This window comes from Anser anser (genome assembly GCF_964211835.1).
Source record: "Anser anser genome assembly, chromosome: 20".
NCBI lineage: Eukaryota > Metazoa > Chordata > Aves > Anseriformes > Anatidae > Anser > Anser anser.
Window position 1 is genome coordinate 26,582 of NC_139741.1, and position 243,793 is coordinate 270,374.

Consider the following 243,793-nt stretch of genomic DNA (forward strand, 5'->3'; position numbering starts at 1 on the left):
ACAAAATGACCACTGTGCTTGCAAGCCACCACCTGCCACACTGCTCCTCTGTCACAAACAGCCTCACCTCAGAGGGAAACACCTGAATGTCTTCCCTTCGCTTCAGATAAGGGATCACCAGGCTGATAAAACTCCCACCTTCCCTCACTGCTCCGTGACACGGGGATTTCCCTGTCCAAGACTTCATGAAGCCCCTGCAGAGACAAGAGAAAAGCACACCCTGAGGCACCTCACAGCCACAGCGTACCTGCTGCAATACCTCTCTCTTCCCAGCTCCTTTACTTCAGCTGCTCACCAGCTCGAACTGAGATTCTTCGCTCACAGCGCCGCGGAAACCTCTGCCCGGGCCACACAACGCACACTGCACAAGCTACATTGTTTAAGACACACGAGCTGGAACGTTCCTGCCCAACAACCAGTGGCATCGCACAGGAAGGATGCCGCACGCTCCTAGAAACCAAACCTACCAGTCCTGAACAGCTCCCCTGCCAGACAATTCCCCACCTCCTCCTGCCAACCACGCTCAGCACACACACTACTTGGCCTTAAAAAAAAAAAAAGTAATAACATACACAAAAAAAACTACTGAGCTCCACAAATGCCAAAAAGCCATGCACACACAGCAGCCCCAGCAGGGGTATTCACAGACTTACCCTTTACAGATGAAAAAGGTAACTCTGATACAACCCTGCTCAGTCTCTTGGTAATGCTGCGCATACGCGGTCAAGCCTCTTGCAGTGTGTAATCAAGCTCTTTTTAGTCCTCTGGAGAGTTACACAAGTGGCTTCATACGTCTAGAGATTCAAATATAACCCAAAAACACAAGTGGATCCCACCATCCCAAAAACAAGTGAGCCAGCAACCTCTGCTAAATATCCCTCTAATAAGTGATTTCCAAGCACTCAAAATCTAGAAATCCATAGACTCCAACCTGCCCAAAGAACCCTGCAACTGACTGAAGGAAAAACAAAGCACTTACCCCAAAGAGCAGCCCAGGCACAATGAACTCCCTAATGGCATACCTGGGGCTCATATACCATTTGGCCCCGCCCAGCACCCAAACCCAATCACCTGGGAAAGGGGAGGGGCAAAGCACAAGAAAGTAGAAAGAGAGCAGGAGCAGCAGCTGTGGTGGTTTCTTTCTTGTTTCTGTTTACTGTGTTGTTTTTTTTTTTTTAAATCTGGTTTAGCTCAATAGAATGCAGACTGCAGACAAGAGAACTGGGGTGTTTCTAGAAGCAACAATCCCCATGCTTTTGCTGCAGCTTTGAATATTGAAAGGACAATACGACCAAGCAACTGAAATTTTTTCAGCTGGAATTAGATCAAACCTTTATTTATATAGAAAGAAAAATCTGGGAGCATAACAGATCACACGCCAAACCAAAAAAAAAAAAATCAATTCCATGTAATAACATCACTCGCAGGAAAAATCACATACTTGAGTAGGCTATCTGAAAACCAAAAGGCTTCCCTTTGCTTCAGATAAGGGATCACCAGGCTGATAGAACTCTCACCTTCCCTCACTGCTCCGTGACACGGGGATTTCCCTGTCCAAGACTGCACGAAGCCCCTGCAGAGACAAGAGAAAAGCACACCCTGAGGCACCTCACAGCCACGGCGTACCTGCTGCAATACCTCTCTCTTCCCAGCTCCTTTACTTCAGCTGCTCACCAGCTCGAGCTGAGATTCTTCACTCACAGCGCCGCGGCAAACTCTGCCCAGGCCACACAACACACACGGCACAAGCTACGTTGTTTAATGTTGTAAGCGAGACCACGCAATTTTCTGGTCTATCGAAGATAATTTATTTATTAAGTAAGCAGGTACAAGCAAAACAGCGCTGGGCGGCTGGGGAGTCTCCGCTCCATCACAGCACGCAACTTTCCCTTTTCAGTGTCGCCGTTTTATAGCATCCAAGTTCGGCTTGTCAGCATCCAAGTTCGGCTTGTCAGGACTTGTTGAACCTTCTGAAGCTGTGCAGTTCGTTCTGTTTCTTTCAATGATCATGCGTTGTGCTCGTGTTCAAGGGTAGTAAAGCAGCAAAACAGTATTTCACAGAGTCTTTGTTTTACCAAGGACATTTATCCAACACCCCCTCCCCCCTATCTACTTGCTTAGTCTTCCCCCTTAACAAGGTCGTAAATTGCAAAACCTTATCTTCTCAGCAGATTCTCTGAATTCTTTTTAAAGACAATGAACAAACACCCGCTAATTTATCACAATCCCTCCTTTTTCTTTTTCTAACATATTTTGTTCATTGATGAATTTTTGAAGCACTTGTTTGCTCAATATTAAAGTTTCTGCGTCATCCTCCTCCTGTTCAAGAGATTCATATTTCGCACACACAAGCATAAGTTGAGCTGCCTCTAATCGGTTTTTTACAATTGTGATTATTTGATTGAATATAAGTGGTCCAAAAGTTAGTGTAAATATGAGCAGCAACAAAGGTCCGGCCATAGCTGATAGCAGTGTAGTGAGCCAAGGTGAGTAATTAAACCAGGATTCGTACCAGTTTTGGTGGGCTTCATTCTCCCTTTTTCGTTTTTCTAGCCCTTCTCTCAATTTAGTCATTGTATCCCTTACCACTCCAGTATGATCAGCATATACACAACACTCCTCTCGTAGGGCTGCACACAATCCTCCTTATTGTAGAAAAATCAGATCTAATCCCCTACGATTTTGTAGTACTACTTCAGATAAGGATCGCACAGATTTCTCTAAAGCTTATATAGATTGCTCAATACGGGCCAAATCCTCATCTACAGCAATGCGTAACGAGGTAAATTCTTGGCTTTGTTTTACCAGAGAGGTAATTCCAGTTCCGGCTCCTGCAGCCCCCAGAATCAGAGTGGCTAAAGTAACAGCCGTAATAGGCTCTCTCTTCCTTAAGTGGTTTTTTGCCATAGCATGTTGGATGTACATATACTCCTCAGAATGGTAAAGAATCCTTGGGATAATTACTACCTGCACACAGAAATCATGAGACGAGTTGAACAATTTCAAAGATAAGCATGGAGTTACCCCCAGAGACGAACATACCCATCTGGTGTTATCTGCTGGTATTAACCATTTTTCTTTGTCTAATTGCGTAACGTTTTCTGTAATATTGCATAGATGGAACTTCTCACCAGGGACCGTGCCTATGCATCTGCCATTCCCAGTTACTTCCGTTAACGTTATTCCTACATCCCTTTCCCAATGGCATTGTGGGGGATCGGTTTCGTTTGAACGGGTGGTCTCTCCCAGATCCCCAATGGCGTCGTAATATGGGGGCCTTATATCAAGACATAACCAGCAAGGTCTAGGCACGTCTGGATTTGTTTGATTCAACAACTGATAACTAGCATTCATGATTCTCCATATGTTATTCCCGGTCACCCCTTCATTTCTAATCCCGTACTCCGGGTTTACTGATTTATTAGCAACCTCCAGTGGTTTAGGGCTATCAGGAGTGCCCTGGTTCCAGTTAGGACAGAGTTAATTTTTCCTCATAGCAGCTGGTAGGGTGCTATGTTTTGGATTAGGATGAGAAGAGCGCTGATAACATGCTGATGTTTTAATTGTTGCAGAGCAGTGTTTACACCAGGCCAAGGACTTTTCAGCTTCTCGCTCTGTCCTGCCAGCGAGCAGGCTAGGGGTGCAGCAGGAGCTGGGAGGGGACAGACCCAGGACAGCTGACCCAAACGGGCCAAAGGGGTATTCCATACCATCTGATGTCATGCTAAACAATATATAGGGGTGGCTGGCCGGGGTGGGGGGCCGGCTGCTCGGGGATAGGCTGGGCATCGGTCAGCGGGTGGTGAGCGATTGCATTGTGCATCACTTGTTTTCTTACACATTATTATTATTAATACTATTATCATTATCACTATTATTATTATTGTTATTATTATATTCCTGTCTTAATAAACTGTCTTTATCTCAACTCACCGGCTTCACTTTCCCGTTTCTCTCCCCCATCCCAGAGAGGGAGGGGGGAGGGTGAGCGAACGGCTGTGTGGTGTTTAGCTGCCAGCCGGGTTAAACCACAACAAGGAGTTAGCATTCTAAAAGCTTGTGTAGGCTGAATCCTCAAAACACTCCCCGACAGTTTCTGATTTGGTCCCACCCGTTGGGGACTCTTAGTCTCTTCCTTCTTTATATAGATGATGCCTCCCCTATCAGTCCCCCAGCAGTAGTTATCTGCTGAACAACATGGTGATCTTCCCATCTAATCAGGCTCCATTTAAAAGGTTTGTGAGGGTGCGCAGACCCAGGAACAGTGTAAACAATCGTACCCATTACTATGTATCGCAAAAAAAAAAAATGGCTAGGGCCCATTTTCCAGAGTTCTTTACCTGGCCACGTAATTCCCCACCGTTTCACTCTCTGCCTCGCTTGTCGGTGCGGTTGCAGCGAACTACAAGGTGCAGGTTCTTCTCGGCAGCAGCAGTGTTCTTCAGGGGAGTTTCTCAGGTAACCGCGACCTTTTTCTGATCAAACAGGGTCCCCTCTCCTCCTTTTTACGATACATAGACAGTTAGACCATACTTATCGAGTTCGTTTCAACGTGAGCTTTAAGTCATCAGGGCCTGCGACCGCTTCCCATTCGCTTTTCTGGATTGGTCCCTTTCAGGCCACTGGCATGCATTCACCCCTTCTCAGCCGTCTGGATAGCCGTCTCTGTGATAAGTAAAACAACATAGGGGCCTCCCCACCGTGGTGTTAAAGACATTTCTTTCCATGTCTTAATTAGAACCCTATCTCCAGGTTGTATCCTATGGATTGCTATATCTAGCCACCAAGCCTTTCGCTTGCAACTCCCTCCGTCGGTTCATAAGCTATATTAAATGAGGTTTTAATTGGATATCCTGTACCTGGGGGTGATCAGATGGCATCTCTAAATCATAAGGCATACCATACAGCCTTTCAAAAGGTGAGATTCCGACATCGGCTCGGGGCTATGTCTGGATATTCAATAGTGTAAGCGGTAAACATTTCACCCAGGAGGTTTTAGTCTCTATCATAAGCTTTGTTAGTTGCTTTTTAATTTCACCATTCATTCGTTCTACCTTTCCCGAACTCTGAGGATGCCAGGGAGTGTGATATTCCCATTTAATTCCCAGAGCCTTCATCGTGTCTCGGGATACCTCTGACACAAAGTGTGCGCCTCAATCAGAGTCAATTGCTTCTATTACCCCGTATCTGGGTATGATGCTTTCTAATAATATCTTTACCATGGTTTGAGCTGTGGCCCTTGCCGTAGGGAATGCTTCAACAAAGTTTGTGAGGTGGTCTACAATAACTAATAAGTATCTATATCGCCCTGTTTTTGGAAGTTCAGTAAAATCTAATTGAATCTTTGCAAAAGGTCGATGTGCCAATTCTCGTCCTCCTCCCGGGACCCTTTTTCTCATGTGTTGAGCATTTACCCTCAGACAAGTTATGCAATCATTTACGATCCTCTTTGCTATATTATAAATCCCTATACACATATAATATGTGGCAAATTGATCCACCAACGCCTGAGTACCCCAGTGCGTCTGTTCATGAAATCTCCGTAGCACCCTCATAGCTACTGATTTTGGTAACACTTCCCGTCCATCAGGCAGTACCCATTTCCCTTTATCGTTTTTTTTTTTTTTGAACCCCCATTTGTGTCATCTTGTCTTCTTCTGTAATAGTGAAACAGAGTAAGGGGAGGGGAATGGGTCCATTCGACCAGAGGGAGTTAGTCGTCCCGCACTTGTAGCAGTTTTTATAAGGCGGGCTTTCTTCCTCAGAACAATTGCATTCAATCCCATCAACTCCCCATTCACTCCAGCAATCATAACATGGAAATTCCTTTAAGTCTTTCCCACAGTATTAAGTATTATATTAAGCATCATTATATATTATTTATATATTATTATATTATTAATTATTATATTATTATATATTAACTATTAAGTATAAGTATTATTTTCCACAGTCTGGGCAATCTTCCTTCGTTCTTATAATTCTTATACTCATTAATGCTTCCCTTTTTGCCTCCTGATCTGCTAGATTATTACCCCTAACCTGAGGGGTGAGGCCTTTTTGATGCCCTTTTATATGTACTACGGCAATTTCTTTGGGCTCTCTGATAGCTTGTAAAACCTGGGTAATCAATTCCTGATGTATTAAACCCCTTCCTTGTGAATTGATGAGCCCCCTTTCTTCCCATATTTTACCAAATGTATGTACTACCCCATAAGCATATTTTGAAGCTGTATATATTGTACCGCTTTTATTTTTCAACAATTTTAGGGCCCGCAATATGGCATATAGCTCGCAAGCTTGGGTAGACCAGCTAGGACTCAAAGGTCCAGATTCCACTATCTCAAATGTTCTCCCGTTTACTAACGGGAAGGTTTACTACATTGCCTGGGGCACCTGATAAGCAGAAGAGAAAGCAACCACAGCAATAAAAGCCACTGCACCCTCAGGACAGTTACTCTCATCCCCTCCTTTACCTCAGCCGCTTACCTACCCCACACGGCAGATGCTTCCACCCGTTCTCTGAAGCTACCTAGAGCACCTCTAAAAGAGAAACTGGAATTTACTCTATTGGATGTAGTAAAGTAAATGCAGCGACAACCGCACCCCAAAAATAACAGCTACCTCTGTTCATCACTCACCAGAGTCACTCCAGAGGCAGCTCGGGTCGTGACGTCCTGTACTGCACACTGCGTTTCAGCCTGAACAAAGGAAAACACAGTCAGAAAATAAACATTCAGCTGACAGCATTAGCACCCATCTCTCAACAACAGAAGTGACCCCATATTTAATGTTTTCATTTCAAAACAGCAGTCCACTTGCCTCTGTACCTGCAAGTTAGATCCAAGCTCGAAAGGAACGGCCACCACCACCCATGCCACCTGGGAACACAGAAGGACAAAATGACCACTGTGCTTGCAAGCCACCACCTGCCACACTGCTCCTCTGTCCCAAACAGCCTCACCTCAGACCCTCAGAGGGAAACACCCAAACGTCTTCCCCTGTGGTGGTTTTACAGGGGTAGGCGACCGAGCTCCACCAAAACCGCTCTCTCACTCTCCCTCCTCAAAGAAGGACAGGGAGAAAATACAAGGAAAAAGGGCTCAAGGGTTGAGATAAGGACGAGGAGATTACACAGTAAATATCGTGATAGGCAAAACACGCTCAGCATGGAAAGATAGAAAGATTTATTGCTTATTACTACACAATGTAGAGAAGCGAGAAACAAACAAAAGCAACCAAAAGCACCTTCCCCCCCCAACCACCCTCTTCCACTTTCTCCCCCCCAGCGGTGCAGGTGATCGGTGTTTATGGTCAGTCTATAGCGCTTCTTTGCCGCCACTCCTCCTCGGACGCCCTCATCCCCTGTGCTGTGGGGTTCCTCCCACAGGATGCAGTCCTTGGTCAACTGATCTGGCATGGCCTTCCCACAGGCAGCAGCTCTTCCAGAACTGTTCCAGATGTAGGTCCATACCACGGGGTCCATCCCTCAGGAGCAAACTGCTCCAACCTGGGTCCCCCACGGGCAGCAGCTCCTGCCAGCTCACCTGCTCCTGCGTGGTCTCCTCTCCACGGTCTACAGGTCCGGCCCGGAATCTGCTCCGGCAAGGGTCTTCCACAGGCCGCAGCCTCCATCAGTGCAGGTCCACCTGCTCCACCGTGGTCTCCTCCACCAGCTGCAGCATGGAACCCTGCTCCACCGTGGTACTCCGTGGGCTGCAGGGGGACAGCCTGCTTCACCATGGTCCTCGCCACAGGCCGCAGGGGACTTCTGCTCCGGCACCTGGAGTACCTCTCCCCCTCCTTCTTCACTGACCTTGGCGCCTGCAAGGCTGTTCCTCACTCCTCTTGCGCTCCCAGCTGCTGCATGGACCAGCGTCTTTTTTTTTTTTTTCCCCCATCTTAAATATGCTCTCACAGACGCGCAAACAACATCACTTATTGGCTCCGCTCAGCAGCGGGGTCCTTACCTAACGTGGGGCAGCTTCTAGATTCTTCGCACAGAAGCCACCCCTAGAGCCCCCTGCTACCAAAACCTTGCCACATAAACCCACTACGTCCCTTCACTTCGGTTAAGGGACGACCAGGCTGACAACACGCTCACCTTCCCTCACTGCTCCGTGACACGGGCATTTCCCTGTCCAAGACTGCACCAAGCACCTGCAGAGACGAGAGAAAAGCACACCCTGAGGCACCTCACAGCCACAGCGCACCTGCTGCAATACTTCTCTCTTCCCAGTTGCTTTACTTCAGCTGCTCCTTAGCTCGAACTAAGATAAATGTGCCCGGGCGGCGCCGCGCCAAAATGTGCCCGGGCGGCGCCGCGCCAAAATGTGCCCGGGCGGCGCCGCGCCAAAATGTGCCCGGGCGGCGCCGCGCCAAAATGTGCCCGGGCGGCGCCGCGCCAAAATGTGCCCGGGCGGCGCCGCGCCAAAATGTGCCCGGGCGGCGCCGCGCCAAAATGTGCCCGGGCGGCGCCGCGCCAAAATGTGCCCGGGCGGCGCCGCGCCAAAATGTGCCCGGGCGGCGCCGCGCCAAAATGTGCCCGGGCGGCGCCGCGCCAAAATGTGCCCGGGCGGCGCCGCGCCAAAATGTGCCCGGGCGGCGCCGCGCCAAAATGTGCCCGGGCGGCGCCGCGCCAAAATGTGCCCGGGCGGCGCCGCGCCAAAATGTGCCCGGGCGGCGCCGCGCCAAAATGTGCCCGGGCGGCGCCGCGCCAAAATGTGCCCGGGCGGCGCCGCGCCAAAATGTGCCCGGGCGGCGCCGCGCCAAAATGTGCCCGGGCGGCGCCGCGCCAAAATGTGCCCGGGCGGCGCCGCGCCAAAATGTGCCCGGGCGGCGCCGCGCCAAAATGTGCCCGGGCGGCGCCGCGCCAAAATGTGCCCGGGCGGCGCCGCGCCAAAATGTGCCCGGGCGGCGCCGCGCCAAAATGTGCCCGGGCGGCGCCGCGCCAAAATGTGCCCGGGCGGCGCCGCGCCAAAATGTGCCCGGGCGGCGCCGCGCCAAAATGTGCCCGGGCGGCGCCGCGCCAAAATGTGCCCGGGCGGCGCCGCGCCAAAATGTGCCCGGGCGGCGCCGCGCCAAAATGTGCCCGGGCGGCGCCGCGCCAAAATGTGCCCGGGCGGCGCCGCGCCAAAATGTGCCCGGGCGGCGCCGCGCCAAAATGTGCCCGGGCGGCGCCGCGCCAAAATGTGCCCGGGCGGCGCCGCGCCAAAATGTGCCCGGGCGGCGCCGCGCCAAAATGTGCCCGGGCGGCGCCGCGCCAAAATGTGCCCGGGCGGCGCCGCGCCAAAATGTGCCCGGGCGGCGCCGCGCCAAAATGTGCCCGGGCGGCGCCGCGCCAAAATGTGCCCGGGCGGCGCCGCGCCAAAATGTGCCCGGGCGGCGCCGCGCCAAAATGTGCCCGGGCGGCGCCGCGCCAAAATGTGCCCGGGCGGCGCCGCGCCGATCACAGACCTAGCCTTTACAGATGAAAAAGGTAACTCTGATACGACCCTGCTCAGTCTCTTGATAATACTGCGCCTACGTGGTCAAGCCTCTTGTAGTGTGTAATCAAGCTCTTTTTAGTCCTCTGGAGAGTTACACAAGTGCCTTCATACGTCTAGAGATTCAAATATAACCCAAAAACACAAGTGGATCCCACCATCCCAAAAACAAGTGAGCCAGCAACCTCTGCTAAATATCCCTCTAGTAAGTGATTTCCAAGCACTTAAAATCTAGAAATCCATAGACTCCAACCTGCCCAAAGAACCCTGCAACTGACTGAAGGAAAAACAAAGCACTTACCCCAAAGAGCAGCCCAGGCACAATGAACTCCCTAATGGCATACCTGGGGCTCATATACCATTTGGCCCCGCCCAGCACCCAAACCCAATCACCTGGGAAAGGGGAGGGGCAAAGCACAAGAAAGTAGAAAGAGCACAAGCAGCAGCAGCTGTGGGGTTTTTTTTGTGTTTTTTGTTGTTGTTGTTTGTTTGTTTGTTTTAAATCTGGTTTAGCTCAACAGCATGCAGACTGCAGACAAGACAACTGGGGTGTTTCTAGAAGCAACAATACCCATGCTTTTGCTGCAGCTTTGAATATTGAAAGGACAATACGACCAAGCAATTGATTTTTTTTCAGCTGGAATTAGCTCAAACCTTTCTTTACAAAGAAATAAAAATCTAGGAGCATAACAGATCACTCATCAAAAAAAAAATCACCAATTCCATGTAATAACATCACTCGCAGAAAAATTCACGTACTTGAGTAGGCTATCTGAAAACCAAAAGGCTATGGCTGATGGGTCAAAACACACTACAGGACAATGGAGCCTGGCCCTCTGCTGCACCAGCTTAAATCCTATCCCTACACTCACCAAGGTGCAACCCCAACCCAAACACAGACACACCATTTCAGCCTCAACACAGTTTTGGAAACTGCTGGAAAGCAGGCTTCATCCTCAGCGAGGCCTGCTCAGGCTCCACAGCATGGGGCTTCAGGCACCGCTTCACCTACTGAAGCAGACCACCATCAGGAGCTGCCACGCCAGACCACCTTTTTTCCTCTGCAACACCTTTCTCAGGAACCAAACAGCATTCCAGTGACCTGCTTTGCTCCTTTTCCAAAGACTACCACAGTCCGCCTTGCCTGTGGCACCTGATAAGCAGAAGAGAAAGCAACCACAGCAGCACAAGCCACAGCACCCTCAGGACAGTTACTCTCATCCCCTCCTTTACCTCAGCCGCTTACCTACCCCACATGGCAGATGCTTCCACCCATTCTCTGAAGCCACCTAGAGCACCTCTAAAAGAGAAACTGGAATTTTACTCTAATTGATGTAGTAAACTAACTGCAGTGATGGGCACGAAAATGTGCCTGTGCCCAGATGGCAGCAATCACAGACTTACCCTTTACAGATGAAAAAGGGGACCCTGCTCAGTCTCTTGGTAATACTACCGTGCTTATGCGGTCGAGGAACCATACCCCACCATTTCTTAAAAACGAGTTAGCCGGCAACACCTCCTAAGCACGCCTCTATTACCTGAATTCCAAGCACTGAAAATCTAGAAGGCTGCAACGTCTAAAGACTCTACAGCCACACAAACCACAGGCAAAAGCTCCAAAACTATAACAAACTGTCCCTAACCCTGAAACAGACTACCCCTTACAGGCCTACTGCTGCTCTTTTCAGACGCATGCTTACACAGGGAGCTTCGATGATACTTATCTCCTAAACCCTGCTCCATCACTTTGCCACCAAGGTTGTAACTTTGATAATATTTGACGTATAATATTTGACATACAGGCAAAGACTCACAAGTAAGCCCCGCAATTCGGCAAAAATCATAAAGGACCCAGAACCACAAAGTAAACACACTGCCATCCTATCCGTAAACATGCTATAACAATTACTCACCTGAAGAAGAGCTGCATGCAATACAGGCACCTATTACTAGATTGGTTTACTCTAACAGATCCTACCAGTTGTTACCTCACAAAGATGGGCGTACCGGTCTCTACTTGGAAACGCATCAGTCCATAGACTCTTAACCACCTAAAGAAACCTGCAACTCACTGAAGGAAAAACAAAGCACTTACCCCAAACTGCAGCCCAGGCAGAATGAGCTCTCTGATGGGATGCCTGTGACTCAATGACCACCAGGCCCTCCCTGGAACCCAAAGCCAATCACCTGGGAAAGGGGAGGGGCAAAACACAAGAAAGGAGAAAGAGGAGAAGCAGCAGCTGTGGTTTATTTTTTTTTTGCTTCAGCTTTGATTATTGAAAGCTTTTCTCCTCTACAACTCCTGTCTCAGGAACCAAACAGCATTCCAGTGACCTGCTTTGCTCCTATTCCAAAGACTATCACAGCCCACCTTGCCTGTGGCACCTGATAAGCAGAAGAGAAAGCAACCACAGCAGCAAAAGCCACTGCACCCTCAGGACAGTTACTCTCATCCCCTCCTTTACCTCAGCCGCTTACCTACCCCACATGGCAGATGCTTCCACCCATTCTCTGAAGCCACCTAGAGCACCTCTAAAAGAGAAACTGGAATTTTACTCTATTTGATATAGTTAAAAAAACTGCAGCGACAACCACAACCCAAAAATAACAGCTACCTCTGTTCATCACTCACCAGAGTCACTCCAGAGGTAGCTCGGGTCGTGACGTCCTGTACTGCACACTGCGTTTCAGCCTGAACAAAGGAAAACACAGTCAGACGATAAACATTCAGCTGACAGCATTAGCACCCATCCCTCAACAACAGAAGTGACCCCATATTTAATGTTTTCATTTCAAATAGCAGTCCACTTGCCTCTGTACCTGCAAGTTAGATCCAAGCTCGAAAGGAACGGCCACCATCACCCATGCCACCTGGGAACACAGAAGGACAAAATGATCGCTGTGCTTGCAAGCCACCACCTGCCACACTGCTCCTCTGTCCCAAACAGCCTCACCTCAGACCCTCAGAGGGAAACACCTGAATGTCTTCCCTTCGCTTCAGATCAGGGATCACCAGGCTGATAAAACTCTCACCTTCCCTCATTGTTCTGTGACACGGGCATTTCCCCGTCCAAGACTTCATGAAGCCCCTGCAGAGACAAGAGAAAAGCACACCTTGAGGCACCTCACAGCCACAGCGTACCTGCTGCAATACCTCTCTCTTCCCAGCTCCTTTGCTTCAGCTGCTCACCAGCTCGAACTGAGATTCTTCGCTCACAGCGCCGCGGCAAACTCTGCCCGGGCCACACAACGCACACTGCACAAGCTACGTTGTTTAAGACACACGAGCTGGAACATTCCTGCCCAACAATCAGCGGCATCGCACAGGAAGGATGCCGCACGCTCCTAGAAACCAAACCTACCAGTCCTGAACAGCTCCCCTGCCAGACAATTCCCCACCTCCTCCTGCCAACCACGCTCAGCACACACACTATTTGGCTCTCAAAAGAAAAAAAAAAGAACATACACACACAAAAAAAACTACTGAGCTCCACAAATGCCAAAAAGCCATGCACACACAGCAGCCCCAGCAGGGGTATTCACAGACTTACCCTTCACAGATGGTAAAGGTAACTCTGCTACGACCCTGCTCAGTCTCTTGGTAATACTGCGCCTACGTGGTCAAGCCTCTTGTAGTGTGTAATCAAGCTCTTTTTAGTCCTCTGGAGAGTTACACAAGTGCCTTCATACGTCTAGAGATTCAAATATAACCCAAAAACACAAGTGGATCCCACCATCCCAAAAACAAGTGAGCCAGCAACCTCTGCTAAATATCCCTCTAGTAAGTGATTTCCAAGCACTTAAAATCTAGAAAACCATAGACTCCAACCTGCCCAAAGAACCCTGCAACTGACTGAAGGAAAAACAAAGCACTTACCCCAAAGAGCAGCCCAGGCACAATGAACTCCCTAATGGCATACCTGGGGCTCATATACCATTTGGCCCCGCCCAGCACCCAAACCCAATCACCTGGGAAAGGGGAGGGGCAAAGCACAAGAAAGTAGAAAGAGAGCAGGAGCAGCAGCAACTATGTTTTTTTTTGTTTGTTTGTTTTTTCTGGCCTAGCTCAATAGCATGCAGACTGCAGACAAGAGAACTGGGGTGATTCTAGAAGCAACAATACCCATGCTTTTGCTGCAGCTTTGAATATTGAAAGGACAATATGACCAAGCAAGTAACTGAAGATTTTTTCAACTGCAAGCAGTTCAAACCGTTGTTTTTATACAGGAAGAAAAATCTAGGAGCATAACAGATTACACACCAGAAAGAAAGATCAATTCCATGTAATAACATCACTCGCAGCATAAATCACATACTTGAGTAGGCTATCTGAAAACCAAAAGGCTATGCTGATAGGTCAAAACACACTACAGGACAATGGAGCCTGGCCCTCTGCTGCACCAGCTTAAATCCTATCCCTGCACTCACCAAGGTGCAACCCCAACCCAAACACAGACACACCATTTCAGGCTACACGGGATGGGGCTTCAGGCACCGCTTCACCTACTGAAGAAGACCACCATCAGGAGCTGCCACGCCAGACCACCTTTTTCCTCTGCAACACCTTTCTCAGGAACCAAACAGCAGTCCAGTGACCTGCTTTGCTCCTATTCTAAAGACTATCACAGCCCACCTTGCCTGTGGCACCTGATAAGCAGAAGAGAAAGCAACCACAGCAGCAAAAGCCACAGCACCCCTAGGACAGTTACTCTCAACCGCTCTTTTACTTCACCCACTCACCTAACCCCCGAGGCAGATGTTTCCATCTGCTCTCAAGCCACCTAGAGCACCTCTAAAAGGCAAAATGGATTTTTATTCTACTTTTTGTAATAACTTAACTGCAGTGACAACCGCACCCCAAAAATAACTGCTACCTCTGTTCATTGCTCACCTTGCCTGAGGTAGCTCGGGTAGCAACGTCCTGTATTGCGCACTGCATTTCAGCTTGAACAAAGGAAAACACGGTCAAAAGATAAACATTCAGCTGCCAGCATTACCACCCACCCTTCAACACCACAGGTGACCCTATATTTAATTTTATCATTTCAAAAGACCAGTCCACTTGCCTCTGTACCTGGAAAGTAGATCCAAGCTCAAACGCGGCCACCTGCAAGGCTGGGGGGGGGGGCATTTGGCAGCCACCTGCAAGGTGGGGGGGCACCTGGCAGCTTTGCTCTAACAGACCCTACTAGTTACCTCAAAAAGATGGGCTTACCGGTCTCAATTTGAAATGCATCAGTCCATAGGCTCTGACCCACCTAAAGAACCCTGCAACTGACTGAAGGAAAAACAAAGCCCCTACCCCCAAAGAGCAGCCCAGGCAGAATGCCTGCCCTAATCATGTGGAAAATGGGAGGGGCCGTGCATGAGAAGAGATAAAGAGAGCAGGAGGAACAGCAGCCCTGGTTTTGGTCTGGCTTAGGTCAACAGCGTGCAGAGTGCAGCACAGGCAATCAGCCTGTTTCTCCTGAAAGACTTACCTTAGCTTTGGTGAAGGAAACTGACCGGGCTGACAACCCTCTCACCTTTTTGCACCACTCCACAACATGGGGAATTCACCTCTCCACGGCTGCACGAGGGAACTGCAGAAACAAGACAAAGCACACCCTGAGGCACCTCATAACCACAGCCTACCTACCTACTGCAATACCTCTGCAATACTTATACCTCTCTTCCCAGCTGCTTTACCTCTGCTGCTCTCCATCTCCAAATCACATTCTTTTAACTGTCACGCAGAGCGGTGGTCCTCCAGGTGCCATAGAGCAGCGCCATTATTTTTTTTCTTTTTTAATTTCAGAACAGCTTCCCTTCAAAACAGCTTTCCGCTTCCCTCTGGAAATGGACAGTAGGTCAAGCCAGTCACCGAGTTGCCAACGCAGAGCTTCACAGTTCCAGAAGGTGCTCTTTCATTCGACCGATTCCTCAGAAGTGTTACCTACCACTAGCAAAAGCAATAAACAGACTGCAAACAGGCACTGCCACATTTGACAAACTTCATGTTTTTAATTTTATCATTTCAAAACAGCAGTCCGCTTGCCTTTACATCTGAAAAGGCAGATCAAACCAATCACCAAGTTGCCGAACAAGAACTTGACAGTTCCAGAAAGTGCTGTTTCCTTTGACCGGCTCCTCCTAAGGTTTACCTACTGCTGGAAAAAAAGAAAAAAAGACTGTGCCAGCTGCCCTTAAGTACTCACCCAGAGCTTGAGTATTCGCCCAGAGACAGACCAGATGTCTTTCCCAAAAGAGTCAGGACAATGTATTATTGCACTGTTGGACCACCATGTTAGCTACCATCACTAATTGCCAGGCAGGACAGCTCCAGGCCAAACACACACATAAAAAGGCACACTACAAACATCATGAACAAAACATGGGAAAAGAATTACTTTTCCTGAATTACTTTTTCAAGAATTACTTTTACATGTCGTCTCAGGGAGGAAGTAACTACCCTGAGCAACGTGCCCTTACCCACTAGGAAGCTGAGCGGCAATGTGAAAAACTACATTTCCCGGCATGCCAGGGAAACCAACATGGCCGGCAGGAAGCTCGAAACCCAAAGACCACAACTCCCGGCATGCTGCGGGGCACGAAGCCTGGCAGTTGCTACAGCGCATGCGCATCTCCTCCGTCTGCAGTACTTCCCTTTCGCCAGCAGGTGGGAGCAGAGAGCGACGCGTCACCGCAGCGCCTCTTCGCCTACAGCACCGCTCGCTGTTCGGCCACCAGGTGACACCAGGCGCCGCCGCGCCACCCTGCTCCATGCATGGGCGGAAACAGAACGGCAGGCACGGCTTCCCAGGCCGTCTGCTCGTTAAGGGAAGCGGCAGGAGCCGCCTGGAACACCACACAAGAAAGGCAAGAAAAAGCACCCCGCTCCACGGGCACGGAGGAAGTAACTGCCCATCCTAAAAGGCCCCGTGCTGAGCGGCAACGTGAAACTACAGTTCGCAGCATGCTCTGGAAACCAATGTGGCCGATCAAAAGCCCAGAGCCCACAGACCACAACTCCCGGCATGCTGTGGGGCAAGACGCTCCCAGCCACCTGACCCAGCTGACGCCCCGCCCCAGAGTCAAATCCGTGCTTTCTGATCCGCCGCCTACTACCCCAGCCACGGGTCCCGCAGGACCCAGCCGCCCCAACACCCTTCCCTCCCCTCTGCCACGGATGCCCAGGCCCTCCCTCACCTGCTGCTCCGCAGCAGCCACAGCCTAGGTCACGCTCGCCAATCACTCTCTCTGCACAGACCAGTCCCAGCACACCTGGCCCAGGGAGCAAACACAGCACAGGCCTACCCCCACCATTGCTGCCCTTGCCCCCCCCCGCCTGCAGCCTCCCCAGCAGGGTGGCCCCCACACCCAGATCGCTTGTCTGTGTCCATTGGCTCCCCCATGGACAATAAACATGGGGCCAACACCCCAGCCCCTGCCCCCTCCACACCCAGGAACCTGCACCTAGCAGCACAGCCACAGCCACTTACAGTGTCCACAAACACAGAGGGCAGCACAAGCCAGAAAGCAAACTTTATTAAACTCTTACGCAGGACTCCTGGGAGGGAGACTGCGGCAGAACTCCCTGCCCAGACATTCTCCCCTTCCCCTGGGGGGCTGCGGGGCTCAGGCATCCAGCAGGTCCATCCGTCCGTCTCAGCATCCATGCCCTGGGGAACAGCTGCCTCCTGCAGAAATGGGCTGTGAGGCACAGAAGGAGGAAGAAAAAGGAAAAGGGCACAAGTGGGATACAAGCAGCAAGAGAGGAACTGGGTGGACAGACAGACAGCAGGGCAGAGGGACAGAAGAACCACCCGGGGTGCAGGGAGCGGGACAGGGGTGATCAACGGGGTTGGACAGAGAGTCCAACAGAGGCACAATTGCGACAGCCAGGATGACCGAGAGTAATAGCAGTTTTACTGACATCAGACAGCATTAGTTTGGGATGAAATCAGAGTTTTGGTTTTTGGATCAGAGATGACTCTGTTGAACAGTCTCTGCCTTTCCAGTATTTGAAAGGAAAAGGCATGAGGATAAGCACACAAGTATGAAGCTATTATTACCAACAGAGATGCTGGAAGTAGGCTTCTCCATATCGCTTTTGGTACTTGTGGAGTAATTGCCTTAAGTAACTAGGCAAATTAAACTAATATTCACATTTTAAAGAAAATGTGCAGCATTGAAAAAGCTTTCAGGGTGGAGGGTAGCTGCGCTACCTAAGCGTTCCCTAGGCCTCCAACTTTACATGCTATTGCACTAGGGGAACTTGGTGTGCTGACTCTAAGGAACAGTACAGAGCGTAGAGCAGAGTGGAGACACCACGGATAGGCTCTGTGATGAGACGGTGACCTGATGCTCTTATGCGCACCAAGACTGATAAGCTGCATGTTTACCATCCTTGTGAGAAAAATCTCAAATAATTTTCTTCAGACAGGATCTTCTGTGAAGCTATTTTATTCGTGATTGCAATGGCGGGCATCCTGTCAATCAGGAACGCATTTTAGTAAACAAATCATAACCTTTTATTCCCTATTACCCGACGCCTGATCACCTCCCCTGTTTCCTCATTGGCTAAGTACTACAGGTTCACAAGCTACTCGACGCTCCTCTATACCATGTATGTACAATTCTTCTGTTTTTTCAACCCTTTAATTTCTCCTTTCTTATGTTTTGAGAACTTGTGATCTTTGTTTTACTGTTCTCACACTGCTCATCTTGTTTTTCTCAAGCTTCTACCTTATTTTGGAACAGTGAGGCCTTCTACTGTCCACTTATCTACAGGTGACCCATTCGGTGATAAACTGGAGCTGATTGATACAGCGGTGCACTAAGGGTTAAGAAGAAGGTTACTCACAGGCATAGAGTGGTAACCAGGCTAGAATAAGAGAAAGTGGGAACCAGTAAGAAGTTGCTAGGCTCGGACGGGCCTATAGAGGGCTATGCATGATCAAAAGGAATGCACTAATCAGAAGTCTGTAACTACGCACGCTAGCTGCGTGCAGTGCATGTAGCTGGTTCAGAAAGCTATATAATATCTGGCATTGGAACAATAAAGGGTCTCCATTTCTCGACTATCTTGGAGTCTGTGTCCTCATTCCCTTCACTTATCTACTTAGCATTTCTCCTTATTATGACTACACGATTACCTTGGAATACAGAAAAGTAATTCTCTACTGCAAAAACACAACTTTGTTTCTCACACCCTGAGCCAACCACCTGTCATGGTTTTGACAGAACGTTGTACTCTAGTGAACTTTTGCTCATTATATCATCACTATAATACCAAAACACACCTCCATCCCAAAAGCTCCATGCCTCCAAGCTGCGACCGCCCCTCACTGAGCGCACGCTCTGAATTTCTCAGACCCCTATAGCTTTAAACGAAAGCAAGAAAACTTTACAAATCATAACCAAGATATGCCTGACTAGAGTCACTCAAGCTCCACCTAAAAGGGACAGAAAATAATCACAGAGTCATAGAATATCCCGAATTGGAAGGGATCCACAAGGATCATCGAGCCCAACTCCCGGCATCACACAGGTCAACCCAAAAATTCAGACCATATGACTAAGTGCACAGTCCAAATGCTTCTTAAACTCCGGCAGACTTGGTGAAACGACTACCGCCCTGGGGAGACTGTTCCAGTGCTCAACAACCCTCTCAGTGAAGAACCTCTTCCTGATGTCTAGCCTGAACCTCTCCTGCTGCAGGTTGACACCATTCCCACGGGTCCTATCACTGGTCTCTAAAGAGAACAGATTGGTGGATAATGTAAATTGGCTTAAGTGAAAGGGGATGTTAGGGAAGATACCATCACGAAGGATACCTTTCTGACTTCCGGGATCAGTCGACGGGCTGAGCCTCTCTTCCCCCCGCACTGGGATGTCGTGGGGTAAGATCTGAATGCTTGGTTGTACCAGGCGTCTCCGTAGAAACTCAAATCTCTAGAGCCTTTGTGCCTTTTAATGCGTTAATAGCCAGGACGAGTACCCGTGTATTTCATGCGTGCTCGCTTGCTTTTGCAGACAGTGAATTTATCGCCGGCAATTCCAAAGAACCTGTGTCCCTGTTGCTGTAATAAACTGCCCTTCGTTGCATTGTTCCTAGCTGTGACAGTTCTCATTGAACACAACTAGAGCGAGGGTGTGCTACGTTATTGGTGAATCCGTGACCCTGGTAGTTCAGTACCCCGAATCCGACCATATCCGTAACAGTTAGTCAGCTACGCCCCTTAACACGACAGTATTTCATAGAGAAAAACATTAAGCCTAAGATTTCTCATCCCTAAGGCCTTAGGGGGGCAGGCCGAGAAGGAACCAGAGATGCTTAGTATGTCTCCTGAGAATCGCAGCTTACAGTTACTACACGTCTTCTGGTCTCATGGGATGAGGCAGAGGTATAATTAATTCCTTCTCCATCTCTCTCTAAAGAGTTTTCCTCCTATCTGTGACAAAGGAGAAAAATGTTATGGTCGTGGAAGTCGTTATACAAAGCCACACTCAGTGAATTCACTATTACAGTTAAGATCGTTTTTAATCGAAAACACCTCAGCAGCAGTGTTACCACTGCAAACATAGCACTGCACAAAAATTCAACTCAAGATAAAGGAAAGGGCGAGCTAAAAGGACAAATGACGTGACCGAAGGCATCTTCAACAACCATCTGGTAGATGGTTGTCCACAGCCCTTGGATTCCATGGTTGTCTTCCCTGCCAAGTGAATCCTGGAAGAACAAGAAAAGATACACAACATGTCCACAAAAACTTTTGGGGAGGCTACTGAAAAGAAAAACAAAAAAATAGAAACAGCATGCAGCTAGTACGTCAGTTTTGTTAACAGAGTAACATTAACATACTAGAAATTTCCACATTCTATGTAGCCCCAAGGTGATGCTGGGTACATCCACTGATATTAATGGGGTAGCACGATGTAAGAGATAGTTAATAGACAAGGTACACCTGAGGTGCACAGATTGCATATTCCATGCGACAAAAAAGGCACAGCTTGGCACCCAGTTTGGATCAGCTTGTGTATGAGTCTGCTGATACGTGAGTATATACAGCAAGCAGACAAGTCTTTTACTCCACAGACTCAGTTTCATTTATGTATATACATACATATACATATGTGTATGTATCTCTCTCTCTCTCTACATATATATATATATAAACAAACAAACGTTGGGAACTTCATAACCACTTGAATAACAATCATTAGCTATGCCTACGCTGAAAGCCAGGACTATGCCTAAGTGATTAAGTAAACACAGAGTCTTATCTGTGAAATACTGAAAATGCCCCATAACCACTGGGGGGCTTATGCACGGTGTACATAATTTTTACGCAAACATGCATCTTAATACACAAAGAGGAGGGGCGAGGCGGACAAAGGTTTTAGGGACGCGTCAAGACCAGAACAGCCACTGGGCAATCGCTCAGATGTGCAAAGCTCAGCTAAAACCTGCACAAATCCACCGAAAGAAGGAGGCTACCTACTTGTCTGCTTAAAATAACCTCTACAAAGAACGTATTACAAAATCAAAAACGTAACTATCATCCAGCAAAGCAAACGTCTGGAATACAATGGGCTAAAACTGACAGCTGAGGTTTGATTCTTTAGCAATTTCAAAGGTCTTCAGATCCTACCTGACTTCTCGTGCATGGTGGCGTTACAGCACAGAAATGAGGGGAGCGGGAAGATCGCAACAGGCCAAACGCGGTGCTGAGCTCCTACAGGAGGTGGTGGGATAGCACTGACAAGAGTGAGACAGGCTGTCAGCCTTCTGCACGAGCTGAAGAAGAGGAGCGCCAGTGTCCGAAGAAGCTGTTTCTTCTCATACTTCATTTAATACACACCGTCTTTAAATCCAGGACGTCTTCTTAGGGAAGAGATAAAGAAGTAGAGTTAGCGGCTCCAAGGACACTTCAGGATCTTAGTTCTTTCTATAGTTAGCTGCTATCCACAAAACCAAACCAGTTAAAATAGAGAGTTACATTAAAAATTCTTGATAATAACAAAAGTATGGGATTTAAAAAAAAAGACATGCACGGAAAAGAGGTTAAATTATCTCATTCGTTTCTCAATTCCGCCACAAACTCTATGCTCAGCTCCTCTTAACTCACTCACCCCACTTACCCATCCAAACACAGGGCGGACGCGGCAGTTCTCATCATTCTTGGTAAAAAGACAACATTTTCATGTTTGCTGTCAAATATCATCTCTTTCCAGCACAATTTCCTGCAAGCTATGCTAACTCCTCCAGGCTTTTTAATATATGCTAGAAACTTCACTGTTTTATCTTAATGACCATCTCGGTGGAAGTCGCCGAGCTGCTATCTTTGATTCTGCTGTCTTCACAAATACAAATAAAACAGTACTTCAGCAACAATCTATGACAAACTAGGCAATACATGCATCTACCTCTTACATAAGAAAGGAAAGAATTTGTAGACAACATCCAGAAAGTATTACCTTGTTAGATATCAGAGTGGTGGGGCAGAATGACAATGCTACACAAGACTGTACTTACACTCCTGGGATTGCACAGGTTTGCTGGAATACAAAAACAATAAAGTAAGGTCACTATGCGGAACAAGTTCACTCACTCCATTATTACTGTGAATGACAAGAATATTTCAGTAAGCGTTCTTTTAAACCCATGGAAATTTTCAGATTTATGTCAATTTGGCTTCATGAAAACTGAAACTTGCAGTGCAAAGATCATTTATAAAAGCTGTAGCAGGTGAGCTTTTTAGGCACGGATTTTGTCACCTTTTTGGGTAATGTTCGTCTCTCTCCCTCATTACCCCCCTTCCCTCCCCTCCCCCCCCCCCCCCCCAAAAAAAAACAAGAAAAAAGATTAAAGACCACAAACTGGGACTTCTCGGAGGTATGACTCCATTTTTCACCTTATACACACAGTTTCTTCGCTATGCTAAACTTTCACAATGACTGTGTAATAGAGTCTTACTAATATTGTTTGTCTGTGAGTTTGATACTACTTCCCCAAGTTGGATGAAACAAGCATTTTTCATTGTGACGGACATCAAAACAAATAATGTCTCTCGTCAGCTATGGAGTCCTGCTGGCAGTATTACCAGCTCACACAGAATCCCATCTAGTTTTTGGGGTCCACCCCATCTATCCTCAGCAGTGGGAAGTTCTTCCAGAAGCAGACAGACTGTTATTCGTTCCTCAATGGAGCTGAGGCTCTGTAAGGCTTTGCTTTTTTCTTCCCTCACTCCCTCTTCTATTTCCAAGCTTTAACTTAAAAGCTAAGCTTGTGGGGCTGGGGGGAATCCCCAAATCAAATCCCAGCCCCAACATCCCATAGTCCCCTACTCTCAGGCCCAGCAATCTACAAATGCACACAATGCTACAGACTGTGGTGGGCAGGTCCTCCAGGGCAGGGATGTCGTCATCTTTTCAGGTGACGTTCAGCTCCCTGAAAGGGCTGAAATACCACATCCATACTCACTTCCCCTACTTGATTCACACAGGTGTAGTCAGAGGAACAGGGCCACACCAGCACTCCCTGCTCACAAAGCTCACTGCCTACCTCCAGGTTTGCATCGTTTCCTTGTATTACTGTTAATTCTGACACATTTCTGCTATAAAACCATATCTCAGTGGCATTAAACAACCAAATGCGTGGACTGTGCTGTCTGCAGTATTTTATCCCACACACTCCAATTACTTAGTCAGCTGTTGAGCCCGTGCCTCGAGCAAGCATTTTGCTGGGTAACCATCTCCTAGTCTTGAGGGGACACGTAAGAATAATTTTTTCTTGGATAGTATTTACTTCAAATACTCCTGCCAGGCCAGTTTAAGGAATCCACAAATTCCACGGGAGAGAGGCTTGCCTAAATTGATTCTGTCTTTCTGATAATTTGCTCAATGGAGCATTTCTCCCTTCGGTATTTCTGGGGTAATGACAACGACTTGGATTTCAGAGAAGCAAGGTTTGAAAGGATAGGTAGTATCTTGAAATAGATCAGATTTCAGGAGTACAATCTCAATACATTCCAAAACCTAAATTCCACAATGCTGCTTCTGCAATCTGAGGGACAAACTCTTCTGCCACAGATGGGCAGGGATATCAGACCAGCGCATAGAACACTTCAGGAGTCAGCAGAAGTGGTAACGAGAGCTGCATCCCTCTGTGATAGATACCTGTGCCCGAACAAGCTTTCCTTCCGCTCACAGAGGAAAAGAGCTGGCGTCCTACAAAACGTCTCGCGTCTACCACTTTGGAGTGTTCTCAGTCAGCTTGTCTGTACTTCAACTTCCCTTTGAAGGAAGTAGCAAAGTACATAAAAACCTCCTTCCGGTAGCTTGGCACTGACCTGCAAGCCAGCACCAGGAGAAGGGCTGTGTCACACTTCAGCCCGGAGAAGAGAAGGCTCTGGGGAGACCTCATTACTACCTTTAAACACGTATAGTGGACTTACAAAAGAGACAGGCAAGGACTTGTTACCAGGGCCTGTAGCGACAAGGCAAGACAAGTTTTAAACTGAAGGAAGATAGATTTAGATTGAACAAAAGGAAGAAGTTCTTCTCAATGAGGGTAGTAAGACACTGAAACAGGCTGCCCAGAGAAGTTGTAGAGGCCTCATTACTGGAGGTACTCAAAGCTGGGCTGGATGGGGCTTTGAGCAACCTGACCTAGTGCAAGACGCCACTGATCGAGGCAGGGGGGATGGACTAGATTATCTTTAAGCGTCCCTTCCAACCCAAACCACTCTACGATTACGTGAAAGGAATTGCCTCCCAAGTCATTCTTGACTGACTACAATTAGCATTCTGGAAAGCCCTGCAAGCACTTGTTCATTATTTCTAGGGTAATTCTTAAAGCTGAAGCAGACCAAAGTTTTGTCAACAAAAGCCTTTCGGGAGACTACTGAAAGGAAAACCAAGCCAAACCAAAAAAACAGAAACAGCAAGTGGCTATTACATCAGTTTTGTTAACAAAGTAACATTAACGTACTAGGAATTTCCACGTTCTTTACCCTCCACCTTTAAAAAGTCACCCAATTCTGTCAGTGTTCACCATTAGCATTCTTTAAAACTTTCACATGGACATCTGAGAAAAACATTTCAAGTCCCTGTCATCGAGGGAGAAGAGGAAAAAAAATAGGGATGAGGGGGGAAGAAGCACAGCCATTCCTTTCCTCGGTAAGGTGAGCAAAAAGCTCAGGCGCTCAGCAAGAACATTCTTTGAAAGATAAAACAGAAGAAACTGCAGATTATTTAACCTCAGCTTGTCCTGGTTTCAGCTAATATAGAGTTAATTTTCCTCCTAGTAGCTGGTAGGGTGCTATGTTTTGGATTAGGCTGAGAAAAGTGTTGATAACATGCTGATGTTTTAATTGTTGCAGAGCAGTGTTTACACCAGGCCAAGGACTTTCCAGCTTCTCGTTCTGTCCTGCCAGTGGGCAGGCTGGGGGTGCAGCAGGAGCTGGGAGGGGATAGACCCAGGGCAGCTGACCCAAACTGGCCAAAGGGGTATTCCATACCATCTGGCGTCATGCTAAACAATATATAGGGGTGGCTAGCAGGACTGGGGGGACCAGCTGCTTGCGGATAGGCTGGGCATCGGTCAGCAGGTGGTGAGCAATTGCATTGCGCATCACTTGTTTGTGCACATTATTATTAGTAGTACTATTATCGTTATTATTATTATTTTCCTGTTTTTATAAGCTGTCTTTATCTCAACCCACAGGCTTCACTTTCCCATTTCTCTCCCCCATCCCAGAGAGGGAGAGGGGAGGACAAGCCAACGGCTATGTGGTGCTTAGCTGCCAGCTACGTTAAACCACAACATGGCTATAGAGTCACGTGTATTTGTGCCTGCTCATTTATTCATCTGCCAGTTTATTTTGCTACAGACCGTAGAAACTGCAAGGTTACCACCTTTTGTAACCGATGGGATCTTCGGTAGGAATAGCTGTCTAAAAGAGCCAACAAAATCCCCTTCATCGACAGCCATTTGAACTTTCGTCGTCTAAAAATAGTCCTACAAACATTCCCCAGGATGCTCAACTTCAGCATCTTTCCATTCAACTTGAGGCAGAACAAGCCCTTACCCTGAACATCTTCATCTGGCTCTCCTCTGCTAGCAGAGTAGTACTCTGATACTGACCAGTACGTGCTGCAGCCTACTCGCTTACGTGTATTTACTGCAATCTGGTTCGATATGCTCACAGAGAAACCAATGAAAAATCCGCCCTTTCTTTCAGAAAAAAAATAATAATAAAATAACTACGACACGGTAAGGAAAAAAAGCTGAACATGCGGTCCTTTACCAACGGGCAGATCCAACATCAGCACAAGGAGTTTTTGGTCATGTGAGCAATCACCTACACCAGCCATCAGGACAAGCCAAACGCACACACATGAGACTCCATTTAAAAAGCATGTAAAGTTCCTTTATAGCTTACGGAAGTAACAACCTACATCTTAGATGCAGTTAGACTGCATCGGTTTAGGGACTGCCTCCTTCCAAAAAAAAAAAAAATCCTCCAATCTGTTCATCCGTTCACAGTTCTGCAAATTCAATCAGGCCTTTGAGCCTGAGGTGCAGGAAAATTACTAGAGCACACCTGGATTTCACCCGGAGGTCGCTACAACTTACCCGGACAGCTGGGACAGACGGGCTGCTCTTTCTCCTGGGAAACCTGCGACTGCAGCACGCCAGCTGCAGCTTTCCTCCCTTCAGCTGCTGCGCCACCTTCGCTCGGCGACAAACCCCGCGGGGGTCCCAGCGGCGGGGAGCTGCTTCTGCCCTGGTGAGCCGCAGGGAAAGGAGAGAGCCGGCCGTCAGCACGCGGGGGGAGGAAAACCTCCGAGGCGCAGCCCGACGATCGAGCGCAGCGAGGACCCGCGCCCGGCCGCCGCAGCCCCCACCCCTCCCGGCCCGACGCTCCGGGGAAGCGCCCCCGAAGGCTCTCGCTCGCCTCACCGCCGGCAGCCGCGCTCGCAGCCAGCGGCAACCTGCGCCTCCCGGCGCGCACGGCCCGGCCCCGGCCCCGGCCCCGGCCCCGGCTCGGGGAAAGACCGGCCGCGCACCACAGAACTACAGCTCCCAGCATGCCGCGGGACGGAGCAGTCCATCCGACACAGAGGGGAGTCGGCCAAGCGCACGCAACCCCCCCCCCCGCGCCGCTTCGCCCCCCTCCCCCCCAGCCCTCCGCAGCCCCGCGCAGTGCAGATCCCTCCGCACGCCCGGTCCGCTCCGCTCCGGCGCGGCGCCGCCCCCGCCCCGCACAAGGGCCGTTTCCGCAGAAGCCGCCGACCGCGTGGCGCCCCAACCGCCCGCCGCCTCGTCCCCTCCCGGCCCGGCCCGGCCCGGGGCGGCACCGACCACCAACCTCGTTGCGGCACCGCGCCTCGGCGGCCCGGCCCGACAGCTTCCGCCCATAGCGCCGGCAAGCCCTGCATGGCACCTCCGCCCTGCGTTCCTCCGAGCCAATCACGGAGCGCTTCCGCCCTGAGTTAAGGCTAGCCGTGACGCCACTTCCGCCCTCACGGTCCAGCCAATCACGGCGCCGCTTCCCTGTGGGAAGGCGACCCTCAGGCTGCCCCTGTGATGCCTTTATTTTATTTTTTTTTTTTTTTAAAGAAGGGCGGGGTGTTCTTGGTCCTCCCTCGTCAAGTATATCTGCGAGAAACGTCTCAAATAATTTTCTTGACACACGATCTTCTCTGAGGCTATTTTATTCGCGGTTGCAGTGGCGGGCGTCCTGCCGATCAGGAGCGCATTGCAGTAAGCACAGCATCAACTTTTATTCCCTATTCCCCGACGCCTGATCCCCTCCCCTGTGTCCTCATTGGCCGAGTACTGCAGGTTCACAAGCTGCTCGACGCTCCTCTATACCATGTATGTACAATTTTACTTCTTTTTCAACCCTTTAATTGCTCCCTTCTTATTTCCTTTTTTTTTTTTCCCTTTCTTATGTTTCAGGAACCTGTGATCTTTGTTTTACCGTTCCCACGCTGCTCAACCTGTTTTTCCTCAAGCTTCTGCCTTATTTCGGAACAGTCCGCTTACCCACGTAGCGTTTCTCCTTAGTATGACTGCACAGCTACCTCGGAATACAGAAAATTAGTTCTCTACTGCAAAAACACAACTTAGTTTCTCACAGTTCCCTCCTCTTCTTTCCTTACTCCTACTGTTGTTTTTGCACCTCTTCACGTACCGCGCTCTTGAGTTTCTCCAACATTAAGGCGCAATAGTCTTCTTCGGATGTCACGGGGGATGGTAGGCGTACAATGCCATTATTTTTACAATACCAACAAATAGTGGTTTGAGCCAATTCTGTTCAGGTAACCACGAAGTTAGTTTCTCCCAAATGTTTCTAAATGCCCAGGAACTGTCATCTTGAGCTACTCTATGTAGGATCTTTCCTCCCCACGCCCCCCCAGTATACTTTTTTCCCCCCAAATATCAGTCAAATCCGTCCCATTTGATCTACATCTATACAGCAACTAGCATTAATTACAGTGCACGCTCCTCCTTATGAGGTTATTAATGAATCGAATACTATTTGATTCTACAGTCCTATTTTTGCAAACTTATCAAACTTATCTTCTAGTTCTTCAGTTATAGCGGAGATATTTACAATCGCTTTTTCTAATTCACCCACCCCTCACCGAGGTAAAAACCACCTTGCAAAGCTGTGAAATACTAGAGAATTTTACTAGAGAATTGTCTGGAGTCCGCTTAATCCTGCGTGTGGTCTCAAGGGGCCTTTGGCTTTGTGGGTCTTCAATAATAGTTACGTTTGGAATTATTGCCTCCAGGGTGCAAGCTCCCTTCCATCCCAGGGGCAACACCTTCCTGGCTTTATTGCCACGTAGCCAGTACCACCTCTCGCCATTTGGGACAGGCCATCCAGGTGCAGGATTCTCACGTTGCATCTGGCACGCGCTATGTATATTAGCGTTCCTGTGGCTACCATATTTGGTGCAGCGTGGATTATTCCCTGCATGGATAGTTCCACCCCCAGGGTCAGTACTATCGCCCCCTGAGTTTCTATCAATGTTGTTTAAAAGGCACCTTCGATAACGCGGTATATTGTAGCCAGGATTACGCGCAGGGAGTGTGAGAAACACTCCGTAGCCAGTAGGTTAGGCTCAGGCGAGGATCTCAGTGAAGTAGTAATTTATTCGCGATCGCAATGGCACGCGTCCCACAAGCAGGAGCGCGCCTACTAGTCACACAGTACGGTTTATGTACTTTCTTTCTCGACGACCGGGACCCTCCCCTGTTTCCCCATTGACTGGGTATTCCGGGTTCACAACCTATCCGACGCTTCACAGACACTACGTGGCCTTCAGTTGCCGGCCTGTTCAATTTCAAATTTCTTTTGACTTTTTTACTGTTTGAAGTGGTAATGTTTCTTCACTGATCTGACTTGACACCGTGATTTTCATCTAGCTGCTCTGAGGAGTCCGGTTGTCTGCATTTTACAAGGTTGTCCGTTAAGCTTTCTTATCACTGCGAGCCTCAACACTGCATTACTTCCCTCTGAACAACGTAACTCTGCAAAAGCAACATTTTTATTCCCACAATTCCCCCCTTTTCTTCTTTATAAATTGTTGATTTTTGCAAAACTTTTCTCTGCGGTGTAATTTGGTAGATCTCTTCCTCTTCCTCACCTTCTTTGCTTTCCATCCCCTCTAATATCATCACCTTACGTGAGTAAGGTGGTGGCTCCACGGTCATTTGTTTCAATAGCGCAGTTTTAGTGAACGGCTGTACTAGTCCTTTTACACAGGGGATAATGCAACAACCAAGGGTCGTCAAAACTCCTGCTACTACGATCAAGGATGAAGATACGCACGCCAGGATCCCTTTCCATTTACCAAACCAAAATTCTGAACATCCCGCGAAGCAACAGCCGGTTCCTAATTACTCTGCCAATTCACTGGCAGAGGCGGGAAGCCCCTGCAACGCTCCACTTACAGCGCCACCCTCCAAGCCACTAGTGCTGGGCATTAAAGCGCAACAAACAAGCACTCCTTCTCACACACACACACCCCCTCCCGCTGTACTGAGGCCTAAATAAAGGTACTGAGGCCTAAATAAAGGTACTGAGGCCTAAATAAATTCGCTCTCCCCCTTCTTACCAAATTCCCAGGGCTCAAGCCCGAACCGCCAAAGAAGTGACTCTCCGTTCTACCGCTTTGATAATCAGTCAGCCCCGCTCCCCCAGTACTTGGGAAACCAACCAAACACCACAGCGAACATACCCAAACTTCTCAACTGTTCCTTAGATAATGCTCCCGCCTTTCTCCTTGTCACACTCGAAACATTCAAGAGGGTTACAAGCTACACCAGCGGGCCCGTACATCGGGCACCACCAGTCAACGCTGGGATAAAGCAGCGCTTCCTTTCGGTCTGTCGTGCGCTTCGTTCGTCTCTGGCCGTTCCCCTCGCGGAGAATACGGAACCGCGGATCGGAACTCCGCGCTCGCCTCGCGGCGATGCTGCGTCTCACTCACGCGGCGCAATCACGCAAAGAGGCCCCCCTGCACTTCTCATTCATCCCACAGGAATATATCACTTAAAACAACAACCAGACTTGTTTGTAACTCGCTTCACGACAATACTTTGTCTCAAACGCATACGCTTACACAAATGCTTTCAACACGACACACCCAGACACCTACAAATAAGACATACAATTGTTGCCGCTCCAATTAATATCCCTCCAGCAGCTGCAAATGTTACCCAGGTAACCTTGTCACAGTTTTGAGAGGCCCGCTTACCCTTCTCCTGCTTCTTATACAGTCATTAGCGGGTCCGTCCCGGCTCCCAAAACTGGGATGCAGCGGTAACCTCGGGTTTGCTTGATCTACTCCCAAGATCGCTAGCGGCCGCTCGCTCGGTCGGTCGGTCAGCAAAACCCCCTCGACCGCTCAGTCGGTCAGCCTGTAGGGTACCCTCCTCCCATACGGGGACTATGCTGCACGCCAGACGTCTCTGCACGATTTACCGGCCGCCCCGGCCACGCGTACGACTTACAGGCCCTTCCCGTACTGTAAAACGTACCGTTTGTCCGCAGCGTCAGGAGCAGGAGGTCTTTGCCTGCTCCCGCGGTGAGCGGCTGAGAGCGGAGGCTCCTCCGAGGAAAATACTCGGGGTGCACCTAGGGGCGTCCGCTCCGCAGTCGATCCCGCAGCCGAGCAGAGCGTCTCCTGGCTGGCTCGCCAAACTGACTTGTGGCAAACGGAGTCCACAATCAATAAGATCGTAAAGTAGGTATGTTTATTCAGCACTGGGCAGCACGGGGGGTAGTCCCACCAAAGCCGTGCGCACCCGACGCAGCAATTTGCCGTGGTTGTATGCAGCACAGGGTTACGTACGCATAAAGTTTCACGGTACGCCTATACCTATTCATAACCTGTCCCCGCTTCGCGTTAAAATCGGTTCCAAGGAGTTATTTCCATCAACTCCTCCCATCTTTGCTTGCGCAGTGTCTCCTGGTGGGGTTCCTCGGGAGGATGAAGGTTGATGACTCTTCCTCGTCACCGCTAGTTGACCTCTTGTCTTTGCGCGGACTCAGTCGCTCCTCGGCTCTTGTCCATCCGCAGGACCGGTTTCTGCCAGTCTCTTAAGACAGGCTCACACTCTTATCGAGAGACTAACCTTGGAAAGGGGCCCAAAGCTTCTTGCTTTGATTGATTTGCACAATGCACAAGAGTTAGCAAAGACGCTAAGCAGCATCCACTAGTTTAATGCTGTCGGCGCTCTCTCTGTACTCCGTAAGATTCTCCTAACTCCCCCTCTCAAAAGCAGCCCTTCAGAAACGTGCTGCCCCCCCCGCCCGCCCGCCCGCAGTGCGTGACCTGCTGCCCCGGACGCCGGAGACGGCCGCTTACCCAGCGCAAAGGGACGGCATGCGCTGCCAGGAGCGCAAGCGAGCAGAGAGCCGTTCCGCCCCGCGGAAGGGGCAGCGAGGGGGGAACCGAGCGCATGCGCTGGGCCGCGACCTGCCCTCCGCGGAGCCAGGAACCCTGCGGCGCTCCCTCACCCCCTGCGACGGCTGGCCGGCAGCTGCCGGGGCGCCGCGCCGCGGAACGGAGGCGCTCCCCCGCCGCACGCCGGCCAGCTCTGCCTTCGGACACCCACAGCAACCTCCCGGAGAACGGCGCACCGCCCCCGGACACACCGCAATACCGCCAGGCTGCAAGGACCGCACGGAACCGGGCTCCACACCCAACTCCTCAAGCCCAAAACAAACTCCCCTCAGCGACGACGCAGACACACAGCAAACTCAGAGCAACGCACACTACACTTCAGCTGAGCCAAAAGGCCCAAATACGGCGGCGTCTCTCTCCCCCCACGACACCCGATCCCGCGCCCACCACCCCTACCTCACGGCCGCTGATCCACCGCTCGTCCCCGCCCTCCCGGGGCTCAACCCGCCGCCCTCGCCCACTCTCGGGCGCTCCGGTCGCAGCCGCGACCCCCGAGCGCCCCGCCGCCGCGTCGCCGGGGCCTCCCAGCGGCCCCTTCGGGCCCCCGCGCGCCCGATTCGCTCGGCCCCGCGCATAATTTGCATGCCCCGCCCCCGGCACCGCCTCTCCCTCCCCGCCGCTCGGCGGCCGCCTGCCCCGCCCACCGAGCCCCTGCGCCCGACCTCCGCTCCGCGCTGATTGGCGCAGCTCGGCCTCCTCTGAGCGTTCGCCCCGCCCCTTCGCCCGCCCTCCCTCCCCTCCCCTCCGGCGTGATTTGCATGCCCCGCCCATCTCCCGGGAGCCGCGCCGCCGCCTGCCGCCTCATTGGCCGGGGCCCCGAGCCGCCCGCCCCGGCGGCACCGAGCAGCGCCGCGGGACCTGCGCGCGGCCGGCCGGGCCGGGCCGGGCGGCTCTCGCCGGCAAGGAAGGCCCGGCAGAAGGCTGCCGCCGGCGGGGGTCCTCCGACCCTCCGTTCAGCGCCTGCGGACGCCTCCGGAGCGAGGCACGGGGCCGCGGGGCTCGGCCCGGCGCGGCGACCGGGGGAGCGGAGCCGCCGCACGAGGAGGGGCTGCGAGCGCTGAGCGCGCTCGAGCCGGAGGGGAGACGCTTTGTCTGCTCCGGGAGCCGGGAGGAGGCGCGACCGGGACGGCGACCCGAGCTGGCCGCGAAGGGGTGTCCGGACCCGGGAAGGACGGCCGGGGGGCGGCTGCTGCTCAGGAACCGGCCGGGCAACCGGACACGCGTGCGGCGAGCAATTGCGGCGTGCGGCGGTAGCTTTGCGTGTGCGTACACGTTGGTGTCGTTACTTTCTCTTAATTTGCTGTCCTATTAAACTGTCTTTATCTCAACCCGCACGCTTTACCCACCCCACCCCACCCCCTATTCTCTCGCCTTTCCCGGAGGGGGGGGACTGAGGCAGCGAGGAAACGGCTGCGCGGCGCTGAGCTGTGCGGCAGGTTGAAGCTCGGCAGCCGGAGAGGCTCCCGCTGCCCCGGCATCGCGGCCAGACCCCGTCGCCTTCCCCTCCCCCGACAGCTGAAGCTGTTATGTGTTATGTAGCCCCGCTACATAACCTGCTCCCGTAAAGCTGGCAAGCGCCGTGTGCTCGGGGTGCACGCTACTCCGTGCCCGGGGCGGCACCGACCACCAACTTCGTTGCGGCAGCGCGCCTCGGCGCCCCGACCCGGCCGCTGCCGCCCACAGTGCCGGCAAGCCCTGCACGGCACCTCCGCCCTGGGTTCCTCCGAGCCAATCACGGAGCGTTTCCGCCCTGAGTGAAGGCTAGCCGTGAAGCCACTTCCGTCCTGGGTTCCCAGCCAATCATGGAATGCTCCTGCCCTCAATGACGGCTCGCTCGGACACAGCATCCGCCCTCACGGTCCAGCCAATCACGGAGCCGTTTTGGCCCTCGGTGAGGGCACGCCCTGACGTCACTTACGCCCCCGGTTCCCTCCCACGTAATGGGTCTCAAGGCAGTTTGTTCCCTTAAAGCGCGGCTGTGCTTCAGAACGATTGCATTTCTTGAAATCTATAGGAAGCAGTCCGTGAAATATGATCTCGGAACCTCGCCTTTTAAGCATCAGAGGCAAACGTGCTATTTGTATATGCTCCTTAGAAGCTAAACTGTCAGTCTGCAATTGTTTTACCTTTACTGCGACTCAGGACTGCACTCGGAGCACTGACTCAATGCCGTGTGTGCTGTCTCCAGCTAGCTGTCAGGCACACACTGCTCCACGGAGAAGTCAAATTTCCTCTGTAATTGCTTACCCAAACCAGTATGAGACGCAATAGGAAACTACAGAGGAAGCAACCTCTCCTCTGCAGTCAGAGTCCGTCCTGCCGTCAGCTACAGCATGGGACAGAAACCGTATTATTCAGATGCGGAGGTATCAAAGATGATCCTCTGAAGTCGCATCGGAGAACTTGAGGCTGGGGGCTGGCAGGAAGAAAAGTAACTAACAAGACAAGCCATACTAAGTCTGTAAAAAAAAAAATAGAAAAAAAGGAAAAAATAGAAAAAGGTCGGGGGGTGGGGGTGGGAAGCCAGTAAGAATCAGCCTGATAAAAGGTTTACAAATGAGATGAAGAAGAGGAGAAGGGGAGAGATTGTCTATGCAAGGCAAGAGACCCAGGAGGCAAAGGCTGAAGTCTAGGAAGGCAGACTAGAATGTGACGAGGAAACATACTGGCTTTCTATGAAGAAAGCTAGCAGCAAGGAAGTAATAATGCCAGACGAGGGAGACTAGTGCCTTTTCCTTTCACGTGAACATACTCCCTTCACTAGAGCATACTCCCCTTCAGTATGAAACGAGGACCAACACTCACAAAATTCAGTCATAAAATAGGAAGCTGCCCTTTGGCAGTCTCTTAAGTGCCCATACCCATCACTTGCTCCTCAAACACTTGCTCATATGTTAGAGAAATGCTCAATCCGTCTTGCTAAAAATACTAGCAGTGAGAGCCTAGACTCATCGCTCCACAAGTGAGTGAAAGCAATCATTCTGCCTCAGTGCAAACATGCAGTATCAGTATGGGACAGACCACTCACAGCCTAGAGCTTCTACTTTCTGTGCTTATTTTTTTTAGCATATATTCTTAACAGTTGCGATTTGTTATTAACAATCTATATTAAACATTTGATGTTTAATGGTAGCCTGCAACTCAGCTGCGTTCGGCATGGACAGGAAAGTGCTCATTGGTAGGAACCTCATAAATTGCAAGTTAAGCAGGGAACCTACGTTATAAGACACGTGCAGAAACCGCAGCACCTGAATGTAAGCTAACTCCTTCTCTACGCTGGGTATCAAAAACCAACCCTGCATAACTCTCGACATTGCAGAAGCAAGTCCCAAGAATGTGCCCGTAGAAAAAAAAAATTGGGATGGCAACAGAATTCATTTCAGAAGAGTCTTTTGAGGCAAGACTTCTTGCAGCCTTCCAGTAACTCACCAACAGAAATACGCTTTTGTTATCAAAGATCTCTCTGCATTACAGTTTGTGACGTGCCAGTTTCACACATTTTCTAACCCAAGACCAGCTTCTCGATGCACCACTCGAACGCAAAAGAACGGATTTAGTCTATGCTGCCTGAACTGTACTTTCCTCGGTCAGAAGGTAATATGGTTCGTTCTGGAAAGCATCATTTTTAAGTAACAACCTTCCCCACAGGGGCCAAACATTACGTTAACCAGCCCAGGAGATACTCATGCTATTTCATACATGACGATAACAGGGCAGATACTTGCTATATTCAATTTCTAAAGCGAGCCTCCTTTGGCAAAAGAAAACGCTATTTATTTATTTAGATTTTTATTTTTTTTTAAACAATGCCGTGGGTTGCTGTTTTCAAAGGCCTCTCTGTCTTCTCTGATGAAGACATCTCTCATGTAATTATGGAAGCTGCAGCTGTTTCCACTGACAAGCTCTCAAAGTCCTGGGCTCACTAACCTGTGACAGTCATAATATCCAATTGCAGGTGACAGAATATTCTAGTTCTGCTCATTTCCTTTGAGGCCCAGAAAAGCTCATGACAACAGGAGTACCATGAAAGGACCCATAATATTACCTTTATTTTCAGCTTCTTCTAAGTCCTTCTCGTTTGCCAAGAGAATTTCTTCTCTGTGATCAGGTAATAAGTCAGCAAGACGATAAATAATCTCCGCTCTCCGAAAGAGAAAAGCTTCTGAACTGCATCCTTATATGAAGTCCATGGTGTTTGACATCTGGCTCACTTCAGCTCATTTCTGCTGACACATCTTCTCACTGTCTTGACTCCCTGAATGCTTGGAGCCAGCTGATTTTTTCCAGGACCCATTTGTGTTATAAACCTGTATTTTAAGACTTGCCACGTGTTCCCAACCTTAAAGAGTGAGCACATACTGTTCTCTCACCTGCTCAGGCTGCAGAGCTGCCAGGGTCCTGCCACCAGCTCGAGACCTTTCACCCTGCTGCTCTGCTGGAGGGCCTGCCAAAACAAACAAACAAACAAAACACAACCACAAGACATGCAGACAAAGGTTACAGCCCATGTGGGAGGAAAGGAACGCTAACCTTTCATCTTCCAACTCCTTACTCAAAGCAGGAAAACAGGTACGGTCCTAATAGACATATCAAAGAAATTCACTGTATGCCAGAACAGGAAAATCTGTATCAGATACCAAAATGCTGCCACGGTCCCCGAGCACAGCCCTTTTCAAGGCATCACGGAGATTCAGCAAGATCATCCAGGTCATAGGGGACAAACAAGCTTGTATCAAAGCTGCACACAGCTTGTATCAAAAAGACTTGACAAAGAGCAAAAGAATAGAAGGACGGCTAAATCTCAGGGCGTAGGAGAAAACTGAAAACAGGGAGGCATCCTTTGAAAAAGTTTAGTTAGACAACTAACGAAAAGAGAAAAGATTGCAAAACAACACGGGAATGTACAAACAGCACTGGAAGCCAAAAGCGGCCTGAGTAACAGCTTGCAGAATAGCTGCTCTCTCCACGCCTCTCCCTGTGCACACTGAAGGGTTCTTACAGAAGAAAGGTTTTCTTCGTGGCATGGATATCAAAGAACCTGTCTCAAACTGAAACGATACAGAACAAGTTTTGAAACAGAAGCAGAAGTAACAAGTCAAAAGGCTCATGCAGCATTTCACTAAGGAGTTCTCAAGTAGCTCACGGATAAGCTACGTTTTCATTTTTAACTCTTGAAATTGTCTGTAGGACAGATGACTTGAAATGTGACTAATAGGCCCGGACTTCTATTTCAGAAGCGTCCTACAGAAATTGCCAGAGCAGGAATTCCCACGTTAAGGAAAATAACAGGAGTTAAGAAAAGAACTAGCAGACACTTGATTAAGAAGACTTAATTAAGGAGTGTTAAAACAGCTTTTTAAAGCGAGGTCATACTTTATAAAGTAGATAAATTCTACCTAGTTCTTTGAATGCAAGTCTGATGCAGCAAGTCATCAGCTGGAAGGAACCCGAGCAGAGGATTCAAGATGTTCTATTCCAACATTAAAAATTACCTTTCAAAAGCCGTTTGTCAAGCAGAGCGTAGTTTCCCATTTGTTGAACAGGCAGGCCTAGCCAAATTTCGACCCTAAACTTCCAGGAAATCTCTACAGCTCCCAATGTACATGTTACTTCCGTACTCACCTGCAGGTTTTACCTCTGAAAAAAAAGTTCCAACTTTCTTCCCTTCCACAACATCTGTGATGACATGACCCGAGATCTTTGGGTGGGTTCCACTTGCAATCACTGCAGAGGTGCCTCCTTGGAGGGCCCGCAGAGCTGCTTTCACCTGCGATGAAGGATAGAGCCAGTTCCCGAAAATGCACTTGTTATTTGAATCCCCATGCTCAACACGAATTCTTGCTCCACTTTGATCGCTTACGTTTCCCACCTGGGATTTGGTTCCAAATGTCACAGATTGTTGGTCTCCTGGGTAGGATATGTCAGTGAGCTTTGCATCATCGGATCCTGGAGGGCTGTCAAAGAGTCCTGAAATGAATAATAAAAAACTGTTAATGTTACATATCTTCTGTTCCAAAGCTCACCAGGGAAAAATAACTAAAGCCTTTGAGGCTAAAAACCTGTATTCCACTCTACAGGATTCAAAACTTCCACTGAACCCTCCTTTTGTGGAACTGAAAGGATGAAACACTAACATGCAGGCTCAAGATGTGTAACTTCACCGGAATTGTAGCTAGTGTGAGGAAACAGAATATCCACATGCTGAATAGTATCACGTACGCTGGGAAGTACCCACACTTCAGTGAGGTTAGAGAGAAAACCGGAAAGAAGTTTCCAGCTTTTATACGGTTCAGAATCAGGGCTGACACACAAGAGTGCACAACTGAACAAAGGACAGTCCTCTTCACCTAAAATCTCAGATGATATTCCCGAATGCTGTGTTGTACACTGATAAACCGGGCAACTTAGAAATATGTATAAAGGCTAACTATTGAGTTCTGCAAAGAAAGGACACAAGACTATAGACACACACTTATTCATTTTAAATAAATATTGTACTTTTATTCAACTATGTTCTGAGTTGAGCGATACTTCTGTTTACCTAACATGTAAACCCTAAACTCTACCGCCAAACTTCCCAGAAGTTCTATGCGAACAAACACGTCACAGATTAAAGCGCACAAGTGAAGAGTACCTGAACTCTTCCTTTACAGCTTGGGAAGGAAAGGACACTTCTTTCCATAAAGAAGATACCACAGCAAATGAATAAGCTGTGAGGAAATGGGAGCGGTGTTTTCGTTTGTTTTTTATTTTTATTTTTTTTTAAGTTGTTTGGACTATCATTTTTGTTATTTTTTTTTCCTGAGGCAGTCATTTCAACTAGAATCAACCATGAAATCCATCTGAAACAGCTGGAAGAAACTGTGGTTATGAAAAGCCAACCTCCTTCCTTCTCGGGGCCTACAATATGGACCAAAGTCCAGAAGCCACCGAAGGAAACACGTCTGGAGATGATAAAAAGAGTACGTGATTTTGTTGATGTCCTGGTGTGAAACTGTACCTACCACCTTCCTCTTTCTAGAAAAGTACCTTCAGCATCAACAGGTGACAGACTTCACGGCAGCACAGCTCACAAGACTAGACCGGTATCAGCCACACGTCTGGGAGACAGAAAAGCTAGCAAGCTCCAGGTATCTGGAAAACAATATCCAGGACATGTAAAGTACCCATAAATCACTGAAAGACAGAATCCACTGCCAGAAGAAGCAAACGATTGTAGAATAGCGTTCGGCTTATATGCAGGGAAAGACTATGTATTTAGAATCAGGAGTGTTACTCGTGACTATATACAATTCCGAGGAGCTAGCAGAAGTACCATAGCGTCCACACAGGGCGTGCCTTCCAATCCTTTTACCGGCTTTGTTGCCCTCCTCTGTACGCTTTCAGGGATCTTAACGTTCTTTTTATATTGTAGAGCCCAGAATCGCACACAATATTGAAGGAGAGGCTTCGCCAACGCTAAATACAGTGGGAGAATCACCTCTTTTGACCAGCTGGCTACGCTGTGTTTAATATATCCCAAAATGCTAGACGATAACCTGTGCTTCTGAATCCTTTAGCTATCTTCCCAGGGCCCTGAAATTTATTTTGATTGAACACAGACTTCTTGCTGCAACTTTGTTGGTACCCACGTGAAAGAGCAGGAGTAGGGAATAATCTGAAGTTTGAACTAAGCTCGTAAGCTCGCTAGCAATGTCCCTGATCCAAGCCCCAGGCTGGTAGAAAAACTCTCGGTAAAGATGGTCTGGTCTGCAGATGGGAGCCTCTGTTCCCTTCAGAAGGCAGTCACCTGTGACTATAACCTGGCACTATTTCTTCACAACGCTGGCCTTGATCTCTCGATCACTCTGCAATTCCACGAAAGGAATTGCCTCCCAAGTCGTTCTTGACTGACCACAACTAGCGTTCCGGAAAGCCCTGCAAGCACTTGTTCATTATTTCTAGGATAATTCTTAAAGCTGAAGCGGGACAAAGTTTTGTCCACAAAGGCCTTCGGGGAGACTTCTGAAAGGAAAACCAGGCCAAACCAAAAAACTGGGAACAGCAAGCGGCGTGTACGTCGGTTTTGCTAACAGAGTAACACTAACGTACTAGAAATTTCCACGTTCTTTGCCCTCTACCTTGAAAGTGTCACCCAATTCTGTCAGTGTTCACCATCAGCTTCTTTTTTTTTTTTTTTAAATTTTCGCATGGACATCTGAGAAAAACATTTCGAGTCCCCGTCATCGAGGGAGAAGAGGAGAGGAAAAAAAAGGAAAAAGAGAGGGGGGTGGGGAAGAAGCACAGCCATTCCTTTCCTCAGTAATGTGAGCAAAAAGCTCAGGCGCTCGGCAACAACAGAATCATAGAATATCCTGAGTTGGAAGGGACCACCGAGGATCATCGTTAAGGATCACCGAGTCAAACAACGTGCTTTGAAAGACAAAACGCAGAAGAACCTGCACGTTATTTAATCTCAGCGATGGAGTCACGTGTATTTGTACCCGCTCATTTCTTCACCTGCCAGTTTATTGTGCTACAGATGTTACAGAACACGCAAACTGCAAGGTTACTACTACTTTTCGTAACCGATGCGATCTTTGGTAGGACTAGCTGTGTAAGAGAGCCACCAAAATCCCCTTCACGCCTGGATTTCACCCAAAGGTCGCTGCGACTTACCCGGACAGCTGGGACAGACGGGCTGCTCTTTCTCCTGGGAAACCTGCGACTGCAGCACGCCAGCTGCAGCTTTCCTCCCTTCAGCTGCCGCGCCACCTTCGCTCGGCGACAAACCCCGCGGGGGTCCCAGCGGCGGGGAGCTGCTTCTGCCCTGGTGAGCCGCAGAGAAAAGAGAGAGCCGGCCGTCAGCACGCGGGGGGAGGAAAACCTCCGAGGCGCAGCCCGACGATCGAGCGCAGCGAGGACCCGCGCCCGGCCGCCGCAGCCCCCACCCCTCCCGGCCCGACGCTCCGGGGAAGCGCCCCCGAAGGCTCTCGCTCGCCTCACCGCCGGCAGCCGCGCTCGCAGCCAGCGGCAACCTGCGCCTCCCGGCGCGCACGGCCCGGCCCCGGCCCCGGCTCGGGGAAAGACCGGCCGCGCACCACAGAACTACAGCTCCCAGCATGCCGCGGGACGGAGCAGTCCATCCGACGCAGAGGGGAGTCGGCCAAGCGCACACAACCCCCCCCCCCGCCGCCGCATTCTCTGCGCCCGCCCGCCCGCCCCCCCCCCACGCCGCTTCGCCCCCCTCTCCCCCAGCCCTCTGAAGCCCCGCGCAGTGCAGACTCCGCCGCACGCCCGGTCCGCTCCGCTCCGGCGCGGCGCCGCCCCCGCCCCGCACAAGGGCCGTTTCCGCAGAAGCCGCCGACCGCGTGGCGCGCCGACCGCGTGGCGCCCCAACCGCCCGCCGCCTCGTCCCCTCCCGGCCCGGCCCGGCCCGGGGCGGCACCGACCACCAACCTCGTTGCGGCACCGCGCCTCGGCGGCCCGGCCCGAGCTGAGCCCAGCGCTGCCCGGCCCGACAGCTTCCGCCCATAGTGCCGGCAAGCCCTGCACGGCACCTCCGCCCTGCGTTCCTCCGAGCCAATCACGGAGCGCTTCCGCCCTGAGTTAAGGCTAGCCGTGACGCCACTTCCGCCCTCACGGTCCAGCCAATCACGGCGCCGCTTCCCTGTGGGAAGGCGACCCTCAGGCTGCCCCTGTGATGCCTTTTTTTTATTTTTTTATTTTATTTTTTTTTTTAAAGAAGGGCGGGGTGTTCTTGGTCCTCCCTCGTCAAGTATATCTGCGAGAAACGTCTCAAATAATTTTCTTGACACACGATCTTCTCTGAGGCTATTTTATTCGCGGTTGCAGTGGCGGGCGTCCTGCCGATCAGGAGCGCATTGCAGTAAGCACAGCATCAACTTTTATTCCCTATTCCCCGACGCCTGATCCCCTCCCCTGTGTCCTCATTGGCCGAGTACTGCAGGTTCACAAGCTGCTCGACGCTCCTCTATACCATGTATGTACAATTTTACTTCTTTTACAACCCTTTAATTGCTCCCTTCTTACTTCCTTTTTTTTTTTTTCCCTTTCTTATGTTTCAGGAACCTGTGATCTTTGTTTTACCGTTCCCACGCTGCTCAACCTGTTTTTCCTCAAGCTTCTGCCTTATTTCGGAACAGTGAGGCCGCCTACTGTCCGCTTACCCACGTAGCGTTTCTCCTCATTATGACTGCACAACTACCTCGGAATACAGAAAATTAGTTCTCTACTGCAAAAACACAACTTAGTTTCTCACAGTTCCCTCCTCTCCTTTCCTTACTCCTACTGTTGTTTTTGCATCTCTTCACGTACCGCGCTCTTGAGTTTCTCCAACGTTAAGGCGCAATAGTCTTCTTCGGATGTCACGGGGGATGGTAGGCGTACAACGCCATTATTTTTACAATACCAACAAATAGTTGTTTGAGCCAATTCTGTTCAGGTAACCACGAAGTTAGTTTCTCCCAAATGTTTCTAAATGCCCAGGAACTGTCATCTTGAGCTACTCTATGTAGGATCTTTCCCCCCCACACCCCCCCAGTATACTTTTTTTTCCCCCCAAATATCAGTCAAATTCGTCCCATTTGATCTACGTATATACAGCAACTAGCATTAATTACAGTGCACGCTCCTCCTTATGAGGTTATTAATGAATCTAATACTATTTGATTCTACAGTCCTATTTTTGCAAACTTATCAAACTTATCTTCTAGTTCTTCAGTTATAGCGGAGATATTTACAATCGCTTTTTCTAATTCACCCACCCCTCACCGAGGTAAAAACCACCTTGCAAAGCTGTGAAATACTAGAGAATTTTACTAGAGAATTGTCTGGAGTCCGCTTAATCCTGCGTGTGGTCTCAAGGGGCCTTTGGCTTTGTGGGTCTTCAATAATAGTTACGTTTGGAATTATTGCCCCCAGGGTGCAAGCTCCCTTCCATCCCAGGGGCAACACCTTCCTGGCTTTATTGCCACGTAGCCAGTACCACCTCTCGCCATTTGCGACAGGCCATCCAGTTGCAGGATTCTCACGTTGCATCTGGCGTGCGCTATGTATATTGGCATTCCTGTGGCTACCATATTTGGTGCAGCGTGGATTATTCCCTGCGTGGATAGTTCCACCCCCAGGGTCAGTACTATCGCCCCCTGAGTTTCTATCAATGTTGTTTAAAAGGCACCTTCGATAACGCGGTATATTGTAGCCAGGATTACGCGCAGGGAGTGTGAGAAGCACTCCGTAGCCAGTAGGTTAGGCTCAGGCGAGGATCTCAGTGAAGTAGTAATTTATTTGCGATCGCAATGGCACGCGTCCCACAAGCAGGAGCGCACCTACTAGTCACACAGTACGGTTTATGGACTTTCTTTCTCGACGACCGGGACCCTCCCCTGTTTCCCCATTGACTGGGTATTCCGGGTTCACAACCTATCCGACGCTTCACAGACACTACGTGGCCTTCAGTTGCCGGCCTGTTCAATTTCAAATTTCTTTTGACTTTTTTACTGTTTGAAGTGGTAATGTTTCTTCACTGATCTGACTTGACACCGTGATTTTCACCTAGCTGCTCTGAGGAGTCCGGTTGTCTGCATTTTACAAGGTTGTCCGTTAAGCTTTCTTATCACTGCGAGCCTATCTCAACACCGCATTCCTTCCCTCTAAACAACGTAACTCTGCAAAAACAACATTTTTATTCCCACAATTCCCCCCTTTTCTTCTTTATAAATTGTTGATTTTTGCAAAACTTTTCTCTGCGGTGTAATTTGGTAGATCTCTTCCTCTTCTTCACCTTCTTTGCTTTCCATCCCCTCTAATATCATCACCTTACGTGAGTAAGGTGGTGGCTCCACGGTCATTTCTTTCGATAGTGCAGTTTCAGTGAACCGCTGTACTAGTCCTTTTACACAGGGGATAATGCAACAACCAAGGGTCGTCAAAACTCCTGCTACTACGATCAAGGATGCAGATACGGACACTAGGACCCCTTTCCATTTACCAAACCAAGATTCCGAACATCCTGTGATGGAAGTGCCTGTTCCTAATCATTCTGCCAATTCACTGGCAAGGGTGGTAAGCCCTTGCAACGCTCTAGTTACTGTGCCATCTGGGGCAGTATTGTTGGGTATAAAAGTGCAACAATGGTTGCTCAGTATCACACACACACACACACACACACACACCTCCTTTCTCCGCGATCAACATATCTAATCTATTTTGTTTTCCCAAGCCATTTTGCTGGTGGCATCTAGTTGTTCAGCGATTTCTCTTATCGCATCCCTTGTATGATTTATGAATATCTGCTGACTATAATAAATACTCTTATTGATTGTTACCCACCAGAACAGCGACTCAAACCCTGCAGCAATTTGATTCCTGGCTTTCTGTTCATCGGGAACTCCTCTAGGCACCCCAAGAGAATCTATGTACCCTCCATCATCAAATGATATTCCTAAGCCTCTTTTACTTCTTCTGGGTATTTGTGATGTTTCTCTTTCAAATGCCAGGGTGAAGGGTATAGCTAATTGAACAAGTGCAAAAATGCCTCCCGAATTAGATGGTAGGGTGGACCGTAAGATCTTCCCTCCGCAGTACCACCACAGATCTGCCCTGGGGATCTCAAGTCTTGAGCAGTTTCCCATCAGGTCCTTGGTAGCATTCAAGGTCCTCGTGCACAAGGCAAATTCTCCCAGATGCCGGGTAGCGCTCACACCCTGCCCTGAGAGGCAAGCTGCATGGTCACCTTTAGCTGTAGAGAATGCAGGGGGAACCCTGATATTGCTATCACGCAAGGGAGGGAACAGCAAAGAGAGAGACTTACAGGCCTCATTTCCCCAGGCAGTCTTTTCTTGGTACAATGCAATCATACATCGCTTCCCCTGGGAATCCCTGGTCCACCCCAATGGGAAGGGCACTATCCGGGCAGTCGGTCGTCCCGAGGCACAAGCATAGCAAGTGCTACGGTTGAGACTCTGGACAGCATATTTGACCCATTCTATCCAGGCATTCACATCCCCATACCCTGTTTCAATCTCAAATGTTTGAACTGCCACATTTCAAAGAGAGCCTCCTCTTTTCTCTCCTGTTTTCTCCTTGAGTTTCTCCCTTTCTCTGATGGCAAATCGTTTCCATACAGCTGTTCTCAATCTGGCTGGGTCTCTCCCAGTTACTTGTTCTCTCTGCTCAGTTGTCATTGGGCATTTAAATCTCCACAAGCTAACACCTCACAAGCATCAAACATGACAGATTGTGGTACATAACCCTCTGTCACATTCACCCCTATTTTGACGGGGTATCCCATCTTACTATTATCTGGTCATGCCTTTTCCAAGTTGCCAATTGACCAAGCCCTTCTCTGAGGCCTACAGTCACTAGAAACAAAATTAATAGTTGATTTTTCCCGGTCATTATTTTTAACCCTTAGGTTTCCAAATAATTACCAATACAAAGAGTAAGATATATGTACCCTACTACTAGAACAAAAACCCCTTGGGAGCACTTTGATTCGCTATAGGCCAGTCCTTTCTCATATGATTTCTGTGTTGTGCATTATTATTATTCCAGCCAGGATCAGCAAGGATCCTACTAGTTGTTACCTCACAAAGAAGGATGTACCTATCTCTACTTGGAAACGCATCAGTCCGTAGGCTCTGACCCACCTAAAGACCCCTGCAACTGACTGAAGCAAAAACAAAGCACTTACCCCAAACTGCAGCCCAGGCAGAATGAGCTCTCTGATGGGATGCCTGTGACTCAGTTACCATTAGGCCCTGCCTGGAACCCAAAGCCAATCACCTGGGAAAGGGGAGGGGCAAAGCACAAGAAAGTAGAAAGCAGAAAGAGAGCAGGAGAAGCAGCAGCTGTTTTTCTTTTCCTTTATTTTTTTCTAGCTTATCTGAACAGCATGCAGAGTGCAGACCGGAGAACTGGCGTCTCTCTAGAAGCAACAATACCAATGCTTTTGCTTCAGCTTTGAATATTGAAATGACAATATGAGAAAGCAAGTTACTGAAGCTAACTGGAATTAGCTCAACTTTTCTTCTGCACAGGAAGAAAAATTTAGCAGCATAACATATTACACCCCAAAACCAAAATCAATGTAGTAACATCACTCGCAGGAAAAAATGTAGTAAATGATGTAGTAACATCACTCGCGGCCCCGCGGCGCCTGCAGTACCCACTTTCGGCCACCAGGCGGCGTCAGAGGGCGCCAGGGGGCGCCACCGCGCATGCGCGGCCCCGCGGCGCCTGCAGTACCCACTTTCGGCCACCAGGCGGCGTCAGAGGGCGCCAGGGGGCGCCACCGCGCATGCGCGGCCCCGCGGCGCCTGCAGTACCCACTTTCGGCCACCAGGCGGCGGCAGAGGGCGCCAGGGGGCGCCACCGCGCATGCGCGGCCCCGGGGCGCCTGCAGTACCCACTTTCGGCCACCAGGCGGCGGCAGAGGGCGCCAGGGGGCGCCACCGCGCATGCGCGGCCCCGGGGCGCCTGCAGTACCCACTTTCGGCCACCAGGCGGCGGCAGAGGGCGCCAGGGGGCGCCACCGCGCATGCGCGGCCCCGGGGGGCCTGCAGTGCCCACTTTCGGCCACCAGGCGGCGGCAGAGGGCGCCAGGGGGCGCCACCGCGCATGCGCGGCCCCGGGGCGCCTGCAGTACCCACTTTCGGCCACCAGGCGGCGGCAGAGGGCGCCAGGGGGCGCCACCGCGCATGCGCGGCCCCGGGGCGCCTGCAGTACCCACTTTCGGCCACCAGGCGGCGGCAGAGGGCGCCAGGGGGCGCCACCGCGCATGCGCGGCCCCGGGGCGCCTGCAGTACCCACTTTCGGCCACCAGGCGGCGGCAGAGGGCGCCAGGGGGCGCCACCGCGCATGCGCGGCCCCGCGGCGCCTGCAGTACCCACTTTCGGCCACCAGGCGGCGGCAGAGGGCGCCAGGGGGCGCCACCGCGCATGCGCGGCCCCGGGGCGCCTGCAGTACCCACTTTCGGCCACCAGGCGGCGGCAGAGGGCGCCAGGGGGCGCCACCGCGCATGCGCGGCCCCGCGGCGCCTGCAGTACCCACTTTCGGCCACCAGGCGGCGGCAGAGGGCGCCAGGGGGCGCCACCGCGCATGCGCGGCCCCGGGGCGCCTGCAGTACCCACTTTCGGCCACCAGGCGGCGGCAGAGGGCGCCAGGGGGCGCCACCGCGCATGCGCGGCCCCGCGGCGCCTGCAGTACCCACTTTCGGCCACCAGGCGGCGGCAGAGGGCGCCAGGGGGCGCCACCGCGCATGCGCGGCCCCGCGGCGCCTGCAGTACCCACTTTCGGCCACCAGGCGGCGGCAGAGGGCGCCAGGGGGCGCCACCGCGCATGCGCGGCCCCGCGGCGCCTGCAGTACCCACTTTCGGCCACCAGGCGGCGGCAGAGGGCGCCAGGGGGCGCCACCGCGCATGCGCGGCCCCGCGGCGCCTGCAGTACCCACTTTCGGCCACCAGGCGGCGGCAGAGGGCGCCAGGGGGCGCCACCGCGCATGCGCGGCCCCGGGGCGCCTGCAGTACCCACTTTCGGCCACCAGGCGGCGGCAGAGGGCGCCAGGGGGCGCCACCGCGCATGCGCGGCCCCGGGGCGCCTGCAGTACCCACTTTCGGCCACCAGGCGGCGGCAGAGGGCGCCAGGGGGCGCCACCGCGCATGCGCGGCCCCGGGGCGCCTGCAGTACCCACTTTCGGCCACCAGGCGGCGGCAGAGGGCGCCAGGGGGCGCCACCGCGCATGCGCGGCCCCGGGGCGCCTGCAGTACCCACTTTCGGCCACCAGGCGGCGGCAGAGGGCGCCAGGGGGCGCCACCGCGCATGCGCGGCCCCGGGGCGCCTGCAGTACCCACTTTCGGCCACCAGGCGGCGGCAGAGGGCGCCAGGGGGCGCCACCGCGCATGCGCGGCCCCGCGGCGCCTGCAGTACCCACTTTCGGCCACCAGGCGGCGGCAGAGGGCGCCAGGGGGCGCCACCGCGCATGCGCGGCCCCGCGGCGCCTGCAGTACCCACTTCCGGCCACCAGGCGGCGGCAGATGGCGCCACAGCGTATGCGCGGCCCCGAGGCGCCTGCAGTACCCACTTTTCGCCACCTGGTGGCGCAGAAGGCGCCACAGCGTATGCGCGGCCCCGCGGCGCCTGCAGTACCCACTTTTCGCCACCTGGTGGCGCAGAGGGCGCCACAGCGTATGCGGTGCCCCGAGGCGCCTGCAGTACCCACTTTTCGCCACCTGGTGGCGCAGATGGCGCCACAGCGTATGCGCGGCCCCGAGGCGCCTGCAGTACCCACTTTTCGCCACCAGGCGGCGGTAGAGGGCGCCACAGCGTATGCGGGGCCATGAGGCGCCTGCAGTACCCACTTTTCGCCACCAGGTGGCGCAGAAGGCCCCAGGGGGCGCCACAGCGTATGCGCTGACCCAAGGCGCCTGCAGTACCGGATTATCACCAGCAGGTGGCGGAAGGGGGCATCCAAAGGCGCCACCGCGCCTGCGTGGCCCCGCCGCCTGCAGTACCCGCTTCTCGCCGGCAGGATGCGTCCTGAGGGCAGCAGGGACGGCTTCCCAGACCATTTTCTTAGAGAAAGCACAAACGAAAACAGCAGAAATTTGCACCCCGCGCCGCCTCAGGGAGGAAGTGTCTGCCTTGAGCAACGTGCCGCTCACGGCTGGGAAGCTGAGCGGCGGCAAGCTGAAACAGTACATTTTTTATCGGGACAAAAAAGGCAGGGAGATAATAACAACGAACCCAACGCGGGCAACGGGATGCTCAGAGCCCAATGACCACAACTCCCGGCTTGCTGGGGCAATGGTGCTCCTGGCGGCTTGACACTGCAAACACCACAGAGCCAGCCCCAGGCTTCCCCACCTGCAGCCCAGCACCCACAGACCTGTGCCTGCCACCCCGTGCCACCCCCGCCTGGGCTTTCCCTGCCCCAGCCGCCAATCCCCCAGGACCTGGCCTCCACAACGCCATCCCCTGCCCTGGGGGTCCTGCCGGGAACCCCCAGCCCCCTCCCCACTTGCGCCTCTGCAAGCAGCCCCCGCCACACAGGGCAGTCCCCCCAGCACGGGGAGCAAAGACAGCAGCGAGCTGCCCCCCCACCCGGCAGGGCTGGCCCCGCACTCCGAGGGGTCGTCAGCATCCAGCGGCCGGTGGACACAGGGCCACCCCCCCCCCCTCCACACCCACCCCGCTACGGAACCTGCACCCACACACAGACGGCGACAGCCACTTCCCCCGATGGCAACCACCAAAGGGGGCACGGGCCGGAAAGCAAACTTTATTAAACTGCTGTGCAGGACTCCCGGGAGGGGGGCTGCGGTGGGGCTCCCTGCCCGGTCGTTCTCCCCTTCCCCGGCGGGCAAGGCAAAGAGCGGCGTCCGTCTGTCCGTCCGTCCGTCCCTGCGTGGGGAGCGGATGCTGGAAGTGGGCTTCTCACTGTCGCTGCTTTGGGCAGTTGCGGAGTAATTGCCTTAAGTAACAAGGCAAATTAAACTCATATTCAACTTTTAAAGAAAGCGTACAGCATCGAAGAAGCTTTCAGGGTGGAGGGCAGCTGCGCTACCTAAGCGTTCCCTAGGCCTCCAACTTTACGTGCTATCGCACTAGGGGAACTTGGTGTGCTGACTCTAAGGAAGGGGACGGAGCGTAAAGCGGAGTGGAAACACCACGGATAGGCTCTGCGACCAGATGGGGACCAGATGCTCTTGTGCACACTGAGACCGATAAGCTGCACGTTTGCTACCCTGAGCCAACGACCTGTCATGTTTTTAACAAAACACTGCACTCTAGGGAACTTTTGCTCATTCTAGTATCATCATAATACCAAAACACACCTCCATCCCAAAAGCTCCGTGTCTCCAAGGTGCGACCACCCCTCACTGAGGGCATGCTCTGAGTTTCTCAGACCCCTCTACCTTTAAACGAAAGCAAGAAAACTTTACACCAAACATAACCAAGGTATGCCTGACTAGAGTCACTCAAGTCCCACCTAAAGGAGAGAAAATAGATGTAAACTGTCTTAAGTGAAAGGGGGTGTTAGGGAAGATACCATCACCAAGGATACCTTTCTGACTTCCAGGATCAGTCGACGGGCTGAGCCTCTCTTCCCCCCGCACTGGGACGCTGTGGGGTAATATTTGAACGCTTGGTTGTACCAGGTGTCTCCTTGGAAACTTAGAAATCTCTAGAGCCTTTGTGCCTTTTAATGCATTAACAGCCAGGACGAGTACCTGTGTATTTCATGCGTGCTCGCTTGCTTTCGCGGACAGTGAATTTATCGCCGGCGATCCAAAGAACCTGTGTCCTTGTTGCTGTAATAAATTGCTGTTCATTGCATTGTTCCTAGCCGTGACAGTTCTCATTGAATGCGACTAGAGCGAGGGCGTGCTACGTTATTGGTGAATCCGTGACCGTGATAGTTCAGTAACCTGAATCCGACCAGACCCGTAACAGTTAGTCAGCTACGCCCCTTAGCGTGACAGTATTTCATAGGGAAAAACATTAAGCCTAAGATTTCCCGTGCCTAAGGCCCTGGGGGTCAGGCAGAGAAGGAACCCGAGACTCTTAGCCATGCGATTCCTGAGAATTGCAGCTTACAGTTAGTCACTCACCGTCTTCCAGTCTCACAGGATGAGACAGAGGTATAATCAATTCCTTCTCCATCTCTCTGGAAAGAGCTTTTCTCCTATCTATGACAAAGGAAAAAAAAAAAAGTTGTGATCATGGGAGTCAGTACACAAAGCCACACGCTGTGAATTCACTACTACAGTTAAGATCATTTTTAGTCAAAAAACACCTCGGCAGCAATGTTACCACTGCAAACATAGCGTGGCAAGAAAAATTCCACTCAAGGTAAAGTAAAGGGCAAGCTAAAAGGACGAATGACGTGACCAAAGGCAACTGCAACAACCATCTACCAGATGGTTCCACAGCCCTCGTCCACAGCCCTCAGATTTCACGGTCGTCTTTCCTGACGAATGAATCCTGGAAGAACAGAAAAGATACACAAGGTGTCCTTTGTGGAGCCTTTGGGGAGACTACTGAAAGGAAAACCAAACCAAAAAACTAGGAACAGCAAGTGGCGTGTACGTTGGTTCTGTTAACAGAGTAACGCTAACGTACTAGAAATTTCCACGTTCTTTGCCCTCTACCTTGAAAAAGTCACCCAATTCTGTCAGTGTTCACCACCGTCGCCTTTTTTTTTTTTCTTTTAATTTTCACGTGGACATCCGAGGAAAACATTTCGAGTCCCTGTCATCAAGGGAGAGGAGAAAAAAAAAAAGAGAGGGATGAGGGGGGAAGAAGCGCAGCCATTCCTTGCCTCGGTAACGCGAGCAAAAAGCTCAGGCGCTCAGCAACAATGTGCTTTGAAAGACAAAACACAGAAGAAACTGCATGTTATTTTATCTCAGCTGTAGAGTCACGTGTATTTGTACCTGCTCATTTATTCATCTGCCAGTTTATTTTGCTACAGACGCTACAGAACGTAGAGACTGCGAGGTTACTACAACCTTTTGTAACCGATTCAATCTTCGGTAGGTATAGCTATCTAAAAGAGCCAACAAAATCCCCTTTGTCGACAGCCATCTGAACTTTTATTGTCTAACAACAGTCCTACAAACATCCCCCGGGATGCTCAACTTCAGAAACTTTCCGTTCAACCTGAGGCAGAACAAGCCCTTACCCTCTACACCTTCACCTGGCTCTCCACTGCTAGCAGAGTAGCACTCCGATACTGCCCAGCACATGCTGCAGCCTACTCGCTTACACATATTTACTGCGGCCTGGTTCGATACGCTCACAGAGAGACCCATGAAATATCCACCCTTTCTTTCAGAAAAGTAAATACATACATACATACGAGACGGTAAGGAAGAAAAGCTGAACGTACGGGATGCCGTCCTTTACCGAGGGGCAGATCCAACATCAGCACAGGGAGCTTTGGGGCACGTGAGCGATCATCTACACCAGCCATCGGGACAAGCCAAACGCACGCACACGAGCCTCGATTTAAAAAAAAAAAACAAAAACAAACAAAAAAAAGTGAAGTTCCTTTATAACTTATGGAAGTAACAACCTACAGCTTAGATGCAGTTGGATTGCATCAGCTTAGGGACTGCCTCCTTCAAAATGCGCGGAGGGGTGGCAAAACCAGTCTCGAAAACCTGTTGCCTAACAGGAGACTGTTGCCTGCTCCTCCATAGGTTACGTTCTTCCAAGCACCGTCCTGTTCCTGGATTTTACCAGCCACAACGGGATGGTCCCACTGGCATGAGTCAGGGACGCTTCGCACAGGGTTTATTTGACGCTGAAGTAAGTCTTCTGCGGGTATAAGTAACGCAGCACGAGATGGAAAGTAAGCTAAGGTACTGTCTGCGGCACAACGCTTGTGCGATATCGGACCTGAGGGGACCAGTCAAAGCCTGCAATAATCGCTGAACAGGTGGGTAAGTAGGGAGCCCTACGGGAAACAGAGCTCGTGTTCTGCGAAGCTCTTTCCCCATCAAGAAGAGGACCTTTTCTATTCAGCGTCTTTACCGAACTTTAGGCTACTTCCTATTCGCTTTGGCAAGTTAGCCTCCGTAGAAGCCAAGAGATTTTAAACTGCCAAGCACCATTTATAGTTCCTGTCCTCCGACGACAGGCAATTTCAATCAGGGCGCTAGTTAATAGGAAAGTCTGGCTCTGTTTCACGCAAATCAAGTACCTAAATCACAGACAGGAGTCTGCAGAAAGAATGCTTTAAAAGGTGAATTTAAAGAGAGGGATGATACTCACTTTTCCAACATTTCTGCAATGACTGTGGCAAAAAAGGCTGCCCCAGGGACGTCTCTATCATCCCCTCTAGGATTTAGCAACTGCATACAGTCATGGGTCAAATACCACAGCTTCAACGCAAGACAGACAGGGACCTCAAAGGTCACGCTTCTGTCTGCGTACCGAGTTCCGCTGGAAAGACCCCCAGCCGCTCAATTCCCAAGCAACTTTGCCACGGCCAGCGCTTACCTGGAGTTTTGCTTTCTCTCGCTGCTCAGTACGGGCCCAAGGCCTCTTTTGTTGCACACAGTTCAAGCAAAACTCTCGGGACATAACCAATAGACAGACAGACAGGCAGAAATTGCCTCTCACGTCTGTCTTGACCGACCACAACCAGCGTTCTGGAAAGCCCCGCAAGCACCGGTTTATTTCTAAGACAACTCTGAAAGCTGAGGCGGGACAAAGGTTAGCCTCTTGTACCACAGACTGAGCAACAAAGAGACAGAGCTCGACAGGCCAATTCGTTCTAGGTCTAAGAAGCTACTACAGCTTGGCAGGCACCACGCGGCTTTCCTTTGCGCTTCCCTGCGCCGAGCAGTTTGCGCTTCTGCAAATTTGATTAAGCCTTTGAGCCTGGGCTGCAGGAAGTTTACGAGCACGCCTCGGTTTCACCCAAAGGTCGCTGCGACTTACCCGGACAGCTGGGACAGACGGGCTGCTCTTTCTCCTGGGAAACCTGCGACTGCAGCACGCCAGCTGCAGCTTTCCTCCCTTCAGCTGCTGCGCCACCTTCGCTCGGCGACAAACCCCACGGGGGTCCCAGCGGCGGGGAGCTGCTTCTGCCCTGGTGAGCCGCAGAGAAAAGAGAGAGCCGGCCGTCAGCACGCGGGGGGAGGAAAACCTCCGAGGCGCAGCCCGACGATCGAGCGCAGCGAGGACCCGCGCCCGGCCGCCGCAGCCCCCACCCCTCGCGGCCCGACGCTCCGGGGAAGCGCCCCCGAAGGCTCTCGCTCGCCTCACCGCCGGCAGCCGCGCTCGCAGCCAGCGGCAACCTGCGCCTCCCGGCGCGCACGGCCCGGCCCCGGCCCCGGCCCCGGCTCGGGGAAAGACCGGCCGCGCACCACAGAACTACAGCTCCCAGCATGCCGCGGGACGGAGCAGTCCATCCGCCCCAGAGGGGAGTCGGCCAAGCGCACGCAACCGCCCCCCCCCCGCGCCGCGTCGCCCCCCTCTCCCCCAGCCCCCCCGAAGCCCCGCGCAGTGCAGATCCCGCCGCACGCCCGGTCCGCTCCGCTCCGGCACCGCCCCCGCCCCCGCCCCGCACAAAGGCCGTTTCCGCAGAAGCCGCCGACCGCGTGGCGCCCCAACCGCCCGCCGCCTCGCCCCCTCCCGGCCCGGGGCGGCACCGACCACCAACCTCGTTGCGGCACCGCGCCTCAGCGGCCCGGCCCGAGCCGAGCCCGGCCCGGCCCGACAGCTTCCGCCCATAGTGCCGGCAAGCCCTGCACGGCACCTCCGCCCTGGGTTCCTCCGAGCCCTCCGAGCTAATCACGGAGCGCTTCCGCCCTCAGCGAAGGCTAGCCGTGACGCCACTTCCGCCCTGGGTTCCCAGCCAATCATGGAGCCTTTCTGCCCTTAATGACGGCTCGCCAGGACACCACATCCGCCCTCACGGTCCAGCCAATCACGGAGCCGTTTTGGCCCTCAGGGAAGGCACGCCCTGACGTCACTTCCGCCCTCGGTTCCCTCCCACGTAACGGCTCTCAAAGCAGTTTGTTCCCTTTAAACAATAACAGAGCGCGGCTGTGCTTCAGAACGATTGCATTTCTTGAAATCTATAGGAAGTAGTCCGTGAAATATGATCTCGAAACCTCGCCTTTTAAGCATTAGAGGCAAACCTGCTATTTGTATATGCTCCTTACAAGCTAAACTGTCAGTCTGCAATTGTTTTACCTTTACTGCAACTCAGGACCGCACTCGGAGCGCTGACTCAATTCCGTGTGTGCTGTCTCCAGCTAGCTGTCAGGCACACGCTTCTCCACGGAGAAGTCAAATTTCCTCTGTAATTGCTTACCCAAACCAGTATGAGACGCAATAGGAAACTAGGGAGGAAGCAACCCCTCCTCTGCACTCAGAGTCCGTCCTGCCGTCAGCTACAGCATGGGACAGAAACCGTATTATTCAGATGCGGAGGTATCAAAGATGATCCTCTGACGTCGCATCGGAGAACTTGAGGCTGGGGGCTGGCAGGAAGAAAAGTAACTAACAAGACAAGCCATCCTAAGTCCGTAAAAAAAAAAATAGGAAAAAAGGAAAAAATAGAAAAAGGTCGGGGGGTGGGGGTGGGAAGCCAGTAAGAATCAGCCTGATAAAAGGTTTACAAATGAGATGAAGAAGAAGAGGAGAAGGGGAGAGATTGTCTATGCAAGGCAAGAGACCCAGGAGGCAAAGGCTGAAGTCTAGGAAGGCAGACTAGAATGTGACGAGGAAACATACTGGCTTTCTATGAAGAACAGAGCTAGCAGCAAGGAAGTAATAATGCCAGACGAGGGAGACTAGTGCCTTTTCCTTTCACGTGAACATACTCCCTTCACTAGAGCATACTCCCCTTCAGTATGAAACGAGGACCAACGCTCACAAAATTCAGTTATAAAATAGGAAGCTGCCCTTTGGCAGTCTCTTTCTAAGTGCCCATACCCATCACTTGCTCCTCAAACACTTGCTCATATGTTAGAGAAATGCTCAATCAGTCTTGCTAAAAATACTAGCAGTGAGAGCCTAGACTCATCGCTCCACAAGTGAGTGAAAGCAATCATTCTGCCTCGGTGCAAACATGCAGTATCAGTATGGGACAGACCACTCACAGCCTAGAGCTTCTACTTTCTGTGCTATTTTTTTTAGCATATATTCTTAACAGTTGCAATTTGTTATTAACAATCTATATTAAACATTTGATGTTTAATCGTAGCCTGCAATTCAGCTATATTCGGCATGGACAGGAAAGTGCTCATTGGTAGAAACCTCATAAATTGCAAATTAAGCAGGGAACCTACGTTATAAGACACGTGCAGAAACTGCACCACCAGTAAGGGCCCGAGGCCGCTTTTATTGCACACTGTTCAAGCAAAACTCTCGGGACATAACCAATAGACAGACAGACAGGCAGAAATTGCCTCTCACGTCTGTCTTGACCGACCACAACCAGCGTTCTGGAAAGCCCCGCAAGCACCGGTTTATTTCTAGGACAACTCTGAAAGCTGAGGTGGGACAAAGGTTAGCCTCTTGTACCACAGACTGAGCAACAAAGAGACAGAGCTCGACAGGCCAATTCGTTCTAGGTCTAAGAAGCTACTACAGCTTGGCAGGCACCACGCGGCTTTCCTTTGCGCTTCCCTGCGCCGAGCAGGAACACCTCCGAGGCGCAGCCCGACGATCGAGCGCAGCGAGGACCCGCGCCCGGCCGCCGCAGCCCCCACCCCTCCCGGCCCGACGCTCCGGGGAAGCGCCCCCGAAGGCTCTCGCTCGCCTCACCGCCGGCAGCCGCGCTCGCAGCCAGCGGCAACCTGCGCCTCCCGGCGCGCACGGCCCGGCCCCGGCCCCGGCCCCGGCTCGGGGAAAGACCGGCCGCGCACCACAGAACTACAGCTCCCAGCATGCCCCGGGACGGAGCAGTCCACCCAACCCAGAGAGGACTCCGCCGCTCTTCCCCGCCCCGCCCCGCCCCGCCGCCACCTCCCGCCGCTCCGCCCCCCTCTCCCCCAGCCCCCCCGAAGCCCCGCGCAGTGCAGACCCCGCCGCACGCCCGGTCCGCTCCGGCGCGGCGCCGCCCCTGCCCCGCACAAGGGCCATTTCCGCAGAAGCCGCGGACCGCGCTTCCCGTCCCGTCCCGTCCCGACCCGAGCCCGGTCCGGCGCGGCTCCCGCTCCGGAGAAGACCGCCGCCATTCTGCCGCGGGCAGGGGTCCTGCGGCGTCGCCCGGCTCCCCCTCGAGGCGAGCCGGCCGGCTCCGCGCATGCGCAGAAGCAGAGCGACAGGCACGGCTTTCCCGAGCAGTGCCGATGTGCGAGCTAAAAAAAAAAACACTGACAGCTTTATGCGTTTACACCACTTCGGGCAGAAGTTGCCTCTTTGTTGCCCTTTTTTTAAGTGGTGGGTTTTTTGTTTGTTTGTTTAAGAAGGTCCGGGTATGCTTGGTCCTCTCTTAACAAAGGTTGTAGCAGGTGGTATCTTCCTCTGTTTTCTGGCCTAAAGGAAAATTAGCCCTACCCTAAAGGTAAAAGGACTTTCTCTTTACTTGTTTGGAAGCAAACTAAATACATTTTTAAGTGCTTTCTGCAAAATACAAGCTAGCAGAAAACCACAAAACAAGAAATTTTGGCTGCAAAATAAAATTATGCAGTGCTGAGGCACACACCCATTCTTTAATCCCAGTCCTTTTGGGAATACCAAAACCCATTAGAGGCAAATTGATAAACTGATGCTAGACAGCACACAATAAAACACCCCTCAGAAAGGAGTATACACTTAGGAAACACCTTGCACTTTGCATCCAAGGTCCAGGCTGCCAGTGTGCTCTGTTTTGCCGGTGACTGCCACCTGAGCTGACTCTAGGAAAGTCACGGTCCTTTCTGAAGGTGTTTAAGAACTCGGTGCAACTTTTTTCCTCAAAGCACAAACATCTCTGAGACTTTAAGGCATACTCCTAAGCATGGTTTCATTAAAACATTTTCAAAATTACAAAGTAACAGAAAATATGAGCATTTATCAAAAGGTTGTGGGTTAGCCCCCACAGAGGGCCCTGAGCCCCAGCAGACCCTTGCTCACTTCCCCTTCAAGAGCAGGGTGGGGGAAGAGAATCAGAAAGGCAGAAGCAAGAAAAGTCACGCATTGAGGTCAAGACAGCTTAAAAGGTACAGCAAAAGCAGCATGCACAAGCAAAGTACAAAAAGGAGTCCAGTCCCCCTCCGCCCCATCTCTGTCTTTACCCCAGCATTTACTGCTGAGCACACCACACGCTGTGGTCAGCCGTCCTGGCTACACGCCCTCCCAGCTGCTCTTGATTAGTTGCTATAGCATGCTTAAATTGTAATCCATCGTGAGGATTTTCACTGCCATAGTATTGCCGTGTTTGTTTACTGTATCGTACTAAGCTCTATTTGCTGCTGCATGACTACTTTTTACTACATCTAATTGCCTTTTGATTACCTCTTATTGCTGCTATTACCTATGGTTATGCCCTCAGTATCTGCTACCTGCATTTATTTACTTTCTGGGAACACCCTGTTATCAATACTCACACGTACCTTTTCAATAATCACGGTACGTCTGCAAGTGGTGATTTGTGGTAAGCAGCAACAAACAGAAATTTGAGAAAACAAGGCCTCCGCATCCATCTGTTGCGGCGAATCCTGCGAACCCTGGTCACAAGTATCGCCCCCGACAGCCTGGAAGCCCCATGGGGTCGGGCTGGCCGCGCAGCCAGCCCGGCAGTGCCCTCGGACGCGGCTCAGCCGGCAGCGCAGCCGGTGCCGGAGCCGCGCGCCGCCTGGCTTCAGCCCCGCCTGCGGGCATCCGCGGCGCTGGTGGCGGCAGGGGTGGCAGCGGTGGGAGCACAGACGAGGGCCGCTCCGGCAAAGCCAGGGACATTGCTCCCCTCCGCTACACCGCGCGAATCCCTACGGGGACGCGTCCGAGCCGGCCCGGGGGGTCCGCGGCGGGGACGGCCCTCAGGGCTGGTGCCCGACAGGGGCTGGGCCGAAGGGAGCCGAGGGGCAGGGGCGGGGGCGTGGGGCTGGCGGCAGCAGCAATCGTGGAGAAATGCCCGAGGGGCCGTAAAGGACTACCCTGAGGGGGCGGCTGCCCCGTCTGCGGGGGGGGGGGGGGCCGAGGCTGCCCCGCTCGCGCCGCGGCTCCTCCCGCCCATAACCCGCAGCCGCGGCCAGGCGCCTGCCGGGAACTTCCCACCGGGCGTTCGCGCAGCCTCCCTGCGGCGCGGGGTTGGCTCGGCTCGCGCCGCTTCCCGCCCTTGCTTCGCGAGCCGTGGGAGGCGGTCGCTGCAGGGCTGCCGGCGAGCCAGAGGGAGGCGACGGGGCTGAGCCGAGCGACTGCCGGCAGGGTGCGCTCTGCGATAAGAAACCTCGGATAGACCTGGGGCAGAGGGAGGGTGTTACATAGGGCACAAATGAGTAGAGGGAAAATCTGTGGTAACATTAGAGGATATAAAATGACATTTTGGGGGGTAAAATTTGAGATACCTCGGAGGGGACAAATTGAGATTTTGTGAGGGAAAATCTGTGGTAACATTAGAGGATATAAAATGACATGGGGGATCAAATCTGAGGGATCAAAACTTCAGGGGGTGTATATGACATATTACGTGACATATTATGGAGGAAATCTAAGGAAACCTGGAGGGGAACATTACAATTTTTTTGAGGGAAATTCTGTGGTAACATTAGAGGTTATAAAATTACATTTATGGGTTAAAATCTGAGACACCGTTAAGTGGACAAACTGACCATTTTTGAGGGAAAATCTGTAATGTTTGGGAATGTAAGATAACATTTTGGGAAGCAGAATCTGAGGTAACTTCAGAGGGTACAGAATGACATATTACGGGGGAAATCTAAGGAAACCTGGAGGGGAAAATTACGATTTTGTGAGGGAAATTCTGTGGTAACATTAGAGGATATAAACCTACATTTAAGGGTTAAAATCTGAGGTACCTTGAAGGGGACAAATTAAGCATTTTGTGAGGGAAATTCTGTTTAACATTAGAGGATATAAAATGACATTTATGGGCTAAAATCTGAGGTAACTTGAAGGGGACAAAATGAGTATTTTGAGGGAAATTCTGTGGTAACATTAGAGGATATAAAATGACATTTATGGATTAAAATCTGAGGTACCGTGAAGGAGACAAATTAAGCATTTTGTGAGGGAAACTGTGTGGTAACATTAGAGGATATAAAGTGACATCTATAGGCTAAAATCTGAGGTAACTTGGAGGGGACAAAATGATCATATTGAGGGAAATCTGCACTAATATAAGAGGATATAAAATTACATTCATGGGTTAAAATCCGAGGAACCTTGAAGGGGGCAAATTAAGACTTTTTGAAGGGAAAATCTGTGGTAACAAGTGGTCGAAAGGACGCAACTGTCATCCCCGTATCTTTCGAACGCAGGAGCCAGGTCTTGTCATGTCTCACGGCTTCCTCCTTCCTTTTTGCAGCGTCCGATGGTGGAGGAGGAAGACAGAAGAGTCCTGGTGTGGAGCTGCGAGGCAAGAGTGAGGCAAGAGGAGCGGAGGTCTGACGAGGTGGCAAGAGAAAGGCAGCCAGGGCAAAGGGAACCCCCTGTCACGGGGGCCGCGGTCACGGGAGAGCGTGGCTGGTTTGCGCTGGGCGCCCTCCCTGTAAGCAGGGCTGGGTCTTTGCGCTTTTTTTGGCCTTTTGGCCCGTTGCTCCTCTGGCTGCCCGGAGAGTGCAGCCCCCCTGTAAGCAGGGCGAGAGGCAGCATCTCTGCACCCACGGGGGAGATGTAGCTCGCCAGACCCCGAGGCCCCCCTGTAAGTGGGGGCGGTCTGTTTCCCTGCTCCTGTGGCCCCGGTGGCTTTCTGCCCGCCATCGGCCCGGCCAGCGTGACCCCCTGTCATCGGGGCGTGTCACGGCTCTTGGCCTTTGCCTCCCAGGAAGCCCCTGTTGGCACGTTGAGGCCTGTGGCCTCCATGCAGCCCCTTGGGGCAGGCCTGAGGCTCTCCCATCCTGCTGGCGGGGAGGGAGGGGTTGCTCCCCAGGCGCTGGTTGCATGGAGCTCTCTTTCTCTTCTGCAACGCCAACTTGACCCCTGCCCCTGCCCTGGCCCAAAGTGGCGTGAGTGAGCAAGCGAGTGTGCTTGTCCTTTAGGCCCCTGTTAGAAGTGCTGCAGCTTAGCTTGGCCTTCCCAGGAGAGAAAGGAGGGCTCTGGGCAGCCACGGGGGGATTCCCTCTCAGCCAGCGAATGGAGTGGAGGGAGAGTCTGGGCCTGTCCCTGACTTTTTTTCTTCTTTTTTTTTTCTGGGAGGGAGGGAGGGAGGCCAGTTGGTAGTGGGGCAGGCAAGGCGACCGGCCTGTAGCCAGGGCGTGGGTCCGTGCCTTTGCGGCCGCCCGTCCTGCTGGCGCCCTGCCAATGTGACAGCCCCATCGTCAGGGTGCGTGTCACCAGCCATGGAGCCCCCTCTCCTGTCCCCTTGGCCCCCTGTCCCAAGAGCAGCCCATCACCCCCCCTGTAAGCAGGGCTGGGGAGGCTGCAGCGCAGCAGCCGGCTGCTAGGCAGGCAGCAGGAACGAGCCCTCCCTTGCCCTGCAGAGGGAGGGTGCGGGTTCAGGAGGTGCTGGGCACAAGCCCTGCTTTTTGGGATGAGGTTGCTCCCGGGTGTATGGAAGAGGCAACGTTGTGGTGCATCCAGGAGGGCCAGCCCGTAACTGGGGCGCAGGCCAGAGCATTGTGCTCCGTGGGGCTTTTTGGGACTGGGCAGCGCTGGGGGAGCACCCTGTAGGCAGGGCTGTGCGCATCCCCTGGGCTGGGCGGGAGGACTTGTAGGGCCCTGTTCTGTAAGCAGGGCGGGTGTCTCTGGCCCCAGCCTTTCAGAGGCGTGGGACTGAGATGAGTGGGGCCGGGTGTTGGCCCTCCCCGTACGCGGGGCTGGGGTACCGGCCTGCAGCCTTTGGCCATGCCGCCCCACATCCTGGCTGCTTGGAGTCGTTCCTGCTCCTGTGGGCGAAGGCCGAGCTCTGGGTCTCCCTGGGCATCGTTGTCCCGCCTGTAAGCAGGGTCTGGGTGTGGGAGCCTTTGTGCTCCACCGGCAGCGTGTGTGGGGCGATAACCCCGCTAGCGGGGTTTGGGTGCCCCCGAATGGGAGAGAAGGAGCCTCCCATGGGCCTTGGGACCAGGGCTGCCCTGTAAGTCAGGGCCCGGCAGTGCCCTGCTGTCCCGGGCACTTTGCACTCCAGGCAGCGGCTGGATCCCCCCATAAGCAGGGGTGCAAGCTCCGTGGCCGCTGCCTTGCACACCCAGCTTCATTTGCCCTGGCTGCCCGCCTCTGAGCCCAGTTCCAGTTCTGGCCCCGTCTGGAGCTCTGCTGCGCATCGCCTCGGTGAGAAACGCTGATCCGCGGTGATTTGGGGGGGGGGGGGGGGGGATAGGATGGTGGGGGGTAAGGGTAAGGTTAGGGGCAGAGGGCTGGCCACTGGCCAGGTATTCCTGGTGGGACCTCACCCTGCCCCGCCTCCGCTCCCGGCAGTCCGAGCCCCGCGGCGCCCGGTGCCGAACCGCCCCGTACCTCCGCGCCCAGGAGGGCGGAAACACCCGAATGCCCGCCGCCACCGCTGAAGGGTCTCGCTCGTCTCAATGGTGGTCCCAGCACTCACCCCCCACCGCCGCCGCAGGGAAACACGCCCGGAGCGCCGCCGTGTTTCTCCCGACCACTACGCCCGTGCTCCTGGTGCGCGTCTGGAAACGCCGCCGGCCGAACGGTCGCGACGGGAATCGCGCACGGAACTGGAAAGAAACCGTGCCGCAGAGCACAATGCAGGGGGTGTGCGGCTCTGGAAAAAAGCACCTCCCGCCGCGAGTACTGCTGACGAACCTAGGATGGCCGCCCGGAAGGCACGTACCAGGAAACTACACCTGTCGGCGCGCCACGGGACGCGGTGGTGTCTGGCGTCTGACCGTACGCGCACGCCGTAAGAGCTCTTCCCGCTCCACCGCTCTTTCCCGCTGCGGAACACGTAAGTCCCGCGTAGCGCAGCCCTCGGCACCGCCCCGCCGAAGCGCTGCCTCCCCACTTCCGCCCGGCACCTTGGGGATTTCCACGGGAGCCACCGATTGCGTGCCCCCACCCCGCACTCCCGTCTGGTCGCAGAGCCTCCCTGCTGCCCACCCCCCGCCTTCCCCCGGCCGCAGAGTGCCTCGCACCGGGCCCCGTCCCAAGTTGCCCCGGACAGCCCCCCTCGCTTGTATCACCGCTTTCGTGACTGGGAGTCCCACGGACACCCACACCCAGGCACCTCCCTCACTCCGGACCTCAGCGGATGCCGTCGCTACTAATTTAAAGGCACGGCGGGCGCCGCCATGCTGTACGGATTCAGCGGCACTTCTGCTGCTGTACCGGGCTTCAGCCGTTGCGTAGCAGCGAGTGCGATGGAGCTGCTGCGCATGCGCGGCGCAGAGCGCCACAGTACCGCGCTCTGGTCTCCAGGTGCCAGTGCTGCGGCCGGTGGCTCTCGTGCTTCCTTCCGCACTGCTGCAGGACCGCGGTTTGGTCGGCGGGTGGCAGTAGCAGCTTACAGCCACCTCGCTTTCTGGGGTTCACCCGTCCGAAACTGCGTGCGGCACCTTTCAAGAGAGAGGAGACGCGCACGCCGAGGTACCTCCCACAGCCCGCCTGCAGCCATTCCTCTCTCCTGATCCTGTATGTTGGCTGCATCCCCACCCCGAGTCCGAGTCTTCAGTCTGCCACACTGAGGACTGGGCACTACATGTAAAGCGCAAACAACGGGATATTTATAACTGCATTAATCATGACACGACAAAAATAACCTGTTTCAGCTCAGCGGTCATCACTTAGTTTGCCCGGGTCTGCTCAGATGTAGGCACAGTGCTTGTATTTTAACACTGGATGTCACCTGGATGCTGAGTGATAGCTTGACAATTCCTTTTGTCCCTTTAGTCTTGTTTCCTTTTGTGAATACCATCTTAAATTCTAACTACATTCTACAGCTTTCCAAACAGACACTAAGCCACACATGCTCAACTTTACTCAATTTTGCATTGATTTACAAGAATGGATTTAAATCAATACAAGATTGAGTCTGCAGGAATGACGCTCCTCTGTGCCCAGACCTATCACGTCAATAGCCTCTCCCAAACGATTTAGGCACTTGTGAAGTAAATGAAATAACTCTCCTTGCCAGCTGCTGGCAGCTACTCCCCCCTGAAGTGACCCATATAGTCTTTGCCAGGTCACAAAGACTGGAAGAACTCAGGCACATGAATGTCAAAATATGTGTACAGAGCAATTTTGTTAAATAAGAGCAGTGAAATAATTGGGACATGAGACTGGGCTGCTGGCAGATGCTCATATACAGAAGCCTATGATCACAGAACATTGTGCTAAGTCTTATGATGCAACTGTGTGGAGATGGAAGCAAACCTCAGTGCAGACAGTTGTGAAATGAATAGCTTTTCTACAAGATTAAGGCCAATGCCCCCCCCCCCCCCCCATCAGGATGCTATCCCCCCCCCGCCCCCATTTGGATGCTGTCTGTATATATATATACATAGATAATATGTGAATTCTCTATGGATCTACATAGCACACAGAATCACAGAATCATCTAGGTTGGAAGAGACCTCCAAGATCACCTAGTCCAACCTCTGACCTAACACTAACAAGTCCTCCACTAAACCATATCACTGAGCTCTACATCTAAATGTCTTTTAAAGACCTCCAGGTGACTCAGATGGTGACATCCTCATATGCAAACATTTGATGACAGAGTCACTTCTAAAGGATTTAGACTCCTTTGCAATAGTGCCTTCTGCCTATCTATGCCCCGAAAGCCACTTTACCATACGCTCTACAGGAATTGCACCTCTGAGCTAAGGCTCATTATCTCTCCTCACAGAGTCCAGGGTCATCTACACGTTAGACAAATTCTAACAGTTGTTTTTTTGTTTTTGTTCTTTTAAAAAACATAGCTAGAGCCCACAGCAGTTGCCAAAAGGCTTTAGGGACAACAACATACTCTGCAAGCAATCTGGAAAAACCTTAATACATACTGCTCCCTGAAAAAATATCTTCCACCCTTCAACAGTTCAACACCCTTCAACACCCTTCAACCCCATGCAGTTACTATGCTGAGAACAAACTACATGCTGCTAAACACACTGTACCATGCCTGTTACTCAGCCTTGAGTAGGCCTACTGCTCTTACCTCAAATAGGAACCTTAGCTTCTCCAAGCTTGAAAACATTTCTCAGATATCTGCTATCAACAAATATAAATCCCAACCCCTACTCCAACTGAAAGCCACCAAGACATTAAAAACCCCAATGTGAGAACTCAGGTTGGTAAAACCCAAAGCCCCACCTGCCACACCACCCACAATCCTCGCGAAAGGGGAGGCAAAAACCAGCAGAAGGCATAAAGGCATAAAAAAAAAAAAGACAAAAAAAAAAACCACTGCTATTATAAAAGACTATATCTTCCCTTTTGTTATGACCGCATATATCACTGCAGCAATATAAACAGGCATGTAGTTTAACCTTTTTTTTTTTTTAATGACAAACACAAACCTTTCTTTTTAAGCTCTAAGAAGTATTTGAGATTATTGGTGGCTACACTGGGAAGCAATTGAGAAAAGTTTGTAGTGGTATCAGCAGCAGAATTATAACACTTTAGTTTCCATTTTAAGAAGGAATATGCTGTAGTGCTGCACTTCATTTTTATTGGGCCTATGTTCACAGGAGAGGTCCTGAGGAGAACAGAGAGATACCAAAAGTTGAAACAAAAAATGAGGGCCTCAACAGGAGACCTGAGGGAAAAGGAGAGGTTCAAAGGAGGCTACACCAGAGATCCTGCCTCCTGGAAATGCTCTGTGATGTCCTAGAAGCCCAGTAAAAGAAGACTATGTGTTCTGGCATGCCACATAGAACAAAATTGCTGACTAGCAGACCGGTAATGGAAGACTGTCGCCCAACGTGGCCCATTGCCATTAGCCCCACTGGGGCAACTGTGCCTGCCAGAGCAGCAGAGGTGTGTCCCAGATTCTGAGAATGGCTTGCTGACAGATAAAGAGAGGGCCTAGGATTTTGCAATAGGGAGGGAAATGTATTAAGAGAACAAATGGTGAGTTCTACAATGCAATAAAAAGACAGGGGAAAAAAAGGGAAAACATCATGGTATAGGGAGTCAAATGAATAACTCTGGGAGCACAGAAAGGTAAAGGAAGGGCCCAAGGGCATGCCAAAGGGGATTAGAAGACCAGGAGAACATGAGAAAGCACCAGGAAAAGTCTGGGATACAGGAGAAAGCTAAACAGAAAAACTTTGTCACACGTTGCATGACAAATGGAGAGCCTTGGTACACACTAAAGGCCTGCTAATGCATGCAGTGGAGCTTGATGTGTCTCATGGGAAGTCACCTGTTCCCCTGGGAACTTCATCTCCCAACCTCACCAGTGAAGACACTGGCCCCTGGCACCAGACATGCTGTGAACATCTCAGGGTGCTGACATCCAATGCAGGAGCAGCCTTTGGACTCCATAATAGTGAAGGCATCCTGGCTGTCCTCGGGATGATGCCAATAGTTTCTACTGGCCAAAGGTCCATGGCAATGCAAAAGAAATCCCTGGTAGCCCTGTGAACAGCAGTGGCACTATCCTGAAACCTTGAGGAACTTTAAAGTGGTTCAAGAGTCCTTGGGACTGGTGTTCCTCCTTCCCACCCCGACAGTGTATGTAACCTCCTACTTGGAGTTCTGCATTGAGGCACTTTTTACTAAGTGCAAAGTGATCTGGATATATGAGTGGCATCTGCAAAGAGCTGTCACTGGACACAGCCTCTGTGGGACACCTGAATGCCAAGCCCCACTTGTGGATGAAAACAAACTGTATGTCAGAGACTATGGGTGCTGAGGCCAGGGGAAGCCAGGTGCGTACCACAAAGAGTAATGCTTGGTGGAGTATGACTCCAATGCCACAAAAAGGGGAGGTAGGCAGCCCGTATCTTGTTCACATTGACATGCTACAGATGTGCTCAAAGAGAACCTCTGAGGAAGCATCTTTGCAGAAGGTTATTTGTGCCTTCTGGGAAAGGCATGATAAAATCTAATGCTTACAAGCAGAAATTAAGTGACTTTAGACTATAGCAATAAGATTGTTTTTGTTTGATGGGTTGTTCTACTGGATTTGCTGGTGCTTGTAGCTTTCCAATGGAGATTATATATCTGATTAAAAACAAAGTGCTGTATTTTATGATGAGGCAGTTTGGCCACTTTTTGTTTGTTTGTTTGTTTGTTTTTGTCCTAAGTTTAGTCAGCTGAGAGTACTCAAGAGTAATAGGAGCTTACTTCTTTCTAATATGAATGTTCCATTTTCTGCTTCATCAGCTAACCTGGGAATGACAGACAGGTGGGCCAACTGGAAATTTATCTAGAGGAGTTCAGTCAATGTCATGGGCCTTGAGAAAGTGAAGGTTGTTTGAGGGAACACAATACTAAAATTGTAGCTGTACAGTATTTGCCAATAGTCCTTGCCTGAAGAAGGACAACATCCCAATACCCGTTTCCATTGGGAAGGAACTGATCCATTTTCTATGGTGGCAAACCTCCTGCTCTCTGCTACTCATGCTTGTCTGTGACCTCCAATTACTTCAGTGCCTGTCTGGTTTGGTAACTAAGGCTGCACCGTGACACCCTTAAATTCTAGCTTTTTATCTTTAGACAAACAAACAAAATGTCCATTCTGGTGATTATCTCCATTATCTTGTTTTCTTATTTATACCATGACTGCCCAGACCACTGTAGCAGCTCTGTAAAAGTGGATGGGATGGTGAGAGGGAACTTCTTTTCCTAGCTTCACTGCCTGAGTGAGTCTGCCTGCGTGTTTCACCCTGAGGCCAGAGAGAAGTGATTTGCCTAAGGTTGCTGAGCAAGCGTGTTCAAAGTTAGCAGTTGGGCATGGCTGACTTCTGTCCCTGCAGGCAAAATGCCAGCACCCAGGATCATCTGGTATGTATTTGCAATGTGTAACACAGAATATCCACTTCTCTGCTCCTTCAGCTGAGGTAAAGGAGTGAGAGAATATGACAAGCAACTGAGGGTGCTTTGGAGGTTTATAGTCCTAGAGGGAGTTTTACTCATGCCTTAAGGGGTTGCAGAAGATTTTTTGAGAGAATGAGAAGACACAATGAAGTCACAGTGCTGTGTGTTCGAAGCCTGAGTCACATGGTATTATTTCAGCTGCATTCCTCAGCTTCTTTCTTTGGCTTATATTATAGGCGGCAATTACAGTTATTTCATTGGTGGTAGGTCTGCATTAAGAGGCTCTGCCCTGCCTTGGGAGGCATTAATGTCACTTCCATTCTTCTGTGGGTGGGTGTGAAGTGATCCAATTGTAAAATGAAACAGTGGGAAGGGGAAGTGATATTTCTTTGGAAACCAACTAGATCCCTGGATGTATGCTCTAGCTGGTAGCACTGCAGAGCTATTCTGGCTGTGGTAACCTTTGCCCTGAGGGATCAGAAGTGAGCAAAAGGAGATAGATGGTGCTGGGGTATAAGTGGCCTTAGGAGCTACTGGTCGAGAAAGATCCTCACTGCCTGACACATCCTACTTGACTCTCCCCTGTGCTGTGCCTTTTCTGAGCAGTGTCATGGAATACATGTTCAGTGGTATTTACTACCTTCCATTCTCTTGGATATTGGAAAAGTTTTGCGTACTCTTGATTGCTGTCCATTTAGTTCTCTCTCATCTTTCTTGGCTTCAGGAGGAGTCCCTGCTGTAACTGGGTTATCAAATCCAGCTTCTCCAAGAACTATTTCAATGTAGCTTCCTCTGTCTTGACTGCCATATTCACACAAGATACATATTTGCTCTGCTTTGTTGCATGGGATCTTTTCCACAGAAGCTTTTCTGCATGTTGTCTTAGCCAGTATCCTCTCTGGAGAGGAGGTATGGCTTCTTGACTGTGAATAACCTTCATTTGGAGCCAGTTGTTGCCTTTCTTAGGAAAACTGTAACATGGTCCAAGGCTGAGCCTACCCTTTGAAATATAGCATGACTAATAAGGCAATCTGTGGAGCATGTGCCATCTGCAGAGAGGAGATTCAGTGACAGTTACTTGGATTGTAGGAAGACAGCTGGTGACAGCTGGTGAATTTATCTTTTTATCATCATGGTTGTCAATGCTGCTGTTCCTCTCTTAGTTCTGTCTCCATGCATGTTGGTGCTGCAGCTGTGTTGATACTAACTGTATCTACTGAAGATGAATTCATTCACTTGTTATTTCAACTTTGTATAGGTCCAGGTCCCATTAATGTGTCTGCCCAGCAGAGAGGAGAACGGAGTTTGAGCTTTATGTTGCTTGCCCTTTTGTGATTTGATTGGTAAGGGAGTAGTTCAACAACTTGCTTTTTGCTTCTGCTGAAGCTTTAGTATTATGCTTAGGGAGAGCTGCAAGTGATTCTTACATTGCAGTCAGCTCTCAGGATTAGTTTCCAACTGTCCATTCTGCATCACAACACAAAAGTAGAAAGCTGTCCTTCAAACATTCATCTCTGCCATACATTTCCCCCACATAATTTACTACTCAGTCCACAAATTGTTAATTTTGTAATCTTAATTGTTCTTCACAACTAGTGAAATAAATGTGAAAAGAGACTGCCTGCAGGCCATAAGTTTAAATGCACATACCAGACAAAAAGCTGAGCTGAGTTTCTCAGTATTTTCACAGTTTTCTTGACAAACTGCTTTGCCTCATTGGCTCTTAGTTCTCTGTGTGAGAAGGAGCCTGACAAAGCCATGAGGAAACACTAGCTGGCAAGAGCAAGATAGCCTACCTTCCCTTCAGCTGCAGGTTTTGTTACCCCCCCTCTTTGGCATCTGCAATGGTGGACTGAGCTGACTGAGGGCCGAGAACACTGCAGGAGAAGTTAGCATAACTACTAGAGTCACGGATGATGACAGCAACCTTCATACTCCATGCCTTTTTCCTGCCTCTTTTCTGAAGCCTTAACTAAGTTGAGCCCTTCCTATTTCTAGAGGAATAAAGCTCCTCTTCCTTCCAGCCTTAGTCTGCCTCTGTGGCACACTTGAGGGACAGGCTGTCACTGTCCAGGGACACATGACCCATCAGGGAACACATTTTGATCAAGTCCTGACTGCCACAAATGGAAGATTGTGCTTGTAAAGTTACCTCAATAAAAAAGTAGAGGAAAGTGCCTCCTCCTTGAGGACTGGTAAGTCCCTTTAGGCAAATCTTCTCCCTGAGCACCTTACTAATGTGATTTGCACAGTTTTGTTAAAAGGATGTGGAGGGGGACCACGTGGAACTCTGCTCATGTTTTTCCTGCTGTTTTATGTTCTCCTTTGTAACCTGGAATAACATGTAGCCAGGTCAGTCTTCACATTAAACACTGTAGCACAACCTGTGATTTTTCTATGTCTCTGCTGATAAGAGATCTTGGTTGCATTAACCCATTTTTCTCAGTCACTTCTTACAGTTGTTCTGATGAAGTGCAGACTTTTTAGAAGGTGTCTCACCCATGGTTCTCATCACCCTGACAGCACTGACTCTGGTGTCATCTTTTATTTTCAGTTCACAGATTCTGAAACTCAAAATCCTCTTCCCACCTTGTTCCCCTCACACTTTCCAATATTCAGCTCTCTGTATGCGACTGGAATGTTCTTGGGGACAGGGACTGCCTCCATGCTCTCTGCACAGCTTCAGACACGATTGAGACCCAATTCTTATTGAGTTCCCTCACTGACTGGATAAATTACTTAGATTGTGTTATGCAGGTCAGCCTGGAACAGACATTCCCATATATTCTAGGTTATGAGTGAATGTCTTTCTTGCAGACAGCCATCCACTGTTCCACTTAAATCTGGAATTAAAACTATATATCGTGATACCATTTCATGGGGTCTGTTATGAAGCATTTACCTGCATCTTTCTCGTTGCTGGTGGGCCGTGGAGCACATTTGGGAATGCAAATGAAGCAATCCAATTACCTCATCTAGTTTTAAAATCTAATGAGCAAGACCTATAGGAAATACTTTAACTTTCAGAGCCATTTCTGATATGCTTAAGCAGCACAGAGGCTACTTTGAAGAGCCTTCAGAACGTCTTCTGCTTGGCAATAAATCAGTAAGAATTCAGTAAGTAATGTGAGTAGTAATGCTTACAGAGTATGTATTTTTCCCCAAGGCTCTTGAAAGGCTGGATAAGAATATCCCTACCTCTTACTGAGGTACAACTATCTCTGAGGTGAAATGCGACAGATGTTTAACAAGCTTTAACAGCCCACAGACAATAATTACAATAATTCAGGATCAGTTCTGAGGGATACTACGTACAGTGGAAGGCAGTACTGCCCCACACTCCCTAGATTAGAAGAACAAAGAGTACAAAATGAATCTTGAAAAATTTTCAATATGCAACGATACTTTGAGTTTGAGGAGCTTTTGACATGTGCAATCACAATGGATGTGCTTGCACACAGATACTCAGTATGCCTTCTTCCAAGGCTTTGTGTGGTCCTCTCAATGTAGCTGTAAGTGATAGTAGTCATATTTTAGGCTTAAGTGCATAATTTAAAAGTCTAGGTCTCCCTGTCTTGGTGGTGTGAGAGGTTCCTTTCAGACATTTACCCCAAATCTAGCCATCTTAGATACCTTTGTAGGTGCTGTGTGACTATAATTAACAGGCCTTTAGGTATCTATCTTCTGTTATTGAAGCTACCCCTTCTGTGTTCAGGTTTCTCACCAGTTCTCTGGGTTTGTGTTTAGAAAGCATCTCATTCAGCCATCTGCTTAAGGCAGTATCCCATAACTTGGAAAGTCATTTGTGCTTAGTGTTAATAGATTTTTTTCCCATTGATGTGGTGAACATCAGGTACCAATTCCTCTCAGAATGTGGACAGAACAGATCCAGAATTCTAGAAAAGTGTTCCATTTGATTTTATTAAGAATCTGTTGAAAGTGTTCAAGGTGAACTAAATTTCTAGGTATGAACCATAGGTGCAGATTTGAAGGGTCAATAACCTCTAACAGGGAAAAGAGGAAGCAGTAGATGAGCAGGAACAACACGTTCAAGGGGATTTTGAATGATGTGACAAAGGTCACACAATAAACAGAATCAAAACAAGAATCAGAACTTTTTCTTCTGTGACATCTTCATTCTGAGACTTTTAGCCATTCATTTCAGTACTCTGGCAAGCTACTATGCAGCTCTGAAATGGGGTAGAAGACTTTTTGGGTTATGTTTACCAGTATCTCTTTGCTTAGGCACATACATTCAAAATGAGCCCTTCTAGTCATAGACATTCTGATCTCAGAGTTTTTCATTTGTTGTTGAAAACATGCATGCAAATGCAATGGTTCTAAGTGGTGCTGGGCATCCTGTTACAAAGCTTGTTGCTTCATGAAGACACAGAATCATCATGCTGGTATTAGCATGGTTTTCCCCTTCTTGGCTATATACTCTGTATTTTTGTATTTGATGAAAATAATATCCCTTCACCATAAAGAACACAACATCCAAGCTGCGACTCACATTACTGCATTTTATTTGCTTGTGCTGTCATAGAGCCCCTGCAGGTCATAATTCACTGTGGGTGTCATCACAGAACAACCTTGCTGGCCCTGTAATTGTTATTGGGTCCAGAAAAATGAGTTGTTGACCTTTCCCGAGTGCTATTTCTGTTGACTGCTAAAAACATTCAGAACAAAGTTGCATGTTTCTTAAGGGTGCAAGCCAGACTCTATTTCCTTGCTAGCTCTCTGAATCTTAGCACGCCTATGAAGATAGCCCCAGGTATTTCAAAGGAGAGCTCAGTTTACTCTGTATATACTCTGAGGAAGGATGAACTTCAGGCTCTGACTACTGGTACTGAATTAACATCCCTTTTCTGTCTTCCAGTGGTTGGTTATGGTTAATCATGTTCATGTATCTTCCAGTGTGCTTTTAAAGGAAGAGTGAGCTTGCCTCTTCCTGTAAGCCTCAGACTGCCACACTGAGAGGTGCAGTCAGTGCAGGTAGGCCAGTGCTGGCCTACACTCTAAGGAGATCATTAGGAATACAGTACCAGGGTGGGGGGGAAAGGCATTGCTTATCCCACTGTTTTCGGAATAACGGTTGCTGAATGCTTGCTATTTTGTTGTGCATCTTAACTTTTTTGGATATTACTTTTCCATACTTGTTTGGAGCAAAGCTCTCAAGTTGCTTCTTCAGTACAGGGTAAAGGTAAAGGAATTATCAATTCCACAGTCCTGCTGATCATGGAAGAACACTACGTACATCTTTCTAAATGCACTTGGGTAAAAGAGTCTGGAAAAGATTTGATGGGAAAATTCAAAACCAGAAGCACATGAAAGGTCCCTGTATTTTCTCAGTGTGAAGACTGAGGAAGTCATATTAGTTGAAGTGCATTGGAGAAGTCTTAAATATCTCTCTGCTCAGGAGTGTATCTTAGGGCAGAGAGACAGACAGACAGGTAGGTGCACTCCTAGCTATCTTCTTTCACATCTGTAGGGCCACAAGCCGAAGCATCACTAAGGCAACAGACCTGATGCTAGAGGACTAAATGGGGAATGAGAAGCTGAGTTCTCACCCAGCAAATTAACCACTGGTGGTGTAGACGGATCAGTTCAGAAAATGCCTCACTTTATGTCCTGTCTGTCAAATGAGGATAAAGATCTTGGCTTACTTAAAGGACTCCGTGATCTATTCATGGGAAAGGGTGTATGTATGTAAGTAATTGGAGGTTAGATTCTTTCTATATAACATGACCTGAAGCAAGGTCTTTGGTGAGCACAGTGCTGCTTTTCATGTCAGCGTTCACTGCTCTGACATTAATTCCTTACCTGGGTCCATCTAGCCTATCCATTGCTTGTAGACTGGTGGCTTTTAATTATTTGCACTAGTACTTCAGTAAGAAATGCTCAGCATTAGCTGGGATGAAAGGTTTTTGATGAAGTAAAACAGAAGTGAAGAGAGAATGCTTTTCTCTGCCTCTTTCTGTGAATGATCTTATAAGTCTAGGTAAATAATACCATTCTTCGTTACTCATCTATTGGCCAGTTCAAGAGGATAATCCTCTATTTTTTTCAGTCTTGTGTGAGGCTCATGACTTGTGCTGAAGTTTGTGAGTTTAAACCACCCTGTTGGGGGGGGGGGGGACAGGGAGGGAAACTAGTGTGCTAAGATAAAATGTAATTACTTCCTAGATGCTCAGATAAGCTGTTCAAATACTTGGTAAAAGCCTGATAACTGTTATTCAATAGATGACTGAAGAAAAGGGAAGTGATTTCTAGTAGCTTCTATTTTTCAAAGTCAGGTTCTTAGCACTCCTGGGTGAATTGGTGTCCAGTGTCATCCAAGCCTCAGCTCTTGGTTGCCCAGTATCAGGGCAGCTCTGTATGTGCCTAGCCAGGTAACTCAAGGCACAGTGATGGGTATGCAGTGCCTGTGGCATGTTCTTTCTGTCTATACAAATGCACACCTCCTGCACACCCCACAATAACAGAACTGTCCACTTAAGTTGTTATTTTGATTAACCAGACAGCATTCCCAATAGCTAGATAAAGGCGTCTGAACACCAACTACTTCTCCATGTTCAATATCATAAGCTGAATTATAAATAAAACTTTCCAGTCTTTATGGTACCGTGACCAAAGCACTGATGTGGAAGCTTTCTCTGAATTACCTATGTCCTTATATCATCACCATGCTGCATCCCGTCACACAACAGATGCCTGGGGGAGTGACTTCACACTGAATGCAAATATTTTTACTTTTAGTAGCTTCAGATGATCTAGGATAGTTAATGCTGGCTAGTAATTGAGATTGTATCTATCCACTGACTGCCATTTTTATTCTTTGAGCAACTGGTTTCTGGGACTATATTGAAGTGTCTTTTGTTTAATGTGTGCCATGAGTTTCTACGTCTTCTCAGTGCTGAAGATTACATGTCCAAATAATTATCTGGTACCCTTATTGTTATACTGGGTTGTTATAGTTGAATGGCTATCTCCCTGCAAGGTTCTCACTAGTTCCATGACTGCAAATTTATAAGTAGCTGAGGTAAGTTCCTTTATAGTTCAAAAGTTGCTGAGCAGCAAAAAAGAGAGAACAGAGCCAGTGAATCAGAGCATGTTTAGCTATTTATGAAGGATCACATATGAAGCCAGAGCTGGTGGCAATGACTGAGTGGAAAGAAAATGTGACTCCACTGAGGTCAAAGATGTTGTATCAGGAATCGCCTGTAGCCCCCATTTATTTTCAGTTTCCCTGTTAGCATTCCTTCTTATGTTCTTATGCTTTGCCCCTCCCAGTATTCTACTTACCAGATCAATTTTCCTCATTTTTTTTTCATTAGAGTGTTAGAGTTCTGCTTTAACTTATGGACAGATATTAAAATAAAATAAAGACACCAGTACTTCATATATGCAATCTTCAAAATTAAGACAATGTCCTGCATTCTGATTTTGGAGGTATAGCTATTAAATCTCAAGTAACTGCAGGAACTGGTAAAGTAATACCATATTCACTGTAGTATTATAGCTGAGACTGGAATGTGCCTTGTTATCTTTTAAATCATCTGCATAGCACATGCATATTTACCTTGATTAAAAGCCTCAGATCCTTCCTTCCATTATGTTTAATGTGCACATGTGAGGTCTGGGTTCCTTCTTTAGTGGAAATGTCTTTCCTGACCCTTCAGGAATTTTATTGCTAACATTAAGTGGAAGGCAGCCCTTGTTAAATGTTTGACTGTATTTCCAATTGCTCTTTCAGTCAGTGGTTTAATGAACGTTAATAATATCACCTATGTTACATAGGCTAAAACTCCACAGCAGCCAAGGGCTGCCGATTGCTCTCTTTGGGACAGTATCAGATTGATATAGGTTTCCTGTAGGCTGTTGGCATGTTTAATATTTGGGATTTCCCTCCAAAACAGCACAGATTGTAGCAAGCTGGGAAGGATGAAAAGCCTGAAAAGCAGAGTATTCAGGGAAAAGGGAGCCCCAGTCAGCAAGAGGCAGACATAATGGTTTGGCCACAATCAAATAGTGGGAATTTCACATTGTGCACAGGCATATGTTGGAGGGTTTGCTAAGGACACTTGAGGAACTCATAAACCAGCATTATCAGTCAGGAAAGCTGCTTTCAAGCCCTTGCCTGATAAATGTCTAAAGAGCCCTGGAGAATTCCACAGTGCTGTAGATGGAGAAATTTATGAAGTGCTTGGGGAATGCAGGGCAAGATAGAGGGGTATCAAGCAACAGATTACTCCTGAAGCATGAGGGAGAACAGCATGTTTCTGGTCTCTTAACATTCCCGAAACTCTCCAGATGCTTGGCAAAGGTGTTTCTTAGAACAAAGACAAAAACAGCAATTTGTTGATTTGGAGACAAAACACTAGCCACTTTAGTGGGAGTTTTGAATGCCTTTTTGCCAGCTCCTTGGGGGGAAGCTCCCCAGCCATGGGAACATGCAGTGGTGTTGCAGCCTGAGAGGATGTCAAGGTGCTGACCACAGACTTGGTGACTTCCTGTAGTTTTGAGCAACCCTACTCTTCGACATGCGCTATCCAAAGATCAATGACTATGGCAGCAATTTTTCATCCTTCCTCTCAAGGATTTGCTTCTGAGATCCTCAGCCTGGGTCACTCCCACAGTGTACCAGAGACCTGTAAGACTTTTGCTTCTCCCTTTTACTCACTTGCACCAGTCTTGGAATTTCCGAGGCCCCAGACTGGGTAGGCTGAGTGCTGTGGGAAATAATACATAACAAGCCACATTGTAAGGTGTAGTGCATGATGAAGCAGGTACTAAATAGGAGATATGATTAAGGAACTGGTTATGGTGAAGTGACAGCAGATATTTCCACCTCTTCTGTAACAGAGCACTTTCAGACAGGTGCTGACACAAAATGTCCCATTGCTGAGGCCTTCCCCTTGCCTGGCAGTCCTGTATAAGCTGGAACTAGGCCAGAGTATCAGGTTGCCTTCTGCCATGAAAAGCTAGAACTTTGATCTGGAAAGAATTGGAACTGCCTATGGAATGCTGTCAGACACAGGATCAGATAGCGATTTGTTAAGAGGATGACTGAGCCTCAATGTTATCTGAGATCAGTATTGAGGAAAACAAAGTTTGCAGCCATGGCAGCAACTGCTATCTCTTAAATGTTACCCTTGACAGGACTTGGTACACTGAAGTGTTACAGAGACTGTTAGCTCTGCTAGTCCTTTTTGTGACAAGTGAATGTGGCAGAAGAAGACGAAAGGCCTTGTACAATCTGGAGAATGGATGCTCCTTTTGATGCCTATGGACTGTGTTTGCACATATATCTGCAGGCATATGCCTGGTGCATGCACTCTGTTATTTCTCTGCGATCATTATTTTAGTGTTGTGATAATCCCTGGTGCCAAGCAGGGATGACACAGAAAAGTTGCCTGTCAGTTATGTTAAACACCTGGGGACTCTTGGCTTTTTGCCAGCAAAAAGTGATTGTTATCTTCATCTGTTTTCAAATAAGTTTTGCAGAGAAGAAATAATGACTGAGAACATAACTCATTTTTAATATTAGTGAAGTTTATGGTCCTTTAGTTGCTGAAGTCTTGTGAATGCCATCAGGATGTGAAACCTCATCAGAAAAACAATTGTTCATGTATATTCAACTCATCTCATTCTAGAATCTGCTTCTGTGTTGTTTAGACTACCCAAAGTCTTTGTACACCAAAGGCACCTCTTTAAATTCTTGTTATGTAAATACTGGTGGGTAACTTTACTCTTATATTAACCTGTTAGTAGGATGTCTTTTTTCAAGGTCTGAAATGAGTGAAGCTTAAATGGTGTCTAGAAAGCATTTATGTTGCACCTGAGGATTCCCCTGCTCATTCTTCAGCTCACACATGCACACAGGCACATGTTATACAGGCATACAGTACTAGTCACACAAAGGCATGTGCACACTTCTGTCAGTCTCTAAGATGTAGTGAAGGTTGACCAAATCTACCATATTGTTCTGTTTGTTCCACCACACTTGTGATGTAATTTAGGTGTATTTTTCTACCTTCCAGCACCTTCTTGCTCTCCCAGATCCTCTGCCAGGAACTTGATGTTAAAACATGACTGGAAGAGTTTGCATGAAAAGCAACGCTCCTGTTATCCTGAGTGACAAGACTGTAGTGTAAAAAGTGATGACTAGTGTGGCAAGAGAAAGATTTTTGTCAGGTAAAAGAGAAAAAGGCTTTGAGAGGATTTAGAAAAGCGGTAATTGAAAGAAAGGAGAGGAAAGGCAGGCTATTGAAGCAAACAAGGAAAAATGGTGAGCTCATTTCTCTTAATCTCTTTTTGGGAGAGGAACGTTGGTAACACTTATCAAAGAACAGAGAGGTCAGCTGAAACATACGAAGTTACCAGATCATTGTGAGAGGAAAGGAAGCCTATCCCTCTTTTCACCTGGACAGAACAACACTGCAATCAGTGGGCTGGGCTTCCCCCTACTTTCCTTATACCCATTTCATCCAAGCCCAAACAGGTTTGGGGGGAATACCTTCTCTACTGATGGGAGTAAGCAGGCTTCTATTTTCAGACACCAGCTAGTGCGAGGTCATAGATATGATCCTGTCCTTCCCTACAGAGGAGGATCTTCCAAAGGGTGGAATGTGGAAAGTCTTCTGAACAATATCAGCTTTTTTTCTGCAATGCTTAATTACGGTGTCAAATGTAAAGTCATCAGTGGTGCTGTCAGGGAAGATCTGGTCACAGAACCCAATAACATGTCCTAGCTACTGTGGAGTAGGAACCCATTTTTCTTTATATGAGCCTAGCTTTTTACAGAAGCCTTACAGCAAACAGAAGTCACATCTACTTCATGTCACTGTGGTTTTGGCAGAAGAGCATAAAGGACCTTAAAGCTTCACTAGGCCCAAAGATTAAATAACTTGCCCAGTGATTGTTGGAAGGTCAGTGGCAGAGAGAAGACCAGAGCCCAGTGCCCAGTCCCTGCTCCAATTGCTCTGTTAACATGAATAAAGAGAGACTCAAGGAATTAAAATATTTAATAAAATAAACATAAAAATGAGATTCAAGAGGGAAGCAAATCTAAAGTAAGGAAATATGATGTAATGACTTACCATATGCAGTTGGGCACAACTGATTTTAAGGGCTCTGCAGTTGACTGCAGCATGCCACATTGGTCTGTGAATGACACAGGCAAATCACATCAAGAGCACTCAGTCCAATCACAGGTGAACTTGCCTTCTGCTAACAATCATGTATCATGCAGTAAGTGCAAAGCCTCTGGTCTTTAGCATATGTGTAGTTTTGTTTTGCACTTGTTTTTGCATTGTACGTTAGATTTCTTGTATACTGCAGGAGTACAGCAAAACTCTCAGGAGTTCCTCTGTCTTTAAGAACAAAGCCAATCAGATGCAAATTTCGGCACAGGTATATGCATTTTGCTGAATTAGAGTCCTGGTGGACTGGGTGGCATTTCAGGGATGCACTCATTCCCTGTGCTTTGCGTGATTCCTTGAGCCTGCCTACTTAATTTGGCAGCCTACTTAAATTGCCTACTTAATTTAAATACATTTTTATAAAATGTATTTTTCAGCTCTGCTTTGACACTGCCGGTCATTATAGTGATTTTTAAACATCCATATAATCCAAGCTGTCTTGTTGGCAATAACCTAGAACTTTGAATCATGTTCTCTAACTTTATTCCCTGTTTGATTAAAGGATTGTTTTTTGATATACAAATGATAGCAAGCGGGAGTGAGCTGTGGAAGAAGCCACACTGTCAGAGGTTGTTGCAGTTGGGATCAGTCTCCCTGTGGAAGGCTTGAGGTGTCTTGCAGGCTACTACTTAAACTCTTGTTGCCTGGAACCTGTTAGAGGGAGGGGAGAGAAGCAATGTAGACTGGCAGAGGGTCACATCTGAACAGCTGGATGTGTATCCTGGTGGTTAGTTATAGTCATCAAGATTCTAAGCCTAAACCTGTGAAGACACCAAAAAATGGTATTTAAGCTGATGGTATGCTGTGTTATGGATGGTGCCACAGTTACAAGTATTTTTTTATTATGGGAGTACTGAGAGCTCCCAGTTATGCCAGATGTTGCCCTGTAATTCTCAGGGTTAAAAATAGTCCCTCACCCAAACAGCTGGCTGTCATACTAGACAAGACAGTCAAGAGTGGGATGCTTTACCTGAGGGGATGTTAGCTGCAATCTGCATGTGGGGAGACTGAGGCAAAGGAGGTATGAAAACAGCTTTCACAGGGAAGATGTCACAGAGTGGTTGAAGTGGGGCAGTTTACTGCATAAGCAATCATGCCTGTAATTTTAGAAGCATCTGGTCTGGCATGAAAGATAAGACTGCCTTGAAAATGAGCGAAAAAACATTTCCTACCTTTCATCTAATGTACCTGCAGGTCCAGTCTGTACAGGGCATTTCAGACTCCTTTGTAGCAAAGTTTTGATGGTGGTTGTTGTTAGTATGAAGGGATGCTTCCCGCTCTGAATTTCAAGCCTAATTCATAAAAGAAAAGCCTGATGCTGCTCTTTGTGCATCACTGGGAAATCTCCTACTGACTTGCCCACCAGGATCTCCCCCAAGCCAGCAAAGCATATCACCTGGAAATGAGCAGTAGCTGGTTAATTGTTTTCTTTCTGAGGGAACTAGGGTTGTTTAGTCTGGAGAAGAGGAGGCTGAGGGGAGACCTCATCGCTCTCTACAAATACCTGAAAGGATGTTGTAGGGAGGTGGGTGTCAGTCTTTTTTCTCAGGTGGCAAGTGATAAGACCCAAGGAAACTGTCTCTAATTGTGCCAGGGGAGGTTTAGATTGGATATTAGGAAGAATCTCTTCATGGAGAGGGTGGTCAGGCATTGGAATAGGTTGCCAAGGGTAGTGGAGTCCTGATGCCCAGAGGTATTGAATAGATGTGTGGATGTGGCACTAAGGGACGTGGTGGTGTGATAGGACTTGGTAGATACGGTTGATGGTTGGACTTGATCGTCTTGAATGTCTTTTCCAACCTAAATGATTCTATGATTCTGTGATTTTTTTTTAAGCCTGTTTCCCAGTACAGAGTGTAAAAAGGCCAAGGCCTTTTGCACCAGCAGATATTTGAGATGGGATGGACAAGGAGATGTTGGGATGGGGCTTGGCAAAGAAGAAAGAGGCAAAAGAGGAGGTACTGCCACATGACCTACTCTATGCAGAGAAACCCAATTCTCTACCTTCCCAGAACACTCCCTGCTGGAATGCCTGTGAGAGGAATATGGATATGGATATATTGGTATATAACTTGCACAGATACCTTCAGCTGCAGTCAGATCTAGGACTAGCTTAGGAAGGACTGGCATAAGCTGAAAAGCACATGTTTATTTTGTCAGAGAAATATAAGCAGTAATGTTCTTCCATTGCAGATCCAATAAAGGTTTGTTACAGATTTGGCTGACTCATGAACAACCTGCCATAGCACAGTGGTAACCTCTTGCTTGTCAGTGTGAGATACACACCCATGCAGAAGGTTGAGAAACCTTTTGCTAAGGGATGATTCCCAAAAGGGACCGAGTTTATGACTTACTTTCTCTGGACTTAAACTCTTAAACAATAAATGCTTTTACAGTAGGCTTTTATATGGAAGTTTTCTCCAAAAGTAGGCATTTTGCAAGTCACTGGGAAATGCAGAGTCAGTAGGAAGATGCACAGATGCCTGCCGAGATTAAAAAGCATGCCACTTCTTTCTTCTGAGCTTTTCAAGTGTTCGCATGCATTTGCCATCTGGCTGTGTTCATAGATCATCTGTTTGCAGGAAGACTGATTCTGTGGAAATTGGTATATGCCAGTTCCTCTCTGAGCTTCTCTGTTTGCCAGTCCTTGTCAGGCCACCATATGCTAAAGTGAAACATCTGTATCTGCAAAACTAGATAATTAATGTGACAGAAGTAGCAGCCCCTGAACTGAGTTCTCTTTGAGGTCAGCCGCTGTGCTCTTTGGCTCAGCAATGGCAGGAGAACAATGATCCAGAAATATTCTGAGGTATTTCCTAATCAAAGGCAGGCAATGCAGACTTCTTAGTCTGTAAAGAGAATCCAGACAGCTTTACCTGTGGCTTTTAGCTAAAGATAGTGCTTCCTTGCCAAGCAGAAAAGGCACAGTATAAGTAGTTAAATGTCAGTGGGCAGCACTGAATTTATTTTCACAGTCCAGTTGTAGTGCGGGTGGAGTGTAGATGGGATAGATCCATGTATACAGAAATTCTAGGTGCTTATTTAACAACACACATCACACAAATCTATTACTCATTCTACTGCCTGATCTTCTGTTTCATTTTAGCTTCTGTTTTGATTTCTGTACTCTATTGTTGCTTTCAGTACCAAGAGCCTGAGAATCCTGCTTTATTCTTCTCACTCTTGGTAGTGATAGCAAAGAGATGGTCTTAGTCTCTTCACAAGCAGAATTTTGGCTAGCAGGAGTGCAGAGGTTTCCAGTACCAGGACAGTCCAGCATCTGTCATTCCCAAAGGCACAGTCTCAGCTAGATGACTATATGCTGTAGACAGAGTAGTCTATAGCTATGACTGGGAGCTGGTTAGGCCATGCAAGGATGTAGGAGTTGCCAGGTTGGATCAGATTTGAGATCCAAGGAGTTCAGTGTTCTGTCTCTAATTGGAGACACAATCCAATGATTTGCATGCAAGAGTCCTGGTTATGTGGAATTGTTCCTCCACTTCAACCAGAAAGAGGATTGGATCCTAAGGAGTTGAGTGTTTTCCTGCATTCTAAAGGCTTCTGATTATCCCTAGCTAGACAGACATTTGATCTCTTCCTAGTCCCTAAGAACCAGTGATTGCCTGGAAGTATGAGATCCATTACCAGAAAGAAGCCTGTTTGAACTGTGGTTAGATGTTGCTCTCTTGGCTGTAACTGTAGCCAAAAGGGAGGTTAACTGGTCTTCAGTTACTGGAAAAGTTTGATGGAATACACAGTGTATTTGTTCTGTTGATTATTTGTTTAACTTGGGTTGTTTGCTCTAGCTGTGAAAAGGCAATTACCATTCCTGCTGTCCCATTCATTATGGAATTGCTAAATGGTGAGCTTGTCCTATCATGCAATTTGTAGACAGAAGAGAGTGATCCTTTGTAGTCTGAGTCCTGAACTGGGTAGCTGTCAGAGGGTGTAGGAAGACTGGAAGCATTTCCCTTCTCACAGACATGTGCACACACTACATGCATAGACAATGTTAACACCAAAATAGATCCATCAGATGACAGTACGGCCCACTGGCAGGAAGAGACTTCCTCTGCACAGACAGAAGCCAGACACTAAGGAGATGGGAACAGCAGAGGTATAACACAAATTATTTTGCAGTTGCTCTAAAACTCTTGTTCTTTTAAAATGGGTCACTAAAACGTTCTTTTTATCTGTGCAACTTTTCCATCTACCCATGTTAATGGTAGGGCAAAATGTTAATGCTAGGCTAAAAAAGGCCTTAGATTTTACATAAGCATTGAGCTTGTGAGGTGATTGCCAGAGCAAGCCCTTTAGACTCTTGATAGCAGAGAACAAAGTCTTTGGTTACTTTACAGAATTTAAGGAAATAATTTCAAGCATTTGAGGAGGACGGGAAGGGAGAAAGGATGGAGGAGAGAAGGAGAAAATGAGAAGAGAGGAAGAGGCAGACTTTTTCTGGGAAGCAAAGTACCACAGGAGCTAAATGGCTTCTGTTCCAGTCAGATAAAGGGAGCAGATAACTCTGTGAGAACAAAAAATAAAGATATGGAAAACATGAGTGTGGCCAGAGCTGGTGACAGTATTGTTTTCTGACACCTTGCTGAAAGCAGCATTCCTACACAGAAAACGTTTTACACACCAGTTGATAGCTGTTAGAGAAAACAGCAGTTGTCCTGCTGCTTTTCTGGAAGGAAAGCGTCTATTTATTCTTTCAAGATGGGGACAGCTTCCCTGCTGGCATCAACCCTGCAGCCCTATTACTTTATGAAACTTTGCCAGCCTGGTGAGAGCCGTATCTGTGGTTGGAAGTTACTGGGCAATGAGATAAGATACAAATTTGCTGTGTGTTAACTACTCTGCATACTTTGTGCAGTGTGAGACTGAGGAATTAACTCGATTTAGGGTTAACCGCATGCAAAGAACTAGACTAGCTGCTCACTTCTGTCCAACAGAAGTGGTCTTCCTTTCCCGATTGCTGCTCTGAGTGCTGTCCAGTTCTTTTCCTCACTTTCCATTGGCTTCAGGAGGACTCTTCTGACCATGTTCTGGGCTGGCTCAGCTCATCAGCCCAGAAGAGAGCAAATCCATTTCTTTATGTGGATTAATTTTTCTGCTGGATTAATGAAATCAATCAGCTCAGGCAGTGTTCTGATGGGCCTGGAACTGTTGTGACATGAGCAGGGGGAGTGAGGATGTTAACAGGGGAGATGACTACCTTTGCCACAGTACGCTGTTAGATCAGCTCAGATATATCATCTCTTTCAATCCCGTGAGAGTCTGTATAAGGCACAGGTGCAGAATATGCCATACACTGCACATTCATGACCTCTCTTACTCTAAATGAACTTTGTTTTAAGCAGGAGTTCTTTCATTTGAGAAGGGTGTGCTATTCTGACCAAATTGCAGGGGAGGACTTTTAAATTTTATTTTATACAAAAAATTGTGATTCCTAGATACATTTGCATCATATTGCTCTTTCATTGTCTTCCTTGTGTTGTCAGATACTTCAGAAGTGGAGGAAGAAGGCTGCTATATTATGTGTATTCTGCAAAGGAATAAAGTCCATCTATCCTTTCCTCACTTGTGCTGGCAACTATTTAGAGTCCTAGTCTCCTGATAACATGGGCAAATATGCGAGTTTTCAGTTGGTCCCTAAAGGCCAAGGGAGTGTAATAAACCTGTGAGCAGAGGAGTTTGACTTCATGGAAAATAATAGGGCCACTAGCTGAGATAAATCTGTCTCAGTAAATTATACTCTAAGCTAGGAGAACTTTCTGGTTGCTCCAGCATTTGTCAATGCCTCTCAACTTGACATGTTCTCTGAGTTTGAACCCTGAAAGCAAAGGGGAAAAAAAATGGTCAGTTTTACATTGGAACAAGAGAAAGGAATGAAATTCTGTTGCCTTGTGTGTGATGGAAGTAACCAACAAGGAAATTATCAGTATATATCATTTTGCTGATGAAGGAGGTTTTATTCTTACAGTATGGCTTTCTAAGTGTCCCTGTCATGCAGATCTGTCTTTCCATTTCACGGATCTCATGTTGTGTCTTTCCTCTTGCTCCTTATTTCAAAGGCATTTTGGTGACCAAAAAGAATTTGTAAGATGTGTACACCTGCAGTCCTTGAATTAATATGTTGCTGTTGCTTGTATACGTGTGTGCTGTTATGTGGGGACTTGTGTTATCCAGATGAGCAAAGCTGGCACAGGAGTGGAGGGACTCGTAGTGTCAGTCTGTAACTGTCCTGGTAAAAACATATTTTTGGACAGCCACCTTCTACTTGTTGAAGTTCCTCAGGGATCAGCTTTGAACACATGCATCTATCTGTGAACCACATGCAACCTTAGCAGTGTAGTCTTGAAGCTGGGAGGCTGTGGCTTTCCTATCTTAAAAAGTTATGTAGTCTTGCATGCAGTGGTGTATGGCATGCTCATGAATTGTTATACTTCACTCCAAAGCATAAAGTAGTTCTGAGAGAAGGAGCATATTGGAGGAGTAAAGTGTATTGACAAAAAAGCCAGTGAGGTCATTCTTCCATTTCAAGCTTGCTCTGATTAAGGAACATGCAGGATATCACGTTTCTGTTCCATGTTTTAATGAATAAACAGAGTAAAATAAAAGAAGCATGGCCAGCAGGTCAAGGGAGTTAATTCTCACCCTCTGCTCTCATAAGACCTCCCGCCTTACCCCAGAACTGAACTGCATCTGGTTCTTGGGCCCGCTGTACAGGAAAGACATTGACTTGTTCAATGCTCCTTTGGTGGGTCCAGAGGAGCGCCACAAAAATAATCAGAGGGCTGAAACACCTCTCCTGTGAGGAAAGGTTGAGAGATTTGTGGTTGTTCAGCCTGGAGAAGAAATGGCTCTGTGGAGACCTTATTGCCCCCTTTCAATACATTAAGGGGGCTTATAAGAAAGACGGAAAAAGACTGATGTATTTTTTTTACCATGGTCTGTAGTGACAGTCTGGGGCAATGGTTCTAAACTGAAAGAAGATAGATTTAGGCTCAATATAAGGAGGACATTTTTTCACAATGAGGGTGGTGATACACTGGAACAGTTAGTTCAGAGAAGTTGTGGATGCATCATCCCTGGAAGTGTTCAAAGCTGGGTTGGGTAGGACTTTGAGCAAACTGATCCAGGGAAAGATGTGCCTGTCAATGGCAGAGGGGTTAGACTATAGATGATCTTTAAGGGTCCCTTCCAACCCAAACCATTCTATGAAGCTTCTTTCAGTGAGTACCAGACCAGTTGATTATATCTGAAGTTTCTAGAATTGCTTATGGAAAATAAAGATCTAATAAGGAAAAGCATTAGCATGTGCCTTTACCATTTTGGGTCTCGCTACACAATCCTGTTGGCACAGATTGCCACAATAACTTTGGGGACTGTTCTTTGCAAGACAGCACTGGGACCTTGCGTGATACCCTTTGCGATCTAGAGACTTTTCAGAAATTCAGAAGGTACCATGCAAGCAGATAGTTAACCTGCTCAGTGTGCAGAAATTGAAGACTTTCCATTATCTAGTCCAGGACGAATTGGCTTCTTGAGTACTGGAAAGAAACTGACGGTTCTGAGCATAAGGATGCTGCAGTAGTTTGTAGGAAGCTACCTCCTATGAACTAAGTTGGCCTGGAAAGAATGTAGATGTGCCCAGAGTGTAGCTCTGCTCAGTTACCATGAACTTCAGGGTGATCCTGAGCCTCCTAGCAACTGCTGCTGTCGTTTACTGGTGGGCCCTTCCAAACCCAATGGAAGTCGTGCACCAAGTTGCTTGGATAAGTGAAAGGGCAGAGAAGCATTTTAGTTGCAACAGTGGTGCCTGGAGTAGAATTTCTGCAATCTTGCATATTTATGACAATGTGACAATGGTTACTGGCCTATGCAGACCATGCTTAGCATCTGAGTGAATGATTCTGCTCTTCACATTGTGTATGATAGCATTTTTAAGACAATTTGGCAGTGTTCATGTCTGCATAACCATTTTATCGTGCAGGGTTGCCTATTGTTTGCTGTTTGTTTAGCAATTAATACAAATGTTAACAGTAAAAGCGGGGAATCAATGTTCGGAGTACAGCAGGATGGATGTTCCTGAATACAGTGTGACCTATAGTCATGCAACATGTCTCAGGCTGTGCTCAGCACCTTGTGGGACTTGAATATTTTTTTTTATTGCCTTTGGAAACAGAAATAAGCTGCTGTTGTTGGGCCAAATCATCTAAATAATGTATTTATGTATTCTACAAGGGTAGAAATTTCAGGAGGTTGTCAAATGTTTTCCAATTAAGGGAAATACAGTAGGGATTTCTGTAAGTATTCCATGCAGAGAGCAGTTTGGTGTAGGGATGTTGTGGAACCCCGGCTGCATGGCAGACTAACTTTAAACTTTTAAGGAATGTGCCAACCTGCCATAATTAGGGTGTTGTGTGGGCATGCTGGCCATGTCAGAAATAAAGCCAGGTGTGGCTTCTGTTAGAGTTGTGCTAGTAGTTGGGTTTTAGTGCAAAACAGAAGGGGCCTCCAAATGGTGCTTCTGTTGAAGGAGCTGAATCCTATTTGGTAAAAGGAATAAGCTCTAATTTACGTTGCATAATGTCACTGCCAAAATCAGAGACTTGCTAAGAAGTGAAAGATAGAATCCAGGTTACTATGTCTTCAGGTGTCTCACTTGCAATATATTTAACCTTTCAAGCCTGACAGGCTTTCAGATACTACTGTCCAGGTAAAAAACAATTGCAGCAACCCACAGGTTTTATATAAATGTAGGGGCATAGAGGACCTTGATATGACAGCCCTCCACTTCTTTCTTTACCCTCAAACTATTTCAGAAAGGCAGACCCTATATTTGTCTTCAATTTTAGTGATTAGCTGTCTTGCAACGCATTTTATCATGTCAGGGTTTGCAAGACAATGCTATCAAAGGTGTCTCAGCAGATCTGCAGTCTCAGGAGATCCATGACAAAGGCTGGAAGCCTCATTTTGAGCTCTTCATCATCCTGCACAGCTCACAATTAAAACAAAGACATCAGCTGAAGAGTCTGAGCTTTTGTTCTATTTCTCACCCTGTGCCTCACAGGGCAGAACAGAAAAGAAATTCCAACACACCACATTGAGCTTTCCAGTGCCTGAAAAACATTCATAGGGAGATGGGTAGGAGGCAGAGATTAACAAGACAGGAAATGTCAAATTTTAAAGGCCTTAAAACTTTAAAAATCTTGAAAGAGTTAGCTTGATTCTCCTCTCACACCAGCAAAAAGCAGAAGTGTCTTCCAGTTATTTACACAAAAATAATGTCTAGATTAGATCCAAAGTGTTCATAAATTCCATCAATGTTTCATAGAGATGTAGTGAGATCCTCCATCCACCGAATTCAATGGAGCTTTATCACTTCATGCATTTTGAAAAAGTGTTCCATTAAATCTTTAAAGAAAGCCCACTCAGTGTGCGTAGGCTTTATATTCTTGTCTCCATTTGCCATTGAAAGTGGTATTTCAGCATACGCCTTGAATGCATTCTGGCAAAATGATACTATAGTTATGTGTAACACCACAGTGCTATACAAATACCATGAAAGGCAGTTTACTATGCAGTGGAGGTACTCCGTAAACATTCAAGACTAGAAGAAATCTTTCCTTCACAAATCTGAAGTTCAAATGTACACATTAAAGGGGACCTCTGAATCATGCAGAATTTCTGTTTGCCTACCAATATTGATTTGCGTTGGTTTTAGCTCCATTTTATGCCAGTCGTTGAGTAATCACATATATTCTGTATTGTGCTAACATATAATCCAAGATGAGGTAAATCCATTTGGATTTACTGTGTCTATTGTGTTTACAGGGATGTGATCAATTGTTTGGATGAAGTTTAATTTGGATGACCTCATGGCCTGTTTGATGTGCATTCTCAAACCACAGAAAACAGTTTAGACTTAAGAACTGCAAGTTCAACTGTTTTAGTGTAGTATTGTTGTACTACAGTACTATGTTGATATCAGAGATTTGAACTAGTGTAAAAAAAAGGGGGGGGAGGGAGGGGAAGGGTGGAGCACATCTCCTATGAAGGGAGGCAGAGAAAGTTGGGGTTGTTCAGCCTGGAGAAGAGAAGGCTCCGGGAGCCAGAAGTGGGCCTACAAGAGAGCTGAAGAGGGACTCTTTATCAGGGAGTATAGTTGATAGGACAAGGGGTAACAGCTATAAACTATAAGAGAGTAGAAGTTTAGATATAAGGAAGAAATTCTTTACTCTGAAGGTGGTGAGGCACTGCAACAGGCTGTCCAGAGAAGCTGCGGTTGCCCCATTCCTCAAAGTGTTCAAGGCCAGGTTGGACGGGGCTTTGGGCAACCTGGTCTAGTGGGAGGTGTCCCTGCCTATGGCATGGAACTAAATGGTCTTTAAGGTCCCTTCCAACCCAAGCCATTCTATGCAAAAAAAAAAAAAAAAAAGGGCAATGAGTCAGTGCAGATCTGCCTCAACAGCTACACAAATTTTTACATAAATAAGCACACATGTAAAACCATTCACATTGATTTAATGTGAAATAAAGCTTGGAACGTTTAATGGGTTATATAATATTGTTCTTTCCAGTCCCCCCAGTCAAATGAGATTTCGTTCTTTTATTTATTAATTTATTTATTTTTCTCCTGAAAATCTTAACTGGCATTTTAAGAGACTTGATTAAGAGACAAGAGACTCCTTTAAGAGATGCGTGTTAAGGAAATGTTTATATTCTCTTAGAAATGTGAGTATATTGAACTTGCCTTTGTAACTCTATGAAAATGATTGTGCAAGTGTTACATACTCTAGCTATTCTACTAGGAATAGTTTTTAAAAGGTTTATTCATCCTTGCACAAGGATTGGGGACTAATACCTCTCTAGTCCATACTTCCAGACTAGGACCACTGAAGGCAGTGGATTTATAGAGCAGACATAATGGATATCATGTAACCTGTTGCACATCATCACTCCTAGAGCTGCACAATATGGAAAAAACTCAAACTTGTTTATCAAAACCTGTGGTTAGCACGGTGGACTGCCACTCATTTAAAGACAAACTTTAAATCTTCTGTATGTAAACTGAGCATATTTTGCTCTGAATTGAAACATTTTGGGGTTTTCCTTAGTGTAGTACCCATTTTTCAGTGACAGTTTTCTAAGCAGAACTTTGCCTTAAGATAGCTAAACAGACTTTTTGAGATGAGCTTTGGAATACAATACATTCCATGGTTTCTGGTTTGCTTGCAGAGTACTTTGGATATTCTAGAAACATCATAAGGTCCTTACAAAAAGCACAATTCCACAAGAATTGTCAAAAATATTGTATTACTATGGGCTGTAGTATTTAGTTCATTGCTAATGGCGTATTGATAGGGCTATCATACATCAGGTTTTCCTGGATGTTTCCTCTTCGTGACTGGAGGTTTTGCCAAATGAGATTTTTGAGGCTTCTCAAGTCTTTGATTGGGTTCCCATATGCCAAATATCTTCAGTCACGCTATTCTTCATCTAGAAATTCTGGATGTAACAACAACACATTTTTAGTATTGCGTTTTCATCCTCCACACAATGTCCAGACAAGCTATATTACCAGCTAATTTAGCTGGAACTTTATAGCCTTCAAGGTTCTAAATCATGTTTGAAGACGTGGTAACTGGGGTCTCTTTCTTGCTGGCAGAAAACTGTTGATTTCATTGTTACAGAGAGATTTCAAGAAGCCTTATTTGGAGAAATGGAAGGAACGCAAATGGAGTTTTCTTTAACGATGTGGCATGTTGCCGCTGTCCTAGGACAGTTTGTTCTTTCTAAGATTCTATATTGATTCAAAAAAGTGGTAGACAAAAGTATTCAGGGAATTATCAAGATCCCATGAGCAAATAAACTCCTGTTGAACTTGGTCTTTGGGGTATGGTTCAGACCTTAAAAGAGGTCCTTAGTTAATTGTACTTCAAAAATAAATAATCTTATTTCCTGATAGGATTTTATTGAAGAAATATACCACAAGACTGAGTTAGAGAGAATGAAGGAGAGTTGAACATCGAATTCCTAGTATGATTTGGGCATCAAAATCTCTTAGGTAAATCCTAAATTTTGAGGGTGACATCTTTTGCTCTTGCAGTCGTATTTGATTTGGGCTTCACTTGTGGTGTTTATAACGTCTGTTTTGAGAGGCTTTTGGCGACTAACGTATTCTCATGCTGCGGCCAGCTGCAACAGCCCATAAGGAAGAGATTTCAAACAGGAGCAGAAAGGTGGGCATGATTTTAGGCTACTGAATTATGGAGCCAACTTCCTCATTTGTGGGAGGCAGGGAGACAGGGTGAAAGTTGCCTTTAAATTTGTTGTGAGATTAGGAAGCGCCTGAGTTGTTGGCGTCCTAACTTGTATTGTAAATTGTTCTAAACGCACAAACGAGAGGCAGTTAAAACAACAACAACAGCAGCAACAAAAACACCTACGCTTTTGTGATAATTCTACCGTTGCGTTATTCTTCCAGAGCCAATTCTCTGCCTTTGTCTTCGTGCTCCCGCAGGAAACAATAAGGTCTGTTTACTTCAGCATCATCACCGAGGCAACTCGGGAAAGATGAAACTCACCCCACCCCACCCCACCCCACCCCTCCTCGCTCTCTCCCCGCCTTCCTCCCCGACCCCCATCTGCCACTCATCCCTCTCCCTTATCCGCAACGGCTTTGCCATACCGCGTCTCCTCCAGGCCCGGCCCCGCAGCCCACCGCTCTCGGCCACGGGCGGTTGCGAGCACGCCATTGCCCCGCCCGTTCTCCCGCCCCGTTTCGCTGTTCCCTGCTGAAGTTGCATGCCGTCCCCCGACGGTGCAAACGCGCAGCGGGGCGGTCCCGGGTAGCGTCTCCGCTCCCGGTCTCACTGCCTCCGTGCCCTGCTGCTGCGCGGCGCTGCCGAGGCGCCCCCCGTCGGGCGTGGCGCGGGTGCTGTGCGGCTTTGCCTCCGCACTATGGGCGCAGGGGCAGGCCGGCGCGGGGGTCGGGCTTAAGGCCTCGAGAAGCTACTGCGCGCTCGCGGAGGGGAGGAGTGGGCGGCGGCGGCGGCGGGAGAGGCGCTGGACGGGTGTCTGCGACCAGCGGATCGCGAGCCACCACCACCCGGCCTTTCTGGCCGCGCCACGGAGCCTGTGGGCCATGGACGCAATGTCGGGCGAGACCGAGGATTCGAACAGCCGCGAAGTGCAGACAGTGTTTGAGGCCCTGGGGCGCTACGAGGACACGCTGCGGAGCGCTGTTCGGGAGATACATGCGGACATCCAGGTGTTCAAACGAGGGGTGGGACGGCAGGTGGAGGAGGTGCTGCGCCTTGCTAGCCCCCTGGCACACACTGTCTCAGAGCTGCAGCAGGAGAACCGGCGCCTGCGGGTGCAGCTGGAGCGCCTGGCTCGACAGGTGGAGGCCCTTGGCCAGTCGGCAGGGCTGCTGCAGGACTGGCCAGATGGGGCAGAGGAGAGCCCCCCGCCTGCGGGACCTGGCTCTCCGGGGCCGCCTTTGGCCAGTGGCAGGTTCTCCAGCCATGCGAAGCTAGCGGTGACTGGCCGGAGTCAAGTAAGTGCTCACCGTGGCTGGGGAGGCAGTGGAGGGAGGGCCAAGAGGGTGCATGAGCACTTGGGTACGAGTGGATGCTTCGCGAGTGTCATTGAGCCCTGCACTGGCATGGGGGAGTGTTTAGTGTCATGGGGCACTTCTTGTGCAGTGTAGCGTCGATGAGTTTTTGGTAGGTACTCTGAGGAATGGCCTTGGCTGTGACACCATCTGGAGATGTTTCTGATTATGGCACTTCAAGTCCAGAGATCTTGGTTAGGGTGGCAGCAGCCTCTTGGTTCAGTACAGTTAGAAGTAAGAAGAGAAGTTGGGGGCGGTCTCAGCTATCAATATATACAGATATATGGAAATATCCATGTGTGCTTTCTGGAGTAGATTCAGGGGGATCTGTGTGCCAGCAATAGTGTTTGCCAGTTGGCAAGCACTTAAAGGAGAACAGCTCGGCAGCCTATAGCAGGCAGTAACACACTTCCCTAAGATAGTGACTTTACATCCTGAAGTGTGGCAGTTTTGCTGTGCAAGTGCAATGAGCATTGCTTTGGCTCATTCCAGAGAGCTAGGCCCCATGCAAGCTGTCATGGTATCCATGACCTAAACAAGCACGAACAGTCACATTCTCCCCACTGGTAAAACTGTTTCTGCGCCATGGTGGAGTGTTGTAACTTGGTGCATGGACACCCTAGTTAGTAGGAAGCTCATTTGACAGTGAGTTTTCTGTAGTACTTTTCATATATGCCTGGTTCTGTGGAAGGAGCTGTGAGAGTTCCTGTACAATTCTGGACACCAGGAGGTTACCTCCAGACAGTACATAGTGAATGTCACATAAAACTGTGTGGTATTAGAGAGTTGGCTTTTAGAGCTGACAGCCTATTTCCTATGATATTGATTAAGCCATGTCTTGCCTGAGGTCTTTGAGATTTGTAGCATGAAAAGATGATACATGGGTTATCCAGGCTTTGGGGATGGAAGATAAAAGCTTGGAAATAAAATTCATTCAAAGTTAATTTGGTGGGACTGGACAAAGATTCTGTATAACATTCCAGAACTTTTCCTCCTCACTGACTCAAGGGTGAGGGCATAGGGCTTCCCACAGCTGGCCAAATGAGAAGGCAAAGCTGCTGCGTGATGCGCTGTTCCAATGCCATTGTGGCAGTTGCTGCATTTTCCTGAAAATGACAAAGATGAACAGCGTGCACATCTTTCAGATCCATTCCTTTTTGCTCCATGGAGTCTTCCACACTTATTTGTATTGCAAAGAGCAGAAGTAAGCTCAGTACCAGGGAAGGGACAAGAAGATGTGGTTCCTCACACATCTCACTTGCTTCATCACCACTGTCTATTTGTAGCGTGTACTCCACACTCTGTGGTAAGCCTTGTGTCAAGGTTATGGCAATATCCAGCTCTAGGTATAAGTCTGGGTTAAAGCACAGAATGTACTTTTGTTCTGGTTGAGTTTTTCCCACTTAGCTTTGAGGGTTCAGGGAAGATCACTTTAGTACTGGTAGTTCTCCAGTATCTTCCCAGCAATTTTCCCCACTGGACAACTTCCAGAGTTAGCACAACTGATCGAGAAGAAATCTCAGGACTGAGAACCACGGGAGATGCAGCTGGAGCTACACACACCAAATGTATGCAGCGAAAACAAATTTTTTGTTGTTAAGGTCGTGATGTAGCTGTGCTCAAATGGCTAAAGCACAAGCCTTAGTCACTGTGCAGGTCACCTAGGTTTTTTGTCTTGAAGAAAGTGTTCTCTCAGTTGCTTGCAATTTCTGTTTATACAACCGAAGCACTAGAAGCAGAGTACCATACATGACACTGTGTATGTTTTCAGATAAACGAGTGGCTGTGATAAAAATTAATAAGGCTTCTAGCCATAGTAAATGCTTCTACAAGGAGAAATAAATAATACAGTTCTGGAAATAATAGCAAATAAATGTGTTCTTTTGCTCCTGAAAAGATGTATTGGTTAAGTTTCTTATAACTGTGTGGTTGATGCAGTGTTTATCCCAATAAAGAGCTGGGTTGCATTTCCTTCAATGTTTCTAGCAAAATACTCGGGATAAGAATTAGGAGTTTCTTTCTCAGATTGCAGATTGAATACTGGAGGTTCTGAGCATCTTTAGTGTCTGAACTGTTATTTTCTAACGTTGCCAGATTACTTTTCAAGGTAATTTCATTGAGGGGGGAAAAAAAAAAAAGTGAGGCTACGGAGTTCCAAGCATAGTTCAGACAAAAGTAAAGACACAAATCTCCTTTTAAGTATAATTTTTGGGCCACCTCAGCTATGCTGTCCTTGAAATCTGTGTAAGTGCTCACTTAGATGGAGCCAGCTGCCTTTGGTTCAGCGTATGTCAGTACAGCAAGTGAGCTGTTCTTTCAGGATGACTTTTTGTTTGCCCCCATTTCCTGCATAAGACACAATGGTGTTAATGTCGCAAAGGATCTGTTGTCTGTTTACCCCAGAACAGGGCTCTCCAGCTATTGGGAAAGGCAGCTTTGGGGAGGGGGGTGGTGGTTGTTCTTTGTTGTTTGCACGTTTATTTTTGATATGAACAGCAAAAAGGACTGCTTTGGAGATTTTCTTTTTTTTTTCTTTTTTCCTTTTTTTTCTTTTTTTTTCCTTTCTGTTTTTTCTCTCGGGGTGGTTTCTGTATCACTGACTTCCACAGAGAAGGATAATTTGGAAAGTAATTGGAATTCATTAGTTTTGGTATCAGGTGGTAATTTGGATCGAAGGTTGTCATGTTCACAGTCTTATTTGCTGCATTCTTTCAAAAGATTTCACAAGAAAAATTGCTCACTTTTCTTTTTCTATCTTGGAATAGTGGTGAATTTGAAGTTTTAATAATGAAAGAAGAATAACTTTTTGAATTTTTAAGACTGTAGTAAATCCGCTTGTTTAGTTGCTACAGGTGGATCCTGAAGTGTCTAATTATTTTTTGATTTACCCTTCAACTAGGTAGATCTTTCTGAAAACTCTGAATTTTATAAACTGAATAAAGGCGATACCTTTTATCTCTGTAAAACAAAAAAAAAAAAACAGGGTCTGTTTGGAGATTAGCTCTGTGGAATGTTCCAAGATCTTTAGATTATGGCTGCCAAACAGAAAGGGAATGTCCAAATCCAGCACTGACAGCAGCCAGTATACGAAACTTACATGGCAGAACCCCTGGGACTGGTTTAAAATTATGTTAAAAAAAAAAAAAAAAAGGATTAGTTTTTGTCTTCTAACTTTTCCTTTAAGCATTTATGCAGTATTTGTGGCATGTGATACTTTGTTTCTAAACATTGGAGCGGGGAGGTGGTGTAAAACTAATGGATAACATAAGTCCAGGATCTGGAGCTAGATAACCTGAGCAAGATTTTGAGTTAGTCATTCTGTAGACTGGATTTGCTTTTTAGTTACAATATGGTCATGTTTTTAGTAGAAAGATTTTTATGTAACAAATGATACTTGCATAGTAGAGGTGATCTTGCATGAGACCAGAACCCCGTTTTATTATGTTCTATATGTAAATATGGTTTGGATGGTGTAAAGCAAATTGCAGTATAAGAGACAGGAAAAAAGCAACACTTCTTTGAAAGCAGTACCGACTTGTTCCTGTGATGCTTTCCAGGCAGAAGATGGGGGCGGGGGAGAGGGCCCTGCTTTTTTTCTATTTGTGGTCACTTCTTCCAAGGAATCATATAATTCTGTGTTTTTTATGTTGTTTTCTTTTGGTGAAAGATTTGAGAATAGCATTTTAGCTATTCAATGCAAGACCTGTGTTTGAACTCAATGGTCTTTGTAGGTCACATCCAATTGAACTACGCTATTCTGATCCATTTTTTTCATTTTCAAGGAACCTTGATTGCAAAGTCTTAGTTTCCATTATTTGTGCAAGCATACTATTATGAGTATATATGTATACTCATAGTATATATGAGCTCTGTTCTAGTTGCACAGTTATCTGTGACACAAGAGTCTGCTCCCCTAGCCTTATGTCTTTTTTCTTGGTGTGACCTCTGAAGAAGACATGAACAGGCAGCATGGGGTTCATTTTTGTCAGCTCCAAAGTCTGGGAAAGTTTTGGTTAAAGCAGGTATCTTGGACTCATCCTTTAATTATGATCGTGTCTGTCACATAAACAGTTTTGATCAGCTCCTTCTGCTGAGGTTCAGGGATTCAAGTGCTTGACAGGAGATGTTTTTGGCAACTTTCCTCATAGCTGAGGAAGGTATCATTTAATTCAAAAAGTTGTTGAGAGAGTCGAAACTAGGAAATCTGTATGTTTTCTCCTTAAAAACACCTTGTATCTAGATTGTCCTTGACTCAATTTGTCACCTTTTTTCTTCTCCTTTTTCTTCCACAGAATGCAAGATGCTGAATAAGCTGCAGAGTAAATAAATGAAATTAAAAATGCAGCTCTGTGTTATGCCAAAGGTAGGGGTAGTTTTAAAAGTTACAGAAAGGAGAAAGATAAGCTTAGGTGTTGTCTGCCTTCGTCTTTTTTTCAATGTGGGAAGCAGATTAACACATCACTGTGGTAAGGATTTGGGGTTTTTATGATCAATCACAGTACCTTTTGGTGGTATTCTGTATAATAAGGGTACACCACGATACCTTCCTGTTCCTCTGTCCCCCTTTCTTTTCATGCTGCAGCCTCTCTTTGGCAGAAGCTCATCACTGTCTGCCTACTGTCAATATGTGCATTGTCTCATACATAGATACACTGATTGGGGTGAGCTTCTAGGTGCTCTGTATCCTAGGTGCCACTGGATTGTATTTCACCTATAAACAAAGCTGAGTCAGAGCTGCAATGAAATGCTTTTCAAAAAATCATTATTAGGTGACGCTGTTCAAATGGCTGCTCCTGAGGCTAGTAATACAGCAGAAGAAAGGTTACGAAGGAAAGTATTCCAGACTGTCAAAGATCTGAGACTGAGGCAAACTGGCTTTATATTGTTATAAGCACCTTATTTTCTACAAGAAGATTCTTCTTCCACTGACATAAGATCAACCCCAGAGGAATTAATGAACAAAACTGAGGAGGCGGTAGCACAGGGTAAGGGACCTAGCTTCTCTGATATGTATACAGGGTCAAATGTCTTGTGCTTTGCTCCAGATGGAGATAGTTGAGGTCTGTCAGGAGCCTTGTAGATGCCTTTGTGTGGCTCTGAGCTAGTAGTGATAATACGCCTTGGTGAGAGGCAGGTATCAGTGCTTGGGATTCAGCTTTATGTTTTGTTTAATACAGTCTAACTGCAGTGTGCTGCTATGTCAGGACATTTATGTCATCCTACGTATGACTGCTTGTTTCCACCACAATCTAATAACATAACTGTGTGGAAACAGGATCTGATAGACAACGAGTGGGTTTTGATAACGAAGAGGGTTATTTTTTCATGTGATTTCTGAGCTGACGTGATTTGCTCTGTGGTTTATAAGATCTGATACAAGGGAGGTAATGGAAAAAGGAGGCAAGGAATGGGAAAAAGAAAAGGTCTCCACACTTTAACAGTAGTGCTCAGGAAACGAAACACAGGCTTGGCAATGCATGAGTGTGATTATACAGTTTACCTGTGCTGAAGCTAACATGCAACTGGTCAACTCTGTGCATAGGTGCCCTCAGCTTCCATAGCTAGCCTACAGTGTAGACCTTCTTCCTTGTGATGTGGATTCCCAAGTCTTGCTTCTTGAGATCTGTCTACAGTGGTTGTTTTCCAGCAGGATCTGCTTTTGAAAATTCCCATGCCCAAATAAATCATTTGCAACTGTATTGTTAGGCTTTTTAACTGACTGCATTAATGCTTTTCCCCGTGTTTTTTTTATGTAAATATAATGAAAACAGAAATCTAACATATAGCTTCCACATACATCATGAGGAAATGCCTGAAGGTTTATCTGCAACGTTTATTTGCAATGAGAGAATGACAGGATAGCCACATAAATTGGCAAAGCACTGTTTTACAAGACTTCTATCCGTATAAATGACATAAGATTATGAAGGGTAAGCAGATGGAGAACACTGTTAGGTTAAACAAGAAAAGAAAAGCGTGCATTTGTGTGTCAGCCGTTAGCCGCTGTGGTTAACCACAGTCTTTCTGGTATTTTGATGCTATACTTTAATTTGGCTCTCTAACCAGGCTAGACTCTGATAGCTGTTTTCGCAAAGGTATCAAATAGAATATGTTTGAAAAATGAATTTTAAGGTGAGATCCTGGAGCCATAGCTTCACTACAGAGGATTTATCCCTTGTTGAGGAATTTGTTGCTGTTTGTCGTCCCTTGAAAACACTAGGGACCCTACCCTACCTGCGTGTGGTTCTTAGAAAGGAAGAATTCTCACATTTTTCGCTGAGTGAATCTCACATGCTGGCAGGAGTATCATCACTTAGGATCTTTCCACGGTGATTGTGGTTGAACATGATTTCCTTTGTGAACAAGGAGGACTAAAAATATTACAAGGGTGGTCTGTTTTGATACTGTTTGAAGAGTTTCTATTCAGTGTTGACAGACTGCTGGAAGGACATCTGTAGAGAACTGCCCAGCTATGCAGAAAGCAACAGAGAAATGCATAGCTGCGTTAGGAACACCTGGGAAGATCTAAACAAATATTACCTATAGGTATATCTCTGGTGACCTGATCGCACTCAACAGTTAGTCAGCCCAGGAGTTACTGCATGAGACATAATGACACGGGGAATACAAACAGGCAGATTAAGTGGTCCAGAAGTCACCTGACATTACATACCACGAGGCCATCTCAGTTCACATTGATGTGTAACAAGAGGGAGGTATCTCTCACACAATCAGATAAAGAGCACTTTTAGATCCGATGATTTTTATCATGACTCTTTTGATAATTGTTGCATTTATGAAAAATTCTGGAAGACTGAGAAATCTTGTTTGAGAGAGATGAATCTCATTCGTCTGTCATTCTTCTATGATTTGACCTTGTTTCAGGCAAAGGCTTGAAGACGTAACAGGTGTGTACCTCAGTGGCTCAGAGAGAAAGTAAAAATAATATATATATATTTTTCTAATCTCAGGGTCTGGCGTCTACTTTTTCTGAATGTGCAGGGTGTTCTTTAGTGGGTTACTGTGTTTCCCCATTTTACAGTGGCTTCCAGCTATGGATCTCCAAGGTCTTAACGTCATTGCAGTGAAGGAGGAATTCCCACAGCCCTAAAACTAGAGAAAGTATGATCACCCTACATTATACAGAGGCTACTGAGTTACTGAGAGATTAGTTCTAAGAGCAAGCCTAAGACATGTAACTCACTAGCATTAACTTTCTCTTTTTCAGTTTAACCAGTACCCCATCCTGTTGTTACCTGTGTTGTACAAATGAGTACTTCATATTATTAGGCACAGATGTATGTACCTATACCTCTGCTATTTACAATCTATGTAGCTAGCATTGACAGATTAAGTATTGTTATACACATGGGTTTGGCAGAAGCTTGGCATCTTCGAAGGGAAATTTAAAGTACTTTAGTCTGACTGTACAAAGTGCATGGTAGAACCAGACCACAGATCCTCCCAGTGTTTTATTAGCACACTGGTATTCATCACCTCCAGACTGGTGTCAGTTTCTTCCACAGCACTGTTAGCCAAAACATAGTAATCAGGTTTGCATAAAATAAATTAATGCAGCACCTGTCACTGCATTAGGAAGCAAATTCAGTGAGGGGGATGATATATGATCTTTGCAATGACTACCTCATTTGACTGTTTTGCTTCCTTGCTGTCTTTGATTTCAGTGTAATGATGCATCCTTTCTCAGCTGATTTGGTCATCTTCACAAGGACTGAGAGGCATGCTTTTCTGCAAATGTCATTAATGAAGCCTCTAAATGAAAGATATCCCATAAAAATCAGCGAAGCTCACAGTGCTTTTGCTTGTAAGAAGGTTTTAGATGTCGTAAAAGAGTGAGAATTGTAAATGCTCCAACTTCCAAGCTAATTTATTTTCCATTCCTATTGAATAAGAAACATAAAGGAAAATTAAAAGAAAATAAATTCCTTTTGTTCAAGTTGAAATACTGAACTCCTATATGGTTATGGATTTGGTTTATAGAACTCTGTGTGGTGTATCTTAAGGTGGGCTAACCAAGTTATGGAACGGACATTCCACAGCTATTTTAGGTGCATCTAAAACCTTAATGGGGGTATCAAAATAAGTCTGATTTTATTTCTTCTAAGGAACATAGTGCTAAAACTTGATGTTGTGTAGTTTTGTTTTGTTTTTAGAAGGCAGCTCTCTTAAGCATTTTAATGGTAAACAGACCAAGCTTGGCTCATCATGTAACCTCCAGACCCTTACCTAGCAGAGCATGTAAGTGCACGTGTAACTCGAGGAAGTTAATAGACATAGAAACTAGGAAGTAGTGAAACCTCCTGTCTGAGAAATCTTTAAGGGTCTTCTTTTCTTAGAGTGCATCTTCCACATTTTTATGAAGTCTCTGGTCCTCTTCTGAACTTAGTATTGTTTTGTTTGAATATCACGTCCGGACTCTTTTTCTCACCAAGTGTAAGAACAAAAAGCCAACCAAAACCAAACAAAAACTGACATGAAAATCTGACCTCAGGTTAAAAAGTAGTATACGACCCAATATAGTAAAATAACACCATTCAAGCTGAGCCTGAAATACATTTCACGGTATCTGAATGACCTGTAGCCATTTCTTTCAGTGTTTTATTGAAATATATCATTGTAAGAGACTTGCTTGCATTGCAGTAGGTCTTTATCTTGAAGTCAGGTTAATGGGCCTTTACTACACCTCAGCGGTTTCTCCAAACTGTGCTAGTCTTGAAAAGCCTGCGTACCAATTGTGATCTGAAAATACAGGGCCCAAGCTTGACTTCAAGGGAAGGATTTTCCTTGACTTTGCTATTACAGGAGCATAGCTCAAATTTTACAATATATACTTGTGTTCCATTGAAATCAGTTGGAGGTTGACACTTGAATATTAGGAAGGTCAGAATCTAAGCCCAACACTGTATGCTCTGTGAGAAAATTGTGCTTAGGCTGCCTTACTGTAATCTGAGTTAACAAATTTTTAGTGAGGCTTCAGACCGAAGTTACCAGGGGCTGCATTAGGTTTATACCTGAGAGAAAGAGTTCTTGTGTCTCAAGTAATGTATATTGAAGCAGTTTGTGCATTCTGCAGCATCTAACAAGATTGAATGCTTTTAAAATATCTCCAAGATGTCTGAAAGTTTTTGTCTGGTGTTCTTATTGAAGTTCGGATGAGTGTAAACAGTAGACAAGTGCCAAGAAATTATTTTTTGTTGAGCTGCCTTGAATCATATGGTTTCTCTATTTTCCATGAGATGTAATTTTTCCCCTTAGAAATAAGTTTCTCCAACAATTTCTGATGAAGCTGTGGACAAAAATAAGTAAAGTCAAATCACCAGTTTGCTCTGTATTTCCATTGTACAGAAAGCAAACAAATTATTTTATGTCTGTACCCTGCCTCTTTTCCTTTTTTATTTTATTTGTTTTTATACTCATCTGCAGCATAAAATCTTCATATTTATCTTCAATCTGTCTTTAAAAAGCAAAAAAAAACAACAAGAAAACTTATTTGAATTGAAGTTGTAAGGGATTGTATTTATAAAGACGTGTTACAGAATTTATTTAGGTATTTGGAATTTTCTTGGCCTGTCTGATAGTTAGATGCCCGTCTAGAGTCAATTCTAACTTTTTCACCAATTTTGTGGGAAAAAAAAATTGGGGGGGAAAATTTGACTCTGCTGCATGTATACACTGATTCTGGGCGGCTACATTTTTTTAGTTGAGGTTATTAGCTGTCTGCAAGGTGATTTCTTCTTTATTTAGTTCCTGAACCCCAAAATCATGTAACTTCTTATTGGTTATTTTAAAACAAACACAACAACAACACGGACGCACTAAACCACAAAAAACTTGGCTGATTTCCCTGGACATTAGGTGGAAAAAGTCTTGTTTTTTCCTGAAGAAAGTATCAGTAACAGAAGTTGCAAATTATAAGTCAGATATAAATGTCTGGGATGATACTTTCTGTAATGCTTTTCACGTATGTTCTCAGAATATGTCAACTGTCTATTTTATTGCAGGAAACAGAATATTAAATGTTAAAACATTTGATGCAGTCTGAAATACGTAAAGGTCTTTTTAACCTGACGTTGAGAGAAGTTATGAACTTGAATCCACAGTGTATTTCAGTGGTGAAACACTGATTATCTCATGAATTAGCTCAATAACTTACTTAAAAGGGCATAAAACATTAACAGGTAAAAATACTAGAACCGGGCATAGTAGGATTGAGGAGAGGAGAGTAAAATAAAGTTAGAAACATGATACTTTTTGTATGGAAGAAGCCTAACCTTGTAATATGAGTTGTACGGAAGGATGACTACTCTTATTGTCTTTAGTAGTCTGAAACAATGTAAGCTCTATAGCGAAGTAGCTTCTCAATGAATAGTCCAATTAGAGAGCAATGGACTTTTCATCTGGTAAAGTTGTGCAAGGTTCACCTGTCTTTCCAGGACTAGGTGTACACTATTCTTGCATCTATTTTCACACACCCATGCATACCCTGAGCCTTTCTTACAGATATCCTGAACACCCTCAGTAATTGGTACCTCCAATACAACCAGGCCAAGCTTACGTGTATGTATGTACGCATACAGCTCAAACACGTATTACTTCACAGGTGTAGGTAGTTCTATTAGCTGAATCTGCATATTCATGCAGTTAAGGTAATGCATGATGTAGGGTAGTTCTGTGAAAAATACGATAGAAATACCTCAACACAAGCAGTGGTATTGGCAGTATAAAAAAATGCTTTAGCTGCCATGTAGGAAGAGCTGGTTTTGCTGTTAAAAAGACTGCAACCAATTCAGAAGGAATTACCCAGTAAGTCTTTTGTATGTCCTCTTGTCGTCCTGCAAAATCCCCGTCTTTTTAAAGTCTTTCGCCGTTCAGTGAAATTGAGATTGTTAGCCCTAGACGAGTGTAATTTATGATTATTTTGGACTTAATGCATGTCCTTGTGAATTTAGTGGAAGTCCTGCTAAATGCAATCAAGGCTTTGTTTCTGATTATATGATTAAATGAATACCAGCTACATCTACCTATCTTTTATCACACGTAGATGGAAATTTTTGTGCACTAAGGCATTATTTCCATGCCCTCTTAATAGGGTGGATGGCCTTGTTTTAACATCAGCATCTCAGACTTTCTGATATAATGAAAGGGAGAGAACAGGAAGGTTTGACTTGGACTTACAAATTCTGCATTCCCCTTGTTTCTCCACAGCTGGACAGGGTCTTCTGTTTATCACCATCGCAGTGACGGTAGATGAATAGCTTACATAGCTTTATTTAAGAAAAGTGGATAAAGTGCCCTCCTAGGTGCATGGAACCTGTTGGGACAAGTATGTGAGGACTGATGCATGACCTGCGTTGCCAGTGGTCAGTTTTCAACTTTTGGCCTTCAGAGTTAAGGAATTGCTCCCATCCTGTATTGTGGTCAGTAGTATGGGGAAGGCCTGTTTTTGGCTGGGGTTTCTGGGTTTTCCTCTGACTTCTGATATTGTTTGGAATTTAGTTGTCTGTTTTCTGCTCTGACAGAGTGTAGACCTGGATGACCACCACAAACCTGAGTTTAGAAGAGTTTTTAGTTCTTCCATCATTGAAAATGGACACCAGTCTTCATCAGGTAGGAAAAGAGCAAGAAAATAAATAGCACTACTTGTAAAATACCTGATCATGGCAGTCATGGAGCAGCTTTTGGTTGTTGGAACCATTAGAATCTGTTATGGATTCAGCATGGATTTTGTCCTGTGGCACTGTTTATTTCCTACTTAGGAAAAATTAGGAAATAATTATTAGGAATAAAATATTAGGAAATAATTAACTTTACAGTTGACCATGCACTATAGTGTTTTATAAATTAGAGCCTATTATTGTTAGGTTATCTCAGGGCACTAGTGATAATAAGGCCTGCTATTCTGGGTTCCATTTTAGCCTTACATCTCAAAACGTTTTGCAAATTACCAATCCATCATCCTTCAGTGGGGGAAGGACTTCTTATCTCAATTTTAGAGAAAACTGAGGCAACCAGCACTTGATAAAATCAAGAAAGGAACAAGAATGCTGACTCCTAATCCACAGCAGAAGACTGGGTGCAGGAGTTGCACAGAGGAAGAGGAGGTAACTAAACGTAGGTGCTAGTGAATTAATGATTTGAAGAAGCTGTTCTTGCTGAGTGTCATGTAGTGCTGTAAATGGTATAATGTCTCAGAGGGAGAACGGGGTAGAATAATACCAATGCCTTGTAAAATTAAGTTGTTGCATGGAAATGGGTTTGTAACTTTGTTACAAATCTGTAAATAAATTTAATTCCTCTCTGCTTTTCTTTTATTCATCAGGTCAGGCAAAAGTCTCCCGTGAACTGACCTCTTTTCGCATGTCAGATTCTTCCCCTGAGGCCCATGCCCCTGCAGTCACATTACAGATGCCTCACCTTCCTGTTACTGCGGTAACCAGAATATCAGGAGAAAGCATCTGTTCAACAGGAGCAGCTAATGCATCCACTGGCATTCTTGGACAGAGCAAGAGCAAAAATGAGATGGTATTGAAAACTTCCAACCAGTCAGGTAAGAGAGGAAAAAAAGGTTTGTTTTCTGAAGATGTGACTCATTTTGTTACTTCAGGGAACTGGGAACACAGTGGTTGTCTTGTGACCTAGAGGTAGTTATCAAACCTCGCTTCTATGGCTTCTTGTTCCATAGTGAGACACTCCGATTTGAAATACTGTGGGTCCTACTTGGAGGTTTAGGTTATAACGTCACATCTTCAGAGAATTTTTGCAGCCTAATATAATTGAGTTCACAATGCAGCCTGTATTCTAGCACAGTTACTGAAGAAGTATCTTGAGAAGTTAGGCAGATATTGGCTAACAGGCTCAAAAGTCATGTGGAGGCGGGAATGACCAACAGCAAACTGAAACACATAAGAAAGTCAGAAATTGCAGAATCTTATTTTTATATCTAAATTAATTAAAACAAAATGAAATCTTGTATCATTTGATTCATATTCAAGTCATTTGTCTTTGAGCTGTATTTCAGGTGTGTTTAGTCATGGTGATGCTTATTGATCAGACTATTTATATGGGTCAAAAATTACAGAGACAGATCAGAGAGAGATCAGATGGAATTGCCAGTAAGAGACAGGGATTATTTGCAGGTTCTTCTTTCAAATTTTGTCTTATTCAAGCTAAGAATGTAACATAGCCTTCCTTTGTATTTTTTTTTTCCTGTTTCAGTGAAGGCCTGGAATTCAAGTACATTGAGAACATTGGCCTCATCTGCCACTGGAGGTGAGCATTCCTATCAGTGTGTCATGCAATGCATATTGAGAGAGATTCCATGGGGAATTCAGATCTAAGTGTCTAGTTCCATTTAGTAGGTACATAGTAATGTTAAAAGTTGCTAACAAAAATCCATGCAGATTTAATTTCACAGGTTCAAAGCAAGGGATACATATCCATATGCGCACAGTGGTGTGCATGTGTGCTGTTAGGCAATCTATGTAGTGGAAACAGTTGGTGCCAAAAACAGTGAGTCAGACCAGATAGTTTGAGTGGTGAACGTTTCAGCTGACCAAGTGAAAGCTGTGACTGAATGCAAGCTTAATGGCAGCTGGAAAGTGGTGGGCCCACCTTACAGGTGTTGAAGCAAATTAATCTGAGCGGAACAGTAAGTAGTCACTTTCACATACAAATGTCTCAGAGGAGACATATGCCTTAAGGGTTTTTGATTCCAGTGGCAATAGAAGAGTTGAGCTCTCTACAAAATTACTTCTGACAATAATGCCAAGCTGTTACTGTCTATACAATGTACTGGCATTTAAGTTATCTCAAGTATCAGCTGAGCAGAGATGTAGCTTGTCCAGAATAGGGATGATATTCCTCCTTAGCTTAACATCTGTGGGATTTGCACAGATATCTAGCAGATTTTTGTAGTTCCAGATTCACATCTGTATGCTGGCATTTACCAGGGCGTGTTTTAAATGAAAAATCTAGTTGGTCTGGGTCCCTTCTATAGGCAGTGGGGAGAGTTCAGCACTCTGAAGAGGGTGATTTGGACAGCGTTTAGGTTGGATTGCTTCTAAGATGCCAGTTCTTTGTCTATAGAAGGAGCCTTCCACAAATGAGTTCCTGCCTTCTGCAACAAGTTTTGGCTTTAGTGTGTTGAAACTGGACAAATCACTCCATTATTTCACGGTTATAGAGCCTAGCCAGAATATAGTACTGGGATCTAGGGTGGAAAGCACAAAAGAAGCAACACCAAGGGTGAGAGGAGGAAGATGCAAGCTTAGCTTTAAGCCACCTTTGCAATCTTTGGAGTTTATTCTACTTCACAAATTAAAACAATTTCTGGCGGAAATTAGGTCATTTAAATTGTGCTCTGTGCATGGTAAACTTCTTGGGACTCCTTATATATGCCAGAATGACTGTTGCAAGCTGAGCTGTAGCACCCTTTCCTCCTTTCAGTGAAATATCACTGGCAGTGTGTCCTCAGAGGTCTGCGCAAGGAACTGGAAGAATCCAGCCTTCCCAACAGAGGTTTTTTTGAAGGCATTTTCTCACAGCCTTTTCCGACCTGTTTATACAATCCCTGCTGCAGTGCAACAGTTTTGCAGAGGGTCTGAATCCCTGGGGAAAATCCTTTCCTAGCTTGCTAGCTTAAACTGGAATCTAGGCAGAGGCCTGCAGCTTCTTACTGTGGTGAGTGAAAATCAGTAGTACTTGGCTGTCCATCAGGATAAGGTTTGAAAACGTATGAGGAAAGGAGAGAAGAGTTTCAACCCTGTTGCATCTTTTTTTTCGTATTTTTATACAGAGAATACCACATCTGTCGCTAAGCCTGTCTCAACTGCAAGTTGTGGGATGAGCAGTGGAACCAAAACTGGTGAAAGGCAGGTATTCTTCTTGATATTTTGTTAGGCCATTATGTTCAGTATAATCTCAGTTAACAGGTAGGTATTCTGCTGATTTAGAGAACAGGTGAGTCCCAGGTGCTGTAATCTCAACCTGTTAAAGGTTGTGAGTGCTCCTGAGGGGCTACATGGAGCACAGATGGGAAGGGGTAAAAAAAAAAAAAAAAAAGCTTTCTAGAGCTAGAGGAGTTTAAAGCAGACTTAATTGTGGATTTTACATTTTTATGCTGTTAGTGAAACTCTTAGTGCCAGTGGTGGATTTTTGTTATGGGGAGCAAGTTGTCAGGCCTTTTGGAAACACTTCTAAAAATTATCAGGAATTTCTGCCTTGGGCTTATTTTTGGAAACCAACATGTGAGTGCCATCATACATCCATAGTTTGTCTAGGCTAGAGTTTGGTTTGTAGATAAATGCCTTGCAGGGTACTGAAGACTTTCATTTGTCCTTCAAAAAACTGGCTACTACACATTTTTGATTAAGTCAGAGTCACAGTTGCTTAGTGTAGTATTACATGGTATCACACTTAGTACTGGCATATCCAGGCATCCTCAGCATGCAAAATATCCATTCAAGAAAAGTGGGAGGGCTGCCAATTTAAGTCTCCTAAGTTGGGCTTGCAACTGCCTTGAAAATCATCCCAAATTTGGCATTATATTTTTTCTGAGTTGGTTCCAATGTTATCACTTCAATATTTGAGTTGTGATATACTGAGCACCCTGCAGAACTTGCTGTCAAGGAGATCTGACCTCCAGCTGTACCAGAGATTAATGTGTGACACTGATTTTATTGCTCTTTACCTCAATTGTTCCATCTTTGTAGAGGGAAACACCTTCAAATGCCATGTGTGGTTTACTTCCTTAATGTTGATGAAATGATTTACAGCTCAAAGACAAATCAGAATATAATCCTGTGTCTTGATCAAATTAGCAGCTTGCGGTCAGTAAAGCAACAGTGACATGAGCTAAGGATTTTGTGTACTATAATTAAAAATTTCAAAAGTACTTCCTGAATTACTCTTCAAGTTCTAGTTTTGAAACATGACTTGACTCCTCCAGGAACCCAGGAGCTGAAAGTTAAAGGGATTTAGTGCTCCTAGGTGGTTTCCTTAAAAGTGTTTAATTGTTGTTCTATTTAGTGCTATAAAGCCTTTGTGACTTGGCCAGCTGAGTCTCATAAACGTTTCCTTAGAAACTTCTGTTCTCAAGTGCTATTGTCTATCAATAAAGCTTTAACTTTTGCTTAAATTGTTTTTTGACTCATTCACGTCCTGTTTAGGGAGGTTTAGAGTAGGCAAAAGCTGGGCCTCTATGCTGACTACTGGCACTGCAGAGATACACTTTTTTTCTTTAACCACATACTTTTCATGTAATTTTTCTGCAGGGCAGCTGACAGTTACTGTGATGTGACACCCAAGCCTAACTCCTCTCCTTCTACTATACATCACCAAGTTGAAAGGAGGCGAGAACTGGTGCGATCTCAAACGCTCCCACGGACTATGGGAACACAGTCCCGGAAAGCGCTTTTTGAGAAATTTGAACAAGACAGTGCAAAGTATGTCACCCCCTTGTGTCACCAGAATGGGTTTGTGTATGGGAAACTGATTTGTTAATTACTGCCAGCAATGGACAGCTGGGTGGGAGAACTCTCTCAGTGTAAGATTTTTGAGCTCGAGGACTCTAAGGTCATGTATAGATTTGCTGCCATCACAGACTGAGCCATGGAAATTCATAGCTATAGATTCCTCTGGCTTTGGAGTTGTTCAGCTGAAGTAGCAGATGCCTTTTATCAGGAGAGAGTGTTGTGAAAGCTGCCTCCTCCATTATTATAAGAGACTGGGAATATAGTGACTTTCTGTTGTCATTCATTAAGGACCAAAAACATGGACTGTTCTTTATGCATCATGGTGAGGTCACGATTTAAATAGAGGAGGGCATGGAATCCTGGCTTTAGTGAAATGAAAATGAGTTTTTCTTGCAGGACCAGCAAGTTGAAGTTTCAGCCACGTATTTCTCAAATATCACCTGGACAGGGACTGACGTGGGCAAGGTTGCATAGATGTTGCTGACAAGTAGGTTTAAGTTTTTCTAGGATGTAATTTAATCTGGTTTCTGTTAATTTTCCAGAGGAAAAGGAGAATCCAGAGCTAAACTGAAGAGATCGCAGAGTTTTGGGGTTGCCAGCGCTAGCAGCATTAAACAAATTTTGTTAGATTGGTGTCGCTCAAAAACCATAGGATACAAGGTGAAGACACGTTAGCACTTCCAGCTCTCTTTTTCAGGAGAACTTGCCAAAAAAGTACTCAAAAAGTAAATGTAAAACATGCTAAACAATGAGTTAACTTTGTCCAAGGTCATGATGTTCTGTATGGGTAACATGTTGCATGGGCAAAGCTGCAGGAAACCTATTGCATGAATGAGGTTCTGTATGTCTATCAAAGCAAAACATAAGTGTTTGTCTGAAAGTCAACATTAATACATTAGTTTTTTTGTCTGAAAAAAAACCAAACTTTGTGCTTATGGGTATGGACTTCAGTGTACACTCAACACATTTTATTTTCATAGTAGCAGACTTTGATTTCTGCATTCTCATTACACAGAGTAAGTTCTGAATAGCCTTTTACCAGTACGTGGAGACCATCTCCCTTTTTCTACACAGAAGACCAAAATATTCTTTCCTAGTTTTAGAGAAACACATTTGTATTAAATAGTTGAGGTTGAATCACGGAGTGTTAGTGAGCTAATTTCTGCGAGGTAACATCAGTGTAGTTAAGAGAATTAATTTGTTGAGATTTTAGTAATTTTTACCTGGCCTTAAGCCACAATTCCCAAGTAATTTCAAGGAGAAAATTTTCTAGTGTTCTGGGTTGTATTTTGTTTGTTTATAATATGTTTTTCATCTGTTTTGTAAAATGTACATTATTATTGCTGAACTCTTAATCACAGTACACTTAGGCAGAGCTACTAAACATGACTGTTAGTTGCTTAACAGAAAAGGTGGGGCTTGAATTTTATATGATGGGAAAACAGCATAAGGCAAGATACCAGTATGTTTCACTTCACTCTGGCAGTTGAAAGTGACAATAAGCATTAGTTCTAAGAATCAGGTTTTGCAGTAGGCCTAATTCGTCCTGTATTTCTACTCATCTGTGTAATAAGCATTCAATTAGGCCTTATTGAGTAGCAAAGCAAGCAAGTCTTTATCCAGTATTGCTCACAGCCACAAAATGAACTGTTCTGCAGCTATAAATTCCTCATAGAAATGAGCAGTGTCCTCAGTTTCCACAGATAGTGAGGTGGTACATTAGACCTGCTCCGGAGTTCACTGAGGTTTATAAGATTCTTCACGGTATTTTCAGTGGGCTTTGGATCAGGGACCGAGAGGGTGTGTTTGCTTTGTATCTGCTGAGCATGCCATTTATTCTCAGAATACAAATAATATTATGGATATACAAAGGGGGGAAGAAAAAACATAACGCCTGTGCTATGTTGCTTTGGTTAGTGGGAGATCTGGACAGAAAACTGCAGTGAGCAAAAGCAGCTGTTCTTCCAAGTTTCCTGGTGCTGCATTAACATTTGCGTTTTTTCATCATGACAGCATATTGATCTCCAGAACTTCTCCTCAAGCTGGAATGATGGGATGGCATTCTGTGCCCTTGTGCATTCTTTCTTTCCTGAAGCTTTTGATTATAATAAGCTTGACCCAGCTAATCGCAAGCAGAACTTTGAGCTGGCTTTCACCATGGCTGAGTGAGTATCACGTTAGATCTCTGTTAAGTGCTTCCAGTTCAAATCTTATCAATTAGGCAGCAGTGAAGAGTTTCATTATTCTTCTTGTAGATCGTATACCTTACACGTGTCATGCCAAAAAAGATGATAAAGCTCTGCACAGAGAATGCATAGAGCAGGAGACTCAGCAGGCTAAAATCGGGTGTGGTTTTACCAGACACAGAATAATTCACTGGAGTCTCACATTCAGGTCTTTCACAGTCTTCAGGTAGTACTTGAATTCTGCTTTCTCACCTCTGAGATCCTAGCAGCAACTGCTAGAACATGAGACTGCTGCTAGAAGCAGTCACTGTTAGCAGCAGGTTTCACCCACGGTATTTTACCACAGGACCACATCTGTGTACACTAGATGATATTGCTAACAAGACTGCTACAGGAAAATTTCAAATGTGCTTTGAGAACATCCACCGCAAAGCCATTAGATTTATATGATCTATGGAGTTCTTATTTTTGTTGCATGTCATTGTTTCCTGATGTTGTAAGACAGTACTGCAGTTTTGTCCTTAGATCAGCAGGACACAGTACTGGCTTTTTTAGTAGGTCACAGGAGCGTATGTGCAGTCAGTAGATTTCAGTTGTGCTTGATGTAGATGTAGAAATTCACAGCTTCCACCTGTCACACTTCAAGGTTCCTCATTTACTGCCTGCTGCACATGCTTGCCTTCCAAGATTCCATTTGATAGTGTGCATTGGTAAGAACCACATTCCAATAGGATGCTGCTTTTAAGGCAAAATAGCCTTGGCAAATATATTCTATAGGGGTTGTTACTAAATTTTACTGACAGATTGGGCATTTACATGACCTGAGAAATAATATCTGGAAAGTTCATAAGCCTTACAAATTTGTATTTTCTGGAACTTAAGCAAAACATAACCCAGCGTGTACTTAGCAAAACCCATTAGAAATACTAACAAAATAAACAGAACAGATTACATGACAAAAGTAATTGTTAACAATGTACTGTGTGACAGCATGGTGGCAAGCGGGACTTGCATGCTTTTACCTTAAACGATCCATGTTTAGGTGTCTGAATGGCTTCCAGAAAAAGGAAGTTGCAACCTGTAGGTAAAAATGCATTTAGATGAACCCTGTTAGTTTTATATGGGGAATGTATGTAGTTTAAAAAACAAAACCAACAAAACTGAGATGAATTCTGTCATTAGATTGTCACTATTTCACTAATTCCGTTGAATTTATGCTGAAATACTATTTGACAGTTCAGATCTGCTTTATGTCTTTATATTTGATAGCCAATGAATGTTTATACTTGGGTTGCAATGTGTACGATGTTGAACTGAAATAGCCATCAAGCCGTATCATGGTTGCTAGTCAATGAAAAAATAACTCGTGTGTCCATGTTCCTGTAGCTGACCCTGCACTAAGCAGAAATTGGACTAGATGACCTTCTGAGGTCCCTTCCAACCTGAATTCTGTGATCCTTAGTAGATCTCAGTGAGTTCAGCATTTCTCAGAGTGACAGCTGGTATTTCAAAGATTTGTTCAACAATATCGTTTATCCCATTACCACACAGGGAATCTTTGTTACAGCAAACAAGGTGTCAGGCATATTCTCCAACTTTTTTGCAAATTGATTTTTTTTTTTCAGCAGGGTAAACATAGAATGAAGTCAAGAAATAAAAACCTGAAGGAAGCATCAGTCAAGAGGCTGGACTTGAACAGCCTTTCAGTTCATACTTACTCACCATGTTTATATACTTCGTAACAAGCAAAGCAGAAGTGAATATTGCAGCTTTTCTACTGGGTCCACTAACCATGTTTACTGTCACTACAGTGGTTTTATGTTGGAATACAGGCTGGATATGGCTCTGGGCAGCCTGCTGTAGTGGTTGGCAACCCTGCTCAGAGCAAGGGTGTTGAAACTAGATGATCTTTAAAGTCCTTTTCAACCCAGGCCATTCTATGATTGATTCTGTGATTTATGTTGCCAGTGAGTACTTGGTGTAACTTCTGTGTCCTTACATTTAATTGAGCAGTTTTCTCAAACTGATTTTTCTATTAGCTTTTCTGTGGCCAAGAAATGCATAATGAGATGCTGAGCAGCAGCTGTGCTTGGGTTTATTTTACAGTGATGTTTGTTTAGGTCTGCAAAATGTTATTAACAGGGAGGAAATGTGTTCAAATATCAACCTTTGACTGCAGTTACCATATATGCTTATTATTGTCTGTGTTGAGGGTTTTTAATATCACGACAGCTAAACTTATGCACAGACTGGCATTAATAAATTCTACTGCTGTAGAGCTAGAGGTTTGCATCTGTGGTAGGTGGTGCTCAGACTCAGTTCAGCTCAGTTAATGTATTTGAATAGTGTATACTTACAGTACAAACTCATGCAAATTACTCCTCAGCCTGCAATAGAGGTTATTATGCATCTCTTTTATATAGCACTTAGTGAATTATTTTGATATTACTTTTCATAAGTAGTATTAAAATGGTATTTGATGGACTATTGATTGGACACTAAGGAACCCTCTCCTGGCCACATGAAATGGAGACTTTCTGTTAAAGGCAGCATTGATTTGACTTGTTCCGTAGCTGCAAAGATGGGTAGATTAGTCACTCAGCTTCCCACAGATGCTTCTTCTGCTGCAGACTGATGTGAAATTAAGATGGTATTTCCTCTCCCCCTACCTTAAAGTAACAAGAAAAAGTAGATGTTTTAATGGAGAAAAACAGAGACTACAGTACTAGTGAAATCCCTATGCCCTGTCTCTTTATTGTTCCATAATATATTCAATGTCAAAAGGTCTGAGACAAATTATAAAGTGTCTCCTTTCCAGTGTTTATAAAAGATTACTTGCAAGTATGAGAAGCCAATTTATAAAGAATCAGGGAGAGGCAGCCAGGTGCTATACTCTATCTTTAAAAAAAACAAAACTTGAACTTAAGCTTTATAAAGCTTATCATTCTAGAAGTGTAAGCTTCACGTTTTTAATTTTAAACATCACTTTAAACTTTAATTTTATTATTTTTTTTTTAAATTTAAACTTCACATTTTATTGTGTGAAGACAGATGTTTGGTGATTTTAAGCATTTCAGTGTAATTATGCAGTTTAATGCTATAATAGCAGCAGTATAAATATGGTGTTTAAATTGGAAGAATTTAGTAGCAGCTACTCTAAACCAGCCTTAGCATTGACATACTAAGCTTGAGAAATCAGTCTCATAATTTATGCTTGGACAGAAGAGGAAAAACCTACTACTCTACTACTATTACTCTCAGTGTTTGGTGGTTATTGTTTTTTGTTTTTAATCTTTTTTTTTTCTTCAAGTAATGAAGGAATCTTAATAGATTTGTCTTTATCAATCAAAAAAAAAATTTTAGTTCATAGGGCACAAGGAATCCAACTTCTACTAACAGTCTGTAGGAACTGGACACTCAACTTGTAGCTGCTTGGCCAATCCCACATGCCTGATACCTGATTTGAATTTGAGGCATGTTAATATATCCAACCTCTCCAGACAAAACTGTGACCCTTGAAGGAGGCGCAAGCAAGTAGATTAACTTCTGGAATTTAATTTTGTGGGAGGATTCAGAGAATCATAGAATGGCTTGGGTTGGAAGGGACCTTAAAGATCATCTGGTTCCAACCCCCCTGCCATGGGCAGGGATGCCACCCACTAAATCAGGTTGCCCACAGCTCCATCCAACCTGGTCTTCAGCACTTCCAGGGATGGGACATCCACAACTTCTCTGGGCAATCTGTTCCAGTGTCTTCCCACCCTCATAGTAAAGAATTTCTTCCGAATAACCTAATCTAAGTCTCCCCTCTTTTAGTATAAAACTATTCCCCTTGTTCTATTGTTATCTGCCCATGTAAAAAATTGCTCTGTCTTTTTTATAAGTCTCCTTTAAATACTGAAAAGCCACAATAAGGTCACCCCAGAGCCTTCTCTTCTTTAGGCTGAACAACCCCGGGTCTCTCAGTCTTCACATAGGAGAGGTGCTCTAACCCTTTGATCATCTTCATGGCACTCCTTAGGTGCACGTGGGTGCTGAGAGTGCTCTCAATCCCACTGTCTGTCTTTGATAAAGACACTAAACATCACTGATCCCAAGATGGACCTCTGAGGGACACACTTATCACCAGCCTCAACCTGGACATAGAGCAGTTGACCACAACTCTGCCTGTGGCCATCCAGCCAATTCCCAATCTACTAAGTAGTTCACCCTTCAAATACGTAATCTCTCCAATTTAGCTAATTTAGTCTTGTGGGGCTGTTAAAGGCCTCACAGAAGTCCAGGTATGTAGTATCGGTTGGTCTTCCCTTGTCAGCTGATGTAGCTACTCCATCATAGAAGACCACCAGTTTGGTGAGGCATGATTTGCCCTTGGTGAGGCTGTTCATCTTGGTTCACCTGTATCTGTATGCATTTTTGTAAAATGGACAGAGACTCTCCATCACACTGTCCTTTTTGATGCAGTGTGCCAGACAATCAAAGATGATGGTTGTTAGTCATCATGAGTGGGAACTTCTCAGCTATTCCATCATTTTGTTTAATAGTAAAAAGAAATACTAGCTTTTTGACCCAGTATCAACATGATTCTTATTTGCTGTTTTGTTTGACTCGTATAATAGAACATTTCACGTGGTGTGCCGCTGGGTTCAAATTGCCAAATACTGATTGGATGGGGGGCATACAGTGGCTTCCTACAACTTCTGATACAACTTCAAACACTGGTACCACCACACTGAAGCTGCGGGTTTCTTTCAGAGATTTATTTATTTATTTATTTATTTAAGCAAAAACTTACAGAACTGCATTTGCCATTTACCATTACAGGAAAAAAATGTTGGCTCTCCCTATTCCAGCCCCTAGCAAATGAATCAATTTGAGAATTGCAGTTTATATGCGCACATAAATTTCCTTAAATGTCAGTGAACTGAAAGCGATTCTACAACACTTTCAGGCGGTTGATCTCTACAGTAAAACTATCTACAACTCTCAAAGGAAAGTTGATGTGTTTTTCTATCTCAGTTTCTGTGTAACAGTAAGTATATGGGAGAACTCAAGAACTCAAGCATACACACAATAAGAAACATTGGTTAAGAAATTACATACTTCTCCGTAGCTGTGATGGCCTTTGAACTGTTTTCTTCTATTGCCAGAAAGGGTTCCTCTCACAATTATTGCTGTTAACCTTTATGAGCTTGGCAGATCAAATATTTACTGCTTTTGTGATTTTTTTTTTTTTTTTTTTTCATCCTAGACCTCAGCAGATCTTTTCCTTTCCATTGTTCCAGTCTTGGTTAGGCTTCCGCTCTCCAACATGATGATCATTTAAGATTGTTGTCCAAGTCACTCACACCTTAAGGAAAGTGAAGGTGGGGGAAAGCAAACAAAAAGAACCCACAGCCACTTTGGCCTGTAATTAGTAGATTTCATCTCTTCTCGAGTTTTCCCATTCTTTTGGAGTTTCCAGTATAATAAGTAGAAAAACCCATGACTTACAAACTCATATCACCCTATTTACTGAGACTCGAGCAGAGGAATGAGAGATTGCACTACATGCCACAGAGATGGGATCAGATTCCAGTAAAGGGGAAAAGAGGGAAAGAGTAAGTATGTTCTGTGTTAACAAAAATAACAGTTGTCAACAGTACCTGAGCCTGACCATTTCACTGTTGCTGATAAATCTCAGGATTTCTTATATACCTCATTGATGCTCAAATCAGAGCAGCAAAGGAATCTTGGAAGTAGCTACAGGCTTTGGCTTTAACTCTTGATTTGCTGGATCTGTTTTATTATTACTACAGGAAAATGGCTCACTGCGATCGTCTGATAGAAGTGGATGACATGATGGTGATGGGCCACAAGCCAGATCCCATGTGTGTCTTCACCTATGTCCAATCTCTATACAATCACCTACGACGCTTTGAATAAAACCATCAGCACCTCTCCAGCCAGAAGGGTCAAGTACAGTATGCTAATGGAAGAACTGACATTTTGCAAATAGAACACTATTTAGTGCTTTTTACTGTCCCTCTGCTTGCATTCACGTGTCGCTGAATGAAGTGTTGCTGAGCAGCGCCTCAAAGTGTTGATCATATCAGCAAGTCAATAACAGAAGAAGCGTGTTTGAAAATGACAAAAACATAGGGAAAGACAAATGCTGTCATTTTGGTGCTAGTAGTAGGTTGGATTTGTAATATTCTTGTAAAAATTACGGGAAGCTAAATTTTTGCTCCTGTCTCTGTTAGACTCACGGAATGGTTTGGGTTGGAAGGGACCTTAAAGATCATCTGGTTCCAACCCCCCTGCCACGGGCAGAGGCACTTTTCACTAGACCAGGTTGCCCAAAGCCCCATCCAACCTGGCCCTGAATACTTCCAGGGATGGGGCATCCACAGCTTCTCTACCATGAACTACTTTATTAGCTGGGGGGGGGGGGGGGGCAGGATGCAAAGGTAAAGTATAAACTAACCGCTGAAGAGTTGGATCACCAAGTTCTGTTTGAAGTGTGCCTAGCCTATGACACTGTGGAAACAACTTTGAAAGCATGTTTTAAATACATATCTTAATACATATCTGAAAGATACTTGGTTAAAATAGCAGGATTCCAGGTACTGCTAATATAGCTTTAATGCAAGTGAGCAGGGGTCAGGCAGGCCTGTTACACATTTGTAATGTCTGCCATTGTTTTCAGTTTTTAACTTTGTTTAGAATGACCATAGTTCTGAGGAATGTGTGCACCTGTTGCACACTCCAACAAGTGCACTATAAGGATGAACACACTGTACTTGTGTTTTGCAGAAGCGATCAAATTAGGCACAATGAGAAATCTGTCTACAGTTGGTATGTGAAATGCATAGTTCCATTCATACAGCAGAATACTTCTCATTAGCAGAATACTTCTTATTGACTAGTAGAGCCAAGTTCAAGTGCAGCTACAACATAAGGAGCAATACTGGCTTTATACACTGAATTAGTTCACAGTCCCAGGTCATGGATGATTTTCCTGTGTGATGTGAGTCTTAACAACACAGGTAAGTGCTTGGCCAATTTAGGCATAGTAGGAAATAATTACATAAAGGAAATTTTAGACAGCAAAAGTACTGCCAGTTCACTAGGGGGAATTTACATCCTTGCTACAGTTTAGCTTGTTCACAGCTACACAAAAGCCATTTGCAGTTTCCAAATCTCCTCTCACTTTAGAGAGGTGAATGGTGAGGATTATCTGGTACTTGTCATCAAAATGATTGCAGGGGAGTGGAAGACTGTAGGCTGATTTTTAACTGCTGATGGTTTGCATGTAAGGAGATGATAGAGATGATGTTATAATTTTAGAAAAATTTGTCTGTGTGCGTTAAAAGAATGCCTGATCTAAATTGTATAACCTGGACTATTGGATTGTATAATTAAATTGAAATTAAAGTATGTAATGTATGCCCCCTGCTGGATTTTTTTTAGTATTTTTAGTTTAAAAAAAGACTGTGTATACGACAGTTTGTGTTTAGCAGGAGTGATAAAAAAGATAATACATTGTCAGCATACTGTATTTTACACAGATTTTTTTCATGTTCTGTGCTGCATCAAAAATTCAGTACTATCCAAGGTGGTTTATTGGCAACTTTATGCTATTTTTAAAGGCTAGATCAATTTGTTCTATGCAGGATTTTTAAAATAATAGCAGAGCCATCACCTGCTGTTTAAAATTATTTTTCCATGTAGCTGGTAAAACTTTCAAACTCCAAACGCTTTCAGGATTTAAGCACATTTTGTCCTTTTTAGTCAGTGTTTTTGTTTACAAGGTATTTCTGTTCTCAAAAAGCAATGCAAGTGAAGCTCCATCTTATTGTACTAGCTGTATATGAATTTAAAAACAAAGACAAAAAGATAACTGTTATAGACCCCCACATACCTCCTTAAAATTTAATCAGTGCAAGCATTTTTATAGCCCATAGCTCACTGCTACTGTCTGCTTGATTTTCATTTTTGAAATAAAATTTCCAGAGATGATTTTCAAATAGCCAAATCTAGACCTATCATGAGGGTGCTGCATCTGCTACAACTAGACATTATTAACATTAAAAGGGTAGCCAAAGCAGGCCCAAGGAGTCTGTTCCAAACTGTCACTGTCAGAGATTTTAGACTTGTTTAGGGTTTACAGCATCTCTTCCCCTAAACTTCCCCTAAAAAGCTTGGCTCCTGATAAGGTCTTGTAGACATACATGAAACAAGAAGTGCTATTAAGTCAGGATTCATAACAGGAGAAAAAGTGACAGTAGAGGAGAAGACATTCTATGAACCTAAAAAAAAAAAAAAAACCCTTTTATTGAGCAAAGTAATAAGAAAGTTCTGATTAGCCTCCACTTTCTGGACTGGGTGGAGAAATAAAGATAGCATTCCCAGTTCTGGAAACTGGGATTTCCCAGTTCCTCCTTACCAACATTCATTCTGTTTTAGATACCATCCAGTGGAAGCATATCACAAATGCTGACTGTGAAAGCAGCAGCACCAAATGCAGCAGTGATAATTGAGATCATCACCTGATGAACGGAAGTAGGGAGGAGAATGGGAGAAGGCCCTAAGAAAGAGGACTCCGCAATCATGAACGCTTTAGGAAAAAAGCGTTCAGTTTGAGAACTATTGCTCACTTACAGTTGGTTAGTGTTACCATGGTGCTGGCCGGTGATGAAACATCTATAATGGTTTTTATATAGAGCAACTGAACTCTCACAAAGATAAAGATTTTGCTGTTTTTTTTTAAGAGTACAGTTAAGCTGCCTTTCCAACTAGCTGATTTTGTCTAGATACCAATTGCAAAAGAAGTCATCACAAAAAGATCAAATAGCCTTGTTTGAACCATACGGACAGTAACTATCAGCCCGTTATATTCCACATAAACCTGTAAAGTACTGCATAATTTAAAAATTGATGATAATCACTTAAGAGGAGTTTCAAAAAGAGGAAAAATCAGACTGTTTCCTGTAATTCACAAGAACAAAGTGCCTTCTTATATCCACAGATACATGTTATATAAAGACAGTAATATGTAACACATTTGATTTCTCCTATTAAAAAAAAAAAAAATCATAGGTCAGAATTATCATGAATTTTGGTATATGAGTACACCTTGTTCCTGAACAATCTCAAAGACACTGTTGGGGGGGGGGTGGAGGGGGGGAAACAACAAAAAAAAAACACCTTGTACTTTGGATTTAAAGAGGACCGATCACGAATGAATTTCACCTGAAGGAAGTTAAAGCAAAGGTGTAAGTATAAAATTGTGTGATTTTGACCATGAGTTTCTGCTTCACAGCATTTAACATGAAATCACAGAGATCTCATTACTCACTATAGTAACACTAGTTGTACTTGTGGAAAACTTCAACAGTACCTCACAGCTATGGAATATTGCACACTGGAGTAAATTTGTACACATCTTGCCTAGTTTCTTGAGGTCAAATTAAAAGAAAGCTGATAGAGAAGTACTTCAGAGTACAATAAAGCCAGGCAGACTTGTTTAGCTAATATGTAGTAGTTGCCAAAGTGTGAGTAAAATTGAAGAACCTGCGTCAAGTACTTATTCTGCTTACTTTTATAGTTTTCATTGAATAGCCAATAACAATAGTATCTGCAGCTCCAGACTACAAATGAAAATTCTTTTGCTATATTTCCAGTTTAATCTTTTGGGTAATTATTGAGGAACTCAGGCATTGCATTCCAAATCTACAAAGAAGTTAGTAATTCCATTCCTCAAGAGTGTGACAGATGTATGGAATGACAGTATTACATGCCTGACAAATTTGTATGCCTTCTATGATGGGGTTACAGCATTGGTGGATGGGGGAAGAGCAACTGATATCATCTACCTGGTCTTGTGCAAAACATTTGACACTATCCCAGATGATATCCTTGTCTCTAAATTGGAAATGCATGGATTTGATGGATGGATCACTTGGTGAGTAAGGAAGTGTCTGGATGGTCACACTCAGAGAGTTGCGGTCAACAGCTCAATGTCTAAGTGAAGGTCAGTAACAAGTGCTGTTCCTGAGGGGTCAGTATTGGGACTGGTGCTGTTTAACATCTTCGTTGGTAACACAGTGCGATTGCGTGAACCCTCAGCAATTTGCCAGTGACACCAAGCTGTGTGGCGCAGTCAACAGGCTGGAGGGAAGGGATGCCATCCAGAGGGACCTAGACAGTCTGAAAGGTGGGCCTTTGCGAGCCTCATGAAGTTCAGCAAGGCCAGATGCAATGTCCTGCATCTGGGACAGGGCAATCCTAGGCACAAATACAGGCTGGGCTCAGACTGCATTGAGAGCAGCCCTGATAAAGAGGACCTGTGGGCGTTCATTGATGAGAAACTCAACATGAGCTGGCAATGTGCGCTTGCAGCCCAGAAAGCCAACTGTATCTTGGGCTGCATCAAAAGAAGTATGGCTAGCAGGTTGAGGGAGGTGATCCTCCCCCTCTACTCTGCTCTTGTGAGACCCCACCCAGAGTACTGTGTACAGCTCTGGGCCCCCCAGCACATGAAGGACATGGATGTATTAGAACAAGTCCAGAGAAAGGCCACAAAGACAATTAAAGGGCTGGAGCACCTCTCCTGTGAAGAAAGACTGAGAGCTGGTGGTGGTCAGCCTGGGGAAGAGAAGGCTCCAGCTAGCCCTTCCAATACCTAAAGGGGCCCTACAGGAAAGCTAGGGAGTGACTCTTTGTCAGGGAGTGTAGTGATAGGACAAGGAGTAATGGCTTTAAACTGAAAAAGGGTAGATTTAGATTAGATATATAATGAAGAAATTCCTTACTATGTGGGTGGTGAGACACTGGAACAGTTTGCCCAGAGAAGCTGTGGATGCCCCATCCCTGGAAGTGTTTAAGGCCAGGGTGGATAGAGCTTTGAGCAACCTTGTCTAGTGGAAGATGTCCCTGGGCATGGGATGGCGTTCAGATTTAGATGATTTTTAAGGTCCCTTCCAACCCAAACCTTTCTGTGATTCTAAGGTACATGTGGACAGACCATTCTCCCATATTCTTTTGCTCTATTAGAGATTTGATTCTAATGAGCTCTAATTTTCTCTAGCTATTTGCTCTTGGTCTATAAAAAGATCCCAAAGCAAACATTTGGCATAAGCAAATAAATTAAGCTGCTCAAAACCACAGGTTGGATTATATCTTGCCTTGAACCTGAGCATATGGCTAAGACTATCTTATCTAATTTGAGGCCAAGACAAGGGACCACAGTGACACATGGAATGGTGATGTTGCCATTGTGTTCCACTTTGCTCTGCCAAGAAAGAGCAAAGAGATGTGTACAAAGAGGAAAGAATATCCATTTCTGAAACAATGAACCTCTTAGCAGAGGTCCAGAACTGGACCCAGCTGTAATCTTCCACTCCGTGGAGAGAAGTAACAGGCCTTGTGTTACTACACATAATTCAGATTTCTCTGAATACCCTCTTTTGGCAAGCTGGCAGTAAATTTACACTATGTGGAGTATTCTTGTAATAATACTTGGAAATTTCCAGGAGAACCATGAGAGAACTGTCTCATATCATCATAGGAAAGCAACAAGGCATGAAATGATGGGGTGATACTCGTGATTAAAGGCTATATTTGTAAAGCAAATGTGGTACTTTGCCTTTGGCCAGGGAATAGGCTACAGTAATCAAGGTAATATTACAGAGCCAATAATACTTTTTACGTAACTAATAATACAGATTTACAGTCAAATAGCATTTTTAGTAAAAAGTAAAAAGTAAAACCTGAAGTACATTACAAAAGCTCATCATTAAAGTCTGTAATCAAACACCAAAATCATTTATCTTTCCTATCATCCCCGTGTAAGTTTCAGCTAATAATCTAAACAGTTACCATTATAAAGAAGTATCATACTTCATTCTAATGCCAGTAAAATATGAATAAGCTAAAAAACAACAACCAAAAAAAAAAACACCAGAACTAGTCATCTTTAATATTCAGAGGTCTGTAAATAGAGGCTATCCAGTAGGCATTTATTGTTACTGATAATAAAAGTCATTCCACAAATCATCTGGGCTTTTTAATCATATGTACTAGACAGATCAACTTACCTGACAGAACATTTTGGAATCGACCCATACAGCAAGACACAATCATTTTTGGCAGTTAATACATAGTGACTTGCAAACCAATTTCCAGATTTCTGTCAGCAGCTTTTCTCATTCAGATTTTAAAAGGCGTTAGAATGGATTGTGGTAAGTGAGTAGTATACTAAACACATGGTTTGATATTTCATCTGTACTGAAGTTGGTTTTGATTTAGTTCTCTACTGAGGAGAATATGCTGTTTCATCCAACTGTAACTGTTTATTACATGTGTGGGAATATTGATGCAGATTTCAGTACACCCAGCAGTGCCACCTACACAGATCACAGTAGACAATATCATGCAAATCTTAGCATTCTGTATGTCGGGACATAACCACCTAGCAGGTGCTGTGATGAACAACCTTTCTGCAAGGCACCATGGTAAAGAGATCAGATGGTCCTGTATCATTTAAGTCAAACTGAAACAAATATTAAAATATGGCTCTGAATTTAGGACAAGATGCTGTGATGAGGGATAGGTATATGTTCTTATTAGCATAATCACAGAGTGGTTGAGGTTGGAAGGGACCTCTGGAGAGTCCAATGTACTTGCTCAAGGAGGGTCACCAAGAGCACATTACCTGCAATTGTGTCCAAATGACTTTTGAAGATCTTCAGAGGAGGAGACTCCACAGTCTCTCTGGGCAACCTGTTCCAGTGCTGTCATGCTCACAGTAAAGAAATTTTTCCTCATATTCAGATGGAATTTCCTGTGTTTCAGTTTGTGCCCATTGCCTCTTGTCCTATTGCTGAGCACTGCTGAGAAGTCTGTCTCCATCCTCTTGATACCCTCTCCCTTCAGAAACTTACATACATTGATCAGATCCGCTGAGCCTTCCCTTCTCCAGGCTGAAAAGGCCCAGTTCCCTCAGCCTTTCTTCATATGAGAGATGCTCCAGTCTCGTAATCATTTTAGCAGCCCTCTGCTGGACTCTCTCCACGAGCTCCATGTTTCTCTTGTACTGGGGAGCCCAGAACCGGACACAGTACTCCAGGGTGAGGCCACAGCAGGGCTGAGTAGAGGGGGATTAACTCTCTTGACCTGCTGGCAACACTCTTGCTTAATGTACCCCAGGATACCATTGGCCTTCTTAGCCACAAGGGCACATTGCTGGCTTGTGGCCAGCTTGTTGTCCACCAGGACCCCCAGCTCCTTCTCCACAGAGCTGCTTTCCAGCAGGTCAGCCCCCAGCCTGTACTGGGGCATGGGGTTATTCCTCCCCAGGTGCAGGGCCCCGCACTTCTGTTGCGCTTCATGAGGTTCCTCTCCACCCACTTCTCCAGCCTGCCCAGGTCTCTCTAAATGGCAGTGCAGCCCTCTGGGGTATCAGCCTCGCCTTCCAGTTCTGTGTCAACAGCAAACTTGCTGAGGGTGCTCAGCCCCTTCATCCAGGTCATTTCAGTATCAATGTAGGGAGTACTACGGCTGTACATATTAGGGAAAAATAAGTCCAGACAGAAAAGTGTTGTGACAACCGCTTTGACATCCGTTCACCTGCTCCTCTTGGTGCCGTGGAGCCTGGGCAGCCCGGTGACCCGAGCTGCCTGCGCCGGGCCCCGCAGCGCCGTCCTGGGGCTGAGGGCAAAGCCCCGCACGCTGGGGAGTGCGAGCGTTGCCGAGAAGCACGTGGGGTGAGGCTGTGGAGGCAGCTGATTGGCTGGGAGGAGCCAGCGGCGCCTGGGATTGGCTGACGGGGTTTTGAGGGCTGGAGGCGCTGTGCGCCTGCGAGGTTTGCGTGGTCGGCGTTTGTTCTGTCCCCTGCTGAGCTGCGGGGGGCTTCCAGGAGTTAACAAAGCATTTTAATTCCTTTCTGAATTGACCCAATAGGTGAGGTCATTTAACCCCTGTTGTCTGATAAACCGTTGTCTGCCTCAGGAAATCTACTATGATTTAAGCCCTGAAAACCATCTGAAATGATGAGACTAAAACTTTCTTCTGTTACATAATTAATACTCAAGGTAAAATTGTAAACTGAGTGTTAACAGTTTGAAAATGAATAATCTTTTACAATAAGCAAGTCGTGAAGAACAGAACACGAAGACCCGTTATGACAGGTTTGTCGTTACAAATTATGAAGGTGTTGCTTTCAAGCTGGGTCAGAACAGCATTAGGTACCGTATTTTCAGAACAAAACTAAGTGAAGTCTCATGGGTATCCTATAATAATAAACTGGATGACTTGACTTGGAGATTCCTCAGCTTTCAAAGTGACTGAGCATGTTTTCAGGAGTATATGACTTCAGATATCTCAGCATTTCGGTTTATTGTGAATAATCACTCTGTAGACCCTCATTAATTTGCTTGTATTTCTAGAAGTCTTGGAATGTTGCTGAGAGTATAGATAATAACATTTTGTGGAAGACAACAAAAAAATCCTTGCGGCTTGATAGTCCAAAGCAAACCTCTGTTGAAACTGTTTGAGTTCAGATATACTTAAGTCAAAGAAAATCTTTCAGTTCTTATGGAAATGGCTCCAGTCCTGCTCCAGCTGTTCATATACCAAAAATATTGATTTCAACTAACTCATTTTAGAACCTAATGATAAGAATTTGCTAAGGGTGGTCACTGGGGAAAAAAGGAAAAAAAACAAAAACAAACAAACAAACAAACCACATATATTTAGGCCAGAATGTACAGATCAAAGGCCAGCCCATAGAAGCTTTGTTCTCTTGTGCCAGTAGTTGCAGTCTTCATGTCAGTGATACCATATACATTGATTTACAGGTCTTCATAAGTAGTGGTCTATGTAACTGAATCTTCTGGTCAGAATGTTCACCCTAGTCATAATTTTGTTTTGCCTTACGAACCAGGAGTATTCTGAGTGTCTGTGACCACAGCTTTCCACCCCCTGCATCAGTAAGCATATATTGTTCATTAGCCTTGTTTGCATTGCGCCCCAGTCTCCGCTGCTTATTGAATCTCTAGGTCCTCTTCCTCTCAGGCTAATAGCTTCAGTTCTATTGTCAACCGTGTCTTCTGAAGCCTGTATTTTCCTTTGGGTAGCTCTGAAATACCTGCATTTTCTCAGTGTTTCTTCAGCTGCAACCTCTCTTTTTGGCTTCTATGGAGTACACACAGATTTCTATATACATAGCAACTTGTGTCAGAAGCACTGTAGCAACCAGTTTTAATGATCACTGAGAATTTAGCTAGTGTTGAGATTAAAGGTAGTTAGCAGCAGCTTTCTAGCTGTCACTGCAGGCAATAATTGCAGTTGTTTCCTACTCTTCTGTCTTGGACCAGCTCAACAACTTTTGACTAATGCAGTTTCTTTCCTTATCACTTTGCAGTCTCTTTGAACCTTGCTGGGAACTCTGAGAAACAATGCTTTGATCTTAATTATGACAGGGCTATATGGAGATGCCTTAACCTGTAGCATCTAATGTACTGCTCTTTTGCCTCCTCCATTTCTTCTCTTTGGATCCAAATCTCTTTTGTCTCAGGTAAGGGAAGAACATAGTTGCCAGGAAAATGGAGTGGTTAAAGAATACTGCTAAATATTTTATGACAGACATTTTGGATAGGTATTTAACACACCCTCCATTTGTTTTCAGAATCCTTATGCTTTTCTTCAATAAGTCCTTCAAAAATTACTGTCCAAAGCTGTGACAGCCATTTCAATTAATAGACAAAGAATAATGTTTTTATTTCCAGACTTTTTTTTTCTTTTTTTTTTCTGGCAAAGGGTGAAAGGAAGCACCTGGTACAATAGCAGTAGCTGGCCGGGTTGCTGGAGGCAGTGTTGCTCTTCCCATAGCAACTGCTTTGTTTACCTTCCGTGACGTTCTGAGCCCCCTCCTGCAATATTTGTCTCTTGTTTAACAAACTGTGCTGCAGCCGTGGAGATTGAGGCTGGAAGAAAGTTGGGAGCAGACCCCCCCCCAGTGAAGGGGAAGCGAGGACGTGTCGCTTAGCCAGGATTTGTCCTTGGGAACGAACAATCCAGGCCAGGAGCAGTTTCAGCCAAGAGGTGTGTGAGGGAGAAAGGTGTGTGGGGGGTGATTTTTAAGGATACCTGTGCTAGTGTGTGGGCAAAACCGTGTGTTGCTGAGGAAATGCTGTCCCTGTGGAGAGGAGTTATCGCAAAAGCACTGGATAAACATAGTGCAATAGGAAAATTGATACTCAGTCAAATTGTTGTGACTTTGTGTATATTTTGGGCATCAGTTTAGCCCTACATTAAAAGAGTCCCAAGTAGGCTTTGTTCTGTGTTCTCCTCTAGCACTACCTAGGCTTTTCCGTTTCCTCTTTTATCTGGTTTTCAATTTTTTAAGGTTCCTTTTCCACATATTTTTCTAATGACTGTTAGTTTTGTTTGTTTGCTTGTTTGTTTTGCAGTCTAGAGTTTATGCATCTCTCCAGCCATGTTCTTAAAGCATGTTTACGTCTCTAACCTGTGGGACATTATTTAACTTTTATACTAGTTCAATTTTTTCCAGCTTTCTCTTATTTTCTCTCTTTCCTCCTAGTTTCCATGCCCAAATTCTCGGTTCTTCGTTCTTCGTTCTCCCACACCAAATCCTCTCCTCCACATCTTAGCAAACTCCTGGGGAACCTTGAGCAAGAAATTATTTCTTTTCATCTGTGTCATTTTGCAGATAAAAGGGCAAGATTTTTTTTCCACCCTCCTGGACCGTATTCATCCCTTCTTGCTTCTGCAGCCAAATATAATGCTACTCCTGATTTCAGGTTCCACATTCGAAGAACTGACCTGTGTTATATTCAGAACCTTTCAAAAAACAATGGCCAGACTGTTTCAAGCACCACCGAAGTTTCATCCTTCTGAATGGCATGTCGCAAACAAGATGCAGTGTGCCAGTACAGAGTCTCAGAAATCCAGTTCAGAGCGCATGATAGCTGAGAGTCAGAGGCTGGTGGATGAAACAGAAAAGACAACTCAGAAAACCCAAAGTGATGTCAACAAGAAAATAGGTAATCCCATGTGTGCTCTGCAAGTATCATCTGAGCTATATGTTTAGGCTGGACTTAAAAAATTAGGTAATTGTGGGTAGGAATATATGTCAATGCCATGTTATCTGATCTCATGGAAAAATGCAGAACATTATCAAAAATATTTTTAGGTGGATTCTTTATTTTATATGAAATAAATTACCTGTCTAAAACATGCAGAAAGCTATTTCGCCCCAACCTCCTGACACGGTGTTGTAAAACTGTCTCCACATATCAGCCTCCAGCACTAAATTCACTCCACAGTGGACTGAGTCTATTTCTAGCCGTATCTACGATCTGACTCACAATGCTCTAGCATTTAAGAGCAGCTTGTATTAATAGATATTTGTAACTTTCATTCTGCAGAACAGAGACTGAAAGAAATAAAATTCTGGAGGCAAGAATTAGATAACAAACTTGAACAAATTGTTAATGAGACAGAGGTACTGTTGACTTTCAAGATCAGGCTGGAGAAAGCCTTGGAGAGCTGCAAAGAGCCACTTGTCATTGCCCAGAAGTGTCTCCTGAACAGGTGAGATTAAGAAAAGCATTCAGGGAGTGAGAAAAAGAAATCTAGGTAATGAACTTTTAACAAATAATTTAGAAGGCTGAAAACTGAGGGGCTGCTTCTGCAGCAGAGTCATGGTCTGATTTATGTGTTTTAACACTGGGGACCCAATCCCATAAAGGACATATTACCAGCGTGGCAAAGAAACACTGGATATGCCGGGCTCTCACCACTGTCTGTTAGCAGTAGGCATTTGAACAATGTGACTGACGGCTTTTCCTCTTTTTATTTAGGCAGAGGCGAGTTGGGATTGACTTGGTGCATGATGAAGTGGAACAGGAACTGGTCAAAGAAGTTGAAGTCTTACAGGGGGTTATTGCTTTGCTTGAACGTACATTGGAACAAACCAATGAGCAAATCAGGTACAGTGGCAAAGAGCATAACTGAACTTTGGTTATCTGAGAAGTAGGACAGACATAATCCTGAGACGTTGAAGCATCAGGCTGAACACAGAACCAAGGTTACTTTCAGTTCTAAACAGTTACAGAAGTTCAGTTTTAATCCATAACGTGATCATTAATTGTGAGAAGTTCTGTTAGAACTGAAAGCACTTCCACATGATCCCTAGTCTTCCCAGGATCCAGTCCTGTGCATTTAATTCCAATGGAGATTATATCATCAGTTCATATGGAGGTAGCACCATGCTCTAGATTTTGTGACTTTACAACTAAGAGTTCATGCATGAAAAATTCAATAACAGCATTTGCATTGACTAATGTACCTCTTCTCACATGCATGTTAGAGAGACTTGTGCTTAGACTTTGGCTTAGAGTCTGGTTGTTTCTTCTTCTAGACTAAACCGTTCTGCAAAATACAACTTGGAAATGGATCTGAAGGATAAATTCACAGCTTTGATGATTGACAATTACTGTGCTAGCCTGACAAACAACACTCCTGATGTCAGATATGCTGATAATACAGTGAAAATAGAAGGAAAGTAAGTGGTTATTTAGCTCAACAAATGTACGATAACTATACAGCTAGTTCGAACCATTCCAGAAATAGCAAGATTAAAGTAGAATCATAGAATCATTAAGGTTGGAAAAGACCTTCAAGATCATCTGGTCCAGCCATCACCCTACTACCAATGTCACCCACTAAACTATGTCCCCAAGCACCACATCCAACCTTTCCTTGAACACCCCCAGGGACGGTGACGCCACCACTTCCCTAGGCAACCCGTTCCAATGCCTGACTACTCTTTCTGAGAAGAAATGTCTCCTCATTTCTAACCTAAACCTCCCCGGCACAACTTGAGGCCATTCCCTCTTGTGCTGTCACTAGTTACATGTTAGAAGAGGCCGACCCCCAGCTCCCCACACCTTCCTTTCAGGTAGTTGTAGAGAGCAATGAGGTCTCCCCTGAGACTCCTCTTCTCCAGAGTATACAATCCCAGTTCCCTCAGCCACTCCTCATAGGACTTGTGTTGCAGGCCCTTCACCAGTTTTGTAGCCCTTCTCTGGCCATGTTCCAGGACCTCGATGTCCTTCTTGTACTGAGGGGCCCAAAGCTGAACACAGTACTCAAGGTGCGGCCTCACCAGAGCAGAGTACAGGGGAACAATCACCTCCCTGGTCCTGCTGGCTACACTATTCCTGATACAAGCCAGGATGCCATTGGCCTTCTTGGCCACCTGGGCACACTGCTGGCTCATGTTCAGGTGAGCATCAATCAGCACCCCCAGATCCTTTTCCTCTGCACGACTTTCGAGCCACTCTCCCCCAAGCCTGTAGCGCTGCAGGGGGTTGTTGTAACTATATGCAAGTAACTATGTGTAAGACAGACTAGGTGTTCATCATCAGTCTGTTGTATATTTTTTTTATACTTCTGTCCATCACTTTAGTATCTGTGTAATATGTCAGTGAAATAAGCCACAATAATCATGTTTCTAGAGAACTGCAATTCACTAAAAGTTTTTGAGGCTCACAGTTACTTAGAGCAAATTTCATACATTGCTTAAAACCAGAATTGATTCACTGATATAACTTCCTTTCCTCTCCCAGGATGTCCTAGTTGGTCCCCTAGTTGGGACACATGAGGTGTGGGGTTAATTTCTGATTCAATTGTTAACCTGTCAAATGCGCCCCTTTTGTGTGAATAAAGTGTGAATGGTTTAGATGGAGAAACAGCTACTACAGAATAGGTTGGTGAGAAGAAACAGGCTATGTAGTGTGTGAAACAGTCTCCTGAGGAAGCTATTAACTCTGCAAAAACTGACACACTTGGAACACCAAGACACTGCTGGCTCTTGCCACTAGTACACTAGTGTACATCAACAACGGGTTGTGTAACTCAGCCCACACCCAGAACAGTGTTTGCTGCTATATGCAGATGATGATTACAGGTTTATAAATACACCCAATGAAACATACCTCTGAGGAACTTCCCAAACACCTGCCTACAAGCCACTGGGACACAAGTATGACTCTTCACTTCTGGTGATACACCTGGGGGCTGGCTTTGCAACTATTGCTACAATTCACTATTTGTGCATGTAGAACTGAACTGTACAAGAGAGTAAGTGAAGGTGTTATGTGAATAGTTACTTATTATTAATAGTAACATATTATTTTAGTAAAAAAAGTTTCATTAACAAAAAAGTTTTCCAAGAAACTTTGCTTATTATCTGTGTCTACCCCTTCCTCCCTTATCAGGAAAGGAAAGTAAAAACAAAGTTGCTGTGTGATTTATCAAAATGGTTTCCACACTACCCCTATTTCTTTCTGAAATGTTTGCGGCAGAGAGGGTCTTTATTTTGTATCTGTTGAATTCCCAGAAAAACTAGCACTCACTGGGGTGTGCAGTTAATAGTACTGCTTTATAGTACTGATTTGTTCTGTTTAGCACTCATATTTGGTTTTATGGAGCAATTACAGATTTACAAAATCACAGATGGCTTGATGCTGCCAGTCAATGACCTTTTATTTTGAATCTCTTTCAGTTTTATTAGCCCTGAAGACTGGATAGATTTCTCAAACATAAATGTTGAAAAGGCTGACAAGCAGAGAAACAACTCACTGTCACTAAGGGCACTGATTGACAGCATCCTTTCCCAGACAGTGAATGACATGCACAAGCAATATGAGATGGTCAACGTTGCTTTTAGAAACAGGGTGAAGGAAGTCAGAGATGCCAAGCACAAGCTAGAAATACTCCTTGCACTGGTAAGTGATAGCAGTCTGTCAGTGAAAAGATAGAAACAATGGGCATGGGTTATCAGCCAGTTTACTCAATCTGGTGTCTTGAGCTACTGCAGTTAAGAATTTTACCTTCGTAATACTGGCAAGAACTGCCACATTCCCCCACCACCATCCACACCCCACCTCCACCCTATACCCCCATAACAGTCAGCTTAGATTTTATTGAACCAGCTCTATGTGCACTGATACAGAGGTACATTATTTCTGAAATCATTCATTCAATGGAAATGTTTAGGCTTCAGTGAGGTTGGGATTTCCCTTGTGATTTTCAGACACATGGTATTCCTACAGGATTTTCATGATTGTGTTGTAAAAGCCTAATAGCTTATTAAATCAGGGCCAATGTGCTTGAAGTTCAATACATGAAAACTGAGCTTGATGTTAAGAGTTATTGCTGAACTTAAATCGTCAGTCTCACTTAGAATGATGTTACCTCCTCTCCAATGAAGGAACCATAATCCTGGGCAACCTGTAAAAATACTCTAGTAAAATAAAACCTTAACATAATGAGTGTTACTGTGATTGCTATTACTATAGCTATTAAAGATCTTGATGATTTCACTCATTGTAAGAGGCAGTGTGTAGCAGTTCCTTCTGTTGGATTTGTTAAGGTGATGGATGAGGCTGCCTTACAGGAGAAGAACATTGCAGCCTTAAAGAAAGCAATTGCTGATAAAGAAGGACCTGTTAAAGTGGCTCAAACTCGCTTGGAAGCAAGAAACCATCGTCCCAATGTGGAATTATGTTATGACACAGTACAATACAAGTTGATTAGTGAAGTTCAAGAGATTACAAACAATATTCAAAGGCAAGTAGAAATGATGAAAGAGTGGGAAAACTGTGGTACATATTAATGGGTTAAGTTAAATAGTCACAGTAACATTGGGTCCCAGCTATCCTCCCTGAAAGGCTGGGAATTGCTTTTTCCTTAAGGGTAGCACATTTTAGGGTAAGCTGTCTGGATATTGTCTCACTGTGAATCCTCATTCTTTTTTTTTTTTTTCCCACTTGGAATTCTTATCCCACATGACAAAATGTCCATGTATTATCAAATAATGTCTGACTATATTTTCCCTGTTAGATTAAAGGATACATTGGCACAGGCTGAGACAGAGCTGAAAGGTCTGAGCCGACGACAGCTTTCCTTGGAGGAGGACATCCAAGTCAAGGCAAATACATTATACATTGATGAAGTGCTCTGCATGCAGATGAGAGAGTCTGTTTGCATTAACAACTTTTGAAGTCATCTTCCTGAACAACTCCTGGTGAGATTTTTATTGACAAACCTCCAGATTTACTGGTTTGTCTTAATGCCATCTTCTCATTCTAGATGTATGAAGTAATTAAAACAGACCTAGTATTTACAGCTACTTCTATGCTCTAGAATGCCTGATGAAATCTCCCACTTGGCAATAAAGTTCCAGAATAAGAAGGAATGTGCCTTCCATGTTATTTATCTCAGGTGCAACCGATGATATCTTTTGCCATTGAGAGGTACAGAAGTTGTGGAAGTTAAAGCAGGTGTTCCCACATAAGGCACTTGCTGGAAAGATAGGCAAGTGGGAGGAGTGGGTGGGAGTACCATGGGTAGGACTAGCCAAGGTATGTTTTTTTCTTAACATCTGCTGTTAAGAACTGGACACAGGGTGTATATTAAACTCAACAGTAACTAGGGACTGGTGATACATTGGATGGGGTATCTGACTGCAACTGAGTCAAGATCAAGCCAAGGTTAATTGGGGGTTAATCACTTCCTCACCCCATATCTCAGTTTCCCTATTTGTAAAATGGAAACAATCAGAGGGGCTTCAGTTGTGAGGTGTTTGAAACTCTACAATGGGAATTGCTGAGTAAAGTGGAGGGGCTAGATTTACTGGAGGTGCATGTAAAGGCTGGGAAAGTGCTCGTTGCTTCCTCTGGTTCTGGTGAGGGAAAGCAAAGAAATTACAAGAATAAATGATGCTGGAGACACAGGAGGCCAGTTCCCAAATCCAACATTTTAATCCAGGGGATGGTAAAATTGTCTCTTGCCTGTCTCTTGCTGTAATGGTATTTCCATTTTGGAGGCAGCGCCGGCAAGATTTGAATCCCTTACTAATGCCTTACTAAAGGATTCATTCATCATTTGTAGATGTAACTGGTGTTTTTCTGGGTCTCCCTGTGGTTTACACCATTGGGTAGGTGATGACAAAATAATTAAGCTCTGAGTCAATCAGGTTTTTGAACTTCTTGTAAATATCGCGCAACAGCCGATCCTCCTCACTGGTCTCTTGTCGGGCTGTGTAAATCCTGACCTGTGTGCATGAATGGCAGTCATGTGTCTCAGATACATGGAGCAGTCTCAACCCATTAAATTTCACGGCAACAAGAAGCCTCTACAACTATTGAGGGATCTAGAGAAGCCAATGTTTTTGAGTTAAATCCTGAAGTTTTTACTGGTTTTGCTCCAAACTGTGTGAAGACTCTGACTCATCTCCTGCCAAAGATTTTTTTGGGAAGAGGAAGGGTCCTTTTCCCCCAGGACTGATGCATATGTGGGATCTGCACAGAACTAAGAGAATCTACTAAATTCAGAGTCCAGCAGGCAAAGCAGCATGACAGCATGGTTTACACCAGCTACATTTGTGGTCTGGCCCCAGTTCAACACAGCATCCCTATTCAGTGAGATGTGTTTACATATTTTTGCAGTTTACTGGGACTCAACCCACACACTTCAACTTAAGCATAGACCCAAATACCAGGCCTGGGAGGTAACTAAGAATCCCTAGCTTGACCTGGGACGTGACAGAAGGAACCCCTAGACTAGCAGAGACTTGTGGCATGGTTGGTGCTGGCTACTGAACTTACATAGTATTCTGTACATGGCTGAGTAGGTTGGGAAGCTCCACTTCTGTGAGTGGTTCTCAGGATCCTTATAATACTAAAGCATTATATAGGGAAAGTAGTTATGTTAACTTTTCCTTCTGTGACCTTTATATGGATATAGTGACCTCAGATTCCTCTCAATAGGGAAGAGAAGAAGGAAGGTAACAGGAGTTTTGAAGCACAAAGTCTTACCTTTATGGTAGTCAAAAAGCATTTCCTTTCTGCACGATTATGTAGCAGCCTCTCCATAAAGGTGACACTAAGAAATGCCCAGACTTTCAGAAAAAACAACCTCCTGCATGATAAGATGAGCTGTAGCAGCTCATCATCCAGCACCTCATGGTCATTGTTTACTTCAAGTGTTAATTTCTTGAAAAAGAAAGAACACTGTTAGTACCACTGAAAAAAACCTTGTGAATGCAGTAGCAACTGGATTTCCCAAATTTGCTAACAGAAGTGACTGCCAGCAGATCAACTTTGAACCTTGACACTAGCAAAGAATCACTTTTTTATTATGACAGAAGTATATGTAATGCTAATTTCCATTCCCCCCTTAAGATGGGGGTCCATCGTGCATGATGTACCATCCTAAGAGACACACAACTTCTAGTGGACTTCTAGTGTCTTCTAGACAACCCACAGCTCATGCCATGGTATTATCTCACATACCAGAAATGATCAAAGATAAAAGAGTACATCCAAAGACAACTTCTGGAAAGCTTTACAGATCACTGGTGTTTATTGCAAAACTCTAGAATGCAATAGAACTTAAAGAAGGCTGTCAGTAACCTTCAGTAAGGCCATGTGCTTCCCTCAAGAATGCACAGACCAGGTAAGTCATTTACATGGGTCAGCTGTTGCACACCTTTTGTGATGCAACCTCCGTAATAACAAAGTGCTTTGGCAGAACAGCTTTTCTACAAAAATGATGCTTTCCTGCCTGAAAGGTTCTTTTAGCTCACAGCTGACATTATGATCACCAGTATTTTTGATGTTTTGGTATTTTTTGAGTGCAACCTGACACCAGCCTGCCATTAGTGAAGAACAGCATCACAAACATTGTAACTAGGGAAGGATAATTAATCATAGAATTATAAATTCCTGGTTTGGAAGGAACCCACAATGATCACCGAGTCCAACTCCTGGGTCCCCAAAGGATCACCCCTCAAAAAAAAGGCTATGCGTCTGAGAGCATTGTCTAAACACTACCAATTACCTGAACTGGACTACAGCTGGAACACTGGAATGACTAGTTCCCCTGAACATTACCTTAAAAATAAAACTGAAGCGGTCAGGAATTCCTATAGGTGACTGTTGTTATGCAGAATGCCTACATGATTACTTTGCTTAGCTTTGGGATAAGTTGTCACTACCGCTCTAAGTTGTCACGACTGCTGACCTTACCTGCAGCACATGCCAGTAGGCTGGGAGGAGGTTGGTGAGGGTAGGTCTCATCATCCAGTCTGGATCACTGAAATAGCAGCTCCGTAAACTGATGCTCCTGACTGGGATTTCCACTAGCAGGATCCTGGCTAGGTGATCATGGCTCATAACTCTTTCAAAGAAGAAGTTGACGTTCAGTTTTGGGGCTCTCTTGGCCAAGTTGGCCCATGACATTCCCCAGACCACTTGCCCATGAGGGTCATGGATATGACATTTGATATTCAAGGTGCACAGGGAATGAGCACTGTGCTCCCGCAGGATGTCCAGCAGTTCATCAGAGATGCAATTATAATTGAAAGTCAGGATAACCAGGCTGTGGAACTTGGACATGGTTTGGTGGAACAAGGTGCTGCTGTAGACAGGAAGGTGGAGACTGAAGAAATCCTCGATATTGATTTCTGATATAAAGCTTTTATTAGTCAAGCAGCTCAGAGAATTCAGAAGCCCACAGCCTTCTTCCAAGGTTACTCTTGCTCCTTTTAAGTTGAGATAATCAAGATGTTTGCTCATTCTTTTCAGGAAGGTACCTAAGTTCTTGATAAACTGAGCCCTGACCATGTTTTTCCAGACCAAGCGGTCTAATTCCAGGTTCTTGATGCTCAAGGATATGAGGCGACTGTTACATTTACCCAAGTGTGAAAGAAGACCTCTCACAGTTGCTTGAAATTTTTGCGTAATGACAGTGTTGTAAGGATACAGTAACTTGATTTCAAGGTGCTCCAAATACTTGCCAAATTTCTTGACATACCACAGTGCAGTTTTAAATTCAAACATGTGTGCCCTTGATGGCTGACCACTGAATGTGATGGTTCTGGTTCTCCAGAGGGATCCTGAGTACATGGCCTGACTCCATTTTTTACAGACCAAGGCAGCCCGAGATCTATCCTTGTCATCTAACCAGTGGAAGACATGTCTCAGACAGACATCAGGTAGATCAGCCCAGGAGCTCTGCTCAGGGTCGCTGTCATCCTCCATTGAGGAGACAATTTTTCACGTCTCCTCTGAGTGTTGAACCAAGCTTAGATTAAGAAAGCTGTGGCTAAATTTCTGGTAATTCCCAACAGGATGGTCTTTCAAGCAAACAGCTAAAAGTTTGCTTCTTTACATTCAAAAGCAACAGTCCTTTCTTTGCTTCTGTAGTCAAGTTGTCAGGATCAAGCAACTTCTTGTGTCTAAACGATGGTCTAACCTAAATAAAAAGAAAAAAAATGAGTAAAGAACAATCACAGGATTCATCTTTGAACTTTCTGGCCTCTAGTCTAGCGAAACAGGGAAATGGTATGATAACAGTCATTGCAATTGATAATGTTTTGAGGCCTGATACCTAGTGTAGAGTTGTGTCCAGCATTCTGGGCTGTACAGAGATGAGCAGTGCTGTCTGTGCAAAGCTATTGCACATGACTGTCCTTAGCCCCTGGAATACTGTTTCAAGACAACTGGAAGTAGCGCCCTGTCTCAGATGAAGGTACAATCCCTCTTGAGAGTAATAAGCACTGTAAGCTACTCTATCACTTGGTTCAAACAGGCTGTTGAGACTTTTTGCTCCAGTGGACTGGAAGGCTGGTGAGTCAGGAGTCCAGCCGAGTAGTAGTAAAACACAAGGAAACAACCATGATGCAAGACGTTACCTGTTCCACTCTCAAGGCTGGACTCTGTCCAGCTCCCTGAGCACCTTTCCAGCTCTGACGGATAGTCGCCCTCCTGAGTTCATGATTTGTTTTCTGTACTTCCCCCTTCACCGCCCCCTCCCCAAAGTTTGGTCATTGCTGCCGAGCAAAGAGGTAACTTTTGTGATGTCACAACAACTGGAGCCATGCCAGGGCAAACAGCAAACAAAGCCAACTTGAAACAAGTCAGTTGGGCTGAGGTAAAGACAATGAAAAAGATAAGCAGATAAGACAGATATGATATGTGCCAAAGACAGATATGTGCCTCTGATTACCACCTGGCTTCCACTTACTGGGGAACCAAATCTCCCCTTACCCTATGAAGACCTCTTTGTTTTGCAGAACTGTCAGTCATTTAGGAAGTCTGTAGATGAATGACCACTTTTTTTTGCCCGTCCATATATTCAAGCCAAGTCTCAAAATATGGTGGTTCAGGCTGCAGGTTGCAAGTGAAAGGAGCCTGAAACCTTCCCCAGAGTGACAGAACTGGGCACGGGGAAAGGCATGACAAAGTTGCAACTATCCGGAAGCCATCAAGCTAATGGGCAGAGGACAGCAGAATAGCATATATGACTGTAATACACAGAAATACATTTCTATTAATAAGGGACTATTTCTTGGGATGTACTTGCCCACGTTAAAGTTTATGAATACAAAGGGATACAAATGCTGTCATGTGGAAATTTTAAAACTGTAGTGCTTTGCAAGTCCTAGAAAATATGCTTACAAGCCACTGGCATGACTTGCAAGGTATTCTGCAGTGTCAATGGGCAAACCAGACATGACTCTAGGGTAAGCACTGGCTATGCAAGGTGTCTCTACCAGTCAGCTCTGCGTTTGAAGGAACATAATCACATTTGGGGAAAAAAAAAAAAGAAAAAAAAAAAAAGGAAGCTGCTACAGCTCTTTCCAAGAGCAATTTTTCAGGTACAAGTGTTTTAAAGATAAATGTGTTACTTGTTTTCCTCTGGGGTAGGATGCAAAACAAAACTAACAACATTCTCAGCACTTGGCCTTTCTTTGCTGCCTGATTCGCCAGAGGACCCCCCAAGCAGTTTCCAGTACAACACTGTGTAATTTCACCAGCTCTGTCTCCTCCAGCAACGAAATAAGCCAGTGGGGCAAAACAACAACAAAAAAGCCTTCCAAGACTTGTCTTATAATTATCAGCAACAACAGACGTGGTCGCACGGATTCCCAACCGGGCAACCAGCCTGTGAATACCTTGCTAATGCTGCTGGGGCAGATGCGCTCAAGACCGCTAAGCTCGGGGCGGTGGGAACAGAGCGGGGGGAGGCGCAGAGCGCTGCCCGCCGCCATCTCCCCCTGCAGCAACCGCGGCCGCGCGGCGGCAGCGTCTGGGCTCGTCGGCACAGCCACGCGCCTCCCGCCCCGAGCGTCACGTCACGTCACGTCACGTCACGTCACGTCACGTCACGTCACGTCACGTCACGTCACGTCACGCCACGCCACGCCACGCCACGCTCCCGCAGCTGCCCCGGCCCACCCTGGGCGGTGGCCGCGCGCCTAACGGCCTCCGCGCGCGCGAGGGGCGCAGCCAATGGGAGCGCACGCGCGGCTGCGCTGGCCAATCCAGAACGCAGGGGGGCGGGGCGGGATTTGAACGCAGCGGCGGGGACGGCTGCGGCGGCGGTCGGCCTGGTCCCGGTAGGTGCGGTCCCGAGCGGCGGCCGGAACGTCCCTGTCGCGGGCCGCGTCCCCTGCCGTACGGGGCTTGAGCTGGGTCTCCCCCAGCCTTGGTATCGCCGTTACTGTCTTTCGCAGCCGTGGTTTCCAACGTCTCTTGCGCGTGAAATAACCGCGTCGCCTGGGCTCGCCGCCTTAGCTGCCGCGGGCCTCAGAGCACCGGGGCACCGCGCTGTGCTCGGCAGCAGCGAACTCAACCCTGGGGCAGCAGCTGCTCCCTTCCCGGTATCCCGCGTGTGCAGGACTTGCCGACGTAAAATAATCCGTAGCGATCGGCAGCTTACCAAAAATAAACCTGATAAGCTATGGATGCAGGACCTTAGTCTGAGACATCAAGAAACTTGCAGTTAAATCGCATTCTACCTGATGTGCTTGAGGCTCACAGCTTGCCAGGACTAGCATCCTTGGAAATGCAGTATGTGATATCCAATCTCTCCTTTTCCATACTGATGCACTTTGCTCTAATTTTTGTTCTTATTCTGACTGTTTCAGAAATAGATTGACCAAGAACTGGAACAAGATGGTATCTATGCTCAAAAATGTCAAGGCAACAATGGGCTGGCGGAAACACCAGCTCCTAGCTGACTTTGATGAAAATGACAGCCCTGTACCAGACAAATTCAAGAGAAGGGCTTCTTTGAGTTCTCTCAATACCATCCGTATGTCTCTAAGGAAGCGAATACCATTAAAACAAGTAGAGCTGAATTTCCATGAGACCCCAACTTGGGAAAGTACGGAAGCAAGAGGAAAGTGCCAAGCTCTCCAGAGTATTACAAGAACAGCAAGAAATGCTTTTGGAACGGTGTCCCAGGTACTTTTGCCTTTGCACTGAAGAGTAGGTAGTTTATTTTGTGCTTCAACTTCGTTTCCAAGATTTCTGGACTCTGATATAATGTATTCCAGAGAGTTTATTCTATGTACGGCACAACATAGTGGTTGGCTCATAGCTACTCATTAGTAGAACGTTATCCTTGCTCTAGCAGGATAATCCTTGCCTTTATTATCCAGAAAAACTATGGTTCTGGCAGAACAGGGAAGAAGGTGAAAAGAATAAACATGAGAAATTGTTTAATAAAACCCTTTTCCCCTACTGTATTTCATCATGTATGACAGAGCAGCCTTCATGAGGAAGAAGGTGGGTAGAGACTGCCATTGCTTGCAAATGATTGTTTCTGTGAAATGCGTAGCTTTATGCATATAAATATATATATAGATCTTTCCTGCACCTGTGCTATTTATTAGCATGTTCTTCATAACAGACAATCTAAATTTGGACTGACAAAAGCCAGTAGGTGGTAGCAGGATAGCAACCTAAAGTTTGCACTGCTCTTCCTGTTGGAGGCAGACTCTAGGCATATCAATTATGTATCAGAAAGCATGTCTCTTTTCTGCACAAAAGCAGCAGGCACTTTCTTCCAATGCCTGCTGAAGTCCTTGTCAAGTTCCAAGGATCAGGGGAGCAAATGATTCCTAGAACCCAAATTCAACTACAACTTCCTCGCGAGGGGGTGTGGAGAGGCAGGTGACCTATTCTCTGTTATCACTAGTGATAGGACCCGCAGGAACGGTGTTAAGCTGAGGCAGGGGAAGTTTAGGCTACACATCAGGAAGAGGTTCTTCAGCAAGAGGGTGGTTGTACACTGGAACAGGCTCCCCAGTGAAGTAGTCACTGCACCAAGCCTGTCTGAATTTAAGAAGCGTTTGGACTGTGCACTTAGTCACATGGTCTAAACTTTTGGGCAGACCTGTGTGGTGCCAGGAGTTGGACTTGATGATCCTTATGGGTCCCTTCCAACTCGGGATATTCTATGAAATGGGTAAACCTGATACGAGAACGAAAACTAGGGATTCAGCTCAAATGTTCCTTATCTTCCTGTTTCCAGACTCTAGGCTGATTGACTTCATTTAGCTTAACATGTCTGTCTAATGCACCTTTCAGAAAATACAGAAGACTCGCCAAAACCCAATACACTCGACTGTGGCCTTTCCAGATGAATCTGTTGGTAGAAGAAGCCATGCAACCAGTTTTTCCAGGAAAAGAAGTACTATGCCTCAAACCCCTCGCCATAACAAGAATAGTGTTACTCCAGCAACCAGTTCCATGGGCACCCCAAGATCCAGCAAAAGAGCCTTGCTTGGGCCAACAAGGGTGTCAGAACATACAGAATGGAGGGGTTTCCCATCCTGGCATGGTGAAGATGCTGTCCCACTCCGGAGATCAAGAAGAGCAGCAGCGCTTAAGAGCCCCTATTCATCACCTGCTCCTGCCAGCAGAATGACGTAAGCCACATTTTTTTTTGTGTAAACCTTATTGCTTTTTTTATTACTGTGATTAGAGTATCTTGTAAGATGAATGGCAAGGTATGAAGGTTGTTATCCTATTCCACTGAAATGGTATGCTGTTAGGATAGTTAGGAAAGTAGTAGTTACAGGTTGCTGAATAGAAAGGGGCTGAGCGCTGCATAAAGCTGAACCATGAATGTTCATTTTGTGCCATGACAAGAAAGAGCTTCCTTTTTAATCACTCTCCCATTGGATTAGAAGGTTTACAGCATATTTCTCAGCACCAAACCACATCTGACTCTAGGAATATACCTGAACTCTTTGCTGTTGCTTTTCTGGTAAAGAAGCTCTCAATGCATCTTCTACGTAGCTCTATCTTGCTAATGCTGCTATTTGTATTGCAGAGATACCTGAAAGAGTTCTGCCTATGCCAAGCTCTTCATACAGAGTAGAGAGATTCCTCTTGCCTCAAAGATTTAACACAAATTAGAATCATAGAATCATCTAATTCAAGTTGGAAAAGACCTCTAAGGTTATCTAGTTCAACCTTTAACCCAGCACTGCCAAGTCCACCATTAAACCGTGTCACTAAACTAGAGAAAGGGTTGTGAGCTAAGGTAGTATTTTATAATGTACCAGGTATGCTTTTGTCTCGGTCAAAGTCGTGAGAAATGTCAAAAGCTAGAAGCTGTCTAAACCTCAAGAATCAGACCAGTCATTGAACTGCAGGATAGCTATCTATAGGATGAATGGAGATGTGAAGCAGCTGGTCAGTAGAATTAAGAACATAATCATTACAGGCCCAAGCTTCTCTCAGTAGTCTGGAGATAACTTGAGTTTTTACTGCAGGGATAGAGGCTATTACCTAGTCAGTCTGCCTGGTTTCATCTCTAGTAATAAACATCCTTTTTGCAGAGAGTTTGAGTGTGAGTTGGAACTGGTCTCCTCAGGGATTCGCCGACTGAAGCACCTCTCTCAGGCACTTGATGATGGTATTGTACAAGAGGAGAGGTAAATACTGCTAACAATACCCCAACTCTTAGCAATAGGCCACCTTCCACTTGAACACTAGGCCAAGTGATTGCTGTAACTCAGGACGAGGAATAGCTGCAGAACTTTCTCAGTTGTAACATAGCAGAGCCATTCTTTCTTCATGACACTTGTGCAGATTAAATTAGTAGTTGGACTTGCAGCTTCTAAAACCTGTCAGATACTCACCCTGTCTTCATGTTTCTTGCTGTAGAAGTCTGATTTCTCCCAGTCAGAGCCTAACTTTTACTTTGTATTAGAACAGTATTCTTACTACCTCTAAAAGAGCTGTCAATCCAGGCATGCCAAAAAAACAAACTCCAAACCATTGCACAGACACTTAGCTATCACTGGTGCATGCACATTTATAAGAAAAAAGCTTTTGTGATATAGTTCTGTTTACAAATAGCCAATTTGAACCATACCTCAAAATTTAGAGGATGCAGAAGCCTCTTGTACAAAACCTTGGTTAACCCGTGAGGTGATAGGCTGTTGCATTTGTAAAGGTTATGTCATGCTGAAGTAGGCCTATTCAGTCAGTAAAAACTAAAGGTCAGGAGTTTCAATGCAGAACAGTTCCCTAAACCCCTTTCTCTCTTAGAACACTTGATGTCAGGCATTCAATAATTAAGTCAAGGTACTTTAATCTTCTAGGGAAGGCTTAGCATTAACTACTTTTATCTACAAAGAGATAAAGGCTTAAAATCCTGCACAATTCCAAAAATTCGATGTCTACCAATGGCATAATTTTTAGATAGTTATAGGTTTACTCCTGTAAAAGTTAATGTTAATATACATTGAAAATTTACTAAATCTCACTCCTAATATTCTCCCATCTGTTAGTGATATGACAGTTTCTCTCATTCGTAACTGAAGATAGTATCAACCAGGTAAAGTAGTTGTTCACTTACTTTAACTATACCTGCATGCACATGTGAGGAGAAAAACTGCTGTTTGGAGAGGGACACACATATTAACTCAAAGTTTTCTTAAAATCTTATTGTGTGGAACCAAAGGGTTCTTTCCCTCATATTCACTGTGGCATTCTCTGCTACAGCAGATCATTGTGCAGTTGTGAAGCAGCCTCTGTATTGAAGATTAGTGAAACCTTGCATCTTTGCAGTGAACCATAAATTGGGCTTCTATGCAAACAGCAGCTTTTTTCACCCCAGATCAGAAAACTACTGGTACTAATGTCTTTGTCACTTGATCTCAGTTCTTACTGATTAATAATAAAGATCACAAAGCATGACAGAACAAACTGTTACCCTGAGCTAATTTTACAGCCTTTATTTTCCATCCCTAGCATTGTATTAGCAGTTAACATGATGCTGCGACAGAAACAGTAGATGATACCTGTGTTGCTGGCATTCTTAAACACAGTTGCACCTAAGTGGATGGGAACATGAATTCTTTGCTTCGTGTTTCTGAAAATCACCTTCTAGTATCAACTCATTGAACCGTTACCAGGTTTGCTACGAGAATGTCATAAGAGCCTTGATTACCTTCACTGTGATCTGTGTTGTGACATTAATATCTTCACCTGTTAACATCTGAAGTATTCTTTTTGTTTAAAGGGAAAGTTACATCATAGTTCCTATTCTTGCAACAAAGGTATAAGAACTTGATTTCTGTAACTGTTAAGGAAAAAAAAAAGTAAAATGCAACTCTCTCTGCTACCTGGGAGCAGTTTCAAATGCTTGATTGAAGCTTCCAACAGCTATGTGTACTGCTTCCTCTGATTTGGTCCAGTTCTCCTGCCTGTGTAGATGTATACAATGTGCTCCAACACTTGCTCGTTTGTAGGAACCCTATTTGGAATAGCTGAGAAATACATTTTTTTGGAGGTGTGCTTACACTCACTCTAGCACATTACCTTCTCTTGCAGTATTCAATTGCCATGCATTATATTATTACAGCTTCCATTTAATCTTTTCCATAATGAAACAAGCCTTTCTTCTCAAACTGATGATGGTTGCCAGCTCCATGCATTGCTCAGATGTACCTGTTTTAATGAATTACATTATATCACAAGAAATGTCTTGTTGCTAGTTAAAGTATTGCCATACTTAATTTTTGTACTGCCATTTATGCTCATTGAAGGTAACTAAATATTTTCTTGCTAGTTTTCAGAAGTGTTCAGTGGAAGTACACAGGTTCAGACCACCTCCCTCCTTGCTCCCAGATCTTGTCCTTTGTTGCTCCTGTCTGCCATTTTTCCAGCAATTTGTGTAACAACCAGTTACTTAACCTTGTTGACTTCATGCTACTAACGGTAGTCTTGTTCTTCTGCAGGCAGCATGCGATATCAAACTACTACTGTCTAATGGCACAAAACCTGCAGTCTGTACATCAATCTCAGAAATTTTCTCAGGCTATCAGAAGGCAAGCAAAGAAACTGTTGAGCAGTTGGTACCTGGACAGAGATGGCTATAAGTAGTGTTGGTTTGAGTATATCTAAAGGAAGACTTCGACTGGGACCTGAGAGACTGTACTCTATGCTTTGAACGTAACTGACTACTTTGAATAAGCAATTATATTTTAAAAATCTTTCTTAACAAAGCAGCCTGGGACTTCCATTCCCTTGCTTTCTCTTTTAAAGTCAAATGAAATTTGTACCACGATGTATTACCTCCTACTGAGATAAGGGACCATCCTGAAAGTGGCTTTCATAGGCAGTAAGTACTTTGAAACATATGTTGCACTGACCATGGTCAGAGAAAGGGTCACATATTTATATTATACTAAAAGTAGTGATCTGTTATTTTCAAAACCTAACTTTTTTTTTTTTTAAATACTAACAAACTAAAAGTTAAGCATCATGTTTAACTGGAACTTAAAGAAACAATAATTGCTTGAGTTCTGACCACAAATGCCATTCCAAGGCAACAGGTTTCTGTGGAGTCACTCAAGCCACAATAGTGGAGCCACATTAGGACTTTAACTCACAGCCTAAGGACTGCTGTTATGTTATCCCAACTTCTGTCTTTCAAACTAAAGCAAAGATTTTTCAAGCTTCTAGAATTCAACACCAGGGCTGTTTTCTATGGTAGCAGTTTTGTGCAGTCTTTTGGAATTACTTTCACTTTAAGATGTACCTTCAAACAAAAGATTGAGTTGGTAAACTTTTATCTACAATCATTTTTAAGATGCACATATAATTTGGTAAAACTGGAACAGCCTAAGTTTTAATGGTATTAAGTACAAATATGAGAAGCAGTCATGTTCAATTCTGATTTATGTGTAATTACTGATTTTTAAACTTTCTCCCAATTTTCTTTTCTCTTGTCAAACTATAAAATATTGAAACAATTAATAAAGCCTGGAAACATCCCAGACATCTAGGCTTTCAGATGACTAGTGTGAGCTTTAGTTTGTGTGATTTTTCTGAAGTAGGTTTTTGTTTGTTTTTGTCTTTTTAAATAAAACACCACCAACAAAAAGCTCTTCTTATATGGAACAGTACCTTGAAGTTATTCCTTGCATGTACTGAAACTCCTTCTATAAAGCTTCCACAAGGATGGTGTCTCATTATTGAAATCTCTTCTTGTCTTACTTCTTTTCAAAAAGGAGGATTGGAGGTCACAGGTTGACGTCTGTTCACAGATCTAAGTCTTTATTTCAGATAGTCAACCATATTAAACATTTTCTATACTAACACCACAAATAAAAACAGTCTGGGACACTACTGGCTTAAAGGCAAGGAAAGTTTTATTTTAGTAGCTAATATAAGATTTTAAAAACCAGCACACGTCAAAATCTATACCAGTTGTAGAAATCTTACTCCTTATTTCATATTAAGAAATTCATTATTGTACATTTTTGAATCTTTACAAGGCAGCCATAAGAAATATAAACATTTTTCACCAGATAGAACCTTCTCACTGACAAACGTTATCTAAAAGTATACGCTTCATAAAACTATAGACTGAAAGAACATGTACAACTTTGTTTCCTTTTAGGAATTCAGTTATAAGAGGACTGCCTCTTTCCCTTCCCCACAAATAGAAAAGTTTATACAGAAGGCTTGGGGTTCTGTGAGAAGCCTGCCATTCTGGGTCCTACATCAGTCCTTGTAGAATAACTTATCCATAAAAGTTGTGATTTTTAAATTATGTTTTAGTGTTATGATCTCTGGTACCCCATCTCCCAGCAGGTCACAGTAATCTTCCCTCTCTATTCTATGCCCTCCCTCTCCCCCCTAAGTTCTGTACAATTTTACAAATAGGAACTTATCTGCCAGAGTTGTTTCATATTTCCACCACCTCCACCCTCCCCAGACAATGATACCCAGTTTCAAAGGTAGCTTATTGGGATAAATACAAATAGAGGATAAACTATCAACCCCTTACCTTGGACTTGGTCTAAAATGAGGGAAAGAGAAATACCAACACCTGACCTTCAATTCCAGAGTCCATAGCACAGGATTCTAGCTGGTCCAGGCCATTTCCTAGTTCTGAAAAAAAAGGAGCTCTTTTCATCCAGAAAAATGTATTATTACTTTTTTTTTTTTTTAATGGGGGACTGAACTTAGGATCATCAGTAGGAACCTATAGTTACACTTGAGTGATTAAACAGCACTGAAGTGAAATTACCTTGTTAAAACTACAATTTCTGCTGAAACTATGAACAGACAAGGAGGAATCATTGCTCTTACAGACGCTGAGGAGGTAAGTTGGAAATTTTTGTGTTTAGGGACTTCTATCCTGAGACAGCTCCAGATGAGGACGAAGAATGCAACTTTCTCCCCTGTGTGCCTGAAATGAACAATTCAATGCAGAAGTCCTGATTTTAGATCCCACATTTCAAGCTCTAATCAGAAAAAAATGAAACTATATTGTATAATCTCTTCTTCTCTTCATTATTAAAACAATTAGATTATTACAAAAGGGCCCACACTTGAACTGTCTAGCGCTTTTATAACATACTTACCTTCTCTGTTGCAAAAGGGGAAAAAACAGGAAAATCCTATTTGTTCAGTAACAACTGTTGCAGTTAAAATTTTCTAAAGCTGAAAATACCTGTTGTTTTCACGTATAATTAAAAATGCTTAAAGTTTTTAACAAATTTAAGAAATTAAACAATACAAAAGGACAAATTTCACTTTTTCTTTTTAAATTTATGCTGTGAAATACATAATAACGTGAAATAACTATTGGGTATTTGCTTAAATTCACAGCCATGCTCTGGCCTTAAGCCTGTAATGTGTAAATAGGACAACTTGTTCCCTAAGAAAGGCAAACAGGATATTTTGCAGAATGGTGGAGCTTCAAGATAAATGTCACTGGATTTTAATATTAGATTAAGGTGCGTCAAATGTCTTTCTCTGTGGTTTACTGGTAGCTGCACTTCTACATAACAAGTGAAAAGTTTTACCTTTGTTTAGAAATGACTTTCCTAAGTAGTAGAGGCTCAGGAGAAGCAATCTGTAAGAATTAAGACTATTTTCATCCAAACAAATCAAAATGGCAGCTTTCATGAACCCCAAGGAACAAGAGGAATAGTTAATGCCATGTCAATTTTACACTTAACAAAATTTTATGCAGAAATAGATATAAACCATGCCACAAAACTAAACAGGCATACTTTAGTCAAGCAAGAATCTGTTTGAAGCGCACTAGTGTACTCAGATACATTTTTTTTTAATTGAATAAACAGCCATTTTTTTTTTTTAAAAAAAAAGCTTACAAATTTGCTTTGAAAGCAGAACTTCACTTAGGTTGGCTTTCAATAGCTACATACATACAAAATACACCACAGTGTGAAGTTGTGTTTTCACAATATCTCAGGTAAGTCTAAAACTGCTATTAATCACAGCTTTTATTTTTTTACTTTTTATTTTTTTTCCAGAATACAGTAATTTAAAAACGGATATATATGAACAGGGCAAAGAAGGAAGTGCTTCCAGGTGTGGTCTACTTTGTACTGTGCTGACTTGTACTGCTGCTTCAGAACCCAATTGAATAAATGGAATAACAGCTTTTTCTTTTATGTTTCGCTTCTGCCTCCTCCACTAAGTTGATCAAAAGACTAAGTGCTTCTCTGTAACATACTGGAGGCACTATATGTGTTGAAAACTATTGATGGGTCTAGCTTGTGTTCCTTGGACACCCATAATACCCACAGCTTCTCTGAACATTTCCATTCTGTGTATGCCTCAACACTTACACAGCCTATAAGGTTTAAGAAAGTGCTGACTGTACAGAGAATGCAGCAATGAGGCTCAGTAATCAGAAAATAAAAAAGGACTGCAGGTTCAAATTCAATCTCAGTGAATGGCCTGATGAAGAGGACTGATAATCCCTCTGTGAAAGCAGAAGTGAAACTGAAGGCCAATTGCAAAGGGAATTCCAATGAACTGTTGCATGCAGTTTCACGTGGACAAAGTATAAAACCAAGACTGATCAGAAGGCAATGTTTCAAGAGAAAACATTGAAAAGTTATGCTGTAAAACTAGTGTTTCTAATGACTGGGGGGAAAAGGGGGGGAGGGAGCGGGGAGGAGGGGAACTAGTGTTTCGAAGTACTTGAGGTCTCCAGCCATGGCCACAGAGTATTTGTTGAACCAGCCTAGTAAATCACAGTATCTTTCATAGTCCCATCTCCAACAGAAGTTTTGTGCCATTTTAGTGGCAATTGGTTAGTGCTTTCAAAACAATTGCATCTGATGTCTCAGAAGCTCAGTTACTAATTAGCATGAAGTCTTAACTTTCAAACTGATGCCTGTATCATTGTTCACCAAAGTGCTCAGTTGGAGGCATGTGTTCAGGAGATAAACCACTCAATCCCTGAGCAATAAGTATTGTTGGTATTATGCAAGGGCCACATAAACCCTTATGAAATGAAATGAAGTTAGGGAAAATATTTTCAGCTTAATTTCAGTATGATGTGTAGAGACTATGAAATTGTTACCACTAAATCAAGCATACAATAGCATTTGTTTTACTACTTTTAGTTCATAATATTCTTATGAAAAGCCATACTTTTAGTTCATAATATTCTTATGGGAAGCCAACACAATGACTACTGTAAATGTGACCCAGAAATTAACAGAAATACACAAAGTGAGAGCTTTCAGGACATGGTTCCCTGCAACATGCCATTGTGTTAGCAAGAGTAAAACAAACTTCAGTAACCCGGGAGATTTCTCTAACCTTGTGTTCAGAATCCTAAGTCCTTTAAAGACAATCACAGAATTACACACAGATCTCCCTTTTCAAAGTAAGTAGGTCTTAGCAACTTAAATAAAAAAAAATAGGTTTTGGAGTCTCTGCCTGGTAGAGGTAGACAGTTAAAGCAACATTAGCTTTGAACTCTAGAGCAGGCACAGTTATTACTCTGAGAAGACATGCTACCCAACACCCAGTTCTTTTAAACAGTAACTTCAAATTTTGCAGTCAATGTTGCCTTTAGGTCCCTTACGTAAATTTCAAATTTGTCTTGTGAATGCCACCATCTTTGGATTACCTCCCTCACCTATTTAAAAACAACAACCAGGAGCATGTGTGAAATAACTATATTCTATTGTCTTGCTCTGTCAAGAGCCAAAACTTTCTGTCAGTCATTGTGCAATATGAAAAAAGAAGGCAGTCCCCTGGGACTAATAAACAAAGACTGTTCTGCAGTATCAATTATTTACTGTTCAGAGACTGAGCTACTGTGGCTGGTCTTTTCAGAGGATGTACTCAGGACATCTTTTTTGTTTGGTACCTGTTAAAGCAAGATACATTTCATAGGAAGGGAGCACAGATATAAAGAGACATGCATCTTTCTTTACTACTTGATTTTTTCTTTCCTAGACAAGCAGCAAGAGAGAAAATTTCATCATTATAATAAGTAGCCTTCACTGCTCTAACATCTTGTCAGCTCTGGTACCTATGATAGCACTGAACTGACTGGAGGGACATGGAGCCTGCTGTCTAGTGTTAACTTGTGCAGTCTCCTAGCTGTATAGGACAGGAAAAGAAATGGACAATGATCAGTATATAAAAGACACATTGGGTCAAGATAGAACACTGAAAACTACTCTAAATTTGTGGGTTAAAGAGCTAGGTGTGACACTACTGGGAAAGCATTTGTAAACTTGAAGACTGCTTCAATGTAGTTTGTGGAGATCTTTCATTTAGCTTTTGTAGCTGGCTGACTTGCCAACAGAGCATAACAACCCCAGCCCTTGTATTGCAGTTACCTAATGAATGTGAGCTACCAAACTTCTCATAGCTTTCCTAAATCTTCAGCAACGATTACTCCTTCCCTTAAAGGAAGCATTATAAAAGAACAACTTTCTGATGTGCCAGAGATCTTTCAGGAAGTTTGAAATAGGTAACTGATAATCTTGGTAAGTGATAAGCTTAAAACCAAGAAAGAAAGAAAGAAACAAACAAAACCCCCAACTTTCATTTATAAGCTACTTTGCTGCCTTTTAGGTCAAAAGCCACGTTACTAGGCCCTTCAAAAAGCACACTGAAACTTTTATGTTAACAGGAAGTTATTGGGTTTCCTTCTGCACCATCAGAATACTTTTCTATTGTATTCCTTTATTGTTTTACATAGTAACTTTGAAATCATTAATCAACAGGCTTCTTTCTGTTCCAGCTACAGACTAGGAAAACCTGAAAGTAAAAGGGTGGGGATGACAACCTCCAACTCCACAAAAGTGCGTGTGTTGGGGAGAAACCAAATCCCCCTACTGACTTCCAGTTTTCTCAGGGTCAACAGTCTGGAGTTTTAATTTTTGAAGGAAAAAAAAAATTGTGCACTAGCAACTTCATTGCAGGTTTTGAAACATGCATCAGTTCTATCATGGAAGTTCTCTTGGTGAGTTTATAGTTTGGTGGAAATATTTGCATAAAGAAGCTGCAAACTGCAGCTACGTTAAACTAATGACATTTAGTTTAGAAATATTATCACCTAGAGAAAACTTCACACATTTTTACTTTCAATAAGTTAATTGAGAGATCTGAGATAAATTTAAGTCAGTAGGAAAATGTCTACTTGGCACCTGTAATTTGTCATCTCCATTCTCTGAAGCTCACACGCTGTAATTCTGACTGCTACAGATTGTCTTAGCACAGCAGTTGCTGTAAAGCATGAGAAGGTAAATAATTTACTCCCAGGAATTCCATTAGCATTTATCACTTTTTCCTCCTCCAGTTTAAAGTTTCTAGTTAGAATAATGGAAAAATTGATTGCCCTGAAGTTTGCAGATCCTTTAGTAAAAAAGTTCCCTTTAGGTTACCGTCTTAGGATCTGTGTTTCAGACTTAGATGGTCAGAGGCATCTCCTTACTCACAGTAGTTAACACATTTTGCACAGTCACCAAGTTCAACAAAACAATGTGATTTTTGTACACTTGCACATCACTTTGTATACAGCAACACTAACTACTTCAAACCGTGGCAGAGACATTTATTTCTAACACAAAGCATTTATGATTTGGTTCATAGGTGGAGTTCTCCAAATTACTTGATGTACAGCACTTCAGACAACATGAGTGCCTATATCTGAGTCCGTTGACCAACAATGTAAGCTGAAAGGATAGCCTGGGTTAAAGGCACCCAACAAGCATCTTGCTGTATAAATTCTGATTATCCATTACTGTATTCCCTCTTCCTCTTCCCTTGCAAATATATCTCTTTATCAAAAGTGAAGTGGCAGCAGATAAAAGTAATGTTTAAAGTGCAAACTTTCCCTGTAACCTATGGGACCTACTGTTTATACTGCTTTGGGTGCAGCTAGTTAGCTGCTACCACTATCCTTCTTTTGAATAAAAAACAGCTTGTTGCAGCTTTTTCTCTTATTGCACATTTTATTGTATCTATTGTACAAAATAACCAAAGATTTTTTTTCCTGTTGCTTTGATGTTTTAAGCACTTGCGATAGTTTTAGATTGTTTTAAAATTTCCCAATAAACATGTCAAGAGGAACGAACTGGAAGTTCCCTGGTTGGTATAAGAAGGCATTTTCTAGAGCAGGAACGACTCCAAGGTACAGGTTCCCCTCTACATTTTCTAGTCTGAAGCTGCCTAAATATTATCTTTGAGGCATGATTACAAGTTTAAGGGGGTGGCATCCAAGATCTGCATCCCCAGGCTTCCTAGGGGACAGATTCAAACTTGTGAACTCCACCTCTAACCCAAGCAACGGAGGGCAAATGTCTGTCATGATCTTTGTCTGATTCGGGCTGGCTCTGGGCACGCTCTGGTTTGGGGTTTGAAGAAGGTGGGTCAGGTTGCTGCACAGACATAGTCCTGCGGAGGTGGTTTCTCTTGCGCAAAAACTCAGGTTGGGAGTGAAGGCCAAAGCTGCCTTTTCTCAAGATCATCCGAGAGTTGTTCTTTTTGGGTCGTGAATGAAGACTGAACTCCAGTGAGGCCAAGTGGGCTGCATAACCCTCACTGAGGAACTGAAACAGGAAGGAAAGAAAGAGAGTGACAAATTACTGCTGCCTCAACCCATGAGCTCTATGAGGAGTTCAGTTCCTATCTTTGGTAATGTAGTTAGATATATATAAAAGAATTAATGTGTCTCCTCTCCCTTTTAATTTCAGTGAATTGTTCCATTTTTGTTGTTCAGCAATATGCAACGCATGCACTTGCAGATACAACCTGTGACCATTCAATTCTCTTTATGATTCACTCAGCCAGAAAATGCCTCATCTGAGACCAAAACTGCCCTTCTTTCTCTGAAAGACTGTCTCTGCTCTTTATCTTGCGTGTGCGTGCACATGTGTGTGCGTGCATACATTCACACACATGCATTTCCCTACTCCTCCCAAGGACTTCCTGGTTGAGCAGCAACAGTTACTTACTTGACACTGTGCCTGGTATTTCTTTGTTGATCGTCCAACTATGTAGATCTGGGATGGCGACAGAGCCAAGACATTGTAAACAGAAATATCCTTCATGGAACCATATGCAGCACAGATTTTGATGTGGCACTGAAAAAAATATTACTTCCAACGTAAACGCTCTGACTATTGAACAGCATGCACTACAAGGATGGCACCTGTCTTGCATTGAAGCAGCAGACAAACTCACTGTTAACAATGCTGTAAACCACACACAGCTAAATCTGTTTGCCTGCATGCCAGCAGAATTACAAATATGCAGACAGGAAAGAATAAGTAGTTCATCAATTTATTTGTAATATCATATGCCAGGAGGTACCTTTGGATATTTTATTTAGCATTTCCTACTCTTTGAAAAGCAAGAAAAGAAAGGAGGAACGGCAAAAATACTTTATAATGGCCAGTAGGATTTACTGTTCAGTCAATGACATTCTCTAGAAAAAGGTTTCAAGGATATAAACTGCTTTCTAGTACCTCTTGCATGAGATTCCGTAGAAAAATAGTCTTTTGTCGCAGTGGGTCATGAACAAGTCCATCAGAGAAGAAGATCATTCCTTGTGGGAAGTTGTGTTGAGACAACCATGAAACCACACGCTGCTTTTGCATATCTGGACGGCCAGTAATATAGATAATCAGATATCCCAGGTCCTGCCAATGTCTGTCAGAAACAACAGATAAATTACATAGATGCAGAAAAAGAAATAACGCCCAAAAGACAGGTTAGTATTTCTTTGCTCAGCATGGATCCAGTTAGAAATCAGACGTGACCCTTCAACAGGTAGAAAGCACCATGTCTGCTCCTAGTGAGAAATTATGCAATTATCTCTACATCTTGAGGGAGATGGCATAAAGCAAGTGATAGTCTCATACAATATGTTATGTAAAACATAATAGCTATTTAAAAACGTATTTAGAATAGTCCCTTTTACTGCACCTCACGTCCTGCTACCTTTGAAATGTATTGCAAGATTCTGTCATTTCAAATGAAGGGAATGGAAAATCCTTGAAAACTGGCATCTCTGAATTCCAAAATGTGAGTTGTATTTCCTCACCCAGTGCAGCGTTAACAGACTTGCAAGAATTAATTAAAAGCATTCTGACTTTTCATCCATAAAACATTCCTATGCTCACGGTGCTTGGTATTTCTGGAGCAAAAGTATGTCCTTACTTGAAGTTAGTGAAACACAAAATACATTCTTTGCTAACCACTGTAACAATTGGAATCATTATTAATTAATTACTCACACTTTAACACCATGTTCATTTGAATATGCAATTTTCAATCTTTATCCAACTTAAACTACAAATTTCCAAGTAAACCATAGCATTCTAAGATTCCTCTGAAAATCAGGCAGGCCTGTTGTCCAAGAAAATACAGAAACATACCTGCAAAGCCTTCTAGCCTTTAAAGAATTTTTGCATATTTAGTTTAAAAATTATATATTCTGTCCTGTTCCCTCCTATTGCGTTCAAACAGAAAAGTCAGAGATTGAGAAAACGAACCATGCAAACTTCACTTACCTGACAACATCAACAGCCCCAGCTCGGACTTTGGGATCACTTCCCATAATTGAAACACTTGCTGCAAATGAACCATCAATGCTGAACACAACACATTCCATTCCTCGGGGAAGCACAGTCAGATAGCTTGTGGCACTGCTCTGGTCCCCTCTGGAGAGCCAAAGGAATAAATACTTTTTACAAGCATGGTGTGAGAATATTTTCTGCACATTCTAGTTAAGGACTGTCTAGATCTGCAGTTTCAAATATCTCTGTCAAGTAGGTATTCTGATTTCAGTCCTATGTGTGGCAATTAAAACCTAAACTTTTAGGAAATAGCTTTCCAAAAAAAAAATTTGGAAGCTGACTTTAATAAGAAATTGCATTTGTACAAATACATAAAACAATTCAAAAAAAAAAAAAAAAAGCGCCTCAAGAACTCAAACTTTGGACTCTATCTGTCTATATATACACATAGATAATACGCGAATTCTCTGTGGATCTACATAGCGCACAGAATCACAGAATCATCTAGGTTGGAAGAGACCTCCAAGATCACCTAGTCCAACCTCTGACCTAATATCAACAAGTCCTCCACTAAACCATATCACTGACCTCTACATCTAAACGTCTTTTAAAGACCTCCAGGGATGGTGACTCAACCACTACCCTGGGCAGCCCATTCCAATGCCTAACAACCCTTTCAGTAAAGAAGTTCTTCCTAATATCCAACCTAAACCTCTCCTGGCAGAAATTAGCAACCTTTTTTTTTTCCCAACAGTTCACAATTACTGGCAAATTCTCAGAAATTACAAGGGAAGAACTGATATGTACCTTTTATTGGCATCTTTCTGCTTATAACTATCAGCTTTTCTCCACTAAATAAACATTAGGATAATATTAGCATTACCCATCTCTCTAGCATTGCAAATTGCAATGGAAATGCCAATCCAGAAAAGTAAAACAAACCAAAATAACCTACCCCTAAACAAAACCAAACCAAAAGAAAAATGCAATTGCAGTTGTCTTTTCATATAGAAAGGCATGTGAGATGCCATGCCATCTTCTGTTCATGATGACCTCCCCAAGAGGTCTGGACTCTAATAAAGCACGAAGTGATCCAAAGTCTTATCGTTCCACGATATCATGGTCCTTAAAAAAATGTAATCCGAAGACCACACTGTCCTTCCTTTAAAAAGATGATCACTGTATGATATAGAAATTTATATACGATGATGAAGATTCTTAAAATATGTGAACATTACATTATGGCTTAACAGGCAAAGACAGGACAACTCTCATTCCTGTTTGAAACTCATTCCTGCAGTCTAAATGCCCATGGGAACTTAGCTTCCCAGTACACCTTAATTTGTGTTCATATAACTGTCTTTTCATAAATTGATGGCTTGTTATACTACAGTGAAGTAAAATATTTCTTCCTCCATTAGCACTACACAAGACTGTAAATTGACTTTGCACTTGATTATGGGTGGATAATGTCATGTTCTGTTTCAACTGAATTCATCACTCTGTGCCTCCGAAGTAGAGACTCAAAGAAAGCTGTAAAACTATTTGCTACTTGGGTATGTGATTTAATTCTAAGTGCAATATTAAATTAATGTTATTTATTTATTTATTTTAATTCAGCATAGGAATTAAACATCAGAATTTTTAAAAGCACAGCTACCCTAGTCGTGCACCTATGCCAACAAATCTTATTTCACACATTTTCATTTTTTATACGTGACTTAACATAGTGTTTTTTTCAAATACAGGAAAACCAGGAGAGTTGACTTCAATAAAATGTTACTCTGAGATACTGTTTTTCCCCCCGGTTTAGAATAAAACTGTTCTTACGTACAGAATTAAGGCGACTCTTTCAATTAGCCTGCTATCAACACAGAAATTGCTGGCTGCGAATAAGACAGTAGATCCTCTACTGTTAATTTCAACAACAAAAGCTTCTTATTGGCTTGAAGAACATGAAGCCATACCTTTCAGCAATCTTTTCCTCAATGAAGAAGCTCTGAAATAACCCAAATCATACACTCTTGCCATAAGAAAACTGATTAGTCATCCAGTCATCTTATTTTGCACTAAATTGAATTATGGTGAAGTTTTGTGTTGTAGGAAGGATAGATAAGACCCATTGGGCTGGACACCTGTAAGCTGGCCAGTAAACAGATGACCACTGTTTCAAATCTAAACTGATAACACAGCAAGAAGACGAAGAAAAATAATTACATTTGTCACTGGACTGCTGAGGCACAAATAAATTAAATTATCTGCCTAAGGCCACACAGAAATCTGTTGTATAATATAGAACTGACCAAATTCCCCCTCCATACACACTTCAATCTTATACGTGTCGATGTCTTCCTGATCACAAGAGCCCATCACACCTGTAGTTCCAGCGTAGAGTTATTACCTGACCACCATTTTGATGGGATACACACCAACTCTCAATCTCTTTTGTTTGGGTATGCTGTAGGATATCCGGCCACTGCTGTTGGATATCTCTGTGTCAAAGTACACCCATCTACCCGAAGATGGCTCAGTCATTATGAAGATATCAACCTGCAAAAACAATACAACAGGTACACAGAGGGTGCCTACTATCACACAAAACCTGCCAAGCCTAAATCCCATTAGTATCTCCAATTGTGTCTTGTACCAAAAGCTAACAAAGAAGTTTCAAGGAACCTTAAAACTCAATAAAAACTTCATAGAGGGTCCTCTCAATTAGAAATGTTTCCTAACACACAGTACAAGAGTTTATTGTTGCTTTGACCATTTAAAGCACCCATCTTAGCACTGCCAATGTCAAGAGTATAGAGAGCTCAGGACTTCAGGAGGAACATCAAACTAGAAAAAAGATCATTTCAGCTTGTGTGTGTATTAAGTTTTTGCATATTAAACCTACAAAAGGGAAAAAAATCAGCCGGTTATTAAAAGATGAAATCTTTCTCAAATCATAACATTGCTTTCAAACGAAAAGCCTGAACACCTCAAATTATCAAGATTTTTTTCCCTGAAGAGGTTTCATCAGTGTTTTTCTTCAACTTGAGTCACTCAAGTGATGGGGATGCTTTCAGGTGTTTTTTAAAACAAAACAAAACAGCCAAAAAACAAAACAACGACCACAACAAAACAACAATGGGACAAGATTGAAGCAGTGATTGTCTTAAAAGTATAACCATTACCCATGATGATAGTTCAATTTGTACCAATACAAGGCATGCTGAATACTGCAATAGAATCTTAGAAGCAGCACATCACTTAAGTCTTGTGGAGTTAACTGATGAAGCCCAGCAGTCACAGAGGTACGGGATATTGTATCCTGTATTTCAAGCCAACACACAGCAGCAGCTGACATAGCTTTTGTGACTGTAGAAGAGTTCTTTGTCACATGAACTGTATTTCAGACAGATATCACTCAAGTTCTCTATGGCTGAGGCTGAATGGAAAACATTTTACAGTGAGGTCTCTGCTAGGGATGGAAGCAATTCAGTTGAATGATGCAGTCTAGACTATCAACTCGAAGACGCTGGTCAAGGCTTCCAAATGCACTATATAACACAATTTTGACAGATTCCTGTCTTTCACTAAAGTTTTGTGTTTTTTTTCCAATTACCTCTGAAAATTTAACATACCAAGAAGAGAGCAATAATCTCATTGTGATGTAGGCAGACAGTGAGAATGTAAATGCTGATCTCAAAAGCAAGAGCTTTACTCTGGCTGAGTGCAATAGATCTAGCTTATATGTAACTCAGCCAACGTCTTAACTCCAATATGTTGAAGCCAGAAGCCTGAGTACATTTGCAACAGTGAGAGGATCATCTCTAATGCATGGCACCACGATCCTTAGGTTTTTCTACCGGAAATACCACTTCCTGCTTAGTAACATGAAAAAAGGTAGGCAGCAGATGTCTTTCCATAGCCAGTTTCCTAAACAGTGCAAAAGGAGATGGAGAACAAGGGAGATTTACCATACATAAAGCTGTTATCAGAGTCATTATTTAAGTGCAGACTGCTCTAAAAGTAAACTGCCCAATGTTGAAAAGCATGAAGCTGAATGCTCAACCCAGCATGAGGTTAATGCATCACCTTAGCAGCATGGGCCACCCACAGAACAAGCAAAGCGAAGCCTCCAAGCTTCAGTTTTACCCTCAGTTCAGCAATAATGCTCTGCTAATTTCCATAAAAGCTCTTACAGTCTATTGAATATGAACAAAGAGTTCACTTAATGTTTGGCTTTGCTAGTTTTAAGCCTGGCTGCTGCAGGCAGTGTTAGGAGCACAGACGATTCCAACCGTGGCACATTACTTCTTCAATTCCACAACTAATCTTTACTCTTCCATGTATGTGAGAAACAATAGCAACCTAACCTACAGCATCACTATTCCTTTATCCACTTGTCTTACCTTGAAAGGAAGATGTACATTTTTCTTCTAGTGATTTGCCAACTGTTAATAAATTCTTTTTTTGTCCTTCCTCAACAAGTTAATTTTCTGCAGTAGGTGGTGTAAACAGATGATGGATTCAGAAACGGCTGCCCAGCATACTTTTCAGTAACAAGAGGAGATGGCCAGCATCACGTAAAAAAGATGATAGCTGGGAAAAATGTCAGCTATCCAGAGAGCGTGCTTACAGCATATTTTTGTTGAAGTGGTGGGAGACTAGTGACGTAATCCCCCTCACTGTAAGACTTTCTTTGGTACTATGAACTACATGTGTATTACATTCAACAACTATTTCTAGTAAACACTTATTTTAGAAAAATAAGGAAACAGGATACTCAGATTTTACCTTTTCACCTGTTAAAGCTACCATGTCCAGAGGCCCATACATAAAGCGCCCAACTAGTATCTGAGGACCATCTTCTACTGCAATGATGTCATTAGCTCGATGATTAGCAGTCACATTCTAAAATGAGAGCAAAAGGTGGGAGGGTAGAGTTTTCTTCTGTAGTAAGGCTATTGTCTCTATTATGTTGTTATGAACAGTTACACAGAAAACACAGTCCAAGACAGTGTGTTTGAGGTACATCTCAGTGCACCTTAGAGTACCCATCAAAACTGGGCTTTCAGGAATGGCCAAGATCCCATTAATGGCGCATTTCTGAATAGAGATTCTGTTGAGGACACAAAAGATGACCAAATAAGAGCGTACGTTTAAAGTAAATGCCAATTACCTTTCAGAACAAGTGGTGCCATAGATCCACGTAATTACATGCAAAACATTCATTTTATGAGGCACTTTCACTTATTTTCAGTAGCTCTAATTTTTCACACTAAAAAACAAGCAATCCTCCCCCAAGAAAGTTTTAACTGATGAATGGGAAGAATATCTGCAACTTGGCACATCTTACAAACTGATAATACATTTTTAGCACAGTCTGGACACAAGCTTTTACTGACTGTCATATTTAACCCTGGTATGCACTTATGCTCTGGAGCACAACAAATCCTTATCAGTACTTATAGCGGCATTCAAAACTTGCTAAAAAATTGTCTAAAAATTAACAGCGTAATTTTGCTACGGATTTCAGTGACATCCAAAAGAAATTTCTCAAGTCATAAATTTTATGTATTTATTATTTAAGCCTTTATTTGATACTTGTAATTGAAGTGGCATCTAAAGAAAGAAAACATGTTTTCTTGGGTCATAGATCCATTTATTGTACAAGAAAATAGAAGAGCAACCTCTTTGCTTAACTGAAATGTAAGGCCCTTCAGTTATTTAAAGAAAGAAATACACTTTCTCCCAATGTGTAATAATAAACCAAGAATAAATTGTTCCTATTTCCTAACTGTTAATTTATTTGTCTCTGGATTATGTTAAAAGTTTTCAGTTATGTAAAATTCACATTTTAGGAGATTAGACTCCATTTAAATTGCTACCAAACCCAATTTCTATAGCTGCCATGGATATCCAGATTTATACTTACTCTCAATTTGACATGTGTCCTTTTACGTAGCCATTTTTCTCGTGGATTAGATGGGCTTAGTGTTGCTGGATCCAGGCTGTTGTTCTCCTTGAAATTTACATTTTCATACCTCATCACCTGAAATGATATTAATGTTTTAATAAACCATGTGTTGCTTGGAGAGTCCTGTAATTGGCAAGGAAAGGAGTACACTGCCGCCCCTGCTGAATGACGCTGCAGAGCAGATAGCACAAGCAGAGCAGAAAGATGCACAGACCATATGTTCACATTAAATGCTGGCCAAAAGAGTGAAAGCATTTTATTTGTCTATACGATTAAGCTCAGGTCCTTATTGAACAGCTTTTCCATTCACACCACAGCATGCACATTGTTTTACATTCAAATCCTTCCCCGAACCACACAAACATTAGGATGATATCAAGAGACACTCTCTCCTCATTGTCTGCAAAGTCACTAAGGCTCCTTAAGACCATGGAAGTACTTGTTAATGCCCTTTATTGAGCAGAGGTCAGATTCCTGACTCTATCTGTAACGATTTTCTACTCATAGGCCCAGACAATGTTTCCTATTGCCTTCTGGCTATTACTCACCACTGCAGTAGGGAACAGGAACGGGATTTGGCTTGAGGCTGGTAACATGGTTTAATCTGAAGGTAAAAGGACTATAGTTTGTGAACATGCAGAACCCTTTCACATCATGCAAGCTACATTTCCTTATGACCTAAATATCACACACTTAACCAAAAAAATTTGTGTGTTCAACTCATATATTAGAGCCAACCCACAAATTTCAGCAAGACATGGCTTGCAGCTTCCATAATGGGACCAGGGACAGCTTGAGGCTAGTTCAGTTTGAATGAGAAATGGCTTTGTCTGTATCTTTCACATGCTAGCAGAAAATGAATCAAGTTGGACAGTTGGCTTTCTATGCTGAAGTTTTCCAACCCTGGTGCCATCTGGAATGGTGGCCTGAAATCCCTTTGAAAGCTGTCTGATGTGAAGTCCATCAAGTAAAATTCTGTTGCATTCAGCCATAGAAAAGCAATTGGCTTGCAACGGATCAGAGTAAGGCTGGGAGGCCAGTGTGTTTTTTAAAAAAAATGTCATAAATTCCATTCACCAGAGGGCATATATAGGAAATATATGCCTATAGGGCATTTATGAATCACTAGCCTTAACCTTAACAGGCAGCAAGGCAGAATGTCCATCATTTGCTGAAATTAACCAGTCCTTTATGTAGTGTTATAAGTTCACATATTGCTTTAGAGGAACGTTCCAAATGTGTGAATGTACATATAAGGCTAGATAAGACAAAACACTGCAACTTAATATGGATGAACAGAAAGCAGGGATAATAAAGCAGGAATGATTGCTGACAGAAAAGTATCAGCAATACGCTTAGGGAGGCATTTGAAAGGTGATATGCAAGAATGTTCTGATGGACTCAAGGTTAAAAAAAATCCTGAGAGAGATGACAAGAGCTATAAGAAAGCTGCAAAGGAGAGCAGAAACATCTACATGCAAATATCTAAGACCCTTCAGGAGAATAAAGCAGGTATCTGCATCCTGACACTTCCAGAAGAAACTTCTCTGCTTTTGGATGAACAACAAATAAGATTCCTGTTCTGGAGGCTGTTCTGATTCATGAAAAACCCATAAAAAGCTTTTGCTTTGCATTGATTTTGGTGACACTAGTTCTTAAACAAAGTTTATTACGTTTTGAATGGAATTAGATATACCAAAGGATGCTTTGAAAGGACAGTGAGAGGCTGAAGGAGTCTTAGAATTTCATCAATTAAAAACATCATTTCATCATTCACTGGATGTAAAAAATACACTGATTCGTGAGTTAATACAAATTAAAGTGCTTGTAACTAGCTTCTAGGGGAGGGACGTTGGTTTCTTGGTGGGCCACTTATCCTGAAGGTCACATTCAAATCCTCTAAATTTTTTTCAACCCAGGTGAGATTTCTCAGCCTCATGACCTTCTCTAGAGATCAGAACATGGATTAACTCTACGTCACTCACAGCTGCTGTCTAAATACTGGAACAGTAGGAACAAGAGACTCATCATATGCCTCAGAAATAATTTCTGAGAAGACAGTGCACACAATGCCTGTAAATACACTAGTACAGTTACAGGAGAGACTGCTAAGCAACTGTTTTTTCTTACACACTTCATTTTCAGTCTCCTAATTTTTCCTTATTCCCTCTAATTTTGAGAGGGATATTTGCTGTAGAGAGAGAAAGAAAGAGATCAACCACCTGTCTCAAAATGAATGCCACAACGTCTGTTGATTCCCAGTAACTGGCATGGAAGAGATGTGGCAGGGCCACAGTTGGAAATGCTGTCAGTACATCTGGACAATACAAGGCATAATCAATTCGTTTTGTTCCCCACCACTTTGCAGTAACTACAAAATAAAACAAAAGAAAAAAAAAGTATCACATTTCTAAAAGATATCTTAGCAAATCTCTTGCTGTTTCTGTGTTTAAGCTAGATAACAAAATAAAATCCTCTGCTTTTTTAATCCTGACATTTAGAGTCTGTTAAAGGCATCAATCAAACACAAATGTACTGTTTTCACTGACTGCATAATCCCTTAAATGTCTGCAGTCAAAACAGCCCTCCAAGTTTTGGGAAGCAGAGGTTACCTTTCCATGATTCCCTTTGCTTCCTGGTCCATGGAAAATGTACAGTGAAAGACCAGTATTGATATGTGTCTACAGTCTGTAACAGGAGAATATAATGATCTATAGCACTTAATAGTTATGAGTAACAATTCTTATCTATCTATATTTCTTCATGCCTGGACCATGCTTCTAAACCCAAGTTAGTATGAAACCAGTAATAACTATTTCCAAGTGCCATTTTAATATAGAATTGTGACTTCACTTCTATTACTTTATCTAAATTATTACAAACAGAAAAAGGAAGTTAAATTGTGTTACTTAAAACCACAGCAACTTAGGCTGTTCTCATTCTCCCCAAATTTCCAAGTAAGTTATTTTCCTTTTCATAATAGTTTTCCACAGAAAGGATATAGGGAAAGGGCATTTGCTATATCAGACAGCGCAAGTCACTAGGCTTCACTCACTGTTGGTGAAGTATGCTGATGGCAAGCTCTCTGTTGACCCTGAGTTTTCGCTGTTTGTGCTGGCCAAGCTCAACTTTCTCTCTTTTCCTTGTGGTTGATTAGATGCGTTTGGAGATTCAGGACTCTCCTGAGCAAGAGTTATATTCAAAGAGCTGTTCTCAAGGAACAGAGCACTGTGGTTTTGGATGGCATCACCTGCAGGTCACAGAAATGAAAAACAAAACAAAAAAACAGCCACCACCACCAACAAAAAAACAATGGGATGAACAACATGGCTTTGAAATTATTTTTGAAACACATATTTTTAAAATATAAAGCTAATTATCATTTTCCTTAACAACATCAGATTTAATAACCACAGATGAAACTCCTTCAGAGTGAGAAGGGCAGCATGAGACAGCACAACTAAATGGAGAAAGCATACCCTACTGCCATAAAAATGCAGTGGCAGCTAAGTAAGATCTTCCAAAATGAGTAGTGCTGTTGGGAGGCTGCTTCCCACTCAACCTTGCCTATTTTAAAGTCACTCTCTGAGACGAGCTATGCAACCCTTGGAGTCTGTGACACTCCTCTTGTTTTCCTGAGGTGAGCGAAACGACTTGAGAAAGAGAGCGTTCAGAGAGTTTATCTACTGATTTGCATCTTCACAAACGGAACAGAATTCTCATTTATTCATGCCACTCTGACAGATGAGCTATGGGCCATGCCTAACACCTCTACTTTATGAAACAAAAGAAAGCTTTCATCCTGAGGTGTTCTGCAACGCTCCTGAGGTGTTCAAAGAACAGATGTGCATTTAAATAAAAGTATTACTGATGTAGCCTGCACATCTCTGCTGCACCCAGCAAAGGCAGAAGCTTCACAAGGTATCTGTGAGACAGGATGTACAGCAAAGTGCACATCAAAAGCAGCTGACTCCTCTATAGTTTTTTCAGAGAACAAACCTCTTGGAGAGATTAAAATGTAGTGAACAAAGGGAAAAGGGGAAGCAGTTCAATGCACACGATAAAAAAGAAAGCAGAGGGACCTTGACGACATATTGCTCTATTCCTGAGCATTTTTCAGTCCCATTCAGACAACTGATCACACTGTGCTCATCTTTCATGTGGCCATGGGTTAGGGACTACGTCATACATTTCTTTACAAAGTAGAGGCCTGGGGTAAGTTTCTCTTCCAACTTTTCAAGTGTTACCAACTCTTAGTGCAAAGGATACCTCAATGGCGCACAGAGGAGAACACAACAGGATTTTTTAAGACTTTAAACATAAAAGTTGTTTACAGTAACATCATTGCTTACAAAAATACACTGGGAGTATAAGTATCTATAGACATCAGAACTGTTAAAACTTGTCAGCATTGAATGAAAAGGAATAGCTTCATAGCTCCCTACAAATTCATCCCTTCCAAAAAGCAGACATGGCTGGAAAGGTTCTGTCTTGTTTTGACATAAGCCTGAATATCTCAACTGCATGAGACAACACAAGGAGATGGACCAGATTGAACCAGAGAAGCAATTAAATTCTAACACTTCATGATTGGTATAAAGTTTCAAAAGAATGTATTCAATCATTTTTTCCATGGAAATATGTATTTTGAGTTTCATTAAGAAAAATAACTGCAATGAACTGTTCTTTCAAAGGAATCTTTCTGACGCCACACAACAAGGAAAGTTATGTGTGGCTATAGGAAAGATTAATGGAGGTAAAAAAGATGGAAGTACAATCTTATTACTTCCCTTGTCTCAGGCAAACCATAACCTCTAACGCAGACAACTGAAAATTAAAAACAGTGCTGCTTTCTTATAACTTACCTCCTAAGATGGGGAGATATTATATGCTCTTTGTAGCAAAACAAGAGGTACAAAGAAGTAAAAGTTCTATTCTATGTCATTCTAACACTGAACCAGTATGCACTTAGCCCTTCTGACAACAAACTCCAAACCACGTTGGCCTGAAGTATCACAGCAAATCAGCTCACTGAAGAGCTGATAGAGCAGTAGAATCCACAGACATATGGAGTAAGGAACAAGGAAGATGCACTCTGTTAGTGGTCTATCTGAACCAGTAACCTGAACCAAACTGCAATCAGCAGGAAATTCCACAGAAAGTGCAATAAATTCTGTAAATGAGAGCTAAAAACAAATGACACCTCCAGAAAGTGCTTGTGGTTGGCAGTTTTCTGACACATACTTTCTGCTTCCCCTCTCTGGTGCTAAAAAATTCACTTCAATAAAAAGGGTTGTTGTGCCTTTTAAAATTCTCTACCTCCGAATTGTTGTTGCTCTACTGAAACTACTGTAAATTGACTATAATCCAATCCTTCCTCCTCTGTTAGAACTTTTCAAAAGTTTGAGATTCAGTTCTTCATTCCCACAAAAATGGAGATGGAGAGAGAATTAAAAACAATAACTTTGCACAAAATGGAAAACGTTGTCAGCCAACACACTGTTTGACTTTTCCAAATTATTGGCTGGCTTACCAACTGCTCAATAAGAATCTGGGGTTTGTAATTTGTTTATTTCCTAATACTTTTATTTCGAGTAACCATTCTTCTTCTGAAGAGACCAAATCAACAAACTGGAAGAAAACTGCCAAAAATGCCTTTCTCTCATATTTCCTAAATCATCTTTATGTTACGCAGGTAAGGCAGTCCGCCTTCATCTCTGAAGGACGGGTTTTTGTTGAATTGTAAAGGAGGACAATTTCCATTATTCTTCCATTTAAGTAACTGAAAAAGACATTTCCCTCCAAAAACAATCTTTCTCATGAATCTGAGTATCACATGACTCAGAATTTGAGGTTAAAGGCTCCAAAGATCTGATCTAAAGGCTCTTTAAGAGCCTTTAGAGGCTATTATCACTTATCATTATAGGGTCTTATTACTAGTCTAACTTTATTTTTACTTATCAAGCTTGATAATAAAGGCAGATCATTTTACAAAGTCTCAGCTTGGGTAATTATGATAGTTGCAGCAAAGACAAAGAGGCAAAGCAACTTCCTCACGGCCAGGCAATTCAGTAACCATCTCCAGACAAAATTAACAATTCATTATTTTCTCTATATACAATCAGAGAAATACAGTGCTTTTAGACCTTGACTTCTGTCTACCCATAATGAAGCATACCAGTTGGCAATCCTACATATTCCTTATAAATAGAACTTTGCAAGAGAAGAAATTTGCATTTATTTCAATTGTGCTGCAAAACAAAACGTGACAGAAGCTCAAAGACTCTTTATTAAGTGTAAATAGTAAAGAAAATTATCTAAGTTCTGCTATGTCAAATGTCTAAAAGGTAGGGTAGATTGAAACCAGGTGTTTTCAGTAAACACAGTGACCATATTTTTAACCCTCCCCATGCCATAAGCAGCAAAGCAAAAAGAAATTACATCTCACATGCTAGTGGAGTCAAAAGACACGAGTGGTGGCAAATCAGGGATCTGTCACAAAGTAAAGGATCACAAAAGCATTCTGATTACTAAATGTCGCATAGGCAAAAATTGAGAAAGGTGCTGTTCAATAGAAGTCAAGACAACATGTCTTTCTCTGTGTTGTAACACAATCTGAACTTTGTACCTTGCCCTCACAGTTAAAACAAAACAAAACTAACCAACCAACAAAAAACCATTAACCATCTGTTCTTATGAGAAAAGGAACAGGGAATGAGATCCTTCAGTGACATGAAAGGTTACCAGAAAAGGCTGTTTTGGGCAGTGTATAATAATACAGTTTGGTGCAATTAGGTTTCATTGTATTTCACTAGAAAACTACCATTTCAAGTTAATACCATAAAAGCTCTCATTTGGAGAAATGCTTTCACAAGCCCAGGTATCAGAGAAAAGGGAAAAAAAAAAATCTGTGCAGTCACTAGAATTAATCCTTTGTGAATTAAGATTCTTTAATTCCAAGAGGATCTCAAAGCATGTGCATTTAAATGAGAGGATTTCATATTCATTGAAGTAACATAGCTTAGATGTAAAGCACAGCAATAGTTAAATATGCAGAGTTAATACAAAACCATACCATGGAACACCTGCTGATCATTAGACCTTAGGAATTTTTATAATACGTCCAACAGACAGTGTTTCCAGATTTATGTGCTTTGTAGGAGAATCTTCTGACACATTGCCTTAGATGAACCAAAGAAGAACACCCTTTGTTCTCAAATCACTTATAAAGTCTCTGCTTCAAGAATCTTAGTATCTGAAGAGTTTACTTCAATACAACAAAGCTCGTAAAATACAGCAACACAACATTTTCAAATTGAAAAGCAGCCTAAGGGAAGTATTCAGATAGCCTGAGATACGTTTCAGAAACAGAATTTTGTGCCTAACTAAGCAGTAGGAAAATTCAGACACTCGGGTGATGAGAGAACACATTCCATAGATTGGACACTCCAACAGCTTGGCTATTCCTTAGTCAATTCCTGAGGAAAAGACAGATCTTCAGGATTTTCAGTGGCTTGGCAATAGCGTTAAGTTAGCTAATGGTGTTAAGACAATTGGTGTGGGTGAGACTATATGAAGGCTTTTCTTAAGGTATTCGTCAGTATTCTGTACTAGACAGCAAAACAAAATCAACTGCTAACAGTAAGGAAGCAGCTACAGGTAAATTCATACTTGAACATTCATTTACCCTCTCAGAATAAAGTCTTAATCTCTCTTCTGGACATTGGAATTTGTTCCGAATCCTTTATTGAACCTGTGCTGTTATGTTTCATGCTGAAAGTGGGTGACAATCTGATAATACATCCTGTTAAAAACCTGCCACTCCTAGACTCTCTACCATCCAATCAAACCTTGATTTCTAGTAAACACTGAGAATATAGACTCTCATGTTGTAAAAATGAAAATAAATCCCATTTGTAGAACCAGAACATTTGTTTTCCAAACCAAATGTCAGTACCAGTATTTTATATTGCCCTTGTCATCAACATTTGTAGGATTCCCACAACAGATGCACACAACTCAGCAGCTCATGTGTAACCATGAGTCTTGCTCTTCTCATGCTGTTTAATGCTTACCTACTCATATGAACACTGGTCTTTGAATTAATTTAAGAAGACTATTCCATCTCATTTCCTAGTTAAAAAAATTCCAAGTACTTTAATATCATGTTTTATCATAAAATTATTTGTATTGTTCTAATGCAGTCTGTTATATCTATGTTTTTTAACGTCACCAGTCACAGTTTTAACTACTATTGAAACTACAGACTAATACTAAATCTGAGTACTAATTATTGTTATTCCTTAAAGACATCTGCAACAGAAAGAACTATATGCTATGACGAAGAACAACTATTGCATAAAAGTGCCCTATTTCAAATTTTTATCTGAGAACTTAGTACTGCTGAGCTTTTCCTAGATAGGAGGTTGTTATGAATGTGAAATGATACAATTCAAGATCTGTAGTTTTTCAAAAATTGGTTTAATCAGATTTAGACTGATTTGCATCCAATATACACACTACTTTTGGCAGAGAAAAGGAAGGGATGCGTGTGTATCACACTGCACAGAAGAGGCTCCCAATGATCTATATTCACCCAGTTCTAACAAAAAGAAAACACTGCCATTTTACTGTATTAGCCTTTAACATGAAACTCCAAATCCTGAAAAGCCTTTTGAAATATTCTGCTGAGGCCTGAATTCATGTCTGAATGTGTAGCAAAAAGAATAAATCTAATGTGTATGCATGTACACATACACTGATAAATTCCTTTTTTGCATAATATGGCATGTCAGGATACTGCACATTTGTACAACTATCTCATTTTTTATATGAAAAGTCAAAACATAATTGTTACAACACAACAGCACAATTCCTTTTTTTTTTTTTTTAAATCCATGTCTTTCTATTTCCTCCCCAATCAATCTGTTTCTTTTTTTCCTGGATTCAAACATCCATTGCTGAATATGATTACTATTTAGTAGTCTAACAACAAAAGAGCAGATCAAAAGACAATTTTCCTAGTGCTATAATTTGTCTTAATAGATATCTGCGATAAAACTACTACAAATGACCAAGAGAAACAACATCTAAAACAACTGGTATATGTAGGCAAAGTTCAACTAACTGTAAAAATAAATAGTCTAAAATGATGGTATCAATCAACTCAGTCAAAGACATGGAAGCATGCAAGTGACTCTTCAACTAAAGCAATGGTTCACTTTTCAAACACTATTTAACAGAGCTAGTATCCCAAAAGCTCACATGCAAGAACCAGTTTTTCTCAGTGATCTTTGGTTCGATACTTGCTAAATATACCTGTACCCTTCTGTCCCAGATGACTAGTTTTTAGCATGGAAGCACATTTGTATTTCATATCCTCTTGAGCTGTGTAAGGAGAGAAAGCTCAAGAGAAGAACAGATAAAGAGAGCTATGGAAAATAAGTACTGTACCTAACTGGTGAGATCTTCCATCCCCCAGTGGGTATCTCTGGTACCGTGGGACACTGAATGGAGGCAGGAGATGAAATCTTTTCTCCAACAATGGTTCAAGTCTGCAGGCAGAGGGATCAGCAGAGTGAAAGAAACTGTAAACTTGGCTGCAGGCTGGGCGGACCTGGCATACTTGGATGAGAATCAAACAGAGAAAGAGAGTTCAGTATTGCACCTTTACAATTTTCAAGGAGTCTATATATATAAATATGATTAATATGGTCTTCTGCAACTCTAGACTAGCACATATTTAGCCATGGGAAATTTATGTAAATCAGTTACAATTTCCTCCGTAAAGAACATTTTGTTGCAAAAGAATTTTACAGAGACATCACAATCTCAGATGTAGGCATGTAGCAGACATGAAGATGAGCCAGAGAAACAAGACAGAAGCAAGGAAGTACAAAGAAGTTCAAAAGTCTTGTAAATTTGTTACTGAGCATTACAACTATGACGCTCTCAGCACTTCAAATATTTACCAGCAAAATGGTTTAACAGGCCCGTTACACATAGAGGACTGAAATCTAAATGAGATCCAGAGAAGACAGGTAACATTATCGCAGTTTCTGAAGTCACCTTATGAAAGCTAATGCATAGAAATGAGGCTGGTCATACTCAAAGCAATGTTTAACATTCTTGCTGAAGATATGAAAATTCTGAGGGTTTTTGGGGCTGCAACGGGAAATGGGTATTTGTTACTCAGCTAACAGGGCATTCTTTTGATTGATTACAGGGCACTGCAGCATAACTTAGATGAGTGATCACACAAGATGGATAAAATCTGTACAACAGTCATTGTAGTCCCTTCTCATTGAGCTATACCACACTTTAATCACTCTGAATCTTGCCAGCCTGGGTAGATGAATTCATTATGGACAGTGTTATTGAATATTAGATCTGACGGAATCTATCTTAAATGACATCCCTTATCAGAGCACCCATCATAGATATAAAAAAAATAAAATCAGAGCACCCTACTTAGGTTCTTTCTAATTTTCAAGAGCAGCAGTAAAGGTATTTGTACATCAGCAAAACTGCACTGAGAAAACTTGACACTGTTCAACTTTCTCTGCTGCAGTCACAGAGTCACAATGAACTACCTATATCAGAGAACACTGCATTCTTACAGATTTTCTCAAGTCCTTCCCGTGTTGCTGGAAGGACTCTAAAAATATTTATTCTGTTGCTTGCTGTTATTAATGGCATACAGGGAAAAATCTTGATGTAGACTATATTGATGTACCAAGTTCTGAACTTCTAAGACTACTTCTGAGTTGTCAAAGCAGTGTTGCCATAAGCAGATCATAGTAGTACTTTGCAGCAATCTCTGTTCTGTAAAAGCTATAGCAGAGGGACAGAATGTTTTTATTTAAATTGGTAAGAAAATTACCCTTCTATTGTTCATAGTAAAAACCTTTCAAAGATACTTAAAAGGATGGAGAGGGACTCTTTACTCGGGTAGATAAGACAAGGGGGAATGGTCTTAAACTAAAAGAGGATAGATTTAGTTTAGACATTAGGAGGAAATTCTTCACTGTAAGGGTAGTGAGGCACTGGAACAGGGTGCCCAGAGAAGCCTTGGATGCCCCATCCCTGGAGGTGTTCAAGGCCAGACTGAATGGGGCCTTGTCCAACCTGATCTAGTGGGTGGCATCCCTGCCCATGGCAGGGAGGGTTGGAAGTAGATCATTTTAAGGTCCCATCCAACCTAAGACATTCTGTGATACTATGATACTTCAGCACTGAGGTTCAAGTTCAGAAAAACATTAATTCTAAAGATGAGGCACATGTTCATATATCTTTTTCAAACAGGGACAGAAACAGGACTATTGGAAAAAGAGAAAATTCCAGTTGCTCAGAACAGAACTAGAATGGGGTGTCATACCTCATGAACAGCTAGGACACAATGTGAGACCACAAGGAATTTGTGACATGGGAGAGAAAAGAAAGGAAGACATTCCTTTTGAATTAATGTTTAAGGGGAAACTTCTACGTGCTTCTCCAAATTATCCTGCTGGTAGTGTCAAATAACACTCAGCCCATGTAAGCTGTTGAAATACGTTATTGTCAGATATGCAAAATACATTAAACCTCAGCAACCAAATGCATACTCAGCCCACATTTGCACAGGCAGGCACCTTTTCAAGTCTTGCTAAACCTATTATGAAGGAAAAATGGCACAGCTATTCAGAGGGTAACTAAATGCAATCCACTGATGACAGATGAAGACTAGACTGCTCCTCACATGGTATCTGAGTTAACTGCCTAAAGTAGATGCGATGATGCATGCCCATGAACACCATTTTACCAAAGCACTCTTTGTAAAACATTTTAGATTGTTATCACTGGCAACTACCAAGTTTCCAGCTGCAGGACAACCAAAACCTGCTCAGACTATCTGTTGTATGCTGATTTTTCTAGAAAGGATGATCTGTCCATCAAACAATCAGAAGAAATGCAAAATGAGAGTTAAATAATATTCTCCTCTGAAGCCACAGAACTTGATAAAAAATTCCTAAGAGATGTCTGAAGCCTCCTATAGACTTTTTTGTTTTACCTATTGCAAGTAAAATAAAGTTCAGTTCATATTCCTTTCCAATTTATTCCAGCAATTAAATGCAACATTTGAAAGATATCCAAATGACATTACTCAAAAGTGTTTAAATTGAACTTTTACAAAGAAAAAAAACCTGGGAGTCCTGAATTGTTGTCTCTTTATATTACTGCAATGGATTTTTCTCCCTCATCTAATAACTGAACATACCATTTCCCATGAAGATGCCTTGCTATCCAAACCTCACATGATGCACAGAAGAAAGAGACACACTGAATTTTGAAAAGTAAAGCCCTTTAAAATATGTGAAAAAAATCCAGATATATTAAAAAAAAAAATCCTGTATATCTTTGATCACCGTGCTCTTACCAGAGTTAAAAATGGCTCACAACCAGCACTAATGGGATTGAAATTTACACATGAAGCAAGAAGTGAACAAGATGAAATGACTAAGCACAGATGCTATTTTTGGTGTCATTTTCAAGGACTTCTCCTTGGTGAGGTATAAGCTTCATGTTGTATGTTATGGAATTTACAATCAACAGCAGAGCAAAAGACACACTACTGCAAATGGGTGAGCAGTGACATCACCAGAACACACCTCACCACCTCATGCCTCAGTACCAAGCTACACTAACATTCACATCTTTTAGAAGAAGAAAGAAACTTTCTTCATTCCCCAGTCTTTAACTAGACTCTTTTGTTTACCTCCTTTTAAATGTGTCTCTTTGTTTACAGAGGTCATTAAACAGCCTGTGTTCTAACCCCAGAAAGAGCTTACCATCCAGGCCTGGCAGAACAGTACTCCTCATGGCCAGCACCAAACCAAGTGGCGATCCAAAGATGAAGAAATCTGACACCTCAAATTCAAATCGGCCCAGGTTTACTTCTGAGAGACTGGAATTCACAGGAAGAAAGTCTGCATCATCTTTCAGCACACTTGAGTGGATGCTGAGCAAAGAAAACGCACTGATTCAACAATAATCAATCCAGAGAAGAAATCCATTCCAAAAACAGGCTGCTTAGAAAGCTCTAGCACCTGCATCAAGATCCAAGCAATACGCCTTACACTGTAAAAAGATTAATTACAGTATAGCAGCCATTTATGATTTCCAGTGTGGCCATTAATTAAGTTTACTACCTTCAACATACAAGTTTTCTACAGTTAAAATACTTATCAGTAAGTTATGCAAGGACTCTTAAAATTGAAGTCTATCTCCCCTCCCTTTTAGCTGTATAGATGTATGTAAGCTTATTCTGCAACTTTTGCTACAAATTTGAACCTACTCAACTTGTGTAAGGACAATGGTATTAAAAAGTTACAGTTGTACGAGTACATAAAAAAGCATTGCTTTTACGTGTTCTGTGAGCTATGAAACAAAAGTTTACTACTTTTCAACTAGTTATTAACTAGTTATTACAGGTTAAAATTAGTGATGCTTATAGATACATTTTCATCTTTTAAGCGATTTAAACACTTTCATTTATTTTCTGTGCCATACATGCATATGGTAAATACAGATCGCCTATCCCTCATGGACAAAGAAAATAATACTCACCCCTCATTTAGCTTTGTGAGAGATTAAATTACTACATTCAGATGCAGAACAGTAGCATATATACATATACACCCCTCTTGCCCATGAAGCATCATGAGACAGAGCAGTACGTCGCCAGAGCATGCAAAACCTGACTTAGAGATGCTGACCGTGCTATCACCAGAGCTGTAACTGAAGCCCTCATGAGTTATCTGCACACTACACTTTACACTAATGGCCAATCATGGCTCAGAATCCAGAAATCCTGAAGACTTGTCCTGAATCAGACCATAACACCAAGACAATTCTTTCAATCTGAGAACCTAATGACATTCTCAAATTATAACCTGATGTTATTAATCAAAACTCCCAAAAAGTAATTAAAAAAGTAACTCAAAAATCAATTTCTCTGTGAAAGAGGGATCTTTGTAACCTCATTACTCACACTGACACACTACTTCCAAATAGCAGTATATAAGCGTGATAAAAAAGGTCTAGTGATCTTATGCAAGTCTCACAGGCTGGAAACCGAAGGCTAGGAATCTCCATGTACAGGGTGGGGTAAAGGATGATATGGTTTGGTTTGGTTTGACACTTCCCTCCCCCACCTTATCAAGGAATATTTTCTGCCTCCTTTAGTCTAGGTATATGCAACTCTTCTCAAATAACTGCAACAGACTAAAGTTTGAGGTGTCCAAAATGTGAATGGAAGATAACATGTTCCAACTTCTCGCTTAAGTACAGCTCCGTGGAAAGCTTTTAGTTTAAAACACAGATATCCAGAAAATTAAAAGAGAAGACCTGTAAAAAGACAGTTATCTTTGTCTTTTTAATTATTCTATTATCCCCCAAGTATGAAGTTCTTTATACAATCCAGCACCATACTTTATCGATAGCACAGTACTCCTATAGAGGAATCTAAAGTAACTGACCAAAAAAAAATCTTCACAAGTTTTCAGTTGTGGAAAAGCAAAACCAACCATTTTGCCTCAGAGGGAAGACGCAACATGCTGATATCCAAAACAAAACCCCAATAAGTTTGAGGCAATAAAATTACCGTAAGCTGCTACTAACAAAACGGCCAGACTGAAGTACAACACAGCAGTAAGCCTGCACTATACTTAAACTGTAGCAGAACTTGAACACACATTAAGACTTCTCCGTTTCCATCACTCCCGATGAAATAAAGGAAATGAGATGGATAGAGGAATAAAAAGCACAAAGAATTCAGAAGTAAAAAGCAAGCAAAAGCTAAGAACAGGCAGAAACAACAAGGCAAACAAAAGGAATGCTGATTTTCCCATCATATTTGTATTTAAAAGGTTTCCTAGGACGCAAGAAAGCTAATGAGATTAAATCTTGCCCCCAGCCTCCTCCCCATTTAGGCCTGACATTTACAGTTTTAGCTGTTGTTTTGTTTCAAATATGCTCTGTATAGCTTGTAGACCAATTAGAACACCAAAAGCAATTATATCACTCTTCAGAGAATAATGAAAAGCCTGTAAATGAAGTCCAAGAAAAATGTAACAGTAATTCAGAATTATAAAGCATTCATCCATCCTGACGTGTGTGGGCCCCACTGAAGAAATGAATCTACCTACATTCACTTTTGCATATTCAAATCTCTCACAGATGAATAAAAGTTAAACAAAAACTCTCCACATGTGAGTAAATTAATGTTAGACACTCTATATTCATGGTTTTCTTTGAAAAGCATTTGCAGGGACTTGAAGCGAACCTCCAGAAATACACCACAACCAATAAAAATGATTCTGTTCCACTGGCAGGGACAGGCTGCATTTAGTGGCAAGCCTGTTTCTTTTACTCAGTCATCACACACTAGTTACCTAGACAGGAAAGCATGATGTTGGGTTATAGTATCACAGCCATAGGTGGATGAGTCACTCTGTTTCCTAGGCAACGGCTGCCTTGGGTCCTCATCCTCCATGATTTCCGAGATGTCAATATTGCTTTTGCTCAGGCGTTTGCTGCCACCCAGACTGGAGTCCTCTGTTAAAAGGGGATTATCCTACAGAGAATGAACAGAGCAAAAAGAAGATTTAGAAAGGGACCAAAATACAACAGAGCTTATATATAAAGGCTGCATTTATACATTTGACCTCATTTTATCCAAGAAAGGGTGGAAGGGGTTAGACTTTCCTGTTGCTGGAGAAGATATGGAAAGAGATGAAGACTAAATTACCCTGTAAGATGTATAGCCTAAAAGGTGGAAGGAGAATCAGGATTTTTTTTTTTGGGTGGGGGGAAGTGGGGAGGCATAGGGGCGGTGGTGGGAAGAGTAACAAAAAAGGCTTCATCCCTTGTTGACTTCATCATTCTTAAAAAACTATAAATATTATAAAGTAATCAGAAGGGGTCTTACCTGAGTGCACAAAATGCCATTAGAACATTAATAGTCTTGCTCATTATGTTCCATGGATGCAGGACCTGATTTTTAAAGAATGTGAACTTCTGTGGGATGCAAGAGGAGACCAGTGGTACCATATCTTTAAGGTACCCCTTTAAATAGGAAATAGATGTATTTATTGTTCATTTCCTCCAGCACTTCTGCAGCTTACATCAACATCCTCTCTGATTTTTTTTTAATTAAAAAATGGTTCAAGCATATGAACATCAGCAAGACACATTAGGAGAAGAGTTATCTCTTCTAATTGTGTGATTAACAGTTTTCATCCATATCCTACTAACTCTATAATGTAGTACTAGAATTCAAGGGATAGAATCGTAGAATAAAAGAATCATTAAGGTTGGAACAGACCTCCAAGGTTATCAAGTCCAACCGTTCCCCTACCAACACATCCAACCTTGCCTTAAACACCCCCAAGGATGGTGACTCCACTTCCCTGGGCAACCTGTTCCAGTGTCTAACCACTCTTTCTGGGAAGAAATTTCTCCTAATTTCCTATCTGAATTTTTCCCAATTTCCAACCTAATTTCCAACCTGCATGAATAATACCATGCAACTAACATTTGCATCCTAATAACTTGCATAAGATAAGTTTAGGACCAGCACGTTCATAGACAATTATTCCTGTCTATATATCCTACATATGCACATATTCCTGTCTATATATATCATGCATGTAGGATTATATTCCATATTCCATATATTACATGCATATATATATATATATGTACATATATATATATATGCATGTAGGATTTTTTCTGGATTTCATGGTAACATGTAGCAAAATTCATACCATGCCAACTTTCATATGAAAGCTGTATAAGATTTATGACCTTGCTTTGCGCAATAACTGCATCTACGTTGTTAAAACTAAGCCTCACTTCTGGCTTTTTAGTTGCTACTATTACTAAAAGGCAGAGAACTGTTCCACAGGGCCATGTAGCAGGGGAGGGCTCCTGCAATGTGTTGGGAGATAACTGCCCCTGCTGCTTTGTACGCTAAAGTGACAGAAAACCAAAACCAGCAGCCTATGAAAAACATGTGCTTCCTTTGAGTTCAAGCCAGAACCAACTACAGGTCCTCCTTGTTTTTGGTTTCATTTCTGTTTTGTTGTTTTTTGTTTGTTTTAAAACTCTGAAACTGACTCTATATAGCTTAACATGTCCTGCAATTTACAATCCTACACTGAAGCTCTCTTACAACATCAATGCTTTTTTTTACCATCTCTATCTATTCTGCAGAACACCAGGGTCCTTCTAAAGCCAAAATTTCTATGTCCAAACTTTCCTGATAAAGTTTACATAGGAACTTTTTTTATAGATTCTCAGGACTGTTTTTATAGAATTCTCAGGAACATATGTGAACGCCATGTCTTAATCTGTTCATGTGTCATGATTACTTCAAACTGATTCAGTAGTCAAAAGGTTTTTATTTACCTCATAGCCTCCATGATGACTTCTGATCTCTAGCTTGTTCCTAACCAAAAGTGCCATGAAAATATATGTATTTTTATGGTTTTAACTTTAAAACTTGCATGTTACAAATATTCTGCATGCAACCTTTGACCAAAATATCAATTTGGCAGATGTTTTTACTATTAATAAATTTATTAGAATGCTAAGAATATTCAAATACACTACGTGGAGGTGAACCCACATACACAGAGCTGAAAGGGAATTTTTAGAGATTGAACAAAAAGCCCATGAAGTCCTCTGATAAATCCACTGTTTTTAATGGGCAAAGGACTTAAATATCATACCATTAGTGACTTCTGAAAACCATGTAAGTACTGCCAAGTCTCAGAGCTTCATCAAAACCCTGGTGACATTTTAATGCTCTGTTTGTTAAAACCATGTGGCAGATACACCAGCATCTCAGCTCCCATTACTTTTTAAAAAGTCATTGCTGTCAATAGACTAAAAAAATAGGAATACTTGATGTTGCCAGAGCAAAAAAGCAGATGAAAAAATCTCAACGTGATAAAACATTTTGGTGTAGGACTGTTGATTTACTGGTGGATTCAGGGAGAGTGCTGGTTGTTGAAAAGGCATAGCGTTGATAGTAACGTAAAACCAAACACTTGTTTTAGTCACTCTTATTTCTTCACAGTATTCAATAACTAGCTTGTGACACCACAGAACTAGCTGATAAGACTGCTCAATAATGGAAGCTAATGTCTTCAACCCTGAAAGGCAGCAACAATTCACTTTTGTCCTCTAAGCTTCACTAACAGATTCTCTTTGCAGAGAGTGTGTTCTTCTCTTGCATCACAAGATAACCTCAGGTCATATTTTGCAAGGGGCTAAATTTCGATGTCATGGGTTTGAGCATTTAGGATCACCTTCATGACAGTCTTTCTTGCATACCATGAAATAAACTTTGCCAATTCAGCATTCGTATCAGCCAGATCAAAGAGTGTCAAACATTTCTGGAAAACATATTAAACCACTTAAAAATACAGCAGGTAATACAGTAGAAGTCTGATATGATTGATGTAAAGACCATACGCTGCATTTCAAACAATTAAAAGCCTGTTATTCCTTTGACACGAGATCTCTCAATGCCCCCAAATGCCACAATTAAAATCCTATCTGCAGTAAAGTGGCATCAATAATTAGGATCTGAATCAGTCACCCACAGGTGGTTTTTATGTATTATTTATCCATGTGGTCCAAATCATCACCTTTCTCTGTTTGTCCTAATTAAGGGTTGTCTGCTTCAAAATGATGAGTACTCTAGCTGTTGCAGCAAGACAGAAACAGATACAGTGCTCCCAACCAAGTGCAGAGTTTGCTATTGTAAGACTTTGGATTTCCACCTCCAGTGTCTGATGAAGTTCATTTCATCCTTCTATACCTAAAAATCTCTAGGAGTGTTATGATGATGGTGATGATGATGATAACACTGGCTTTCTTTGCTAAACATTTTAACTTTTAAAAATGTAATTTTTATAGGGCAAGAGTTACTAGTTTGGTCTGAGCAGAGTGACATTTGCTCTACTGCTGGTTCTTTTATTGAACATGAAGATACATTTTTAAATACTGCCCCTTACAGGCATGTACAGGTAACAATCGTCATCATCTCAGTAATCACTTACATTTCTGCCTATGCTGTAGAAATCACTACTAATTACATATAAGCCTCACTTGATATGTAGTGTATATTGAAAACTAAAAAACAGAAAACAGACTGCAACACAAAACAATAAATATTCACCTGTGATAGTACTGAATGTACCACTCTAATTCCTTATTTACACTGCTGTGACAAATTATCAGTCCCTCTTTCTCTCCCCAAAAATAGTTTATAGAGCCTGAAACTGTGAATTATTCAGAGAATGTAATGGTCACTGCATCACCAATCATAGCTATTATTATAAACCACTTTAAAATAACCAGAGTTTGAAGGTACTTTATTTACTCTATTTTCAGGGTTCATAACCAGAGCATACAATTAACTGGTTTAGAGTACCTCAGTCTCATCCTTATTTCCAGTTAGTTTCATTTCACAAATGCCTCTGAAATTGGTAAAATATTTCCCTCATATTTCTGTGCTTCAAAGCTTTCCAATGAGATCCATTTCTACCGGCGATACCAAGGAAGGAAAAAAAAAAAAGTAAAAGAGGCATCCTGAATGTGTTTCACAGGAGCAAGCTGGGAACAATGGGCAGGAAGACAAGATAAGGAATGAAAAGAATTATTAGTTCTTCTGAACTTACAGAGTATTAGAGATGAAAATGGGAGGAGAAGAGGGAAAAGCTGGGGAGAGACTTGGGAAGTGAAGCTCTGTGATATCATGGAAGAGAAGGAAGAAGGAAAATTGAAACTATAAGCAAGAGCAGTGAAGTCAAAAGAACCTGTCTTCCTAAAGTCTGATCCTTGCTCTCAGATTGATTAGCAGCTTTTCTACAATCAGTCTCACTGTAGGACTGGGATCCAGGAGGTCAATTTCTCCATTTAGGTTGCTTGCAACACACTATCCTCACTGCTGGCACTGTCAAAGGTTTCCTGCTGAGACTCCAGAGTCAGGTCAGAGAATAACTTTCCTCCTGGAAATGTTTAGAGGATGTGTCTTTGCTGGAGAGTGCTACCATGTTCACATGCTACTCTGTAACACACAGCTCTCTGAATGAACTGAGAAGGCTGGTATAACTGATCCCATTTTTGAGGAGAGAGGTAACTGAAGAGTCACAAGAGGAAACAATTTAGCCAGTGTCACAAAACCACCGAAGAGTGGAGCACAGGCACCTCATCCAGTGTCAACTCCAAAACTCTGCATCACCTCTGCATATCCACTTGAGTCTGAAGTACATAAGATTAGTTGAACTCCAGTTTTCTTTCTGAAGTGGAAAACACAGTAATACTTCCTATATGCCAGTATTATTTAAAAAAATGCTCTTCTCCTACAACAAAATCTTTCCTGGACCACAGAATTAATCATCCCTTCACTCCAAATACAGCACTCATCTAGAGACTCAGTTATGCTCAGTGGTCCATTCACACATCCTCAGGTGACTTAATTCCTCATCAAAAAGGAGGCAGTCTTTCACCAGTCAGTAGAACTTACACATGAGCATATTATAATGTTAGACTACCCCTAGGCACTAGCATAATTGATTCCATAGTGTCTGGGATTCAACTAAAAAAAAAGAAGATTTTGGCAAAAACAGCAGCCTGTGATTACTGAGATGACACATTTACATCTACAGTAAGGGATTAGGTATGCAATAAAAGACACTCTGTAGCCCAACATTAAAGATCTACCAATAAAGCCTTCACTAGTGATTTTTATGCATCATAAAATTGAACCTGCAGACTTTATTTTCAGGTGGCAATTTTTTGATATGAGCAAAATCCTGTGCTATCATTGCAATTTACCAAATCCTTGAATTTTTTCTGGTTTATATGGACCTGAATTTCCAATTGCCCCTCCAGGGAATGAATCTATAGGATTTCAGCTGAGTAGATTTTTTTCTCTTCACCTGGATGCTGCTGATGCTTCCTCTCCTGCTACTGTTCCGACTCTCATCAGCTCTATTAGCATTATAGCAGATGGCATCAAAACCCAAAATTCCTCCAATGCAGTCACCAACAAGACACACCTGAGGAAATAAAAATATACTTTGTGGGATGTAGCAAGTGTTTTACAAGAAACAAAAACCATCACTGCACTGCATAGGAGTTCCTGTCTTAATTTACACCCTTGTTCTTGTTTTTTTACAGTGTAGTTCCTATTGCAGCTGAAAACGTGTAGTCACCTTCTTTCACTTCCTCTCATCTTTCATCTTTCACTTCCTCTTATCTGAGGAACTGATCTACAGACATATGCCCTATGCCAAGAATATCTGTCCCAGAGACCGTTCTGACCAGGAAGGAGTTCTTCCAAATGGGCCAGAATTCCTTCACCTACTTAAAGCCTGATTCCAGCTTAAAAAGTCCAGATCACTGGAGAACCATCTTACAGATTTTAAGCTACCTAACAGTTCCTGTAGTCAGATAGGGTAGGAGATTTCAACCAATTAAAAACGGATTGGTATTGTCCCTGTATTGGTATTGTCCCTGTCAGGACAAGGGAACAGAACTTTTAAATGAGGTATTAAAATGAGAGACTCACTCTTGTGAGTCTTGTGAGTCTTGAGCTTCACATATAATATCAACATACAAACTACCTTCAAAATATGGGCCTGGGAATTAAAATAAATGAGATATTAAAATTGGGAATTCAGTAGTTGAAGAAATTTTAAGGAACACTAGAATCTACCTCACAAGCTGATTGTGCTTAACAGCCCCCATCCCATAGGAGACAATTCTTTCACCCTGTCCCTCTGCCTCTTTCTCGTGAGGTGTAACTGCTCTAATACCTCTCTCCTTGTTAACAAATTGCTCTCTTCCACCAGTTCCAGGAACCTATTCTGTATATTTCTCAAACTGAAGAAAACACCTGGTCTGTTGTTCCCAACTCCAACCAGTTTAACAGAAGATATTACTTCTCCTTACAGACCTCAACTTGCTTGTAGCCTTAAATCGTCTTGGCTACAACACCAAACTACACGATTGGGATACCAGAATGTTGTGCATGATACCTTCAAAGTGAACTGTATTAGGAAAAGAGAGTACTTCAAGATGCAGGTAGGAAAAAAAAACTCAAGCCCCTCTCAGTGCATCTCCACATACCAGGCTCTCTTAATTGAGAGTTAAAAGTTAAAAACACATTTCTCAGAGTTAAAAAAAAAATATATATCAAAATACATGAAGGTAACATCTATCCTAAGATAACTCTAATTCTAAAGTCATATACAATTAACCAAAATGCTGATTTAATATCTGATATTCAGATTCCTATTAACATTCAATGAAGTCAACAACGAACTGAAAATCACATGGAGACTGGTAAAAACCAACATGTTTTGTTGGACATTAATGATATCTCCATGAATTTACATTCCATTTCTAATCCTCACTACTATTGGCATTAAGGTAATGGAGATAACGTCTTCCAGATGCTGCATAAAGCCCAATGGGCAGTCTTTGATCTGATGAACTTTCAATATAAATGGACAAAAGAGACCAAAATATGAGAGAAAAGAGACACACAGGGTGGAGTTGGGTTATATGGCATCTATTTTAGAAATACATGATTTATTCAGAGGTTAAACTGAGATTTCTATCTAAGGAACAAAGCAAAGAACTGCAGACAGCACGGAGAAGTCACTTTTCCATTCTAACAATACTGGTATTTGTTGATGGTAAAAACTCTGTGGAGCATACAGGGGTCATGACTTTTGCACGTATGATACTAATTCAGAGTTTGCAACAAAAAACAAGGAGATTTCTTTGTTTCTTTGTCAAAGAAAAAAAATTCTACTGATAATTCTTTTCACAATTATTTCTGTAACTTGTATAATTCCTCTTTTCATAATCTCACATTTTATAATGTGAAGATATCACTGAATCTCTATCACTGAAGATAGGCTGTTTCCATGTTTCAAGCAAGAATAGCTTACTGTGGACAGTAAAACTGGCTTCAAACCAAATTTTAGTCTAAAAATACTGGTATGCCATAGCATAATCTCATTATTGCTATGGAAAACAATCCGTTTGTGTATAAGACACATGCTTTCCTTCAAAGATTATGCTATATTCTGATTTTTTTTTTCCTTTGTTCTGCAGTCTGGAAGTCATTGTACTTCAAGGAAGTGAATGTTTGCAGCTATGTATAGGGCCCCATCACAAAAAAAAATATCAGTAATTTACACAGGGTAGCAGTACCATTTTTATTCTACGTGAAGCAGGAAAGTACTCTTTTTTCTAGTCTAGAGATGGAGAAGTAGGAACAATAACTGTGACATATGTCAGCTGGAAGAAGTCTGCAGGTGACTTCACTGGGGAGTGGGTCAGACCGAAAAAAATAAATGACCATCCCAGAGTTACACAGGAAATCTGCAACACTGTCAGCAACTGGATATTTATCTTCTGGGTTTCTTTACTGTCAACTGCTTTACTACTACTGTGATGGAGGCAAAAAAGAAATAGTAACTGTTAAATTTCCTTTTGCTCTTAGTCAGAGATGTGCTGATGTCCCAGCTCTTCCAACAGCTATAGCAAGTGTGTGATGATGAACTTGGTAACATAGATTAGCACTTGTCTTGAGCTGGCAGGCTTGCTCACCGCTTAGCATAATAAACTCTTACTGCACAACTAAGGCTCCTAAACATTACCAGAGCTCACAGCAATAATTAACAAGAGATTAGGTGTCAAAATGGTTGTGGGAGAAGGTATAATATCTTCTACCAACTGAGTAAGGCCAGGTAAAATACTGCATAGGATTCCAGAAGGGTCTTTCTCATGCTGGGCACTATTCCAAGCTAATGTTCATATACATCACATTTACAGTATTGTTCCCACACTGATTAACTCAAAACCATCAACACAGATCAGAAGTGGTTTAACAAGAAACAGTCTTACTTTAAAGGAATTTTACTTTGATGTAAGAGAAGAATAGTCCTACCTGTCCATTAAAACCAACCCCATCTGTAGATTTGAGAAATTCATTGTAAACTTGGTTTGCTCTAGTGATCACCATGGCAACTGCATCCTGGTACTGAGGGGACGAAACAGCCAGCAAGGGCAAGGCAGCCAGTGGGATGTGGTCTTCACTGCTGCTGAGACAGCTTTCATCATAGCTGTAGGGATTTAGGCTAAAGAAGAACATGCTATCATCAGGAAAAATGCAAAAGGCATCACACAGCATTAGTTAATGAACAGTTACTTATTAACAGAAATGGGCTTTGCTATTGCAGTTGACAATGAAAGTACAGGAAGGATCATTTTCTCACAACACTCAACAGCTTAACAATCACGGAGTTACTGCTTTACAAAACTGAGACAATGCTAGAAGGCATTCCTGTAATTAAGCACACATGGTGCAATTTTTCTGCCTTATTTTTACATGTAAAAGTAGACATAATTTAGATGAGTGAAGAGATTATTATTGCCTTTCAGCTTCCCCCCCATACACTAACTCACTACATTAAAAAATGGGGTCAAATAATCACAATGAAGTATTGTTTCACAGAACGTGTGTGACAGGCACATTGTTCAAAAGTGTATAAAAACTTTTTTTCCAATGTTCCACCCATTCAAACAGCTGGAACAAAGTTGCCTATGTTCTGAAATGTTATGTAATTGTTTGCAGAGTAACATTTTGCAAAAAGGTGGAAACTTGATAGAAAATGCAAGCTTAAATTTGTCAGAATGCCAGTTTTATTTTAGTTTGGATGTGTACCCTGCAAGTTTTTCATTAAACCTGTCAGTCATGTCTCAACTGATTTTTATTGATGAGTGAAGTCAAAGGTGCAAGGCACGTTACTGTGTGCCAGATTCTCTTCCAGTAAGCTGACTGTCCAGTCAGAAGCATTTTCAACAATTCAGCTCATCCAAAGTTCATCCAAAGCCACAGGCAAGCAAATTCAATATACTTCAACATTATTTTGCAGTCATTATCTTTAGGAACTTTGTGGGCTATCACAATATTGAAAATTGAGCTCCCTGAACTGGAATTAAAGTCTGTGTCTCTGCTAAAACCTGCATCCTCAGGGCTATCACCAGGGTAACAGAAGAAGAAAAGATGACTTGCAATGCTCAAGTATGAAGGTCAGTCTGTATTCATATCCTCAGCTTCACAGAACATTTCCATACTTGACTATTGCTGAAGCACTCCAGTGATTTGGTAATTTTCAAGCAGAGCAGGAGCAACAGAAAGGAGGAACAAGGAAGAAACTTTTCCTGAATGTAGAAAGCATGTGGCTAAATACAGGTAAAGATGAAACACAGGTCCCTCATAATTTCCTTAGGTCAGCCTCTGGCCACGGCAGAGGTGAAAGGAGAAAGCAGAGGGGAAAATCACCTATGGGGGAACACTTGTTTGGATAACTATCAAACCTTGACCTTGCCCCACTTGTGAATAATGAAAGGATAAAACACTACACAGCCAACCAAGAGGCAAAGTATGTTTCACCTCAATCAGGTAAGGCTTTTCTCTCCCACTTCTTGCAGTACTGCTAAACACAAACAGTGGGAACTAGATAACATTTTGCAGTTGTGAGCAAAGTACTGTCAGTAATTTAGGTGCATAACCATATTTCTTGGCACAGTTCTTTAAGAATTTAAGAAATGGAAGAAAATCTCAATAAAATACTACCTCTATATATATGAGACAAAAACAACATAGTGCTCCACTGCGGTCATTAACTTTCCTGTCTGGTTCTTGTTTAAACACGACGTTTGGTCTGCAAGGAGGTAAAGGAAAGTGATTCCTTGGTGTAGTAACAACAAACGTATTTCAAGACCTAATTCTGCCACAGACTTCTTACCTTCAGCAAGTGTCTAGCTCCTCTGTGCCTAGATTTCATAGACATTATCTCATTGCCTTAGCTCACAGGGTTAAAACTAGCTAAATTCTTAAATACAGTAGCAACGTCATCCACAAGCATTAAAAATGGAATTTCAGTCAGGGAGTTGACACCAACTCCAGAATTAGGCACCATTAATTCTTAATTGAAAAATGCATCTTGTGCAATTTGATAGATTATTAAAAGAGATGAAATTTTAACACCTAGAAAATTACCTTGTCTTGTACACATTTGTTGCTGTACAATGAAGTCACTTATTTACATTTGGATTTTTCCAGGCTGAGCATTTGCATTAATTCCTCTTAAGACCATCCCTGTCTTACATAATGCCCTTTAGCAAAAACCTGGTACTGCTCTGGAAATAGATTTTGCCAGATTTCAAGACACTCACTAGGTTTAAGGCATGTTGGACCAAAGAGTGTAAACAGTTCAGAGGCAATGTCTCTTTCCCTAAAAGACCTTCCCTGTCCTTTACATTATTTTATTGTGTAATCAGATTCTGACAATGCTTTCTTTATGCTTTGCTATGCAAAGAAAGAGATGGGCCTTCCAGTTTATGACTCATCTCTAATCATAGAAGACTAATAACAGAAGAATAAGACAGTCCACAAAAATGCTCAAGCACGTGCTTAACTCTGTACTTCCATTTAAATGTCTATGAGACCTAAAATGCCTACTCAAAACTATTGAGATGTACATAGTCAGTCATGCTTAGTCAGGTACATAAGGTTTTATTCAAACCAAGAAGTAAACAGAAGCCATTGTAGTCAACAACTAGACACAACTTACAGTGACCCATGCCTGTTAAGACTGACTTTTGCCCCTTCGCCTCCTACAATGTAAGCTTTTTTCTTAAAATAAATAAATAAAGAAATTGCAATTGTTACCCAGTTTGGCTAACACTGTAATTTAGAAGGTTCAGTCTGAGATGGGAATCAATGTATGCTCATCAAATCAATCTATTAAAAGCCTAACTTTTGATCTAATCAGTGACGTCTGTTTCCCTGAAAAGGGAAGAGATGGCTCACAAGCCATCTAGTTGGAACAAGAATGGAACTTAGTTTTAAACCTTATCTGTCCTTAGCAGCAAAGGTGGAAATGTGTCACAGGACATCACTCATACAATATAGATTCACATAGGTTGCATAAGCAGTGTCTTTCTGATTTACAAGAGATACAGGAAACTGAAAGTGATGGGAGCAGATGGAAGCAGACCAGATTAAACAATCTAAAACATTACCGGTTGGAGTGAATTTTCCCTGAAAGATCCCTTTCCTTTAACCCCCTATTTGCAAGACAGGGAGGAGAACTGCCTGTGTGTGTTCAGATGAAAGGTCCCAGTGGGATTAGTCTGAACCCGGATACTCAGCACATAGACACACTGTAATTCAAAACCTGTGCCAAGGCAAACAGAGGGTTGCTCTACCTTGGCATGCACTATGCTTGCACATTCACAGAATTCAGGATACATTCAAACCAAACACGAAATCTTGCGCTGCTGCTTAATCTGGCTCACACCCGATGAATATTTCAGTAATTAAAAACACACCTCCTCACCCACAGTTTGCTAAGTGGGATGTTAACCACAAATTTATGTTCCACAACTGCTTCCTTCAGTTCTAACTGTGAAAGCTGCTGGCATGAAGCAGAATTGTGAGAGCCAATAATCATCTCTCCTTTTGTCAGCAGTAAATGGATGCATTACAAGTGGTTTAAGGCAAGAACATACCTTGGCAGTACTAATTGTATTTCAGTGCTGGGAATGATTCAGCTGGACACTCAAAAATCTAGCTTGGCTATTTTCAGTTTGACTGAGTATCGAGGGCTGCAACAAGAAGGAATCAAAAAAACAAAGAGAAAGAAGGGGGGAGCTCTGTTCATTTGGGTTGTCACCAGCACTTCCACTATACCAGCTCTTCTTCCAGTTAGTTGAGCCCTGCAGGCACTGCCTTATGGGGATACCTAAGAGACACTACTGATCCCTGTGTTAATAAATGGCTCATTTGCAGATGGATCCTTCAAACACCTCTTGATGTTGCAACTCCTCTTCTACTATTAGTTCTCTTTCCTTACAGCGCAGCAACTGGGACACACATACTGCTTTCCCAGTTGTTCTGGTGTATTCCCCCTTGATGTGAACAGTCAGGCACACCTTCCAGCAGTCTGGTCTACACATTGCCCCCTTTTCTTCCTATATGCTGTCTTAGCTTTGAGTCCAGCTGGTATTTCAGAACTTCAACCTATACTCTAACCCCTCCTTTCCAACCATCATCTGGACAGCAAGCATCACTGTTCCCATTTCTTAAGGTCCAAAATGTGTTTGTAGAAAACTCATGTCCTCTCCTCTTCTGCAGCGTTTTCTGCTCTACAAGTTCAAATGTAACTTTAGGTGCTATACTGCAAGAAAGGCTATAAAAGTGACTGTCACTTAGGGGAAACCCTGGACAAAACCAACAGAAGTTTCCCTCTGTTTAGAAAAGAAGAAATCAGCCAAGTCTGAGTCTCCTCTGCCATCAGTATAGAGTTCAGTAGTTACTGTTGATTTACACTTGTAGAAGAGTTGAATAAGGCCTAGGAGTACGTTTTTTCCTCCTTTCTCTGTCGTGCTGAAAAGATTAGTACACTTCTGTTTAAAATATTTATCTCAAGGAAAATATCACTAAGGCAAGAGGTGTTACCTGAAAAGGTCCTGTCATTTATTGAGCGAATTTCAGGACTGAAAAAGTAACTGAGGAAGAACAGGCACCAAAGTGGATGTATCCACTGAAAAATTCCATTTGTTATTTTAAGTTCACTTCACTTGGACCATTGGGATAAATAACAACAGAGAAAAGGAGCTGCTATATGTCATTTTTGAAGCCTCACAGCATTGTCAAAAAGAGTGCATATCTGAAATTTTTACAGCCATACATATAACAATTGTTAAAATTAATAGTTTTTCACCGCACCAATATCTTTTGCACAAGCATGCACACAGGAACTTCAAAACATATAATTATTAATGTATGTTATAAGCATCCTCAGCTGGCCTACTTGAAAAAGCATGCTCAGAGTAGAGGTATGTGAATTGCTCAAAGCCTACAGGATAGCCCAGAAAATATCACTGTCTTAAAACTGATTTATTGTTTAGGAAGTGCTGTGGTTTAACCTGTCAGACAGCTAAGTACCACAAAGCTGTTCGCTCACCGCCCTCCCCAAGTGGGATGGTGGAGAGAATCAGAAAAAAGGTAAAACTCATGGGTTGAGAGGACAGTTTACTAGGATGGAAAATGAAGGAACCCCCCCCCTCCAAAAAAAATTATGATGATGATAAAAGAATACACAAAACAAGTGATGCACAGTGCAACTGCTTACCACCCACCAACCAATTCCCGTTTCCAAGAAATGGCCACCACCCCAGCCAACCCCCCCAGTTTTCCTGTTCAGCGTGAGGCCACATGGTGTGGGACATCCCTTTGGCCAGCTGGGGTCAGCTGTCCTGACTGTGTCCCCTCCCCACCCCTTGTGTACCCCCAGCCTCCTCGCTGGCAGGGCAGCAGGAGAAGCTGAGAAGTCCTTGGCTGTGCAAGCACTGCTCAGCAACAACTGAAACATCAGTGTGTTAACAGCATTATTCTCATTCTAAATCCAAAGCACAGCACCATACCAGCGAGTATGAAGAAAATATAGTCTACCCCAGCCAAAAACAGGACAGATCCCCCTTACTATGCATGCAACCAAATCCTAGTGGCATTTTGAACTGAAGCCTTCATTAGCCAAAGGCACTGTTTCTTAGAGATGCGTCCTCTGTAGCTCATTCAAGACTGCTTTATGCTGCATTCTTATAGGTTAATGGCAATAAATTAATACCCCACTGCAAAACACTACAGGATTTCAAAGAGTAGTAGCTGCTATTGGGAATAAACAGATACTACTTTTTTTTTCTCTTGTTAAAGGGTAAAAATCATGTTCATATGTAAATTCTCTCACCAAGAGGTGTTAAATCGCTAATATTCTAGATAGTTCTTCCTGTTCTCAGTCTCCAGTGCAAAGCATAATTTTGTTAAATTAGTCTAAGTTTCTCAGCAAGACTTCACAATCTCCACTTAATTCCTAAACCAATGTTACCAATATGCCATTTTTGTTTATAAATCTAAAAACATTAAAACTATCAGAAGGGTCTTCTATAACATCCTGTCTCTGCAATGGTCAAATATTGAACAGACAAATCAGATACAGAAGTGTCAGCTGGTATATTTGCTGGCAGTTCTAGCTATGCTTCACATTTTAAAAAAAGATAAATGCTGACTACTCATTTTTTAATCAGATTTTAAAGGATGGATGAAGGAAAAGTTAACAATTATCATAGTTTTCTTCTTCTACCTATTTGTTCTGGATTTATTTACTTTTCTTCTGGATGCATGCGGATGATAGCCTGTAGTCCACGAGTTTGTTTTTTTTTCTGTTTGTTTTTGTTTGTTTGTTTTTAAACTAACACATCCATGTAGAGAAGTATGAAAGATCATACTAAGTCATTCAGTGAGCAAAAGTTTAAAAAGGATTCATGGCATTTCATTATGAAAAGTACACGTCATAGAAAGCCTTTCAAAACCAAACTGCAAAGCCTAACATTTGAAAATGAAATAAGCTTACTTGGAAACAAGAGAGAAGGCTGCTGAACAGATTGCAGGGCAGGGAACAAGTCTGATTAAGATGTGTCCCAAAGCAGAAGGGAAATGGGCTTGGGTGACTTTTTCAAACACAGAACTGAAGGTGTTGATGTCTGCCAGCTTGCTGCTTTGGTCCTCTCCTCCAGTGTCTAAGATGTTCCCCCCATGTAGGATCAGAATTAGCACATGAGTTTTGCATTTCTCGTGTTTAACTCCTTCCTGTGAGAAAAAAGAAATAAGAAAGGAGGAAGCCTTTTTATGGACAGTGTCAGTATATTTGGTGTTAATCACAGAATCACAGAATAGTTTGGCTTGGAAAGGACCTTAAAGATCATCTAATTCCAACCCCCCTGCCATGGGTAGGGACACCTTCCACTAGACCAGGATGCTCAAAGACCCATCCAACCTGGCACTGAACACCTCCAGGGATGGGGCATCCACAGCTTCCCTGGACAGCCTGTTCCAGTGCCTCACCACCCTCTGAGCAACAAACTTCTTTCTAATGTCTAAATGTTAATGTTCAGAAGCAATTAGAATTGATTCCTTTTCCCACCCCACTGTGATCTTTGTATTATCTGCTGGGTGGGGGTGGGGAGGATGGGATGGGACACAACACATTTAATTTAAGTATGTCTGAACCAGGTAGAGAACACTATGCTCTGCCAGAAAACCCTTACAGGTCAGGTGTAGACCAACAAAGACTATAGCTTTGTGCACATCAAAAGCTATTGGAAATATGTCCAGACTGGAGATGTCCAACATTCACAGGCAGCCTAAGAAAATATCTAATGTGAAATGGGCTGCTGCATTTACTGGAAACATTTTAACTCTAATCATCACAGGTTCTTTAAAGAAAAACAAATGAACACATTTGCCAATGTTTTCATTTCTGCCCATGAAAGCATCTAGCAGAAGCAACTGATAAGACTTTTGAGACTGGAAGCCTTCTGGGACTGGCAACTTATTAAAATGAAAAAAAAAAGGGGGCGGGTTAACATACAAGACATTTACTGAGAGAGTAAAAAATGTACTGTTGCTGACAGTGAGTATGTGAATTGTCATGCAAAACACAGACAATAATCTTCCATGGAAGGTGAGGTCATGTGCTCTGTAGAAAAAAAACATTATCTATCTACTTGAGACTGGAAAAACATTTCGCATGTTTCACAGTTACACATCTTTTTTCTTCTTTAAACCTTGAGAGTCATATTCATTCAAAGAAGGACCTAATACATGAAAAGATTAGGAACTTTTCTGGTTTTAAATCTTGACAGCTATTTTCTTTCTTGTACTTGCTTGAGGATTGTTAACTGCTACCTTGGGTGATCTACTGAGAAAGAAGTTCAAATAAAATAATCAAATATTATATTGTGAAATAAGCTCCACTTATTTTCAGTAACATCTTTTAAATTAATTTATATAAGCTTAGTCTCTACTATGACCCCAGTCTTACAAAATGATCATGATCTAATAGATAGGTTGTACCCTCATGTGCTATATTCAGATGATTTCTCTTTTTTTTTTTTCTTTATCAGTCTATCTAAACTGCAAGATGTTTAAGGCAAAGACTGGCTTGATTTGTGCGCTTACACAGCACCTTTTAAAAATGGGCTTCTGAACACAGACCAACTCAGACAGTTATACTCTCAGGTCTCAGGACTGCAACTCCCATCACAGTATTATGTTTTTGTGAAGAAACCAGCCAATATTAGCATACCTCTTGCAAGAGAGGAAAAACTTTGCAGGATGAGGTCATATCTTTTATTAAATTAACTATGGCAACTTGCAAATAGGCAATGTTCTAGGCACCTCCTTCAGCTCTGCTACCAAAACCACAATCTTCAACAGTAAATATAAAATGAGAAGAACTGCTCAGAGTTTAACAAAAACCACACACAAAATTAATCAAACAAACAAAGCATTAACCAGAAAAACTGACAAGTAAATAAATGCACACAGATAAATTTCAGCCTGTAGCTTAGCAGTAGAGGTGCAGGGGTGGAAAAGATGTTGGCACGAATGAGAAAAAAATATGTAATTCAGCACCTGTAGAATGGTGACAGACAAATGGTTGAAAAAGAGAGAATTCTAAATTGTTCCACAAAGCCATTATCTCTGTTCAGCCCATGATTTTTAGTCTCCAGTAGAATTACTCATTTTAAGTCCCATGTTCGTCCTCTGCAGGCATTTTGCTGATCTGCATGTATCTTTCAGTATTGGATATGCTGGTAAGTAAAAAGAGAGTTTTTGAGGTTCCACTTTTTCTGGCTCTAATTTACAATTTCCCTCTCCATATATTCCCAATCCATTTATTCAGAAGAGGAGTTTAATTCCCCTTAAAAGCTTAAAGTAGCTCTTTCCACAGCCAATGCCAGCTTGTAAACAAGTGGCACTGTTGACAGGTTGGTGTAACTGAAAGCTTCAAAACAGAGGTAAAAATTCAAGCAGGTCAATATTGCTCAAGTAACTGTCAAAAAAGTCTTTCAGCACAGTTGTATTTAACAGGTAGCTTTCACAGAAGGAGTCAAAAGGAATAAAATAAATTTGCCTGTAATCAGCAGTTCAGTCATGACTAAGACAAGGAGCTCAAAGGCTGAACTGAAAGGACACCTGATGTCAAAGACTGTCAGCATTTTCAGGGGACATTTGGCCTGGGATTCTTGAAATACGGAAATGTAGACATTTCTGTTTCCTGTCCTGTGTTGGGATAGAGGACCTTAATCAGTCAACTGGAAGGAGCACAACTTCTTTAGATTCTTTGCTTCTTCTAAAGAAGTAATTTTGTTACTGTCAATTTCCTGACCGCTGCCAAATCTGCTTCTCAAAACCTGTATTTGACCTGAAGCACTAAGTAGACAACTTTTGAGAGAAATGGGTCATATTTCCACCTAAGTGAATTATGTAGTATGTGAAAATCTCATTCTGATTTTCGGTTATTGCATGTGCACTTACCGAAAAATAAAAAAGAAAGACTAAGCCATCAAAGAGGCTTACAATTCCATAATACAATAAGAGAGTATTTCCACATATCTGATCCTTGGAAATCAGCACAATCTGTTTTGGGAAACAATCTCACCTCATTGTCCTCATGTATTTCAATACTGCCTTGTGCAGGTAACCTTTGTTTTCTTAAAGAGGCTCTATATAATTCACCTGAAAGGAAAAAAGACATAATTGATTGCATAAATACTTGGATTCCTCACCTTTTATAGACATAGAATCATAGAAACATTAAGGTTGGAAAAGACCTCCAAGATCATTTAGTCCAGCCATCCCCCTTCCACCAGTATGACCCACTAAACCATGTCCCTAAGCACCACATCCAACCCTTCCTTAAACACCTCCACAGTGACTCCACCACCTCCCTGGGTGACCCGTTCCAATGCCTAATCACTCTTTCTGAAAAGAAATGTCTTCTAGTTTCAAACCTGAACATCCCCTGGCACAACTTGAGGCCATTCCCTCTTGTGCTGTCACTAGTTACATGTGAGAAGAGGCCGACCCCCAGCTCCCCACACCTGCCTTTCAGGTAGTTGTAGAGAGCAATGAGGTCTCCCCTTAGCCTCCTCTTCTCCAGACTATGCAACCCCAGTGCCCTCAGCCACTCCTCAAAAGACTTGTGTTGCAGACTCTTCACCAGCTTCATAGCCCTTCTCTGGACATGCTCCAGGGCTTCAATGTCTTTCCTGTAGTGAGGGGCCCAAAACTGGACACAGTACTCAAGGTGCAGCCTCACCAGAGCAGAGTACAGAGTACAAGGGGACAGTCACCTCCCTGGTCCCGCTGGCTACACTATTTCTGATATAAGCCAGGATGCTGTTAGCCTTCTTGGCCACCTGGGCACACTGCTGGCTCATGTTCAGGTGAGCATCAATCAGCACCCCCAGATCCTTTTCCTCTGCACGACTTTCGAGCCACTCTCCCCCAAGCCTGTAGCGCTGCAGGGGGTTGCTGTGACCACATTGCAGGACCCGGCACTTAGACATGTTGAACCTCAGCCCATTGGCCTCTGCCCATCGATCCAACCTGCCCAGTCTGCAGAGCCTTCCTACCCTCAAGCAGACTGACGCTTCCCCCCCAACTTGTTGTCGCCTGCAAACTTACTGAGGGTGCACTCAATTCCCTCATCCAAATCATCAGCAAAGATATTGAAGAGGGTGTGCCCCAATACCAACAGCTGGGGAACACCACTTGAGACTGGTTGCCAGCTGGATTTCATTCTATTCACCACCACTCTCTTGGCCTGGCCTTCCAGTCAGTTTTTAAGCCAGCAAAGGGTGTACCTGTCCAAGCCATGGGCTGCCAGCTTCTCCAGGAGAATACTGTGGGAGACCACGTCAAAGGCTTTGCTGAAGTCTAGGTAGACTATGTCAACAGCCTTTCCCTCATCCACCAGGTGGGTTACCTGGCCATAACAGGAGATGAGGTTGGTCAGGCAAGACTTGCCTTTCATGAACCTATGCTGGCTGGATCTGATCCCCAGGTTGTCTTGCACATGCTGTGTGACTGCCCTCAAGATGATTTGTTCCATAACCTTCTGCGGCACTGAGGTCAGGCTGACAGGCCTGTAGTTCCCTGGATCTTCTTTACGACCTTTCTTATAGATGGGTGTCACATTAGCAAGTCTCCAGTCATCTGGGACCTCTCTGGTTGACCATGACAGCTGATAGATGATGGAAAGCAGCTCGGCAATCACATCTGCCAGCTCCCTCAGCACCCTCGGGTAGATAAGGGTATAGAGTTATATAGTTTCAAAACAGAAAGATCTGTTCACAGGAAATCCTGTGGATAAACTGAACAATAAACAGTTTTTTTTGCAGTCCTACGTATTAAATACTCCTCTATTCTTACAGCAACATTTATAACAAGATTCGGGTCCTTATGCAGAGATGTACAGTACCAGCACAGATGTTGTTCATCATCTGTGCCTTTCTGGAACAGTAGTGGAAGAGGACTGGAACAGCAGTAGAAGAGGTCATCTCTGCAAGAACCAAATGTTAGGTATCATAGATACTCTGGGATATTTTAAATGGCACCAATCACCTATATGTTGACAAGTGAATTGAGCCTTTAAAATTCTCTGAAGACCTTCGTCATCCAGCTCTTCCATAAATCTCTGTGATTAGCTGGGAAACTCCCAGAAGTAACTGCAGTGCTACATTACCAGGATGCATGACAGGAGTAACAGAAATTTACAGCAAGAGATTTTCACACAGAAAAAAACTTGTAACCTGAACAAACAGGAAGAAACACTGCAGATAAACACAGTGCTTTCCTAATACCTTTTATCACAACAGGATCGTATGTTCATCATCTGTTATAAAGACAACAATGAAAGTCCACATTGACTTTGGAGCAGAATTTAGAGTGTTTTTGGCTTCAATGAGAGCAGATTCAGTACCTTCAATACAGTCAATTATATACTCAGACCACTCTAGACAAACACCATATTTTTTACAACATCTCGTCAGAGGCATTAGGTGCACACTCTTGGTCCTCAAACAGCAGGTCCGCAATATCTGCTAGTTCAACTGTATTAACATACTTAACAAACTACTATATACTAATATTAATTACTAACAAATTACTATATACTAATGTTAATTACGGTATTAACATTAACAAATGTGATTAAAAAACCTCAACACATTTAACTAAACAGACCCAAAGATATAGTTGTGAATATGTATATTATAAGAATTCAGAATACATAATTCTGGATAAATAAATAAATAAATCTGAATAAACAGGCAGACTGGCTGGATAGGCTGCTCTACTGGCTATTCTCATGTCCAAACATGAAAACAAGAAAGTGAATAGCAGTAGTTGGCACGGATTTACAAAGGGGAAATCAAGCCTAACCAACCTGATAGCTTTCTGTGATAAGACTATTGGCTTAGTGAATGGAGGGAGACAAGTGGATGTTGTTTACCTCAGCTTTATCAGGGCTTTCAACATTGTCGCAAACAAAGTGAGGAAATACAGGCTAGATAAGTGGACAGTGAGATGAACTGACAGCTGGCTGAACTGCCAGGCTTAAGGCATTGTGATCAGCAGCACAAGTCCAGCTGAAGGCCAGTGTCCATTGGTGCACCCCAGGGGTCACTACTACATACAGTCCTGTCTAGCATCTTTATTAATGACCTAGATGATGGGACAGACTACACACTCAACAAGCCTGCAGACAACACAAAACTAGGCAGAGTGGCTAAGACATCATGTGGTTGTGCTGCCATTCAGAGGGATCTCACCAGGCTGAAGAAACAGGTCAACACGAATATGATGAAGTGTAACCAAATGAAATGCAAAGTCCTGCAATTGGGGAACAATAACCCAGACTGACAGTGTGGAAAACACCTTTGCAGAAAAGGACCCGAGGATCCTGGTGGACAACAAGTTGACTAGGACCCAGCAACGTGACGCTCACAGTGGACCAGTGCTTAGTAGTGACTTTTTATGTAAGACAAGAAACTGATAACCTATACAAATAAAACTGAGAGACAGGCTTTTAACACCTAATCTAATTGAGTTTATTGTTCAGCCTACTGTCAATCTATTAACTATCCAATATTGGCCCGAGAACAACAAACTAGTTTGTTTCGAAATACAGAATATATTGAGATGCTTTATCTGTTAAATGTGCTTCCATTCATTAGTTTTCCTACTCATTGCATGACACTTGTTTCTTTACCTTATGGGCCATTGTTCTCCAAAATATTCATGTATAAGATACAGAATATCAAAAGCTACAAATAAGTCAATATTTATTAAAATGTGCCCAAATGGCAAATTTGTGATGATTTACTGCTGAGTCCAGCATCTCAGCATCTGCCTCAACATAACCACTGTCATGTAATGAAACAAGAGAAACTGCCATGAAGTTTTTTATGAGAACTATGGCACGTTAAATCTACAGTAATCTTTTGTTTAAAAGAAAACAATTATGAACTAAAAGTGCCAGGTTGTCTTTACATAACACCCTTCATTCCTATACCTCAGTGGAATTTACAAAATAAATTTACACAGACTTCTGCATTACAATTAAGAACGAATTCTATAGCAGATTTTGCCATTATCATTCCTTGTAGCCATGAGAAAATCATTCAAACAGTGACTAAGTTTCTCTACATTTAAAAGGAAGGTGATTATTCTTGCCTCTTTGGCAGGCAAGGATTTAAAGGATTAGTCATTTAATATTTGTGTGAAACAAACAAAAATAAATAGCACACACACACACAAACACCACTAACAAACAGCAACAACATAAATCCACAAACCTGGAAATTCCAAACAAACATAATTGCTTTCTGGAAGTCTCTACACTTTAAATCTGCTTCTAATTAAAAGTGGTGTTTCCAAAAGCCTGTCCGGAAGACCCACTTTACTCTGAGGTTCTTCATAGGAAAAATATGAGTTTTCTAGCACCTAAGCTCAAAGCAGAACCAGTACCACACAAACATTACTTTTAAAATGTCATCAGTCATGAAAAATAGTTATTCGGGGCCATGGGGCACCACCTTATAGGGAACCATAATATTTATCTTCAACAGAGTACTGAAACAGGAAACCCAGGATTCATCATGTGCACACAAACACTTTCTGTTATCTTTACAGTGCAACACATTAGACAAGATACTTCCTGGGATTACTTGTGCCCTGTTCCTTTGAAAATCTTGTTCTAATAATAGGTCTTTAGAAAGCAGAGTGGGTGGGTTGCTTTTTCCTTTATGCATCAAATGCCAGACTGAAGGATAATTCCTTGCTCCACACACATAAAAATCTTATAGATAACTGGACAGTAGATTCCAGGCACTGTTTTAATCGCAGTTCCTATTCTATAGGTAAAGTAGACTGCTATCAGAATATTGGTCTTCTTTCCAAACTGTTTTCTCACTTTGACTGGGAAATATCTTTCAAACATTTGAAAACCCAAATCTGTAAACGGCTGCAGAGCCATCCTACACAGCTCTAGTTCATATTACTGAGCAGAATAAATTCTTCATGCTATTGAGTGAACTTGACCTAATATCACTGCATTGGCTTCCTGCAGGCTTCAGGAAAGAATGAAAGTCTTAGTCTTTTCCAGATGCTTCCTCAACCTAGCCAGCATGCCAGATCACAATCAATTATTCTGCTAAGATGCAATGACCTCCCTCTTAAAGGTCAAATATCTCACCTGTGCAGATGAGAGCATCTTTCTGGGAGCCTGAGAGTCTGAAATTGTGGAATTAATTCACCTATCACAGAACTTAACACCTCCCACTCCCACTGCAAAACATTCTGTCTGTCAGAGAACAGAGCTGAAGGTATAGCAGCAAAGGTAATTAAAAAAATAGAGAGAGAAATAAAAATCTCCTAAACCACAAAAATTACCTTGCATGTAGAACTCCACAGATGACAGAAAGACAAAAAATGCACTGCATATGATGAATTTAAGCTACAACAATTTACCACACTCCTAAAGGCAGTCAAATACATAAACTGCTTTAGGACAGACTAATCACCTATGTGATGTGAGATGAGAATAAGTATGTCTAAACTGAGGGGAGCAAGAAACATTACATTCCAGTAGCTTTTGTACCTTGGGAAACCAAGCAGAAGTGTAGAGGCATTTCAATACACTCACAAAGGTTTAGTGACACAAAGCAACACTTGCTCCTCCTCAGAGCAAAAGAACTCAAGCCACAGGAATCAGGATTGTCATTAACCCCGATCAATTCACCTACACTCAGAGAAACCCCATTTTGTACTAGACATGAGATTGATACTTTGCTGAGGAGACTTAATTGATGTTTAGGAGATAAAAAAGTGCTTTTAATGATGCAGTTTTGCTTGAAGCTGATTATGAGCTTCAAAGGTCAGAATAAATGCCAGAGGGAGAGATTATCAAGCAGAAGACTGCAGAGACAAAGATAAGTCAGCAACTACCATATGGTTTGGCTATTTATCACACAGAGCTACTGCTTATCCTGTGACCCTACCACTTATGTGATGACTATAAGGTGTCTGTCAGACATGCATGGATTTCTCTTTCATGTGTACCCACTCACTCTCAGATTTGGGTTATTCAACATCAGCCTTAGAATAAAATTCTCAGTTAAACAACACAGGAAGCCATTCACATACTAGAAATATCATCAGACTTATCTACCTCTCAGAAAACGACCGCAATTAAATTATCCATGAAAATGTAAGGAAACACTGTTGACAAGGCATAGAATCTCTCCGTGATATGAAAAGGCCTATCAGACTTTATTTATGTGCTTCACAGTTTTCAAGCTACAGCAGGTCTCTCACCTTTGCAAACAGCACAGTGTTTGCACGCAGTGCTGCAAGGCAGAACATAAAAAGATGCTGGTGGCTGTAATGAACAAATTACATAGAGTGGTACTGATCCTGATCGCAAGCCTAAGAAAATGAAATGAAGGGTGGCATGTTTTACATTGGAACATAAATGATTGCATTCTTTTCTGTCACTCAGTTTGGAGAAGTAGTCAGAGCTACTCAGATGACAGCAATGTGCACAACAGCAATATAGTTTGAAATCTTTACTTCATGTGATTCTTCTCTTCTACTAGATTTGCTGGTACAGGTTATGCAAAGCTAGCATGGCTGTAAAGCCTGACACAAACGAAAAAAGGTGAAGGCTTTATTCATCAGAACAATTCATCAGAACACAGTCACCCAGAAAGACATTTGGTTCAAGTAACACAGACACACTTATTTTGCCGGGAAATTCTAACTCTACATGGCAGGAACATCTACACAGAAACAGGAACCAACACATCCGTGCACACTTATCAAACCAGAGTCTTGCATGCATGTGAATTCTCCAGTAGCAGAACTGTCCTCAGTGCAGATGCACAGGTCTTCTATAATGAAGTTGTACGACAACAGCTTACAACAGGTCTTGTGATCTCAGTGTAGTCACATTAATTTCATGCCTCCCTGTCCAGATGAAATACAGACTAGTATACAAAATGGGACTGTAATAAAAATTGGCATTGAAATGAGGTTTAACTGCCTTCCACAATGATACGGAAATATCTCCCACAGCACCTGCTAGCTTGCAATAGCCTTTAGTGCTCCCATTTTATTTAAAATAAAAAATTAAAGAGAATCCGCTAGTTGTAAGCTGCTACCACAAACTGGAGTATGCCAGAGGTCACTTGGGCTGCTTTCAACTATTAAGAATTGCTTCAAGCAAGGTCATCTTTTACTTGCTCCTACCCTCTTTCCCAGTCTCTACATACAAATCCCACAACAGCTCTTAAATTGCCAAAATAACAGCATCAAATGGGTGCTGATAAATCACATTACATTTCTCTTCATATAGTCATCCCTCAAGAGGTTCAAGGAATATGAATATAGACTGAAATGCAGACCTCCTGTATTTTAAAATACCCTTTTGAAGACATTTACTGTGATCCGATGGCAAAAACTTAAATGTCATCCCTGATTAACCACTTGAGGGCATTCTACTTCATCTGTGTAACTACAAACCTTGAAATCTATACTACTAAAGGGCTTTGAAATTAGCTCTACACTTAAAGAGACAATATCAGGAAGAGTTTAGTTTATGAGGAGACTCATCAAATTCAAAGAACTATTTATTTACTTTGTCAAAAGAAAGCATGCTAGTGAAATAAAGGTAGTAGGAACTCTATGTCCTAGCAATTAACTGTGCTTTACATAGGAGTACAAAGGTTTTCACCACACAGTGATTTTCACAGAATCTGCAACAAATTGCCATCTCTCTGGCCAGGAATTAGAAGACCATCTGCAATTCCTCTAGTTGCTTGCTACCACCTGTTGCAAAGCTACCAAAAACAAAAATTAAAAAATATATAAATCTGGGGGGCAGTGTTGAAACTAGAATAGAATCATAGAATCCACCTTACTTTCCCACAAAGGATTGGTAACACCAGTAGAAATAAACGTATCTATTCACCACAGAAATTTGCTGCAGGTAAAATGAGTTCTACAAAGTTACCTTCACTACACAGCTGTGCTTCATAGTCATTACATACACATGTATCTTTGCAAATTCATGCTCCTGAGATGCCACGGAATCGCACTGAATGGCAGAGGCTTGCAGGGACCTCTGGGTCCATCTGGCCCCTACCCTGCTTCAGCAGGCCAACCAGAGCAGGGTGCCCAGGACAGTGTCCAAGTGGCTTTTGGAGTTCTCCAAGGAGGGAGACCCCACTACCTCTCCAGGCAACCTGTGCCAGGGCTCCCATCACCTGCACAGTAAGGAAGTGCTTCCTGATATTTACATGGAATCTCTTGTGTTCCAGTTTGTTTATGCTGCATCTTGCCCTGGTGTCACTGAAAAGAGCCTGGATCCATCTTCCTTGCACCCCCATAGAGTACTTTGTATAACTCTGACTCTTTTTGTTCTCCCTTGTGATTACATTGCTAATATGGTCAGCATCAGAGTATAGCACAGCTGAACACAGTTGTGTGCCTAAGCACCAGCAAGGTATTAAGGGGATCTTTCTTCATCTTCTTCACCACATATCCAGTCTTGCAACATTAGCTGCTGTACCTTCAGCAGGCTTTATGGTATGCATGGCTTACCCTGTTCTAATCATCTGAATTTATTTAACAGCTTAACAAGTTATCACTGGAACAAACAACATTCATGTTCCACTTTAGAACCTGACTTTCCCCCTGCAAGAATACAGTGAAATTTACCTTCAAATAGAAAAAAAAAAAATATATATATATATAAATAAATGCTGTGTCAAATATAACAAGAATGGGAGTACAAAGGAAAGGAGATAATACACCTGCAGATGAGATGACCCTCTGAATGGGACTGACAGCCAGGGAACCTTTAGGCCCAATGAAAATGATGTAAGACCACCTGCTGATTTTAGCATGTGAACCAAATCTTAATACAGGTCCAAAACCAAAAAGGGAATCTGTGGAAGGACAGCAAGGAAATCAGGGTTCTCTGCAGCAGGACCCCACACTCAGCTAAACGTAGCTTAGAAGTTACCTTAAGTTTTCTCCATTTTGCAAACATTTGCTGAGCTGTATTTTAGAATGCACAGCATCACAAAAATAAAATGACAGCAGTTGTTGAACATGGGTAACCTACTCTAGTATAAACTGCTATCATGGATGATTTGCATGTCAAGGACAGCAGAAGTCCAATTCACTGTTTATCTTTAAAATCTGCTGCTAGAAGTAAATCTGTTTTCATATGAGCCATCTGATGTGTTTTGGAATGCTATTGCCATTCTAATTTCCATCCTTTCCTTCCACTGTTCATTCCATTCAGCCAAATTCTGTTTTCCATTCTTCACATTATCAGGCAGTGGCAGATGCTATTGCAATAAATTTTATAGCAGCATAAACACTACATTTGGTTATGTCCAAACACCCTTTAATTAATTATATGACACTCTAGAAAGAGTCGAGGAAGGAGAGGTCACATGCTACTGGGGAGAAGGAGAGTAGTTTGTTTACACAGAACATTCACTGTGGAAAAAATTAGTCAATGCAGCCTAAGTGCCTGAGGATGAGGCAGAGAACACCAGTACAAAGTGAAAGTCACCGTAACTGAACGCACAGAACCATGAGGGTGCATACAGATTTTTCCATTATACTGAGTATTTTGACTACTGCATAAATGTTGGAGAACCTTGGAGATGAGGAGGTTATATATATGGAGGATGTGGCAAAGGAGACTGAAGCAGCGACCCAATGAAAAATGAGACCAGATGCAGAGCTTGATAAAACATATTAGTGTGCACCTTGTCTTGCACAGCAACATTAATTTCCCATAGGACTTTAATGGCTCCAACTCGACATAGCTCATAATTTCAGATTTTATGGGTGAGTATTCATACCACAACTGACTAACATCTTTAAAAAAAAAAAAATCTAACCCATTTAATGCAACGAAACGAACCCTTCTGCTAAGTAAATGGAAAATGCTAATTCAGAGCCAAGTTGGCATATCTGCAATATTTGCTTGTGATTCTCTTGACCCAATCATTAATTTATTTTATTTTTAAACAAACGTTTGAAATGCAAAATTCAACAAAGCAACTAAGACCCACACATAATTAGACTGAAAAAAGAGGTCTTAGGCTGCAGGGTGTGCTTGAGGTGCTTGTCAGTGTCTGATGGCATCAGTTTAATACACTGATGGGAGGTGCACCCAGGCTGAAGAAATGCTCAGCCTGGTGACAGCTTTGGGAGGAGGTGGGCAGGCTGAGGAGCATCAGGGAGATGGAAAAGGAGATGGACTGGTGGAATCATACCCTACCATCCCCGGGACAGAGGTGTCAGCCAGTCATAACATATGACATGAAGAATTCCCTATCCTTTCTCCACCAGGCAGAAGGTGGTGAGACTGAAGAGCTAAGGGGGGATGGAAGCAGGTTTCTGCTCAGTGTAGCATGTGAATCCCCTCCCTGCCTATCTTGCCTTCCCAGGCGCCCTTAAGAAAACAGGTATGAGGCTTGGGAACTTGACGGACAGGACGGTGCGGATGAAGATCCATCTAGGTTGAAGAGGCTGCCTAAGGCAAGTCAGTCTGCCCCCAGTAACAAGACAACTTCCATTATGAAAAAAAAATTCACATCAGTGACTCCCTTCTGAGGGGAACAGAGGGTCTGATACGCCAACAAGATCCCATTCATTGGGAAGTCTGCTGCCTCCCAGGGGCCTAGGTAAGAAACATTACTAGAAAACCTCCTAGGCTGGTATGGCCCTCTGATTATTTATCCATTACTGCTTTTTCATGTATGCAGCAATAAAGTTGGTGATCAAAAGAGACCTCAGGGTCTTGACAATTAGTTAAAGGATCAGGAGGCACAGGTATTGTTTTCCTCTGTCCTTCCAGTATCAGGGAACAACAGTGAGAGAAATAGGCAGATCCAGCTGATCAGTATGTGGCTCTGACAGTTTTTTGACTACAGGATGGTCTACATGGCACCAGGCCTGCTGTCGCCTGATGGGATGCACCTTTCTCAGAGGGGGAAATGAATTTTTGTGCCCAAGTTGGCAGAGCTGATTGAAAGAGCTTTAAACTAGGTTTGAAGAGGGGAAAGTGATATGGGACAGCATGCCAAAGTGTGAGGCACTCTGTGCTAGTGAGATCCTTCAATCTGCTCCATGAGGTGCAGGCTACACTGGAGCACACTGCAATGTTTCTACATCAATGCATGCAGCATGAGGAACAAGCAAGAGAAGCTAGAACCTTGAGCTTGGTTCCAGAGCTATGACATCATCGGCATAAGCAAGACTTGGTGAGAAGCATCCTGTGGCTGGAGTGCTGTGATGGATGGTTATAGGCTCTTCAGGAAGGACAGGCAGGGCAGGCAAGGCAGGGGGTTGTTGCTGTATATAAGGGAGGGGCTGGACTGTATGGAGCCTGCAGTTGGTGATGGCACAGTTGAGAGCTTCTTGGAAAGGATTAAGGGACAAACAAAGTAGATTTTGTTGTGGGAGCCTAATACAGTAGTCAGCCAGCATGATGACATCAATGAATTCTTCTCACTTCCATAAACAAGATGATAGTTTGGACTTCAGGCTCTATTGTATCAATCAGCTCCTTGCTGGAACACCCAGCTGAAAGCTAGTCAATGTCAAAGAGGATTAAATGTTTGGGTCTGGATGGGGAGCAAATGGACTGCAGGGGAAGTGTAAAAGGTGGCAATGAGAACACTTCTCCACTTGTTTCTTGGATGTCTCAAAATTATTTTGGATGGATATAACTGTTGGCCTAGATGCATTACTTGGTCAGGCCCCAGACCTGGCTAAACCCCTTAAGAAAGAAAGAAGTTATAAATAAAGTAATTTTTATTGGAACCTGGAATGTGCGTGTGCAAGCAGGCACTTTCACATATCTCCAATAAATTATTTATGAACCAGAACAGCAATAAAACTTGACTGCTTTCTAGATGAGCTCTTTTCATCTGTTATTTAAAACACTGAAGGTCAACACATCTCTTGTCATACAAAATGGACCTTTGAGAGACAAAACCAGATAGCTTTATTTTTCCTTTTCATACCAGCGTTGAAATAACTAATTTCATAGCTTTAATGCACTATAACTTTGAGAAGGCTCAGAACAAGAAAGGTCGCCTATCGCCATTTTAATGAGCATACAAACTTAATCCCCAAGCGCATTTACACTCAGACATTAAGTACTCCTTCTGGCAAAAGCCAGTAATTGTGTGCTCCTGAAAAGCATGAGAACTGCAAGAGGAGACAATCAAAAGAAGCAGAGATCGCACATAATTTCCAGATGTCATCTAATTCTAGCATGTCTTACAAAGACACATTTGTTTTCCTCAAAAGAAATAATGACCAAACAAGAACATGCCAATTACCTATAATCCTGTAACAACACAAATTCACATCAACGGAAATATCCATAGTGAAAACTTAATCAATTTAAATGCTGCTCCAAGTTTTCTCCTGAAGATGTATTTCTATCACTGATGAGAAAGGTTGTGGTGGTCAAGTGCTCTCAGTTGTACTTACTGAAAATCAATGACTGAACTAAATTACACACTTGCCATTTATAAAGTTCCTGATAACCTTTGCATGTCTTACACTGGATCTGTAGCATTACTTAAGTAGTGTCCAGTGGGTCTTCAGCTCTGCTCAGAGCATGCTGCATCTTCTCACACATCTTAATTCATTGAAAGATCCCATAAATGATATGCTCTATTAATTGATTTGTTAAACCATGAAAAGCAGTCAGTGCTCTGCTCCCTGCATAGCCACTGAGCAAAACCATTTGTCCTAGAGACTGATTAAATTGCAACAAAGCTTTCTGCAACCAGAGCCAGTGAACTCATCACTTTCTGAGAATCACAAGTAAATCCAGCTTCGGCAAAAAAACACATATTCACTGGAAAAGCAGACCATACCCCTCACATCTTTCCATTGAGACAGTGAAGTTCCTCACAAAAAGACAACACAGAGGGCATCTTTGTCTTTTCTACATAATGTTTTTAAAGAGAGAACTCAGATTTACCTAGACTTACAATTTTTGGCTATAAACACTTGGGCTAAGACTGAAATAGCTTTTTACTGTGGCACAGGAGACAATACAGTCAAGCATCCTCCTCATTCTCTCTTTGCTTTCCTCATTTGTATCTCATGGTTGCTAGTCAGAAACATTTCTAAGACTGCAAAATCACTAATTGCTATTCAGTTTTATTAAGCCGTAACAAAAGCACTGTGTAATTAAATATCTGTACTAAAAACACTGCAATAAGATCTATCAGCATTTGGCAGATAACTATGAAGACAAACACAGAGGGGCACATGCAAGGAAAAATCAACAGGTAGCAAATCAGTAGGACTGAATTTGAGAGTGGCAGAGAAAAGAAGGAAACGCCTGTAACTGCCTCACCTTTTAAGAAATCTGATGTATTTAGCACGAGTGCATCAAGGAAAGTTCCTAATCAGCAGCATGCATTACAGCCAGCGTTCTTCTTTCTTTTGCACTACTGAAGCAATGAAATTACATGCTGACATAACAAGACATGGTACATGAAATACTGGCTCAGTCTTCTTCTGCCCCACTCCTTACCAACTTCAACTCTTGACTGACAGCCTTGTTCAATAATGGTAAAAACCAGCACAATGAACGAAAAGCTACAGTACACTTACAGTATACATTAAGGAATGTGTGTGTATATATATATATATATATACATACATACATATAATGTCTCCCCAGGATACATACATATACACACACACAGATACACACACTATAATGTCTCCTGGGAAGACCTCATTGCAACCTTTCAGTACTTAAAGCGGTCTTATAAAAAAGATGGAGAGGGACTCTTTACTCGGGTAGATAAGGATAGGACAATGGGGAATGGTCTTCAACTAAAAGAGGATAGATTTAGTTTAGACATTAGGAGGAAATTCTTCACTGTAAGGGTAGTGAGGCACTGGAACAGGTCACCCAGAGAAGCTGTGGATGCCCCATCCCTGGAGGTGTTCAAGGCCAAGCTGGATGGGGCCTTGTCCAACCTGATCTAGTGGGTGGCATCCCTGCCTATGGCAGGGGGTTGAAACTAGGTGATCTTTAAGGTCCCTTCCAACCCAAGCCATTCTATGATAAGCAATATCAGAATGTAGATGCATCTTACACATAAACCAACTCATCAAATGCTGTTGAGTTGGATACACTGCCTGTAAAGGCTCTTTGAGCGGTTAAGTGTGAATAGAAGTGAAGTAAAAGAAGAAAACAGATGAGAATTCTTTCTTTTACAAAACATTGCAAGAAATTGTTGCTTGTGACAAAGGATACAGAGGAGGTAGAGTTACTGTATGCCGTCTTTGCTTCAGTCTTTACTGTTAACGTGTGCCCTCAAGAATCCTTGATCTAGGATACCAGGGATAAAGTATGGAGAAAGGAAATTTTTCCCTTGGTTGAGGAGTATCAGTTTAGAGAACATTTAGGCAAACTTGATACCACAAATCCATGGACTTGGATGGGAGGGACCCACACATCCTGAGGGAGCTGGAGGATGTTGCTGTTAAGTCACTCTCCATCATCTCTGAAAGGCTGTGGAGAACAGGGGAGGTGCCTCAGGACTAGAAGAAAGCCATTGTCACTCCAGTCTTCTAAAAGGGAAAGAAGGAGGAGTCATGGAACAAGACAGTCAGTCTGACCTCTATCCCTGTAAAGGTGATGGGACAGCTTATCATGAAGGCCACCTCTAAGCATATGGAAGACAAGAAGGTGATCAGGAGTAGTCAGCATGGATTCACCGAAGAGAAATCATGCTTCATCAACCTGATTGCCTTCTATGATGGGACAACCAAGGATGGAGCCAGTGTTTTTTCAGTTGTGCCCAGCAAGAGGATGAGAGGCGATGGGCACAAACTGAAGCACAGGAAGTTCCAGCTGAATATGAGAGCACTTCCTTACTGTGAGGGTGACAGAGCACTGGAACAGGTTGCCCAGAGAGGTTGTGGAGTCTCTTTCTCTGGAGATATTCAAAACCCGTCTGGATGACATCCTGCGCAATGTGGTGTAGGTGATCCTGCTCAGCAGGGGGGTTGGACTAGATGACCTTCAGAGGTCCCTTCCAACCCCGGCCATTCTGTGATTTTGTGATTCTGTAACTGGCTGGAGAGAGGAGGGAAAGCAGTGGATGTTGTCTGCCTGGACTTCAGCAAGGCTTTTGACACTGTTTCCTACAACATCCTCGTAAATAAGATCAGGAGATGTGGATTAGATGAGTGGACAGTGAGGTGGATTGAGAACTGGCTGAATGGCAGAGCTCACAGGGTTGTGATCAACGGCACTCTAGTTGGAGACCTGCAGCTAGTAGCGTCCCTCAGCAGTCAGTTCTGGCTCCAGTATTGTTTAACTTACCCAACAATGACCTAGATGAAGGGATGGAATGCCTTCTCAGCAAGTTTGCTGTTAACACAAAACTGGGAGGAGTGGCTGATACCCCAGGAGGTTCTGCTGCCATTCAGAGAGACCTGGGCAGGCTGGAGAAGTGCGTGGAGAGGAACCTCATGAAGCGCAACAAAAGCAAGCGCAGGGCCCTGCACCTGGGGAGGAATAACCCCATGCCCCAGTACAGGCTGGGGGCTGACCTGCTGGAAAGCAGCTCTGTGGAGAAGGAGCTGGGGGTCCTGGTGGACAACAAGCTGGCCACAAGCCAGCAATGTGCCCTTGTGGCTAAGAAGGCCAATGGTATCCTGGGGTACATTAAGCAAGAGTGTTGCCAGCAGGTCAAGAGAGTTAATCCCCCTCTACTCAGCCCTGCTGTGGCCTCACCCTGGAGTACTGTGTCCGGTTCTGGGCTCCCCAGTACAAGAGAAACATGGAGCTCGTGGAGAGAGTCCAGCAGAGGGCTGCTAAAATGATTACGAGACTGGAGCATCTCTCATATGAGGAAAGGCTGAGAGAACTGGGCCTGTTCAGCCTGAAGAAGGGAAGGCTCAGCGGATCTGGTCGATGTATACAAATACCTTAAGGGAGGTTGCCAAGAGGACAGGGCCAGACTCTTCTCAGTGGTGCCCAGGAACAGGACAAGAGGCAACAGGTACAAACTGAAACATGGGTAAGACTTCTTTACTGTGAGGGTGACAGAGTGCTGAACAGGTTGCCCAGAAAGACTGTGGAGTCTCCTTCCCTGAAGATATTCAAAAGCTGTCTGGGCACAATCCTGGGTAATGTGCTCTACATGATCCTGCCTGAGCAGGGAAGTTGGAGGGTCCTTCCAACCTCAACAATTCTGTGATTTCCAAGCACTAAAATATTACTTACATGTCTACATAAAACCTTTAACTATGGGGCATTGTAAATTATACTTCTTTTTAGTATTTACATAATGTCTGACACCTAATTGCTTCAATAGTCAGATTTTCTTATTAATGTTAAATTAACATGTAAGGCAACATTACAAGGTAAACATTACCTTGATTTTCTTCCATCTTCCCAATTGTTTCTATCTGCTCAACAAGGTCATTTGAGTTCCATTGGCTCATGCCTATAAGAATGGCACTTTTTCCTTCCACCACCTCTTCTGTAGGAAGAAAAAGGAGAACAGAATAAACTGCAGTGATGAACAAGAGAACAAACATAAGGTTAAAGCTAGTAACTAGGAGAGAAATAAACAGATCATCATGTTCCCTAATGAGAATACATAACAAGTTAGCATATGCAAGATTCTCCAGGGAAGCTTCCTGCTTAGTGATATACCCTGAAGTGTACCTATGTGCTACATAAATTTTGTATAGGAAAAACAGAGAAAAGAGAGAACTGCTTGCATTTTTGCTCTTACCTTGAGCAAGTCTTTTAAAAACGAAGTTGTGAATAAATCACTCGAGTGTTTAATATCAATAAATAGTCAAAATTCCTCCCTCTTCCCAACCCAGGCAAGCACTGAAGAATGAAGATCAAAACAGCCCTAAAACATGGATTTTTTTTTCCTAACAGCTGACAGAAATTTCACATAAACTTCCAGTTTTGCCCAAACCACAGTTCTCCTCCTTTAGTCTCTACAAACTCAGGATACTTACAGTACTGAAGTATCAACATGCCTTTTTTTTTTTTTCATGAAACACATTTTACCTAAAAGACTGAAGCTATTTTCTAACCAGAAGTCAGGTAAGTATTTTTTATTCAGTCTTTACAACAGTGCTGTGAAGCAATGTAGCAGGCTGGAAGCCTATTCTCCTATATGACTGGGTGGAGCTGAAATGCTTCAGGGGACATGCACTGAAAAAGACAAAGCTTGCTAGTGTCAATATCACTGTGAACTTCTTGAAAAATGAATGACCTTTTTGTTCTAAAAGCCTCTCACCTGACACAGAATACAAATGCTGCACTTTCATGTGTATAATTCAGTAACAAGCTTGTGATCCAATAGCAATGCGCGCGCACACACACACACACACAAAAGAAAAGATTTTCTGTGGGTCATACAGGTAAAAACGCTGCAATGAAACTGTTCAAGTAGTAACTATCTAGCACTGACATAATTATATTAATATAATAAAAATACTCATTCAGGTTATATACTCATTCAGGAAACGAAATATGCTATACTATAGGGCGGTTAAAGTATTCTATAACAGTCAAACTATATGAACTTCTCAGAATGTGAACATGAACATTTTCCAAGATGCAAGGAAAACCTCAGTCAACATCCTGGGACTTCTATCAGTCATATAATTGTAGTTCAACATTCACCTCAGCCTGAAAATAGAGCTCTAAATGTGGTCCATTATTATAAACATTTTAAAGTTTATTATATATCCAAATTTTAACATGTAATCAAAAGAAGTATCTTCCTACTCTAGACAGGCCTGAAGTGAAAGTGTATCTCTAAAAGTCAACAATAAACCATCAATACTAGCCTGTAGATTTCAATATACTGAAATTCTGACTTTACAACATTTAAAAGGCAAGGCAGAGGGAAGAATGGACTCAGAGACCTCTTTAAAAGCATGGTTTTTTCCTTTTATCAAAAGCCACCTGTGCTATACAAAGCTTTAAATTTTCATCTAGGAGCACAGAGACATCTAGGAGCACCTGACAAAATAGACCAACACCCCCCTTGCTGCAACCTCCTTTCAAGGTGGTTGTAGAGAGCGATGAGGTCTCCCGTCAGACTCCTTTTCTCCATACTAAACCACCCTAGTTCCCTCAGCCACTCCTCCTCATCAGTCTTGCTTTATAGTCCCTACACCAAATTTGTTGCTCTTCTCTGCACATGCTCAAGCAACTTCATATGCTTTTTTTTACCGACAGGCCCAAAATTGAACACAATATTTGAGATGCAGTCTCACCAGTGCTGCATACAAGGGGACAATCACTTCCCTAGTCCTGCTAGTGACACTGTTTCTAATGCATCACACCTTGTTCACACACAGCTCAAACTTCACACTGGTAGGACATTCAATATACAGAGAAAATATCTTTAGTGATCATCTTTTAACTGAGGAAAATCTGCTGGTACCCGTGCAATAAAATAATAGTAAAAAAATCCAACATGGTAGCATAACTCAGTCCTGCCATGAACTGAGAACTTTGTGATTGACATATTCCATGCCACATGGAAAGCAGCCAACAAGGGAGAGGTGGGCAGAAGAAAACTGTAAAATATTACTTCTCCCTTTCTCTGTGGATTTCACTAAATTAAGCAGCTAGCCAGGGAAGATGAATCAACTGTCAACACATATACAGCTGTTCAGATCGCAAACACAGGTGTTTAATTCTGTGTTTACAAGGTAGTCAAATAGTACTTTATTTGAGTAAATGGGGTTTGACCCCAGCTGTTTATCAGAAAGCAAAAGCAGCTCACTAATGTTATGTTTTAATTGTGCCCAGTGCTGTGCCCTCTGCCTCCTACCTCAGGCAGCCTCTGAAGTGCATATTAGACATGGTTAGATGTACAGTCTGGGATAGTTTCCAATTTCCCCCATACAAAAACAGAGCATTTAACTCCAGCTGCACTGTGCAGAGTTCTTTCAGATGCAAGAGTATCTAAGAAGCATTGATGAATCAGTCTGAATAAATAACAGAGAACGTGTGAGAAATACAGGTGAGACATGAAACAGGAAATGTGGTGTTGGAAGCAGAATAAGGGAATCAAGCTACTTCATTTCTAGGTGAAAGCTGCAGTATCCCTCCTGGACAGCCTCTCCCCATTCCAGCACAGTCCTTCCTGCAGTTTCTCTGGCACTACATTTAATCCAAATGAGGCCAATTAATTTAGCCCACACATATACTTTCCTCTACCAAAGACAGAAGCTCCCTTACCACTAAGTGTAGGATTGCCTTCTGTCTCTTTTGCTTGTACTAATGCTTTTGTGTGCATTTATTTTTCTGACATTTAAACACTTAACTATTCCTGAAAGGCTGTTTGGGAGAGAGTGGAGAAGAGTACCTTTCTTCACCTCTCAGGTATGTCCTAACCTTTTCTTTTAATTTCCTTCCTTCCTTCCTTTTTTTTTTTTATTTTTTTCCCTCCACTCTGTTAATTGCTGATGTTAGTAAGACTGAAAAATCAACCAGGTCACTGTTATGTGGTCTACAGGCACCTGCACCAGAACAAAAAGAAGCCTGAAAAGTAAGTGCAAGAAGCAAATCCTGGGAAGATCCATACCGGAGAAGGTTTTCTACCTATATCCTACTAGTAATATAGAGGCCAGTAAACATAAGAGCTTATGTTACAACTAGTATGTTACATAATATAAACGTAGAAGTGTCATCCTTCAGGTAATCTAGTAACCAGTCCTTGTAAACGTTATATTTTCCTTCAAACAAATTGGAGATTTTTAAGCTTACTGTCAGATTAAAATGCAGGTTGATCACGTCGATTTAGTAATCTTCATTTCTGCCTTATAAGGACTCTTAAGGTAGACAGCTCCCTCCTACCACCTATGCCATCTTTCTAAGAGACAGTCCTGAGAACTATACACCTTTTTTTTTTTTTTTAAGGGAAAAACAAACAATAATAATTAAAAAAAAAAACAGCAAAAGGCTTGTATTGGAATTCTCTTCTTCCAACCCAAAAAACTGACTGAAATAAGTGCAGATACAAATTTATGAACAAAGTAATGGCATGCTTCTTGCACTACTCTCAGAAATGGTTTATACACTTCCTTCAAGACTCATTAAGAGATTCAAGGCTCTAAAGGCTAGGATCTGATGATACGAATTTATCATTGTCCATTTAGGCTTGAACATCACCTCAGTGCTGTAAAAACCCACCAAAGCCGACCTCCTTTCACCGTCATATCACTGTCTTTACCAAAAGATTTGCAAGTGAGTCAGGACTAGCACACTGCTGAGGAAGGTCGCACATTTGCTTCAGTGATTCCAGCAATGAGCACCAGCAGAAGAACAGGGGACTATTTGATCTTGCACAAACACCAGGAATTTCCAACTGGCAGTTGCCAAATCAACTTCAGCAGTGTCTAGAGAGTGACAACTTGACCATCACCACAACCATTTGGGTAGCAGAGGAAGGGGATGCACCTTACACTCCCTCACACAGTCTAGTTCCTGAGAATCACCTTCACCCTTGCTGTGATGTTATCTGTAAGTAATGACAAAGGGAGGCATGGCACCAGGACCAATTGCTCCAATGACAGTGTCCATTCGGAGACCCCAAGGGCTCACATCAAGCGCCAAATATAGCCAGAAAAAATACGGCCTCGGATCAATTTCTTGTGGATTAATTAACAAATTGTTTCTTCCCCTTGCTTCTTTATTAAAATGTAGTGCTTTCATATTGTTAACACCTGTTTTGCATACGAAGCAATACTGACCATGACAAATGAAGTTTCCCAGGGTCTCAACCACAGCTAGATCTCCTTCCTGAAACATTCCAGAACAACTAGCAACCAGCAGTAAGATACTGACTTAACATGATTAAACATGCATTGCATTATCCAGAAAGCAAATTTAGTTGGAGATAGACTTCTGGAATAGAAGCATATTTTTCCCTTAGTTCAACCAGTGATACTGTTTATGACTCTGGGTGAGATGATTCCACTCTGTGCTGATTTCTCCAGCCTCCATCCACACTTCTATTCAGAATGAAAAGTGACAATGCTGCAAAAGACATCCTTTGTGCATGTGCTAAAGGTGTAGAACAACAGGCATTTGTACTGGCCAAAGTCTATGTACGCACTAGGATGCGAATCATTATAAGATACTACACGTAAGCAATATTGTTACCCACTGTTTAACAGACCAGTGGCACATACTGTAGAAATAAAGGAGACCCCATTACTTTTCTTCTGAAAATCTGTCTGAACAAAACTTAATTTGAAGAACATTTTGCAAGCTAACTGCAAAGTAATCAAAACTTGGTAATACTTGGGTCAAACTCCTGGTACAGTGGGTAATCACTGTTTATCAACATTTCAGTCTCTTGCAAAATGTCTTTAAAGTCCGTCCTATGACTATCTTCACTTGAATATAGAGCACATTCAGTAAATTCCAAGTACATTTCTTTTATCATTAGTCTATGATCCATGCCTCAGCAACTCCAAAAATGGCAATCACCATACTGACCTTCAAAGCATTCTTGAACAATGGATGTTGACAATTCGAAAGAATATCCCATCAGGCACAGTGAATGATCATACTCCCAAAAGAGAGCCCAATAAAATATTTTGCAAACAAATAAACTACCTCATCTAACTTGTATGAATCATCACCATTTTAGTTCTCTCTAAACAAAATTTTAAGAATGAGTGCTTAAAGTTACAATACCCACTTCACAGGGAACATAGAAACTGCTGAAATCTGTAAGACAGCTGGTTTAACCTACATGGTAAGTCACTACTGAAATGCATAAAGGCAACTTGGAGAAAAATCAAGAGGCTGTTTTTCATTTCTACTTCCATCTCTTCCACTCACTAAAGCTTAAGATTTCAATACAGCCTGAACAATTTAGCCATCCTGTTCTCACTGAACATAGAACAGAAACAGAGCACCATCTCCGACTCTTCACTTCTACATCTTCCACAGACACACTTAATTTTTATCCACGTAAGAAGTTTCTCTCATATTAAATTCTCATCTCTCACTAGAAGTCTGTTATTAGAGCATTAACAACTGACTAGCAGATATTCATTATCTATACATAGCAGTCACATTTTATTTCAAGTAACAGTTATAAAAAGGACAGCTACTGTTATTAGGAGTATTTCAGACTACATAAACTGCCCTGACATTAAACAATTAAAAAGCATTTAATGAAAGCTGTATTACATACTAAAATCAATAGTTCCGTATGCTCAAGAACTAAGAATATTGTGAAATTTCTCCCAAATGCATTTAAAACATAGTATGCAGAATATTGTATAAGCACACTTATCCTCTTCCTTCCAAACCTTGGAAATCATCCTGCTATAGAATGGCTGATTCAGTAGACAGCATTAGAAATCTAAAAAAATATTGCACAGACATTCTGATTCAAAAGCAGTTTATCTCAAAAAAAGATGAGCTGAGAAAATGGAGGCAGTAGAGTGGGGAAGGGAAGTTTTGGGATTGTCTTCTCCATTCCAAAATCCAGTCAATTACATACCAAATGTGCTAGCACATGGACTACAGCATGCCAGGCCCAGAATGGTGGCCCAAATTTTTTTTTTTTTTTTAATGTGACAGGCTATTTTTCCCCAAAAAGAATCTAGACTAACTTCAGTGAACTACAAGGTTCCTTTAACACCCATGAACCCTAGTAAGAGGATATCTCTCCTCACATTCATTGTGTCAATCTGGTACACTACTAAATTATTGCTCATACAAAAATATCATCATCTGCACTGAACAAAATGGGAAACATATCACATTTTATCACTCTTTGGGTAAATTCACAGCACGTCACAGTCATCAATAACAAAAGTATTTGATGTTTCAAAAATGTATTTTAAAATACTGAAACTGGTGTTGTCATGATTGTATTTTATCTGCTATGGAACAACTCAATTCCAGCATCAAATTCGCCATTTATAAAAGACACTGTATTGGCTTTAAATTACCCAGCTAATTCACCGTAACCACAAGTAGAACTATCTGGTTTTAAGCAACAGCTAAAAAAGATTTGTGAACAGGGATGTTGAGAAGACTGTTGCACACAGTTTGTACTGAAATATCTGGAAACTTTAATACCTATCTTTGTGCTTGGAAAGTCCTGTGAGCAGTGAAGGTGATGCAAGGCTGCACATGGTGTCCATAGTTATATTCCAAACACCAGAAGACTAAGAACTGCTCTAATATCACAGACATCGGTGTAGTACTAGAAACAATCACTTGGTCTCTTTCAAACAGGTGGTAAATCACACATTTATTATTGGTAACTCTAGAAATTTATTCATACATCATCAAAAATGAATGTATCACATGGAAAATGACATGCTTACAGAAGTGTCTGCCACTAATATTTAAACTCACTAAGCAGGGGGAAACAAACACCAAGGCAGGCAAAGATGAATTTCTTAACATTAAGACATTCAGTACCCATTTTTGCAAAACAGCCTTTTCTTAAAATGTCAGTACTTTAGTGAATGAGGGACAGCATCATCATACATTGAGAGTTTTTTTTCTAAGCACAACAGAACTTTACATCCCACTGTTGCCATTGAACACACTCATGCTGAGAAACATTTAGATCCTCCAAACTTCCACTTCAGTTCAAGGCAGCACTGTCAAATAATACACAAGTTTCTCAGCAGAGCAGTTTAAAATTAAATGAATTAGACCAGTGGGTCTATTTTCAGGAGAGCACCATGCAGCAAATTAAAAGCAACGCTTAAATAGCAGGAAGCTGCCATAGCCTCTTTCATGATTAAGAACCTTGACAAAGCACAGGCAAAGCCAGGCTTAAAATATACAGCACATAGCTATTGGCTTCCACTTTTTATGAACACAGCGATACAGATGCCAGTTCTGTAAAGATCAATTTAAGAAAACAGAAATAACAACAAAAGTTTTTAAACAGACTAAATAAATTCATCTGGAAAAAATGATGCTGCTGTATTACATGCCACCTCTTTGATCTTTAGCAGAGCTGTACGCAGATTTTGGATTGTAACATCTGTTATGGTTACATGCTTAGGAGGGAAGAAAGGTTTTTGTATCCCTGTTAAAAATGCCCCCACATTCTGGATTAGGAACTTAGTGCACTTAGTAAAGGAATGATGAAGAAGGTATTTTGATGTTTGGTCAGTTCTCATCTGGTAGACAACTTTAAATCAAAAATAACTGGAAGTTGAGTTCAACTGAACTTGAACTAGGTTAGACAGTAGTTACAAGATCTCCTGCAAACAGCAATACCACCATTCACATCGTATCACAAACGTGGTATTAACTGTTAACTTTGTTTCTAAGAGAATCCACACAACAACAAAACAAAACAAAACAAAAACCACGTCCCACGTACTTTACTAGTAACCATCATAAACAAGCTTCCTCTTAAACACCAGCCTGATTTTCAGCCACCTGGCAGAAAAGATTTCTTGTAAATTACAATTACAAAAAAATGAAGCCCTGGAAATAAAATGAATGTTCTTACAAGGCCCAGAAATTTAGTGCCCTAAAACAGACTGTATATACCCACAGTCCATCTGTTTTACTCACTTCCTTATACTGCCTCCTAAAAAAGTCCAGTGCCCAAACAGGACCAGTCTTAAAGTCAGACAATCAAACCTTTCTGTGGTAGGGAGCGATCCAACATGATCAGTTTGGCGCTGTTTCATCCACATTGCTCCTGAGTCATATATTTAAAGTCTTTTTACTCATGGAAAGGATGTCTTGCTAACTTTGCGAGGTGTTACAAAGAAAGTTTTATTTGCAGAGAATAAATGCTTGCTGAATGTGAACTTGTAACAGAGCCCAAATGTCATGGGGAACATTTCTGCCAGTTCACTGTCCCACAGGGCATGGGTAAAAGGCTCATGCTAAGTACATAGCTGGAGTGTAGATACACTGGCTTTGTTTTAACTTCCAAACGTATGGGTTGCTCCTTGCGCTCTGCCTTGCTGTCTCTGCTTTGCTCCAGCCAGTAGGCTTTGTGCTTAAATTAGAGCCACGAGTTGCTAGACTTGACGGGAGTGCACGAGCTTCCCAAAAAGAGCCAGGAAAGCAAGAGAGCAATTTGTTTAGAACAAAATCAAGATACCTAGAACAAAATGAATCAAAGTAGCAGGGCCACAACAAGAAGAAAATCCTTAAGTATGGCTTCTTAGCAATGGAGGAGTCCAGGTTATAAATAACAATTTGAATTGTTCAGTTACGAGGATGAATGCAACCTGGTTTGCATTACATGGACTCAATGAGTGACATAGCAATTGTTAAAATAAATGGTTATAACCTGCTTTGGAAGCAGTACACTAACCAAGGGAGATCTGAGACACAGTTTTTCAAAGACAGCATTCCACGCTTCTGCATGCTACTGACAGCATGACACCACTCCCAATCCCATCTCAAATCCTTACCAACCATGCCCTGACACGTACACATACACACACAAAGCACAGAAAGGCAGACTAGAGCCTCCAAAACTTATTAGATACCAACCAGCCAGACAGTGGTGGTCAAGGGTTCTATGTCTAGGTAGAGGCTGGTGATGGTCAGTGTCCCTCAGGGGTCTGTTTTGAGGCCGATGCTTTTCAATATCTTCATTAATGACATAGAAAATGGGATTGAATGCACCCTCAGCAAGTTTGCAGATGACACCAAGCTGAGTGGTGCAGTTAATACCAAAAAAGGATGAGATGTCATTTGAAGGGACCTGGAGAGGCTGGAGAAGTTGGCCCATGTGAACCAAACGAGGTTCAACAAGTCTAAGTGCAAGGTGATGCACCTGGGCCGGGGCAATCCCAGACAGGAGTACAGACTGGGAGAAGAACTCATTGAGAGCAGCCCTGCAGAGAGAGACTTGGGGGTTCTAGTGGACAAAAAGCTCAACATGCACCAGCAGTGTGTGCTTGCAGCCCAGAAGGCCAACTGCATCCTGGTCTGCATCAAGAGAGTCATAACCAGAAGGTGGAGGGAGGTGATTGTCCCCCTCTACTCTGCCCATGTGAGGCCCAACCTGGAGCACTGCGTCCAGGTTCGAGGCTCCCAGCACAAGAAAGATATGGACCTGTTAGAGTGAGTCCAGAGGAGGGATATGAAGATGACCAGAGGGCTGGAGCACCTCTCCTGTGAAGAAAGGCTGAGAGAGATGGGGATGTTCAGCCTGGAGAAGAGAAGGCTCCGGGGAGACCTCACTGCAGCCTTTCAATACTTAAAGCGGTCTTATAAAAAAGATGGAGAGGGACTCTTTACTCGGGTAGATAAGGATAGGACAATGGGGAATGGTCTTAAACTAAAAGAGGATAGGTTTAGACCAGACATTAGGAGGAAATTCTTCACTGTAAGGGTGGTGAGGCACTGGAACAGGTCACCCAGAAAAGTTGTAGATGCCCCATCCCTGGAGTTGTTCAAGGCCAGGCTGGATGTGGCCATGGCTAACCTGATCTAGTGGGTGGCATCCCTGCCTATGGCAGGGGGGTTGGAGTTAGATGATATTTAAGATCTGTTCCAACCCATGCCATTCTGTGATTCTATGATTCTATAATAGGACTAATACTAATTATGTCTCTGTAGAAACAGTTTGTTTTGGAAAATAATATTGCAATTTCGGTCTCACAGAAATAAGTCAGAGATTTATCAGTTGGTTCAGAGTTTTGGGGTTTTCCCCTGGTGGAGTGAGATCAGTATAATGCAGCAAGATGCATCTTCTTCAAAGCTATCTTACAAACCAGTCGAGTACAGAGCTGATCCCCCCAGAAAAAGCTGTTTAGTTTTCACTGTTCTCCTCTTACCCATGCATTTTTAAAGCAGCTAAAAAACCCTGACATAACAGCTCTTCCTCCATGCTGAATTTCAACTCAGGCTTGTGCCAACATGAAAACACAAGATGTGGCCATGTTTGGTTGCCAACCATTCCTGCAACAATCCCACCCACAAAGGAAACAAAAAACATACTGAAATACAGAATTCACTACATGACAGCAGACATTTAATGCCAAATACTGCCTTATAAGCACTTACTACCATTTTCAATACCACCATGCATCTCCAGACACCCGAACAGCAATGACACTGAAGCCAAAGCAGTCGCATAAAAGAAAATTTATTTCCTCAGAACAAGGTCTCATTCAAGAAAAACAGAATGCTGGGAAATTATATTTATTATAGAGAGAAAATCCAGCAGATGGAGAAACTCAATGACAGTCTTAGCCATCAGAAGTAATATATCCATTTCCTTTGCAAAGCATCAAATTTTATTGCACTTAGAAATCAGTAGAACATCTGCTGAGCATGCTGTTATCTGAAACAACCAAACTAAAAATAAAAAGCATACCCAAACCCAAGCCAAATTCCCCATGGGACAGTTGAGTTTTCCAGTTTGGATTAGGTTTACTTTAAACTAGAAGAGAAATCTCAACAAATATGGAAGGGGAGGGATATGATATTCCCTCTCCCTTTGACCAAATAGATTGCTCTGTACTTAATGAATCCAACTTTCCAGAAAAGATAAAGGACATTCTACAAGTTTATTCCATCACCCTTTACCCCTGACTTCCAGGTAATATGAGGACATAAATATGACCACAATAGCTCACACTATGAGATATAAGATCCTATAGCTGTATTTCAAAGTAGTAGCAGAATTAATTCTCTCCTATGGGTTACTCTCTTCAGATAAGCAAATGAAATAAATAGATCAGAAAAGCATTAGGTTTGGGTCACACAAACAAAAGCAAAACTAGAGTCTCCATCTTCCACTGTGCATGCACACAAACTACAAACTCTACTCTCACTTCAGAATGAAAGTTGGCACCTTAAAAAAGATGCCGAAGTTCAGGGTCTCATTAGATACACAGGGAGTGTTGTATTTTGGATTCTCCTGATTAAAACCACAAACATTCAAATATTGCTGCTTCTTGAACAAGCAGAGCTCCCAGGCACATCAGTGAACATTTTGCCAGTGGAAAATCTAGGCCATGGATTTTAAAGGCTGGCCATCAGTAACACAGACACTCATGGCCATCATCAGGAGCTATAAAAAAGAGCACCTATCTGTAACATCATATATTACCTGACCTGTAAACAAGCTGGGCCCAAGAGACCCCACAAAGCTATGGACTGCTGCAGACATGCTTCTTCTGATGCCAGACACAGCTCATGGCAGCTCGTTCATCCACACCAGTACTTCACCAATCTCCCATAAATTTAGGCCCACTCATAAATCCTTGTAAGAAGATCTTATTCTATTATTATTTTTTTCTTCTATATCTCAGTCAGTTGAGGACAACGTTGTCAGTCCATTCCTAAAGAAGCTCAACCACTTGCTGCAAAACTGTGGAAAGAATGAGGAGAGGAGGACAAAAGCGTGCACTGACCTCGCGCATCAAAGAATTCGTCATCGGAGCTCTCCACAGAGTCTTTGAGGACATTCTGCATGTGCCACTGAGCACCACTGAATCGGCGCAGACCAGCTGGAAATACAGAGAGACTCACATTAACCAAAGGGAATGCTCACCTGGGCTCCAGGCTTAAAAGAAAAAAATACATTAACTAACAGTTTGTGTAGATGGCTCAAGAGGATCCACTTGGTCAGGGCACATACTTTAATCTCAAAAAGACAGCCAGAATTTTCAAGATAGCATGAAAATTACACTTGCTTCTAAAAATGATTAAAACAATGTCTTGCTTAAAGATGAGCCTGCATCACTTTCAGCTAATGGAATGACTTGAAAAGCTGAATTCTACCCTGTTGAATTCACCAGGCTGCTCAATTCCAACACTCAAACTATACGTTATTTCTGAGATATGAAGTAGCATTTCCCTAGGAGATGGCAGTAGTTCCTATTTCAATTCTACTTTACTTCTGAAGGAAGTGCCACCCTATTTGGTTCACAGATTTACAAACAAAGTACTGAATTCTTACTCAGAGCTTTTTTCATCAGGCAGCTTTGTTTTGCTAGAGACTAGTGTTTTCATTCAAAGCTTGCTATTAGAAGAAAGGAAGGCAAAACCACATCGGAACAGGTACAATAACAGACATACTTATGTTGTTTCCAGTGGGTTACACATAACTCAAACTAATTTTTAACTAGAAAAACAGAGTTTATTGCCTTATATTAACAATAAAGGCTTCCCAAACCAGTGGCGAACCAGGGTTCAAAAAGGTATCACCAAAGATTCAGTTACTGATGAAAAATTTACTATGAAAATTTTGTAAAATCTGGTATATGCAAATGAGCTGGTTTTATTTATATATTTATCTAAAACAATCTTCGTATTCTGTCTCCTCTCATCCAAAACATTTGGGAATTTTTCTATTTGACTCTCTACAAAGACTGACAGCTGGATCTTGACTGAATAGTCTCATGAAAGTTTACCTCAAAGCTCTGTAACAATATAATGCTACTAATGACACAGGCACTTCTAGTTATTTTTTATTAACACGACATTGTTTTTTTCTGTATATGTGCGTGTGCATAAATGAAGTTGTGGTGTAGACACTCAAAAGATAAAAATGGTCCTTATGGTGACACATAGCACATTCTGATAAGAGGAAACACATAGAAGAGAATGCCAGTGAGTCCAACTGATGCAGCTGCACAGATGGCATTTCTGAGCAGGCCAAGTTTCTGCATGTTGTCAATAACTCATTTACGGGCAGCTCTGCAGCACCCTGCTCCACCTTATAATCATCTGAGACCAGAGGAATAAGGAGCCCTTATGACCCCACCTGTCATCAACGTCACACATTTGAGCTAGAGATAACAAAGCAGTTTTCTTTATGTTCATGAAGACACTGTGTCACCTGCAGGCTGCTCGCCATCATGGAATTCCCTGTCTCAGCAGCTGTGATTCCACAACCCCAGCAAAAGAAAGGAAAGAGCTGAGAAAGCCCAGTTACTATGAGCAGAAGAAGCAATAGGCAGTAGGAGCTGGAGGAGCAGACTACACGCAGCTAAGCAATAGTGAGCTTGCCATCCATTATCAGAAAACAAGCCGGCAATCCTTGAAGCAGACCTACTGGGCTGAAAAACCTTCTGTACCCTGGCAGCAAGCACAGAATGGTATGGCAGAAACACACTTGGACAAGGCTAGCTCCTTAGATGTGCCATTCCTAAAACTGACTTGAGTCAAGCTGGCCTTTGTGTTAATGATACAAAAGACAGAAAACACAGCAAAGCCCCACTAACAGACAGTCTCTGTTGTGCAAGTCAAGAAAGCCAAGACACAAGTTAAAAGCCTCATAACCTTCTTGGAAGAGCCAAAAGGACAAGTTGGTCCCAGTAGATAATCCTCACCTTCTAATGTCACAGGATGTCAAGTATTATGCACATGCCAGAAGAGGCAAAAAAAAGCCTTCCTTTTAATGAGCCATGCTCAGAAGTTTCTAAAAACATACAATCATAGAATGGTTTGAGTTGGAAGGGACCTTAAAGATCATCTAATTCCAACCTGCATGTCATGCACAGGGTCATCTTCCACTAGACCAGGTTGCTCTTCACCATATGCTTGACACAGGAAGATAAAACACTCTGAATGCTATTTTCTTACTCTTTGTAGTAGCAATATTTTTTTAAAAAATAATTGCAGTCCAATTAAACAGCAGCTTCCTGGAGAAGAACTACGACTAGCCTGACTCATAATCAATAACAGCGCTGGCCCCACAAAGAAGGCTTGTGCCTCCAGCAACCTTGGAGTTTTGACCCAGAACGTGAATGGAAGGCAGAGAAAAATATCACAAATCCACAGGGGAAAATTCTGGCTACCAAAAAAACCCTTGGCAGCACCAGTTTTATAATATTGCACTAGGAATGCTTCTAGATTTAGAAGCAACTTAAACACAGCCACAGTCAACAGCAGAAGTCTGTGCAAGCTAGCTGCAGTTCTTCACACTCGTATTTATTTGCTGGCTGGACTGCAATTGCATTGCCCTAGTGCATTAGTCTTATTCAGTCTGCTTCATTCTGTGCCAACAGCTTAGCATTAGCCACCCTCGTAGGACTCTATTAACATTCCCTGATTGCATTAAACACTGGCATTGCCTGGACTCATTGATTTCATTTGCAGTGTCAACTGCTGCATATTTTATTATTTAATTTCAGAGAAGAAAAAGAGCAGACTTACTCCAAAATACAGGCTACCTCCTTGGTGATGATATTTGTTCCTTCTAAGTCAATTAACTTTCTCTTCAAATACCAGATTTGCTGACTGGTTCTTAGCAGCCAGACTTCAGCAATTTTTACAAGCAGGGCAGCAGCTAACATTTCATTTTAGCTGTTCAGTACCAGAGTTTCCGAGGATGGGGAAACTATCCATAAATGCAATGCCTTTAACAGAAACCCACTACATCAGTAATTTGCAATTCATTCACAGTAGCTGAACTAGAGGCACATGTAGTAGTTTCCAGAGGCTGTTTAGACAACACACCAGACTGACAGTAGGACACAAGGGGAATATTTTCACGCAGCAGACAGTCCACAGAAATGCACTGGGACCTTTCCTCTCGAAGAAGCAGAAGCAAAGCTTCCTATCTAAACTGCTTTCTTTTGGACGGTACCACAGGTCGCTACACTCACCTGTTACACAGGCAGCTGACTGTGTTTGCCCTGAGCGCATAGTCACAATAAGAGCTGGTAAGAAGACCAAAGCAGAACTATCTGGCAGTACCGTGCAGAGAAGCTGAATTCTCTGGTTACACTCCTGTATGGTTCTAACTTGGTGGAAAGAGAATTCAACTTTTACTTTTTCTGTTGCAGAGCAGGACATGTGCATGATTACGGACAGGCTAATACACTTTAATTGTAAACTAATGCACCACTCTGAAGATTGCACCGACCACTGATCAATTTACAGACTGGATCTGCATTGATGGGAGAAGGTACAAGGAATAGAAATGCCAGCAAGAAAAACAACAACAAAATCAAGTCCAATCATTGCCTAACACTACTATGTCCACCACTAAACCACATCCCTAAGCACAATGTCTGAAATATCTAATACCTACAAATATCTAACCTAAGCCTTTCCTGGCACAGCTTGAGGCCGTTTCCTTGCATTTTAAAGAGAACCCTCGTGTTTGAGCCAACTACGACACTAACAAATTGGAAGCTTCTCATCTCCTCTAGCTACCCTCACAGCTGCAACCATCTCGTTATAAAACTGTGTGGTTAAATTACAGTTTTAACAGACTTGTGACTCTAGGCCAGGTATATGTGCCAATACTGACTATAATCTTGCCAGCTCTCATCTGAATACTTAATTTTATGCACATATTTAATCCAACTGAAATCAGTAGAACCATTAATGTGTCTAAAAAAAAGGCAACTGTTAATGTACTGCCAGAATTAGGGCTATAAGATTATATTCACTCAGTCAGCAAAAACTAAATAATTGAAGTGTGCAGTCTCCACTCCGCAAGAACTTCTGGAATTTTAGAAAAGATTTCCAACCCTAGCTCAGAGAACTCTTTTTTTTTTCTTCCACATTGAAACATTTCCTTTCAAGGAAGTTTTTTTGTTGTTGTTGTTTAATTGATTTAAAATTTCTAAATATAACATCTATACAGAAAAAAAGTACTGGAACAGAACTAATACCTTATTTGGGGGTGGAGTGGAAACAGCTTCTTCACGCTTCTTCCTTATTAACTTTTTACATAAACTGCCAACTCCTTGCAGCAGGCAGTGTAGAAGGTATGCCAGAAGAGTCCTCACAGGACCCAAAAAAGATGAAATGATTAAACATATTAAAAATTCCTCCCACATCTCGGGCTCACCCAAAAACCATGTCTCTAGAACCAACATAACCTTCAACAGGATAAGGAACTCACTATTCACCCAGTAATTTCTAGTCACAGTATCACGGGATATCCCTGAACAAACTAAAATAAAATAAAGATGCACTGGACAGACATGTTCTCACGGTACTGGTGCAGAGTAGCCCAGTCAACACAGATTTACGCTGAGCTTAGACCAACCTCAGCAATCTGCAATGGACAACAGCAGGCAATCTGAGGCAAAGGAGAAAGTTAAGACGGCTAGAAAGCATGAAAAGATGACTCCTTCCTGCAAAGTGTCTTTGGATGCAAATTTAGTGGTTCACTAGCTATTTTTACCTTATTTTATTTAATACCATCTCTACCAAATTTGATGCAATCTGTATGGTGTACTGTCATCTCTCTCTCTCTGCATAGTACAACTGCACTCAGATGTGAATGTTAGCAATGCTTAGAATCATTGAAACATCGAATGCTGATGTCTCAAATATTTTCTAAACTCTTTACACTTCTTCTTCCTTTTAAACCCCATTTTGACTGGGACAGAACTTGGAAAAGTACTTTCACTAATCGTATTATTTTCCTTGCAGGACTTCACAGTACTTTCCCCATCCTATACCTGATTTTTCTGGTTTCTATTTCACAATTTCTATGCTGATTTTTTTTGTTGCTTTGGTTGTGGTTTTGTTTGATTGTTTTTAATTCATTGGGTTTCATGTTGATACACATTTCCTCAAAAATAGTTAAGACAGTATAGAAGTTTTGATGAAGGTCACATCTGAAGAATTTAGCACAGAAAATACCCTTCTTTACGTGAACTTGGACTTGCAGATGTTAGCCTGACTGTTACAGGATAAGGTGTGGAGATCAGAGGAAGAAATATATAGCAATAAACTTTCTGACTTTCTGACTTTCCCATTGTTAGTAAGGTACCTCCATTCTTTTGGCTAAAGATGTTTAATATTTTCTTCTCATGCTTCTTAGCTTAGTAATAACTTCACTGAAAGGCCACAACCTGAGACCTCCTTTATTGCATCTTAGGTGAAAATGCTTTTTATTGGGACTCCTTCCCTTCTTCCTCCCAATGAATAGATATGACTATGCACTACTACAGATCAAATGGTACTCACAGTTGTCTCTAGATTACTGAAATTCAATTTCATTTTTGCATTATACATTGTGATTCAGAAAAGCAGTGACAAGTACTTTACAGATTTTTGGTAGTTTATTATCAACATCCATTCTAATTTTGTGTTTGATTTCCATTATCACATCAAACAACTGAGGATACAGTTGACAGAACTTTTTGGTTTGGTTGCAGTACACGGGGGAAAAAGAAGGCAAGGGGTTTGAACCGTATTGAATATGTATGTAACACCTAAAACATATAGCAGCTCATTCAGAACTCTGTAGAACTGCTCAACTCCCACCTTACCAGCAATGTAGAATGTTCACAACAACCTTGAAACAGAGAATATCAAACTGACCACTGCTTTAATCTTTCAGTACTTAATTGGCCACTGTTTTACGTTAAAGGTAGTTAATTCATTAGAGCAAAACTCAAACATCCACTTAAACTCAGATCCCTTTGCCTTGTGAAAACGTTGCTCTGCCTGATTTACATTGGAGGTATTATTTAACACGGGAGTAGGAATACGTTGCCTGGCTTCTGGATCTGGCTGGAAATTTCCACCTCTCTGAATGCTGACTTTTATTTAGTATTCTTTGCTAATAGATGTTTATCTGATTACGCAAATGTAATTAGGCAGACAGAATTCCAGAATTCCACTATATGTGACCAGATGTTTCGAATAATCAGTTACTCAATACAGCAGGATCTAAAAATCATCCATCAGGCATGACTTCTGCTAAGGTCTCAACAAATTTATATATTTATTGGAGAAGAAACAACAACACACATGCACAAAGGTTTCAGGTAATAGAAAAAGGTAAACTTCTTAACAAAATTAAGATGAGGAAAAAATCTGAAAATCTAATAAACTAGCACATGAAATCATAGAATCATTAAGTTAAAAAGACCTTCAAGATCATCTGGTCCAACCATCACCCCACTACCAATGTCACCCACTAAGCCATGTCCCTAAGCACCAGGTCCAGCGTTTCCTTGAACACCCCCAGGGACAGTGACTCCACCACTTCCCTGGGGAACCCATTCCAATGCCTGACTACTCTTTCTGAGAAGAAATGTCTCCTAATTTCCAATCTAAACCTCCCCTGGCACAATTGGAGGCCATTCCCACTGTACATTAAAGAGACCTAAAACCAAAACACGCTTTTCAGTAATGTAAGGAAAGAAAATCAGTTTGAACATTTAGCTTTTTTTCCACCAAATATAACCTAGATAAACTCTTTTACTGTTAGCATGTTTGAGATATTTCAGAAATGGTATTCATGTGCCTTTCAGATGTCACATTCTAAGACTAATGCTTCAGTGACCTTTGGGTCAGACTGTTGACTGTTTTCAATTTAAACACCCACTCTTCCCCACCAGAATACTAGCATTAATGTAAAACGACAAGGATTAAATCAAACACTAGAAAATCAGTATCATTAGGCTGGAATTCCAGGCCTACCTTAACATCATCTCCTTGTGTCATTCCAGCATAGGTATAGAAGAGGGATGCTATTCTCTGAGCCTTGCCCAGCAGGGAGCAAACATGACAACATGCCAGTTTCTGGCCACTTGCCTGTTTCACCTCAGCTACCTTCCATCAGATGGAGCCTTCCTCAAACACATTAAGCGTCAGTTCTCAGCCTGACAAGGATGCATGTCTCTGTAAACTCGCCAAGTCATAGGAAGGAAGTGAGCTTTAAAAACAGATTTTCTACTGTGATGACAACCTGGAGATTGCTTTCCATTGGAATTCGGTTTATATGCTGTATGTGAAACATGTGCACAATGGACACCTTATATATAGATTTAAGCACTCACACTTGAATAAACTGTTAATTACATCTGTATCTAAAAAGTAATGAATATTTGCAGTAAGATTTTCTGGCCTGTGTATTGTTTAAATACCAAGGTCAATTTCTCTTTATTTTGCCACACGTATGTTGAAGAAGATGGGTGCTAATCAAGTCTTATTTTTCCTTTATGTCCTTTGTAACAAAATATTTTTATTTTTTTTTTAGTATAAGAAAGATTACAAAGTCTTGCTTTTTCTCTTCAAGAAGAAAAAGTGTGCTGGAATTCCATTGGTACTTTATTGCATCTATGATCTGGTGATGTGAGAAGAAGTGACGTGATGCATGGGTAAACAGCAACTTGGAAAAGCACTATCTTGATTTCCCTAATCTAGACCATTTCACATATTAATTTTTCTACTAATGACACAGTCACATATTTACAAGAGAACAACTCCTATTGGACCCACAGAAAACAATTTTCCACATTGTGCATATGCTAGATTTGGGTTTCTGACTCACCATACTTACAGGTTAGCCCTGGTCCATACAAAAGATGTCTAGTCACTACCCACAGAATACAGAATGAATGAACCGAGCCCTGCCGGATCCGAAGGAGGACTATGCACAAGCACAAGTTACAAGAAATATCCAGAAATTTCAACATCCATTAAAATATTGCCAAATTTTATCCCTAGTGTTTAGCAGCTCCCAGTCATGTATCAACAGCTTCTAGTGCAATCCATCCAAACCAAAATAAAAACACTGTAATAATACTGTCTCTCGTTGTGGTGATTTTACTCGGGTGGGCAGCCGACCTCCACCACAACCGCTCTCTCACTCCCCCTCCTCAAAGGGAAATGGAGAGAAAATATGATGCAAAGGGCTCAAGGTCTGAGAACGGGGGAATGGGGGTTGCGGTCAGTCTATAGCACTTCATCTCCACTGCTCCTTCTCGGTCACACTCTTCCCCTGCTCCAACGTGTGGTCTCTCCCACGGGTTGCCGTCCTTCCCGAACTGATCCTGCGTGGGCTTCCCACAGGCAGCAGCTCTTCAAGAACTGATCCAAATATGGCTCCGTACCACAGGGTCCATTCGTCAGGAACACACTGCTCCAACAGGGGTCCCCCACAAGTGGCAGCTCCCCCCAAATGCCCTGCTCCTGGGTGGTCCCCTCTCCACAGGCTACAGCTCTGGCCAGAGGCCTGCTCTGGCAGGGGCTTTCCATGAGCCAGAGCCTCCTTCAGGGCAGATCCACCTTCTCCACCATAGGCTCCTCCACTGGCTGCAGCATGGAAACCTGCTCCGCTGTGGTACACCACGGGCTGCGGGGGGACAGCCTGCTCCACCAGGGGCCTCTCCACAGGCTGCAGGGGAACTGCTGCTCCAGCGCCTGGAGCACCTCCTGCCCCTCCTTATTCACCAGACCTTGGTGTCTGCGAGGCTGTTTCTCACTCCTCTCCCCCAGCTGCTGTTGAGCAGCAGGGTTTTTGTTGTTGTTGTTGTTGGTTTTTTTCCTTTCTTAAATATGCTCTCACAGAGGTGCAAACAACATCGCTTATTGGCTTGGCTCTGTCCAGCAGCAGGGCCCTTATCTAACATGGGGCAGCTTCTGGATTCTTCTCACAGAAGCCACCCCTGCAGCCTCCAGCTACCAAAACCTTGCCACATAAACCCACTACACTCATATGCTCAACAACAGACCTAAGGAGCAGAAAAGTTGTGGGGAAAAGCCAATTCCATTTCCTCTAACAAACCAGCAGAGATCATTTTCTCATAGGTGAATGAGCAAATTATCCTGTCAAAATCATCAGTAGTTGAAAACTACATAAAAGAGCACAATTGTTTCTAGTTTCTCCTGGTCAGGAGCCATAAACAAATTATTTCCAAAGGTGTTGTGTTTTTTGTTTGTTTGTTTAAAGTGACAAACTGGCAGTGATATGACAATTAAGCAGTGCATGAATGCACATCATTCCATGCAATTCAAGGATGTTTATAAAAGAGAAAAAAAAAAGAGGAATTGAAGTGGCCTTACTGATCTGTAGCCAATGTTCTCAGAACTAGGAAAATGGAAGCAGAAGAACAGACAAGAAGTGAAGTAAGGCCAAAGAAAGGCTCTGAAAAGTACTTTAAGAAACAAAGGTCTTCTTCTGAAAATTGAATGACTAATGCTGCTGATTCCTAACTTAAATTTAACCACTTCCACGTATCATTTTAAAAGGCCTGGTGTTCAAAACTTATTCATCCCTCTAGTCCCAAGCACCTTAAAGATAGAACAGCCCACCACTGTAATTCAATAATTCCACATGCTCTCCTACCCCTACCAAAAGCGTTGCTTCAACATTGTTATGAAAAAAAAAATATTTAAAATGCATATCAAATCAGGAGAAAAAAAAGGCATCTACTTGTTCCATTCCAGTGACTGGCATTACCTCTAATTTAGAATAAACCAATACAGTGCACAGTAGGCACCAGAAAGGCAAGGGGGCAGGAATATATAGGTGGCGAAAAAAAGAATTTAAAAAAATGGTCATCTTGAAAGAGGAATTAAGTAAGCAGGGGTCTAGAGGAAGTAAAGTCATTATGTTTATCAGAGAAACTGAAGCCCAGAGAAGAGATGTTAACATAATTCCTCTGATAGCAGACCTGGACTGACAGAGGCAGGGTACTAAGACTAGGTTTCTAACAGGCATGGAAAGGGCTGACAAACAGGGAAGAATTGAGGGCTGAAGGGAAGCATTAACAGCAGAATGAAATCATTAGAAAGGAAGCAGCAGCTTGAAGATAGTGTCAGATGGACACCAGGAAAGCTAGAAAGGGCAAAGGGTCTGGGCACCCATTTATTCTCATTGTGGCTGCACCTGTCCCTATGCAAAAAATAAAAAGGAGAGCAAAGAGCCTAGTTGACTCAGCCACAGATACAGTTAAAGGCAGAAAAAGTCCATGCAAAATGCAAGTTCCCTTGCTAAGAAGTGAAAGGGCTAATTGGAGAAACAGTCCAGACACCACTGTGGGCTAAGTACCCAATATAACCAACTTCTCTCTCCTATTTCCTCACTCAGTGCCTTTCTACTAATAGCACTTTAGCAATGACAAGCCCCTGGCTACCTACTCTGTACATCCTTCAACTGACAGTTCTGCAACAGATGGTATGGACAGGCATATATTTGTTCACTGAGCACAGGAAACAAAACAAAAAGCTAATCCATGCAGGCCTTTCAGCCCCTATTTTAAGGTACCAGTGGCATTTTCAGTCTTGCACCTTATGGCATTACTGATGAGATGAAAGAAGAGAGAGGAGGTTGAACATGGTGGTTCAGGCTCCAAATCCTAGATCAAGCTTTCCTATAAATATGGTACATCTTTTAGAGCTGTTTCTTGATGCTTCAGATGCCAGCTCTCCCACAGCAGAAATTAACTTTACCCTTTTTCTTAGCAGCTTCACCACCTCCTCCAAACTCACTCCCCAAAACCAGGGAACATATGAATATTCTCTAACCTTTTCCTGCAATGACTGTAGGTGGACTGCCTGCATCACATCTGAAAGTACTTTCCTAGTGCAGACATTTTTGCTTTCTGTGAAGGATCTGGCATTTTTGAGTCACTGCTGTCTGTTACAAAAAGAAATAAAGATTAAGAACAGATATCACACCACCCACAGGGACATGCCAGGTAGCGAGCTGCAGTTGCCCCAATGTGGTCTGCAACCTACAATCCTGCAAGTGCCCTAGCAAGTTCTGTGCAGGGATTTTGCTTAAGACCTTATGTCCAATAGGTGAGACCTGGCTACTCAAACAAGTCAAGATGACTGCCTCTAAAAGCCCATCATAAGCACATGTGCCATTCAAAAGTGATCAACCAGATTTTGTAGTTCCTAGAATTATGTACTGTCTTTGTATTTACGACAAGGCCACAGAAATGCTTGCGGCTGCAAGGCAGGGAACATACAGGCAAGACAGCCACAACATTTGCATATTTGTGCATATTCTAGCTCATGTAGGTAACTCAGTAGGCTCCATTTCTACAAGCTGCACATTTGCTCTGCTCCTAAGTCAGATACATTCTGAAAGAGCTCCTTTGTGAATGGATGATTCTTGCATTTCCTTAAGACAAGAAGCAGCGACAACATAAAACTACCAAACTACCACAAAATGAAAACACCACATCCTTATCTTCCTATCAAAGTTAAAAGGACAGCAAACCAATGCCCCAAAAAACCAATGTGACTTTTTACACTTTTGATTAATACTTCATCTATCGAAGACTAAAACCAATCATTTAGTTCTATACCCTACTTGCATTTTCTAAAGTGACTGATGTTCTCACATTCCTGAACTCTATTTTTCTCAGATTTTTTTCTGGATTGCTGCCCGCAATCCATGCCTATCTTGGGGAAATATTAAAAAATAAAATAAAATAATCTTGTTGGGAAAAATAACTTGGTTGTAGATATAATGCTACCATGCGACTGTAAAGCTACACTGACAGATAACAGGACTGGCACCAAACACCAGGCAAGTTTCACACACAGACCAACAGGCATTTAGTCATTGCACAGTTAGGCTGTCACTCCAAAAGCAATGGGCTCAGCATGCAACCCAGAAGAAAACCACTTCTGCAACAGCAAAAGGTTTCTCATGGGCTCTGCCAGCTGACATAGGTCACTCATGTGCACCAAACACGTGTTACCAGGGATGTGGCTGCCAGCAAGCATGGGGCATCAGGCTTGGGGCATAGTGGCTGGAAAGCTGTGCAGAGGAAAAGGATCTGGGGGTGTTGATCGACGCTCACCTGAACATGAGCCAGCAGCATGCCCAGGTGGCCAAGAAGGCCAGCAGCATCCTGTCTTGTATCAGGAAGCATAGCCAGTGGGACCAAGGAGGTGATCGTTCCCCTGTACTCTGCTCTAGTGAGGCTGCACCTTGAGTACTGTGTCCAGTTTTGGGCCTCTCACTACAGGAAAGACATTGAAGCCCTGGAGCATGTCCAGAGAAGGGCTACAAAACTGGTGAAGGGTTTGGATCACAAGTCCTATAAGGAAAAGCTGAGGGAACTGGGATTGTTCAGTCTGGAGAAGAGGAGGCTGAGGGGAGACCTCATTGCTCTCTACAACTACCTGAAAGGCAGGTGTGGGGAGCTGGGGGTCGGCCTCTTTCCACAGGTAATTAGTGACAGGACAAGAGGGAATGGCCTCAAGTTGTGCCAGGGGAGGTTCAGGTTTGAAACTAGGAGACATTTCTTCTCAGAAAGAGTGATTAGGCATTGGAACAGGTCACCCAGGGAGGTGGTGGAGTCACCGTCCCTGGGGGTGTTCAAGGAAAGGTTGGACATAGTGCTTAGGGACATAGTTTAGTGGGTGACATTGGTAGTGGGGTGATGGTTGGACCAGATGATCTTGGAGGTCTTTTCCAACCTTAATGATTCTATGATTCTAACATGGCTTTGCTGCACAGTACTCTCAAGCTCTCCAGCCTGAAGTCCAGCAAACTGACCTCCAAATTGCTCAGGCTCCGAGGGAAGCAAAAGCAAAAAAACGTGAGCCAGTAAGCACAAGGGAGACTAGATCTGCATTTTCCTTTGAAAGGGTACTACCCAAACAAGCACATCTTTATTGTCTTCAGAGGAGCCTGCAGCTGCCGCTTCCCTTTCTGCTTCTCCCACATCAGGCAGCAGCGAGCGTCGGTTCAGCCAGGCTGCAGCCACGGTGCAGCCTCCGGACCTGGGAGCCCTTCCACAGCCCCAGCCCAGCGCCGGGGAGGAGAGCCGGCAGGAAGCAGGACGCCGGCGGCCTGGGCAGCCGCCCCACGCGGGACTCCCGCGATCATCGGCACAGGGCCCGCAGGAGCGCCGAAGGCACAGCGGACCCTGCTCGGGCGAACGCACCTGGGTCTCCTTTACGGGAGCCTGCAGCTACCGTTCCCGTGGGTCGGCGGCAGGGTCCGCGCGGCACGGGGCTGGGCAGGCCGCGGCACCCCGCACAGGGCCACGACGGGGCGCCCGGCTCGGAGCGGCTCGGCCTGCGGCAGGCGCGGAGCGGGGTCTGCCCCCGAGGCCGGCCAGTGCGCGGGGAGTGCGGCCGGACCCCCCCACTCACCGCCCCCTCCCCTCAGGACAGCCTCTCCCGCCGCGCGGGCTCCCCGCTCACCTGGGCGCGGAGCTTTCGCCATCTCGGGGCTGACCGCTCCCGGCCAAGCCGTCGCCGGCCGCGTCAGCTGCTCGCCCGCGGGGCCCTCCCGGCGCTCCGGCACCCCGCGCCCCGCCACTCCATCTGCTCCCGGCGGAGGTCCCGCACCGCCCACCCGCCTGCGGCGCCGAGAGACGCGGCCGGGAGGCGCCGCCGTGCCGCTCCGTCCCCCCGCGCAGCCCACCCGCCGCGGCGCAGCCGCCGCCGTTAAAGGCGCAGCGAGCGGCTCAGGCGTGACCAGGCGCCGAGCCGGTCCGGCAGCCCCGTGCGATGCGGCTGTTCGCAGGCGGCCGGGAGGGCGATGGGCGAGGCCCGAGCAGAGGCGCGGCCGCGGGACTCCTCAAGCCCGCCCGCCCCCGGGGCCCGCCCAGCCGCAGCCCAGAGCGGCCCGTGCTGCCCGCTCCTGCGTGCGCCGCCGCTCAGAGCAGAAGCCCTCGGTGCCCGCGGCCGGCTCGTCCTGCCCGCTGCCCGCGCCTCGGCTCTCCGCCGCCGCCCGTCCTTGCCGCCCTGTACCCGGCCGCAGCGCCCCGGCCGCCCGGCGTTACCTCCGCTCTGCTGCCCGCTGCGGAGCGCCCGGGGGCTGGCCGGCGGCGCGTGCCTCGGTCGCTGCGGCAGCACGGCCCGCACAAACGGCTCCTGCAAGTGGCTGGTCCGGATTTAACGGCAAAAAGCCCTTGGCCAAAAAGCGTGTGTCAGTGCAGCGGCCGAACTGCCGCAAGGCCTTTTAAGTCCGCGGTAGGAGAGCTGCTTGCACGCTGCTGCGGGAGTTGAGCTAGGGAACGTTCAGGGCGGGACTATTTTTCTCCCTCTTCAAGACCCTCACTTGAGGCACATTAAGGACAAAATAGAGAGTAGCCTGCTTCTCCAGATCTCCGAAGAACTGGGGGAAACTCACCTTCAGAAATGACTGAAGTGGCTGCCTGTCTTGGAGGAATAGTGGGAGGAGGCAGGGAGAAAGCCTGTGAGGGGCTATATTTTATTTACAGTGTGTCGGAACACCAAAAAATAAAGTATGGTAAACTAAAGTTTTGCCCAAGGAAGAATGCAATTAAAGAACCAAGAAAACAATGCAACTGAGACCTAAAGCAGCTTGCGGGCTTTGTGCCAATACCAACGTGGTGGGTAAAAAAATAAATACACAATTTGCTTTGGATCTTGCTAAAGAGTTCATTCAGCAGTCACAGCAAATACCACTGAGAACAGTGTTTTAAACCCCAGAGACAGTTAAGTGTCTTTGTTTGATGCTTAAGTGGAATAGCCACAACTCCCCATAGTTTTCACCCTCCAAAGCCAAGTGAAAGTATGCTAATTATAATTTGTGTTCTCCCATCTATGGGTGACCATGCTCCATGGTGGAAAAGTTTGGCCTTGAGCCACATTGCTGTTTCACATGAAGTCATGTTTAAAAGATTTGACCACACAATTGCTATCTCAAAGAAGCTATAGTGTCAATAAGCTGCCAAATAAAGCAATCCTAGAGAAAGGCTGTGAATGTATTCATGGGGCTGGTATCAGTGCTGGCTCAGAGGCAAATGTCTGAAAGGAAAGGATATATTTGGAGCTCCCTACTCAGTGTTGCTTCCTACTATAACAGTTGCACTACTTTCCAAACAGCTTCTGTCCTGTACAGATGTGACTTGCCACCCTGACATCTGGGAAGCAGTAGGCCAGTAATGGGATAAAAACATCTGTTTCAACTGCATGTTAACTCAGTACCAGTTGGAGTAGGAAACAGAACAAAAGACAGACTTAGTTTTAACAAGTATTTGAAAATCCATGATTATCCACAGCTATCAAATGTATGACAAACCCATTTGCAGTTTATCATAAAAGCTATCATGACAACAGCATAAAAGGAATAAACAGCAGCAATTGTCTTCTCTCTGCCATTCACCGAGGGCAAACATGCACAAAGCTTCGCTTTCTGTTATGCCTCCACAACTTCTCTGAAATCAACAGAGTGAGGATACAAGGGCAGAAATTCACCTCCTATTTCCAGAGGGTCACCTGTGTAGAAGGCCAGCATAAGACGTATGCATGACTTAAGCGTTATTTCAAGAAATCTAGCCATACTGGAGGTACACGCTAGCAACAGTCTATCAGTGATGCACGCCCAGGGATATATTCATTACAGACCAGACACTGATCCACTTGCACTGTAGCCTTTTGAAAAGTCTTCATCCTTTCCATATTTGCATTCAGTCTGGACATGGATGCACAAAAGTGTAAGCAAAGAGAAGCTGAATTCACGCAATCCTAACTGCCATTAAGCAGTTTCATAAAGGTGACTGAAGTAAACCACAGTAACTTTCCAGATGTGTCAGGCTAATAGTCCCCACGTCAGCCACCATGTAGAAGCCACACCAAAACAGATTCTCATAGTCACCTGAGAAGAATTTTTAATGAGAAGTTTTTCTAGGGCTTGGAAGAACTTAGTCTGCAGATAGGAAACAACCAGGGAGATTCCCATGAGATGGTTACCTCATAATATCTTAATAGCTCTGTCCTTCATTAACTGCACTCAATTTAATAACCAGACCAAGATTAAAGTGAAGGTGATTCCTTTATCATGCTCCCCATATCTTCACTGGGAGAGAGAGAGAGACAAAACCTGCCTGGAATAGCTCTTCTATTTAGAGATATGAAACAGTTTATGCAGACACAAAACAATGCAGCCATTTAACATAGAATGTCTCTACAACGTATCCAAAATTGTTTTTTTCATTAAGATTTTTTGGATAGTATTATCTACTGGGTAAGTGCAAGTATTGAACTAAGTCAAATCAGTCTCTTTCTTAAGCAGAAAACACAAGATGCAACAATTTAGGCATTAACATCTATACAAGATTCAAGCTTTGCAAACTATTTAAAAAAATAAATCATATTCTCTGCTCCAGAAATGTTTGGCTAATATTACTGGAAGAAAAACTTCATCTAAAATGCCTTTGAGAATTTGAGTTGTATGGAGAACTCAAAGAATACTGTACTCAGATCAGATAAATGTAACATTTCCCTCTCCTTCTTTGTCCTCTACTCCTTTTTGCAGACAGGGAAAGCGAAGTATAAAGACCGAAGGCAACACTGAAATCTAAGTGTGCATTCCCAGAGCTCTGCCCACCATGCTCAGAGCTTCTTCATTAAAAAACTAACTCCTTTCAACTTACACCACGAAGAACAAATTTACATCTTGCAATGATGGCACACTACAAGATACATCCAAGCTGCTATATTTGTGTAATATGGTAGTAGGCAAGGGCTGGAATTTGGGTCAGGGAGATTCTACTGCTGTATCAGTTTGATAAACTGCTTTTCCCTGTCAGCTTAGCTATCTGAGTGAAGAAGAACAGTAAACAGATAAAGTAGACCCTTAATAACATAAAAGAGCAATCTTTACCTTTAATCAAAGTAGTGAAAATACATTTTAAAATCAGAATCTGACCCAGCCATTGAAAGAAGATTGGATAAGCATCTGATGTCATTGTTCAACGATTTCTTTTATGGAGATCATTACAGTGCACTGTACTTAAAAAATGTACTTTTGCAGAGCAGGTTTTTCATTTTCCCCCATACAAGACTCTATCATCTTGGAATCATTGCAGATGTGCTACCTCCCTACCCACCATCCTTCTCCAAAAAGACAGGAAGAAATTAGACCTTTGCACAGTAGCTCTGAATGTAAGAAAGCATATGCTTTGTTGTTGTTCACAAGCAACACCACAGTTCTAACACATACTCACCCTTAACAGCTATTTTGCACTGTGCTAGATGCAGTCTGGAAAAATAAAAGGCTTTCCATTGGCATGGCTGCCTGAGCAGGCAGTTCACTGCAGCCTTTGAAGGCAATAAGAACCACAATGCCTCCCTTGAGGGGAAAAGATTAATTCATATTGTTCTGAATACTGAAAGCAGACAACTGCCAGCCCGTGAAAACATAAACCTCCAGAACTTTTCTCTTTCTTCTAAAGGCTTGCAAAAGCTCCAGGCATTGCAACTAAATCCTTTCAGTACATGATGACACACAGCTTTTTTTTTGTGTATTACTGAGACCTGTTGAACCTCTACAAGAGTCATAGGCAAACAATAATGTAAGAAAAATATAAACCAGGCAATGACCTAAGCTGGAATATCTTCAAATATATTTCTATATCCAAGTACTTGTTAAGAAAATAATCTAATTACAAACACATGTTTTCTTAATTCTGAGCACATTCAGATTTAATGGCAACCCAACTGCTTTTCCTTGCAATATAGCAGAGAAACTTCTCTCAAGACACAGCCTATATCAAGGGGTGCTCCCTATCATTGTTAGGTTTTCTAGTCTTGCAAGATGTCTATAGAAATCAAACCTTGTATAAAACATGGTTTGCATACTACCTCCTGCAGGCTGGCAAAATAGGCAGCGCCATGTGTCAGAGGCCTCCTCTGACAAAGCCACCTGAGGATGGGAGCTCAGACAAGAATGCTAACTACTGACACCACTGACCCATTGAGAAACAGCTCTCCACATAATGAGGCAAACTGTCTCAAATTGGACAGGGAAAGTGGTTCTAGATAAACCCTTAATGGCCTAGGCAGCAAAGCTGAAGGTCAGTTGGTTAGTCTTCTGGACTGAATTCAAGCCTGGCTTCTGTACGGTTATGCCCAGAGACATTAGGTTCATTCTGTTTTAAGCAGCCTTTGGAGCCAAACAAGGAAAATATTGAGGAATTAAGGGAAATAGGAAATCTGTGCACTACGCACCACATAGTCTGTCCAAAGTCAGAAGATAGTCTACTTATTTCAAGAAGTGGTGATGCTGAGTGCAGTTCCATCAGCAGTAGACAGCAATGTGTGGACTAACAAAGCAGCTGATGAGAAGGGTGCAACAAAGGTCAGGAGAATACTTTAAGCTCAGTTCCTATATCCTTGCAGTCACCACAGAAATTGAGAGGCAGCCCTGAGGAGCAAACACCACATTGAATCAGAGAAAACAGCGGATGGTAGAACAGCTTACAGCCAAGTGTTGTATGTTAGCCACCCACTAGAGATCGGTTGTACTACGCTGTTTTACTTGGAATGACTGAGAAATTCTCTGGCAGCAGATACACCTGCTTTGTGGCTGCTCATGCCAGTGCAACAGCCAGAGAAACTGTCCAAGATCCAAGAATAAGTCTTAGGATGGTGAATCTTGGCAACATAACTTTAAATCATTCGAGAGGCCTCTCTGCACTGTTTGTGTGTCACATATGCGCAAAATCAAAAAAAAAAAAAGAAAGAAAGGAAAAAAAAAAAAAGGACAAGATATGTCAAAGCCCAGCATACTAGAAGAGAGCAGCATTCTGCCAAAAAACAAAGGGACAAAATCATAACGTACAGAGGCACAGTAGAAGACAGCGATGGATGTGCAACTTGTCCCAGCAAAGATTTTATAGTAATCCAAGGTACAGGAAATTCTCTATCAGGGAAGTACATGGGTTTGTGTTGCCAGGTTGCTGCTAGCTCAAGATAATCCCAGATACCACAAATCCTGCCTCATACAGCCCTTATTACTAAGGTAGCACTGATCGATACCAGAATTACTCAGCTGGAGCTGAATGTGTGCCTGTGTAAAGTCCATATCAGGCATAAGACAGCCAGTCAAATACCTGGGCCTGGTAATGAGAACTCTGCTAACAATATCACAGCTCTTGCTCTGCAGGGAAGCAGGGTCCAACTAATGGCCAAGACAGCTATCAATAGATGCAGAAACAAGAGCTGAGGGAGGCTCGGTCCTGAAATAGTCAGTCCCCCATCTGTTATCCTCTTCGTAAGCTCTGACCTGAAAGATGCTCTCTCCTCCTGCCTCAAGTCTTCTCAACATCCAGAGCCTGTCCAATTAAAGGTCCATCAGAGTAGGGGCGGACTTGGAGTGATCAGCAATATCAGGGCTGAGGCATTCTGAAGATGTAGGCAAGGAAAAATGGTAGTTGCTGTTTTAGCTCCAGTGCACTCCAGTATTGGTAGCTACATAAGGAAGAACGCAGAAGGCATAAAAAGCAGGTGTAAAGAAAATTGATAAGAGTTAAAACCACAGGATTTAAGCAGGACTTCATAACTAAATAGTTTATATCTCGTATTTCCTTGTTACCATACTGTAGACTCACTACTTTAATCTAGATTGTTTTCTCTGCACTGTTTACAATTCCTTAATACAAGGGAGAGATTTGCTGACCACAAAGCAATCAGCTTCCAGTTCCAGATGGAACAGATGGAAAGAAATACAGCTCACAAAGACTCCTCAGGCACAAATGAGATCACATAGATGTGCTCCAGACCCTACAGAAGAGGTCCCACATAATCATGAGTTTTTCATACCTGGTAGTGCTGCAGAAATAGTTCTTTAGAAGAAACAGCCTTTCCTGTCCATTCCAAATACCAAATTGAGAGGGAGAGGGCGCAGAAGCAAGTGAACCTGAGGGTACAAGTTTCCTCTAGACTGCTGCAGCCACACAGAGAAGGCAAAGTTAATCAACATCTACCACGTAAAAGATAAGATTTGCCATGGCTGCATAATGTCTCTCTCTTACTATACTCTTGCTGGTTAGATATCTCAGTCTTCCACTATAAAATAGCTCAGATTTCATCCTCTTGTGCCTCCCCTATCTAATCCACTCTTAAAGAATAACCCAGACTTTCCAATCTCCAACATTACTGGTATTTGCTCTGTTTTATTGATCCCCTTCTGATTTTTCCATTAGAGAAAGAGGAAGACTGATAAAGTTGCATGGCCTCTATTTCAGCAGATTAGCACAGAACATCTATTCTTTCTGCAAGGGAAACTCTTTATCAGCTTCCCAATGTCATTTTTCGTAAAGGCAGCCTGTTTTTTTCTAAAGTATTGTTATAGTGGTTTAATGTGTTGCTAGGAAGCCTTCTTCCTGTAGCCTGATTACTAGCCCATAGTAGAGCAGAACGTTAGAAAAGATCAGCAGAAGGACAGACTACGACAAATACAAGAATATTGATTGATGAAGCTTGATCCTAAATCCATCTTTTTTACTAACTGAAGGACTGGGTATTTGGAAGGAAAAAAAAGAAGCCTGTACACATTCAGAACAAAAACAAAATGCTAACACAGTAATCAGACAGCCCTGCTCTCTTGGTGCTTTAAACAGTAGGCTGTTTTTAGTCATATGTTTCCTAACTGAAATGCTGAGGGGAAAGGGAGAGATAGTAGCACCAGAATTTTTAGAAGCATCTATGGAGCATTCCTGCTCTGCAGTGCAGCAGCTGTTTGCACAAACATACCCAACCTCAATTTCCACTGGCTTTCTCAGGCATATACTTATCTTGACTAGGGCGTGCTGCCCACACGGCTTCTCGGAGAGATGCTGCAAAGCAGCCCAGCTGCCACAGGTCACAGCCCGTGATACCCAGCCAGGCTTGTGGATGTCTAGCCCAGACACACTTATATGAATCCTGGTCACATTCATATCATACTAGCATCTCAGCTTGGGTCCATTTGAACAATGCTATTTATATTTAACTAATATTGTGGATTTTTTCTTCTATGCCAGCTCAAAAAGGGACAGGAATTACTATGGTGAGTTAAAAAAA

The 243,793-nt window shown here is 43.6% G+C and overlaps 8 protein-coding genes and 2 long non-coding RNA genes across 57 annotated transcripts; 3 read left to right on the top strand and 7 right to left on the bottom strand.

Moving 5' to 3' along the window:
* Nucleotides 1-14,079: 14,079 nt before the first annotated feature.
* On the bottom strand, nucleotides 14,080-15,999 carry LOC310884434. Of its 8 annotated transcripts, none has more exons than XR_014574214.1 (4): nucleotides 15,957-15,999; nucleotides 15,714-15,836; nucleotides 15,174-15,631; nucleotides 14,436-15,067 (listed from the first exon to the last, which is right to left on the bottom strand). It is a non-coding gene; the product is annotated as an uncharacterized lncRNA (long non-coding RNA). The 8 variants fall into 8 exon arrangements; XR_014574216.1 differs by having other exon boundaries at nucleotides 15,174-15,634; nucleotides 15,780-15,836; nucleotides 15,957-15,972; XR_014574213.1 differs by lacking the exons at nucleotides 15,714-15,836; nucleotides 15,957-15,999 and adding an exon at nucleotides 14,080-14,429 and having other exon boundaries at nucleotides 14,966-15,067; nucleotides 15,174-15,676.
* Nucleotides 16,000-17,914: 1,915 nt separating this feature from the next.
* Nucleotides 17,915-33,939, bottom strand: LOC310884302 (uncharacterized protein). 14 transcript variants are annotated; one of them, XM_083805873.1, is made up of 7 exons: nucleotides 33,053-33,939; nucleotides 32,123-32,137; nucleotides 26,110-26,260; nucleotides 21,948-22,028; nucleotides 21,122-21,354; nucleotides 19,304-19,921; nucleotides 17,915-19,222 (listed from the first exon to the last, which is right to left on the bottom strand). In XM_083805873.1, the coding sequence occupies exons 1-4, from the start codon at nucleotides 33,305-33,307 to the stop codon at nucleotides 21,952-21,954; spliced, it is 498 nt and encodes a 165-aa protein (XP_083661999.1). In that variant the 5' UTR covers nucleotides 33,308-33,939; the 3' UTR covers nucleotides 17,915-19,222; nucleotides 19,304-19,921; nucleotides 21,122-21,354; nucleotides 21,948-21,951. The 14 variants fall into 14 exon arrangements, 5 of the variants coding, with proteins under 5 accessions (XP_083661999.1, XP_083661997.1, XP_083661998.1 ...); XM_083805871.1 differs by adding an exon at nucleotides 20,118-20,199 and having other exon boundaries at nucleotides 17,915-19,921; XM_083805872.1 differs by having other exon boundaries at nucleotides 19,304-20,199.
* A 1,540-nt stretch (nucleotides 33,940-35,479) lies between these two features.
* On the bottom strand, nucleotides 35,480-62,418 carry LOC310884285 (uncharacterized protein; the record flags this gene model as incomplete). Its single annotated transcript, XM_083805812.1, has 7 exons — nucleotides 35,480-35,733; nucleotides 35,831-35,904; nucleotides 37,083-37,227; nucleotides 37,321-37,427; nucleotides 40,119-40,269; nucleotides 61,876-62,214; nucleotides 62,320-62,418. 7 exons carry the CDS (start codon nucleotides 62,416-62,418, stop codon nucleotides 35,668-35,670), a joined length of 981 nt encoding a protein of 326 aa, XP_083661938.1. The 3' UTR covers nucleotides 35,480-35,667.
* LOC310884301 (uncharacterized protein) lies at nucleotides 48,582-61,869 on the bottom strand. 11 transcript variants are annotated; one of them, XM_083805867.1, is made up of 8 exons: nucleotides 57,524-57,628; nucleotides 52,914-53,064; nucleotides 51,321-51,467; nucleotides 50,075-50,152; nucleotides 49,694-49,774; nucleotides 49,528-49,586; nucleotides 49,298-49,378; nucleotides 48,722-48,863 (listed from the first exon to the last, which is right to left on the bottom strand). In XM_083805867.1, the coding sequence occupies exons 1-7, from the start codon at nucleotides 57,611-57,613 to the stop codon at nucleotides 49,340-49,342; spliced, it is 645 nt and encodes a 214-aa protein (XP_083661993.1). In that variant the 5' UTR covers nucleotides 57,614-57,628; the 3' UTR covers nucleotides 48,722-48,863; nucleotides 49,298-49,339. The 11 variants fall into 11 exon arrangements, with proteins under 11 accessions (XP_083661984.1, XP_083661987.1, XP_083661985.1 ...); XM_083805866.1 differs by having other exon boundaries at nucleotides 48,722-48,933; XM_083805858.1 differs by lacking the exon at nucleotides 49,298-49,378 and having other exon boundaries at nucleotides 48,582-48,863; nucleotides 57,524-61,869.
* Nucleotides 62,419-90,941: 28,523 nt separating the features above from the next.
* SMTNL2 (smoothelin like 2) lies at nucleotides 90,942-117,965 on the top strand. Of its 2 annotated transcripts, none has more exons than XM_083805847.1 (9): nucleotides 90,942-91,799; nucleotides 103,397-103,484; nucleotides 104,197-104,424; nucleotides 105,093-105,146; nucleotides 106,672-106,747; nucleotides 108,149-108,319; nucleotides 108,892-109,009; nucleotides 110,363-110,514; nucleotides 115,787-116,327. In XM_083805847.1, the coding sequence occupies exons 1-9, from the start codon at nucleotides 91,386-91,388 to the stop codon at nucleotides 115,848-115,850; spliced, it is 1,365 nt and encodes a 454-aa protein (XP_083661973.1). In that variant the 5' UTR covers nucleotides 90,942-91,385; the 3' UTR covers nucleotides 115,851-116,327. The 2 variants fall into 2 exon arrangements, with proteins under 2 accessions (XP_083661973.1, XP_083661972.1); XM_083805846.1 differs by lacking the exon at nucleotides 115,787-116,327 and adding an exon at nucleotides 116,334-117,965 and having other exon boundaries at nucleotides 90,947-91,799.
* On the bottom strand, nucleotides 91,810-123,362 carry LOC310884303. Its single transcript, XR_014574137.1, has 3 exons — nucleotides 123,233-123,362; nucleotides 111,558-111,613; nucleotides 91,810-101,163 (listed from the first exon to the last, which is right to left on the bottom strand). It is a non-coding gene; the product is annotated as an uncharacterized lncRNA (long non-coding RNA).
* Nucleotides 123,363-127,384: 4,022 nt separating this feature from the next.
* FBXO39 (F-box protein 39) lies at nucleotides 127,385-145,962 on the bottom strand. 6 transcript variants are annotated; one of them, XM_083805853.1, is made up of 5 exons: nucleotides 145,830-145,962; nucleotides 144,240-144,368; nucleotides 135,639-136,866; nucleotides 134,427-134,603; nucleotides 127,385-127,522 (listed from the first exon to the last, which is right to left on the bottom strand). In XM_083805853.1, the coding sequence occupies exons 3-5, from the start codon at nucleotides 136,650-136,652 to the stop codon at nucleotides 127,493-127,495; spliced, it is 1,221 nt and encodes a 406-aa protein (XP_083661979.1). In that variant the 5' UTR covers nucleotides 136,653-136,866; nucleotides 144,240-144,368; nucleotides 145,830-145,962; the 3' UTR covers nucleotides 127,385-127,492. The 6 variants fall into 6 exon arrangements, with proteins under 6 accessions (XP_083661979.1, XP_083661978.1, XP_083661977.1 ...); XM_083805852.1 differs by lacking the exon at nucleotides 127,385-127,522 and adding an exon at nucleotides 131,212-131,348; XM_083805851.1 differs by lacking the exon at nucleotides 127,385-127,522 and adding an exon at nucleotides 131,342-131,838.
* TEKT1 (tektin 1) lies at nucleotides 127,394-132,793 on the top strand (the record flags this gene model as incomplete). Its single annotated transcript, XM_083805854.1, has 7 exons — nucleotides 127,394-127,583; nucleotides 127,968-128,133; nucleotides 128,403-128,531; nucleotides 128,963-129,106; nucleotides 131,111-131,333; nucleotides 131,981-132,177; nucleotides 132,451-132,793. 7 exons carry the CDS (start codon nucleotides 127,394-127,396, stop codon nucleotides 132,608-132,610), a joined length of 1,209 nt encoding a protein of 402 aa, XP_083661980.1. The 3' UTR covers nucleotides 132,611-132,793.
* PIMREG (PICALM interacting mitotic regulator) lies at nucleotides 139,019-145,806 on the top strand. 3 transcript variants are annotated; one of them, XM_083805857.1, is made up of 6 exons: nucleotides 139,019-139,466; nucleotides 139,544-139,862; nucleotides 140,991-141,331; nucleotides 142,250-142,345; nucleotides 143,207-143,253; nucleotides 144,659-144,796. In XM_083805857.1, the coding sequence occupies exons 1-5, from the start codon at nucleotides 139,462-139,464 to the stop codon at nucleotides 143,235-143,237; spliced, it is 792 nt and encodes a 263-aa protein (XP_083661983.1). In that variant the 5' UTR covers nucleotides 139,019-139,461; the 3' UTR covers nucleotides 143,238-143,253; nucleotides 144,659-144,796. The 3 variants fall into 3 exon arrangements, with proteins under 3 accessions (XP_083661983.1, XP_083661981.1, XP_083661982.1); XM_083805855.1 differs by lacking the exon at nucleotides 143,207-143,253 and having other exon boundaries at nucleotides 144,659-145,806; XM_083805856.1 differs by lacking the exons at nucleotides 142,250-142,345; nucleotides 143,207-143,253 and having other exon boundaries at nucleotides 144,659-145,806.
* A 94-nt stretch (nucleotides 145,963-146,056) lies between the features above and the next one.
* On the bottom strand, nucleotides 146,057-237,278 carry PITPNM3 (PITPNM family member 3). 10 transcript variants are annotated; one of them, XR_014574127.1, is made up of 20 exons: nucleotides 236,180-236,340; nucleotides 222,712-222,807; nucleotides 210,714-210,821; nucleotides 194,354-194,430; nucleotides 191,261-191,496; nucleotides 184,726-184,915; nucleotides 181,700-181,819; nucleotides 176,135-176,316; nucleotides 173,531-173,700; nucleotides 170,157-170,327; nucleotides 163,759-163,953; nucleotides 162,926-163,074; nucleotides 160,662-160,778; nucleotides 159,521-159,637; nucleotides 157,140-157,288; nucleotides 154,733-154,882; nucleotides 153,686-153,869; nucleotides 153,173-153,301; nucleotides 146,959-152,767; nucleotides 146,057-146,819 (listed from the first exon to the last, which is right to left on the bottom strand). XR_014574127.1 is itself a non-coding variant. In XM_083805839.1 (20 exons), exons 2-20 carry the CDS (start codon nucleotides 236,199-236,201, stop codon nucleotides 152,459-152,461), a joined length of 2,871 nt encoding a protein of 956 aa, XP_083661965.1. In that variant the 5' UTR covers nucleotides 236,202-236,246; nucleotides 236,298-236,716; the 3' UTR covers nucleotides 146,057-152,458. The 10 variants fall into 10 exon arrangements, 9 of the variants coding, with proteins under 9 accessions (XP_083661965.1, XP_083661967.1, XP_083661966.1 ...); XM_083805839.1 differs by having other exon boundaries at nucleotides 146,057-152,767; nucleotides 236,180-236,246; nucleotides 236,298-236,716; XM_083805841.1 differs by lacking the exon at nucleotides 236,180-236,340 and adding an exon at nucleotides 236,764-237,278 and having other exon boundaries at nucleotides 146,057-152,767.
* Nucleotides 237,279-243,793: the final 6,515 nt, after the last annotated feature.

Coding starts and splice junctions, on each gene's coding strand:
- LOC310884302 (XM_083805873.1), bottom strand. CDS start 33,307: ATGCTGTGTCCGAGCGAGCCGTCATTGAGGGCAGGAGCATTCCATGAT. Junction 22,029..26,109: donor CGTCTGTCCCAGCTGTCCGG/GTAAGTTGTAGC, acceptor TTTGTATTCCAG/CAAACCTGTGCAATCCCAGG.
- FBXO39 (XM_083805848.1), bottom strand. CDS start 136,652: ATGGAGGATGACAGCGACCCTGAGCAGAGCTCCTGGGCTGATCTACCT. Junction 134,604..135,638: donor CCTACTGGCATGTGCTGCAG/GTAAGGTCAGCA, acceptor TTCTTTTTCAAG/AAATTAACACTTGAAGTAAA. Junction 133,664..134,426: donor GCTTTTTGACTACCATAAAG/GTAAGACTTTGT, acceptor TCATGCACACAG/GTCAGGATTTACACAGCCCG.
- PIMREG (XM_083805855.1), top strand. Junction 139,863..140,990: donor CTTTTGGAACGGTGTCCCAG/GTACTTTTGCCT, acceptor TGCACCTTTCAG/AAAATACAGAAGACTCGCCA. Junction 142,346..144,658: donor GGTATTGTACAAGAGGAGAG/GTAAATACTGCT, acceptor GTTCTTCTGCAG/GCAGCATGCGATATCAAACT.
- SMTNL2 (XM_083805846.1), top strand. CDS start 91,386: ATGGACGCAATGTCGGGCGAGACCGAGGATTCGAACAGCCGCGAAGTG. Junction 105,147..106,671: donor GGCCTCATCTGCCACTGGAG/GTGAGCATTCCT, acceptor ATTTTTATACAG/AGAATACCACATCTGTCGCT. Junction 108,320..108,891: donor TTTGAACAAGACAGTGCAAA/GTATGTCACCCC, acceptor TTAATTTTCCAG/AGGAAAAGGAGAATCCAGAG.
- PITPNM3 (XM_083805839.1), bottom strand. CDS start 236,201: ATGGCGAAAGCTCCGCGCCCAG. Junction 210,822..222,711: donor CGAATTCTTTGATGCGCGAG/GTCAGTGCACGC, acceptor TTCTTCCTACAG/AAGAGGTGGTGGAAGGAAAA. Junction 194,431..210,713: donor GAAGATGGAAGAAAATCAAG/GTAATGTTTACC, acceptor TTTTCCTTTCAG/GTGAATTATATAGAGCCTCT.
- LOC310884301 (XM_083805858.1), bottom strand. CDS start 57,613: ATGGATGCGGAGGCCTTGTTTTCTCAAATTTCTGTTTGTTGCTGCTTA. Junction 53,065..57,523: donor GTACCGTGATTATTGAAAAG/GTACGTGTGAGT, acceptor GCGGCTCACCAG/GGCAGAAGCAGCTCCCCGCC. Junction 51,468..52,913: donor CGTCTGTCCCAGCTGTCCGG/GTAAGTCGCAGC, acceptor TTTTAAATCGAG/GCTCGTGTGCGTGCGTTTGG.